This window comes from Chlorocebus sabaeus, chromosome 20 (genome assembly GCF_047675955.1).
Source record: "Chlorocebus sabaeus isolate Y175 chromosome 20, mChlSab1.0.hap1, whole genome shotgun sequence".
Lineage (NCBI taxonomy): Eukaryota > Metazoa > Chordata > Mammalia > Primates > Cercopithecidae > Chlorocebus > Chlorocebus sabaeus.
In genome coordinates this window covers 110,983,305-111,244,497 of record NC_132923.1, presented here as the reverse complement: position 1 = coordinate 111,244,497, position 261,193 = coordinate 110,983,305, and the positions used below count along the sequence as shown (strand labels likewise).

At 47.5% G+C, this 261,193-nt stretch overlaps 6 protein-coding genes, 2 non-coding genes and 3 pseudogenes across 36 annotated transcripts; 7 read left to right on the top strand and 4 right to left on the bottom strand.

Annotated features, from left to right (window-relative positions):
- The first annotated feature begins 9,290 nt into the window (after positions 1 to 9,290).
- LOC103225344 (small nuclear ribonucleoprotein F pseudogene) lies at positions 9,291 to 9,635 on the top strand (annotated as a pseudogene).
- Positions 9,636 to 21,558: 11,923 nt separating this feature from the next.
- STMN1 (stathmin 1) lies at positions 21,559 to 49,255 on the bottom strand. 3 transcript variants are annotated; one of them, XM_073007683.1, is made up of 5 exons: positions 49,237 to 49,255; positions 25,951 to 26,025; positions 24,936 to 25,108; positions 22,473 to 22,664; positions 21,559 to 22,072 (listed from the first exon to the last, which is right to left on the bottom strand). In XM_073007683.1, exons 2-5 carry the CDS (start codon positions 25,961 to 25,963, stop codon positions 22,001 to 22,003), a joined length of 450 nt encoding a protein of 149 aa, XP_072863784.1. In that variant the 5' UTR covers positions 25,964 to 26,025; positions 49,237 to 49,255; the 3' UTR covers positions 21,559 to 22,000. The 3 variants fall into 3 exon arrangements, with proteins under 3 accessions (XP_072863784.1, XP_007978142.3, XP_072863785.1); XM_007979951.3 differs by lacking the exon at positions 49,237 to 49,255 and adding an exon at positions 27,666 to 27,758; XM_073007684.1 differs by lacking the exon at positions 49,237 to 49,255 and adding an exon at positions 26,425 to 26,443.
- Positions 49,256 to 60,565: 11,310 nt separating this feature from the next.
- PAFAH2 (platelet activating factor acetylhydrolase 2) lies at positions 60,566 to 123,964 on the bottom strand. Of its 11 annotated transcripts, none has more exons than XR_012089747.1 (12): positions 118,339 to 119,528; positions 113,758 to 113,894; positions 112,470 to 112,623; positions 111,255 to 111,351; positions 106,886 to 106,954; positions 106,050 to 106,191; positions 104,469 to 104,582; positions 99,112 to 99,203; positions 96,591 to 96,761; positions 94,666 to 94,820; positions 64,022 to 64,127; positions 61,255 to 61,359 (listed from the first exon to the last, which is right to left on the bottom strand). XR_012089747.1 is itself a non-coding variant. In XM_073007677.1 (12 exons), the coding sequence occupies exons 2-12, from the start codon at positions 122,977 to 122,979 to the stop codon at positions 79,392 to 79,394; spliced, it is 1,431 nt and encodes a 476-aa protein (XP_072863778.1). In that variant the 5' UTR covers positions 122,980 to 123,128; positions 123,841 to 123,947; the 3' UTR covers positions 79,272 to 79,391. The 11 variants fall into 11 exon arrangements, 10 of the variants coding, with proteins under 10 accessions (XP_072863776.1, XP_072863780.1, XP_072863778.1 ...); XM_073007677.1 differs by lacking the exons at positions 61,255 to 61,359; positions 64,022 to 64,127; positions 118,339 to 119,528 and adding exons at positions 79,272 to 79,666; positions 122,955 to 123,128; positions 123,841 to 123,947; XM_073007675.1 differs by lacking the exon at positions 64,022 to 64,127 and having other exon boundaries at positions 60,566 to 61,359; positions 118,339 to 119,536.
- Positions 69,531 to 69,934, top strand: LOC103225340 (dolichyl-diphosphooligosaccharide--protein glycosyltransferase subunit TMEM258 pseudogene; annotated as a pseudogene).
- Positions 86,625 to 86,728, top strand: LOC119626301 (U6 spliceosomal RNA). Its single transcript, XR_005242492.1, has one exon. It is a non-coding gene; the product is annotated as a U6 spliceosomal RNA (small nuclear RNA).
- Positions 123,965 to 132,289: 8,325 nt separating the features above from the next.
- LOC119626453 (small Cajal body-specific RNA 18) lies at positions 132,290 to 132,372 on the top strand. The gene has a single exon (XR_005242620.1).
- Positions 132,373 to 146,845: 14,473 nt separating this feature from the next.
- EXTL1 (exostosin like glycosyltransferase 1) lies at positions 146,846 to 162,697 on the top strand. Of its 2 annotated transcripts, XM_007979942.3 has the most exons (11): positions 146,847 to 149,058; positions 154,806 to 154,899; positions 155,224 to 155,331; positions 156,120 to 156,239; positions 156,773 to 156,905; positions 157,100 to 157,206; positions 158,046 to 158,135; positions 158,876 to 158,962; positions 159,663 to 159,823; positions 160,800 to 160,968; positions 161,129 to 162,696. In XM_007979942.3, exons 1-11 carry the CDS (start codon positions 148,283 to 148,285, stop codon positions 161,309 to 161,311), a joined length of 2,028 nt encoding a protein of 675 aa, XP_007978133.2. In that variant the 5' UTR covers positions 146,847 to 148,282; the 3' UTR covers positions 161,312 to 162,696. The 2 variants fall into 2 exon arrangements, with proteins under 2 accessions (XP_007978135.2, XP_007978133.2); XM_007979944.3 differs by lacking the exon at positions 155,224 to 155,331 and having other exon boundaries at positions 146,846 to 149,058; positions 161,129 to 162,697.
- Positions 162,698 to 163,962: 1,265 nt separating this feature from the next.
- SLC30A2 (solute carrier family 30 member 2) lies at positions 163,963 to 172,571 on the bottom strand. The gene is made up of 8 exons (XM_007979941.3): positions 171,643 to 172,571; positions 170,923 to 171,143; positions 170,232 to 170,378; positions 169,333 to 169,486; positions 168,481 to 168,640; positions 167,638 to 167,743; positions 165,744 to 165,878; positions 163,963 to 165,274 (listed from the first exon to the last, which is right to left on the bottom strand). The coding sequence occupies exons 1-8, from the start codon at positions 171,690 to 171,692 to the stop codon at positions 165,129 to 165,131; spliced, it is 1,119 nt and encodes a 372-aa protein (XP_007978132.1). The 5' UTR covers positions 171,693 to 172,571; the 3' UTR covers positions 163,963 to 165,128.
- Positions 172,572 to 176,810: 4,239 nt separating this feature from the next.
- Positions 176,811 to 241,121, bottom strand: TRIM63 (tripartite motif containing 63). Of its 15 annotated transcripts, none has more exons than XM_073007663.1 (15): positions 239,181 to 239,282; positions 237,970 to 238,048; positions 223,748 to 223,869; positions 218,091 to 219,903; positions 209,198 to 209,309; positions 200,600 to 200,709; positions 193,557 to 200,242; positions 192,490 to 192,662; positions 187,422 to 187,590; positions 186,525 to 186,620; positions 184,655 to 184,888; positions 183,908 to 183,930; positions 183,482 to 183,606; positions 179,649 to 179,720; positions 176,811 to 177,636 (listed from the first exon to the last, which is right to left on the bottom strand). In XM_073007663.1, the coding sequence occupies exons 7-15, from the start codon at positions 193,713 to 193,715 to the stop codon at positions 177,626 to 177,628; spliced, it is 1,062 nt and encodes a 353-aa protein (XP_072863764.1). In that variant the 5' UTR covers positions 193,716 to 200,242; positions 200,600 to 200,709; positions 209,198 to 209,309; positions 218,091 to 219,903; positions 223,748 to 223,869; positions 237,970 to 238,048; positions 239,181 to 239,282; the 3' UTR covers positions 176,811 to 177,625. The 15 variants fall into 15 exon arrangements, with proteins under 15 accessions (XP_072863764.1, XP_072863767.1, XP_072863763.1 ...); XM_073007666.1 differs by having other exon boundaries at positions 219,869 to 219,903; XM_073007662.1 differs by lacking the exon at positions 223,748 to 223,869 and adding an exon at positions 208,262 to 208,376.
- On the top strand, positions 230,066 to 231,283 carry LOC103225320 (protein SET pseudogene; annotated as a pseudogene).
- PDIK1L (PDLIM1 interacting kinase 1 like) lies at positions 239,547 to 254,058 on the top strand. 2 transcript variants are annotated; one of them, XM_007979897.3, is made up of 3 exons: positions 239,547 to 239,650; positions 242,641 to 242,942; positions 250,022 to 254,058. In XM_007979897.3, the coding sequence occupies exons 2-3, from the start codon at positions 242,658 to 242,660 to the stop codon at positions 250,760 to 250,762; spliced, it is 1,026 nt and encodes a 341-aa protein (XP_007978088.1). In that variant the 5' UTR covers positions 239,547 to 239,650; positions 242,641 to 242,657; the 3' UTR covers positions 250,763 to 254,058. The 2 variants fall into 2 exon arrangements, with proteins under 2 accessions (XP_007978088.1, XP_007978089.1); XM_007979898.3 differs by lacking the exon at positions 239,547 to 239,650 and adding an exon at positions 240,006 to 240,146.
- Positions 254,059 to 261,193: the final 7,135 nt, after the last annotated feature.

Sequence of the window (261,193 nt, the reverse complement as noted above, 5' to 3'; positions counted from 1 at the left end):
GCTTGGGCAAGAAAGTGAGACTCTGTCTCAAAAAAAAAAAAAAAGAAAAAAGCAGACTCAAAAGTAGTCTCTTGTCGGCCGGGCGCGGTGGCTCACACTTGTAATCCCAGCACTTTGGGAGGCCGAGGCGGGCAGATCACGAGGTCAGGAGATCGAGACTACGGTGAAACCCCGTTTCTACTAAAAATACAAAACGTTAGCCGGGCGCGGTGGCGGGTGCCTGTAGTCCCAGCTACTCGGGAGGCTGAGGCAGGAGAATGGCGTAAACCCGGGAGGCAGAGCTTGCAGTGAGCCGAAGTCGCGCCACCGCACTCCAGCCTGGGGGACAGAGCAAGACTCCGTCTCAAAAAAATTTTAAAAAAAAAGTAGTCTCTGTCCTGCCCTCCTGTCTCTGACCCCTAAGCCATAGAAACTAGAATATCTCTTCCCCAGTGCAGGTCATAGAAACTAGAACCCTTTTCCCCCAAAGCCAGGCATTACACCTAAAAATACTACTCCAGGCCGGGCGCAGTGGCTCATACCTGTAATCCCAGCACTTTGGGAGGCCGAGGCGAACGAACCACGAGGTCAAGAGATTGAGATCATCCTGGCCAACATGGTAAAACCCCGTCTCTACTAAAAATACAAAAATTAGCTGGGTGTGGTGGCACACACCTGTAGTCCCAGCTACTCAGGAGGCTGAGGCAGGAGAATCGCTTGAACCCAGGAGGTGGCGGTTGCAGTGAGCCTAGATCGCAACACTGCACTCCAGCCTGGTGACAGTGAGACTCCATCTCTAATATATATAATACATATATTTTATATATGTATATTTTTAGTAGAGATGTATTATTAATATATTATAAATATACTAAATTTACTCTACTAAATATACTCTACTAAAATATATATTATATATATTGCTCTAACTTTTCTGCCTCCCACCCCTACCCCGCCCCAGTCTTTTTGTGTAACAGGTGGCCATGAAGAAATTAAGACCCTTGGCTGGGGATGGTGGCTCACACTTGTAATCCCAGCACTTTGGGAGGCTGAGGTGGGTGGATCACAAGGTTAGGAGTTCGAGACCAGCCTGGCCAACATGATGAAACCCTGTCTCTACTAAAAATACAAAGATTAGCTGGGCATGGTGGCAGGTGCCTGTAATCCCAGCTACTCAGGAGGCTGAGGCAGGAGAATTGCTTGCACCCAGGAGGTGGAAGTTGCTGTGAGCCGAGGTTGTACCACTGCACTCCAGCCTGGGCAACAGAGCTAGACTCCATCAGGAAGGAAGGAAGGAAGGGAGAGAGGGAGGGAGGGAGGGAGGGAGGTAGGGGAATTAAGACCCTTATTCCAGAAGGGCCCTGCCCCATACCCAGGAGGGAGGAATGCTGCACAGAAAGGCCAGGAAGAATCTGGACAGACAGGTCTTGCTGGGCTTCCTTACTCTGTCTCTTATTAACATTAGAACATGCCCTTTTTGTCCAGTCATATTTCTTCATAGCTGTCCATACTCCATTAAACCTAAGCATAAAAATGGACAGTTTCCCCCATTTCTTTGGGTCCTCATTCTGAAGCCTCTGTGCCACATACAACTATAATCAAATAAATTTGTCATGCTTCTTTCTTGTTAACTTGTCTTTGGTACAGGCATGTTAGCCATGACCCTTATGATAGAGAGGAAAGAGATTACCCTTTCTGCCCCTACAATCCCTATTTTATGATAGAAAAACTGAGGCCCAGAGAGGAGAAATTTCGTGTCCCAGGTCACACAGCTCCAGAGGTATTCAGGTTCTGGGATGTGGATCTGGAGGTGTGCTTGTGGGAGAGAATTCACTTTGCATGAAACTAGGCTGTGGCTATTTGAGAGCTGAAGGATAAAATAGTAGAAGTAAAGACAGTGGACAGTTATGGCCAGATGCAAAGCCCCTTTTATGTGCTGTAGGTCCATGAGGCTGTTCTGCCGATATGTTCATCTGTGGATGAGGAAATAGGCCTGGGAGAATGCTACTTGCCCAAGGCCACCCAGTTGGCTAGTGGTGGACCTGGATCCAAGCCTGCTCTTATCTGCTCCACGGTGCTGATATCAAGCAGGGAAGCTGCGGGCAGGGGCACTTCTTTCTCTGTCCTGATCTGCTCAACTTCTTTCCCCAGTCCAGGTGCCTCCCTGCCCTGCCCTCCCCAGCCCAGTCTGGGCAGTCTGACAGCATTCTGGCCATCTAGGTAAGGCCCAATGATACATGGCTCCAGAAGCCTGGACCCCTATAACCCTGTGAGCTCTGAACCCTGAAAGGGAGCCTTGTGGGTAGCCTGTGCATAATCTGGCTGCCCTTCCAGCTACCAGGCTCAGCCCCAAGTAGATCAAACTCTCCAGCGAGCCTGGATTCCTGGGCAGACCTAAGTCCAGTAGCTGAAAGGACTCAAAAGGCTCTGAGCTGGGAGACCATCAGCTCAGAGACCAAAAGGAGTCAGCCTCTGAGCTGGGAGAGCATCAGTAAGGGTTTCAGTGGACCTAAAGCAAGAGAAACAATAAGTGTGTGGGGCCTGAGCTGTCCCCAACACCTTCTTTTCTTTTCCCCCAAAACAAGGCCACCATTCACTAGAGGCAGCAAAGCAGTGAAGCACATGGGTGTATTCTGCCTGGGTTCACACTTGAACTCTACCGTGTACCAGGTCTTTGTGATCTTGGTAGGTTTTGTAACCTCGCCCGACGCTAGTCTCCTCAACTCAAAAGCAGAGTCATGATATCCACCTCATAGAGTTGGCATGAGGAGCGAATGGAATCATAGAAGGAAAGGGCTTACAATGCCTGGCGTATAGTAACTGCTCAAGAAATGCCAAGTATTACTCTATTTCAATTCTTTACTCCACAGCAGGAGTACGGGACATCAGGAGCACAGTGCAGCAGGAACACCAAGCAATGGGAGCACAGGGCAGCGGGAGCACAGGGCAATGGGAGTACAGGGCAGTCGGAGCACAATAAAGTGGGAGCACAGGGCAATGGGAGTACAGTGTAGTAGAAGCACAGGGCAGTGTGAACACGGTGCAGTGGGAGCACGGTGGAGCAGGACTGATTTCCAAAACAGATTCACTGCTTTATGGCCTCCTAGGATGAGTCTCACAGAATGAGGAGGAGTTCACCAAGTCTTGAGGAGGGGAAAGGACTTTCCAGGCAAAGGGAACAGCATGTCCAGGGCACAGTGGTGGGAGGGGAGGGGTAAGCTTAGGGAATGGGGCCTCGTTATGCTCTGGGGCTGGTGCACAGGGGACCTGGTGGTGGCACATGACATTAGGAAAGCAGGGGTAGAAAGTTGGGTGGGAGGGGGTGGTTTCCTTCTCACTTCAAGCCCAGGGACAGGGCTTCCAGGAGACCAGTCAGAGAGGTGCTGGGTGTGCCCTGGGACCCTGTGACCTGGTGTCTGACTCTTGCCTGAGAAGCCAAAGAGAAAGGACTGCCTGAAGCCCCCTGAGGCGGTAGAGTAGAGGGCTGCGGCCAGAGGGCACTGCACACACAGGTGGCCACAGGAGAGAGAGTCCGCCTGGGGCGGTCTCGGATCCAGATCCCAGGAAGGTCTCCTCTGGTGGCGTGAGGCCTCAGCACGAAGAAGCTGGAGGCGTCTGGGATATCCTGGGATTGAGGGTCATCATGAGCACCTGGCTGGTGGAGACCTATCCACCTTCCACAAGGGTGCAGCCGGAGACCCCGCAGCGACCACCCCCAGGGCCGCAGGCATAAGAGTGTGCCAGGTCACAGCTTCTCAGTCTAGCTCAGGTCAGCCTCTGCAATGGGGACTGTGCCACGCATGCTGACACCAGCCCCACCCCACTCGCCCACCTGGCATTCCTCTGCTTTCTGCCTCGGGGCTCCCTCTGAAGTTGGGAGGGCTGCTCAGCCCACTAGCTTAGATGTAGACTAGAGGCGCACGCAGCTGACACCCAGTGGGATGTGGGAGCAGTTGAGGAAACCCCGGATTCTGGTCCAAAAGAAGACAACTCGTTCTGTCTGCCCATTGGGTTTCCTGGAATCTGGACTCCATTACCTAAAGCAGCAACCTCCTTCCTGTTTCACTCGACATCCTGGGATCACCTCCCATACAAACTCTGCCACATAAGTCTCTGTCCCAGGCTTTGCGGTGGGAGCCAGACCAGAACTTCCATGAAAGTGCTTCTCCCACCCCCCAAACAAGAAGGAGCGTCAGCTTTTTGTTTGTTTGAAACACAGTCTCACTTTGTCGCCCAGGCTGGAGTGCAGTGGTGCAATTTTGGCTATTCTCCCACCTCAGCCTCCCAAGTAGCTGGGATTACAGCCGCGCACCACCACATGCGGTTAATTTTTTGTACTTATAGTAGAGATGGGGTTTCACCATGTTGGTCAGGTTGGTCTCGAACTCCTGACCTCAGGTGATCCACCCACCTCAGCCTCCCAAATTGCTGGAATTACAGGCTTGAGCCACTGCACCAGGCCGAGCATCAGCTTTAAACCCCTGCCAAGCCCAGAGAGCATCAACGCTTGCTCAAGATAGTACCCAGGAGTCAGACCCTTCTTGACTCCGGAACCTCTTCCCTCTCCTTCCTGCATCAGCCCTGGAGGTGCCAGAACCACAATGGGCAGCTGGGGAGGAGATGAAAGGGCAAAGGGCAGAAAGAGAGGAGAAGCCAACTGTGGCCTCCTTTCCTACTCCAGTTGTCAACACCTGCCCACTCTGTGAGCTTTGCACTTGGTGTTCCTTCTGCCTGGAACTCATTTGGCTTCAGCAGGACTGGCCACATACCCTGTACACAGTGAAAATGTACACAAAAATTAAGAACTTCAGGCCGGGCACGGCGGCTCACGCCTGTAATCCCAGCACTTTGGGAGGCCAAGACAGGCGGATCACCTGAGGTCAGGAGTTCAAGAACAGCCTGATCAACATGGAGAAACCCCGTTTCTAATAAAAATACAAAAATAGCCGGGCATGGTGGCGCATGCCTATAATCCCAGCTACTCAGGAGGCTGAGGCAGGAGAATCACTTGAACTTAGGAGGTGGAGGTTGCCATGAGTCGAGATCGTGCCATTGCATTCCAGCCTGGGCAACAAGAGCGAAACTCTGTCAAAAATAAAATAAAATAAAATAAATAAAAATTAAGCACTTCAAGATAGGAACAGCAGAGCTGACATCCAGCATGGGGCCCTCCTAAGTGCAGGGCCCTGTGCCTGGCTCAGGTCACACAACTCCAAACAGCGGCAGCTCCTCACTTCCCTCAGGTCTATTTAAATGTCACCTTAATTAGCTGGGCATGGTAGTGCACGCCTGAGGTGGAGGACTTGAGGCGGGAGGACTGCTTGAGCCCAGGAGTTCAAGGCTGCAGTGAGCTATGATTGCACTACTGTGCTCCAGCCTGGGTGAAAAAGTCATACTCGGTCTCTAAGAAAAAAATAATAATAATAGGGCCAGGCACAGTGGCTCATGCCTGTAATTCCAGCACTTTGGGAGGCTGAGGCGAGTGGACCAACTGAGGTCAAGAGTTCGAGACCAGACTGGTCAACATGGCGAAACCCCATCTCTACTAAAAATACAAAAAAATTTTAGCTGGGCATGGTGGCAGGCGCCTGTAATCCCCGCTACTTGGGAGGCTGAAGCGAGAGAATCACTTGAACCCGGGAGGCAGAGGTTGCAGGGAGCCAAGATCATGCCATTACACTCCAGCCTGGGCAACAAGAGTGAAACTCCATCTCAATAAATAAATAAATAAATAAATAAATAGAATTAGATTGAGGTAATGGTTGCAAAACCCTGTAAATTTGCTAAAAGTCATTGCAATGTACACTTTTTTTTGTTGTTTCTTTTTGTTTTGTTTTGTTTTGAGACAGAGTCTCGCTCTGTCGCCCAGGCTGGAGTGCAGTGGCACAATCTCGGCTCACTGTAAGCTCTGCCTCCTGGGTTCATGCCATTCTCCAGCCTCAGCCTCCCAAGTAGCTGGGACTATAGGCACGTGCCACCACACCAGCTAATTTTTTGTATTTTTAGTAGAGATGGAGTTTCACCATGTTAGCCAAGATGGTCTCGATCTCCTGACCTTATGATTAGCCCTCCTCGGCCTCCCAAAGTGCTGGGATTACAGGCGTGAGCCACCGTGCCTGGTGCAATGCACATCTTTAAAAGAGGTGAACTTTATGGTATGTAAGTTGTGCTCTAAAGAAGCTGTTTAAAAAAGAACATGGGAGGCTGAGGTCAGAGGATTGCTTAAGCCAGGAGTTGGAGAACAGCCAGGGCAACAAGATGAGACAGTCTCTACAAAACATTTAAATATTAGCTGGGCGTGGTATTATGTGCCTTTAGTCCCAGCTGCTGAGGCTGAGGTGGGAGGTTCACTTGAGCCCAGGAATTTCATACAGTGGTGAGCTTATAGTAGTGCCACTACATTGCAGCCTGGGTGACAAAGCGAGACCCCATCTCTAACAAATAAATAAATAAAGATAACATAGCATGTCATTACCAGGAAATGGAAAAAATAGTAACATAAAAACTAACATAGCAACTGACATTTTCAAACTACAAATTTTGAAATTTTTATTTCCTCCCTATACAGAAGAGATCATTTTTCGGACTTCACTGCCTGACTTCCTGAGGCTGCCCAGTTTGTTGCAGGCTCTGGGCTCAGGATACGTTCAATTTTCCTGCTTGGAACTGAGAGGAGAACTCAGGTCTTCTTACAGACTGCCAAAGTCCAGCAGGGCTCTTTTAGAACAGTCATTTCACAGCTAGAGAAACGGAGACCCAGAGAAATAAAGGGCCTTGCCAAGGCCGCACAGGCATTTGACAGCAATTTCACCGGCACCCAGCACACATGGGCTTCGTAATACAATTGCCAGGGGAGCCAGTTCTTGAACGCAGACCCTTGATTTTTCTTGCCAGAGCCCCTTGAACTCCTCTGGAGACTCCTGCCCCCTGCTTGAGATGCTCCTGTAGCTTTTCTTGCTCAGGTGAGAAATAAAATGTGATCCTAAAATCCATTTGGTGTCTACAGGAGGAGGTTGTGAAGCCTATAAGTGGTTGTATTCCAGTTTCATTATTTCCCCACCATGCTGGTTCCCCAGGGCTGGTGCCATGAAGGAGGAAGAGATCAGAGAATCTATGCGGAGTGTGGTTGTAGTTGGCATTGCTGCCTCTGGGTACTGAAGGTACCCAAATGTTGATTCTGTCTTCATGGGGTGCTTCTCTGGCTTCCCAGGAAAACTCCCACCAGGGACCTTGCCCTGCATTCCCCAGGAAGGGTGGTGGCACTCTGTAGCTGATCCCTGTGACCCTTGCCCATAGGCTTCTGCCACCCTCTCCATTCACGTGTCCTGGGAGGAAACTCCCTTGTGTAGGGTCCTTCTCAGAAGCCTCACAGTTGCCTTCCTTCCTAAGGTCCCACTTGCCATGCACAAAAATAGTTCCCTACCATCAGCGCAAGAGCGGTCTGCTCCCAGAGCAACTGGTCTGTGAGCTGCTAATCTCTCTTACATTGGCTGTGTCTGTCCTTACAACAAACTGCAAGGCAGGCATTTTCATTCCTGCTACCTCCTCTTCACAGATGAGAAACTGAGGCTCAGACACAGCAAGCACAACTGGCTGGTATTAGAATCCAAGTCTGCCTGACCCCAAAGGCTTTTTCTATCTTCCACATCAAGGATCCTCTTGGCCAGACTGTTCATCAGTCTCAAGGTCATTGCCATCATCAACAGCAAATATTTATTAAGTACCTAGTGATGGTGAGATAGGTCAGACCAGGTAATCAATGCAGATTGGAGGCCCAGGGCTGGACAACGGGCAGGAACAGAGCGGAGACAAGATTGCTCCGCAGAGACCTGTGCTGGGGCCCAGATCCCTGAGTCCAGAAGTCCATCTGGAAGAAAAAGAAACATCACCAGGTCATCTGCAACCCAGAGGCCAAGGGACAGGAAGTGGAGGGGCCCTTCATCAAGGCTAAAACAGTGGTTCTCAAACTTTGCTACAAATGGAATCATCCAGGGATCTTTAAAAATACTGACACCTGGCCCCCGCCCCCAGACATTCTGATCTTGTTGGTATGGGAAGCAACATAGGCATCTGGATTTTTTAATGTGTAGGAAAGGTCAGGCAGGAACAGGGTGTGGGGAGGAGGTTTGATAGGAGGAGGTGGTGATGACCTGTCAGGCAGGAACAGGGTGTGGGGAGGAGGTTTGATAGGAGGAGGTGGTGATGACCCAGGCTCCGGAAGCCTAAGGTTCTAGGGCAGGGAGCTCAGGGTACTGGGCTGGTGCAAAGTAGGCACGTGAGAAAAATGAATTGGAGGACCGTGGGAGGGAAGGGCAGGGGGAGGGAATTGAAGAAAAAAAAAAAGAAAATCCAAAACCCAGGCAGTGCAGTGAGTTTGAGTCTATTCTCCATCATTAGCTTTCTATGTGACCTTGGAAAAATGGCTTCCCCTCTCTGGGCCTCATTTGGAAAAGGAGGACGTTGGATTTGTTGATGATTAAAGATCCTTCTGGCCCCAGGGTTCTAGGATGCCCAGGCAGGACTCCTTAGTGGGAGATGAGTGTGCCTCCATCTCATGTGCTGCCATCTCGCCTCTCTCCACCCTCCATGTGCTTATCCCTTTGTCTGGAACACCCCCACTGCTCTTTTTTTTTTTGGTGAGGGACGGAGTCTCGCTCTGTTGCCCAGGCTGGAATGCAGTGGTGCGATCTCAGCTCACTGCAATCTTTGTCTCCCAGGTTCAAGAGATTCTCCTGCCTCAGCCTCCTGAGTAGCTGGGACTACAGACGCGCACCACCATGCCCAGCTAATAGTTTTGTATTTTGAGGAGAGGGGTTTCACCATGTTATCCAGAATGGTTTCGATCTCTTGACCTCATGATCCACCTGCCTCGGCCTTCCAAAGTGCTGAGATTATAGACGTGAGCCACCGTGCCTGGCCCCACTGTTTTTATTTACCTGCTCAACTCCTGCTTCTCATCTGGGACTCAGCTCAGGTGTCAACTCCTCCAGGCAGCTCTCCTTGACTGGTCCCCACCACCCTGGTCTGACTTGGATACCCTTTCCTGTACCAAGGAAGGTTGGTCCCTCTGATTATCCTACCAGACCCATTACACTGTGACACCTGTTGATTACCTGTTTCCCTCCTGGGCTGTGTGTCTTGTTCTGTGACTTGTCTATATTCCCAGCACTCAGCATAGAGAAAGCTTCTTAAAAAGTGGGATGGAGGAATGAAGGGTGTCAGGCCTTCACTCAGGTGTCTGGACCACAGGAATGAACAAGATACATTGTCCCTTTCCAAAGCAAGGAGAAAGGGGAAATCAGGAAATGGTTTGTTAAACAATGACAAAAAGGGGTACAGCAAAAGGGGCCAAGAGGTTGTCCAGGAGCCTGCAGCATTTGCCCATAGTTACGGTAAGTCTACCCCTCAATCCCAAAGCTTTCCTCAGTGGGTTAACAGGAAAGCCGGTGATGCTGAAATGAAGTGGGGAATGGAGTACAAGGGCTATCTGGCATCTTAGATGGCTACATGAACATGCAGCTTGCAAATAAGAGGAATACATAGGTGGAGAGCCGTCTGGACATCTGGGTGAAGTTTTAATACAGTATAAAAATGTCCTTTATGGTAGAGGTATGGAAGAAAAGGAAGAAAATGGGGGAAATGAGAGAGCAGCATCTTTTGTGGGGAGTTTTGAAAATATAGATTTCTAGATAATAAAGATGTGTTTTTTTGTTTTGTTTTTTTGAGACGGAGTCTCGCTCTGTCGCCAGGCTGGAGTGCAGTGGTGCAATCTCGGCTCACTGCAACCTCCGCCTCCCAGGTTCAAGCAATTCTCCTGCCTCAGCCTCCCAAGTAGCTGGGACTACAGGTGCATGACACCATGCCCGGCTAATTTTTGTATTTTTAGTAGAGACGGCGTTTCACCAGGTTGGCCAGGCTGGTCTTGATCTCTTGACCTTGTGATCCACCCACCTCAGCCTCCCAAAGTGCTGGGATTACAGGTGTGAGCCACTATGCCTGGCCCTTGTTTTTGTTTTTGTTTTTGTTTTTTTAAAGAGGTTGCCCGGGGGTGGAGGGGGTCAGTGCATTTCTGGAGTCAGAAAGCCCTGGGTTTAAATCTAGCACAACCGCTGGTTAGCTGTGTGACTAGAGCCGCTTTCTTAACCTTCCTAGAACATGGGGATAATCAGAACACCTCCCTCAGAGGTAGAACACAGCACAGTGCCTGGCTCCTAGAAAACACTGGAGAAATATGTTGACCATTTTGATTTGCTAACATCACGAGTGGGTGAGGAGGGCTGTGGGAATAGACATGCCATGCCTGACCACCATCACCTGTTCATACCTCAAACCCCACCACCCTTGGGATTAAATGAAATGCAATTGCTCAGAAGTCAGGCTGGCTTCTTGATTACAGCAGAATGCAAACTCCTCAAGGGCGGGGATCTTTGCTTTATTTGCTGCTAAATTCTTGGCACCTGGGATAGTTCCTGGTGCATAGTAGATCCTCAATAAATATTTCTTGAATGAATAAATGACTGAACTCTGGGTTGGCTAGCTCAGTGTATAGGGGTAACTTCCTTCTCCTTCCCTAGACCCACGTCCCTCCTCCAAAAATCTTGAACTCAACATGACTCCATCAGCTATGACTTCATTCAGCAGCAAGCAATGAAAAGCCACAAAGGGCCTGATGTGGTGGCTCAAAAACAGTGGCTTAAACAAGTAAAATGACCAACTTGCCTAGACTGGTATGTCAGCTCAATGATATTATCAAGGACCCAGGATCTATCCGTCTCCCTGTCCCAGCCATTATGTGACTTTTACCCTGATGATCACAAGATGGCTGCTGTACTTCTAGGTATCACATCTCTGTTCCAGAAAAAGGGAGGATGGGAAAAGGGCAGAAGGTACAAGAAGGAGCCAGACAGGTGAGTACTTAACAACAATAACAATGGCCCCTCTCTTCCTTTCTCTGCCATCATGGTGTGTGCTTGACTCCGCTTCTTGCCATGTCTTCTCACAAGACTTTCAGGATTAAGCGATTCCTGGCCAAGAAACAAAAGCAAAATCGTTCCATTCCCCAGTGGATTAGGATGAAAACTGGCAATAAAATCAGGTACAACTCCAAAAGGAGACATCGGAGAAGAACCAAGCTGGGTCTATAAGGAATTGCACGTGAGATGGCACACACATTTATGCTGTCTGAAGGTCACAATCACATTACCGTATCAAGCTGAAAACGTCACCATTATCTGGAGAATTAGGCATGTTTTACTGGGAATATATTTTTCCTTTCTGAATCTGTTATGAATGCGTTGGTTGGCTGGGTTCAGTAATAAATATGTGAGACCTTTCATTTCAAAAACAACAGCAGCAACAAAATAAAACACTTTTAGGTTTCTGTTATAAGGGAGGAGAGACTCAGTCCTGGGAGAGCAGCCAGCAAGGTCTACCATCATGGCCAAATGAAACCATTGTTCCCCTCTACCCATCCTCCCACACCTACTCCTTCTCCAGGCTTCTTCGTTTGAGTAGATGGCACCTCCCTTCACTCAACTCCCCAAGTGAAAAGTCCAAGAGTCAGCCCTCACTCCATGCCCACATCCAGTCCAACAGTTCCTGTTAGCTTCACCATGATCTGGATCCTGAATCTGACCATGACCTTCCAAGCCACTCTCATCTCTCTCCCTTGTGCACTCCGGCTCTCCTTACCATCCATTCTCCTCCTGGTGGCTGAAGAATTCGTTACACAAGTAATCTGATCACATCACTCCCACCTTAAAGCCCTTTGAAGCTTTGCATCATGCAGACTATAACCAAACCCTCACCCTGGCCCCAGGCTACACAGCTGGACCCTGAGCACCTCCTTGCATGGGGTCCCCCTTGCCCACCTCATCCAGCCAAGAGGGCCTCACTTAGGCGCTTTCCTCATACCTGCTAGTTCCTGCCCTCAGGCCTTGGCACTAGCAGTTCCCTTTGCCAGGAACGCACTGCCCCTGCCCACAGTCATTGTCTGTTGTATTACCCTTTTCATCCTGACAGCACTCATCCGAATCTCTTTTATAGTCTGTCTCCTCCCCCAGGATGTATTCAATGAATACATGGATGGAGAGGTTTGTTTTGGGTGGTCTCTTAGGGAAACTTCTAGCTCTTGGAGGTCTAAAGAGAAGGGAGAGGAAGGAGCTTGGGGTAGGGAATGCAACACATGAGGTATGTCAGAAACTGGAACCAACATCCCAACCCTCTTCCCTGATTGCTCAGTGTAGGAGACCAGTCAGAGTGGTGGGAGAAACTATAGGGAAAAGAAGCAGGCCCTCTGAAAGATCAGAGGGCTCTGCAAAGCTCCAGGAGAGAACAGCTGAAGGCAGCTGTTCTATAACTCTGAGGCAGAGGGCAAGGAGTAGGTACAAGGGAGTGTGGGGGAATTTATCTTAAACAGGCTTGTTTACTTATGTTGACCAGAAACTGACCTTTGATTATCTGCCATGAAGTTCCCCTAAAGCGGAAGAATAAATGTTAATTACCTACAGGTTGTGTGGGCTCCAGGTTTTCGGCATTGTGCCTGCATGGAGTAAAAGCAAGCAGCTCCAGCTTCTGGGGGCTGCTCTCTGGCCACTAGAGCCAGGCTGCGGTTACACTGCATACGTGTCTGACTACTCATTTCATCGTCAGTCAGCCAGGGTCTGCAGGACGGACCCGGCAGCCCAGGAGATCCTGCTAGGTGAGCATATCCGGGGCCGAGTCACAGACCATTTGGAAAAAACTGGAAAGAGGTGAGCACAGGCACTGCCATATTGAGCCCCCTGAATTCAGGCCAGCATGGGACCGCGCCATCTGGAAAATGGCATTGAGAGAGCAAGCAGCCTGCTGGCTCTGCCTCTGATTAGCAGTGGATAAGTGACCTAACCCTCTCTGAACCTCAGTTTCCTCATCTATAAAATGGGATAAAAAAGAATAGTATTTACTTCCCAAGATTGTTTTAAGGATTCATTCGGGGGGGGCCCAAAAATTAGCTGGGCATGGTGGTGGGGCGCCTGCAATCCCAGCTACTCAGGAGGCTGAGGCAGGAGAATAGCTTAAACCCCAGGAGGTGGAGGCTGCAGTGAGCCGGGATTGTGCCACTGCATTCCAGCCTGGGAGACAGAGAGAGACTCTGTCTTTTATTTGTTTTTTTTTTTTGTTTGTTTGTTTGTTTTTTTTTTTGAGACGGAGTGTCGCTCTGTCGCCCAAGCTGGAGTGCAGTGGCGCAATCTCGGCTCACTGCAAGCTCCGCCTCCCGGGTTCACGCCATTCTCCTACCTCAGCCTCCCGAGTAGCTGGGACTACAGGCGCTCGCCACTGCGCCCGGCTAATTTTTTTCTATTTTTTAGTAGAGACGGGGTTTCACCATGGTCTCGATCTCCTGACCTTGTGATCCGCCCGCCTCGGCCTCCCAAAGTGCTGGGATTACAGGCGTGAGCCACCGCGCCCGGCCGAGACTCTGTCTTTTAAAAAAAAAAAAAAAAATCTCTGCCCTGCTTCTGCCTAGGAACTAAAAGGCCTGTATTTGAGACCATCACTACATCACTAACTGGTTGCAACCTCAAACCAGTCCTTTCTCTCTTACCTCAGATTCCTTCTTTAAACAAGGAGGGTAGATGCCACCATGGCTGAGCCGCTGAGGGTTCTCCCAGCTAAAGCTGAGATTTTTGTGATTCTAAACAATCGCCTCCCTACACTGAGTTAGAAGGAAGGCCTGCTGGGCCTCTAAACCAAACGCCCCCGGGTCTCTCACCCAGCCTTCCTGGCCCAGGCACACAGGACAGCACTGCCCCAGGCTGTGCAGTGCCTGGCTGGCCTCCCTTCACGGGTGATGCCCGTCTGCCCAGTTTTCTAGCCCGGGAGGGAGCCTGGGCCTCAGCCCACGCCATTCTCTGGGACCTAACTCCACTCCGTGATTTGGGGAAAAAAGCCAAGCAATGGACTCAATTAGGAGCCTCCAAACCGTCAAGGCTTCCCCATGGGTTACCATTTAGACCAGAGCTTCTCAAGCTCAATTTAAGAAAAAAAGTTTAATCTGCTGCTAACTTATGCTTTTGTAAAATTTTAAAAATATAAACTATGTAATACTAGTAGTTACACAATATTGTGAAAGCACTTCTAAATTGTATGCTCAAAAATGGCTAAAATGGTACATTTATGTTATCTATATTTTACTACAATAATTTGTTTAAATAGAAAAAAAATGAAAAAGGTGAAATTCTAGCCTCAGCTTCATTTTAATAGCATTCGACAAGACCTTGTAAAATTGTCATAAAAGTTTCTAAATGCTTACTTTCAATTTCTGTACTTATCTCGCTGCAGACCAGTAAAAATTTGTGTGCTGGCAGCAATCCCCGAGCCACACTTTGATAGCTCGGATCCGACTTGCTAAGAGGGACTCTGGCTTTGCAGGGCCTCTCAGGAGATCTTCCAAGAGCACAAGGTTCCTGTACCGTGACTCCCTCCAGCAGGCATTTCTGGACACCAAGCTGGTCAACCCCAAGCAGCCCAGGGCAGGTACACTGGTCTGATGTATGGCTGACACCTCCTTATGCCCCAGCTGTCCCCTAGGGACTTCTTGATGTGCACTGGTTTTTATTTATTTTTTTTGAGACACAGTCTCATTCTTGTTGCCCAGGCTGGAGGGCAATGGTGTGAACTTGGCTCACTGCAACCTCCGCCTCCCAGATTCAAGCAATTCTCCTGCCTTAGCCTCCCAGGTAGCTGGGATTACAGGCACCCACCACCACGCCTGGCTAATTTTTGTATTTTTAGCTGAGATGGGGTTTCACCGTGTTGACCAGGCTGGTCTCAAACTCCTGACCTCAGGTGATCCACCCACCTCAGCCTCCCAAAGTGCTGGGATGACAGGTGTGAGCCACCGTGCCTGGCCAATGTGTACTGTTATTAAAGTGTCCCTGTCAGTGGCCAGGAGAATGGTGGTGCCCTTGATAACCACAGGGAGTCATGGGGTAGGGCGTGGGGTGGGGTAGCCTGGGTTTGGGAGGTAAATAGAGAGGCGCCTTCTTTGCTTCTACTCCCTAAATCAAACTTGGCCCAAGCATTATCTCCTACAGGAAGTCACCCTGGGCCTACATCCTGAGGAGCCCCTATCTGTGTCCCACAGCAGAGCACAGGTCTCCCTGTATTTGTATTGATTAGGTGACATGGTAAATTAGGAAGTGGTGCCTGCTCCTGGGAAGATGAGGGAATGTAATATGTGCCTTGGTTGTGGCGTATGACTGGATTTCAGGCCCCACATCTCCTCGGCGGGATCCCCTGTGCAGGGTACGGTCTGCACACTATGAGCAGGGGCTGTGACGAGTGCAGCTGCAGGCTCATCTCCACCAGGCTGTCTGGTACTGGAGAGATGGCAATGGTGTTGAGATGTTGCATCCTGAGTGGAGAGGTCTCTGCCTAGGTGAACAACAGAAACGTTGCTGGCTTAAAAAAAAAAAAAAAAAAAAAAAAAATCTAGGCCAGACACGGTGGCTCATGCCTGTAATCCCAGCAGTCTGGAAGGTTGAGGCTGGTGGATTGCTTGAGCTCAGGAGTTGGAGACCAGCCTGGGCAACATGGTGAAATCTCATCTCTACAAAAATTACAAATATTAGCCAGCCATGGTGGCACACACCTATAGTCAAAGCTACTCTGGAAACTGAGGTTGGAGGATTGCTTGAGCCAAGGAGGCTGAGGCTGCAGTGAGCTGAGTTTGCACCACTGTACTCCGGCCTGGGTGACAGAGACCCTGTCTGAAAAAAAATTCTAGACACTGGGGCTCCAATTTTATTTTTTTATTTACTTTTAAATTATTTAGAGACAGTCTCGCTATATCTCCTAATAAGGCTGGTCTCCAACTCCTGGGCTCAAGTGATCCTCCCACCTTGGCCTCCCAAAGTGCTGGGATTACAGGTGTGAGCCAACACACGCAGCCACAGGTTGGCTCCAATTTTAGAAATTCTGCCTCCAAAGGTCTGATGAGGGTCCTGAGTCTCACATTTTGAAAAAGTACCATGGGATCCCGATACCCAGCTGATGTCTGGCCCATAGAGGTGCCAGCAAGTGTTTGGTGACTGGGCTTAGAGGTGCAGCACATCTCTGACACGGGAGACAGCTAGGTGACCTGGGAAGGAGGGAGATTCACTTTTATTATACATCTTTTTTTTTTTTTTTGAGATGCAGTATCGCTCTGTTGCCCAGGCTGGAGTGCGGTGGCGTGATCTATGCTCACTGAAATCTCCGCCTCCCGGGTTCACACCATTCTCCTGCCTCAGCCTCCCGAGTAGCTGGGACTACAGGCACCTGCCCCACGCCCGGCTAATTTTGTTTTTGTATTCTTAGTAGAGATGAAGTTTCACCGTGTTAGCCAGGATGGTCTCGATCTCCTGACCTCATGATCCGCCCGCCTTGGCCTCCCAAAGTGCTGGGATTACAGGCTATTATACATCCTTTTGTACTGATTGGACTTTTGATCTAAAAAAAAGTTTGGCTGACTTGGAGTGATGGAGTTGCTGTTCTGTGTCAGGGACTACAAACCCTGGGCCTCCAGCAGGCACAGGGCCCATCCAGCAAAAGACAGAAATGGGTGGGCCCAAGTGGGATGGAGAGCTGCAGAACACAAGTCCTACCTCGAGGGGGCAGCAACTGCCCAGAGTCCGCTAACGGCAGCTGGGAGGGACTGCGAGCCCAGGGTTGCCAGATCTGTCGGCTTTTTTCAAGATAAGCTTGAAATCAGATTTTCACATGGAATTGTCAGCTAATTCAATTTAAAACACAGCATGCGCTGAATGCAACATGCCTATGGTTCAACATTGGCTGCAGGCCACCAGTTTGTGTGTTCGGATCCAGGAGGATTCCATTAAGGATTGTGCACCTCAGAGCCATCTGCAAAGAAGGTGAAGACCCATCATTTGCTTCTAGAAAACAGGGTTGACTCCACATGGGGTCTGCAAAAGATGAGGACAAAGCCAGTGCCCCAAAGTAGACTGTGGGAGTCACCCACCCACTCATCATTATTTAATCCAGCACATTAACCTCCCACCACGAGCCAGGAGATCCAGTAATGTGACAGGCGGAACCCCTGCTCTCAGGGACCCTATGTTCTAGCTGGGGAGACACTTGAATTAATGAGTAACACTTGCGATACATGAGGAGCTGCCGTACAGCATGGGGGTTAATAGTCTGGGTTTGAGTCCTGAGTCCACTGCTTGCTAGTTGTGAATTTAGGCAAATCCTCTAATCTAGGTCCAGTTGCCTTACTTCTTGCCTGTGGAATGGCCATGATAACCTCCTAAGGTTGTTCTGGGGATTCACTGAGACAATGCAAATAATTATTAGTTGCTGCTATTAAGTAGAGAGCTGTCAGAGCAGGGAAGAGGGGAGCCTAGGCTTAGCATGGGGACCTCCCCATTCCAGTGAATACTAGGGCTTTTTGCCAGTGAGGGCAGCAAGAAGTCACAGGGGTTGGAAGCTCCAGGCCCAGCAGAGGCTCAGTCCTCTTCTGCTGAGATGGCTGCAATGAGGCAGCTGGCTCATTTCCTGTCTGTTTCTTCTTCCTGTGGATCCAATTTCAGCAGCCTACTTGTCTCAGTAGGATTTGGTGTCCAAGGACTGGGAAGGTACTGCTCTGCTCTTGGCCATGATGGAAGAAGGCCAGGCCTTTCCAGCTATGAACCAGAGCCCCTCCACGAAGCTGCTGCATTTTGGAGCTCATCAAACCCTACAACTAAGTTTTAAAAATCTAAGTGCATGTAAGAAACAAGTCAGAATCCCTTTCCTATGCCCTTAAGTACAGAATACCAGCTTCTGCTGGCAGAGGCCGCAGCCACAGGGACACTTTGGACCTTTCTTTCACCTGGGCAAAAAGGGAAGAGGCAAGTATCAAGAGACTTGACTGACCAACAATGTGTCTGGGGACTTGGAGTTCGGCTCTGTGTTTATGACATGGTCTCTGATCTCAGGTGGTCTGCAATCCAACCCTGTAGAGAATCACAGTCTTGGATTTGGAAGGGAGCTTCTAGGGCATCTAGTCCAACTTTCACCCAAAGGGGGAAGCTTTTCTATAAGAAACTTGGCCTTGCTGGGTGCGGTGGCTCATGCCTATAATCTCAGCACTTTGGGAGGCCGAGGCAGGCAGATGACGAGGTCAAGAGTGCAAGACCAGCCTGGCCAACATGGTCTCTACTAAGAATACAAAAATTAGCCTGGCATGGTGGCGCATGCCTGTAATCCCAGCTACTTGGGAGGCTGAGGCAGGAGAATTGCCTGGGAGGAGGCAGGTTGCAGTGAGCCAAGATCGTGCCACTGCACTCCAGCCTGGGCAACAGAGCAAGATTCTGTCTCAGGGGAAAAAAAAAAAAAAAAGAAACTTGGTCTTCATCTTCTGTATTCCTAAATGAACCACATTTAACAGTGATTCAAACAAACGAATTCACGGTAAGGTAGCCAAACTCATCTGGGTGCCCAGTTTTACTGGGAGAGCTAAAACATCGCTGAAAATCAGAATTCTCCACTGGGAGAGTGATACAGAGTAGACAGGAGCACCTTTATAAAAGTGCTGGGGGCAGGGGATGAGACCTCACTCCAAGGCATGCAAGGATAACAAGAGGCCCTGCCTTTTTAAGGAGGTGGGACCAGCTGAATATAGGACTTTCATTTGCTCACTGAATCTTGTGAACAGGTCTGAGGCAGAGGGGAATTGTTCCAGCCGATGAGGGGACGCTGAGCTGTCAGGGCAGCCCCCCTCCCTGTGCGGGGCCTAGAGCAGGACTGCCTGGGTAAGCTGCTCCTATTAGCTTAGGACCTTGGGTACGTTACATTGCCTGTTCACTTCTCTGTATGGTGGAGACAATGAACACGATGCCTGGACGTCAAGTGCTCAGTAAATAGTGGCACTGCCATTTTCCCAAGTGGAGTGGTTTGTTTCTCTTCCAGCTTCCCAAGTTTAGAGCACATGTCCCAGTTCTTCAGTGCAGTCAGTCACATGCATTGCTTCAGAGCCCAGCAGGCCCTCCCACCTCATCCCTGTGCTGCCCCAACAGCCACGATGACCACTGTAGCCTGTATGGCAGCCATTCTCCAGTCAACTCACCCTGCCTCCACTTTCTCTTCCTTAAAATGGCTTTGTTACTAACCACTGCAGTCCCCATGTTCAAAAGCCTTCAAAGAGCCTCCACTGCTTAGAATAAAGAAATGGGGAGGGGGCCTGCCTGGGGGGCCTACTACAGGCCATTAACTATGGCAGGTTCTCTGTGCATGCTGTAATCACAGGCTTACTAAGTGTTTAACAATTAAGTGCTTTATTGGGGTTTGGCTTGGAAGGTTCATCTGACTTCCCAAAGGACAAGCTCAAGTGCTTTCTCCTCTCAAAGCTTCCCAGACCACAAAGCCCTCTGTGATCACTCCTTTTATCAAAGCACTAGAGCACCCTGGTGAGTACAAGTATGTGGTCGAGAGCCTCACCCTCAGGTAAGTAAGCGTTCTACAGCTCTCCTTCCCCTCACATGGACACATGATGTGCTGGCCCCATCCCATTTTTTCTCCATCCCTAGCACACAGGCCAGAGTGGAGCACAATCTAGGTGCTTGTCAAATGTTAACTTAAGGGCCTCCTTCACGTCCTTCAAACCTCTCTCCACTGAGCCCAGTCAATCATAAGGCTCAAGTACAAAATCCTCAGGAAGCGACAAGCCTCATCTTCCATTCAAGACAAAAGGAATGGAGTGTGCACCTTGGTGACAGCCTCGACTGCTTGTCAAACCACTCTGGCCTTATTACGCTAACCTATTGGAAGTGCTGCTGGGAGAGGCTGGCCCCACTGGGACAGACGCAGACTCCCATGATGGCACAGAGAACGCTGGGCCCGGGAAAGCATGCCAAGAGACACTTCCCAGAAGCTCGTAGGTGCCACCGCTCCTTCGCTTCACTCCAAGCCAGATACAAAGAATGTGGGAGTAACAGTTACTTAACTGATATCCCCCAACTGTCTCATTTTATCCAGGAGAAAATGGGGGTCCAGGACTAAGTGCTTCTCCAAAGGTCAAGGTGAAATAGAAAAGCCAGAGCTTCTATTTCTGTGGTAAGATACATCCCCTTCAGTTTCCTGTGACTTAAGCCTGTCACAAGGCAGGGGCTCAGCATCACCCTCGGATAGAAGTCAGGGCCACCGTGGGATTGGTGGCAACTGACGGGGCATCCTTTCAAATCTATGTTGATCCTTCCCTTGCTTTCTCCTGAGGCCAGTTTCCCTCCCTAAATGTCCTAGATGAACAAAAGCTTACTGCCACTTGTAGGACACCTTGTATCATTATGCCAAGTTTCTACCCTCAGGCCCTCTTTGTATTCCCATCTACTCAGAACTGGCATTTTAAAGATCCCAGGGCACCTACTATGTGCCAGAGACAGGAGCCAAGATGAACTGTGCTGCACCACTGCACACAAGCCTCATCCTGTCCTCTTGCTTTAGATATTGCTTGGAACCTATTGTTGTATTCAACTACACTTGCACTTGTTCCTATTTGCCCTACATGGGCATAACTCTTAAAACCAAGCTTTGTTCAGAACTCCTCTGATTGATCATTTAAGTAAATTTAAAAGTCAATTCAAGGAATACAAAAACTGCATAATAATTTCCAACTCAAGAGTATAAACTTAGATCACACACTAGCCTCTGGTTGAAAACAGTAATCGTGATTTATATGGAATGCTAAATACCTATATTCTAAGTGTGCTCTCTTGCCACAAACCCATTTAATCCTAACAATCTTAGGTAAGTTGAGGTAGGCTGCTGTTCTCATAAATAAGTGTGGTAAAACCCCAATCTCAAGATACAGCCCAAGCCACAGAGGCACGTGCGTTAGCAACACGTGGACCCCACTGCAGTATTAGCAATCATCTTTTGCTGTAAGTGCTTGGCTTCCAAGAGCTTTTATACAGATGTCTAAGAGCCACAAAATATATATAATTAGGCTATTTCCCAAATAGCACAGGAAAGCTGCCAAAGGCGTTCCCTGAATTGAGAGGCAATGCACTGACAATGGGGACTATTACAGCCTCTGGATACAAGATGACGTATCTGTCAAATGCTACTCTAGAAATAATTAAGGTTCCCTTTAGTCATTTCACAGGAGTTGCTACAGCAGCACATAAAGTTTTATTAATATTCTGATTCTCGCGTCGTTTTTATGGCAGGAAAGGATGAGGACATGCCCCACCTGTAATGTAGAGCAAGCAAACCACCAAGTAGGACCTTGAGATTCTCTCTAAACTGTTCTCTAGTAACACGCTTGTGCCTTTAATCTGCCTTTTAAAAGGGACACAGAACAAAAAATGCTTGTTTGCAAATAAACATCTGAAAGAATATAGTAACAGCTGACCTGGGCTGAGGCATCCAAACAAAGCGGCCATTGTGGAGGTAGACAATGCAAACCACACTGGGGCAAGAAACTGAGGGCAGAGAACGTGCGGTCATTTGTGCCTTGGTATTTCTACCAGCCCCAAGGCCCCATCTGGAACAAGTATCAACCAGGAGGGTCTCTATGGCTTGATTTATTAACCTAACTCGAAAGAAGTCACTGCCACCAACAGCACTGTGCAGTTTTATTAACCATTCAAGTCCAGTAGCATCTGGTAAGATTGGGACAGAATTGGGATTGAAAAGTGAACAGATATTCAGCATCTAACAGTTCAAAAGAAGCCACTACATACTCTTTTCACAAATATGTTTTCACAGAGCCAATACAGTACTAGCCATTAACCCAGTACACCAAGTGTACTGAAGTAGAAAAGATGCAACAAGAAAAATAGCTACATTAGAAAGACCAACACTTTAGAAAAAGAGTAAAACACTTTTAGTTTCTCCCCTTTAGCCCCTAAAACAACATCTTACAGTCTGAATCTACCTATACAGTCCTACATTAGCTTCTAAAATATTTGTCAGGAGGGAAAAAATAAAATGACACTGGCCAGTACAGTCTTTGGATATTTAGGAAGGGGATGGGGAGAAAGTCAGTTGTCAGAGCAAATTAGTCAGCTTCAGTCTCGTCAGCAGGGTCTTTGGATTCTTTGTTCTTCCGCACTTCTTCAATGTGCTTATCCTGCAAAGGAAGGGTAAGGTGTCATCAGTCAAAAAAAAAAAAAAAAAAAAAAAGCCTGTCAAGTCACGACCCCCAGCCCCCACCTCAAAGAGGCCCAACACAACCTCGGTGCATATATTACAGCCTGTAGGAACCACAAAATTTGAGTTCTGAGACATCATCGAATCTCCTGGGTCCCTTGTAGAACCTAACAAGCCGCATACTGGTCTTCGAAAGACTGTGCAATTATGCTGGGAATTACTGAATATTCCATCTTAAAATATACCTTTCATTTAACATGTTAAGCCCCAAATGGATGACAAAAAGACACCAAATACCTTTTATCAAAGCACTTAGTTCAAGCCAACTAATTGGTGCATCAAACTCCAGGCTCAACCCTTTTACAAGGTAAGAAACCAACCTTCTCTCGCAAACGCTCCAGTTTGGCAGCCATTTGTGCCTCTCGGTTCTCTTTGTTAGCTTCCATTTTGTGGGTCAGTTTCTCTTCTGCCATTTTACTGAAGTTGTTGTTCTCTTCTATTGCCTTCTGAAGCACTTCTTTCTCGTGCTCTCGTTTCTCAGCCAGCTGCTTTAAGACCTCAGCTTCATGCGACTGGAAAAAAAAAGTTTAATAGGCTAGGCACTTTGAAATGTATTCAGGCTGAGGGTGGTGGCTCACGCCTGTAATCCCAGCACTTTGGGAGGCCAAGGTGGGTGGATCATTTGAGGTCAGGAGTTCAAGACCAGCTTGGCCAACATGGTGAAACCCTACCTATACTAAAAATACAAAAATTAGCCAGGCGTGGTGGCGGGCACCTGTAGTATCCAAGCTACTTGGGAGGCTAAGGCAGGAGAATTGCTTGAACCCAGGAGGTGGAGGTTGCAGTGAGCCGAGATCACGCCACTGCACTCCACCCTGGGTGACAGACTCTGCCTCAAAAAATAAAATGTATTCAGCATTAGTTAAAATTACAATAAAAATCAATTACTAAGGGGACTGAAAAGGGGCAGAAAATAAGGTCCGGTTTAAATAATACCGAAGTTAGGACCTGAATTATCCCTATCATACTGTAAAAATGATATTTTTTCTAGTATTTGTATTTAACTTTGGAAAACTGCTTATCTGTTCAGAAATCTCTTACCCAATTAGTCCTTAAGGAAATCCTTGTAAGATTTACTGCTTAATGGTATCTGGATGACTTAAGGAATATGTACTTGGGAGTGGCACTTTTATTGTAAAGAATTTCACTATTTAACTTCAAAAGCTACCCAAAGAAAACTAGCTCATTGTAAAAATTTTAACCATAACTGGATAAAACAATGATAGGAAATGTAAGACTAAGCCTGCAGATTACTATTTAAGACAGAAAAATTTGTTTCAAGGAAAAGTCTTCTTAGCTTTTGTCTCAGGAAACTGCATTAATTACCAGACCATACCTTGGTATGACCCCTTCAGCAGAACAGCTTGTTCTCAAAACACATTCAGATGTGTTTGGAACCACTGACTTGCAGGATAACCACAGAGCATCTGCCACTGGTTCTATTGATTCTCTTCTGCCAAATCCTAGTCATGATGGGAGTTTCACTATATTTAGCCAGTTACTATGTAAAGCACAGGCTAATGACTACAGGGCCAGGGTTGATGTCTAAAAAACTTTCCACTGTCCAACCTTTGGTTGTATTGCTTCCTCCTACTCCATGAACTCACACTATTACATAGAAGCATAGAAGATGACTCTTAGTGTAAGCACTGTGGCTCTTTGGGCGGGTGTGTATGTGTCCTACAAATCACACTATGCTGGTCTGGGGAAGGTTATTACCCTTACCTTTTGTGCCTTACTTGCCCCAACTTTAAAATCAATCCAATCGGGGTTGGGAAAGGGAGTTAAATGAAAAGTTATGGCCGGGCGCGGTGGCTCAAGCCTGTAATCCCAGCACTTTGGGAGGCCGAGACGGGCGGATCACGAGGTCAGGAGATCGAGACTATCCTGGCTAACACGATGAAACCCCGTCTCTATTAAGAAATACAAAAAAAACTAGCCGGGCGAGGTGGCGGGCGCCTGTAGTCCCAGCTACTCGGGAGGCTGAGGCCGGAGAATGGCGTGAACCCGGGAGGCGGAGCTTGCAGTGAGCTGAGATCCGGCCACTGCACTCCAGCCTGGGCGACAGAGCGAGACTCCGTCTCAAAAAAAAAAAAAAAAAAGAAAAGTTATGTACAGTTGTTAATGAGTAACACCAAATGGAAAGAAACACACCAAAATGTTAACACTGGTTGCTTCTGGGAAGTGGGATAATGAATACTTTTAATTTCCATTTATAAATTTCTGTATTTTCCAAATTTTCTACAACTAGCGTATTTATTGATTCTTCAAATTAGCTTTTAATGATAGTTACTTTATAATAGAATTGCTTAGATAAGAAAAGCTACCGTGATACCAGCTGAGCAACACAATCACACTACCAATTTAAAATGTTTTTATTGTACAGCTCTCAAAAAACAAAACCAAAGTGCCAAAGAATCATATGGCAACATATCTTTTCAAAGAGGAAGCATAAGCTTCGATTTAAGACAGACCAGGGCTTGAATTCTGACCCTAACACTTACTAGTTGTATGACTGCAGAAAAACGACTTAACATTCCTGAAACCGTTTCTAATTTCCATTATTTGAGGCAACACTATGTATTAAAGGAGAAAAATATAAACAAAGGAGCTGGCACATAACAGGAGTTCAATAAGTGAGGACTAGTATTTCCTTCCAATCACTGGCATATGTAATAATCACAGTGTAGCTACAATTCTGTTTTCTTCTTGTTAATAGAAATAAAACTGATCTGCCCATTACATAAATTAATATCCTGCTTTCTGTGAATTGCTTCGTTTACCTTGCGTCTTTCTTCTGCAGCTTCTAATTTCTTCTGAATTTCCTCCAGAGAAAGATCCTTCTTCTTTGGAGGGGAAAGGGGGAATTCTGGAACAGATTCTTTTGACCGAGGGCTGAGAATCAGCTCAAAAGCCTGGCCTGAGGCACGCTTCTCCAGTTCTTTCACCTGGATATCTAGAATTGATTATATTTATAATTCAGAAAACCAGGATTCTCCTATTCTAATAAACAGTACTATAATTTTCTAAAACCCAAATCAATTTAATGTATTAAATTAGGGCTGATGAGGAAAGTTGTGGTTTTTTCCCCTTTTTATTCCTATCAGCCTACTGACACTAGGGGAAGATGTGTTTGCAGCAAGACATTATCTAAATACCATTTCCCAAGGCCAGGTACCATGGCTAATGCCTATAATCCCAGCACTTTGAGAGGCCAACATAGGAAGATCCCTTGAGCCCTGAAGTTTGAGACCAGCCTTGGCAACAAAGGGAAAGCCCATCTCTACACAAAAAAATTTTTTTAATTAGGTGGGTGTGGTAGCCCATGCCGATAGTCCCAGATGCTATGGAGGCTAAGGTGGGAGAATCGCTTGAGCCCACTTGAGCTCCAGAGGTCAAGGCTGCAGTGAGCTATAATTAAGCCACTGCACTCCAGCCTGGGCAACAGAGTGAGACCCTGTCTCAAAAAAAATAAATAAAAACCATCTCCCAGAAAAACAAAGCTCAACATTTTTGGATTAATAAATACTGTTTTGAGACATCAGTGTCTGACAATTGCTTTCATAAACAAAAGACTTGTGCAAACTCCACAATTTTGCTTCAGACTAAGCCAAACTGTCTAATAAACAATTATGAGCTCTTGGCACATTCAAGTGATAATCATTTTTTAATTCTCCTATTCATAAAATAGGTTTTGGATAAGACCATAAGTGCCAAATCAAAGGTGAAGACCTAAGCCATCTCAATCTAAAATCATAAGCCCATCACAATTTCAGCTTTTCCAAATAGATTACCTACCAGAAGAAGCCATGGTGAATAGAAGACAAGCGACAGGCAGTGTATTCTGCACAATCAACTGGGATAAGGAAAGCCCTGAAAATGATTTTCAAAAACATGCAATCACTTTCTTTGCCTTTCTATATGTCATCAACCAAAAGAGATCTCACACTACATCTACATACATCGTCAGAAAAATCCCTACGTAAAGAACGTCATTAACCACGAAAAAAATTATCAAAATCTAAATGAACATATTGGGAAATATGACCTGAATATGACATTGGTTGCAGAAAATCAAGTTAACTGAGTTTGCTCGTTCATAAAACTCGGATTTTTAAAATCAGACGAAGTCACAAGGGTGAAGGATCTTTCTCCCCCATAGACTCTAACATTTTCCCGAAACTGTAAGAAGATATTCCAGATTCAACTCAACAGTGCCCCCGGAGCCATCTTAATACTGCCTACAACTCATTGTGTAAATGAAATACCCACCCCTGCTTTGTCTGTGTCTGACGTGGTGGATAAAAAAACGCCCAAGCTAATAGTAACCAATAATGTTGAACTCCTATTGTCCCTCAGGTTTAAGCTCCCTTGCCCAACAGCAAACAAAATGTTTATGAACCTCTAGATTTTTACTTATAATATTTGCTGCCGTTATGTCATGAAAAATGCTGTATCTCTTGATCTTTTTAAGATTATGATTTTTGTAGACCCCAGCTAGTACCAAAAACGTTGGATGACAGGTTGCCAAAAGCTAGAAATTTAAACCAGAGGCAGCGACAAGATTTAGGCAAAGCAGAAAATTAGACGCAGCACCGGACCCAGGATGGGCGTGCTCCTGGTCCAGATGAGAAGAGGACCGGTCGCCTCCGGCCAATCAGAGCACGCCCTGCGCTCCGGCCCCTAGCCCCGCCCCCTTCCTCCCCGCGCCTTTTCGAATCTCCCCGAACTCTCAACACCCCAGAGCCCGCGCGCGTGGGAAGGGGAGGGGTGGGCGGGGCTAACGGTCCAATCCGGGTAACTCCGCCCCTGCCTGACTCCCCCCGCGCGGACGCCCCCCCCAACTCCCGCCAAAAACACCTCCAGGCCGCCGCCACCACCCCCGTCACAGTTCACCGGGTGGGGCAGGCCCTGGGAACAGGCCCCCGGGTGGCCCCGCGGTGGGCTCGTCACCGCCTCCCGCCGTCCCTATGCCCAGCCTGCCGCCATCCAAGCTGTCCGCCTGTCCGGCCGCGAAGACAGAAGAACCCTCGCGGGGACCGGGAGCGCCGCCCCTCAGTCACCAGCTGCGGTCGCCAGGGGACGGTCGCGGGGAGGGTCGCGTCCCTGGCTGCCCGCAGTTTGGCCCTAAGGCCGCTGGTCCCGGGGGGCGCCGCCCCGTCCCTTCAGACAATGGGGACCCCGGCGGGGCCCGCAGGGAAGAGAGGGAGTGAGGTAAATGAGGGCCCACGCCCCCTATTGTCTCGTCGACGGCACCCCGGAGCGGACTCCGGGTGCTCGCCCAGCCCCCTGCCCACGAACAGCCGCGCCCCCAGACAGCGGGGACAAAGGCGAGGCTCCGCCCGAGCCACACACAAAGCGGAGCGACCCCCGCCCACCAGCCCCTCCGGGCCCCGCAGCCCCGCCCGCCGCCCTGCAGCAGGGGGTCGCTGCCACGGCCCAGCCCCTCCCGCCGACCGGATCCCTCTTGCTGGCCGCAGCCAGCCGCCGCCTCCTCCGAGCCCCGCACCCACCTGCTCGGTCCGAGCCGCCTGACCACACTCTGAGAACCAACAGACCCGGGCGCGCACAAAAGCGCCAAACAGCGGCACGTGACCTCCCCGCGGGGCTCCGCATTGGCCGAGAGCGGCGGCACGTGCCGCCCCCGCCCCCAACAACCCGCGTGGAGCCCCGCCCCCTGGGACCCCGAAGCACCCCGGGAAGTGTAGTCCTGGCCGGCAGGGCAGGAGGACAATGCGGGGGGTTGCGTGACGCCTGGGGAGCATCCCCAGGTGTGGGCCTGGGGCTGCGGGGGTGGTCTCGCCGTGGAAGAGGGAGTGGCAGTGGACCCCGGACTAGGTCCGAACCAGCTCCCCCTTCTCGAGAACAAGGGCAGGGCGGAGCAGGCGTGGTGGTGGGGTCCTTCCCTACCTTTCCAGACCTTGGCCGCCTGGACCCCACCTTGTAAGAGCCACGTGCCCGCCTCGCCCCAAGGGCAGCACTCAGAGCAGTGCCCCTTCTAGTGCCCCACCCACATGGGTACCTAAGACGCCCGAGCCCCTGTGACAACACAATGCCACTCCACGCCCTTGCGGGGCCCCCTGCCCCCGGCGCCCTACACCGAGACCGGCGTGTCACCCATACTGTGACATCATCGTAATTACTAATCCACTCAGCCCACAGGTCGCGGGCGTGTCCCTTCCCTCGCTGTGTGCGTTCTTGCCAGCAGCCTCAGGTTCCCGAGCCGGTGACCAGGGACCTGTGCGGGAAAGCGTGAGGCTCTGGAATTTGATCGCCTTTGGTCTAACAAAGCCACTCAGCTTAAATGCAGACTCCATCTGTTCTGCCAAGCCTTCCGCGGATGATAGGGGAGGAAGAGCAATAGTCGTTCTAGACTACACAGATTGCAGTTAAGTGTTGCTTTTGTTCTCAGAGCACGTGCTCCCCAGAGCAGCACTGGGTTCCTTTTAAAAATCAAAAAAGGAACCACAAGGTCGCTGTTCCCCCTGACCTGGATAGCTCAGAACCTCAGCAGAGGCACAAAAGAAATTGGTCTGACCGAGGCTTAGAATAACTGGCCCTTTCTCCCACAAGAAGAGGGAAAAAAATAAATGAAATGTACATGGTCCCCGCCTCCTCCCATTCTCTGACCAAGACTGTGTCCTCCGTTGGTGGTCAATATACCAAGGCACTTGCTTTGAGATCTTGACTAAACAGAAGAGGTATCTTTATTTTATTAATGGGCTGCATCTCCCCAAATCAAGAAATAAATGTGACCAACCTTCCTGAAACAGCAGTTCTAATTTAGAAAGACTCTCATGCCTAGTTAGCCACTAGGCATGTGCCAGAGATAAAATACAACTAAGAGGTGCCCGAGACAATAAAAAGTGGATCATACAAGCAGCAGCACACTACACAAAGCAAACAACTAGCAATGCGCTGTTGCCTGAAATATGCTTGTTGCGGCACTTTTTCCAACAACCGCCCTTGTGTGGGGTCGGCCTCCCCCCGAAGCCAATCTAAGTGGTTTTCACTTAGCCTGTGAGCAGGACCAGGAATAATTCAGATTCTGAGCATTGAAAGGCTTCTCAGACCAAATTTGGCTTCAAAATGGCTAGGTGCTTCCATCTGTCATTTTTCTGAACAGAGTCTCAGAAATCATTAGAAAAGTTGGAGAGGGATGGGGATGAGACCCCTCAGGAAAGCGACAGATAGGCAGGCAACACAAATGAGCAAGGAACCCAACCAAGCCCAAGAGGTCCTTACCCACTGAACAGGCTTTTTATCTTGAAGTCTTTGTATTTGATCTGGAGGTTCACGGAGGAAAGTCCCACTCATTTAATGCATTTTTTTAAGTACAATAAATTGCCACACAAAAATCTCACATTCCTAACTATTAATGTTGTGACAGAAAAAGGAAATAAATCTTTCAAAACACTGATTATTTTAAAGCACTTACACTGCTTCCCCCCACCTTTTCTTTCTCCCTAGAGCAGATGTCTATTTCCATGGAAACCATAGCAAGGAACGTAGATGTTAGAACTCATGTCGATTTTTAATCTTTTTTAGCAATGCCACTTGGCTTCTGGGTTTGTTGGGAGATGCCTGGTTCGGCCAGTCTGTGACAATGTCCCGAGCTCCTCACAGCTGCTTGAGGACTGAGAGGGCTGGGTTAAAGTTTCCCCTAGAATGAGCCTGTGAATAAAAAGGTGCTTTTGAGGTGAGATGATTCCTGTCCTTTTATTATTATTATTATTATTTTACTTTAAAAAATTGAGACAGGGTCTCACTATGTTGCCCAGGTTGACCTCGAACTTCTGGGATCAAGAGATCCTCTTGTCTCAGCCTCCCAAAGTGCTGGGATTACAGGCATGAGCCACCGCACCCGACCTGATCCCTGTCCTTTAGGGTGGGGCTGCCTTTCCGAGAGCCAGATCACAGCTCATTGTCAGCTTTTGTGGGTATCCTATATAAGCCTTGGACTAGGAAGGGCTTTCAGCTGTAAGGAGAGACAACAGCTTTGCCACTTCACTTTGGAGAGGGGCAGAATCGCCCTTCTCTAAAGCTTCCTAAAACGAACTTCAAGATCCACTCTCTTCTGAAGTGGCAGCAAGGAGTTAATGTTCACATCTTGGAACTGTCTATCTTTATCCATGAGAATTATTTTTGCCTCTGCTCAGATGGTTTGGTTGGATTGTTATGGAGCTGGCTGTGACTATGGAGCCACACAACGAAGTGGAGATATGGCAGTCATCCAGCTTATTTGATCTGTGTAGACAGCTAAAGGAGAGCTCTTCAGGCTTCAAAGTCCAGAAGGAATGTCTACACTGATCGAACGGCAGGCCAGGCCGTTGTCAGATCTCCTCTCCTGCCAGAGAGCCCAGCAGCCTTTGTTCATTGTTGGCCTTGAGGCTGCAGGGTTTGTCTCCCACATGGCGCCTCCAAGTTCCACAGCTGCTTGTGAGGCCTGTCCTTGGCCAAAGGGTGTCGTGGGAGAGAGAGGTTTGCTTGTTGTCCCCAGTCTCTCTGTTCCCTTTGTCCCCTAATCCTCAAGCACTACGCTCTAATACTCCCTTCTCTATTCGAAACCTGTCTATGAGTCTGCTATTTTACACGCCAGTCTCCCTCACTAGACCATTAGGTCCTAGAGGGCAGGGTGCTGTCTTTCTCTTGGTATCCCTAGTGCAGTGGCCATCCTCAGGCCTGGCCCAGGATGGTGGCGCCTGAATGTTTGCAGAGAACTTTGGGAAAGAACAACCTCTCAGCCAGGCATGGTGGCTCACACCTCTAATCCCAGCACTTTGGGAGGTCGAGGCGGGCGAATCACAAGTTCAGGAGATCAAGACCATCCTGGCTAACACGATGAAACCCCGTCTCTACTAAAAATACAAAGAATTAGCCAGGCGTGGTAATGGGTGCCTGTAGTCCCAGCTACGCAGGAGGCTGAGGCAGGAGAATGGCGTGAACCTGGGAGGCGGAGGTTGCGGTGAGCTGAGATAGCACCACTACATTTTTTTTCTTTTTCTTTTTCTTTTGAGAAGGAGTTTCATTCTGTCGCCCAGGCTGGAGTGCAGTGGTGCGATCTCGGCTCACTGCAAGCTCCGCCTCCCAGGTTCATGCCATTCTCCTGGCTCAGCCTTCAGAGTAGCTGGGACTACAGGCGCCTGCCACCACACCTGGCTAATTTTTTGTATTTTTTTTAGTAGAGACGGGGTTTCACCGTGTTAGCCAGGATGGTCTCGATCTCCTGACCCCGTGATCCGCCCGTCTCGGCCTCCCAAAGTGCTGGGATTACAGGCTTGAGCCACCGCGCCCGGCCAGCACCTCTACACTTAAGCCTGGGTGACACAGCGAGACTCCGTCTCAAAAAAAAAAAAAAAAGAACAACCTCTCTCATCCTTCTGTGAACTTCTGTCTATTCTGTGATATTAGACACCTGAACTCTATGGGACTGGTGAGGGTTAAATGAAATAATGTAAATGAAAACACTTAGCACAATGCCTGGCACATTTAAAGTGCTGAGCACTTGTTAGGTATCATTGCTAGAGATGTTTCCTGATTGCTGTAGATTATTTTATTTTTATTTTTATTTTTTGAGATGGAGTTTTGCTCTTGTTGCCCAGGCTGCAGTTCTCCCGCGATTCTCCCGCCTCAGTCTCCTGAGTAGCTGGGATCACAGGCACGTGCCATCACGCCCAGCTAATTTTTTGTATTTTTGGTAGACACGGGGTTTCATCATGCTGACCAGGCTGGTCTCGAACTCCTGACCTCAGGTGATCCACCTGCCTTGGCCTCCCAAAGTGCAGGGATTACAGGCGTAAGCCACTGTGCCTGGCCTGCTATAGGTTATTGAATGAGTGAATGACTATTAGACTTTCACCCTTTGATGGAAATTGTAGTTACTGGGTTAACTCTTCCCATGGGGTTAAATTCAATTCATTTAACACTTTAAATAGGTAACACATTCACATGGTTTAAAAATAAAGTATAAGAAGCCCTCCTTATCTTCCAAGTTCTCTACCAACCACTCCCCCACCATAATCTCTGCTAATCAGTTTCCTGTGTATCCAGGAGTTTCTTCATGTGTACACAAGCAAACTTATAAGTATGCATTCATATCCCCTCTCTTTTTATACACATGATAGCCTCCTATAACTGTTCTTTGCTTAGCAGTTTTCACAACAGTACATGTCAGGGTCTGGGTGTGGTAGCTCACACCTGTAATCCCAGCACTTTGGGAGCTCAGGGCAGAAGAATCACCTGAGGCCAGGAGTTTGAGACCAGCCTGGGCTACATAGCAAGAACCTGTGTCTACAAATAAATGAAAAAATACAAATAAGTAAAGAAAATTAGCTGGCACGGTGGCATGGGCCTGTAGTCCTAGCTAAGGTGGAAAGACTGCCTGCAGTGAGCCAGGATCACCCACTGTTCTCCAGCCTGGGTGACAGAACGAGACCCTGTCTCTTTGTTTGTGGAGTCAGAGTCCTACTCTGTCACCCAAGCTGAAAGAGACAGGATCTCATTCTGTCACCCAGGCTGGAGTACAGAGGCACCATCTCGACTCATTACAACCTCCACCTCCTGGGTTCAAGGGATTCTCCTGCCTCAGCCTCCTGAGTAACTGGGATTACAGGCACATGCCACCACGCCCGGCTAATTTTTTGTATTTTTAGTAGAGATGGGTTTTCACCATGTTGGCCAGACTGTCTTTGAACTATTGACCTCAGGTGATCCACCCGCCTTGACTTCCCAAAGTGCTGGAATTACAGACGTGAGCCACCATGCCTGGCCAGAGACCCTGTCTCTTAAACAAACAAACAAAAACCATGTCAGGCGTCTTTTCCCTGTTCATACATCAAGCATTTCTTTGATCTGGTGTCCATGGTATGAATATTCCAAGATGCAGTTAACCAGTGCTCTATCTGTGGCTCTTAGGTTACTCCCAATTATTCAGAATAGCTCACCATGCTGTCATGAATGACCTCGTTCATATGGCATTTCCCATGGGTGTGAGTATATCTGCGAGACATATTCCTAGAAATGGTATTTCAGGGCTAAAAGGCAAGCACATTTGTAATTTGGATAGTGCCAAATTGCCTTCCACGTTGTACCAATTCAACACTCGCCATGTGGCACTTTAATTCATTATCTCAACTCATTCAAAAATGATTTGAAAGGCTTTGTCCCTAGAAATGTCAGGCATTAGAGAAAGGGAGGGGGAGGAACTGAAATCCCAAGAAAGACATGGCTGTCAATTCTGTCTATATTAATAACTCCTATAAATATTTGACAAGCAACAGGCTGATCTCAGAACAGCTCTGGTGCCTGCACTGTGGCACCCGTCTCAGTCCTGCTCGTGGCTGCAGTGAGATTGGAAGTGCACCTCCATTGGAAGAGATTGGACTGTACTGAGATTGGAAGTGCACTGTGAGACTGGAAGCTTTCTGAAGGCAGGGTCTTTCTCATTGCTGTGTCTCACTCCCCTCCCAATGTGCCTGGCACAGATCTTATTTAATTAATTCTAAGATGTATTTTTCCCCACATTTTTTGATCTTTGAAATCAGTTGGTCCTCATAAATAGCATGTCATAATTATTGACAGCTTTTTTATCTTTTTTGTTGTTCTTGTTGTTTTGAGATAGGTTCTCACTTTGTCATGCTGGTTGGAGTGCAGTGGTATGAACATAGCTCACTGCAGCTTCAACCTCTCAGGCTCAAGTGATCCTCCTGCCTCAGCCTTCTGAGTAGCTGGGACAACAGGTATGTGTTGGTTAATTTTAAAAAATTTTTTAGAGATAGGGGTCTCACCACATTGCCCAGGCTGGTCTTGAACTCCTGGTCTTAAGTGATCCTCCTGCCTTGGCCTCCCAAGGTGTTGGGGTTACAGGCATGAGCTGGTCCAGGCACACCTGGCCTAGACTGGAGTCTTTTAAATGTTAATAGCTCACATAGAATGCTTACTACACAGCAGCCACTGGTCTAAACACTCCACATGTACTAACTCACTTAATTCTCATGACAGTCTTATGAGGTATTATTAGCCTAATTGAAAAGATGAGGCAATGAAGGTGACCAACTGTCCTGGTTTGCCAGGGACCGAAGGGTTTTTCCAGAACTTGAGACTTTCAGTGCTAAAACAGTGAAAGTTCCAGGCAAGCCCAGATGAGTTCATCATTCTAAATAAATGAACGGATTCAGAATGCCTTTTTTAGAGGGAAAAAATAATAAAATAAAGGAAACTGAGGCATGGAGAGATAGTACCTTTTTAAACGTTTTGTTTTTGTTTTTGTTTTTGTTTTTAGACAGAGTTTCGCTCTTGTTGCCCAGGCTGGAGTGCAATGGCGCGATCTCAGCTCACCGCAACCTCCACCTCCTTCCTGGGTTCAAGCGATTCTCCTGCCTCAGCCTCCCAAGTAGGTGGGATTACAGGCATACACCACTATGCCCGGCTAATGTTGTATTTTTAATAGAGACATTTCTCCATGTTGGTTTCTTTACATTGGTCAGGCTGGTCTCAAACTCCCAACCTCAGGTGACCCACCTGCCTCGGCCTCCCAAAGTGCTGGGATTACAGGCATGAGCCACCGTACCTGGTCTCCTTTTTTGGACATGTCAAATGGGGTCCTTGTCCTAGGCCCTACTCTTTAGAGGGCTGCACCCTAATCCTCCTCCAGTTGTGTCCCTCCTCACAGTTCCCTGGGGCCAAGGAGATGTATCCATCTGGAGCCTGTGCACCCCTTCTAGACCACCCTCTCAACACAGGACTCCAGAATTCCCTGCCCAAATGGCCCAAGTTCACTTTCAGCATCTGTGCCAGCCCCTTCCCTGGTTCCATCCCCCCAAGGGCAAACTTCCTGCCAGTGAGTGCACCCCTGTACTTAGAGCTGGCTATTTGAAAGGGGTGGGGACAGAGCCTGAGCATGTGGGCTGGGGAATGCACACAGGAATGAGAAGAGAAGGGAGCTGGCTCTGCTACATTCCCACATGGAACTCCGGGGAATCCAAGAATTCTCAACTCAAAACCTAGCTTTCTAGGTTGTTATGGAGGTATATTTGTCAAGGTGGGAGGATAGAACATGTATTTTTAAAAAACAGTTTGTTAGCTTGATTTATAACTCTTAAATACTTAGCCATATGGTATGTGGGCTTCCCTTCTATACTCCTGCCCTGGGTCTGGCAAACATTAGCAGCAGGTTTGCAGCAAGATTAGATCACTTGTTCGACTAGGCCACACAGAAGTGGCAGAGCTTTTGTAGTCTGGCCCTGACTCTATGCTTTCAGCTATCACTCTAAACTGTTTTATCAGGCTACCCCTATGATTTTACGAATAGGGGAGAAAAGACCAGAGAACTCTAGACATTTGCCCAACGTCACATGGCTAGTTTGTGTCATGTCAGGGGGAATTTAAATCCTGTCCTTTATATGATGCAGCAGGTACTGCTCAGTTACTATTCGTATGAGTGTGGGCACGTGACTTCCCCTTTTGGGGCCTGTGTTCCATCATCTGTGAAATGGGAAGAATGTCCCTACCTCATAGAGCTATCAGGACTAAATAAAATAATATATGTAAAGTCCCTAGCATTGTGCCTATACACAATAAACCCTCAGTAAATGACAGCTAAGGTATTAGCTATCAAGCACAGCTCTGATCATGCCATTTTCTGCTTGAAAACATTTGACAGATTCAACTTTGGGATACATGACATGAGAGAAGCAAAAATTTCTGAAACCTAAAAGAAAAGACTCCCTTCCCTGGCTTAGAGTCCAAGGATTCCTGGCACGGCAGCTAAAACCGTCTGTGAAGTCACTGCAGGTCTTCATCTCCATGAGGACCTCCAGGTCAGTCTTCCTCAAGGACCTCCCCCTCCTTTTCCCTGAGATTCTTTGATTCTTGATGCATTTGAAAAATCTGTCTTCTTGGGCCGGGCACGGTGGCTCACGCCTGTAATCCCAGCACTTTGGGAGGCCGAGGCGGGCGGATCACAAGGTCAGGAGATCAAGACCATTCCTGGCTAACATGGTGAAACCCCGTCTCTACTAAAAAAATACAAAAAATTAGCCAGGCATGGTGGCAGGAGCCTGTAGTCCTAGCTACTCAGGAGGCTAAGGCAGGAGAATGGCATGAACCTGGGAGGTGGAGCTTGCAGTAAGCTGAGATCGCGCCACTGCATTCCAGCCTAGGTGACAGAGCAAGACTCTGTCTAAAAAATAATAATAAAAAAGAAAATCTGTCTTCTCAAAGAGGGATGGTTATAGAGCAGCACAACTAAGATGAACAGAAGAGCTCTGTAATTACTGGACTTAGCCAACAATAGAATGGACTGGGACCTCTTAATGAATGAGATTCTTGCTATGAGACGTGTGCAGACAATCATCATCAGAAATGTTGAACTGGGATTCTTGCATTAGAAGAGAGGTGGACTAAATGACCTCTCTTCCTGCTTTAAGGTCCTTTTTTAATGAGATGGGGAGAGGCTCACTATACTGCACTAAATAGAACAAACAAAGCATACCCAATTGCACAATATGAGTTCAACTAGGAACAAAATATAATGAAGAAAATGCACCAAAATATTAGTTCTGGAAAGAAAATAACAATTGAGTTTGCTTTCCTTCTTTATACTATCCTGGATTTTCCAAAGTTAAAATGAACATGTATTACTTTTATTAATGACAAAAATTGTATATATATATTTTTCTTTTTGAGACAGAGTTTTGCTCTTGTTGCCCAAGCTAGAGTGCAACGGCACGATCTCAGCTCACTGCAACCTCTGCCTCCCAGGTTCAAGGCATTCTTCTGCCTCAGCCTCCCAAGTAGCTGGGATCACAGGTGCATGCCACTATGCCTGGCTAATTTTTTGTATTTTTAGTAGAAACGGGGGTCTCACCATGTTGGCCAGCCTGGTCTCGAACTCCTGACCACAAGTGATCTGCCCGAAAGTGCTGGGATTACACGCATGAGCCACTGCGCCTGGTCCCAACAATTATATTTAAAAAATAAAAGAGACTTTTGTCTTCCTTACGCATCTTATGTCCTGTGTCTCTGAAACCTCTATAACTCACTCTCACTCTTCCCACTGCCCCACCAAGTTTCAGCTTTATTGGACTATCGGCAGCTCCCTGAAAGATTACATGCCTATATGCCCCACTGTTTTGCTGACACCAACTGCCTCAGTTCAGGCTGTTGTAAAAGAATAACATTGACTGGGTAGCTTAACCAACATTTATATCTCACAGTCCTGGAGGCTGGGAAGTCCAAATTCAAGGCAGCAGCAGATCTGATGGCTGGTGAGGGCTCTTTTCCTGGTTTGCAGAAAGCCATCTTCTTGTTGAGATGGCTGAGAGCACAGAGAGATTCCATGTCTCCTCTTTTTATATGGGCACTAATCCCATTCATGAGGGCTCTAGCCTCATGACCTAATTACCTCCCAAAGGCTCTACTTCCAAATACCATTACAGTAGGCCATAGGCTTCAACATATGAATGTGGGAGAGACACAACATTCAGTCTACAGCACCAGCCCTCATAAGGCCTTGAGTCCCTTGGCTTCAGTCTATATTGAAATTCTCTCCACCTTCAAGGTCTTGATTAACCTCTCTGTCCCTCACCACTATGCTGCTATTGCAGCTATCCATATACATGTCTGTCCCTCTCACTAGTGAGTAAACTCCTTCAGGGCAGGATCCTATGTGATTCTGTCTTGCCATCCCTGCAGTGCCACAAACAGACACTCTGTAAGTGTTAAATCATTCAGCCAATGTCTTTTTGGCCACTGAACAACACTTAGGGCTAAGGTCAGATGGCATATCTGAGTGTATATTCTGCAGTCTAGTCCCTTGCAAATTCAAAAAGACTATTCCAGTGACATCTCTTTCTTTCTTTCGTTCTTTCTCTCTCTTTCTCTCCTTCCTTCCTTCCTTCCTTCCTTCCTTCCTTCCTTCCTTCCTTCCTTCCTTCCTTCCTTCTTCTTTCTTTTTTGACAGTCTCACTTTGTCGCCCAGGCTGGAGTGCAGTGGCACAATCTAAGCTCACTGCAACGTCTGCCTCCTGGGTTCAAGTGATTCTCCTGCCTCGGCCTCCTGAGTAACTGGGATTACAGGTGCGTGCCACCACACCTGGCTAATGTTTGTATTTTTATTAGAGACGGAGTTTTACCATGTTGGTCGGGCTGGTCTTGAACTCTTGACCTTGTGATTCACCTGCCTCGGCCTCCCAAAGTGCTGGGGATTACAGGTGTGAGCCACCGCGCCTGGTCTCTTTCTTTAAAAAAAAAAAAAAAGAAAATTTTTATTTGTTTTTAAATTTCCTTTTTTTTTTTTTTTTTTTTGAGACGGAGTCTCGCTGTGTGGCCCAGGCTGGAGTGCAGTGGCCCGATCTCGGCTTACTGCAAGCTCCACCTCCCGGGTTCACGCCATTCTCCTGCCTCAGCCTCCGAGTAGCTGGGACTACAGGCGCCCGCCACCACGCCCGGCTAGTTTTTTTTTTTGTATTTTTAGTAGAGACGGGGTTTCACCGTGTTAGCCAGGATGGTCTCGATCTCCTGACCTTGTGATCCACCCCCCTCGGCCTCCCAAAGTGCTGGGATTACAGGCTTGAGCCACCGCGCCCGGCCTGTTTTTAAATTTCAATTGAAATCAACCATTTTCGATTTCCAGAGAGTTGCAAAGATGGTACACGAAGTTCCCATATGCCCTTCAGCCAGCTTCATTTGATGTTAACATCTTACATAATCATGGTACATTTATCCAAACTAACAGATTAACATTGGTACAATACTATTAACTGAATGGCCGAATTTAATTGGATTCCCCATGTTTCCACTGGGGTCCCTTTTTGTGTTACAGGATCTAATCCAGAATACCGCCTTGCACGTAGCATCTTGTCTCCTTAGCCAGTGACATTTATTTTAATGAGGAGGCCGGGGTTTGGCTCTTGTCCTCTGCTGGGTTTCTGGTGCTCCTTTTTTTCTTTTTTTGAGACGGAGTCTCGCTCTGTCGCCCAGGCTGGAGCGCAGTGGTGCCATCTCGGCTCACTGCAAGCTACCCCTCCCGGATTCACACCATTCTCCTGCCTCAGCCTCCCGAGTAGCTGGGACCACAGGTGCCCACTAACACGCCCGGCTACTTTTTTCCATTTTTTAGTAGAGACGGGGTTTCACTGTGTTAGCCAGGATAGTCTCGATCTCCTGACCTCGTGATCCGCCCGCCTCGGCCTCCCAAAGTGCTGGGATTACAGGCGTGAGCCACCGCACCCGGCCAGCTTCCAGTGCTTCTGATGGGTAGATGATGGGTAGATTGACGCTTCCTCCTACATGAGGCTAAAATGATTTTCATTTTAGATCTACTCTGTTTCTTGAATGGGCTCTTGTGGGCCTAGAAACGAGGGGGAATTACTAGTTTAATTCACTAAATTTCTGGGCCATTCCGTAGCCCATTTTTCTATGGCGTGGCACGGAGCTTGATCCTAGTCACTTAAAAAGCTTCCAAGCAGTTGGCATCTATCAGCAATCTTAGCAATTCGGTGAGAACAGAGGTTACAGCTGTCACAGGAAGTGGAAACGAAGGCTGCTGATAACACACCCATTCTGAGAGGGTGAAAGTCTACACGTTGTAGAATTCAAGCTGGGAAGCTGGGGGTGGCCGGGGTGTCAGGTGGCAAAGGGTGGGATGCTGTGCAAGAAAAAATACAGGAGGGGAAGAAAAGCAGATGTGTCATTCATTAGAGCTCCACTGATTTTTTTTTTTTGAGATGGAGACTCACTCTCTCGCCCAAGCTGGAATGCAGTGGTGCGATCTTGGTTCACTGCAACCTCCGCCTCCTGGGTTCAAGCGATTTCCCTGCCTCAGCCACCTAAGTGGCTGGGATTAAAGGCGTACACCACCACACCCAGGTAATTTTTCTATTTTTAGTAGAGACAGGGTTTCACCACGTTGGCTAGGGTGGTCTCAGACTCCTGACCTTAAGTGATTCGCCTACCTCAACTTCCCAAACTGCTGGGATTACAGGCGTGAACCACCGTGCGGGCCTGCAACTCCATTGATTTGTAGACCTTGGGGGCTTATTGCTCTTAGATACCAAGACCTCTTTCAGCTAAACCCTTGCATGAATGAGAAAGCAGTAATGCCCCAGGGTGGGTGCAGGCTCCATCCCTCTACAGGATTACTAGGCAGCCTCCCAACTGGTCCTCAGTCTGACCCTCCCACCAGAGGAGGCGGCACCAGAGGAGACAGAGCAGGCAGTACACTGGAGAGTGCAGGCCCCAGCCGAGCGGGAAGAGGAGCATGTTCTGTTGATACCTTTAAAAAATAATAATAATTTCCGGCTGGGCATGGTGGCTCACGCGTCTAATCCCAACACTTTGGGAGGCCAAGATGGGAAGATCACTTGAGCCCAGGAGTTCGAGACTAGCCTGGCCAATATGGCGAAACCTCATCTCTACTAAAAATACTGGCCATGGTGGCCCACACCTGCAGTCCCAGCTACTCGGGAGGCTGAGGCAGGAGAATACTTGAACCCGGGAGGCGGAGGCTGCAGTGATCCGAGATTGCACCACTGCACTCTAGCCTGGGCAACAGAGAGAGATTCTGTTTAAAAAAAAAAAAAAAAAAAAAAAAAAAAATTCCTACTTTTATTTCAGGAGGTACATGTTCGGATTTCTTTTTCTTTTTTTTTTTTTTTGAGACGGAGTCTCGCTGTGTCACCCAGGCTGGAGTCCAGTGGCCGGATCTCAGCTCACTGCAAGCTCCGCCTCCCGGGTTTACGCCATTCTCCTGCCTCAGCCTCCCAAGTAGCTGGGACTACCGGCGCCCGCCACCTCACCCGGCTAGTTTTTTATATTTTCTAGTAGAGACGGGATTTCACCGTGTTAGCCAGGATGGTCTCGATCACCTGACCTCATGATCCGCCCGCCTCGGCCTCCCAAAGTGCTGGGATTACAGGCTTGAGCCACCGTGCCCAGCCCATGTTCGGATTTCTTAAATGGAACATGTGTGATGTTTTTATTGTGTGATGCTGAGGTTTGGAATATGAATGATCCTGCCACTCAGATGGTGAGCACAGTACCCAACGGTTAGTTTTTCAAGTCTGTTTTCTTCATTACCATAGAACAGCGCCTGACAAATAGTAGGCTCTCAATACGTATTTGGTATATGAACCAGCCAAGTGCATTAGGGGCTCAGAGCACCGTGGCTGAGAGTGTGGGCTCTAGAGTCAGGGTCTCTGAGTTCAAATCTTGATTCTGCCTCTTATCTTCAGCAGAGTTTTTAGGATAAGTACCAGAAAACTCAGCCCAGAGAAGAATTTGTTGCCTTTGATGCTGATTGTCCATTCATTCAACAGGTTACTGGTAAAACATGAGGTGTCATGTCTTGTAGTAGGTCCTGGAAGTACAGGAAGAAAGAAGGCATGTCCCTGGCCTCAAGAGCGCATAGTAGGTAGACAATCAGCTCAGAGCACTAAAGGGGCACAGGGGAACAGAGGCTAACCCAGGCAGCAGAGGGGAAACAGGGAAGGCCTCCTAGGGGAAGGGGCGGCTGAGTTGATGAGGCCTGAAGGAAGCTTGCAGGCAAAGAGGAAGGGGGAGAGGGTGCCAGGAAGAGGAAATGGTACAGCCAAATGCGTAGAAGCAGCCAGCCTAGAGCAGTAGGTGAACTGCAAATAGTTTGCCCTGTCCCTCCAGCAGGTTTAAAGTTGAGGGATGTTAAACCTGGATTTGAGACAGGGGAGGGGATCTGGGGCAGCAGCACCAAGGCCCTTCCTTGTGAGGTAGGAGGCAGGACTCGACACTGAACCAGATTCAAGACTAGCTGACATGCCCACCAGTGCCATGACAGTTTACCCATTCCCCAGCAACAACCTGGAAGTTACCACCTTTTTTCTAGAAATTTCTGAATAACTGGCTGGGTGCAGTGACTCACACCTGTAATCCTAGCACTTTGGGAGGCTGAGGCAGGCAGATCACGAGGTCAGGAGTTCGAATCCAGCCTAGCCAGCATGAGGAAACCCCATCTGTACTAAAAGTACAAAAATTAGCCAGACATGATGGCACATGCCTGTATTCCCAGCTACTCTGGAGGCTGAGGCAAGAGAATCACTTAAACCTGGGAGGTGGAGGTTTCAGTGAGCCGAGATCGTGCCACTGTACTCCAGCCTGGGCAACAGAGTGAGACTCTGTCTCAAATAAAAAGAAATTTCTGAATAACCTGCCCCTTCATTTGCATGTAATTAAAAGTGGATATAAATGAAACTGCAGAACTGCTCCTGAGCTGCTAGACTCCACTCTCTTCTCAGTGGGAACAGTCACGGAGCTGTAACACTGCTGCCTCAATAAAGCTGTTTTCTTCTGCCACTAGCTCACCCTTGAATTCTTTCCTGGCAGAAGCCAAGAACTTTCCCCAGTGGAGCGCCAATGTTGAGGCTCCCCTGCCCTGCAAAGCTTGTAAGTCCTTCGGGGTAGAGTGGGGAGCTAGGACTTTAAGGATGACCATCTAGAATCACAACATTGCAGGTTCTTTGAGCTGAGGGACCTGATGGCTCACACAGTCACTCTTGAATCCCTTCCCTGCATGTTGAAGAACTAAAACCCGAAAAAGTACAAAGAAGAAAATAACAATTATTCATATTTCCTATCACCTGGAATTAACCACTGTTTACATTTTGACATATTTGTCTCCAGTATTTCATGAACATGCAGCTTAAAATTCCTTAAGTAATATATGAATGTACTGTCATTTTTATTTTATTTATTTTTTAATTTTTTGAGACACAGTCTTGCTGTGTCGCCCAGGCTGGTGTGCAGTGGCATGATCTCAGCTCACTGCAAACCCCGTCTCCCGGGTTCAAGTGATTATCCTGCCTCAGCCTCCTGAGTGGCTGGGACTACAGACACCCACTACCACACCCAGCTAATTTTCGTATTTTTAGTAGAGACGGGGTTTCACTGTGTTGTCCAGGCTGGTCTTGAACGCCTGACCTCATGATCTGCCCGCCTTGGCCGCTGAAAGTGCTCAGATTACAGGCGTGAGACACTGCACTCGGCTGTCATTTTTAAAAGTAAAATTAGAATATTACAAAGAAAGCTGAAGTTGCCTCTCACCTCCACTTGCCATCCCAACTCCCCATCCCGCTCCAGAGACAGCCACTTGGATGAATTAGGAGTGAACTGAAAAGAACTGAACTGAAAAGAACTGAATTGAAAAGAACTTTTCAGTTTTTTAAAAAATGCTTTTATGTATGTTTGAATGTAATCACAGAATATCCACAGTTCTGCTTAACATGTTACAAAAATTGTATTATATTGTATGCATTATTCTGCAACTTTCTACTTTCACTTAATGTATTTTAGAGCCCTATCCATTTCTCTGCATATATAGGCATATATAGATCTGGCTTATTCCTTCTGTGATGCAGTGACCCATTATGTAAATAGACCCCATTGTATTCATTCATTCCCTACGGATAGCCCTTGAGCTCTTTACAGTGGTTTGTTATTAGATATGGTCCCGCAAGAGACAGCCTTCCTGGGTACATGTGCAAATATTTTTCTAGGGTAGAGACCAAGACATAGGATTATCTGGCACAGGTCATAAATATTTCCAGTTTAAAGACAAATCCAGAGAATACATTTACCCATAACCTCATCAATATTTGCCATTCTCTAATTTTATACCTTCCTTGCATTTTTGTAGCTGAAAAGACTGAGGCCTGAGGCTGGGTCACACAGCGGGTTAGGTTCAGGGTCAAGACTAGATCCCATATCGCTTGGGGAAAGGAAAGGCCACGGTGTGAGGGGAGTTGGCAGAGAGGGAATGGCTGAAATTAAACATGGTGATTATACCATCAGTGGAAGTTACACACCAGCAGTGGAAATGACTGCGAATCCTCCCAGAAAATGGCTTCGCTGCGTTCCGCGGATCTGCTCTCCCACCCCACCTGCGGCTTGCACAGCGACACACAAGCGTTGTGATTGGTTCTTCCTTGGCTGAGACAAGGGTGGGGACCGAAATGGCGTCTCTAGTAGCTGATTTTTCAGGGCAGCACCTCTGTGCTAGGAGAAGGGAAGGCTGGGGCTCACTGGCGGTGCGGAGCCCGCTCGGGCCATTTCGCATCCGGGCGGAGGTGCAAGCCCGACTGCAGCACTGACGCGTGCCGCGACGTCCCCTCCCGGCCGCTCGCGGGGCCCTGGGAGCGGGTGGGGTCTCTGGGTGGCGGGGAGCCAGTGCTGCGGGAAACCGCACGAGGTCGCGTTCGCGAGTGGCAGAGAAGCCCGGATCCCCGGGCGCACGCGGCCGCGCCCACCCAGGTCGGTGGGAGGGGCCCGTCAGGGAGGCGCCTGCGGCCAGTGCCTGCCGTTAGCTTCAGGAAGAGCAGGGGTTGAGTAAGAAACGAGTAGGGATGGAAGACTTGGCATTCCGGGTCTCGGAGCAGGCTGGGGACGCCCGCGGCAGAAACCCGGTCCTCCACTCGGGGTGCGGACCAAAGTCTCCTTGGGCTTCACCGAGGTGGATTCAGTGACCCGGGAGAGGGCCCAGTCCCTAGGCCCCAGCCCCGGTTAAGGGCCAGTCTTGGTCTGGGTGTTTCTCTCCGGGAGCTGGTGGCAGGTTTCCGTTTTCCTCTCCAAGGGAGGAAAGACCAGCGAGAGACTTCGGGGGAAAGAACAAAGCCGCCGGCACCGCCCAGCTCACTTTTTGGAGCCTGGGAGGCTCCCTTCCTCTGACCGCTGGGATGACTCGGAGGGCTGGCGCTTTTTCCTTCACCACCGTTTCTTCCCAGCGACCACCTTTTGAGCCCTTGCTGTGTGCCAAGCACTTCACTGAGTGTCATATCTCACTTCCTCCCCACGACAATTGTAAGACATGACAGGCTTGGAAAGAAGTCATTTGCCAAGGTCACGCGTGGAAAAAACGAGGGCTAGGAAATTCTCTCAGATCCTGGGTTTTAAATATTTTTTTATTAGAAAGGGTCTAAAAGTTAAATATTTGCAAACCTTTGCTAATCTTTCAGATCCTTTTGAAATAATGACTATTGAGAATAAACCCTGCAGACATCTCCATACCGTTGTGTGTGTGTGTGTGTGTGCGCGCGCGCGCACGCGCGTGTGTGTTTTAACTTGTCAGCCAGGCAGGTCCGTGGGAGGAGGGAGCAGCGCGCGGGTGAGAGTGTGAACAGGTAACGAACGCTTTTCTGGAAAGCAGTCGTGCCATTTCTATCGAGAGCTTTAAAAACTCTGCATATCCTCTACTCAGGAAATGGCCACCCTCTGTGGAGATAGCAATAGTTATCCACATGTAAAATCCCTGGGACCCAGCAATTCCATTTAAGGGAATCCATTGTGGAGATGGGTGTGCTTGCACATGTACAAAATGGCATACACACGTAAGGACGTTCATGACGGCACTGTTCCAGTAGCAAAGGATGAAAAACAACCCAAAAATGCATCAATAGGATTGATTAATTTAATCTGGCACTTCCATTTAAAGGAATTCTATGCAATATTTTAAGAAAATGAGGCAGTTCTCTATTTTATGTATAGAGCAATCATCAAGAAATATTAAGCAAGAAGAGGAAAGTGCAAAGGTATCTGATGTGCTACTGTTTCTATATGAATAAGGAATCTATATTTTAAAATATATGTATTTAAATATATAGATTCCCCCATAAGAAATATACACATGAAGAAAACAGGCAACCACATTGCCTTTAAGAAGAAAAACTTTACTATCACGCTAGCCTTTAAGTGAAAAAAAAAAAAAAAAAAAGAAAGAAAAAAGGAAAAAAAGAAGGAACCACTGCTAAACGACCAAGTAGGAGAATTACTATTCTTATTGTGTAACGTTTAGTACCTTTGGAATTGTGTGCCATGTGTACATAACAACAGTTCAAAATTCAACTTAAAAAAATAAATTCTCTGCCTCTAGACCCAGTACTTCTACTTTTTGGAATCTAGCTTAAGGAAATCAATGGATTTCAGACAAAGACTTATGCAAGAAGATATTCACTGAGGTGTTATCGTACAGGAAAAAGATGTAGGCAACTTAAAAGCCCAACAACAGAGGAACAGATAAGAAAATTATGGTATGTACATGTACTGCCTACCATGAAATCATAAAAAGAATGCTTATAAAAAATTTTATTGACATAGGAAAATGCTTATAACATTAAGTAATGAAATCCTAGATAGAAAATTGTGTATGTAAGCTGGGCATGGTGGCTCACGCCTACAGTCTCAGTACTTGGGAGGCTGAGGCAGGGGAATCGAGGCCAGGAGTTTGAGACCAGCCTGGGTGACATACGGAGACCCAGTCTCTGACCACTGTAACAGTAGCAGGCATAAAAAAATAATGGGAGAAAGTATGCCAAAAAGTAAACAATTGTGGTTGCTGGACAGAGACACTGTGAGTGATTTTTTCCTCCGTCTGTAGCTTTCTTTTTTTTTCTCTCTTCTTTTTTGAGACAGAGTCTTGCTCTGTTGCCAGACTGGAGTGCAGTGGCACAATCTCGGCTCAGTGCAACCTCCATCTCCCGGGTTCAAGCGATTCTCCTACCTCAGCCTCCTGAGTAGCTGGGATTATAGGGCACGCCACCATGCCCAGCTAATTTTTGTATTTTTAGTAGAGACGGGGCTTCACCATGTTGGCCAGGATGGTCTTGATCTCTTGATCTTGTGATCTGCCCACCCTGGCCTCCCAAAATGCTGGGATTGGTGTGAGCCGCTGCACCTGGCCCCTCTGTAGCTTTCTGTAGTTTTCAATTTTTTTTTTTTTTTTTGTAATGGGTATCTGTGGCTAAGATTTTTTTTTTAACTTAAAAATAAATCCCCACAGTATTTAGGAAAATTAAAGATAATTTTCCTTATTAATTAAATATGGAGTTTCACCATGTTGCCCAGACTGGTGTACAGCTTTTTATGCAGGGCTTATTTCTAGAAGTAGAATTGATGGGTTAACATCAATTCTACAAAAAATACAAAAATTACAACCCCATCTCTACAAAAAAAAAACAAAAATTACCCCGACATGGTGGCACGTGCCTATAGTCCCAGCTATTCAGGGGGCTGAGGCAGGAAATCGCTTGAGCCCAGGAGGTTGAGGCTGCAGTGAGCCGAGATTGCACCACTGCACTCCAGCCTGGGTGACAAAGCCAAACCCTGCCTTTTCAGAAAAAAAGAAAAAAACGCTGTACAAATGTTCAAAGTGTTACTATTAACAAAAGATTGTAAAAAACTTGTGTCTATTGGAGATTACTTAAATAAGTTACAGAATATCCAAAATGTAGACTATTAAGCAGCAGTTAGAGAGAATGGGGTAGGTCTATTACTGTGGAAAAATCTAAGAATTACTATGGTAGGAAAAGCAACTTGCAGAGCCATATGGATGTTATGATTGCATTTATGCTAAAGAAAGAAAACCTGAAAGTGTGTGTTTGTGTTTGTACATAAACGTATGAAGGACATTAAACTGTTAATAATAGCTGTCCAGGCTGGGTGCAGTGGCTCACGCCTGTAATCCCAGCAATTTGGGAGGCTGAGGTGGGTGGATCACTTGAGCCAGGAGTTCAAGACCGGCCTGGGTAACACGGTGAAACCCCATCTCTAAAAAATATATATATACAAAAAATTAGCCGGGTGAGGTGCCTCATGCCTATAGTCCCAGCTACTTGGGAGGTTGAGGTGGGAGAATCACTTGAACCCAGGAGGTCAAGGCTGCAGTGAGCCATGATCGCCCCACTGCACTCCAGCCTGGGTAACACAGGGAGACCCTGTCTCAAAAACAAACAAACAAACAAACAAAATAGCTGTGGTGAAGGGAATAGACTAAAAGGAGATTTTTAATATTTGCTGTATATTTATCTGTGGTGTTTGCATCTTTGTAGAAATGTGTTCATATCATTTGTATAATTTTAAAGTAATAGTAATGTAGTGGGGAAAGTGTGAGAATAGAGGAAGATCTGAAAATATACACAACAAAATTATGAGTGGTTTCCACCAGGGGAGAGGGATTGGGGCTTGAGATGATGGGTCATTTTCTCCATTTCCTTTATATTCTTTGGCATTGACTTTTTTCTTTCATAACACCCACACATGAACTACCTTCATAATTAAAACAGCAACATCAAAAGCCCAGGCTGGTCAGTAGCAGCCTCTGCTTTTCTCCAGTCCTCTCCTGTCTCTCCACACTAGCTCTCTGTTCTCTTATGTAAGGATCCTACTCACATCCAAAGCCCAGAAACTTAAAGCCCTAGATAATACCAGCCTCGTTTCTCCTTTTACCAAAGAGGATGAAACTGAGATGCTGAGACACAACCTCCGGGCTGCGAAAGTGGACTCAGGTGACCTGGATCCTAAGCCCCTCCTCTCCCACCTTCAATTTCCAGAGATAACCCCTAGGAGAGGGAGAGCCAAGGGCTGTTTCCACCAGTCTAGGGAGGTCAGGACTTGGAGGGCGGCCAGCCAGGCAGCATGGCTGGTGAAGCTGCAAATTAATGTTATCAAGGTAGCATCAAATGAGGGAACAATGAACCGCATCATTTGCTGAGTTCCCTCTGGGCTCCGCTTCAAGCTCCCTTCCTAGACAATGGCTGGTCACAGACCCATGAAGACACTGCCAGGTTTTCCAGAGAGACAGCGACAGAGCGCTGGGCCAAATTGGCCTCTGGTGGCCAACACACTGGGATTCACCTCTAATGACTTATCCCCTCCAAGGAGGCAGCTTGGGAGCCCTCTCAGGGCCCGGAAGCGCAGTGCACTGGAAGATCTTTTGCTCTGAAGCAGGAGGCAACTGTGGTGTAGTAGGGGTGGGGCACTGGCTTGGAAGTAGGAAACTGGGGTTTCAGGATCCAGTACTGCTACCGTCTTGTGTTCGGACCCTGGCAACTCACCAGAGCCTGTGAGTCTGGGAATCAGGGGGTCAGGGGGGTGGGGGGCAAACAGGGACCTCAGTATCTGGGGGAGAAAGGGTGGTGTCAAGCCCCCTCCCCCATCATGGCTGTCTCAGAATCCTAGATGTCGGTGGAGCTGCTGTTTCCTCTTCCCCAGCAGCTGCTGCCTGCCTGTCTCCATGGCAACCAGGCCAAAAGACTAATTTGCCAGGGTCCAAGCTCTGGAGCTTACCTTGTAGCTGGATTTTCAACTAGTCTTTTCTGGAAGTCAGGCCATTCCCACTCCCTAGAGCCTCTGACAGCATCCCCTAGCCATTGCATGGGAACAGCAGGTCCTGGGCCAGCCAGTAAGAACACTCCATTTATCCCTTAGAAACCTTATCCACTCGGGAAGAGAACAAACAGCCTCATACCCAGTGGCCTTGTCATCACTGGTGATTTGTGTTTCAAAGACCCCTGTCCCTCTCTGTAACTGCTCTGGGCTGCTAAGTAGGGATTTATTTGTAAGAGCAGATGGCTTAGGGAATCGGTCATATGCAACAAAGTCGCCAGTCTTATCCCCTTTCCATTTCCCCAGGCTTCTCTCTGCTCTCTGCTGGCCTATGGCTGGGTCCAGAAGTCCTGCTGTGGCTTCTCTGGTTCTAACCAGGCTAAAACAAAAAATCTTAGCTGAGTTCAGAGGCAAATACATGTAGTCCCAGCGACTCGGGAAGCTGAGTCGGGAGGATGGCGAGAGCCCAGGAGTTCGAGGCTGTCATTCATCGATCGCACCAGTGAATAGCCACTGCACTCCAGCCTAGGCAACATAGCTAAAAAAAAAAAAAAAAAAAAAAAAAAAATCACGAAAATCACCTTTCTTAGAAGGTCATCGAGGATCTGGCAGGCAAAGCCTCACAGATTTTTTTCCTTGGACTTGGTATAATTTGCCTAACTGTATTGGCTTCCCCCAGGGCCACTGCAAATTGAACAGCTATCTTTTTCTATGTGTGCTCTGATACCCCCATTATAACCTTCTGGAGGACAGGGATTATGTGGCCTGTCCATTCTCAGGACATGGCCCGCTGCCTTGTACACAGTACATGGGTTCATGAACATGTCAACAACACAGAAGCACATTTATGCACCAACCAAAAAATCTAGGAGACCTGTTCTATGCCTGACCCTGCAGTGAACTTGCTGCACAGGTTTGAGCAAGGCTACTGCCTTTTCTGGGCCTTCCTTTCCCACTCTGTGAATGAGTAAATGGGACTGTGATCTCAAAAGGGTTCTACTCAGCCATCTCTCCAAGAGAGAAATCTACAAAGCTCTCTATAGGAGAAACCAGCTCAAGATTCAGAGTTCTCTTCATATAAGGTTGTAGTGCATTATGATTAAAACTAGTCCTGCTTGGACCTGGGACAGGTGGCCTGGTATATGCTGGACCCAGTGGAAACCAATCCCTGCCATGGTGGCTAGGCTGAAGCCCTGCCTGGTGGGGAGAGTTACACCTGTCAGCACAAACCAATGCAACTAGACCCTTCTGCTCTCAGGAACCACCAACAACCAACACCAGGTGCTCACAGAGAAGGTGGGACCCTGGAACTCAGGTCAAAACCTGGATAGCACTGCACTGAGTTGGAGGCCTAAGGTCCCAGCACACGTCCAGCTATCAGCTGAGATCATTTCCTAAAAATCTTGCTTCCCATGGGGCCTCACAGCAAAGCTCCATCACTGAGTTCATTTACGTGGGCTTCTTCCTTGCAACCCGGAGAGGCAAACCAGTACACACTGATGTACACACCTAAACATGTCCCAAAAAGAACTCCAGGGTGACCAGCAGGCTCCGTTCCCATAATAAGAAATAGCCATCATGGCCAGGCACAGTGGCTCACGCTTGTAATTCCAGCACTTTGGGAGGCCGAGGCGGGCTGATCACTTGAGGTCAGGAGTTTGAGACCAGCCTGGCCAACTAAAAATACAAAAATTAGCCAGGCATGGTGGCGGGCGACTGTAATCGCAGCTACTTGGAAGGTTGAGGCAGGATAATTGCTTGAGCCTGGGAGGCAGAGGTTGCAGTGAGCTAAGATTGCGCCACTGCACCCCATCCTGGGTGACAGACAGAGACTCTGTCTCAAAAAATAAAAAAGAAATAGCCATCAAACTTCCTTCAAGTAACCCGTGCCCCAGCTGTGAACTTCCTTCAAGTAACCCGTGCCTCAGCTGCACTAAATGACTCACATGCTCTTCAAGGTCATTGTGCCTGATGTTTCCTCTGCCCTTTCCCTCCTCCCTCTCTCTTCCATCAGCCCCCTACTCATCCTCCTCTTGTGGGGTCTTCTCTGGCTCCAACTGTTGCTCAATGCCCCCCAACCCCACATTCCACAGCATCTGTGGACACCTCAATGCAGGGCTCCCTGACTGTGGTCATCTCTTTAAAAGGCCTCATATCAGCTAGGTGCAGTGGCTTATGCCTGAAATCCCAGCACTTTGGGAGGCCAAGGTGGGAAGATCGCTGAAGCCAGGAGTTCAGGACAAGCCTGGGCAACAGAGCGAGACCCTGTTTCTATAAAATATTTAAAAATTAGCTGGGTAGAGTGGTGCGAGCCTGCATTTCTAGCTACTCAGAGGCTGAGGTGGGAGGATTGCTTGAGCCCTGAGCCCAGGAGTTTGAGACCAATCTGAGCAACACAGGGAGACACCATCTCTACAAAAAAATTTAAAAAAAAATAATTAGCCAAGCGTGGTGGTAGGCACCCATGGTCCCAGCTGCTCAGGAGGCTGAAGTGGGAGGATCACTTAAGCCTGGAAGGTCAAGGCTGTGGTGAGTTATGATAGCACCACTGCAATCCAGCCTGGGTGACAGATGGAGACCCTGTCTCAAAACAAAACAGAATAAAACAAAAATAAAAGGCCCCCCATCTATGTGTCATAATTATTGGTCTGAATCTGTCTCTCCTCCCTTCGAATTCCTCAAAGCCTGGGGACTTCCTTGCATCACCAGTACCTAATGCAGAGTCTGGTGCAGGGAATGTATTCCACATTTTTCTAGCATTGCGTGAATGAATGAAAGAAATGAAAGAAGCAACCTGAGGGCCACCAGCTCTCAGTTTTGTATGAAGATGTTCAGAATCATGCCTTGGGTTTGTACTGTACTTTCGACATTCTCAAGCTGTTTCTGATATTGCTTGTTTCATTTGATTCGCATCACACCCAGAAGGTAGGCAGGGAAGGGAACGTGACTCCCTATAGCTGACAAGGACCCCAGACACAGATAGGTACAGTGACCTGCTCAAGGTCACAGGAGAGATGGCAGCAGTTGGTGGAGGATTCCTGCCTCTTTATCTGAGGCTGGCGCCCCCTCCACTGCTCATACGGTTGGCTGTGTCCCCACCCAAATCTCATCTTGAATTGTAGTTCCCATAATTCTCACATGTTTTGGGAGGGACTGGGTGGGAGATAATTGAACCATGGGGGCAGTTTCCCCATACTGTTCTCATGGTAGTGAATAAGTCTCACGAGATCTGATGGTTTTATAAGGGGTGACCCCTTTCGCTTGACTCTCATTTTCTCTCTTGCTCTCCGCCATGTAAGACGTGTCTTTCACTTTCCACCATGATTGTGAGGCCTCCCAAGCCACATGGAACTATGAGTCCATTAAACCTCTTTTACTTTATAAATTACCCAGTCTCGGGTATGTCTTTATCAGCAGCTTGAGAATGGACTAATTAACTGCCTTCATAATGTTCCTGTAAACCTCCCATACAGAAGTTGTATCAGGAAAAGGAAAGAAGCTTTGTCTCCAAGGATCCTTTGACCCACTTGGGGGAACCACTCCTTCTTAGCAAAAGGCCAAATCCACACCCCCAAGGAAGGAAGGAAGCATCTATAACAGTGGATGCCCTGGTCTCACAGCCAGCAAACTGAGCTCTGGTCGTAAGATTTCTACTTTCTAATCATTTGATCTTGGATAGTTTGCTTACTTTCTCTGAGCCTCAGTTTCCTAGAAGTGACAAGTGCCTGCTTCACAGGGCTGATGGGACTTTATGCCCCATAAAGTATCATATGCATGTGAGGGGAAAGACAAAAATGACCTGGCACACACAAAGCAAGGTATCCGATCCAGGCTTGGATGTGCCCTAGATGGAGCCCAGTGTGCAGAGATCACTGGCACAGCCACAGGGCAGGCAGCCCTCTGTCACACTCTTCCACCTCTCCTTCCACCGCACTATTTCCAACTAAGGGAGAGCAGGGTAGACAGTTTCACTTCCACCTAAACCTGCAAGAAGGCATTTTCCTAAATTCTTTGACATCATAAAAATTATCTGGGCCGGGCACCAGCCTGGCCAACATGGTGAAACCCCATCCCTACTAAAAATACAAAAATTAGCTGGGCGTGGTGGCAGGCACCTGTAATCCCAGCTACTTGGGAGGCTGAGGCAGAATTGCTTGAATACGGGAGGTGGAGGTTGCAGTGAGCCAAGATCATGCCACTGCACTCCAGCGTGGGCAACAGAGCAAGACTTCGTCTCTGGAGGGAAAAAAAAAGATCTTCTTACTGGTAGCTTATAGATCCACCAGGCTCTGACCACCTTGCCCACATTACCCTGTGGCCATTTTGCTACTTAGTTTTCCCTCCATGGGATGGGTAGGGGGCACATAACCCATAGCACTGACCCTGTGGATCTTTATCTTTATCCCTCAGGGCCTGAGGCACAATTACTTGTCTGAAGGCCCTAGAAAAAGTCAGACTCCCCTCTTCAGTTACTCATCATCAAATCTTGTAAGGCTTTGAGGAGGATAAAATGAAATCACTGGCTGCCGTGACAACTGACACCCTCTGTCTGGAAATGGCCAGCTGCTATACCACAATTATTTTTTATTATGTTCCCATTATTGAAGGTCATGAGTTCAGTCTCTGTTCTTACACAGTTAACTTTATCCAGAGGTGGGAAGATCTATTCCATAACCGTAGACAGACGGCACCACTCCTTCCAGCCAGCACCACTCCCAAAGTACTGTGTAGTAAATGTTTGCTCGCCTGTCCTATCCACAAGCCAATAAACTCCTCGAAGGCGAGGAGTCTGCCTTATTCATATAAGCATCTCCTGTAACTGGCATAATGCTGGCATACTGTGAACATTTAATAATTAGAGCTACTGTGTACTGCACAGTGTGCTAAGCACGTTTTATATATCATCTTGTTTCAATATCATCCTTGCAAAAATGCTGCCGAGTGGAAATACTGTTATTCCTATTTTACAGATGAGGAAACTGAGACTCAGAAATTTGAAGTAACTTGTCCAGGGTAACACGGCTAGGAAGTAGCAGAATCAGGATTGGATAGAGACTGACTAGCTTCAGAATCTCTTTTCTTACCGTTTCTTATAGCTGGCTCAATGCCATCCACCTCCACTGCTGGAAACCAAAAATCCTTTGCTTCAGCTGGGCAGGGGTGGCTCACGCCTGTAATCCCAGCACTTTGGGAGGCCAAGATGGGCAGCTTGCCTGAGGTCAGGAGTTCAAGACCAGCATGGCCAACATGGTGAAACCCCGTTTCTACTAAAAAATACAAAAATTAGCCAGGCATGGTGGCGGGCACCTGTAATCCCAGCTACTTGGGAGGCTGAGGCAGGAGAATCGCTTGAATCCGGGAGGCGGAGGTTGCAGTGAGCTGAGATCGTGCTACTGCATTGCAGCCTGGGCAATGGAGTGAGAGTTTTTCTCAAAAAAGAAAAAAAAAAATCCTTTGCTTCACAGTGCCATTTCCGAATGGCTCCAGCTGAGAGGCAGAGGCCAGCTCTGAATCTCTATCCTGTATTCCTGACCCTCTCTGAGGCTCTCACCCTTTCTGTTTTCCTAGTTAACCTCAGTTATTCTCCTGTTTTCCCAAAAGCAGAATATAGCATTTTTTTCCCTAGTGCCTTTCCTTACACTTGATGCCTGCAACAGTGGGTGGCAAGGATTTCTTATCACATGCACAGAGACTAACTGAAAAGGAAAAATTCATAATGATTAAAATAATGAAGCAGATGAGGGACACCTCAGGCTCCAGCCTGTCCTCAGGGGAGCCTCACATCCTAATCTGGACTGTGCCACTGGCTCCCTCCCCAGCGGGGCTCATTTGACTGTCTGTAAAATGATGATAATAATGCTGACCTTTCTTATGGGAAGAAGAAGGAGAGGAGATATGTGGGAGGAGTTAAGGCTTTGGATGGGAGAAGATTAGAGATGAAAAGCACGAGTTTCAGGCTGGTTTCTGAGCATGACATCATTCCTTTCAGGAGTCGAGTCTCTTTCAATTCATGTTTGTGAAGCTGCTTTTTGGAGTTTCTTGAATTCCCCATTTTGCTAATTTTCTACATCCTATAATGAGTCAAAGAAGGGGAGACTGAAGTCCAGAGGTTGCTGAGATTCAAGGATTCAAGCCTTTGCCAGGAGATATGAGGGACCCAAAGGCTCACAAAGCTTCCCTAGCCCTCACCAAGCAATGAAGAGTGGGGAAAACAAAAGCAGAAATTGTGGTGACAGCCTGGAAAGTGGCTTCGGCTGGCTAGCTCGTGGGTAGGAGAACGCCCTGTTGGAAGACAAACAGGTCACAGGGAGGGAGGCTCACTGGGAGCTCGGGAGGGGTCTTTTGTCACCTGACTATCCCTCCAAGTCCAGGCATGGACTGCTAAAGCAAACACTGTCGACCGAGGACGTGTGGGCTCGGCGAAGATAAAAATGGTATTTAGCAGAAGAGAGAAAAATGTATTCAACTCTCAGTTATGATTTAGACGCAGCCGTGGGCAGCATAGCAATGAGCTCCTTATTTTAAGCAAGCGGCAGAGAGATGAAAATAGATCAAGTGTGTTGAATCAAGCCAGGTTTTTGCAATCAGTGAACTAGATTTAAGACCACACCTTCACCAGGCAGGGAGTAGAGAGAACTATGAGGAGTCTTTCTTAAAAACGAAAACCCTCTGTTTTCAGAGAGGGGTGTTCATACTGCTGCAGAGTGAATTTCATCTAAATCATGGCCAGAGAAGTTCAGACTTCATCTTGGGGCTGGACTCAGGAAGGGAAGGAGAGCTCCAGTCCCTCCCCTTGGGCCTGTGGATCCAACTAAGACCCTTCAAGAACACAGGAACCCTGGCCTGGATGGGCCCTCATGATTATCTAGCAAAAGCTATGACAATGCTTCCCATTTGTATATTTGACACACACACACACACACGTTTCGGACCTTACAATACCCCCCTTTTTTTTTTTTTGATACAAAGTTGCTCTGTTGCCCAGGCTGGAGTGCAATGGCATGATCTCTGCTCACTGCAACCTCTGCCTCCCGGGTTCAAGTGATCCTCCTGTCTCAGCCTCCCGAGTAGCTGGGATTACAGGCGCATGCCACCAAGCCCAGCTAATCTTTGTATTTTTAGTGGAGACGGGGTTTCACCATGGCCAGGCTGGTGTCAAACTCCTGACCTTGTGATCCACCCACCTCGGCCTCCCAAAGTGCTAGGATTACAGGCGTGAGCCACCATGCCTGGCAGAACCTGTGGATTTTCTAAGGGATCACTGCGTTGCTTTCTGTCAAAGGCGGCATGTATTTCTGTCAGCTTTCCAACAGAAAATCAGGAGAGAGGTTCTTCAACATTCACTCATTCACTGAATATTCATTTATTCATTTATTTGCTTATTGTCTGTTTTCATCCCCTAGAACCCAGGCTCCATTAGGGTAAATGTTTTTTGCCAGTATCCCTGGTACCTAGAAGAATGTCTGGAAAATTAGTGAATATTCAATGAATAAGTGAATGTTGAATAGCCTCTCGCCTGATTTTCTGTTGGAAAGCTGACGGAAACACATGCCGCTTTTGATAAACAGCAACGCAATGATCTTTTAGAAAACCTGCAGGTTCTAGACTCTGATACAGTGAAAGAGAGTAAACAGGCAGCAGGGCTGCTTTTTGGAAGAAGGGCATTTACAGAAGAAGACAGCATCCAAGCTGCCAAAGTCAGTGAGATGCAGGCACAAGGTGCCAGTTCACAGGTTAGTCTGAGTGCATACACAGACCTGTGAGCAAGAGAAAGCAGGTAACTAGAGATGCTGGCACAGACAGCGGAGTTTAGCCTCTGGGAGGCAGCAACAAAGCCATTCCACAGCTCTGTTTGGCATGGGTTGTGTGCTTGCCACCAATATATTTTTTTTCTTCATCTAGGAAGATAAAAGGGAAATAAGACTCCCCTTAGTACAAACATCGACTATACCAGAGAACAGATTTACAAATCACTTTATTTATTCATTCATTTATTATTTTTGAGGCAGGGTCTCACTCCATTGCCCAGACTGGAGTGCCATGGCATGATTACAGCGCACTACAGCCTCGACCTCCCAGGCTCAAGCTATCCTCCTACCTCAGCCTCCCAAGCTGGGACTACAGGCGTGGCACCACACCCAACTGATTTTAAAAATTTTTTGTAGAGACAGGTTTTAGCACATTGCCTCAAACTCCTGAGCTCAAGCAATCCTCCTGCCTCACCCTCTTAAAGTTCTGGGATTATAGACGTGAGCTACCGTGCCAGGCCCAAGCCACTTTAAAGCAGTATTCTTTAACTTGTCCAAACTGGTAACTTGGGGCAAGATTCTTGACCTCAGTGGGGATTAAATGAGGTAATTAATGCATGTAGTTTAATGCTCACACGATGTTCACTATTAAATTGAGACCCTTTTCTGAAAATGTAGTAAACACTATGAACTGTCTCTCCAGAAAATACACATTTGATCATATATTCAAAATTTTGCATACAATACCAGAGGAAGAGCCCTGCAGAGGTCTATTGAACTAGGGGTTAAGAACAAGTGCTGGGCCAGGCACAGTGGCTCCCGCCTGTAATCCCAGCACTTTGGGAGGCCAAGGCATGATGTGGATCACTTGAGGTCAGGAGTTCAAGACCAGTCTGGCCAACATGGAGAGACCCCATCTCTACAAGAATACAAAAATTAGCAAGGCGTGGTGGCATATGCCTGTAATCCCAGCTACTAGGGAGGCTGAGGCAGAAGAATCACTTGAACCTGGGAGGCAGAGGTCGCAGTGAGCTAAGATCACACCACTGCACTGCAGCCTGGGCGACACAACGAGACTCCATCTCAAAAAAAGAAGAACAAGTGCCATGAGACAGACCAGCTTCCAGGCCAACAAGATTGATCTGTAACTCATTGGAACATCTTCACACACCTAAAGGAGCAATGCACTGATGGAACACAGGTTAGCAAACCACGGAAGCCCAGAAATAGTGTTACAGAGGCAAATATAGGCTGTCCCCATTCAAGCAGTGCTAAGGAGGGGTGCCCTGCCTGAGAACCCATGTGCCTGTCTCTGGTGGCAGTGGTTTAAGTCCTGCTATGGAGATGTGCACAGCAGGGCTTACCCTGGTATCTTTAACACCGGGATCGTGTCACTTAATTTCCCTTGTTTCACATCACAAGTCAATCTTCCAATTAGAATGTGGCTTTGCCTGTGAAGGGCTATAGGGAGAGGAAACTCAGGCTAGGGGCAGGAGTCCTGGACCCTCTGCTTACATTTCTCATTGTACGTTAGTCGGCCGGCACTCCAGGTTTGTGGAAAACTCTGTGAGTATGTCTAAGCTCTCTTCCTCGGCAGCGTATCAGTTTTCTATGCCTGCAAAGCTCCTTGGATGATGGCCAGGAAACCTAATGTGCTGAGATTGAGAGCTCTTACTTCTTATTGAATTTTCTTATGAGTAATTTCTCTCATAGGAATCTACCCAAAGGAAAAACTAGAAGTTCAGGAGTACACATGTACTTACAAAAGATGTTCAGTGTAGTGGTTTTTAAGCACCTATTATTATTATTTGTTTGTTTGTTTGTTTTGAGACAAGGCCTCTCTCTTTCGCCCAGGCTAGAGTGCAATGGCTTGATCTCGGCTCACTGCAACCTCCGCCTCCTGGGTTCAAGCGATTCTCCTGCCTCAGCCTCCTGAGTAGCTGGGATTATAGGTGTGCACTACCACATTTGGCTAATTTTTGTATTTTTAGTAGAGACAGGGTTTTGCCATGTTGGCCAGGCTGGTCTCGAACTCCTGACCTCAAGTGATCTGCCCGTCTCAGTCTCTCAAAGTGCTAGGATTACAGGCGTGAGCCACCTTGCCCGGCCTATTTTTATTACTTTTGAGACAGGGTCTTGCTTTGTTGTCCAGGCTGGAGCTCAGTGGCATGATCACAGCACACTGCAGCCTCGACCTCCTGGGCTCAAGCAATCCTTCCATTTCAGCCCTCTGAGTAGATGGGTCCTGGCTGGGACCACACGCCCATGCCACCATGCCCAGCTAATTTTTAAATTTTTTGTAGAGATGGGGTCTTACTGTGTTGCCCAGGCTGGTCTCAAACTCCTGGGCTTAAGCAATCCTCCTGCCTTGGTATCCCAAAGTGCTGAAATTATAGGTATGAGCCACAGCACATGGCCAAAACTTTTTACTTTGAATTAATTTGTAGATTAACATGCAGTTGTAAGAAATAATATTGGGAGATCCCATATACCCTTCACCCAGTTTTCCTCAAATGTGACATCTTCATAATAACAATCAGATAATTGACATTCATATAATCCACCCACCTTATTCAGATTTCACCACTGTACAAGTACGCATTTGTGTGTGTGTATGTGTGTGTGTGTGTGTGTATTTAGTTCAACCAAATTTTATCACATGTAGATTTGTGGAACCACCCCCTCATAGTCATGACAGAGAACAGTTCCATTACAAATAATAATGTTAACTTTTACAGGAAAAAAATAAAAATAACCTCAGCATCCAACATTGGGAAGTTGGTTACATAAATTATGTTACAGTTATAGAGTAAGAAATTTAGTCATATAAATGGTGAATATGTGAACATTAAAAATATTTATAGGCCGGGTGCGGTGGCTCACGCCTGTAATCCCAGCACTTTGGGAGGCCAAGACGGGCGGATCACGAGGTCAGGAGATTGAGACCATCCTGGCTAACATGGTGAAACCCCGTCTCTACTAAAAAACACAAAAAACTAGCTGGGCATGGTGGCGGGCGCCTGTAGTCCCAGCTACTCAGGAGGCTGAGGCAGGAGAATGGCATAAACCCGGGAGGTGGAGCTTGCAGTGAGCTGAGATCCCGCCACTGCACTCCAGCCTGGGTGACACAGTGAGACTCTGTCTCAAAAAAAAAAAAAAAGAATATTTATAAAGATTGTTTAAGGCCAGGTGCTGTGGCTCAAGCCTGTAATCCCAGCACTTTGGGAAGCCGAGACAGGCAGATCACGAGGTCAGGAGATCGAGACCATCCTGGCTAACACGGTGAAACCCTGTCTCTACTAAAAATACAAAAAAATTAGCCGGACATGGTGGCGGGCACCTGTAGTCCCAGCTACTCGGGAGGCTGAGGCAGGAGAATGGCGTGAACCCAGGAGGCAGAGCTTGCAGTGAGTCGAGATCACGCCACTGCACTCCAGCCTGGGCGACAGAGCGAGACACTGTCTCAAAAAAAAAAAAAAAAAAAAAGATTGTTTAATATGGAAAAATGCTCATGAGGTACACACACACACACACACACACACATATATATATATATATATATATATATTTTTTTTTTTGACCTGGAGTCTCACTTTGTTGCCTAGGCTAGAGTGCAACAGGCTAGAGTGGCACTGTCTTGGCTCACTGCAACCTCTGCTTCCCAGGTTCAAGTAATTCTCCTGCCTCAGCCTCCGGAGTAGCTGGGATTACAGATGCCCGCCACCATGCCCAGATAATTTTTGTATTTTTGTAGAGATGGGATTTCACCATGTTGGCCAGGCTGCTCTTGAACTCCTGACCTCAAATGATCCACCTGCCTCAGCCTCCCAAAGTGCTGGGATTACAGGCATGAGCCACTGTGCCCAGCCTATATATGATGTATATTTTTAAAAGTAAGTGCTTAAAAAGATTTGAAAGTATGCTAGAAGTTTCTTTGGATGATAGGATGGCATTTGTGCTTTTCTTTGGTTGTCAGGATAGTTTGTGGTTTTCTTTTGTTTCATATTTTTGTATTTTTCAAAAATTTCTACAATAAGCACCTATTATGACTGAATGTGTTCCCCTGAAATGTATATGTTGAAGCCGTAATGCCTAATGTGATGGTATTCAGAGGTGGGGCCTTTGGGGGGTGATTAGGTTTGGATGAGATCATCAGGCTGGGGACTCTATGATGGGATTAATGTCCTTATAAGAAGAGGAAGAAAGACCAGAGCTCATTCTCTCTCTGCTGTGTGAGGCCATAGCAAGAAGGCAGTCTCTGCAAGCCAGGAAGCGGGCAACTCACCAGAAGCTTCATCAGGTGGCACCTTGATCATGAACTTCCCAGTCTCTAGAACTAGGAGAAATAAAAGTCTGTTGTTTAAGCCACCCGGTATCATGTTACGGCAATCCAAACAGACTAAGACAGTCTGTTTCCCAAAGAGCAAGGAAATAGGGGGTGTGAGAGTAAACAGAAGTAGGGGAAAGCCCAAGATAAATCAAAACAAAAACAAAATAAAAGTAGCTACTCAAGGCTGAGATCCTAAAGTGCCAAGGACAGCTCCCTGGGAGAAGTCATCTCCTTGTTTACATGAAGGGTCCAAGGATCCAAGGGCTGTGCCCTAGCTCTCTTCCCAGCCACCTAAAAGAGCTCAGAGGACGTCCTACAGGCTCTGCAGCTCCTGAGTTATGAACTGCGGAGAGCAAGAAGGTGAGGGTACCTCTTGGGCCTCACCTTTATTTATTGAAGACAAGGAGGCAAGACAGTGGCAAGGCCTGGGATTGGGGACTGGGGACACAGGCAGTCAGGTCACCCTTGCCACTTCAGATCTGCAATGCAGAAGGGAGAGGAAGGGGGTGTGAAGAGTGAGACAAAGGCTGGGTGGAGCATCTCCTCCATCTAAACAACTGCTCAGGCAGCAACCCATGGGAGACAAATGACAGCAGAATCTGGGACTGGAATCTGTCTTGCCTGTGCCAGGGACCCCTCTGCCAGGAGACTGTACCCTATCTGATAAACGTAGTGGCCTAGGAGTCAGCTATGTGAGTCTTAGTCCAACTATGCCTCAAAGAAGCTTAGTTTGGGAAACCAAATTTGATAAAAGGAACATTTTGATATGGGAGACATTTTGTTAGAATCGAGTCCAAATACAAAATCACTGTTTTAAAAAAAATTACCAGGCAGGTTATGAAAGACATACTCAATGCTTACTTACTCGGATGTTCACCCTACCCCTAGTTTCACTGGACTGTTGATCTTGACTCCATTCTTGGTTTGAACTATGCCTCTGATTCACTCTCCACTGCCAATCATCCCTGATTTCCAGAGGTGAGAGCTGGCATTGGGGTGGGGCTCAGAAGGGAAGGGAAGATGTCTGCTTAGCATATGCCACTTGATGACTAAAATATGTTATCAATTTAATAATTTGGTTTTAGGGCAAATGTCCTTCTGAATAGTGTTGTGTCAATGCATTCATAACTGAATGGCTTCTTTAATCTGCTAAAGGTATTCGAAATGCTTTCTAAACAAAGTGAGAGATCCCAGTTTAAAAAAAAGAAAAAAAGAGGTCCCAGAAGGTAAAGAAAAAGGCAACTCCATCCCAGAAGAAATACTCTAGAGTCCTTATGAGGATATGGGTAGTCTGTCTGCCTGGAATTCTGCCCCTTGGGGCGCTTCTGCCATCCCACATGGTTGTGGTGGACAGTCACAGCACCTTGCCTGCCTTGGCTGTAAAAGGTAGGTCATGGCACAGGTATCTCAGTATGTCTCCTGTCCACATGACTGGTCCAACAGGCGTCTACATAATTCCACAAGAGATTGGGCCTGTGTTAGTCTGTTTTCTTTTGCTGTAACTGAATACCTGAGACCGGGTAATTTATACATGTCGGGAAGTCCAATGTTTAGGGGCTGCATCCAGTGAGGACCTTCTTGCTAGTGGGGACCCTCTGCAGAGTCCCAAGGTGGTGCAGACCTATCATATGGTGAGAGTGCTCACTAGAAATGGCCACAATGGCTTCTAAAACAGACCCATTCTTTTTTTTTTTTGAGATGAAGTTTCGCTCTCATTGCCCAGGCTGGAATACAATGGCACAATCTCTGCTTACTGCAACCTCCGCCTCCCAGGTTCAAGTGATTCTCCTACCTCAGCCTCCCGAGTAGCTGGGATTACAGGCACAAGCCATACCCAGCCAATTTTTGTATTTTTAGTAGAGTCAGGGTTTCGCCATGTTGGCCAGGATCATCTTGATCTCTTGACCTCATGATCCACCTTGGCCTCCCAAAGTGCTGGGATTATGGTGTGAGCCACTGCGCCTGGCCCAAATCTTCTATTTCTAAAAGTCTTCCAGTGCAAAAGAGATGTATATCTAGGTACCCATACTGGTGAAGTATCTGACCTTTAAGGATAAAGGGACTGGGCTAGGTGGCTCACACCTGTAATCCCAGCACTTTGGGAGGGTGAGGCAGGCAGATCCCCTGAGGTCAGGAGTTTGAGACTAGCCTGGCCAACATGGTGAAACCCAATCTCTACTAAAAATACAAAAATCATCTAGGCGTGGTGGCAGGTGCCTGTAATCCCACCTACTCAGGAGGCTGAAGCAGGAGAATCACTTGAACCCGGATGGTGGAGGTTGCAGTGAGCCAAGATTGCACCTCTGCACTCCAGCCTGGGGGAATCAAGCGAGTGTCTGCTCCCCCCCGCCAAAAAATAAAGGATAAAAGTCAGCCATCAAAGTTTCCAGAAATAAAGGACTGAGACACAGACTGCATCAGATCTTTAACCGACAGAACTGCATGCTAGAAGACAAAGGAGTGAGGTCTTCAATATTCTGAGGGAAAAAAATAGGAATTTGTACCTAGAATCCTCTACTCAGTCAAATTAGCATGTGCAAGCCATGTCGACTGAATTGAATTGGCCGGGGAGATGTGTTCCTTAGGAAGTCTTCTGTGTTAAGAGGGAACCAGGGTGCACAATGAGGCCTGATAGGTGATACACAGAAGAGAAGTAAAACTAACAAACCTGAGGAATAGATCCAGCTGCTTTCAGCAGGCAGGAGGGAGAGGATGCTGGAGGAGCTTGCACAGGTGTACAGGGAAGGTTCCTTAGAGGAGAGTCAGCAGCAACGCTGGAATAGAGGGGAAGAACAGACTTGGTGGAGAGAAGGGGTGAAAGGGCATTGAAGAGACTGCAGGCAGGACAGGAGGCTCATGCCTGTAATCCCAGCACTTGTGGACGCTGAGGCTGGAGGATTGCTTGAAGCCAGGAGTTCCAGGCCAGCCTGGGCAATATAGTGAGACCCTATCTCTATCAAAAAAAAAAAAAAAAAAGCTGGATGTGGTGGTGCATGCCTATAGTCTTAGCTACTCAAGAGGCTGAGGTGGGAGGATCACCTGAGCCCAAAAGTTCAAGGCTTCAGTGATTAGAAAAGGGACTATATGACAACAAATAAGTATATTTATCATGAATTAAGACTGTGTGAAAATAAATGTAGATACTGGTCTTGTGTCATTTAGGTTACTTGAATAAAAAAAAATGAAAAAATCCTGTTCACCTTCAGCAAAGGAAAAGTGGCCCTTCCTCTACTAGTGGTCAGTGTAACCCCTTAGAACTAGTAATAACCAACTCCCTTAATCCTCGCTAGAAAAAAGAGAACGTATAACCCTAAAAATTGACGGAGCTGGACTCAATCTTCAAGTAAATATCGTGGTTTGAGAAAAATGTATAAACGCTCTCCTGAGCCAGTATTTCAAACCTTCTGTGATGAACTGAATGTGCCAGTACCAGAAATTCCAGGAAAAACAAGAAATTGGTTTTTGTAATTAGCCGAGCATATAGCCCAGTCTCTCAATGTCACTTCATGTTATGTATCAGCACAAGTGTACTATATGAATCATTATCAATCTATGGCACAGGAAGACATAAGTAGCGAAAATAAGAGTGAGAACTCCCACTAAGAAAAAGTGAGAGTCTCAAAGGGGGGGAAATGAGAGAAGAGAGACAGACCCTCTCATATTGTTTTATATTGTTTTATACTCAGAAAAGGAAAGAGAAGTGAAACTAAAGGCAGGTAGCCTGGCGTCTAGGAACCAGACCTGAAACCAAGAAACCAGACCTCAAGCCAGACCTGGGCCTGCCTGATCTAATCCTAGTAGTTAAAGATCGACTCCTGACCTAACCGGTTATGTTATCTATAGATTCCAGACATTGTATAGAAAAGACATTGTGAAACTTCCTGGTCTGTTCTGTTTCACTCTGACCACCGGTGCATGCAGCCCCGTCACACACCCTCTGCTTGCTCAATCCATCACATGCAGACCTCCTTAGAGTTGTCAGCCCTTAAAAGGGACAGGAATTGCTCACTCAGGGAGCTCAGCTCTTGAGACAGGAAGGAGTCTTACCGATGTTCCCAGCCGAATAAACCCCTTCCTTCTTTAACTCAGTGTCTAAGGAGTTTTGTCTGCGGCTGGTTCTGCTACACTGTGATTGCACCACTGCACTCCAGCCTGAGCAACAGAGAGAGACCCTGTCTCTTAAAAAAAGAAGAGCGTAAGGGCCAGGTGCGGTGGCTCAAGCCTGTAATCCTGGCACTTTGGGAGGCCGAGTCGGGTGGATTACGAGGTCAGGAGATCGAGACCATCCTGGCTAACACAGTGAAACCCCGTCTCTACAAAAAAAAATACAAAAAACTAGCCGGGTGAGGTGGCGGGTGCCTGTAGTCCCAGCTACTCGGGAGGTTGAGGCAGGAGAATGGCGTAAACCCGGGAGGCGGAGCTTGCAGTGAGCTGAGATCCGGCCAGCCTGGGCGACAGAGCGCGACTCCCTCTCAAAAAAAAAAAAAAAAAAGGAGTGTAAGTAAAAAATGAGCTGTGCAAAAATATGCCTGTAATCCCAGCACTTTGGGAGGCTGAGGTGGGATCACTTGAGCCCAGGAGTTTCAGACCAGCCTGAGCAACATGGCAAAATCCTATCTCTACAAAAAAAAAAGAAAAAAAAGAAAAAAGAAATTGGCTGGGTGTGGTGGCACACCCCTGTAGTCCCAGCTACTCAGGGGGCTGAGGTGGGATGATTGCTTGAGCCCAAGAGGTTGAGGCTGCAGTGAGCTGTGATCTTGCCACTGCACTGCAGCCTGGGTGACACAGTGAGACCCTGTTTCAAAAAGAGAGAGAGAGAGAGAGACACTATGGCCTATTCCAAAGCTCAAAAGCAGGAGAGAATCCTCAAGCACTGGGAGAAGATAGGTATGCATGGCAGAAAAGAATGGAAGCTAGAGGATAATCAGAGAAAAATAGGCTGCTGGCTGTGAGTGGTGGCTCACGCCTGTAATCCCAGCACTTTGGGAGGCCAAGGCGGGCAGATCACGAGGTCAGGAGTTCAAGACCAGCCTGGCCAACATGGCGAAACCTCATCTCTACAAAAAATACAGCAATTAGCCAAGTGTGTTGGCATGCCCCTATAGTCCCAGCTACTCAGGAAGCTGAGGCAGGAGAATCACTTGAACCTGGGAGGTGGAGGTTGCAGTGAGCCGAGACCATGCCATTGCACTCCAGCCCGCAACAGAGCATGACTGTCTCAAAAAAAAAAAAAAAAAAAAAAATAGGCTGCTGAAGTGAAATTGACTCATGCCTCAGTAGCTTCAATCCTAAAATCAGGATACTGATAGTACCTACGTCAGAAAGCTGTTAGTAAAATTACATGAAATAATATCTCTAAGGCACTTAGCTTAATGCTGGGAACAAGTGAAATTCAGTAAGTATTAGCTCTTGTTAGATAAGTTGTCCCAAATCACAGCTAGTAAGTGTTTAACTAGGATTTGAATAGAATAGCTTTTTGACTCCAAAGCCCAGCTGGCCTCTTTATGACTGTGCTCTAGTAAGTAATAACTATCGTTAATTGAGCACGGCACTCCGTGGTCTACAACAGTTATCTCATTTAATGCTTATCACCTCCCTGAGCTGAGCACAGCTAACTCACACAACAGGAAATCGAGCGTTGTTTCACTCCCTTGCCCAGGTTCACCTGCCCGGCTCCAGTGCCTTCTTCCCAACAGCACATTGGAGTCAGGAGGTTTGGGTCCCAGCCCCACATCTGCCACAGATCAACCTGCATCGCTGAGCCTCAGTTTCCTCATTTTTTAAATAACAGGGGCTGGGGCTGGGGGCTCTTTTTTTTTTTTTTTTTTTAAGATGGAGTCTCACTCTGTTGCCCAGGCTGGAGTGTAGTGACAAGATTTCCACTCACTGCAACCTCTGCCTCCCAAGTTCAAGTGATTCTCCTGCCTCAGCCTCCCAAGTATTTGGGATTACAGGTGTGCGCCCCTACACCTGCCTAACTTTTGTATTTTTAGTAGAAACTTGGGGTTTCGCCATATTGGGCAGGCGGGTCTTGACCTCCTGACCTCAAGCGGTCCGCCTGACTTGGCCTTCCAAAGTTCTGGGATTACAGGCATGAGCCACTGCACCCAGCCAATCTCTAGGGTCTCTCTAGGCTCTACTGTTCTAGGAGGGTGTATTCAATGAAATCAGACAGTGCTCCAGGTAGGAGAGAGGGATCCTGAGTCAGACAGGATCCCCGTCCCCGTCTGACTGCACAACATCAACCAACAGAGATCCAGAGGTGCTGAGGGTGGAGTCTAGGTCCCTAAAGCATTAGTCATCATCTGCTCCCACTCCCCAGGGACCAGCAGGGATGCTGATCCAATTATGCTGAATTGATGAGGGACCTCCAGGGTGGTGAAAGAGAGAGGAGATGTCAGAGGACACAATGGGAGATCCGAATAATTCAGCCTGGTGAACAGAAGCCAGGAAGGACCTGCCTTCAAGTCTCCAGTAAGTCTGGGGGATGGCAGGGTGATAACAAGAGACCAAGGCTCAGAGTACTGGGCCCTGGTTCCTAGGCTTGGCTCTAACACTAAAAGCAGTATGATCTTTGTTTGACAAGTTATTTCACTTCTCCAGTCTTCAATTTCCACATTGAAAAAATCAGGGAAGGCTGGGCGCAGTGGCTTACGTCTGTAATCCCAGCACTTTGGGAGGCCGAGGAGGGCGGATTGCTTGAGGTCAGGGGTTCGAGACCAGCCTTGCCAACATGGTGAAACCCCGTCTCTACTAAAAATACAAACATTAGCCAGGTGTGGTGGCGGGTACCTGTAATTCCAGCTACTCGGGAGGCTGAGGTAGGAGAATTGGTTGAACCCAGGAGGCAGAGGTTGCAGTGAGCCGAGATCATGCCACTGCACTCCAGCCTGGGCAACAGAGCCAGACTCCGTCGAAAAACAAAACAAAACAAAAACAAAAACAAAAACCACCAGGGAAAATTTTTAAAACCCACCAATTTATATAAAGACGTGTAATATTATAACTAAAAACTAGAAATGGGAAGAACTGCTAAGTGGGCTTGGGAGCACGGAGTTGATGCAACAGAATCTTGAAATGCTATTTAGAAAGTAGAATAACTAACATTTACTGAGCACTAACTACATGTCAGGCACTTGGCAGACAGAGAGAGGTCTTTACATGCATAAGCTCGTTTAATATCCTCAAGGGTCTTCTGAGGTAGGTATTATTATCACCATTCTTCCTTTTTTTTCTTTTTGAGACGGAGTTTTGCTCTGTCGCCAAGGCTGCAGCACAGTGGTGAGATCTCAGCTCACTGCAACCTCTGCCTCCTGGGTACAAGTTATTCTCCTGTCTCAACTTCCTGAGTAGCTGGGACTACAGGTGTGCGCCACCATGCCCAGCTAATTTTTGTATTTTTAGTACAGACAGGATTTCACTATGTTGGCCAGGCTGGTCTCGAACTGTTGGCCTCAGGTGATCTGCCTGCCTTGGCCTCCCAAAGTGTTGGGATTACAGGCCTGAGCCACTGTGCCAGGCTCTCACCATTTTTTCAGATGTGTTCACTGAGGCCATGAGAAGTTAAGTCACCTAACTAGTTTATACTTGATGACGTCAGGACTCAAGTTCAAAGGTCCATCTAACTCCAAAGCTCACACTGCGAACCTTTACTTACACACTAGTGTTGAAGACTCTTGGATGTTAAGGACTATAAGAAACAGAGATGTAGGCCAGGCGTGGTGGCTCATCCCTGTAACCCCAGCACTTTGGGAGGCCAAGGCTGGTGAATTGCTTGAGTCCAGGAGTTTGAGACCAGCCTGCACAGCATGGCTAAACCCCATCTCTTACAAAAAATACAAAAATTGGCTGTGTGCGGTGGCTCACACCTGTAATCCCAGCACTTCAGGGAACTGAGGCAGGAGGACTGCTTGAGCCCAGGAGTTAAAGACCAGTTTGGGCAACATGGCAAGACCCTGTCTTTAAAAAAACCCACAAAACAAAAAAATACAAAAATTAGCCAGGCACGGTGGCAAGTGCCTGTAGTCCCAGCTACTAGGGAGGCAGAGGAGGTGGAGAGATCAATTAAGCCCATGAGCTTGAGGCTGCAGTGAACTGAGATCGTGCACCACTGCACTGCGCTCCAGCCTGGGCCACAGAGCAAGACCCTGTCAAAAAAAAAAAAAAAAAAAAAAAGGGAGCAGCGGATTAGCCTGCCTGGGGCAAAATGGAGCTCGAGGCCATGAGCAGATACACCAGCCCAGTGAACCTGGCTGTCCTCCCCCACCTGACCATGGTGCTTTTGGCCATCGGCATGTTCTTCACCGCCTGGTTCTTCATTTACGAGGTCACCTCTACCAAGTACATTCATGATATCTAAAAGAGCTCCTCATCTCTTTGGTGGCCTCACTCTTCATGGGCTTTGGAGTCCTCTTCCTGCTGCTCTGGGTTGGCATCTACGTGTGAGCGCCCAAGGGTAACAACCAGATGGCTTCACTGAACCCCTGCTTTTGTAAATTACTTTTTTTTTTTTACTGTTGCTGGAAGTGTCCCACCTGCTGCTCATAATAAAGGCAGATGTATGGCAAAAAAAAAAAAAAAAAAAAAAAAGGGAAGGAAATAGAGAGGTGCATATATGTAACAGTGTTAGGCGGGAAATAAACCTCCAGAGTGATCGTGGGCCGGGTGTAGTGGCTCACGCCTGTAATCCCAGCAGTTTGGGAGGCTGAGACAGGCAAATCACTTGAGGCCAAGAGTTCCAGACCAGCCTAGCCAACACGGCAAAACCCCGTCTCCACCAAAAATATAAAAATTAGCCAGGTGTGGTGGCGGGCGCCTGTAATCCCAGCTACTTGGGAGGCTGAGGCAGGAGAATCACTTGAACCCAGGCAGTGGAGGTTGGAGTGAGCCGAGATAGTGCCACTGCACTCCAGCCTGGATGACAGAGGAAGGCCCCATCTCAAAAAAAGGACGAACAACAAGAACAAAAATCAGAGTGATTGTGATAACATAAGAATGTTGGTGTCAACATTAGATTTGGACATTTGTAAATAATAGGCAATTTAGGACACTGGGAACTTACAGCTTAGATATTTATGCCTAACTTTTTTTTTTTTTTTTTGAGATGGAGTTCCGCTTTTGTTGCCCAGGCTGGAGTGCAATGGTGTGATCTCGGCTCACTGCAACCTTCGCCTCCTGGGTTCTAGCAATTCTCCTGCCTCAGCCTCCTGACTAGCTGGGATTATAGGCATGCACCACCACGCCCTACTACTTTTGTATTTTTAGTAGAGACAGGGTTTCACCATGTTGGTCAGGCTGGTGTCAAACTCCTGATCTCAGGTGATCTGCCCGTCTCGGTCTCCCAAAGTGCTGGTATTACAGGTGTGAGCCACCCTATGCACCACCCACAGCACCTGGCCCTATGATTAACTTTTTGGTAGTAGAGATGATGATATCTGAGTAAGCACCGATGATAGGGCCTTTCTAGTCCTAATACAGAACTTTCTAGATAAGCAGACAAGGAAGGCACAGCTGCCCTTCTTCACCACTGGGAAGACTGGAAATCTGACCACACAGCTCCTGCCTCAAGCTTTTCCGTCACTTCATATTGCCTACAGCTCTGGTTCTCAACCTTCACTGTAGATTGGAATCACTTGAGAAACTTTACAAATGGCTGATGTCTGAGTTTATTCCCAGCTATGGCCGTAGCTTTGGCATGGGGAGTTTTGAAATCTCTTCAAGAGATTACAATGTGTAGCAACATTTGAAAGCCACTGGCCTAGAGGATAAAGGCACTTAGCATAGAAGGCCCCCTCTGATTTCTTTAGCATGCTCTCCTATATGTTTTATTCTACAATCCAGTTATAATGTCCTGAACATGCAGCACCTTGCCTTTTACATGCCTTTACCTTATTTCTTCTGCCTGGATTGCCTTTCTTCCCCCTCATCCATCTAGAAAACTCCATTCATCTTCAATACTGTGGCAAGCCAGCCTCCAAGATGGCCCCAGTCATCGTTACCTCCTGGTTTTCATGTTCCTGTATAATGCTCTACTGCACTGAATAGGGCTGACTTGTGTAATAATGTAATATTGTAGAAACGATGATGGAGTGTGACTTCTGAGGATGGGTTTTTACAATTTTTTATTTATTTATTTATTTATTTATTTATTTATTTATTTATTTATTTATTTATTTTTTCAAGACAGTATCTCAGTCTGTTGCCCAGGCTGAAGTGCAGTGGCACGATTTTGGCTTACTGCAACCTCCGCCTCCCAGGTTCAAGTGATTCTCCTGCCTCAGCCTCCTGAGTAGTTGGGACTACAGGCGCATGCCACCATGCCTGGCTAATGTTTTTTTTTTTTTGTATTTTTTGGTAGAGACGGGGTTTCACCACATTGGCCTGGCTGGTCTTGAATTCCTGACCTTGTGATCCACCTGCCTCAGCCTCCTAAAATGCTGGGATTACAGGTGTGGGCCACCGCGCTCGGCATGAGGATGGGTTATAAAAGAAACTGTAGCTTCCATCTAACTCTCTCTTGGATCCTCTGCTTTGGGAGAAGCTATCTGCCAAGTCTTGAGCATTAGCCCTGTGGAGAGCTCCACATAGTGAGGAACTGAGGCCTTTTGCCAACAGCCACATGAATGCACCATCTTGGAAATGGATCCTCCAGCCCCACTCAAGCCTTCGGATGCCAGCTGATGTCTTGACTGCAGCCTCACAAGAGACTTCAGGTGGAACCACCCAACTATGCCACTCCCAAATTCCTGAGCCATAGACAGTGTGAGATGTTTGTTGTTCTAAGCTGTTAACATTTTGGAATAGTTTCTTAGGCAGTAATAGATAGTAAATAAACAAACCACATTCAAGTATATAACACTCTGTGAAGCCTTCTTAGCCCTCTCCCCTGCTGAACTGAACTGAACACCCTGTGCCACTTATGAGCCATACACATTCCCTATTATAGCACTCATCACATGAGCCCTAACTGTTGACTTGCCCTTCTTGCCCTTAGGTTCAATTCCACAAGGACAGGGCTGGCCATAGTGCAGGCATCAGTGTGCTTGTAGAATATAGGAATGTGCATGAGAACTGCCATCTGAGTCATTTCCTATAGGCCTTCTAGCCCTGGCTGCTTCTTATACAAAAGCTTCAAAAGCTGCACATGGTGGCACACACCTGTAGTCCCAGCCACTTGGAAGGCTGAGGCAGGACGACCACTTGAGCACAGGAGTTTGAGGCTGCGGTGAGCTGTGATTGTGCTCCTGCACTCCAGCATGGGCAACAGAATAAGATCCCATCTCTTTAAAAAAAAAGACCCAAAACTCCATGGTACAGTTGCCAGAAATCATGGATATCATGGTGAAAGGGTGGGTCCTGAGGATTTTCTTAATAATCCAACAAAGTCCTGGCATCCATGGATGTATCTAGAACACTAGACTACAAGTCAGAAGATCTGGATTTTAATTCAAATCTGCCAACTACCTGCTGAACTTCTTTGAGCTCTGGTTTCCTCATGGACCAAATAACTTAAGGCCTCTTCCAATTCTAAAATTTAATGATTCTGTATTTTCAGCTAGCAATTACTCTTATTTCATAAAATAGGCTAGTAGGCCAGGTGCAGTGGCTCATGCATGTAATCCCAGCACTTGGGGAGGCCAAGGCGGGCAGATCACGAAGTCAGCAGTTCAAGACCAGCCTGGCCAACACGGTGGAACCCCGTCTCTACTAAAAATACAAAAATTAGCCAGGCATGGTGGTGGGCACCTGTAATCCCAGCTACTTGGGAGGCTGAGGCAGGAGAATCGCTTGAACCCGGGGGGCAAAGTTTGCAGTGAGCTGAGACCACGCCATTGAACTTCAGCCTGGGTGACAGAGCGAGACTCCATGTCAAAAAAAAAAAAAAAAAGAAAAAAAGAAAAAGAAAATAGACTAGTAGGCTTATATCATAGCAAGGAGTCTCAACTTCACTGTGTATTAGGAAGTAATATTCCTGGAACTTACACATACGTACACACCTGGGCCCCCCTTCAGACCTTCTGAATCAGCATCTCTGGATCTCTAGAGTCATGGCCAGGGTATCTGTATCTTTATTTTTATTTTATTTATTTACTTGAGATGGAGTCTTGCTCTGTTACCCAGGCTGAAGTGTAGTGGCATGATCTTGGCTCACTATAACCTCTATCTCCTGGGGTCAAGTGATTCTACTGCTCAGCCTCCTGAGTAGCTGGGATTACAGGCGTGCATCACCACACCCAGCTACTTTTTGTATTTTTAGTAGTATTTTTAGGGGTTTTACCATGTTGGCCAGGCTGGTTTCAAACTCCTGACCTCGAATGATCCACTCGCCTTGGCCTCCTAAAATGCTGGGATCACAGGCATGAGCCACTGTGCCTGGCCTGTATTTTTATACAGTTCCCAAGTGATTTGGATGTGCATCTAGAGCTGAGAATCTCTAATCTACAATATTTAGGCTAGAGATTTTTAAAAATTTTTCTGCCAGCTGGTTGGCTCTGCAGTTTACAGGGTACAGTACTAATGGGTTTGTCCCCTGAATTGTTCACTTTATACAAGGTGTATGAATGAATGGAGCCCATGTTTACTGCTAGAAAAACAATTCAAGGTGTACATTTTACTGTCAGAACTCAGTCTGGTCTTCAATTAAAATGGGTCTTGGACCTAACTGCTTAGTGCATTTAGCTGGATATCAAGTTGTGGGCTACTTTAGCCTACCTAAGGTCAAGAATTGTGAGATAGTAATGACCAGGAGTTAAGAGCACTGACTCTGGGCCCGGCACAGTGGCTCACACCTGTAATCCTAGCACTTTGGGAGGCTGAGGCAGGCAGATCACCTGAGGCCAGGAGTTTGAGACCAGCCTGGCCAACATGGTGAAACCCCATCTTTACTAAAAATACAAAAATGAGCTTGGCATGGTGGAGTGCGCTTGTAGTCCCAGCTACTTGGGAGGCTGAAGCATGAGAATTGCTTGAACCTGGGAGGTGGAGTTTGCAGTGAGCAGAGATTACGCCACTGCAATTCGGCCTGGGCAACAGAGTGAGACTCTGTCTCAAAGAAAAAAAAACCCAAAATCCCCACTGACTTTGGAGCCAAACCACTTAGGTTCAAATACTGGTTCTAGCACTTACATGCTGGGTGACTTGGCTAGGCTAGAGAAATCTTTCTGAACCTCACCTTCATGATCTACAAAACGAGGCTAACACACACTCTCTTACTGGAATGTTGTTAGGATTAAATGATACAGTGCAGGGTATCTGGCCAGAATAAGTGCTCGTTAAGAAGTAGCACATTAGGACAAAACAAAAATATGGCACTTTTTATACTTAACAGCAATGTATACGTGTCTAGCGCTTTGACATCTTACATTAAGCCCATCCCTAATCCCACCCAAAAAATTCTGAGGTGGAAAAGGTAGACACCAGTGACCCCATTTTGCAGAAAAAGAAACAAAGGCTCAGAAAGATTCACTGGCTCCAGATCAAACAACAAAAGAAAAATGTCAGAGTCTGGATTCAAACCTGGGTGTGATTCCATGAAGATGAATAATTATATATACACACTTGGCAGGCTGAGCATCTCGGGGCCATCTGGCTTAACAGGCTGAAGAGGACTGTATTTCTGATCTGCTTCTTTTTTTAGATGAAAGCAAGATGGGAAAAATAAGCTGGCAAACTCTGCGTTCCCTCATTTTCAACACTGGTGTGATTTGTGCTCAGTTCTGCACTCCTTCTAACTCCCAAATGCTACTTGTCTGTGCAACTTAGAAGTTTGCTCCAGCTGCCTTGGCTGTGCCGCTGCTGGCTCTGCCCTGGCCCCACAGCTGGGACCTGGGAAAACCAAAAGAAAAGGAAGCAGAGGCAGCTGGAGATGTCAGAGGGCCGGGCGAGCTCCAGCTGTTCCTAAGTCTGTCTGGGGAACGAGAGCTTATGGGGAGCCGGGGCCAGGGATCTCTGTCCCCCATGTCAGTCAACAGGAGGATACTCTTTCCTGCCCAACAGATGGGCCCTGCTCCTGGAATAATGTGATAAAGGGCAATACTAAATCTGGCACAGACTGAATTTCTCTTGGGGAACAGGAGGCCAAGAGATCAAATGTTAGTCGAATTTAATCAAGAAGGCTTTCATGGAAGAGGGGGGATTAGAAATGGGCCTAAAGCATTAGCAAGATTTGGACGTGCAGAAAGGAGGTGGGGAAGCTCCGCAGGCAAGAAAAACCTCAGGAGAGCTGGGCATGGTGGCTCATGCCTACAATCCCAGCACTTTGGGAGGCCGAGGTAGGCGGATCACTTGACGTCAGGCGTTTGAGACCAGCCTGGCCAACATGGTGAAACCCCATCTCTACTAAAATACAAAAATTAGCCGGGTGTGTTGGTGAGTTCCTGTAATTCCAGCTACTCGGGAGGCTGAGGCAGGAGAATCACTTGAACCTGAGAGGTGGAGGCTGCAGTGAGCTGAGATCACACCACTGCACTCCAGCCTGGGTGACATTTTGTTTGGGGAATGGGTGGGTAAATGAAGGGCACTGTGGGAAGAGTGCACATTAAGAAGTACAAGACAGGCCGGGTGCGGTGGCTCACGCCTGTAATCCCAGCACTTTGGGAGGCCAAGGAGGGCAGATCAAAAGGTCAGGAGATCGAGACCATCCCGGCAAACACGGTGAAACCCCATCTCTACTAAAAATACAAAAAAAATTAGCCGGATGCGGTGGCAGGCGCCTGTAGTCCCAGCTACTCGGTAGGCTGAGGCAGGAGAATGGCATGAACCCGGAAGGCGGAGCTTGCAGTGAGCCGAGATCATGCCACTGCACTCCAGCCTGGGCAACAGCCTGAGACTCCATCTCAAAAAAAAGAAGTAGAAGACAAGAGAGGAGAGGCAAGGTCAGAAAGAACGAAGAAGTGCAGTGTGATTCTACAGGAAAGGGGAAGCTGGGTGCAGTGGCTCATGCCTGTAATCCCAGCACTGTGGGAGGCCAAGATGGGTAGATCAAATGAGGTCAGATGCTTGAGACCATTCTGGCCAACATGGTGAAACTCCATGTCTACTAAAAATACAAAAATTAGCTGGGTGTGGTGGGGCATGCCCGTAATCCCAGCTACTCAGGAGGCTGAGGCAGGAGCACTGCTTGAACACGGAAGGCAGAGGTTGCAGTGAGCTGAGATCACACTGTTGCACTCCAGCCTGTGTGATAGCGGAAGACTCCTCAAAACAAAAACAAAAACAAGGAAAGGGGAGTCCTGGAAATCCATGACAACTCAATGACAGAGATGCTGAATGCCAGAACTGAAGGGGCCTTAGAGACTGGCCAATTCAACAACCACCAACCCATGTCCCAATTTACAGATAAGGAAACTAAAGCTAAAGTCGAGAGGAAAACCACACACACACACATGCACATGCACACGTACACGTCACAGAGCAAGCAGGTGATAGAGGCAAGAACCCAGGGCTCCAGACAACCAGTCTCGTCCTCTTACCATTAGACCATCTTGCCAGGCTGGTATTTTCATGCAAAAGCGGCATTTCAGGCAGATCTGGCAGCAGAATGCGGTGGGGAAAGAAAGATTACAGTCCAGAAGACTGTGAAACGAGCCCAGGGGTGAGCTGGCAGGACAGCAGGCTCAAGCAAGATGGAAAGGATGGGCTGAGTGGGAGAACCACCAAGAGTGAAGAAACAGGAGGACTTGCCAGGAAACCATGAGGAAGGGAGTTGTGCAGAGCCAATTCACCGGCCATCTGCAGGCCTTGGGGGGTTTCCCCTGAGGAGGTCACCAGGCAGTCTGACCCTCACCTGGTGTCAAAGGCAGCAGACAAAAATTAACACAACTAGCCTCTGCTACAAAGCCCCTGTCTCCAGCTCCTCCCTTTGGCCAACCTCTCCACAGATCTGTGTCTTTCTTTTGACATTTTAGGATCTTCAGTTTGCAGCTGATGCATAGATATATGTGTTTGGATGATCTGGTGTGAAATTAAAACCCAAACCAGAACCTAAGAGTGTGGACTCTTCCAGGTGGAAAAGCAAGCAAGGCTAGAACTAAGGTGGGGATTTTGATTTTTCATGTGAGGGGCAGGGATAGCAGAGCAAAGAGAATGGGAAACTATCTCTCCACCTAGCTCCACCCTGACATGAGGACACAATGGTAATAGGTGGCTGGCACTTAGGAGGGTCCACTCGAGGAAGGTAACTGTGAGACTGTAGAAGCTGGAATAAAAATTTAGACCAGGCCGGGCGTGGTGGCTCAAGCCTGTAATCCCAGGACTTTGGGAGGCCGAGACGGGTGGATCACGAGGTCAGGAGATCGAGACCATCCTGGCTAACACGGTGAAACCCCGTCTCTACTAAAAAATACAAAAAACTAGCCGGGCGAGGTGGCGGGCGCCTGTAGTCCCAGCTACTCGGGAGGCTGAGGCAGGAGAATGGCGTAAACCCGGGAGGCGGAGCTTGCAGTGAGCCGAGATTGCGCCACTGCACTCCAGCCTGGGCGACAGAGCGAGACTCCGTCTCAAAAAAAAAAAAAAAAAAAAAAAAAAAAATTTAGACCAATGGTCAGGCATGGTGACTCACGCCTATAATCTGAGCACTTTGGGAGGCTGCGGTGGGAGGATCACTTATCCCAAGGGTTCGAGACCAGCTTGGGCAACATAGGGAGACCCTATTTTTACAAAAAAATTTTTTTGAAATTAGCCAAGCATGGTGGCGCATGCCTGTAATCCCAGTTACTTGGGAGACCGAGGCAGGAGGATAGCTTGAGACTGGGAAGGAGGATAGCTTGAGATTGGGAATTCAAGGCTTCAGTGAGCTATGAACCCACTACTGCACTCCCACCTGGGTAACAGAGCAAGACTCAGACAAGAATGAAGGGAAGAGGAGGGGAGGGGAGGAGAGGGAGAAAGAGAAAGAAAGGAGAGAGAGAGAAAGAGAAAGAGAGAGAAAGGAAGGAAGGAGGGAAGGAAGGAGGAAGGAAGAAAGGAAGGAAGGAAGGAAGGAAGGAAGGAAGGAAGGAAGGAAAGAAAGAAAGAGAGAAATAAAGGAAGGAAGGAAGAAAAAGAGAAAAAAAAAGAACTTAGACCAAGACCACTGGGGCCATTGAGTACAAGGGCCCATTGAACCTAACCTTACAGCTATGTAAGGAGGCCCAAATGAAACAAGACTGGTAATAGCTAATGTTTATTAAGTCCTTAATCTAGCCACCATGCTAAGTGCTTTACCTGCATTATTTCATTTAATTATCACAACCACCTTATGAGTTAAATACTATTAGAATCCCCATTTTACAAATAAGAACATTAAAGGCCATAGAAGCGAATGGGTTAGCATAAAGCCACAGGGCTAATAGTGTTGGAGCTGTCTGATTTCAAAGACTGTGTTCTTAGTCCCTGAACTGCTCACACCTGTAACCCCAGTCTTTTGGGAGGCTGAGGCAGGAGGATCATTGGAGCCCAGGAGTTTGAGACCAGCCCTGGCAACACAGACAGACCACTGTCTTTACAAAAAATAAACAAAACATAAGCCAAGTGTGGTGGTATGCACCTGTAGTCCCAGCTACTCGGAAGGCCGAGGTGGGAGGATTGCTTAAGGCTGGGAGGCTGAGGGTACAGTGAACAGTGATCATGCCACTGCACTCCAGCCTGGGCAACAGAGTGAGACTGTCTCAAAAACAAAGAAAAAACAACCTCCTCCATGCCATCAACCAAGCACCTGACCCAGAGTTTCTGGTGGAGCCGTTTTTCTCCCCCAACCCATTTCTCAATATCGCTGAGGATATCACTGAAACTCAACACAGGTCATGTAGAAGTTGCTGAAGATTTTGATATTTTTTAGTTAATTGATCATGAGATTAATACATTCCCTATATCTTGAGAGTTTGAAGAAATGGGAGAAACTGCAAAGCCAAGTATGTATATTAGGGTTGACAGTACAGTAATTAAGAGCTCAGATTTTATTAGTCGGGCATGGTGATGTGCGACTGTGGTCCCAGCTACTCAGGAGGCTGAGGAAGGCAGATGGATCGAGGTTGGGAGGTCGAGGCTGCAGTGAGCTGTGATCACGCCACTGCACTCCAGCCTGGGTGACAGGAGACCATCTCAAGAAAACAAAACAAAACAAAAACCCTTGGCTGGGCGCAGTGGCTCGTGCCTGTAATCCCAGCACTTTGGGAGGCCGAGGTGGGTGGATCCCCTGAGGTCAGGAGTTCAAGACCAGCCTGACCAACATGGTGAAACCCCCTCTCTACTAAAAATACAAAAATTAGCTGGTCATGGTGGTGCATGCCTATAATCCCAGCAACTCTGGAGGGTGAGGCAGGAGAATCGCTTGAACCTGGAAGATGGAGATTGCAGTGAGCCGAGATCATGCTATTGTACTCCAGCCTGGGCAACAAGAGCAAAACTCTGTCTCAAAAAAAAACCCTCAAACTTTGATGCCTACATCCCAGCTTTGCCAAATTCTTGCTGAGAGCCTGATGAAATCACTTCTTGAAGCCTCTGTTTCCTCCTACATAAAATGAGGCCAATGTCGCCTGAGCTGGTGGGGTTACCGTGAGAAGTGACATGATGCATGTCAGCCCAGAGCACGGTCCTGACACACAGCTACAATCATCATCCTTAGCACCCTCATTGTCACTGTGCCCTGCAGCTATGGCCAAGGACAGCTGCCCTCTGCACCTGGCTATGATGGGATAGAAAGTGAGCTTCCTAATGAGGATGAGTCCCAAACATACAGTATGGCCTCTCCTGTCCCTGTCACTTTGTGGGCCTAGGGATAAGTGGTGCTCCGGGAAAAAGGGGGGTAGATGAAGGTCCCCACAAGGTCAAGACAGGGAGTTGGAATCCATCATTTCACATTTCAAGAGCCCAACAGAATTTTTGAGGAAGGACAAGAGGATGAGCTGTGTCAGAATGCATAGTGGAAAGGGGCTCGGGGATTGTGTTAGGGACACAGCAAGAATCCAACCAGCCCTAGTCTGAGAAGTCCAGAAGTGGAAGGGCTACTACTTACCTTCCTTCCTAACTGGCTTACTATCCCATGCACAGAAACTTCACATTATACCACTAGGAGGCCTCCATAGGCACAGAGTCCTGCAGTGGGATGGGGAACGAGAAGATGCCAAAGAAACCCAAGACATTCTCTTTCTGGAAAAGATTCACTAGGATGCAATTTATCAGCACATGTCAGTTACCACCAGGATTTCCTTGCTTATCTAAAGGTCATTTATCAAGTGTCCTTCAGTTCCCTGGAAGCTAACCAAAAACCAGAACGAGGGACCAAAGGCCTTGTGATACCCCTTCTGGAGCAGTCAGAGGACTATGAAGCCCATGCACTAAAGGTGACATACCTTAGCTGCAAGAGAGTCCCTAAAACCCTCGCTCACTGACTGCCTTGTTTCCCCTTAGACACAGTTTTAAATAATGTGGCTGATTTATCAGTCCCTTGCACATCGAGAGTCATAAACTTGAAGTGGCCAGGGAGGGCTGCTAGGGGCCGGTGCACTGAAGAGCGACGGTTGCAGCCTGACCACAAGTGAGACAAAACCAACTCTGAACAGCAATGCAGCACAGGGGGCAACCCCATGCAGGTCAAACAGCTTTCTGCACCTTCCTACATCAGAGGGCACCACTTCTCTGACGAGACCTGGTCACAAATATTTTGGCTCTCTTGGGATGGCATGGGATGTTAGGAATGGCCACAGGACGTGCTTTGGCTTATGACACATGAACAGAAATAACGAGTCACTCCTGGGCAGAAGCTCTCAAAGCTAGCAGGTGATTCATCTGGCTTTCTTCCCGCTCCACCATGGTGAACAGCAACTCCTGATAATGGCAGCTCTACCAGCCTGGATCCTAGAGGATAAAAATGATGCAGAGTGGAGCCTGCAGCCAATCAAAGAGCACGTGTGGCATGGGCAAGAAATAAACTTTTGTTGTTTTTGGAGTTGCCTGTTACCACCAAACAACCTAGTCTATCCTGATTGGAACATCCTAAAAGGTTGAATGAGGTCAGCTCACTTTGATTAAAAAGTGTGTGTGTTATCTTTTTGGTAGAACTACCATTCAAAATAATCAATATTATATTTTGCTGCCTCTAGGATAATTTTCAATTATATGGAAAATTCACATACTCCAGTGTTTGCTGGATAAATGAGTGATTACCAGAACATGAATTGAATGAAAGAAAGGGATCTAGTTTCTGAAACACTCCCTTCACTAGGGAGGCTCCAGGTCTCTTGTTCACGGTTTTGTAAAAGTTACTTGTGTTATTTATGGAGCTAAGGTAGAAGCTGGGTCTCACGTGCTACTGCCAGAACCGGCCTCTCAGCATTTGTGGAACCAGCACAAGGGTGGCGTATGCTCAGGATTGGCCTACAGTTGGTTCTGCAAGTGCTGAGGGGCTCTGGTGCCCATGTGGTAGTTCAAAGACCCCATTATATATGTGTCTATGCTCTTAGAGAAGGAAATCTATGGGCTGGGCGCGGTGACTCATGTCTGTAATCCCAGCACTTTGGGAGGCCGAGGCAGGTGGATCATCTGAGGTCAGGAGATTGCTACCAGCCTGACCAATATGATGAAACCCCATCTCTACTAAAAAAATACAAAAATTAGCTGGGCGTGGTGGCATGCACTTGTAGTCCCAGCTACTCAGAAGGCTGAGACAGGAGAATTGCTTGAACCTGGGAGGCGAAGGTTGCAGTAAGCTGAGATCATGCCACTGCACTCCAGCCTGGGTGACAGAGTGAGACTGCGTCTCAAAAAAAAAAAAGACAGAAATCTATGATGTGTTCTTAAGTAAAAGAGCAAGCCAACAACTTCTTCAGAATATATGGTCTTTTTAAGCATACATGGCACATTTACAACATTGATCTCATACTAGGCCAACTACCAAGTTTCAATAAATTTTGAAGGATAGAAACCATATGGGTCATTTTCTCTGACCACAAAGCAATCAAGCTAGAAAAGAAAAATTATAACTAGAAAAAAATATCATGTTTGGAAGGTAGGAAATATACTTTCAAGGAACCCATGGGTTATACATCCTCTCACTTAATCCCCCTAACTATTCATAATGCAGACCCTCATTTTAGAAACACAGGAGCTGAGATAAGAAAGAGAATACCATTTGCTCAAATTTACCCAGTTGGCAGTGGTGGAGCCAGGACTCAAAACCAGGCTCTGTAACTCTAGAGCCCAGGGTTTTAATGACACCCTGCTTACGCTATGTCTCATGGGAATTCACAGATCCTCCCCTACAGCCTCAACGATCTGCTGTTTCACCTCTTAAAATGGCCAGCCATTGACAGGTGGAGACCTAGGCCCAGTTTGCTCTGGTGGCCCTGACCATAAGCCATTGTGTAGAGATGCATTTCCCTTTTGCTCTTGCCTACTTGGACTGAGGCACGAAGTCTTGAGTAGTGTAGAGGGGAGTTTCAGTCTGATGCCCCCAAATAGCTTTGAACTGGATCCCTAAGAAGACTTCCTTCCTTTTAAAGTTTTTTTCCCACATGGGTCCAAGTAGTAAGCGAACACAGAAGAAAGACAGAAGGAAGTCAATTCCCAGATGGCTCTCCATCTTGCTCTACTGCACATTAAACAGAAAATTCCAACATAACATTAAGCAAACAAGAGTATTAATATCATTCACATTACAAATGGAACAGAATGGAAATTCAGTCTGTATCTGACTTAAATTTGGGGCGAGGTCCTCAGAGCCAGAAAACAGACAATAGAAGCACCCTGATTCTGAACGAGTTGGAGGTTTATAATATTTGAGGCAAGAAAAATGACCAAGGTACTCCTAGGCCTCTCTGGGAGTTTCCTTCTGGGTTTTAAAATTTTATTTATTTAAAATGTTTCTCTTTCTTTCTTTTTTTCTTTTCTTTCTTTTTCTCTTTCTCTCTCTTTCCCTCCCTCCCTCTCTCTCTCTCTCTTTCTTTCATTCTTTCTTTTTTAAGACAGGGTCTTGCTCTGTCGCCCAGGCTGGAGTGCAATGGCACAATCTTGACTCACTGCAACCTCCGCTTCCTGGGTTCAAGTGATTCTCCTGCCTCAGCCTCCAGAGTAGCTGGGATTACAGGCGCCTGCCACCACGCCAGGCTAATTTTTCTTATTTTTAATAGAGATGGGGTTTCGCCATGCTGGCCAGGTGGTCTCGAACTCCTGGCCTTAAGTTATCTGCCCACCTTGGCCTCCCAAAGCGCTGGGATTATAGGTATGAGCCACCGTGCCCAGCCTTCTTTATTTTTAAGATGGGGTCTGGCTGTACTGTCCAGGCTGCAGCTAAGTTTTAACTGACCAAACTACTTCTCTGTTGTGGCAAAGGCCTGTGCAAATGGCCATCTAACACTGTTGTCGAGTCATCTTCACCATCTCAACATGCTTGTGTTGTTTCCTATCAAGATTCACTTTTAGCAAAACCCCCAAAGAATCCAGAGCTTCTGAGGTACCTCTTTGTACCTCAGTTTTTCTCCCTGTGTTGTGAGAGCCATGCTGTCTGCCTCTCTGTGGGCTCACAAGTATAACTTACTACTGTAAGTATAAGTAGCACTATGTTCCATACAATGAAAAGACTTGGAAATAAACAGAAAATGTGATCACGGCTCATACCCTAGAAATTTACATAAATTTCTTCAACAAGTGGCCCTGGGGAGGGAGAGGGCTACGAGGTAGGAAGAGATGGTGTTGGGCTGGGCTAGAGTCTCTGAAGGTAGGGATTTTCACTCTATCCTTTGGCTTCATCTCTTCCACTGAAGCAGCAGCACTGACCAGAGGTGAGGGAATGAGCTCGCTGGGCTGAGTCTTCTCATCCAGGCCTCACAGTGCTCAGCCCGGGGCCTGGGTCTCCCCCAGTCCCACTCTACCGCTTGTTCCCCACTCCATCAAGGCCCCAGAAAGTCTGTTTGTCAATCAGCAAGTGATCCCAGTCCCATAGTGATTTTAAGATCAAAGTACCCAGTTATCCAAGCAGCAGTGTGATTACGCCTTTCAATCTGTGAAAAGGGGTCACGTTGATCACTTTCTGATAGGCGCTCATGGGTGCCCTTGGGTAGCTCCCAAATGAAAACTTGGCTGAAGTGACTTTACAAACGGCCAGTTGTGCCTACAAGCTGGACAGATGGTGGGGGGCCCCTGGGGTGAGCGACGGTCCAATGCCTTCAATAAGGTTGTTCCATTGATCATAGTCTTCTTTCAGGTCTGAATAGGAAAAAAACAGGAACGCTAGGCAAATCATTGTGAGGTTTGGTCAAAGAGTAGCTGACATGCATTGAAGGGGTCATCCTAGAGAGAGGAGCCCTGGGATATCAAAAGGACTGATTTTGGTGGGGTTGTGTGGTGGTGGTGGTAAGGATAACTATGATTTATTCAGTGCCTTTATAAATCACTTACATAATCCATAACAATTCAATAACAATAACAGAGGGTAACATTTATTGATGGAGAATTCATTCTAGGGATTGTACTAAATGCTTTACATTCATAGTTTCATTTAATTTTCACCATATCCCTATGAACTAATGATTACTACTAGTCTTATCATATAATTCAGGAAACTGAGGCTCAGGGAAGCTACCTGAGTTGTCCAAGGTCATTACAGCTGTTAAGTGGTAGAGACAGAATTCAAATCCAGGTCAGAGATGGCTGGGCATGGTGGCTCATGCCTGTAACCATAGTGCTTTGGGAGGCTGAGGCAGGAGGATCACTTGAGGCTAGGAACTCCTAGACCAGCCTGGACAACATAACAAGACCTCAACTCTACAAAAAAATAAAGAAATTAGCTAGGTATGGTGGTGTGTGCTTGAAGTCCCACCTACTCAGGAGGCCAAGATGGGAGGATTGCTTGAGGCAAGGACTTGGAGGCAGCAGTGAGCTATGATAATGCCCCTGCACTTCAACCTGGGCAACAGCAAGACTACGTCTCGAAAAAACAAAAAAGGCAGAGAAAATGAAAAGTCTAGTTCCAGGCTCAAGGAAGTTACTACACAAAAAGCAGTGTCTGACAGCTCAGCCTGTGGGTGCAAATCCAGGACCACTTCAGTGAAGGGCAGGAGCAAGAGGACAGCAACATCATGGAGCAGCGTAACCCCAGGAATGACTCAAGAGGGGGCCCCAAGCTCACAGCCGATAGGGGTAACTACACAGCAAGAACAGGCACAAAGGGTCCAAGCCCTCAGGCTGAGGGAGCAGGGCAAGCTGAGCAGGTGAATGGTGGCCTTCCTCAAAACAGACTCTGGGACAGAAGGCAGGGACCACTCTCATGCATTTTTGGATTCCCAGCACCCTGCCAGGAATCTGGCATGTCATAGGTCCTAACATATAAACACTACATAGTCATTAATTCAAAAAACAATAAGCACATCCATTATGTGCCACACTCTGTTCTTTGAGCTAAAAATATATCCACAAACAAAACAGATGGAAACTGCTGTCCTCACAGAGCTCATCATCTAGCAGGCAGAGACAAACAACAAACATAGTAAATTATGTAGGATGTGAAAAGGGGAGGGGTGCCATGGAAAAAAAATAGAGCCCGCTAAGGGAAGCACTGGTGGTAGCTGGGGGTTGGGGTGAAGGGAGGAAGGAAGGGCCCAATGTTTTTTTTTTTCTTTGAGACAGAGTCTTGCTCTGTCACCAGGCTGGAGTGCAGTGGCTCAATCTCGGTTCACCGCAACCTCCGCCTCCCAGGTTCAAGTGATTCTCCTGCCTCAGCCTCCCCAGCCCAAGTAGCTGGGACTACAGGCATGTGCCACCACGCCCCGCTAATTTTTGTATTTTTAGTAGAGACAAGGTTTCACCATGTTGGCCAGGATGGTCTCGATCTCTTGACCTCGTGATCTTCCTGCCTTGGTCTCCCAAAGTGTCGGGATTACAGGTTTGAGCCACAGTGCCTGGCTGGCCCAATATTTTAAAAAGGGTGGTCAGGGTGGGCGTCACTGAGAAGGTGAGATTTGAGGCAAGGCTTGAAGGAAGTGGGAGTGTGCCATGAGACTATCTGAGAGGAATGTTCTAGACAAAGGGAGCAGCAGTACAAAGGTCCTGAGGCAGCAGCGTGCCTAGTGCGTTCCAGGTTCATGTGGTGAGAGTGAAGTGAGCCAAGGGAAGAGCAGCAGGCGAGGAGGCCAGGAGGGACTGGAGGGCCACGTGACATATACCTGGCAGGATAATCGAGTCTGGCTTTGGCTTTTAAGGAGACTGGGAGCCACTGGAGAATTCAAAGCAGAGGAGTGAGAAGATCTCACTAAATTCCTAAAAGGATCACTCTGGCTGCTCTATGAAGAAAAGACTCTTTAGTGCTCGCTCTAGCAGCACATATACTAAAACTGGAATAACACAGAGATGAGCACGGCCCTTGCACAAGGATAACATGCAAATTCGTTATGCATTCCGTCTTTTTCAAAGAGAAATAAATAAATAATAATACCATGATTGAGGAAGCCAAAATAATAAATAAATAAAATGACTCTTCAGTAAAGTTTCAGGATACCAAGCTGGTGTATAAAAATCAGTGGTGGTGATTTTTCTGGGTGCACTGGCTCATGCCTGTTAACACCAGCACTTTGGGAGGCTGAAGCAGGAGGATTGCCTGAGCCCAGGAGTTTGAGACCAGCCCAGGCAATAAAGTGAGACACTGTCTCTATAAAAAACTAACGAGGAAACAAACAAAAATATCAGTAGCATTTCTATACACCAGTAACAATCAAGCTGAGAACCCAATCATGAATTCAATCCCATTTGTAATGGCCACAAAACACATACACACATACACACACACACACACACACACCCCTAGGAATAACTTTAACCAAGGAGGTGAAAGATCTCTACAAAGAGAGCTACAAAATACTGATTAAAGAAATTGTAGATGACACAAACAAATGGAAAAAACATCTTATACTCATGGAATGGAAGAATCAATGTTGTTAAAAATGACCATAATGCTCAAAGCAATTTACAGATTGAGCGCAATTCCTATTAAACTACCAATGTCATTTTTTACAGAATTAGAAAAAAAGTCCTCAAATTCATATGGAACCAAAAAAGAGCCTGTCAAAGCAATCCTAAGCAAAAAGAACAAAGCTGGAAGCATCACATGACCCAACTTCAAATTATACTACAAGGTTATAGTAACCAAAACAGCATGGTACTTGTATAAACACAGAAAAATAGATAAATGAAACAGAATAGAGAACCCAGAAATAAACGTCCCATACCTACAACCAACTGATCTTTGTCAAAGTCAACAAAAACATATACATGGGGAAAAGATGCCCTATTTAACAAATGGTGCTAGAAAAATTGGATAGTCATATGAAGAAGAATGAAATGGGACCCATATCTTTCAGCATATATAAAAATTAACTCAAGATGGATTAAAGACTTAAACATAAGACTTGAAACTATAAAAATCCTAGAAGAAAAATTCTTCTGGACGTTGGCTCAGGTAAAGAATTTGTCCTTAAAAGCAAATGCAACAAAACCAAAAACAGACAAATGAGACTTAATTAAACTAAAAAGCTTCTGTACCACAAAAGAAACAATCAACAGAATAAATAGACAACCTACAGAATGGAAGAAAATATTTCCGAACTATATATCCAACAAAGGGCTAATATCCAAAATCTATAAGGAAAGGCTGGGTACGGTCGCTCACGCCTGTAACCCCAGCACTTTGGGAGACCAAGGCTGGTGGATCACTTGAGGTCAGGAATTCGAGACCAGTCTGGCCAACATGGGGAAACTCTGTCTCTATTAAAAATACAAAAAAATTAGCCAGGTATGGTGGTGGGGCACCTGTAATCCCAGCTACTCAGCAGGTTGAGGGAGGAGAGTCACTTGAACCTGAGGAGCAGAAGTCACAGTAAGCCGAGATCATACCACTGCACTCCAGCCTGGGTGGCAGAGCAAGACTTCGTCCCAAAAAAAAATCTACAAGGAACTCAAATAACTCAACAAGAAAAAAAAAAACCACATAATCCCATTAAACAGTAGGTGTTCTGCAGAAACTGGACTCAAAAAAAGAAAAAAGTGAACAAACGACATGAATAGACATTTTTTCCAAAAGAAGACATACAAGTTTCCCACAAACATATAAAAAAAAAGTTCAACATCACTAATCATCAGAGAAATGCAAATTAAAACCACAATGAGATACTACACCAGTCAGAATGGCCATTATTAAAAAGTCCAGAAACAATAAATGTTGGTGAGGATGTGGAGGAAAGGGAACGCTTATGCACTGTTGGTAGGAATGTAAATTAGTACAACTTCCATGGAAAACGGTATGGAGATTCCTCAGAGAACTAAAAATAGAACTACCATTTGATCCAGCAATCCCACTACTGGCTATCTACCCAAAGGGAAAGAAATCATTACACCAAAAAGATACCTGCACGTGTATGTTTATCACAGCACTAGTCACAGCAGCAAAGATATGGAATCACCCTAAGTGCCCATCAACAGAAGATCTGATAAAGAAAATCTGGTGTACCGATATACCATGGGATACGACTCAGTTATAAAAAAAAGAATGAAATCACGTTTTGCAGAAACGCAGGCCATTATCCCAGGTGAAATAACTCAGAAACAGAAAGACAAATACCGAATGTTGTCACTTATAAGTGGGAGCTAAACAATGGGTACACACGGACATACAGAGCAGAAAAATAAGACACTGGAGACTCCAAAAGGTGGGCGGGTAGAAGAGGGGCGAGGGCTGAAAAATTACCTACTGGGTACAATGTTCACTATTCAGGTGATGGGTACACTAAAAACCCAGACTTCACCACGTGCAATATAGCCATGTAAGAAAATTGCACTTGTACCCCCTACATTTATACAAATAAAAAAAAGACTGTGAGGGGGAGGGACTGGCAAGGGTGGCAGTGAGGAGACCAGTTAGGAAACCACTCACTAATTTGGATGAGAGATGATTTGGACAGGATGGTAGCTGTGGGGTGGTGACAAGTGATTTGATTCCATGTATATTTTGAAGGTACAGCCAATAGGATTGCTTGAGGGACTGGGTGGGCGGCATGAGAGAAAAGACAAGAGACAAGGATGAAGACTTAGGCCTGAGTAGAAGGATGGAGCTACTATTAACGAAGAAGGGAAAGAGTGCAGTTGAAATTGGTTTTTTTTTGTTACTTCTATTAGATGACTAAGTAGAGATGGGGAGCAGTGGCAGAGGGAGTACCCAGCATGGAGGTGGCATGGAAAGCCATGAGAAGAGGTCCAGGCACTGGGCCCTGCAAGCAGCACAGCTGATGGAAAAGATCCAAACATGGAGATAGGAGAAAGTCCACAGTGTGGATCTCCGAAGTGAAGATGGAGTTTTCCCAGAGGAGGGGGCCATCAACTGCATCAGAAGCTGCAGAGAGTTCCAGAAGATGGGGAATGAGAACTATTGGAGCTAGCGTTGTGAAGGTCATTGGGGACTCTGACAATAGCGGTTTTGATGGAGCACTGTGATGCAAGCCTGGAGTGGGTTAAGAGGGAATGGGAAGAGTGGAATTAGAAAAAGCAAAGGCAGACGTTCTTTTGAGTTTTGCTGTGATGGGGAACAGGGAGATGGGTGGCAAGTGCAGGGGATACTGAGGTCAAGAGAAAATTATTTTTTTCTGTGAGAAACTTCAGCATGAAATGAACCACGAGACAGGGAAAAATTGATGATCTAAAGTAAAGAGGGGCTGGGCATGGTGGCTCATGCCTATAATCCCAGCACTTTGGGTGGCCGAGGTGGGTGGATGACTTGAGGTCAGTAGTTGGAGTCCAGGCTGGCCAACATGGCAAAACTCCATCTCTACTAAAAATGCAAAAACTAGCTGGGCATGGTGGCAGGTGACTGTAATCCTAGCTACTCGGGAGGTTGAGGCAGGAGAATCGCTTGAACCTGGGAGCAGAGGTTGCAGTGTGCTGAGATGGCGGCTACTGCCTTCCAGCCTGGGTGACAGAGTGAAACTCTGTCCCAGATAAATAAATAAATAAAATAAAGAGGGAAGAATCACTGGCGCAATCATGTTGAGCAGACAGAAGAGGATGGAATCTCGTGTTGGGGGGTTGGCCTTCATTAGGCAACTGAGGTGGGAACTCTAGAAACTGAAGGGAAAGCTGATTATACACAGGAAGGTGGGGAGAGGTGGTGTTGGGAGTCTGAGGAAGTGCTGGGTGCTTCCATTTTCTCGGTGGAGTGGGAGGCAAAGTTAACTGAGAGACAGGATAAGGGAAGAGGTGTGAGAGGTTTGAGGAGAAAGAAGGTGTGAAATAGTCTTCCAGGAGAGTGGGAGAGGAGAGTAGGTGCAGACAGGAGCTGCACGGAGTTAATACGAAGGAAGCACCAGTCCTCATATCCCCAGAGCAGCCAAACAAGTGCTCTCAGAAGGATTTTTTTCAGAGTGAGAGGTTCAGCTGAGCCACTTACAGCCTATTTTAGTTTCCCCTGTGACAATGTACTGTGTGGCTACTAAAAGCTTTTCTCTCTTTGTAAAGCTAATTAGCCCAAGCCCAGACCCTTGGCCTTTTTCTTTTCTTTTGAGACAGAGTTTCACTGTGTTACCCAGGGTGAAGTACAGTGGCACAATCACAGTTTACTGCAGCTTCAATCTCCTAGGCTCAAGCAATCCTCCTGCCTCAGCCTCCTAAAATGCTGGGATTATAGACATGAGCCACTGTGCCCGACTTTTTCAGACTGCCTTATCTCTTATCACCCAGATTAGTGTAAGAACCTCCTACCTAAAAGCTCCCTGCCTCTCACCTTGCCCCATCCTCCACAACGCACCAGACTGCGAGCACAAGTCTAATCACGATATTCACCTGCTTAAAACCCACCAGGGGCTCCTGACGGCCTGTGGAATAACATTCAAACTCACTTCAGCAAATCCATGGGCGTCTTCGTCTGGCTTCTGCCCACTTCTTTATCTTTGTCTTTCAACAATTCACTCTCCTGAGCTCCAGATACACTAAGCACAGTTTCCCAATCCTGACCAGGCCCACTCAAGCATTTGTGCCTTCTGTCCAGAAGACCCTCGCCCTTGCCTGCCTGTGAACCCTCTGCTAAGATTAAAGGCAAGCATTGTGTTGTCAAGGAAGCCTCCTTTCCTAGCTGTTCTTCCACTCCTGTCAAAGTTAGGCGACTGTCCTCCGTGTGGACAGTCTAAAGACTGAGTGCCTACTGTGGCCATGGAACTTATCACTCAGAGTCACCGCCGGCATAGTGAAGTGACTAAGGGCATGGGCCTTGGAACTGGCCAGTTTAGGTTACATATTGGCTTTGTCACTTGATAACCAGATAAGCTTGAAGAAATTATTTAATTTCCTATGCTTCGGTATCCTCCCCTGTAAAATGGAGTAAAAAATAAAGGTATCTTCTGGAAAGGGCTGTCTCTAGAATTACCACGATAAAGTAGGAGCAGAAGGCCTGGCATAAAGTAAGTCCTCAACAATCTTCCTTCAGTCTAAGTGCCTCCTACCCCATTTCCATGTCTGCTGGTCTCTAACAGTGAGTATCTTAGCTCAACAGGTATTGCTTTTAAAGGGAGCACAATCGTGCCATGGTGGGCTTCCTATCATCTTTCATCTTAAGCTTTTATAATGACATGGTGCCTATGAAGAGACAGGGGAAGAGGGCTGAGGACCAGGCAGTCAGGCACCATCAAAGTCTTGAGACATGGGTCCATTCCCTACCCATGTCCTTGAGACATGGGTCTTTATCACCTACTTGCCAGGTGATAAGAATGATGCCCTAAATCTCTTATTGACCCTAAGGTCTCCAAACACAGAATGGAATCAAGGCTCATGATGTGCAAGATGAAACGAACAGGCAGAAATAGAAAAATGAAAATTTACTTCCAAAAAGTCAATAAATGCATAAGACAGATGTGTTTTCAATGCAAACTCAATCCAGGCTAAGTTTGTTGTGCACTTGTGAGGAATGTGAATGCACTCAGGTCATCCAACTAAAAGCCTAGTGTCCAGAGCACAGAGGCGGCCAGGCGCGATGGCTCACACCTGTAATCCCAGCACTTTGGGAGGCCGAGGCAGGTGGATCACTGGAGGTCAGGAGTTCAAAACCAGTCTGGCCAACATGGCAAAACTCTGCCTCTACTAAAAATACAGAAAGTAGCTGGGTGTGGTGGTACATGCCTGTAGTCCCAGCTACTTGGGAGGCTGAGGCAGGAGAATTGCCGGAGAAGCGCTTGAAGCCAGGAGGTTGAGATTGCAGTGAGCTGAGATTGCACCACTGCACTCCAGCCTGAGCAACAGAGTGAGACTCCATTTCAAACAAAACAAAACAGAGCACAGAAGTGACTGTCCAGGACAGCACCGGTCAGACCCCATCTAACACATTATAGTCAAGTCAGGGCACCACAGTTTATCTATTTATTTTATTTTGTGGAGATGGTATCACTCTATTGCCCAGGCTGGAGTGCAATGGCACGATCTTGGCTCACTGCAGTCTTGACCTCCCAGGCTCAAGTGATCCTTCCACCCCAGCCTCCCGAGTAGCTGGGACTATAGGCACATGCCACCACACCTGGCTAATTTTATTTATTTTTTTGTTGAGATGGGGTCTCACTATGTTGCCCAGGCTGGTCTCAAACCCGTGGCCTCAAGTGATCCTCCCATCTCAGCCTCCCAAAGTAGCTGGGATTACAGATGTGAGCTAACACGCCCAGCCAGGGCACCACACTTCAGAAGGAGCACCAAAAAACAGTGACTCCAAAGGAAGGGGATAACAAATAGCAACACGGGGAACTGAGCAGGGAAAGGTGGAGGTACCACGAACATTTAGCTTAATAAACAGAACACTCAGAGAGGACCAGCATAGGTGACTTCAAATACCTAGGGAACTGCCAGGTGCCATCTGAGGCTTCTCTGGGTAGCTCTTGAGGGGTTAATCTGGGCAAGTAGAGGGGGGTTACAAAGTGGGAGATCTTGCTCTTAGGTTAAAGGCAAACCTTCGAAATTCAGGCAAGCCTGGTTCCTTTCTCGTGGAAACTGCCCTGCACACAGCACCTGTTAAGGGATCAGAAAGGGACCTCTGATGCAGAGAGCGTTGGAGCCTCGCTGGGACAGGGCTACAGTGTGTTCTGGCAGGCAAAGAGGAGCTGATACAATCAAATTGCCTCTCTTGAGAATCTATTCAAAGAAATAAAAAAAAAAAAAAACTGCGGCAGTGAGCAGTGGGAGCTGAAGATGAAAAGATGCCACAAGCTAGAGGGAACGCACTCTAAGTGGTTCAAGCTATGAGGAAGTAGAAACGGAATAAACAGCTGCTATCAGTGAGAAAAACCACAGAGCAGAAAAAAAATGCATAATGGAACAAAGAAAAAGAGATATTATGAGAGGAAAACACAGAGAGACTGACCCCATGAGACAGACGGAAAGAAAAGTCAGTCCTGCTAGCCACCCTGATTTCTATAACTGTGCTCCCACCCAGTCCAGGTGCAGTCTCATAAACAAACTCCCCTTTTTTTCTCAAGCTGAGTTTGTGAGCCTCTAGTCTTTGTAACCAATAAAGCTTAGTAAGAGGATGCTTCCTCTGGGTGGAAGCTGGACCACGGACCTCTGCAGGTCTGGCCCTTTAGCTGCTCTGTGACTGATGACATTATTCATAGTCCTTCCATGCTTTGTTTCTTTAAAACACTTCCATAAATTTAGCCCGTCATCCTCATAAGCTCCCCTACAATGCAGATAAGGTGGGTAATAATGAGTCCAGGTAAGGAGAGAGGTGGTGGAGTACAGAGAGGTGAATACTCCATTTACAGGGAGGAAACCAAGGTTCAGAGAGGTTAAATGACTAGGCCAAAGTCATTCTGCAAGCAAGATAGTCAGAATCTCCAAACTTTCAGTTAAGTGTTTTTTCTTATTTATTTGTTTATTTATTTATTTATTTAGAGACAGGGTCTTGCTCTGTTGCTCAGGCTGGAGTTCAGTGGTGTGATCAGGGCTCACTGCAGCCTAGACCTCCTGGGCTTAACCAATCTTCCCACCATAGCCTCTCGAGTAGCTGGGACTATAGGTGTGTGCCACCACACCCAGCTAATTTGTTTGTTTGTTTGTTGGTAAAGATAGAGTCTCACTATGTTCCTTAGAATGATCTCGAACTCCTGGCCCCAAGCCATCCTCCCACCTCAACCCCCAAAAGTGCTAGGCATGAGCCACTGCAACTGGCCTTGTTTTTTCTGTAATTCTATGTAACTCTCTCCTTCACTCAGGTTTTCCACTTGCCATAAATCTCCTTCCCAGATCCCAGACATGTCAGAGGTTTCACTCTGCTGCAAGGAAATCTAAGGGACCCCACAGTTGCCCCAAAAGCCCCAGTTTTCTCCTTACCGAGGTGCTTCTGCAGGAAGGCCAACATGGCCCGCACCATAACCTCCTGCCCTTCATAGGGGTCCAGGCTCCCACGGGTTTGAGTGGAGAAGAATTTACCAATCAAGTTGCCAGTCACAAAAGCAAAGTCAGTTTGACTCCGATGAACAGAACCACTAGGGGAAAAGAAAAACAACTGGCAGGGGTCTGGCAGCGAGGGCATACAGATGTGTGTTAGGCACCTACTACGTGCAAGGTGCTTTTCATGCATTATCACACTTTATTTTCACAGCAACCTTGTAAGGGAAGTATATTCCCCCTTGACAGAATCCAAGGAAAGAAACGATCTGCTTAGGGTCAGGTCATACAAGTAGTTGGAGGTGGAGTTAGTATTTGAAGCCAGATGTGCCTGGCTTCAAAGGTAGCTTGACCCCTAGATTACAATGCCTGGCAGTGCAGGGAAAAGGCTGAGCTAGCGGGAGCGGAGACAGAAGCAAGGAGGTGGGGTCTGTGGCACGTGGCGTCTCTATGTTACTATAATCTATTAGCTGTGGCTTTTGCCCGGTGAATTTCAAACCATTCACAAAACAAATTAAGTTATTCTTCAGAACTGTACCACAGAGTGAAGAAGGAAAAGGAATTACTTGCCTTTATTTAAACAATCAGAAAAGTAAGAGTAAGTGCTTTGTAAAAGGGGGTTCCTGGGTTAGAACTTAAGTCCTTTGGCACTAAATACATTTAATTTGCAGGTAAAATCCTTACTAGGTTAATTTTGGGCTAAATTATTCATAACTGAATTCACTAGTAAATTCAGTGAGAGAAAGAGAATTTAAATGCTAAAGTATTTGATATCACAGGAAAATTGACTTTAAGAAATGCATTAGTTAAGGCACACAAAAAGGTATATAGAATAATACATGGGATACTTGAGTATCCAGCACTCGGTTGAATAAATGATACCTTGCCAGGTGTTAAGTCCCCTGAGTGACCCCTTCCCAACTGGCCTCACCTCCCTTCCCTCCTGGTCACAATTATCCTGAATCTGACCTGGGGAAGCATTCAGGCAGTGTCCACTGCCATGAAACCTAACTGAAGGAGGAGGGGTGGCCCTAGGAAAGAGGGCCGGGACCAAGATGAGCAAGGGAAGAAGTCACCGGCCATGCTGCCGGCCCCAGTGCTCAAGGGCTCTAGATTTGGCATTTCAACTACCCAGTGACTCCAAAGGTCCATGGCATGCAGTCACTTGTCATTCTGCTGAAACAGGAACCAGATGGATCCCTGAATCCTGTGTGCTGCTGGGCTCGACTGCAGGGCAGGAGCAGTCCGTGAGATCTCAGCCCGACATCTGTGGCTCAGTATCACCTCCCACATGTGGAACATTTCTTAAAGTCACTAAAAATGTTTTTTCCCCTGTGAAAAATGGCTCCCAAAAGGAAACCACCTGATAGTGCTGATGATGGAAGTGAAGAAAATGTGGCTTCTCTTGACCAGAATATAGATGGTTTATGGAAGACAACATATGTTAACAGTGATCTGTGATTCTGGTATTCATGAAGGTCTCTAGAAATGTGTCTGGTGAATATCAAAGGTCTATATATTCACACTCTTCCAATGATCCAATAAAATTCCCAAATGAGGCTAGCAATCTCTGGAACTTACCCAAACCCACACCACTTCCTTTCCAACACGCAATCCCATAATGCCCTTTTTCAGAAAGCACTAGGTAAATCCTGTCATAAAGTCAGATAAACTATGGAATAAGTCACTGTAGATGGAGCTTAGTGGAGAAGAAGGACAGACAGAAAATTCTAAATTCTTTGCAATTCAGGAAGTATTCAGGTATCCTACTAATAGGTAGAAAGTTCTGGGTAATCCAGAAGTTAAGGGCGCCACAGCGAATGGCAAATGGAGAGGGCACTGGGATCACGACCTTGTGGTTTACTCACAGAACGGTTATGATCCTAGACTGTTCATGCTGGGCACATATCTTCTTCATCAAATTGACACTCTCCATTGTCTGGAATTTCTCAGTATTGATAAAGAACACAGGGCCTCGGGCCTTGGGGTAAAAGTCACGTTCCAGAGGAAACATCCAAGCATCCAGAGCCACTGCACACCTGGAACAGGACCAGACATTTGGAGTTGCCATGCAGAATCCCAGGCAAGAATAGTTAGGGTGGTGGAGGGAAGGGCAGAGTTCCTCCCTCTGGTGGGGTAAAGGCTCAGAAAGCCAGGAAGGGGGTACCAGGGCCCATGGCCTTCAGTTAGGATCTTAGATAGGGATCACTTTTACTTTTCACCAAAGATCCTTCTAGATTTCTTTTTTTTTTTGAGATGGAGTCTCGCTCATCGCCCAGGCTGGACTGCAGTGGCGAGATCTCGGCTCACTGCAAGCTCCGCCTCCCGGGGTTCACGCCATTATCCTGCCTCAGCCTCCCGAGTAGCTGGGACTACAGGTGCCTACCACCACGCCAGGCTAATTTTTTGTATTTTTATAGAGATGGGGTTTCACTGTGTTAGCCACGATGGTCTCGATCTCCTGGCCTTGTGATCCGCCCGCCTTGGCCTCCCAAAGTGCTGGGATTACAGGCGTGAGCCACCGCACCCAGCCCTTCTAGATTTCAAACTCCCTGAGAACAAGGATCAGATCTCCCTCTTCTCCAGGATCTACTCTCAGGTGACTGACCTGAGTTCCATAGAATGGCACTTCATTCATTTAATTATTCATTCATTCAATATTCATTGAGTGTCTACTATGTGCTTTGGATATAGACATAAATGAGTGTTCTTGCTCTGAAGGAGTTCCCAGTCCAGCAGGGAAGATAGAACAGACAAGGTGGCAAAACAATATAGCTTAGTGTCCCGATTGCACAAGGTTCTATGTGAGGTCAAGAAAAGCCTCCTTGGTGCCAACAGCAAAACCATGTCACCAAGGGCAATATTATGGCCTTAAGATTCAGCCATTTCCCTCCTCAGACCCATGGAATGCTCCTCTATTCTTCTCCATTTCAACAAAGGACAATCATCTTCCACTCAAATAATAGATACACAAATGAAAAACCTTGGGCTGGGCATGATGGCTTATCCCGGTAATCCCAGCACTTTGGGAGGCTGAGGCAGGAGGATCACTTGAGCCCATGAGTTTAAGACTAGCCTGGGCAACAGAGCAAGACACCATCTCTTAAAAGAAAAATTAAAAAATTAGCAGGGCATGGTAGCATGTACCTGTAGTCCCAGCTATTTGAGAGGCTGAGGCAGGAGAATCACTTGAGCCTAGGAAGTTGAGGCTGCAGGGAGCTGACTGTACCACTGCACTCCAGCATAGGGCAACAGAGCAAGACCGTATCTCAAAGGGAAAAAAATAAAACTAAAAACCTGGATTTCCTCTCTTTCCTTCACCTCTCACATGACCAAGTCCTGAAAACTCTAAAACATATCCTGACTCCACTCACTTCTCTCCATCCCACTATCTCAATCCTGATGTAAATTTATCATCTCTCACGTTGATTCTGAAACAGCATCTCTCTAACGAGCCTCTAGGCTTTCAGTCTTGTCCTGCTACAATTCATTCTTCACACAGTAGCCAGAAGGATCTTTTAAAATGTAAGACTGATGTTTCTCTGTTGAAAATCTTCAACAGTTTCCCATCATACTTAGAATAAAATCTGCACCTCCTTACCCTGGTCAAACGACCCCGTGATCTGGCCCTTGCTTCTCTTTCTGATCACAGCCTAAATTGCCTCCCCCTCACTCACTACGCTCCTCCCACCCTAACACAAAAAGCTTCTTTCCACCGCAGGGCCTTTGCATTAGCTATTCCTGCTGGCTGGAAAGATCTTCCTCTAGATCTTCACACAGCTGGCTTCTTTGCCTTTCCAGTCTTGGTTTCACCTTCTCAGAGACATATCAGCCTGTTTTCTTTTATCTGTTTTTTTTGAGACAGGGTCTTGCTCTACTGCCCAGGCTGAAAGTGGTGCGGTCAGAGCTCACTGTAACCTCGAACTCCTGGGCTCAAGTGATCCCCCTGCCTCAGCCTTCAAAGTAGCTGGAACTACAGGCATGCACTATAATACTTGGCTAAGTTTTGTTTTTTCCTTTTTTAAATTTTTTGGAGAGACGGGGTCTTGTGATGTTTCTTAGGCTGATCACAAACTCTTGGCTTCAAGCAATCCTCCTGCCTCAGCCTCCCAAAGATCTGGGGTTACAGGAGTGAGCCATCATGCTCAGCCTTATTTTTCTTCATTGTACTTTGGTCATGGGGATTTTATTATCTGTTGGCTTTTTCATTACTCTGTCTCCTCCCACAATAATATAATCCCATGAAATCAGAGATCTTGTTTTCTTGTTTAACCACTGAATCCTCAGTCCCTAAACAGTGCCAAGAATATAGTACTTGTGTAACAAATACTTGCTAAATGAATAAATGGTGTATGGAGCTAAGCACAGCAACACTACTAGGAAACTCACCGAAATTGGATCTCCTTAGCCAAAGCCAGAATAGCAGTGGCCCCTCCAAACGAATGTCCCATCACAGCCACACGGCTCATGTCAATGTTGCCCTGAGGAAAGCGGAGAACTTAGCCAAGTCAGAAACTCAGGACTGCTTCTTTAGGAATTCATCAGGAACAAGAGGAAGAAATGTGATGCAATGAGGCCAAAGGCACAATACAGCAAGTGAGTCCACCAACACCACACTATCAAGAATCTCTTGCCTATGGAAGGGGCAACAGTCAAGCAATCCTTAGACTGAACAGCCTTGTGTAGGCAGGAATTGTGAAAACCATACTTTTCATGTTTACTTTTGTAATCTCACCACCTAACAATAGTGGACCAGGGTAGACATTCAAATATCTATGAATAGGCCAGGTACGGTGGCTCATGCCTATAATCCCAACACTTTGGGAGGCCAAGGCGGGCGGATTGCTTGAGCTTAGGAGTTTGAGACCAGCCAGGGCTCAAACATGGCAAAACCTTGTCTCTACAAAAAAGTACAAAAATTATCTGGGCATGGTGGTATACACGTATGGTCCCAGCTACTCAGGAGGCTGAAGTGAGAGGACTGCTTGAGCTCAGGAGGTTGAGGCTGCAGTGAGCCATGATTGCACCACTGCATTCCAGCCTGGGTTACAGAGTGAGACCCTGTCTCAAAAAAAAAAAAAAAAAAAAAAAAAAAAAAAAAAATCTATGAAGACATGAATGGCTCGAAATGGTCAGATTCCACATTGACCCATCGGTTTATGAGCACGTTCAGAATAAGAGCCTCCTCCATCCTCCAGAATTTCCACCTTATAAATTGGTCCAAGGGTCCATGACACATAGACTGAACTGAGGGTGAAACAGGGACGCTCCTGCTGCCCGTCCATTGTGCTCTGGAGCAAAGACTGCTTGTGCAGAAGCCAGGGCAGGTTCTCCTTCCTCTCTGGATATCTGTCGTGATTTTTATCCAAAGTCAAGGGAAGAGTGAGTCTGTGCACGCTAACATGCTCCGCACATATCTATTTCTGGTCATCCCCAGAAGCCTTAAGGGTATGGTTATATAAAAAGCCACTGCAGCTGCTCGCTAAGGGGCTCAGGAGGCCTCTCCAGGCTCTACGGCCCAGGCCCTGCTCTGAACTTTTGCTCTGCTCTCCCCAGTGTCTATTCCAAGGCTTTGTACCTAAATCCTCCCCCTTCACTCAGTACCCTCAGATCAGCATCTTGGTTGGATGGCCTCTTCAGCATTTAAAAAAACCTCTAAAATCAGAGGTATACAAAGAAGTCTCCTACTTACCCTGTTTTTTTCTACATGGTTGCCCGCCACCTACCTCCAAACAGGTAACAGTTTCTTATGTGTCCCTGAGGAGATTGCTTATATTCATAGGTCAACTTGAATATACACTTTCCCTCTTTTCATACACGCGGCGGTGTATCTTTTTGTACATAACAACATTAGTACATAAAGAGTTTCCACATCCTTTTTCACAGCGACTTGGCCATGGGACAGACAGCTAGCCGATCACCAAATCTTTTCCTCTTGTTCCTGGTCTCATAGCTAAACTATTTCCCAGCAGTTAGACAAGGACTTGTGATTGCTCTAGCCAACAGAATGTGAGCAAAAGTGCTATCTCTACTTCTAGACCTGGTCCATAAATTGTCTCATACAAACCTCTATGCCCTTTCCCATTCTGTTGGCTTAATGCAAACAACAAATTTGGGATTCACAAATTTTGTGAGAGGGTAGAGCCATAAGAAATTATAAAAGGAGCAGGGATCCCTGAGTTGCCTCTTATACAGGAACACCCATATTGAACTTTATGTAGGAGAGAAATACATTTCTACTGTGTTAAGCCACTGAAATGTGGGGTTTACACACTCTAGCAATTAGCATTAACCAAGTAAACACATCCACTGTCCCATAATTAAACCAGTTCCCTCACTGGTGAACGTTTAGATTACTATCAAACTTTTGCCATAACAAACAACACTGGAATGAATAACACTGTCCATCTATTATGCTGCATGTGTGCAGGTATTTATTTGTAGGATAAATTCCCCAAACTGGAAATTACTGGGTCAAAGACACATATGCATTTGTACTGCTGATGATATCAATTGCCAAATGCTCTCCATGGGACGATTTGTGTTCTCACCAGCAATGTAGGAGAATATCTACTTGCCCACAACTTTGTTAACAGAGTGAGTAATCAATTTTTGGATCTTACTCAATTTGATAGATGAAAATGTACTTAGCTTTTTTTTCATGCTGTATTTCCCCCAGAAGGCTACCCTCTTAACTGATCTAACTGGACTGTAGCCTGCCATTTTCCAATTTTTTTTTTTTTTTTTTTTTTTGAGATAGAGTCTCACTTTGTCACCCAGGCTGCAGTGCAGTGGCACGATCTTGGCTCACTGCAACCTCCACCTCCTAGGCTCAAGGTCAAGCAATTCTCGTGCTTCAGCTTCCTGAGTAGCTGGAACTATAGGCATACGTCACCACGCCCAACTAAATTTTTTTTTTTTTTTTTTGAGATGGAGTTTTGCTCTTGTTGCTCAGACTAAGTGCAATGGCGTGGTCTCAGCTCATTGCAATCTCCACCTCCCAGGTACAAGCAATTCTCCTGCCTCCGCCTCCTGAGTAGCTGGGATCACAGGTGCCTGCCACTGCGCCCAGCTAAATTTTTGGAATTTTTAGTAGAGATGGGGTTTCACCACATTGGCCAGGCTGGTCTCGAACTCCTGACCTCAGGCGGTCAGACTGCCTCAGCCTCCCAAAGTGCTGGGATTATAGGCATGAGCCACCACGCCTGGCCTGAATTTTGTATTTTTAGTAGAGATGGGGTTTCGCCATGTTGACCAGGCTGGTATTGAACTCCTGGGCTCAAGTGATCCACCCAACTCAGCCTCCCAAACTGTTGGGATTACAGGCGTGAGCCTGGCTTCCCAGTGCCTTTCTCAGGCTCACAGGCATGCAGGCCCGGACCTCAGTGTCCAGGGCACCTCTGACTCTCATGCAGGTTGATGACATGAACACTGTAGTTGGTAAAGCACTCTAGATTCCAAGGTCTGTCTTACCTACTGGGCATGCAGGTAGATTGTTTCTTCCTGGAGGATATTACCAAAACCTTTAAAATATACATTCTGAAGAAGCTTTGGGGCACACAGCATAGGCTGTAGAATCAAAAAGCCCCAATTTCATGTTTGACTCTACCACTTACTTAGCTGGGTACTCTTGGGTTCTTAGCCTTTTTGATCCTTGGTTTCTTTCTAGGTAAAGAGGCACGAATGCTTACTGCATAAGTTTGTGGGAGGAGCTCTTAAAATAGCAAGTCTCATAAAGCAGTAATTGTAAATATATAAGTATTTTTTTTTTTGAGACAGTCGCACTCTGTCATCAGGTTGGAGTGCAATGGTGCAATCTCAGCTCGCTGCAACCTCCGACTCATGGGTTCAAGTGATTCTCCTGCCTCAGCCTCCTGAGTAGCCAGGACTATATGCCCAGCTAATTTTTGTATTTTTAGTAGAGACGGGGTTTCACCATGTTGGCCAGGATGGTCTCAATCTCTTGACCTTGTGATCTGCCCACCTCGGCCTCCCAAAATGCTGGGGTTACAGGTGTGAGCCACCGCACCTGGCTGTATTTTATATATATATATACACACACACACACACACCATTCTTATTCACACAATACAATATGACATGGCTATTAAAAATCATGCAGTTGGGTGCAGTGGCTCACACCTGTAATCCCAACACTTTGTGAGGCCGAGGCAGGTGGATTGCCTGGGCCCAGGAGTTTGAGACCAGCCTGGGAAACATGGTGAAACCCCATCTCTACAAAATACAAAAAATTAGCTGGGCGTGGTGGCGGGCACCTGCAGTCCCAGCTACTTGGGAGACTGCGATAGCTACAGTGAGTGGTGATCACACCACTGTACTCCAGCCTCGGTGACAGAGTGAGGCCCTGTCTCAAAAAAAAAAAAAAAAATCAAAATAAATAATAAAAGTCAAGCTATACAGGAGGATTGCTTAAGCCTAAGAGTTTGAGTCCAGCCTGGGCAGATAGCAAGATCCTGTCTCTAAAAATTTTTTTTTAAATCATGCCATAGAAAAATATTAATTGGCATAAGAAGATACTCATACTGTCTTGATAAATGAAAATAAGGCCACAAAACAGCTTGTATTAAATGATAACATAATTGTGTAAAAAATATATATACACATATTAATACATGTAAAAATAACTGGAAGGAAAAATATCAAAATATTGAAAAAGGTTTTTCATTTTTCTTCATGCTTTTGTGAAATTTCTTGGTTCTCTGAATAGAGCCTGAATGACTTTTGAAATTATGGACAAAAAAAGATTGGGTGGGGGGGGTCATAAAGAATGTATCTTCATAAGCACCAAATTTCATGGCCAGGATGGTTTTATACCCTCCTGGGAGGGTTCTTGGGATTTCCTCAAAGGAAGGACTGAGCCTACAGTGGACACAGGATGTTTGCTGCACAGTAGCCTGAATCTTCTCCCCACCATCCATCTGGCCTTGTGGGCATTCAATTACCTGACCCAGAAGTGGGAATGTAACCTAGGCAGGCCAATCGGAATACCCTCTCCCTCTGACATAGGGACTGGCCCAGAGGGGCATAAGACCCACATAGGGTCACAGCTTTCCCAGATTAGTGGAAACTAAGACAGTCTCTTTTCTTTTTAAACCTGGAGCTGAGGCCGGGTGTAGTGGCTCACGCCTGTAATCCCAGCACTTTGGGAGGTCGAGATGGGCAGATCACCTGAGGTCAGGAGTTCGAAACCAGCCTGGCCAACATGGTGAAACTCTGTCTCTAGTAAAAACACAAAAATTATCCAGGCGTAGTGGCAGGCGCCTGTAATCCCAGTGACTAGGGAGGCTGAGGCAAGAGAATCGCTTGAACTCAGGAGGCGGAGTTTGCAGTAAGCCAAGATTGCGCCATTGCACTCCAGCCTGGGGACAAGAGCGAGACTTTGTCTCAAAAAAAAAAAGCAAAAAATCTGGAGCTGTAAGTTGATGTGCAGGCTTGAACTGCTAGCGACCACCTTTCTTGCCTAAAGGAGAGAGTCTGGTGAGAAAACCACATACACACAGAGAAACCGAGCCAGGAGAGGGGAGAGAAGAGTGCCAGGGCTTTGATGATAATGTCTGAGACCCTAGGTCTAACTACACTGGCCTAAAGTTGGCCTTTGGTCTTCTTGGTAGTTATATGAGCCAATCAATTCTCTTTTGGTTTATACCAGTTAGTTAGGTTTCTGTTACTTGTAACCGAGAAAGCCCTGAATACTGGGCTCTAGGTCATATCAATTGCTTTCATACCTTCAAAGTCATCAGATCCAAGCCACCAGGCAAGATGTTGAAGACAGTCTGCCCAGCAGTGACCTCCTGCAGGATCTTCAATACCCGCAAACACTCGCTTACCCGTTGATGCACCTGCAACAAAGACAGTCCCAGTGGGACTGGAACACTCCGCAACTGTCCAGCGAGAATCTCCCTCACATATAGAGCCAAGGAAGAATGCACAGATAGTCCACCCACCCATGCCTCACCAAGCATCTTGGGCGCCACATCCTGAGAAAGGCTCAGCTACCTTGTAGTTCACATAAGCACTGCTCAACAGCATAACAGACTCAGCCCTGTTGTTTGGACTCTACCTACCTAACCACAGGGCTGTCAGAAGGATCCAACGAGATGATGTACATGAAAGCATTTTAAAAACAAAAGGAATTAAGAGTGCTGTTATTAGCAATCCAGTACTGGATTCCACTGACCATTTACATCAGACATCTATTGTTTTTGTCTCCCAAGCACTTACCCTGCTTCCTTCTCCTGTTAACCCTGCCTTTTGAGGATGGCCTTCCCACCCCCAATCAAACAATGCATTTCTGGTGGGAACTTCCCATTTTGTTACTTCTCCCCAGGCCTGGAATCCCTCTCCAGGATTTTTCAAACTGCAGTTTGGCACCAGGGTAGGGGACTGAGGGATCAACTCAAACACAGTCCTATTCTCATAGGTGACAAAGCTGAACACACACAAGGTCAGAGCTGTCAAGAGCTATGGTTCTGATTGGGTGCCATGGCTCACACCTATAACTCCAGCACTTTGGGCGGCCACAGTGGGAGGAGAGCTTGAGCTCAGGAGTTTGAGACCAGCCTGGGAAACATAGCAAGACCCCATCTCTACTAAAAAAAAAAATTGTGTGGTGGTGTGTACCTGTAGTCTTAGCTACTCGGGAGGCTGAGGTGGGAGGGTCACTTGAGCCTAGGAGATTGACGTTGCTATTGAGCCATGGTGGTGCCACTGCACTCTAGCCTGGGTGATAGAGTAAGACTCTGTCTCAAAAAAATAAAAATTAAAACAAAGTAGCTGGGCATAGTGGTGCATGCCTGTAGTCCCAGCTACTCAAGATGCTGAGGTAGGAAGATCTCTTGAGCCCAGAAGATTGAGACTGCAGTGAGCCGTGATCATGCCACTGCACTCCAATCTGGGTGACAAAGCAAGACCCCGTCTCAGAAAAAAAAAAAACTTATGGTTCTAACTTCGGAAAGTAGGCCAGTTTGAAGATGAGACCCATCAACCAAGAGAGAGACAGAAATGAGGATGGAGAACAAATCCTGACGGCATTCGAGTCTGGTTCCAATTGTCCTGCTCTTCCTCATATAAGTCTACTTATATGAGCCCATCATTCCGTTTTTTTGCCTAAGTAAACCTAAGTTGGGTTTCTGTCACAGCAATTGCAAGAGTCCTGATTAAAATCCTATGTATTTCCACTGATGTGGCAAACTCAGACCCACTATGACTGACATTTCAAAAGAGAGTTAACTGAAAGTCTTGCTATCAAATATAGTAGGGAGAGGACAGACTCATTAACTCTCCTTCCCCAACTGGCACAAACTTACCTGGGGATTCCGAACATGAAATTCCTTCTCCCCTTCCTCAACTCGACGGAAAGGGATCCATTCCTCCTCCAGCGATTCATTGGCGGGCTGGTTCTCTTCTGGGGCCTGCTTGCAGAAATAGGTGGTTGCCGCTGACCGGTCCCTGAAATACACACATCATCAGAGAGAAACCAGAAACATTCTTGAGCTTATTTTTCCCCTTTACCAAAGCCTCCCTTTCATCCAGAAGGCTCTAGATCACCCTTTGGCTAGTAGGGAAGGAGATATGGGGCATGCATAGGAAAGTGGAAAAAATATGGATTTTAGAGATAGACCTGGGTTTGAATTCCAACTCAGCTGTGTCACTTTTGGCAAATTATTTAACATCTTTAAACCTTGGTTTTCTCTTCTTTAAAAGGGGTATAATGCTGGCTTGCATGGTTGTCGAAAGGGTTAGAAATAGTACATTGAGGCCGGGCGCGGTGGCTCAAGCCTGTAATCCCAGCACTTTGGGAGGCCGAGACGGGCGGATCACGAGGTCAGGAGATCAAGACCATCCTGGCTAACACGGTGAAACCCCGTCTCTACTAAAAATACAAAAAACTAGCCGGGCGAGGTGGCGGGCGCCTGTAGTCCCAGCTACTCCGGAGGCTGAGGCAGGAGAATGGCGTAAACCCGGGAGGCGGAGCTTGCAGTGAGCTGAGACCCGGCCACTGCAGTCCAGCCCGGGATACAGAGCAAGACTCCGTCTCAAAAAAAAAAAAAAAAAAAAAAAAAAAAAAATAGTACATTGATAGCGGACTAGCCTCTATCCTAGCTCACTGCAGGCACTCAATCCATGACGACTCATCCCTCACCTGTGCTCTGGCACAGCAACCACAAAGCCACGTGAGGCCAGCTCCATGCAGAAGGCTGAATACAAAGTCCTGGAGATTCAGAAAGGAACAAGGAAAAAGGATCAAAAGAACAGCCGAGTCTTCACCCTTATTCCAACCATGCTCTGCTAGCAGCCATCTTGTGGAACTACCATATCAACCTTAACTGTTTACCTCTGGCTTCCTTTCACTTGAGAAATAAACATTACCATATTTAAGTCATTATTACTTGGGAGTTTTCTGTTAAATACAACTTGCCCAATTTCTAATTGATACAGGGAGATCAGGTTCTTAAGTTCCTTTTCACCTTCTCTCACTTTTCCAGGGAAGGCAATGAACTGGACTTCAGAGCCAGAGAGATTTCTTCTTTTCTTTTCTTTTTTTTTTTTTTTGAGACAGTCTCCCTCTGTTGCCCAGGCTGGAGTACAATGGGACTCTCGGCTCACTGCAACCTCCACCTCCCGGAATCAAGTGATTCTCCTGCCTCAGCCTCCTGAGTAGCTGGGATTACAGGCGAGTGCCACCACGCCCAGCTAATTTTTTTTTTTTTTTTTTTTTTTTGTATTTTTAGTAGAGATGGGGTTTCACCATGTTGGTCAGACTGGTCTCAAACTCCTGACCTCGTGATCTGCCCACCTCGGCCTCCCAAAATGCTGGGATTACAGGCATGAGCCATGGTGCCCAGCCAGCCAGAGAGATTTCTGATCCTTTCCCAGTTCAAACTGTCACCTTGGGCAAGTCTGCCTTTCAGAGCCTTTCAGTTTGCCCAGTTGAAAAATAGGCATCCCTGCCTGTGCACCTCACAGGGCTATGTGGGAATCAAATGAGACAATGGCACACTGAGAATGGTTAGGTATTTAACCACATATATTCCTCCCTAGGATTGGAAACCATAGGTCCATGACCCATGGGCAGGATTTCAGAGCCTGAATTAACCACAGATGCAATGAGAGGAAACAATGTTCCTTATCCTCCCTTTCTTTTTCCTTGGAATTTCACTCTGGTTAATGATAGTATTTATAACTGACTCGCCCAGGTCTAACGAAGTGTGAAGTCTCAATACAGATTCTTAGACCAAAAGGACCACCTCCAAAGTGCTCACCTGCTCTCTCCTGTTGGCCTAGGAGAAAAAGGTTTCTTTGCTTCTTTTCCCTGCGAGACTATAATCTTCCTGAAGGTAGGAACTCTCTCATCTTCACTACTGAATGCCCAGCCCTGGCACACAGCACGTACTCAATTTATTGAACAAGAAAGCAGCATCAAAAACCACCTACTTGCCTTTCTAACCTCATCTCCATGTTTACTCTCCACTTTTAGCCATGGGCTACAGTTACGGGAGTCTTTGTTCCTGCTCCTCTAGCAGATGCAATTTCCTCGATTTGTTAATCTTGGTATGTCCCACCTTCCTCTCATGCCAACGGGCTGGCACAGAGCAGGTGCTCCACAGATGTCTGCTGAATGAATGAGAACCTAGCACAGTATAGCCCTTGTATTCATTCAATAAATACTTATGGGTAAACAATTACTTTCCAGGCACTGTCCTAGAAGCCGGAGCAATAGAGGATAGAAATGGTCTCTGCCTTCAGAGGGCTTACAATCTAGTGAAGAAGACAGGCATTAAAGAATAATCACACAAGTAATTAATTCATTACACAAGCAATTATGTTAAATGCTGAGAAGTATAGATTGTCTTATGAAAGCACATTCTGGAAAAATTAACCTAATATAATATAGGTGTCAGGATGGGTGTTCCTAGGACAATGACATCCAAACTAAGATCTTAAAGGTAATCTGGAATTAGCAGAAAAAGACGGAAAGGGGGAAGAGGAAGAGAAGAGCAGAACAGTGAACAGTCCAGGCAAAGAGATCAGCCACAAAGCACAGCACAGATGAAGACATCGAGGCAGGAAATAATGCAGTGCCTTTCAGTAAGTGAAAGAAGGCCATTTTGTCTGGAGAGCTACAGTGGGACAAATAGCAAGGAACAGGCCTGGAAACTTTGTCTTGGACCTACATCGAGGTAAGACCATGAAAAGAACTGAATTAAGTTCAAAGAGCTATTAATTTTTTTTTTTTTTTTGAGATGGAGTTTTGATCTTGTTGCCCAGGCTGGAGTGCAATGGCACGATCTCAGCTCACTGCAACCTCCACCTCCCAAGTTCAAGCAATTCTCCTGCCTCAGCCTCCCAAGTAGCTGGGATTACAGGTGTGTGCCACCACACCCGGTTAATTTTTTGTATTTTTAGTAGAGACAGGGTTTCTCCATGTTGGTCAGGCTAGTCTCGAACTCCCAACCTCAGGTGATCCACCCGCCTTGGCCTCCAAAGTGCTGGGATTACAGGCATGAGCCACCATGCCCAGCCAAAAACTTTTAAGTGGGAAGACACATTCATTCATTCACTCAACAAGTATTTATTGAGTACCTATTATATGTTGGGCACTGCTTTGAGTGCTAGAATGACAAGATCATATTTCGTTTTAAAATAGATCTCCCTGCCAGGCGCAGTGGCTCAAGCCTGTAATCCCAGCACTTTGGGAGGCTGAGGCAGGCGGATCACGAGGTCGGGAGATCGAAACCATCCTAGCTAATACGGTGAAACCCCGTCTCCACTAAAAATACAAAAAACTAGCTGGGCATGGTGGCAGGCGCCTGTAGTCCCAGCTACTCGGGAGGTTGAGGCAGGAGAATGGCATGAACCTGGGAGGTGGAGCTTGCAGTGAGCTGAGATCACCCCACTGCACTCCAGCCTGGGCGACAGAGCGAGACTCCGTCTCAAAAAAAAAAAAAAAGATCTCCCTGCTGGGTGTGGTGGCTCATGCCTTTAATCCTAGTACTTTGGGAGGCTGAGGCAGATGGATTGCCTGAGGTCAGGAGTTTAAGACCAGTCTGGCTAACATGGTGAAGCCCCGTCTCTACAAAAATTAGCCAGGCATGGTGGTGGGTGCCTGTAATCCCAGTTACTCGGAAGCTGGAGCAGGAGAATCGCTTGAACCCAGAAGGCTGAGGTTGCAGTGAGCAGAGATCATGCCACTGCATGACTGGGCGTGAACAATGGCTCAAGCAATGCTCCTACCTCAGCAACTGAGGTGACTGAGCGAGACTCCGTCTCAGAAAAAAAAAAAAAAAAAAGGATCTCTGTGGCTACAGTGTGGACAATGGTTTGGGGGCTAGGAGGCAAAAACAGATGCCTTTGAGATGTGCAACATTCTGGGACCTAAACTAGACATATATGTTGATGGATGAACAGACAGAGAGAAAATTCAAAAGCTTAAATAGGAACACATGTACTACAGTTATTAAGCTATATAACATACCAAGGTGCAGAAATCAGAATTCATGGGAAGAATTCTAAATGAATAATGAAACTTAGGCCAAAGTTTCCCCAGGGCTAGTAAAAGAGATCCTACAGTTCACCACCATCATATCCCTCCACGTAGAGAAAGTGAGAGGAGAACCGACAAAGATGGGAGCCTAGTAGGTGTCAATCGAACTGAATCCTCACAAACTGCCCTGTGGGAGCGGCATTCGTCTTTGACAGATGAAAGAATCTAAGTTCAGAGAATTATACAACCTTCCCAGGCTCACATAGCGCACAAGGGATATGGCTGAGATTTGCAAGTTAGGCTGCTGGCTCCACAAGTGCAGGGAGCAAGTCTGTCTTATTCGCTACTACGCCAGTGCCACACACAGAGTGGACTCTCATGTTAAATAAATTACTCTTGGTGGGGCACGATGGCTCACGCCTATAATCTCAGCACTTTTGGGAGGCTGGGGCGGGAGGATGACTTGAGCTCAGGAATTCGAGATCAGCATGGGCAACACAGTGAGACCTCGTCTCTGCAAAAAAAAAAAAAAATTAAAAATAGCCAGGCATGGTGGTACATGCCAGCTACTTGGTGGCTGAGGCAGGAGCATTGCTTGAGCCCAGGAGGTTGAGGCTGCAGCGAGCTGTGATCACGCCACTACACTCCAGCCTGGGCAACAGAGTGAGACTCTGTCTGAAAAAATAAAAATAAAATAAATAAAAGATGCTCTGATCACAAAGCTCATGCTCCTTCTAGCATTTCTGGGCTATTACATAGGCGGAAAGCTAAAAGTGTATATTTATATAAATACTGGACCATGAGAAGTGAAGCATATGAAGGCTGCCGAAAGGCTCCACAAGGTGAAAAGGACTTGAAAAAGGCCTTCCGGAGAAGGTGAACCCAATGCTATGGGACAAAGCAGATGGGAGAGAAGACAGCTAGCAGATGGAAATGTCTTTTTTTTTGTCCTTTGAAAATAAGCTAAGACTCAGCAGCTGTCACCAGGCAAGGAGTATGGCACGGTCTGGGGAAAAGAAGTTCTTACCTGAAGGCTCCTAGGCCATGGGAGAAGATGATCAAGGGGTATCCAGAGTCCTTTGTCTTAAAGGGGCCATTCCAGCTAACAGGCAGGCGACAAGATCCTAGCAGAGACATGGGCTATAGCATATCTGGCTGCCCCAAAGCTGTTATCCCAAGGGCAACCTGAGTATAGGTATGGGTGGGAACATGTGTTTCTCCCCTCTGGACAATCACCATTGGCCCCTGAGCAGCTCAGGGCAGTCAATCACCTATTTTTTCTCCCTTTATTCCATAGGAAGAGTGAACACAATAGAAAATGGGAAACTAAGCCAGGCTCGGTGGCTCATGCCTATATTCCCAGCACTTTGGGAGGCCAAGGTGGGTGGATCACAAGGGCAAGAGATCGAGACCAGCCTGGCCAAGCGAAATCCTGTCTCTACTAAAAATACAAAAATTAGCTGGGCGTGGTGGCGTGCTCCTATAATCCCAGCTACTTGGGAGGCTGAGGCAGGAGAATCACTTGAACCTGGGAGGTGGAGGTTGCAGTGAGCTGAGATCGTGCCATTGCACTCCAGCCTGGGTGACAAAAGCAAGATTCAATCTCACAAAAAAAAAGAAAGAAAGAAAGAAAGAAAATGGGAAGCTAAGTCCAAAGTGGCAGTACTGAATTCTGGGGTAAATTGCTGAGATGCCAAGGCACTGGGTGGAATTCCTAGGTGTGGGGCCTTTGGGGGTAGTGGATGACTCAATGTTACCCTACTCAGAAGAGGGGTGACTGGAGGGAAAACTGCAGGAGACTGTATGCTCCTTGATAGTTAAGAACCTTTCTTTGATACACACAATAGCTGGCACAGAGTAGGAATTGATACATGCTGAATAAATGAGGAATCGGTGCCATTTATGGAACACATTCTATGTCCCAAGCACTGCACTAGAGGCTTTACGTACATCCCATACTACAAACCCCCAAAGGCAGGTATTTAGACAGGTTCAGTAACTTGCCCAAACCCCATGGCTAGTAAATTGTAAAGTCTGGATTTGAATCCAGGAAAGTCTAACTCAATCACCAAAGCTCTTTCATATGTAATTCTCTCCCAATTCTCCACACCACACTGGCTAATGGATGCCCCTTACAAAAGGCTGGACACTGTAGGCTATAAGGTACTGTGTCCACCTGGGGATCTCCCAGGAACAAAACCAGGCAACTGGGAAAGCATGCAGAGGTCAGGCCAGCCCTTACCCACAGCCAGGTTGAACAGCAAGCCCCCCCAGCGCTTATTGAACTGCAGGTACTCGGCCAGGCCAGTGCAGTACTCATAGCGGGGAATCCACAGGGGCTGCTCCATGGTCTCCTCGGCCTTTTGGCAGGGGTAGAAGAGTCGAAAGAAGCTCCCCTGTAGGAAAGAAGAGAGCAGCTGCTCGGAGCAAGGAGTCCAGGCTAGATTTCCCAACAGCCACACTCAGCAGGTGTTTGGGGCACCAGCAAAACAGGGAACCTTAAGTTTCAATTAGCATACCTGAATTTTACATTCAGAAATCTGGAAAGAAGCAATTTGATTTTTAGAATACATGTAAAGCTTACGTTATTTCAAATAGCCAACTGTATTTTGAATTACACTGTGGGAGAGGGCACCAAAAATATTTGAGTGTTTGGGACAATGAAAAATTTAAGTCTGGCACTGAGCCTAAGCCTGGAGGAGCCCCAGGAGTTAGAGATTAGTTCTTGTGCTGAACAGGGTGGCCTTGGTAGCTCATCCAGGCCACTCTGCTAGGAGGGCCCTTGGGAAGCGACAGCACACTCATTTTACATGGGAGTAGGTGAGGGGTTACTAGGAAGTGTATGCCTCTCAAGGGAGACAGGAAGTCCAAGGGCTAGCAGAGAAAGACCTAGGAACTAAGTCAGGCACAGTGGCTCACGCCTGTAATCCCAGCACTTTGGGAAGCCGAGGTAGGAGGGTCGCTTGAGGCCAGGAGTTAGACATCAGCCTGGGCAACATAGCAAGACCTCGTCTCTACTATATATACATATATATAAGTTAATTAATTAAAAAGTCCTAGGACCTGATAGAGGACCAGTCCAGAAGTCAAAGCGGGAGAGGAAAACAGATAAAGGCAGGAGAGAAAAAAGGAAGCTGTCCCCCTACCCAGGTCAGGGAGTCCAAGGCCAAAGGCACACGCCCATGGCTCTTTCTCTCATACACTCGGATTCTGATATGATTAAAACCCTTCCAAGATCAGGCATCTGCCCTCAAGAAAGGTGAGAGGATCTGCGAGCTTCCTCTAAAGCTAGAGTCCCCCCTTTCCTCTAGGTGGAAAATGAACACATTATCTCTGTCTATTGGGATGTTTCTAATGTTTGGAAAGGGGAAGAAAAGGCTCAGGGAAGACAGAGCTGGGGGCTTGATAACCAAATCCAGACCCGCTCTGATTCAGCTTCCCCACCGTGGGAGTGCAGGATCAGACTTGTGATCAGTAAGTCATGGTGCCGGCAGAAGCAGTGCAAACGGAAGGGAGCTGGGGACACTTACCTGGAGATTCTGACCCTCCATCACATCCCCACAGCCTACGAGGTGGGGTCCTGTGACAGGTGGAAAGCCCACAGACTGGCTGACCCCCATTTCATCACCAGGTGAATCAAATGACTTGCCGGAGCTGAACTTGCTGGCTGGATGGGGGAACATAGAACAGCCGCTTGCTGGCTTCCTCTTGGCTTCCTGCTGCTGATATGTGTTATCTGCTACCCTGTCCGCCCCTCCTTAGCACCTCATCCTCCCTGCCGTCACTCACTGAATCTTGCACCTACTACTTTGCTACATTGCCTTTGCCAAGATTGGGGGTTGTTTTTTATTTATTTTGCTAGGGTGATGAGATGGCTGTGAAGAGGAAAGAGAGCCATCCATACTCCTCACAGCCCATTAACAAATGTTTATCCAGCAGCTACTATGTGCGCAGCACAGCAGTAACTGCTGCAGAGACTGTCACACAGACCTTGCTCTCCTGAGGCTAATAGTAACCACTAAGATCCATTATTTACAGTTAGCACTGTACTGACCTCTTTATAGACATTATAAACATTACATCATTTCATTGTCTCAACAACTCTCTGAGGTAGGTACTTTTTTTTTTTTTTTTGAGACAGAGTCTCGCTCTGTTGCTAGGCTGGAGGGCAGTGGCATGATCTCAGCTTGCTGCAACCTCCGACTCCCTGGTTCAAGTGATTCTCTTGCCTCAGTCTCCTGAGTAGCTGGGATTACAGGCATGTGCCACCACGCCCAGCTAATTTTCTTTTTTATTTTTAGTAGAGACGGGGTTTCGGCATGTTGGCCAGGATAGTCTCAATCTCCTGACCTCATGATCTACCCACCTCGGCCTCCCAAAGTGCTGGGGTTACAGGCGTGAGTCACTGCGCCCGGCCTGAAGTAGGTACTATTAGGACCCTGTTTTGGCCGGGCATGGTGGCTTACGCCTGTAATCCCAGCACTTTGGGAGGCTGAGGTGGGCAGATCACCTGAGGTCAGGAGTTCAAGACCAACCTGGCCAACATGGTGAAACCCCATCTCTACTAAAAATACAAAAATTAGCCGGGTGCAGTGGCAGGCACCTATAGTCCCAGCTACTCAGGAAGCTGAGGCAGGAGAATCCTTGAAGATGGGAGGCGGAGGTTGCAGTGAGCTGAAATCGCGCCACTGCACTCCAGCTTGGGTGACAGAGTGAGACCCTGTCTCAAAAAACAAACAAACAAAAAGACCCTGTTTTACAGATGAGGAAACTAAGGCATAAAGAGGTTGAATAACCTTCCCAAGTTACCCAATGGCAAACCCATCTCTGCCTAATCCGGAAGCTAGGTTCTTAACCATTACTGACCCTGCTTAGCGGGGGATTCGGTTATACATATGCAAAGTCACTGAACTAAGCTTTTTCTTAAAACTGTTTATTTTTTTGAGAGACAGGGTCTTGCTTGCTATGTTGTCCAGGCTGGTCTCAAACTCCCGGGCTCACACAATCCTCCTGCTTAGGCCTCCCAAGTAGCTGGGATTGCAGGTAAGAGCCACCATACCCAGCTTTAAACTACTGAATATAGGGTGGCACTTATGCTGGGCCTTTAAAGATGAGGAAGTTGAGAGGCAGGGGAGGAGGAAGAAAGTACGTACAGAAAAAAACCTAAGAGGAAAAAGAGCAGAGGTAGGGAAAAGTATGATGTGGGCAGTAGATCAAACAGAAGCTTTCAGCACGACGGGTGTGCACGCTCCTGACTAGATAACATTCCTACGGCTCATCTGCTTCCTAAACTGGGGCCAGTGCTCCCCTCACCCTCTTCAATTTCATCATCTCCAACACCATCATCACCGTCACGCTTACTCTGTGCCAGGAACTATGTTTAGTGCTTTTCATACATTATTTTATTTAATTCTTTCAACAGTCCTCTGAGATACATATTATTATCTCATTTTACAGATGAGGAAGTGGATGCTTGACAAAGGCAATTTACCCAATAACATACGGCAAGCAGAGCCAGAATTCGATCATGGGCAATGTGGTTGTAACATGAGAACATCAAACTTCCCAGTATCCCATGCCTTGTGATTTGGGTGGGGCTGACCCCTCTTAACCTCCAGAGTTGAGCCTTAATTAACTGGAGCCAATCAGTCCTTCTTATTCTCTGGTCAGTATTTGGATGAAGAGTGGGCGTATGGCATTAGGCTGGTCCAATAGGAGTAAAGCTTGGGACTTTGATTTGATGGTTGAGGGGAGAAAAGTTCTTCCTTGTTTTGAACTAGTGTGATGTGCAGATGTCACCTGTCAAGTGGCCTTGAAGCACAGGATGAAGATACCCATGGTGGATGGCAAAACCGAGAGAATCACAGAGAAATAGAGGCCCATTTGTGAAGACATTAAGAATCCACAGATTAGACCATACCTGAAACCTGACCCACTCCTAGACTTTCTAGTTACATAAGTCAGTAAGTTCCCTTTCTTGTTTAAACCAACTGAAGTTAGATTTCTTTTGGTTGCAACCAAAAGCATCTAAATGGATACACACTGCATCTGGGGTCCACATGTCCATGATTAAATTATTCTGCTTCTTTTAAGATGCTCTGGGAGAGATTCGGGAGTTCCAGTCAAAGCATGTCTGGGTAAGAAGAGACCTAAGAGAGCATTTCTGTCAATCCTCCCCACAGTTGTCTTCCCCTTCTCTCAGTACATACACGTGCTTTACCAGGGAAGACACCAAGGTCCAGAGAGATTAAGTGAGCTGCTCAGAGTCACAAGCAGAATGATGGTAACAACACACAGTCTCCTGGTTGTCAGCTGCCACTTGTCTGGTCTTAATAATCCTAACATCATTCTATTTAACTTTGAAAGATAAGAAATTATTTTCTTTCTACTACAGATAGCGTCTTCTTTTTGTTTCTCTTTAGCAAATTTAAAAAACAAACCCAAATCTTTTGAAAGAGAAACTAAGCTCCTGATGTCAGTGGGTTGTTCAGCCAGAGTGAAGGGGGATGAGTTCTGCTTAGCCTCAGACCCTGACCTTTCCCCATCGCTTGTTGTTGAGGTCTACACATGGAAGACCTACTGCTGGGGCCACAAGACACAAGTCACTCACATGACAATGAACCAGCTGCAAGTTCAACTGTCATAAAAGAGAGGCAGATAAAAGACCACAGGAACTCTGAGAAGAAACAGTGCTCCTTTAGCTTGGAAGTAGAGAGCAGGGGAAGATGGGAAAGGCTCTTTCAAGCAGGAGAGAGCGAACAAAAGCATGGTAAGAAGGAAGCTTGTGTGAGAAACAATGCAAGGTGAGAAGAGAAAGTTGTGACCAGATTTGGGGAGGAGCAGTCCCTCAAGTGCTAAGCTAAAAAATTGTTTCTCTTTAGCATTTCTGTTTCTCTGGAAATGAGGTCATGTCCATGAGAGATAATCTGAAAGAACCACATTGGAGGCCCAGCTCGTTTGGTGCCTAGCTTTTTTTTTTTTTTTTTTTTTTTTTTGCTTTCTAACATCTTTTACTTCTTGACCTTTCGAAACATCCAAAAATTAGTGATATAATAATCTATGCCACAATCTTAACAGTTAAGAAAAAACATAAAATGAAGGCCTAGAAAGATCTTTGTTACTCATCTAGAATTATTTGGTATAACAGTATTTTCCAATGGAGGAAGACTGTTGGATTTCAGGCAACATAAAATATGGGGCCAAAGAAAAGGGAGAAGGTCTTCAAGGAGAATTTGTGCCTTTAAGTTTTTACTGGTACAACAGTCCTTCAGCCTGGAGGTACTCAAAGACAAATCATGAAACAGAAAAAAAACTTTATTTCAAGCAGGTTCAGTGATATATGTGTGCGCTACGGCAAGGCTGGTTGTGGCTAAGTTTTATTTCAAACTGTATGATGTGGGCTGGGCAAGGTGGCTCATACCTGATCCCAGCACTTTGTGAGGCCGAGGTGGGCTGATCACCCTGAGGTCAGGAGAGACCAGCCTGGCCAACATGCCGAAACCCTGTCTCTACTAATAATACAAAAATTAGCTAGGTGTGGTGGCGCACACCTGTAATCTCAGCTACTCGGGAGGCTGAGGCAGGAGAATCACTTGAACCCGGGAGGCGGAGGTTGCAGATCACGCCACTGCACTCCAGCCTGGGTGACAGAGCCAGACTCAAAAACAAAACAAAATAAACAAAAAAACCAAAACTGCATTATGTATAATTTTGACATTACATGGGAATGCTTAACTTCTGCCAAAATGTAGATTCAATCCAACATTATGCCAATTTTTATATTGATTGTAGTCCCTAAGTTTTCATAACCAAAAAAAAAAAGAGAGAGAGAATAACCTTACAGTTACCCACTAAGGAAACGAACTGTGAAATCAATTCCCCAATATTGCTTTGAAAATAAAACCCTTGGTTGTTAAGAGAAATTCCAACTTCCAACTCCATCCAAATGTATTATTTAACCGGTATTCTTCAGTCATCATCTACTGTTGGCTTGATTGCCACTCCTCTTATCTGACCCCAACCAATTAAACGCCAGTGTTTTTCAACTCTTCGGCTAAGGGCAATTTTTTCTCCTACCTCTGTGCACACTGGATTGGTCAAAACAATTTTACCCAAATCGGCCTTGACAGCACTAACTCTTCTTCCTGTCGACAGGGATCCTATGTTCACCATGAGCACTTCATTCTTAGACAGCTTTTGAACCTTTGCTGCTTTCTTGTCTCCTTCAGTGCGTACACCTAGAAGCCGTCTAAGCAGGAAATAGGAAATTTCCAATTCTGTGAATATCTCAGGTAAAGCTCCGACTGTACCAAGTACTTGCCCCACCATTCTGTCAGCCCCGCACAAAGTGGAGTCAATTTTTGTTCCAACTCCAATAAGACCGCCTGGAGCAGCATGTTACAGATCATTATGCTCTGCAAAAAGTGATACAATTTTGGAAAAGATTGGTTTACACATTAGTTTTCCTTCACTATCTTTGGAAACAATACCAGGTCTTACTTCTATCTCCTGGCCCACTGTTAATACTCCTTTTAGGATACTACCACCAGCTACACCTCCGTTAAGGTCATCAACTTCACAGCCAGGTTTGGTGACATCAAAAGATCTAATAACAATAAGCCCGGGCTCTGAAGTAAAGTCTCTTGGGGGTACTGGAATTTTCTTTACTATGTACTCACAAACAACTTCAATACTGTATTCAGCTGAGCCAAAATTGGAATAATGGGAGCTAACTCTGCTACTGTACCTTAGACAAATGCAAGGATCTGCTTGTATTGTTCTTTAGCCTGACTTTCTTTTACCAAATCAATTTTATTTTGTAGAATCAAAATATGCTCAGTTTCATGATCTCTATAGCAGCCAGGTGTTCAGACGTCTGAGGCTGAGGACAAGAGTCATTACCAGCTATCAACAAAAGAGCTGCATCCATCACTGCTGCACCATTCAGCATAGTAGCCATCAAAACATCGTGGCCAGGACAGTCAACAAAGGAAAAATGTCTGACTGATTTGAAGTTCCCTTTGGTCCCTGCAATGTCTGCGGGAAACTCATCAGGTGTACTGCTCCCACAAGATCTATAACATTCTGGCCGAGGGAAACTTGGGTCATCAAGTTTATAAATCTTAGCATTAGCATATCCAAGCTTGATTGTAATATTTCTTCCTAGTTCATTTTTGAACCTGACGGTGTGAAGTCCAGAAATAGCTTTGACGACTGTGGATTTCCCATGAGCTACATGATCAATTGTATATTAATTGTGGCTTGTCTGCTGATAACATCGTGTGAAAGTGGCATCAACTTGGTAACATCCAACGTGGTGGGATCCTGAGGCGAAAGATGTGGCTGTCCCAGAGTCACTCCAGCTTCTCCGCCCACCATGTTGCCAGACTTTTTTTTTTTTTTTTTTTTTTTTTGAGACAGGGTCTTGCTCTGGCTCCCAGGCTGGAGTGCAGGGGCTCACTGTGGCCTCACCCTCCCAGCTCAAGTGATCCTCCCACCTCAGCCTCCTGGGTGGCTGGGACTATAGGCACTTGCCACCATGCCCGGCTAATTTTTGTATTTATTTGTAGAGATGGAGTTTCATCATGTTGCCCAGGCTGGTCTCAACCTTTTGGGCTCAAGCGAATCCTCGCACCTTAGCCTCCCAAAGTGACTGGGATTACAGGAGTGAGCCACCGTGCCAGCCCTGCCTAGCTTTCTTATCTTATGCAAGTTATCTGATCTTTCTAAGCTTGATTCCCCATCTGTACAATGGGAACACTATCTAGCCTCACAGGGTTGCTGTGGAAATAAAATGAAATAATGCATTCAAAGCACCTGGTGTGGTACCTGACTCTTAGGAAGCATCCAAGAAACGTGTTGATTGAGTGAAAAGTAGAAACACTAGGATTTGGCCAGAGTGAATCTGGAGAGTCAAGAGCCAATAAGTCAGCTTTTAAGATTGCAGAACCAGGATAATAGTCCTTAAGCTTCTTATGGGAAGAGATTTTTGTCTCACCCTGCATAGAGAACAGCACTTGGGACAGGAATCAGGATAAAGGGACTTGGAAATGGCCAAAACAGAAGAGAGCAGAACTCTGTGCTCCTGGAAAGTTTCTGGGAGGATCATCAACTAAATTGTTTAGAAATAAAAACTACAGAAGCTAATTGGCCAGAGTGAAGCTAACATGCAAATGAATCTTTCTTTCCTAGGCTCACATTGACTGATGTCCAAATAGGATAGAGAGATGGAAAAATCCAATCTGACTTGCAAATTTTGCCAAACAGACTTTCACACAAAGCATCCAGAGTCATTTTTAATAAAAGTCACGGAATTTTCCAAGGAAATCAGTCTATGTGTCTCTACCTTCTTTTGCTCACTGTCTAAATGGTTCATGGTGGTGCCTGTCCAGAAGCCTCTCCATCCAGTGAGGCCCAGTGAAATCTCTAGTCCTCTGTGAAGCTTTCCCATGTCCTTCCAACCTTTCCTCCTCTCATCTCTGATCACTGTCCACATCTGTTATCTGGTAACCAATCTTAGCCTACCTTAGGGCAGCTCTTGGATTAACACCTATTCTAGCAGTTTTCAATCAGTGACTTGCCTGCAACAGTGGTCCCTGGAGAATCTAGATCTTAGGTTCCTGAACCTATTGTCATAATCACCTGGGAAGCTTTAAAAAATGTGTATTCTGGGGCCCCTATTTCTGAGGATCAATTCGTTTGTAAAAGCTTCCCAGGTGTTTCTAATCAGCAAAGTTTGAGAACCTCTGGTCTGGACTTTGATTAGAAATATCTCTGGATGAATTTTTCTTTCATTCAGACATGTATGCATGCAGCAGGCGCTTACTGAGTGTATACTTTGTTCTGGTCCACCATTTTCACGACTACGATTTCACTTGGTATAATCCCCAAGGCCACCCAGAAGCATGTTCCTATCACTAGACTTAATGTAGTGCCCTGCATACAGCTGGTCTCAATAATTAATTTATCCAATGAATACTATTTAATTTTTGGCACACTTATGCCTCACCTCTTCAGATCTACTCCAGGAGTAAAGACTGGATTTTATATGCTTTTCTAGGCCAAACTGTTTATCTGCATGCTTTCCCCACATAGTTGGGACTCAACAAATGTTCCTTCATTTGGCTTTGATTTAAACCCATCTCAAGTATTCTTTAATCTTTGTTTTTGATCTAAAAATAAGGCTATATGGTATAATGGGGGAAAAAGGTTTTGATGACTCTGAATTCTACCCCTGTCACTTATTAGCTATGTGATCTTGAACAAGTTCCTCAAACTCTAAGCTTCTGATAATTTATTCTCACAACAGAAATAATAACTATGGCCAGACACAGTGGCTCATGCCTATAATCCCAGCACTTTGGGAGATCAAGTGGGAAGGACTGCTTGAGCCCAGGAGTTCAAGACCAGCCTGGGCAACATGGCAAAATCCTGTCTCTACAAAAAATTAAAAAAAGAAAAAAGTTAGCTGGATGTGGTGGCATGCAACTGTAGTCCCAGTTACTCAGGAGGCTGAGGTAGGAGGATTGCTGGGGCTTGGGAGCCAGAGGCCACAGTAAGCCAAGATTGTGCCACTGCACTTCAGCCCAGGTGACAGAGCGAGGCCCTGTCTCAAAAAGAAATAGTAACTAAGGGCTGGGTGCAGTGGCTCACACCTGTAATCCCAGTACTTTGGGAGGCCAAGGCAGGCGGATCACCAGGTCAGGAGATCGAGACTATCCTGGCTAACGTGGTGAAACCCTGTCTCTACTAAAAAAAATACAAAAATTACCTGGGCGTGGTGGTGGGCGCCTGTAGTCCCAGCTACTTGGGAGGCTGAGGCAGGAGAATGGCATGAACCTGGGAGGGGGAGCTTGCAGTGAGCCGAGATCACGCCACTGCACTCCAGCCTGGGCGACAGAGCGAGACTCCGTCTCAAAAAAAAAAAAAAGAGAAATAGTAACTGCTCATGAGATTGTTGATGAGGATTAAACAATACATGTAAAGCACTCAATGGATAGAAGGTACTATAACCATAGGAGGCAACTATAATTATTTTAACTGCATGGCCTCTCAAGTTCCTTATATGTAAAACGGATACTTCGTAAGTGAAAATATTGCCTAGGGCCTGGTGCATTTTGAGTGCTTATAAAATGTTAGGAATTAATTAACAATGCTATGTCTCTCTTTCCTAGTCAAGGTCTCTCATTTTTCCTGGATTAAGCCTTTTGCCAAAACAGATTCTTTCCCAGCAGCCTTTTCAGGCCTCAGACACCCCTACCAAAGCCAGTGTCTACTGAACAGGCCCAGAAGAGCCCAGAGGGAATGGATGGGGCTTAGGTTGCAGCTGTCCTCTCCTGCTGGGGCCCTGTTTCTGGTGAACAGAGGACTGTTGCTCTGCCAGCTGTGTGACCCTTTCATCAGTGGATATTTCAAGATACAGTCCAAGATAAGCACTTCTCTGGTGCTTCCTTTCAGATAAAGCTCTCTGAAGACTAAAAGCTCATTGGCCTGACCTTTGGTCGCTGGAGGAAGTGAGGAAATATCATCCAGCTGGTAGATAATGAAGACACCAAGCACTCAAGGGATGGGTTTGAGCAACAAGGTGGCAGAGCTAGAGAAGAGCCCTGATAAGAGTGTTTCAGAGCATTAATAATTGTGATAAAAATAATCTGTCTCTCATGAGGGTCTTACAGTTTACAAGGCATCTTCACACATACTAGCTTGTTGGCTCCTCAACACTCCTCACCTGAGACTGACGGAGCAACAGTCATCTCCGTTTTAGAGAGGAAGAAACTGAGTCCCAGAGTTGTAGGATTTGCCCACCGTCACAGAGGGCAGGAGGCAGAGCTGGCCTAGAACCGGGTGTGCTTACTTCGAGTCCAGGGTAATCGCGGATCGGAAAGAAGGAATGAGGACGCTTCTTCCGCCGCCGTGAAAAACAGAAAATTGAGAGTAAGAGTAAAGTACACAAAGGGTGGAGGAGCATAAAGAAGCCCGGGGAGGCTGGGCGCGGGGGCTCAGGCCTGTAATCCCAGCACTCTGGGAGGTCGAGGCTGGCGGATCACGAGGTCAGGAGATCGAGACCATCCTGGCTAACACAGTGAAACCCCGTTTCTACTAAAAATACAAAAAATTAGCCGGGCGTAGTGGCGGGCGCCTGTAGTCCCAGCTACTCAGGAGGCTGACGCAGGAGAATGGTGTGAACCCGGGAGGCGGAGATTGCAGTGAGCGGAGATCGCGCCACTGCACTCCAGCCTGGGCGACAGAGCGAGACTCTGTCTCAAAAAAATTTTTTTAAAAAGCCCACGGTTCAGGGAGGTGAGGCTGCAGGGTCAGGGTAGGGCCGAGGAATTAGGGTAGGGCTGTGGGGTCCAAGGTGGGGCTGCGGGGACTGGGTCCTGGGACGGGAGCTCAGTGGGGATTCCAGGGGCGCTGGCCGTTAAAAGTGCGAGGCGACCGTGGCAGGGTCAAGAGGGTGGGTGGCTACAGGTGTCTGAATAGGAAACGTAAAGGACGAAGATTAATATGCAGTTCCTACGATTAAGAGACGCCGAGGCCCCAAACCGGGCCAGAATACGAAAGTCTGTAGGGAGCTCAATTAACATATAGGTGTTTTCTTCAATCAAACTTACCCAGTCAAGCTGATTCCTCAGAAGCAGCCCCAGACGTTTAACTCGACGGAAATGAGAAACGGCCCAGGAACCCGTGGGCCTTTGGTCGTTGTAGTTTCCAGGGCTCAACATGGACACTTGGAAGCACTTCCGTTCCTCAACCTAGAACTACAACTCCCGATGTGCAGTGGGCGAGATTGCGCATTAAACCCTAAGACTACAACTCCCAGAGTTCTACGCGACCTCCCCGCTCCGCGTGGTCGTGCGAAACCGCCCAAGACCCGGGATGCGGTGTGATTCCTCCCCCTGGTGGCCTGAAGACTAGCCGCCGCGATTTCTGCTCTGGAGCGGAGGGTTTTACTTGTAGTTCCGTGCGTAACCCTCCGCCTCACCCTCCTCAAATAGTCCTCAGGCGTGCCTAGAAATGGCCCCAGCTTCGCTTTATTCTTAAGGAGGTGGGAGGAGGTCGGCGTTTGTTTTGTGTCTTCTGCACACTTTGTTTCCTGTAAGAATAACAGACTGATCATTCAAATTAAGGGGACATTCCCTACCAGCCTGCACCTGGTGACACCTGTGATTTTCTATTGTCCTCAAAAGACTCCCTGGCCGAGAAAGGGGAGGAACCCGAGTGATCTGCTGGGCCGCATCCACCCCACATTACTGTCTTTTGCTGGTTCTTAGCGACACTGATGGACAAGATACCGCCCCTAGCCTCAACAGAATCACAGTCTAGCAGAGAATGCAGACTAGTGAATAATGACAGCACAGAGCCGTGATCTCATGGGGAGACACAGCAAGCGTGGGAGCCTTGAAAAGGGGCCTCTGGCCAGGCTTGGGGGAAAGGGGCGGTGTCCGCAAGGCTTCTTAGAGGGAGGAATGTTAACATTGAGACCCGATATAAGGAAAGAACGTAGCCAGGAGTACAGAGACTGTGAAGAACGTTTCAGAGTATGGCATTAAGTTCAGTGCTGGCTGCAGCTGAGTGTGAGGGATGGAAGGAGATTATTTTTGGGGCAGTGGGGGTTGGGGCAGTGGGGGTCAGGCAGAGCCCATCCTCAGGAGTCCTGTAAACTTCTGTAAGAAATTTGGATCGTTCAGGCAGCTCAAAAACGTTCAACGGCCCTCTACTACCTATGAAATGAAGTCCCAACTGCTTAGCCTGGCATTCAAGGTCTTCCCCAACTTGCATGCCCCCACGTGGCACCCCCCCACCCTCTAGCCCCCCCCTTCTAGGAGCTTTGTTCATGCCTCCAAAGTTTCCGCCGACATTTGTGTGTGCCTCTCACATGTGAGTTGACTCACACTGCCTTGGGTATCTCCTGGATTAGAGGTCTTAACTCTTGATATATTATGAGCTCTTTGAGGTCAGGTACTGAGTCCTGCAGTCGTCCCCGCCACTCACTGTTGCAGCCCACATCCCCCCAAATCACCAGGGTCCAGAGTCCCTGCTTTAGGCCCTCATCTCTTGCCAACACACTGTTGTCACCCCCATCCTTCCAGCAGCCAAGATAAAGTCATCAGGAGAGAGTGTTGGCAGCCCTGCACTGTGGTAATTAAGCCCCGGATCTCATTAAATCTGTGGCTGATGGCGGAGGCCACAGAACCTGAAAAGCTTAATGCAGATCAGAGAGCGGCTTCCTTTGGCCCGTTAATCCGTGCTGTGTAGGTGGCCAGAACACTCAGGACAAGCCAGAAGTCCTGGTCATGAGAGGGACAGCTGGAGGTCATTTCTTTCAGTCTCCTACTCCCAGACCAGGTCATGCTGGAGCCATTTGCTGGCCAGCTGAGTTAAAAATTTCCCAGGGATGGGCATGTCACCACCTCCTTTACCTCCTTTGTCACAGTTAGGAAGATCCTCCTTGGACACAATCTGACTCTTCCCTGTTGCTAAATAAAACAGTTGAGTTTAACTACACTTCCTTCCAATCCGGTCTTTTCTAGGATAAACAACCCAAATGCCTTTACCTTTTAAGCAAATGTTTGATTTTCCAGCATTTTCATCATAGATCTCATCCTCCAATAGCCCAAAGTTCTCTTCAAATCTGCTGTCAGCTACCATCCCAACTCTGGCCTTTACTTTGCTGGTAAATTGCTTCAAGTTGGATTGAAGCAACCAACTTGGGTGACCAACTTTGGATTTCCTATTTTTTTTGGCGGGGGAGCAGGGACAGAGTCTTGCTCTGTGGTCCAGTGGTGGGATCACAGCTCACCGCAGCCTCTGCCTCCTGGGTTCAAGCAGTTCTTCTATCTCAGCCTCCCTAGTAGCTGGGATTACAGGCACATGACCACTAATTTTTGTATTTTGAGTAGAGACGGGTTTTCACCATGTTGGTCAGGCTGATCTTGAACTCCTGATCTCAAGTGATCTGCCTACCTTGGCCTTCCAAAGTGCTGGGATTACAGATGTGAGCCACCACGCACCGCCAGTGGACAAAACTTCTAAAATAAAAGTAGAATAGGTATACAGTAGAGTATATAATGTGCACTAATCTTACATATACAGTTTAATTTCTTAAAAACATTTGCTATAACTACCATTTACTTCAAAATGTAGAACATTTCCAATATCCTAAAAGGTTGGCTTCTCGGTTTGTAATCAATCACCCCCACCCATCCTCCAGAAGGAACAACTACTTTCCTTCTCTCATCATCTAGTTTTGAGAAGCAACATTTTTTAACTTTGACAATAACATTTTATGCTCACTGATAGGTGATACTTGTATCGATGCCATTCCAGTCAAAGACCCCTGGAAACACACTTGTAATTAAACAAGTTGTATTAATTACTCATTGCAGCAAGGGAGAATGCAGGCAGTGGGGAAATATGGGTACGGGGGTGCATCTCAGTAGGAGGATGGAAGAAAGAACTTACAGAATTTGGGCTTTTGTTAGATAATCTGGGGAGAGTTTAAGGAAGCGGGGCTTGGCTTTGGATTGGATGCTGTTAAGAGCAAGGGTAATTCTATCACTGGGGGTCTGGATAAAATGTATCTAGAAGGAGGGGAGGCTGGACCAAGGCTGAAGCTGTCATAGGTAAGAAGCAGCAGTCTCTCATTTTAGCAGAGACAGGGGGATGGTTGGTCTTTTTTGTGGTTTGGACATATCCATTTTTTGTTTGTGTTCAGACATGATGACTGTTTGTGTTTTGATCCATCACAGTCACAGAGTGGCTTTGTCTGCTGTTGATGGTCTGTGAAGTTGTTTATGTTCAACAGGACAAGGCCAAGGCCTGGTTGTGAGTGTTAGGCTGGCCCCTGGACTTTGTGGGCTGCTTTCCTGTTTCTTACATCCCAACATATGGTGACATCTCTTCTGGGCTGCATGCTTGGCATGTAGAAACGATTTGTCTTGGTCGGGTACGGTGGCTCACGCCTGTAACCCCAGCACTTTGGGAGGCCAAGGAGGGCAGATCACGAGGTCAGGAGATTGAGACCATCCTGGACAACATGGTGAAACCCCATCTCTACTAAAAATACAAAAATTAGCTCGGTGTGGTGGCGCGCACCTGTAATCTCAGCTACTCAGGAGGCCAAGGCAGGAGAATCGCTTGAACCCAGGAGGCAGAGATTGCAGTGAGCCGAAATCTCGCCAGTGCACTCCAGCCTGGCGACAGGATGGGACTCCAACTCAGAAAAAAGAAAAAGAAAAAGAAAAGGAAATGATTTGCCTTTGTGTCCTTGGGGACTTCCTAGTTAGTGGGAAAATGGACAAGAAAACAAATAGACACCGTTATCAAGCACTAAGGGTCTGGTCTCTGGAGAGAGGCTACTGAATTTAAATCCCAGCTCTACCACTTACTAACTGTGAGAACTTGGGCAATGACTATTCTCCAAGCCTCAGTTTCCTCATCTGTAAATTGGAATGACAATAGTATTTATATTATGGAATTGTTGCAAGGGTTAATGAGCTAAACATGGATCACTGGTTACTTAAGCAGCTTGAACTTGGGAGGGGCCGAGATGGATCCAGGTTTTGGGGCTTGAAACTTATACAGTTTTGGGGGGCTCTCTTTAAGAAAAAGAACTGTAGGCTGGGTGCAGTGGCTCATGCCTGTAATCCCAGCACTTTGGGAGGCCGAGGTGGGTGGATCACCTGAGGTTAGGAGTTTGAAACCAAACTGACCAACATGATGAAACCCCATCTCTACTAAAAATACAAAAATTAGCTGGGTGTGGAGGCGTATGCCTGCAGTTCCAGTTACTAGGGAGGTGGAGGCTGTAGTGAGCTGAGATCGCGCCCCTGCACTCCAGCTTGGGTGACAGAGTGAGATCTGTCTAAAAAAAAAAAAAAGAAAAGAAAAAAAGAAAGAAAGACATTTTAAAAACATATTTTTCAAAATTTGCAAAACATATGACCTGGGAACACATTGCTAGGTCTTCTTCCAGGGCCTGAGAAGAGGTTCTGGAGCTAAAACTTTAGTTTCTCAATAACTCTGACTGTGGGAAGAGACAAAGAGGCAAAATTATACGATAGCTTTATTCTTTTCAAATCACTGTCTTCAAATAAGCGTTCCCAAAATGTCCTTGCCCTTAGCTGGAAACTGCTCCAGGACTCTTAGCTCTTTCTTGCATTATAGCCTACACGTCAGTGGGCCATGCACTAGTGATGGAGAAACTGACTTAGGTCTGGTTCTGCATATAGCTACACCTTGTCTTTATCAGCATTGGGACCCAGGTGGAGTTCAAATGAATCCTTTTTAACATCTTGTTAACAAGAATTGCTTAACAAAGGTCAACAACAGGAACTGTCCTTCTTTCCTTTGCTACTGTAATCATTTTTCCATTCAAAAAATATGTATTGAGTCCGGGTGCGGTGGCTCACACCTATAATCCCAGTACTTTGGGGGGCCGAGGCGGGCAGATGGGTTGAGGTCAGGATTTCAAGGCCAGCCTGGCCAACATGGCGAAACCCCGTCTCTACTAAAAATATAAAAATTAGCCAGGCACGGTGGTGGGCACCTGTAATCCCAGCTACTAGGGAGGTTAAGGCAGGAGAATTGCTTGAACCTGGGAGGTGAAGGTTGCAGTGAGCCGAGGTAGCATCACTGCATTCCAGCCTGGGCAACAGAGTGAGACCCTTTATCAAAAAAAAAAAAAAAAGTATTGAGCACTTAGTATGTCCCAGGCATTTTGCGTGGCACTGCATATAAAGCAGTGAATAAGAGGGATCAATTCCCCGCTCACATGGTGCTTTCATTCTAGTGAAGAGAGACAGATTTCAACACACACACACAGGTGGAGCGCGGTGGCTCATGCCTGGAATCCCAGCACTTTGAGAAGTTGAGGCAGGTGGATCACTTGAGGCCTGGCGTTTGAGACTGGCCTGGGCAACATAGTGAGACCCTGTCTTATAAAAAATTTAAAAATAAAATAGCTGGGTGTGGTAATGCGTGCCTGTAGTCCTAACTACTACAAGGCTGAAGTGGAAGGACAATTTGAGCCTAGGAGTTTGAAGCTGTAGTGAGCTATGATTGCGACACTGCATTGCAACCTGGGTGACAGAGTGAGACCTTGTCTCTAAAACAAAAACAAAATACCCCAAACACACACATAACCAAGATAATTACATACTATGTTAAATGCTCCACAGGAAATAGGATGCTGCTTTGATGGAGAATGAAGGGAGTGAGCTACTCTCAATAGGGTGGGAGGGAAGAATTCTCTGAGGAGCTGGCGTCTGAGCTGAGCCCAAGCATACCTACCATTTATTGATTATCTCCTATGCGTCAGCCGTGTCATTAGGTAACTTTCAAATACTTTACATTTAATCTTCCTATGAAGTATGTCATATCCTTTGCATTTTTCAGACGAGAAAACAGAGGCTCAAAGAGGTAACAGCAGACAGTGTTGACACCTGCCTCATAGCCCCTCATCCCTTCTCTGAGTTCCCTTGCCAGTGTGGTAGTTTTCAGCATGCTCAGGGCTCTGCCACACAAAAGTCTGCTTCTCTTGGCTTCCTTGCCTGAGAGCTTTCTTAGGTATTTATGAACCAGGAGGAATAGGCAGTGTTATGTACCCCAAGGGCAACTTTCAACCATCAAGAAAGTTGGTGCCTAAATGCCCAACCTCCTCATCTTCACATAGAAGAGTTTTTCTTTCTTTCCTTCCCTCCCTCCCTCCCTTCCTTCCTTTCTTCCTTTCTCCCTTTTTTTCCCTCCCCTCCACTTCCCCACCTCTCCCTTCCCCTTCCCCTCCCCTCCCTTTCCTTCCCTTCCCTTCCCCTCCCTTCCCTTTCCTTCCCTTTAAATTAAGAAACAGGGTCTGGCTCTGTCGCCCAGGCTGGAGTGCAGTGGCACAAACAGAGCTCACTGCAGCCTCAAACTCCTGGGCTCAAGCGATGTCCCCATCAAATAGGATGATTTCACACTGTCTCTCAGAGGGTCTCCAGCAGAAGTGAGCCCGGGTGCTCCTGGCAGCGACCCACACATTTACGCACCCTTTATTACCTTTTCTCTTCCCGGTCTTACTTTCTCCATGCCCCACTTCTGCTTCCTGAAATTACCTCTGCAATTTAGTTCCAGCACCTCCTGAGTCTCAGGATCTGCTGATGGGAGAATTCAAGCTAAGACTAAGTGACTTGCCTGAGGCCACCCAACCTAGTGGCAGAACTGAAATTTGCAGCTAGGTCTGCCTGGATCACATTCCACAATCCTCACTGCGTACCCCATGACAGCAAGCCTGAGATGGAGCCTAAGCCTTTTATTTTTTATTTTATATATATCTATATCTATATATAGATATAGATATATATAGTTTTTTCTTTCCAACTTTTTTTTTTTTTTTTTTTTTTTTTTAGACGGAGTCTCGCTCTGTCGCCCAGGCTGGAATGCAGTGGTGCAATCTCGGCTTACTGCAAGCTCCGCCTCCCGGGTTCACGCCATTCTCCTGCCTCAGCCTCCCGAGTAGCTGGGACTATAGGCATCCGCCACCACGCCTGGCTATTTTTTTGTATTTTTAGTAGAGACAGGGTTTCACCGTGTTCGTCAGGATGGTCTCGATCTCCTGACCTTGTGATCCACCCGCCTCGGCCTCCCACAGTGCTGGGATTACATTCTTTCCAACTTTTAAGTTTGAGGGGTACATGTGGAGCTAAGCTTTTTAGTCTGGCTCAAGCCCTTCATGTCCTGGCCTAGCTATCTTTTTTGACTTATCTCCCACCTCCTCATTCTTGGTCACCCCTTGCTCCAGGGACAGCAAACTGCTTGGGAACATAACGTTCTCCAACCCTGCCATGGCCTGTCACCCCTGCATACCTTTGCAAGCGCTGTCTTCTCTGCCAAAATATGGGTTGACTCTGTGTGGTCCAGACAATAACCACCCTGGCCCCACTCCACCCAAAGAATGCCAAACGCCAGTGGCCAGCCCTGGGACGGAACGTGTTTGTGCCAAGCGCTCGGCACACCTGAGCTCATTCAGTTGGCACAATGATTCTGAGAGGTCAGTAGCTCCACCCCCAGTTTGCAGGTTCGGAAACCAAGGTACGTAGAGGCCAGGTGACTTACCCAAGGTCTTACAGTTAATGGCTGGCAAAACCAGGATTGAACTCGGATTTCCCTGTTCTGCTACCATACCTTGATGCCTGGCTGGAGGGAAGGGACGGAAACTGGGTTCTCTGAGGCTGCTGTCACATTCCCTGTCTGCCAAGCCTAAGTGTAGAGATGGGGGGCATCTGCCAAGGCAGCTGCCAGAGCCCTGGCTGGGAGGAAAAGGGACTACAGAGCCCAGAAGGAAGCCAGGTTGAGGGGGCTTCCTGCAAGGAAAGGAGCTGGTCATCCTGCTCACCCCCACATGGGAGGGGGAAGCATTACCCTTTCTGCTTTCTGGCTCCTTCCAGGCCTTTGGGAGTTTACTTGGCCTCAACAGCGTCCTGCTTCCGAGAATCTCTCATCAAAAATGATTCTTGGAAACTGGGCCAGTTCGGGGATGCCTAGAGGCCAAGGCAGTCCTGAATTCCTGCTCTTACTGTTCTCTTCCTGGCCCCCAGCCTTGTTATCACCAAGCCTATCAAATGCCTGGTAAAGGCTTGCCAGCCTGCAGAACATAAGCTGATTTGGTGAGCGCCAAGTTCTCAGTAGCTTTGGAAAAACTGGATGGGGTTAGAATGGGAGTGGGGGTGGAAACCTTGCTAGTAATATCGTACTAATCTCTGCTTAAAATTTCTAGGGAGACTGCTTAGCCTGACATAGCACTGGTTTTGGGTACAGGGGCAGGGCAGAAAGGCTGGCAGCAGATGGGGTGCAGCATGTGTAGTAGGGTAGGGCATTCTTAGGTCCCCAGGGGAGTGTTTTCCTTCCATGATCAGATCCCTTTGTAGGTGGCAATGCCTGCTGGGAGCCTGAGAAAATTATACAAACACGGCAGGCAAAGTGGGGTCAGGGTCCCGGGGTGAGGGTAGGAGGGGCGAGGGGCAGCTGGCGAGGTTGGAGGGGAGAGAGGTATAGAGAGGCCTTTGCTGCAATAACTGTGAGCCCTGATCAGTGATGAAGTCACCATTGTGCAGTCTGAGTTCTGGGAACCAGGTGATGGAGTGTGTTCTAAGAACTGACTGAGGGCCGGGTGCAGTGGCTCATGCCTGTAATCCCAGCACTTTGGGAGGCTAAGGTGGGCAGATCACCTGAGGTCAGGAGTTGGAGACCAGCCTGGCCAACGTGCTGAAACCCCATCTCTACTAAAAATACAAAAAAATTAGTCGGGCGTGTTGGCACCTACCTGTAATCCCAGCTACTCGGGAGGCTGAGGCAGGAGAATCGCTTAAACGCAGGAGGTGGAGGTTGCAGTGAGCCGAGATCGTGCCATTGCACTCCAGCCTGGGTGACAGAGTGAGACTCCATCTCAAAAAAAAAAAAAAAAAAAAAAAAAGAATGAACTGAGGCCAGGCAAAATAAGATAAGATAAAATAAAATCCCTCTGGGATTGCTTGCAGCCTCCACAACAGACGTTGCAGGCCTTACAGAAGCCATTCAAGATCTGGAACAATTTCCCTCAGCCAGGCAGATTCACACCCCCTTCACATCCAACGTGACCAGCCGGTCCCTCGACACACGTGTGCTCAGCCACCTCCACGCATTTCACACCCAACATGATCAGCTGGTCCCTTGACATGCGTGCACTCAGCCACCTCCATGCATTTCACACCCAATGTGACTGGCTTGTTCCTAGACACATTTCACACCCGACGTGATCAGCCAGTCCCTAGACACCCGAGCGCTCAACCCCTTTCGTGCATTTGTTTATGCTGCCCTTCTCCTGTCTGTTTCCTGTCTCGTCCTTCAAACCCAGCAGAGATGTCACTTTCTCTGGGATGTCCTCCTTGGCTGATTGCTCTGTACTCCCAGGTGCTTCTCTAACACTTGTTGGCATCCCCAGGACAGCACACATAACCTTGCAATGAAGTGACCAGGGTGCAGGTCTGCCTCCGCATGTGACGGTGGGCTCCTGGAGGGCGAGGGTACCTTCTTATTCATTTCTGTGGGCCTAGCACAGCACCTGGCACGGTGGGTATTGGTTAAAAGATGAGGGGCCAGCCCAGGTAACATGGTGACACCATGTCTCTACAGAAATATTTTCTTTTGAAACAGAGTCTCACTCTGTTGTTCAGGCTGGAGTGCAATGTCCTCCTGGGTTCAAGTGATTCTCCTGCCTCAGCCTCTTGAGTAACTGGGACTACAGACATGCACCACCACACCACAGCTGGATAATTTTTGTATTTTTAGTGGAGACAGGGTTTCACCATGTTGGCCAAGCTGGTCTCAAACTTCTGACCTCAAGTGATCCGCCCACCTCAGCCTCCCAAGTGCTGGGATTATAGGCGTGAGCCGCCAAGCCTGGCTCTATAAAACTGAAAAAAAAAAAAAAAAAAAAAATTAGCCACGTGTGGTGGTGCGTGTCTGTAGTCCCAGCTACTCGAGAAGCTGAGGTGGGAGGATCGCTTGAGCCCAGGAGGTAGAGGCTGAAGTGAGCCATGATTGCTCCATTGCACTCCAGCCTTGGTGACAGAGCAAAAGTCTGCCTCAAAAACAACAACAACAACAACAACAAAAGAATGAGGGGCTGAGTAAGAGGCATAAATGCCTTCAAGGTTCAACCAAGTCAGTTAAATTGGCCTAAGACAATAGGGAGCAGGTGGGACAAACTGGACAGTGAATGACTTGTGTGAAGGGATTCAAACTCAATGAAAGAACACTGGGGAGAGGGTGGCAGCCTGTGCCTCTAATCCTGGCTATTCAGGAGGCCGAGGCGGGAGGATCGCTCCAGCCCAGGAGGTCAAGGATGAGTGAGCTATGATCACAACTATGAATAGCTATGGTACTCCAGCCTGGGCACCAGAGTGAGACCCAGCCTCTACATTAAAAAATAATGGAGCTGAGAGCGGTGGCTCATGCCTGTAATCCCAGCACTTTGGGAGGCCAAGGCGAGTGGATCACCTGAGGTCAGGAGTTCAAGACCACCCTGACCAACATTGCAAAACACCATCTCTACTAAAAATACAAAAATTAGCTGGGCGTGGTGGCGAGCGCCTGTAGTCCCCGCTACTCGGGAGGCTAAGGTACGAGAATTGCTTGAACCCAGGAGGCAGAGGTTGCAGTGAGCCAAGATTGTGCCACTGCACTCCAGCCTGGACAACAGAGTGAGATTCTGTCTCCAAATAATAATAATAATAATAATAATAAAATAAAAAATAATGTCGGCCACATGTGGTGACTTACACCTGTAATCCCAGTACTTTGGGAGGCCAAGGCAGGTGGATCACCTGAGGTCAGGAGTTCGAGACCAGCCTGGCCAACATGGTGAAACCCTGTCTCTACTAAAAATACAAAATTAGATGAGTGTCGTGGTGCATGCCTGTAATCCCAGCTACTTGGGAGGCTGAGGCAGGAGAATCACTTGAACCCAGGAGGTAGAAGTTGCAGTGAGCCAAAATCATGCCACTGCACCCCAGCCTGGGCGACAAGAGTGAAACTCCGTCTCAAAATAAATAAATAAATAAAAAGTCATCAGGCTACTGCCCTTAGGGTCCTACAGTCAAGAAATATATATATATATACACACACACACACACATATATATATATATTTTTTAATACAGAGTCTTGCTTTGTCACCCAGGCTAGAGTGCAGTGGTGTGATCTCAGCTCACTGCAAGCTCTGCCTCCCGGGTTCACACTATTCTCCTGCCTCAGCCTCCTGAGCAGCTGAGACTACAGGCGCCCGCCACCACGCCCGGCTAATTTTTGTATTCTTAGTAGAGACGAGGTTTCACCATGTTAGCCAGGATGGTCTCGATCTCCTGACCTTGTGATCTGTCTGCCTCGGCCTCCCAAAGTGCTGGGATTACAGGCATGAGCCATCGTGCCTGGCCAAGATATTATTTTTTTAAAAAAGAGAAAGAAAATTGGTGGGTAAAACATGGTCTCTGACAAAACAACAATGTGCTAGTATTTATTGTGTGCTTACTCTGTGTTGAGAAATACGGCTCCGTGGTTCCAAGTGTGGACTCTGGAAACAGGCTGCCGGGTTTGAGTCCCGGCTTTCCTGCCTGTTAGCTGTGATACTTTGGTCATGTTATTTAACCTCTCCGAGCCTCAGTTTCCTCATCTGCAAAATAGAAAGTGTAACAATATCTACCTTAGAGGGTTGTGAGGATTCAAAGAGTGAATAGTAAACAGAAAGTACATAAAATAGTGCCTGGCCCATGGAAAACCTCCAGGAAGTGTTGGCTGTTATTGTTGCTTGATGGTGAGTGTTCATGGACGGCCTGGCTGAGAAGGTGACTGTAAACTGAGCCCTGGACATGGGAAAGGAGCCACCCCAGCTGAGGTCTGAGCGAAGACGTTCCAGGCAGAGGGAATAGCAGAGGAAGGCCCCCAAGGCTGCACTGCGTGTGAGGGCCGGAAGAAGGCAGTGAGGCTGGAGCCCCGAGGAAGAGAGGCAGAGGCAAGGGCCTGGAGGGCACGGAGGGGCCAGTGCTTGGTGGGCCTTCTCGGTCATAGAAAGAAGTCTGGATTTTATTCTAAGTATGATGGAAGCCATCAGGGACTGGCTTATGGTGAGGCCAGCATATCACGAGATTACTGCCATTGAAGAGATTATAGGCTTGTGCCTATAATCCCAGCACTTTGGGAGGCCGAGGTGGGCGGATCATGAGGTCAAGAGATAGAGACCATCCTGGCCAACATGGTGAAACTCCATCTCTACTAAAAACACAAAAATTAGCTGGGCATGTGGTGGGTGCCTGTAATCCTAGCTACTCGAGAGGCTGAGGAAGGAAAATCACTTGAACCCCGGAGGCAGAGGTTGCAGTGAGCCGAGATCACGCCACTGCACTCCAGCCTGGGTGAGACAGAGCGAGACTCTGTCTCAACAACAACAACAACAAAAACGAAAAAGAAAGAAAGAAAGAAAAAGAGTGTCTCAAAAAAAAAAAGAAGAAGAAGAAGAAGAAATTTGTTACACTCACAGATCCCAAAGAGGTCATGCTATGCCATGGGAGACACATGAGGAAACACCAGGGTCTGTCAGGTGGCAGAGGGGAAAACGGGTGGGCAAGAGCCTTTAGTGTGGTTTTGATACCAACCACAGGTTCTTGGGCTGCCAATGCAATAGAAATTGACATGAGGCCAAAAGAGTTTAACCAGACAAGGCATCACTGGAGCTTATGCCTTGGCATAAGGGAGGCAGAACAAGAGAGCGAGAGAATTCCCTGACTGACTCCCTGAAAAGAACTGGCTGGGATTTTTTATTAGGCAAAGCATGGGAATTGATGGTGGGTAGGTTATGCAGGCGGGGCTGGGCAACGCGTGTGAGAGGTAGGAGATGCAGGTCAGCACATCTGGTTGGATGGGTTTCTTGAGTAATGGGCCTCCTGGTGGTGGTCTGGCCAGCAGCAACAAGCCTGTAAATCAGATATTCCACAACCATTGGATCTCCTAAGGCCAGTTCCTGGATTTCTTTAAGTAAAAGGCATGGTTACACATTATGAGTGCACAGAACAATATAGAATGGTGATTTTCTTTGTTTGGCCAAACAAAGCCTTGGGGTTAGCGGGTATGGTGTCAGCGAGGTAATGGTGTGGGTTTTATGATCAGCAGATGTATGAAAGAATGCTCTAGTGGGGGTGAGCTGAAGCCAAACCCCATCCCCACTCTGTCTAGGTTCCTTGGAAAGGAATGGGCAAGGCAGGGTAAGCAGGCTTAGCATTTTCTAGTTTGAATACTGTCAGCTCAGGGGATAGGGGCTACCCCTAGTAGTCTGGTACCTGGCTCTGGGGTGATGAGGGCAGGAGAATCATTGCCCTGAGTGTGATAGCCCAATAGAGGAGGTGGCGTGGGGTGTGGGCTCTTGACTGGTTGGTTTGCACTTGAAAGGCATACTCCAGGGCCCTTTGCTTGCTGTCGCTAGGAACTGGCTAGCTCTGAGAGGGACAATCTTTCTAGGGTCAGCAAGGTCCCAGTGACAAAGCATTAAAATACAGGCAATAAAAAGACACGGTTAATACACGGTCAAAGCCAAGGAGGGAGTGGGCTTATATTTTACCAAGATCCTCTGGCTGCTGGAAGGAGAAAGTACTTTAGTAAGAAGAGAGGAAAGCAGGGACCAGAGACCAATGCAATGATCCCCGGTGAGTAAGGGTGGCTTAGCTTAGGGTGAGGGCAGGGGAGGTGGGAGCGAGGCTAGTTTCAAGGTTTGTTTGGAGATGAGGCTGATGACCATCCAACAAGGAGCCTTTCAGATTACAAGAAGCAACTTGAGGCTCATTCTATTCTTATTTCTGAGATTCACATTTATGCTTCCTCCCCTAGTTATGAACTGCACTATCTCACTCTTCTTTTTTTTTTTTTAGCTCTGTCACCCATGCTGGGGTGCAAGGGTACAATCACAGCTCACTACAGCCTCAACTTCCCGGGCTCAAGTGATTCTGCCACCTCAGCCTTCCAAGTAGCTGAGACCACAGGCACGTGCCACCATGCCAGGCTAGTTTTTCTTTTTGGTTCTTTTTTTTTTTTTTTTTTTTAGAAATGGGGGGTCTCACTATGTTGCCCAGGTTGGTCTTAAACTCCTGGGCTCAAGTGACTATCTCACTCTTCTCATGCTAATAGCTTATTAAAGCAATTTAAGGAAATGACACCTCCAGGATTAGAGGTAAACATAAAGTGTCCAACATAGTGTCCAGTACATAGTAGGTACTGAACAAATCCACTGCTTTTTCTTCCATAAGGGAAAGTTAAAAAATCCAGCAGATCTCATGCCAGATAGACTGTGGTTCAAGTATGGGCTTTACCCCATACTGGTTGGGTGACCCTAGACAAGTGATTTCTTTTTTTTTTTTTTTTTTTTTTGAGATGGAGTCTCACTCTTGTTGCCCAGACTGGAATGCAATGGCGTGATCTTTGCTCACTGCAACCTCCGCCTCCTGAGTTCAAGCGATTCTCCTGCCTCAGCTTCTCGAGTAGCTGGGATTACAGGCGCCCGCCATCAGGCCTGGTTAATTTTTTTTTTTTTTTTAGTAGAGACAGGGTTTCACCACGTTGGCCAGGCTGGTCTCGAACTCCTGACCTCATGATCCGCCTGTCTTGGCCTCTGAAAGTGCTGGGATTACAGGCATGAGCCACTGAGCCCAGCCTAGACAAGTGATTTAATCGTCCTGTATCTCCCTTCCTTAATCTGAAAGCAGAGATAAGAGGGCCTTGCTCTTCTAGTAGTCGTGAAAGTTAAGTGAGGCAAAGTATGTAAGGGTCCCAGCCTTTGCAGGGGCTCCATCAATTATAGTAGTAATTATCACATACTCAAGAATGGCAGTCTGGGGCCAGGTTCCCAATATGGGGCCAAGACTCAGAGAGAAATGGGACAAAGCCCCCTTCATCTCCTCCTTGGTGCCCAGCTCTGGGCCTGCTTCCCTCCAGGCCTGATCCCTGCCCTCAGCTCCCACCTCTGCTGGGCGTCTTCTCAAAGAGCCAACAGAAAGCTGCGTTCACTCTGCCAAGAGGCATCCCTGGAAAAGGAGAGGAGAAAGAAACCTTCCTGTCTGGGCTTTGGAAAGCAGACTGTTAATTACCTGGGGTTAGCAGCAGCCTGCCTGTTAGGTAAACATTTGCCAAGCTGGCTCCTTGCATTAACCCCTTGTTACCCAGAGCTGAAGTGTTCGGAGGTGGGCTGCTCTAGAAGGGTCCAGAAACTAACTTGAGGGAGGCTGAGCACGGCTTCTGTAGGCTTCAAATGGGTCCAATTCAGGTGAGACATTCAGGAGGATGGCATAGAATGACTTCAGGATCAGGGTTTGAAATTTACTTCACTTGACTTGTCCCCAGACCCCTGTCCCGGCAATATGGGATGTTCCCCAGACCCCTGTCCCAGGAATACAACCCCCAAAGGAGTGGCCAGGACTAAAATCTCAACCTGCAGCTTGAGGTATGAACAAGGTCCTGTGTGTGAGGGGATGGACCAGGGATACTTGGTCACCTTAATCCCCTTGGCTTTCTCTGGATAACAGAAACTCACTCTAGAGGAAGCAGAGACCCACCTCCCAGAGGGAGAACCCTGGGTGGTGTTTAGGGGTGGCTGGTGTATGGTTGATGCACCTGACAGCAATAACTGAAGAAACGAGAGCTGCCACGTGAAGAATGCTGAGGGAGGGTGCTATGTGAGGATACCATATATGTGTGTGTGTGTGTGTGTGTGTGTGTGTGTGTGTGTGTGTGTTTGTGTGTTTGTTTTGAGACAGAGTCTTGCCCTGCCACCCAGGCTGGAGTACAATGGCGCAATCTTGGCTCACTGCAACCTCTGCCTCCCGGGTTCAAACAATTCTCCTGCCTCAGCTTCCAAAGTAGCTGGGATTACAGGCACCTGCCACCACGCCCAGCAAATTTTTGTATTTTTAGTAGAGATGGGGTTTCACCATATTGGCCAGGCTGGTCTCGAACTCCTGACCTCGTGATCCACCCACCTTAGCCTCTCAAAATGCTGGGATTACAGGCATGAGCCACCATGCCTGGCCGAGGATGCTATATAAACTGCATTTATTTTTGCAAGCAGTTGTGGTTCTCCCGTCCAGCTTGCCACTATGGGACCACCTTGTATGTAAGTCTCCTCAAATAAATCCTATGTCTCATTTTCTGGCTTCAGTTCTCTTCTGTAGCCTCTTGAAGCTGGTGTCATCCCAGTGGAGGTCCATTTGGGTCTGGGACAACATTAATTAGAGTTAGACTTGGTCTTAGGCAAGGTGGCATGAGGGGAAAGGTAAGGCAAGGTAGGCTCGGGTTGACTACAGTGATCACTTGTGTATCTACCTGTACAGTTTGCCAAGCACTTTTCCACCTTTATCTCATCCAGCGAGTCCCACGGTAAGCCTGTGAGGAGGGAATCAGCCCCCTGTGATGCAGTGGCTCAGATCCAGGCTGTTACTCACTGGCTGTGTGGCCTTGGGGCAATCACTTCACCTCTCTGAACCTCATCTGTAAAATCGGGGGAATAGCCATCTGCCCTGGCAGTGTTGTTGTGAGGCTTAAATGAAATTCTGGGTCTAAAGAGCTCAGTAGTGCCTGGCACATATTCAACCTTTCCCTTGAATTCCCTATTTTACAAAAGAGGAAAATGAGACTCGGTGAGCTTCCAAATTATAATGCTCTAAATGCAAAAAAAAAAAAAAAAAAACATACAAATACACAGTAAGCACAAGTCTCTGTTGTTAATTTCACTAATTCATGAGGCAGATCTCAGAATGACAGAGCTGGTTCAGAGAACCCAGTGATAGGAGTCGAGGAGGCACAGGGAATGCCAGAACAAGATTGCTAGATTCCAAATTGGGAAATGCTCTATAGTGCTTGAACTAGAACCTTTAGGGGTGATCTCTATTGGTCAGAAGTCATTTGTATCACTGTTGGACAAAAATCATTTATAACTTATCTGTTTTCTATACATTAGCACCATAGTTCTCAGACTTATTAAATGTTTGGGCCAGGCTGGGCACGGTGGCTCATGCCTGAAATCCCAGCACTTTGGGAGGCCGAGGTGGGTGGATCACTTGAGGTCAGGAGTTCGAGACCAGCCTGGCCAGTGTGGTGAAACCCCACCTCTACTAAAAATACAAAAATTAGCCAGGCATAATGGCGGGCGCCTGTAATCTCAGCTACTTGGGAGGCTGAGGCAGGAGAATTGCTTGAATCTGGGAGGCAGAAGTTGCAGTGAGCTGAGATCGCGCCATTGCACTCCAGCCTGGGCGACAAGAGCGAAACTCTGTCTAAAACAAAAACAAAACAAAACAAAAAAAGTTTGGACCCCAATACATAGGGAGTAAAAACTCAAACAAGGCCAGGCACAGTGGCTCATGCCTATAATCCCAACAGTTTGGATGGATGAGGCTTTGGCCTAGGAGTTGGAGACCAGCCTGGGCAATAGAGAAAGACCTCGTCACTACAAAAGTAAAATAAAATAAAATAAAATTAGCCAGGTGTGGTGGTGTGGGCTTGTAGTCCTGGCTACTCAGGAGATTGAGGTGGGAGGATCACTTGAGCCTGGGAGGTCAAGGCTGCAGTGAGCCATGATTGCACAACTGCACACTCCAGCCTGGGCAACAGAGCGAGACCCTGTCTCCAAAAAAAAAAAAAAAAAGGTCAAAGTTACTCCCCTTTAGGGAGTCCTACGACACTTGAGGGCTTGTTATGCAATGCCCCAGTGGGAGGATTAAGGCTACACAGGCTCCTCATTGCTTCACTTCTAAGCTTTACAAAATTTTCCTTAACAAAGTCATGTTGATAGGATGGGAAATGGAAGGATTGACCTACCAAGCTGTGTCAGGATTACTTCTGAGTAAGAATTTCAGATCTTTTTGCTCTGAAAAGCCTAGTTCTGCTACCACTTTAGGTTGATGATAAGAAAACGAAAGCCCGAGGCTGCGCGCGGTGGCTCATGCCTCTAATCCCAGCACCTTGGGAGGCTGAGGCAGGCAGATCACCTGAGGTCAGGTGTTCAGGACCAGCCTGGCCAACATGGCAAAACCCCGTCTCTTCCAAAAATACAAAAATTAGCCGGGCCTGGTGGTGGGTGCCTGTAATCCCAGCTACTCGGGAGACTGAGGTGGGAGAATCCTTTGAATCTGGGAGGCGGAGGTTGCAGTGACTGGAGATCGTGCCACTGCACCCCAGCCTGGGCGACACAGAGAGACTTTGTCTTAAAAAAGAAAAGAAAAACCCGGGACCAGTTCTGGTGGCTCACATGGTAGTCCTGGTGTGTTAAGAGGCTGAGGTGAGAGGATCACTTGAGCCCAGAAGTTTGAGGCTGCCATGAGCTGTGATTGCACCTGTATGCTTCAGCCTGGGTGACAGAGTAAGACACTGTTTCGAAAACAAATTTTAAAATAAAAAATAAATTTTTAAAAAATGAAAAAGAAAATGAAGGCCCAGGAAAAGGGTGTGACTTGTCCAAGGTCACACAGCCATGCCTAAAAGAGGAGCAGAGGCTAGAACCTGCTTTCCCCAACCCCCATCCCCAGGTCCCCCAGATGACTTCCCTGGCCCTGCACCCTGTGGGGTCCAGGAACTGCTCTGCATCCTGGCGGGGGTGGGGGGTCTACAGGGGTGGACTGAAGCATCTGCTGGAGTTGACTGATATTGCAGAGTCTTGGGATTCCTCATGGCTTATGGTTATCTGACTCAAGCAAGTGAGAACTGTGACCTCAGTGCCTCTGGAAACCTCCAGCCTCCGCACTTGCTAATTCTGCAGTGAGACACTCAGGCAGCCCAGAGCTGCAGGAACAAACAGCCGTAGACAAGAAGCAGCAGATGGGTTTCCACGGTGATCATTTCCTGGAGTCCAAGTATCTTCTTTCTTCCTGAATGGAGGTGGAGGTGCAGCAAAAGAAACAGGGAGGGGGAAGCCCAAGTCTTGGTCCGGATCCACCCAGATGGATACCTCAGCACCCCTTGGGCAAGTCACCTCACCTCCCTAGGTCTGAGGAGGGACAGAAGGATGCCATTTGCTAGGCGCCTGCTCCACACCAGGCATGGTGTGCTGAATGCTACACACTCACTTCCTCATTTCTTTAATCTCCTTCCCAGCAAGCCTTCAGGGAAGGAGCTATTATTAGCATCCCCATTTTGCCAATAGGAAACAGAAGCACAGAGAGGTGAAGTAACTCCACAGGAACACACGGCTTGTTAAGAGCACTTGAGCTGTGCTCTTAACCACAGCACTCACAGTGCTGAGTCCCTTCCTCTGAGGACCAGAGCCATTCCTTCTGGAGATTTCAGACCCAGCCTGAAGCGGGAGGGAGGGAAGGAAGGCCAAGGAGGATGCAGAGAGGAAACACTTCGGGTGAAACATGGTATTGTTAGCCCCCATTTTCTGCCTGGGCGTCCTAGCCAATATGACACCTGGTGCTTCAGGCAGGAAGCACCCCTCACGCCCAGGCAGCCCCCAGGCAGCTGTGACACCACCACAGCTGTGACACACGCTGCAGTGCTCAGAGCTCCGAGATGCCTCCAGAGGTATCTGTGTCCTCAAATTCACACAAATGCCTGCTTCAACCCTGTCCTGTAAGAAACAAGTCCTCTGCCTCCTCCAGGAAGCCTCTTCCATTGCACCCAAGGCCAGGCCCTCTCCTCCCCCTCAGTGCTATCCTCTCCTTCCTGCTCTGGCTCATTCCCATCACCCAAAGTGTTCGTTTCTGTCCCATTGATCAGAGCCCAGGAATTGGATGGGGGCTCCTGGTGGCTTTTTTGAGCACTGAAAAGCCCGATGGAGGCCCCTGGCAGATCCCTGACCTCAGTCCTGCCTGCCAGGATGCCCCTGCCTTCTCTTCCTCCATCCAAGCCTCAGGGCAACCATGTGAATCGCAGGCTAGACAAGTCCAGGTTCCAGCTGGCCTGAGAGCTTCCTCCACAGGGATGAAGGTAGGAGAAGGTTTAAGTATGTGCACAAATATGGGCATGGGCAGGAGCCAGCCAGGGAGCCCAGGGCTGGGGTGAGGGACGCATAGAGCTATTAATAGAATGGGATTAGGTATTCTTCCAAACCCCAAACCAGCTGGGCTTGGCTTTCTAGCCATCTCAGCTTTGTCCATCCCTCCATTCCTTCACTCATTCAACAAGTATTTGTTGGAGATATATCTATCTATCTATCTATCTATCTATCTATCTATCTATCTATCTATATATATCTTTAAAAAAATAAAGACAGTCTTGTATGTTGCCTAGGCTGATCTCAAACTCCTGGGCTCAAGAGATCCTCCTGCTGACATTCCAACCTCAGCCTCCTGAGTAGCTGGGACTACAGGTGCATGCCACCATGCCTGGCTTATTTATTTATTTATATCTGTTTTATACATTTAAAGATGGGGTCTTCCTCTTGTGCCCAGGCTGGAATGCAGTGGTGCCCATAGTTCATTGCAGCCTAAAATTCCTGGGGTCAAGCAATCCTCCTACCTCAACCTCCCAAGTAGCTGGGATTACAGGCATGAGCCACCAGTTCCAACTAAAATTTTTTTTTTCTTTTCTGTGGAGACGAAGACTTTCTATGTTGCCCAGGCTGGTTTCAAACTCCTGGGCTCAAAGGAGCCTCCTGCCTAAGCCTCCCAAAATGCTAGGATCACAGGTGTGAACCACTGTGCCCAGCCTGGACATTTATTTTATTATTGCTGGGGATGAGAAGGATGTATGAGAACAGACTCCTGAGCTTCTTCCCCAAAACTCTTCCCCTCAGTTTTCCCCATCTCAGTTAATGACAACTCCACCCTGTCTGTGGTGCAGGCCGGACCTCACATCTAATCTCTCAGCAATTTGTCCTGGCTTAAAATATACCCAGAATCCAACTACTTCTCATTCATCCCACCCCGCCATCCTGGTCCCAGTCACCGCCGTGGCTCACTTGCACTACAGCCTGGCCCAGCAAGGCTCACAGCTGGTGTCCCTGATCCTACAGCCAGCCTCTTCCCTGGAGCCTGAGTCGTGCTGTGAAAACAAGGTCAGAGCGTACCCATCACGCGGCAGGCACACTCCTGCCTCAGAACCTGTGGCCCGGCTGTTCCTCTTGCCTGGAGCTACTTTCCACTAGAAATATACTTCTTCACTCACTCCCTCACCTTCTCAGAAATTTACACAAATGCCAGTTTTGTTTTGTTTTTTGAGGCAGACTCGCTCTGTCGCCCAGGCTGGAGTGTAGTGGCATGATCTCGGCTCACTGTGACCTCCGCCTCCCGGGTTCAAGCAATTCTCATGTCTCAGCCTCCCAAGTAGCTGGGATTATAGGCATGCGCCACCACGCCGGGCTAATTTTTGTATTTTTAGTAGAGATGGGGGTCTTGCTTTGTTGGCCAGGCTGGTCTCGAACTCTTGGCCTCAAGTGATCTGCACACCTCAGCCTCCCAAAGTGCTGAGATTACAAATGTGAGCTACCGTACCAGGTCACAAATGCCAGCTTTTTGATGAGGACTCCTGTGTTTCTGTCTAATGTTGCAACCCATCCCATCTCCCCAGCAGTTATTGTCAAATAGCATAAGATATTTATTCATTTTGTTTCTTGCCTATTTCCCCTCCCTGGAGGGTAAGTGCCAGGAGGGCAAGATTTTTCCTGCTTTGCTCACTGCCCTTAAGACCTGCCTGGCCCCACAGTAGGGGTTCATTAAATAGCTGTTGAATGAATGAGAGACTTGTGGAGTGACAGACCAGTCAAAAAGCTGTCCCTGCATCCAATCCTGCCATTTCCTGTCTGTCCCCACACAGACAGCCACAGGATTTTTCTACAAACCAGATTGCTCTCTTTCAGGTCTTAGGGTAGGTATCACTTCCTCAGAAGCCTTCTCTGGCCCCCTAGGCTGGGCAGCCCCTCTGTGTACTCTCAGGGTACCCTCCCCTCATTCTGTAATTGCCTGCAATTGCCTAGTTCTGTAATTGTCTTCTCCAGGACAGTGAGCTCTGGAGGGTGGAGACGCATCTGTCTCCCTCCCTGTTGGGAGCTGGAATGGTATAGTGGTTACAGGAGTGTACTACCTGGGTCCAAGTCCTGCCTAAGTCACGGGAATTAAGGCAAATTACTTAAGCTCCTTGGGCCTCAAGCTTTCTCAACTATAAAATGTGGATCATCACAGTTTCTCCCTCCTAGGGTTGGGGCAAGGATGAAATGAACTAATACAAACGAGAGATGCTTGGCACAGGGTAAGTGCAATGAGTGTCAGCTATGATTACTCTTACTCAGGGTCGTGTCCCCTGGCCTAGCTCAGAACCTGGCCCATATTCAACACTCATAAGTGTTTGTTAGATGAATGGATGACTGTGTATGGGGATAGAGGGATGAAGGAATGGCATGAGGACCTAGAGGGGGGCTCTAACCCAGCCTGGAGAGCATTGGAGAAGCTTCCTGTGCGAAGGAAGCTTTCAGCTGACTCCTGCAGGATGAGGCGTTGGCTGGGCACAGTGAGAGGGGGGCATTTGAAGCAGGAGCAGCCAGTGGCCTGTGTGGGTGCCTCTCGGCATGGGAAAACTGAGGTGTGCAGGAGCCGCAGTTCATTACTGAGTGGCTGAGCGGTTAGTGCCAAGAGCTCAGTGTCCCCTTTGTGGGCCATTTTTAGGACAGTCTCAGGCTGACTGCTCACCGAGGGCAAAAAGTCCCACGGCGGCTCCCTCGTCTGATCAGCAGCCCTCCAAGATCAAGGGGAGGCACGCAGGGGAAAGGAGGCCACCCCTTGTTGAGGGACCCCAGGGGACAGGCCTGGGTCAACCTGGCAACCCATTCCTGGCTGAGATTATGCCCCTCCCAGAGATAAGGGGACAGAGGCCCCACACTCCCGAGGCAGTCAGGAGAAGAGGCAGAGCCCACTCAAGTCTGCTGACTCCCTGTGCCTTCCCTCATCAGCCCAGGACTCCTCGTGGCCAGAGTGTGTCTCCCCTGTCACCCCAGAGATTCCTCAGTGGCTGACATCACCCACTCCTGACTCCCCACCCAGGGCACTGACCAGGGAAATCCCTGCATGGGGTCTGGACTAATGGAGAGTCAAGTGCAGGAAGAACTTTCCGTAAGGACTGGAGCAAAAGGCTGGGAATTGGAGATCGGGGGTGGGGCTGCTGAAGGAAAAGAGACCGATCCTGGGGACAGTTGGGGACACCTTACCCAATTCCGCCACCCCCACCCCTTAATTCCTCACTCGTCTCATCTGTTGACCTTCTCATCTGCTGATTCGGAGATTCCTTACACTCAGGTTCTGACCTCCACTGACTCTGATGACCCACAGCAGGTGCAGAGCCTAGTTTTTGCTCCAGCCACGGGGCCCACAGCTGGGGTGGCCGACAATCAGGAGCTCAGGATTCAAATCCCCACCCTGCCACTTCTTAGCTGGGTCACCTTAGGAAGAGTTCGCCCCCTCTCTGAGCTTTCCTTATCTGTAAGAAATGACAGGTAAATCTCTGCCTTGGAGGGTGGCTGGAGGACTGAGAGACAGAGGCTGTGCTAGCTCATGGCCAGCTGTGAGTTGTGGTACTTGATGGTTTGATAAGCAGTTGAGGAAACTGGTTTGAAAGGGGTTAAATGGAGACCCTGCCTCCCAGCCAGGAGCGAATCAGGGCTGGCAGGGGAGGAGCCAGGCTGCTGCTAAGGAAAGAGATCTAGATGGGCCAGATGCCGACTGGAGAGGGACGGGAGAAGACATCGTAGGGTTTGGGGGGCTTGGCATAGCGGCCCTGGCCCCTGCACTGTGATAGCTCCAAGCCAGATGGTGCAGGGCAGCTGCTGGGCTGCGGGGAAGAGGGGCTGCACTTCCTGAGCTGGTGCAGCGGCAGAGTTGGTGAGGACCAGGACCCCGAACCCAGCTGGCCATCCAAGGCGGGGAACACCGGCTGCACCCAGGCTGTGACCTCAGCTGACTCCGATGATCCACATGGGACACAGGGTCTAATTTTAGCTCCAGCCACAGGGGCCACAGTCCAGGAGTGTCTGCCAGCGGGCACAGGGGCAGCCAGGGCTGCTCAGGCAAGGGGAGGAGCGGGAAGACCAGCCCAGCTCCCTCCAGCCCGTCCCTGGCCAAGCCGCCCCTTGTGGGAGCTCTGACTGGTCCCCATGGCCTGGCAGACAGCCTTCCTCTCAGTTGAGGGCAAGGTCAAGGGGTGCAGCCAAGAGGTCAGGGGGACACGGCCCTGCATTCTGGACAGGGGTTGTGTCAGCCAGAGCAGTGCCCAGGGGCAGGGGTCCCTGCTGGGAAGGCAAAGGCTGGCTTGGTTGTCTAAACCAAGAAGGCAGTGTCCTGAGGGCAGGGGGGCCAGGCCAGCAAGCTGGGTCCCACCTGGCCTCCTCCTGCCTGGCTGGTGACTCACTGTCTGACCTTAGACAGGCAGCCTGGTCTCAATGGGCCTCAGTCTTCCCATCTGTACAATGAGAGGGCAGGACTAGCAGGTGGGTCCCAGCTCTAGTCGCCCGCCCCAGGCCCTGCTCTTCCTGCTTGCTGGCAGACGCCTCCCAGCTTCCCCAGCCCTGACTGTGGGTGGCCACATGCAGTCGTGGAGGAGAAGAAAGTCCCTCTGGCTGGCACTGTCAGCCTCCTGGCTCCTGCTTGTCCTGCTGGGAGGCTTCTCCCTTCTCCGCCTGGCATTGCCTCCCAGACCTCGGCCTGGGGCTCCCCAAGGCTGGCCGAGCTGGCTGGATGCAGAGCTCCTGCAGAGCTTCTCCCAGGCTGGAGAGCTCCCAGAAGATGCCGCTTCACCTCAAGCCCCTCATGGCGACAGCTGCAACTGGGGAGCCTGCTTTGACACCTCGAAGTGCAGGGGCAATGGCCTTAAGGTATTCGTGTACCCAGCTTCTGGACCGATCTCTGAGACTCATCACAGGATCCTGGCTTCCATTGAGGGCTCTCGCTTCCACACATTCAGCCCTGCTGGGGCCTGCCTCCTCCTCCTCCTCAGCCTGGATGCCCAGACTGGAGAGTGCAACTCAATGCCTCTGCAATGGAACAGGGGCAGGAACCATCTGGTCCTCCGTCTCCACCCAGCTCCCTGCCCCAAGACCTTCCAGCTGGGACAGGCTATGGTAGCTGAGGCCAGCCCCACGGTGGACTCCTTCCGGCCTCGCTTTGATGTGGCCCTCCCTTTTCTCCCTGAAGCCCACCCGTTGCGAGGTGGGGCTCCTGGCCAGCTGCAGCAACACAGCCCCCAGCCTGGGATAGCCCTGCTAGCCCTGGAAGAGGAGAGGGGTGGGTGGCGCACAGCAGACACCGGCTCCTCTGCCTGCCCCTGGGATGCACGCTGTGAGCAAGACCCTGGACCTGGGCAGTAAGTGAACCTTTTGCCTTGGGGGCTGGATGGGAGGGGGCTGGAATAGACATAAGCCCAGAGACAACAAGGGTAGAAGACAGAACTGAGATGGGAGAACCAGGTAGTCCTGGCAGACTTAGGCCTCAGCTGCAGCAGGTGGGAGCCAAGTTAGACGGCAGAGAGCACTTCCATTAAGATGGGGACTTGACACAAGGGGTGTCTAAGGTAGGTTTTGGAATTTTCCCCTGGGGGTCTTTCAAAACATAAAATCCGACTCATTCCAAACCTCCTGCCCTAATATTTTTTTCCCCACATACACTTGTATAGTGCTTTACTCTGTGCTAAGCACTTTTATAAATAATGATTATAATAAAATACGCTAGTTGTTAGCATTTAAGTGTTTGTGTACCAGACACGAAAGCTCAGACAGGTTAAGTAATTTTTCTGAGGCCACCCAGCCGGAAAGAGCCAGTATTTTGATCCAGAATTGCCTATCTCCAAAGCCTTCAGTATGAGAATTCTGAGTTTTAAGCAGAAGTTTATGATCAACCTCATCAAATGCCTCAGAGGGGCCTCACAGTCACAGCTGGAAGCTGCTCCTGTGTCTAATTTTGGGGATTAACCTCTCAAGGAAACAGCCTTTGGTTATAGCAAATATGACGTAGGTCAGGTCTAAAGAAGAATTTCCTGCCAGTGAGAGGCCCTTGACATATAAGGGGCTGGGGGCCTGTGGGACATGGTGAGCTTGTGCGGAAACTCTTTTCCACCTGGGCTAGTTTGGGTGATGCGCCTCCGGTGATGGTTATCCCCTAAGTACTCTAACCCCTCTGTGTCCCCAGCAGGCCAGCAGCCTCCAAAGGCTAGCTGGACAGGCAAGAATGAGAGTCCTTCCGAGGTTGTCCAGGGCCCCGGTGGCAGAGGATTCCTTCTGAATCCCGCCCCTCCTGGGTCAGACCTGAGTAGGGAACTGTCACTCTGGTATCCTCCCTTTGCTCCTCCCTCAGGTCTCTCTCTCTGTTCTCTGCTGGAACAACATCAGCTATTCTGAGCTCCACTCCCTCCCAGGAATTCTTGCCTCTGCTTGGGGCTCCTGGGACTTCTCTCAGCCAAAGGGCTCTTGTGAGAATGGGATCCTTCCCCTTCCACCTCCTGAAGGTACAGGCAGCCCTCACAGCCAGGAGTCAGAATGGACTTGTCCCGGTCAGCCCCAGGGTCCTTCTGCCAGGACCCATCCCTAATGGTCTCCAGGGCGGGAGCCTGAAAAGTCAGGGATCTCACTCAAGCCCCTGCAGCTCAGAGCTCAGGCAGAAGCTCATTTTGGGCAACAAGGCTCTCCCTTTGCCATGCCCTCCCTCACTTTTCTGATGAGGCACTCAGGTACTCTTGCTTGCAAGAAGTTCTTTTTTCAGCTGACTTTAGTTACCGCTAAGCACAGTTCATTGTTGATGAACCTGAAAGTGATTTCAGTCTGAACTTCTTTGAGAAACTGGAAGTTAGAGAACTGCGTGCAGCAGGTAGGCGCTCATTAACTGTTTACTAATGGATCTGAAATTGGCCAGAGCCACCCACAGTTTTCTAATTAGCGTGGGTCACCCTCTGAGTAGCATTTTTGATAAGTTTTATTTCCCAGGGGCGAAGCTTGGCAGCCTTGTCCTCCGACCTTCAAGTGTTGTCTTTGGCCTCAGCCTCCCTGAAGGTGATAGGACTTGTCATCTCTGGAGTGGCTTGAGCCTCACTTTCTCCGAAGTGCCAGGCAGCTGCCTGGGCCAGACAGCGTAGGGACAGAGTGAGAGAGATAGCTTGAATAAACGAGTGCCGGCCAGAGAAAGAGGCCATTCACAGTTCCTGCCACCGCCCCACATTCACTCAGCCGGGCGAGAGTCGGGAGGGGAGGAGGCTACATTTGAGGAGTGCCTGGCTTGGGCCAGGTGCTGTGCCAGGCACTTTACCTAAGTCACTGCCGATCCTGTCATGCACCCTTCAAGGGAGGTATTATTATCTCCATTTCAGGGAACGGAAAACTTAGGCCCAGAGAGTGGAGTAACCCAGGGTGACAAGATTCCCTGTTCTCCATGGGCCCCTCACTTTTCTAATCAGGTGCTTGGAAACAGTGGAGTTGGGATTCAGCCCTGTACTTCTGGCTCCAAAGCCCATGTTTTTCCACCTTGGTTGAACGGTCTCTTGTTACTTTGGAATAAATCTCCACCCATTCAAATTGTTATTTATTCATTTTTATGAATAGGTAATTCATTCACATGGTACAAAATTCCAAAGGCACAAAAGGGCATAGAGTGAAAAGCCTCCCTTCTATCCCTGTCTCCCGGCCACCCAGTTTTCCTGCCTGGAGCCAAACACCGCTTCCAGTTTCTTATGTGTCTTTTCTGAGAAACTCTGCATGTGTACAAGCAATATGTATATTCTCCCCCATTTTTTAACATAAATTTGATGCATGCTTTAAAGTCCCCCAGGCTGTATCCATTGGGAACAAGGGGCGCAGTCAGTACCTAGGGCCCATGATACTTTTATAGGCTCATGAAAATATTTTCATTTTTTGAAAATCAGAGCTGGGTACAGTGGCTCACGCCTGTGATCCCAGCACTTTGGGAGGCTGAGGCGGGTGGATCGCCTGAGCTTAGGCAACATAGTAAGACCCTGTCTCTACAAAAATTATAAACATTAGCTGAGTGTGGTAGTGCAAGCCTGTAGTCCCACTACTTGGGAGGCTGAGGTGAGAGGAGCGCTTGAGCCCAGGGGGTCAAGGTTGCAGTGAGATCATGCCACTGCACTCCAGCCTGGGCAGCAGAGTGAGAAAGACCCTGTCTCAAAAAAAAAAAAAAAATGAACTTTCAGGTAGAAGAAAAGAACTTTTTTTTTTTTTGAGACAAAGTCTTGCTCTGTCACCCAGGCTGGAGTGCAATGGCACAGTCTTGGCTCACTGCAACCTCCACTTCCTGGGTTCAAGCAATTCTCCTGCCTCGGCCTCCGGAGTAGCTGGGATTACAGGCACGCGCCACTATGCCCAGCTAATTTTTGTATTTTTAGTAGAGATAGGGTTTCACCATGTTGGTCAGGCTGATCTCAAACTCCTGACTTCAAATGATCCGCCTGCCTCAGCCTCCCAAAGTGCTGGGATTACAGGTGTGAGCCACCACGCCCAGCAGAAAATGTTTCAATATATAATATTGCTTGTTTTTATACCAACACAGTTATCAACTATATTCTTTTTTTATGGCAGGAGGGACTGTGAAGGCCAAAGTGCCTAGGGCACGTGGAAGTCACGATGTGGCCTTGCCTATGGCCAGGCCCTAGTAGAGCATTGAGGCCATGGGCACAGCCACACTGACCACCCTTGGGTACTGAGGCCCTGAGTCATGGCAGGTACCTTACGTGGTCACAGAAGCCTAAGACTTCTTCAGTGGTCACCACGTAGATGCACAGGTTTCCTCTGTAACACACTCCCTGTTCCCCGCCAAAGGTGCTCATCCAGACTCTACTTATTTACCTTTACTGATGGAGAACTCACCACCTCCACAGACCACCCCCTGGCTGCACTCTCAGCCAGCTCCATCGCTAGAATTTCTGCTGAAATTGACCTCCCAGATGCCTGGTCTCGTGGTCCCAGATCTATTCCCTAGTGTCACACTGAGCATTCGGCAGCACCCACTGAGCTGCCATTCTCCACCAGGCACTCTGCTAGGCCCTGGGCATACTGAGATGAGGGAGGTACAGCCCCATCCTCAAGGAGCTCAGCCTTGTAGGAGAGACAGGCAAGTCAATTGTTTGACATTGTTAAGCAGAGAGAGGCTGCACCGGCTGCCTACCTGGCTCCTCTACTCAAGAGCTGTGTGACCTCTTTGGGTTTCAGTTTTCTCATCTGTAAAATGAGATAATAACAGTGCATACCTCCCCTCCTATCTCATAGAGGTGCTATGAGAATGAACTGAGTTAATACATGTAAAGCACTTAAAACAGTGCCTGGAGCAAAGTACATACTCAATATAGGTTAGCTTGGATCATTAGTACTGCAGTCCACCGGGAGGTGGGAGCAGAGAGAACCATCTCTGGAGACATCAAGGAGGGTTTCCCAGAGAAGGTGGTATTTCAGCTTAGACATTAAGACAGTATAGGAAAAGGCCAGGTGTGGTGGCTTATATCTGTAATCTCAACACTTTGGGAGACTAAGGCAGGAGGATCACTTGAGGCCAGGAGTTTGAGACAGCCTGGGCAACACAGAGGGACTCCATCTCTACAAAAAAAAAAAAAAAAGAAAAACAGACACTGTAGCACATGCCTGTAGTCCCAGCTACTCAAGAGGCTGAGGCAGGAGAATTGCTGGATCCCGGGAAGTTGAAGCTGCAGTAAGCTGTCATGGCACCACTGTACTCCAGGCTGGGTGACAGAACAAGAGCTTGTCTGAGAAGAAAAAGATGAGTAGGAGGACTTCCTCAGGCTGACAAGGCAGGGAGGGGCCCTCCAGTGTGAGGGAGAAGAGATCTTAAAGGCACAGAGGATCAAGGGAGGTTAAGGCTCAGTGGTGCAGTTTATTCAGCCTTAACCTAGAGGTTTTCAGTTCCTTAGAGGTTGACTTGGGGGTGAAGGGGGCTGTACCTGGTTGGCTTCTGCTGTGGCTTTTAATGAGGTGAAGAGTGTCCTGGTGGTTCCTTGTGGCTTCTTCCAGGGAGGGCCTAGTGGACACTTAAGCATGGAGGGAGGAGAAAGAAGGCTGGGGTCCCCTGGGAGACCCCTAAAGCAGCAGCTCTGGGGTGGTTCAGGTAACTCGGAGTCAGGAGCTGGCACATCTCTGCTCTAGTCCCAGCTCCACCCCAACCCTATCTGTGACCCTGAGCCGGTCCTTGGGTCTCTCTGGGCCTCAGTTTCCCCATCTGTTCAATGGGGCATGGCCCCGAGGCTGCCTAAGTACTCCCAGGTCTGCTTCTTGGAGGTTCAGGCTCAGAGCCAAGTAGGCTGTAACTGAGGAGGGTCCTAGGACCCTCAGGGCCATAGTCATGAGTCCCACACTGAGCAGGCCTGTGTCTTGGTCCCTCTCTTTACCCCTCCCCTGACTGGGTCACAGGCGATGGTCCCCTGGGTGGACAATTGCCGGGGGTGGCTCTGAGGAGGCTGGGACTCCTGCCCTCCCGCACAGGCACACACAGCCTGAGTGTGGCCCTGGGCTGTGGCGGTGGGGGGGGTAGGTGGGAGGAACAGAGGAAGCCTGTCCTCTGGGCTGGGGGCCTCTGGGCAGCAGCTTCCTGTGTGGTTCCAGGCTGGGGGCCCAGCCCACCTCATGACAGAGGAGCCTTTCTTGGGCCTGGCTTTCAGCGTTGGGGAGGGCTGGGCTCAGAGGCCACGCAGGCAAGGGGTGCTGAAAGTCTGCCTGTGGCCGAGTCGGGGAGGGCAGACGTGCATGTCTAAGTCAGGCAGGGCCTTGGAAACATCAGCGCCCTCTGCCTCCCATTTTACAGATGAGGAAACTGAGGTCAGAGAAAGGCAAGGGAGGTTTCTAAAGTCACTGAGGGAAGAGGCAGAGCTAGAATGCAGGGCTTCTGCCTCCTATTCCAACCACAGACGCGTGGCCAGTGTGAGGCTTGTGTTTGTGTTAGTGTGTCAGTGTGCGACTGTGCATATGCATGAGTGGGTTTGCACATTTGGGAGTGTAGGTGTGGGGTGCAGGGGTGTGGGGTGCTCCCATTGAGGGAGCCCGGTGGGGCGAAGGGCACTGTCTAAGCTCATGTGTACCGGGACCTTCCTGTGTGCCTCTTTAGGACCCAGCGCGGGGAGACTCTGCCCAATGCCACCTTCTGCCTCATCTCTGGCCACCGTCCAGAAGCTGCCTCGCGCTTCCTCCAAGCCCTGCAGGTACAACCCCAATTTGAGCATCACCTGTCCTCTGTCCCCCAGCACTCATGAGCTGGCTGGGTCCAGGCTAATGAGAAGGGGAAGTGAGCTGCCTGCTCCTTTACTTCTGGACTCAGGTGTGCCTGTGTCCCCATTCACTGCACACTCTGCAGAACAACCATAACCTCTCTTCCCTGAGACACCCCATGTTCCTGTCCTCTTTGCCCCTTGCCCCCAACAGCAGCAGTTACTGACTTGGAACTGGGTGAGTTCCAAGTCAGTGGGGTGGGGGGTGAGTATGTGCAGGGTGGGGCTGGGCTCCCCAGTGACCTCCCCGCCCCCCAGGCCGGCTGCATCCCAGTGCTTCTCAGCCCCCGCTGGGAGCTGCCCTTCTCCGAGGTCATCGACTGGACCAAGGCAGCCATCGTAGCTGATGAGAGGCTCCCGCTTCAGGTAGCTCAGAGCCCTGCCCACAGGGTGGGAACTGGACCCAGGACAGGGGAGGGACCCAGAATCCTGAATCGAGTCTGGCCTCAGTCCTCATTCCTATCTGCCTCGTATGGATACTGATGAATTTCTCCCAGCACCAAGTCTCCCCTCTGGGGCTCCCAGAGGATCCGATGGAGCTAGAGATTCCTAAGGGCTCTGAAAGCAAGTCCTGCTCCTCTTGCAGCCTCAATTTTCCCATCTCTACAACAGGATGAGCTAGACCAGACAATCCCCATGGGCCCAGCTCCAATGGCCTGTGACTGCTTAAATACCAATTTAGGGGAAGGCTACAAAACAATTCAGACTCAGAGCACCTCCATGGGGACTGGAATGGGAAAGCAAAACGCATGGAGACTTTTCCATCTGATGAAATAAATTCTGTCCAGCTCTGAAAAATATATGTGTGACCTGCCTTGAATCCCCTGAGAATGGTAGAGGGGGTTAATAGTAATTACCATTTATTTATTGAGCCTCTACAATGTACTAAGCAATTAATGAGCAAATACTCAGAGAGGTTAAACAGCTTGACTACAGTCACATGGTTACCAAGTGGCATTCAGACCCAACTCTGTGTGACCCCTGAATGCTTTTTTTTTTTTTTTTTTTTTTTTTTTTTTTTTTTTTTTTGAGATAGGGTCTTGCTCTGTTGCTCGGGCTGGAGTGCAGTGGCATAAATATGGCTCACTGCAGCCTCAACTTCCTGGGTTCAAAATTGCTCTATTATCTGGCACTTTTATCCCTCTCTGCCCCAGGTCCTGGCTGCCCTCCAGGAGATGTCCCCTGCACGGGTCCTCGCCCTGCGTCAGCAGACCCAGTTTCTATGGGATGCCTACTTCTCCTCGGTGGAGAAGGTTATCCATACCACTCTGGAGGTGAGGGGGCTCACCTGATGGGGGTCCTGGCCCTTGACTCCTGCTCCATCCCTGTCACCTCTCCATACTTCTCTGTCCCAGCGTTTGGGGACACCCCCACTCCTTGAAGATGGTCCTGGGATGAATCTGAGACTTGGCTGTGAGATTTGGGGCAAGTTTCTTCTCCAATCTTGGCCTCAGTTTCCCCATCTGTAGAGAAGACCGCTGTAGCAAATAGATTTCAAAGCACGTGCCAATGCCAATTGACCACTGACAGCTGCCTGGGGTGCTATGTTTGGAGGGATTCTGAGTCCTGAAAAATGTCATGACCCGTTAGTGACATCTGTCATGAGTGAGGAAGGAAGGGGAAGCAGTGACCCTGCCACCATCTCCTACCTGTGGAGCAACATCATGGAGTGCCCCCTACTCTAGACCTCAGCTTCTGACCCCAGAGGACTGGTGATGCAGTTGCCACCCTCCCCAGAGCCTGGAAGGGGAGGTGTGGCCATGGACACACAGGCCACTCGCTCTGCTCAGCTCCTCTCTCATTTCAGGTTATTCAGGACCGGATCTTTGGACCATCAGCTCACCCCTCGCTGCTGTGGAACAGCCCCCCAGGGGCACTCCTGGCCCTGTCTACTTTTTCCACAAGCCCCCAGGACTTCCCCTTCTACCACCTGCAACAGGGTATGCCCTGGGGGCGGGACAACCTGAAGTCCCCTCAGTTCTACCTAGGGCTGCCCCAGCCTCATCTGGAGAGCCCCACCAAGACCCTTCCCAAGCCCTGACATTTCTCCTGGCCCCCGGGATTCCCTACTCAGGTCTCTCTTCATGAGGTTCTGTTCCCTCCCACCCTAATAGCCTGTGTCTCATTCCCCCAGGCTCCCGCCCTGAGGGCAGATTCAGCGCCCTGATCTGGGTGGGACCCCCAGGTCAGCCCCCTCTGAAGCTCATCCAGGCGGTGGCAGGCTCCCAGCACTGTGCCCAGGTCTGCCCCCTTCCCAGCTGGAGTCCTGGGATCCAGGGTGGGGGCAAGAACAAGGCAGGGCCCTGATGACTTCCAGACCCCAAAGATGACCACTCATTTTGAGGGGAGGAATGGGGATGATTTCCAAGTGTTCTTGCTGCCTTCTTCTGTAAGTCCCAAGATTCTGTTGCCTTTTCCCCATGGAAATCGATGAAGCCATGTGAAAAGCAGGTGTCTCTTGGGGAGGCTGGAGAAGGAAACATTCATTCCTTTACTCAGCAGTCATTTTCTGAGCACTAGGTCCAGTCCTGGGCTTCATGCTGAGCAGAGAAAAAGCAGGGCAGGATTCTGCCCAGAGATTCAGACTGGGTTAGCATTTTCTGGCACACAGACTGTCAAATCTTACTTCTAGAGAAGACAGATAGACTCATAAGAGTCCTTGCAGAGGAAGTGAAGCAGTTAGCTCAGCCAGGGTGCACACGGGACGGCTCGAAACAGGCCATTGAGCTGGGCTGGGAGTCATAAAAGAGCCTGAGGAAGAGAATGAAGGCTTCAAGAAAAGATGGGGATGGAGCATGGAGTCAGGGCCCAGGCTAGGGACTACCACAGACAACTCTCTTGAGTTCTAAAGCCATAGGTCACTACCCTCATGTCACCAGAATTCCTGCTTTCTACAAGCCCAGAGGCAAGGAGAGAGCAGTGATGAATGGAACTTTGATCCAACTAAACCCTTCTCCCATGTGCAGCTTATAAAATTGACTTCTCAAACTTCTTCCACCTTGAGAAAGATCACTCCTGCTCCCTGCAACCCGCCTTCTGCCCTAGACCTCAGACTTCAGGAACAACCCCCTATCCTCTAGATCTTGGTTCTCTGGAGCAATGAGAGGCCACTCCCATCCAGTTGGCCGGAGACAGCCATGCCCTTGACAGTCATTGATGGGCACAGGAAGGTAAGGGCTGAGGAGAGACATGAAAGGGGTGGGCCCATGCTGGGAGCTGGGGGAGGGCACCTGTGGGTGTTTTATGAATACTTGGGCCTAAGCCGCAGTTGAGGCTGAAGAATGACAGTAGGTTTCAGCTGCAGGGCTAATAGTAATGATTCTCTTCCCTCCCTGGTCCCTGTGAATTGTGCTTCCAGAGCACTGGGGCTTATGTGATGTGGGAAGACAGAGGAGTGCGCTGATATCTCAGATGAGGAACAGAGGAGAAACCTGGGATCTTGAGAAAATATGGACCAAGGGGGGCACACTGGGCCAGGAAGGGGAGGCTTCTGGGAACCGTGGTTGGTGTGAACCACCTGCCTGCCACATGGTTGTGGGCAAGTCCCTTCATCTCTCTAGATCTGTTTCTTTCAAATGAGGGATGTTTGACACTCCTCCCACAGTTGATGCGACAGTATGACAATGGAGGAATCCCAAGATGTCAAAATTGGAAGGGCCCCTAGAGACCAACTGCCCCATTTTACCAAAGGGGAAACTGAAATCCAGAGAGGTCAAATGAGTTGCCCAGGTCCCAAAACGAGCTCTGCACTGGCTTGCCATATTCAAGGCCCAGGTGTCTACACTGTGCCTGAAGGGAGGCTTTATGCATGGCCCAGGCATCTACACTGTGCCTGATTGGCTCCTACTTATTGGATGGGGGTAGGGGGAAGGTTCCAGTGACTGAGTCCCCCTCCCCCTTCTCCCTGCAGGTTAGTGATCGCTTCTTCCCATACAGCACCATCAGAACAGATGCCATCCTCAGCCTTGATGCCCGCAGCAGTCTTTCCACAAGTGAGGTGAGGGCTGGGCCCAAGAGAAGCCCAGTATGGGTGGACACAGCCAGAGGGCCCCAGCAGCCCCTCAGGTTCCCAGGGTTGAGGGGACCCCAGGTCATGAGGTCCAACCTCTTGCATTTGAAACTACCCCAGCAAGCCAGGCAGCCTCCTCTTTAGGAGACTCGTTGAGGCTTTCCACGGACTCTTTTGAGAAACTGTTTCTGTGGCCCCTAGAAGCTTTCATGCCATACTTCCAGCCAATTCTTTTTTTTTTTTTTTTTTTTTTTTTTGAGACAGAGTCTTGCTCTGTGCCCCAGGCTGGAGTGCAGTGGTGTGATCTCGGCTCACTGCAAGCTCCGCCTCCCGGGTTCACGCCATTCTCCTGCTTCAGCCTCCCAAGTAGCTGGGACTACAGGCGCCGCCACCTCGCCCGGCTAGTTTTTTGTATTTTTTTAGTAGAGACAGGGTTTCACGGTGTTAGCCAGGATGGTCTCGATCTCCTGACCTTGTGATCCGCCCGCCTCGGCCTCCCAAAGTGCTGGGATTACAGGCTTGAGCCACCGTGCCCGGCACTTCCAGCCAATTCTAAGCCATGGCTCCCACCTCCTCTCCCCTGAGTCCTGCCCTGGCCCCTCAGCCAGGCTGGCCCTGCCTCCATCTCTCTGGATGTTCTAGGCATTTAGGAGGTCCTTCCTCATAGCTCACTTGAGTCCCTCTCCAGGTGGACTTTGCCTTTGTGGTGTGGCAGAGCTTCCCAGAGCGGATGGTGGGCTTCCTGACGTCAAGTCATTTCTGGGATGAGGCCCATGGTGGCTGGGGCTACACTGCTGAGAGGACCAATGAATTCTCCATGGTTCTCACCACAGCCGCCTTCTACCATAGGTACAGACCCCCACCCTGCCTAGGGATCAGAGGATCAGAGGACTAGAGACCCCTACCCCGAATGGAGCAGGGTGGCCTAGACCCCAGGGATCCAGGTTCAAGGCCCAGATCTGCCACTTCCCAGCTGTGGGATCCTGGGCAAATCTCCTCGCTTCTCTAGAGTTTGTTTTCTCATCTGTAAAATGGGATGGATTCACCTCCCAGGGCTGGTGTGAACATTAAATGAAGTCCCTGGCACAGAGGTTCCACAAATGGTAGCTATTGTTATTTTAAGCAGAGCCATGCAGTGAGTAAGGGCAATGTGTGGGTTTGCTGGTGGTGGGGTGACAAGAGAATAGTACTGATGCTTTATAAATGTGGATGTGATGAGTTGGGGAACATTCCAGGCCTTCCAGAAGCTGCCTGAAGTGCTCCAGTCTTGGGGCAGGGACTGAATTCTGTAAGACCTCTTTAGAGGTGTTCCTTAAACATGTTTAAATCAAATATGCATAACCTGGAACCTCTTGTAGATTACTCAGGAGCTCTGCAGGGAATTCTCAATAGAGTAGTGAATAACCTAATGTCTGCGAGGTGAGGCTGGCCTGTCTGAGGGCTGTGTGAAGTGAGACTTACCCGAAGCAGTATCAGCCTGGTTCATCCACAACTGTTCTTTGGGCTTCCATGTTTGATGGCTTTGAAACCAGCTGATCCCAACCCATCTAATTCTGACTCTGAGTTCAGCGCTCAGAGCCCAAGGATGGGTGCCCCAAGGAGCTGTGAGGGAGAGGACAGGGAACACACCACTGACTGCAGATGAGCCACGGGGCACACAGCACAGTGGAGAGCTGTTCACACCAGGGATGGGAGCTCTCTGAGGCAGCCAGGCTCAGAGGCTTGGGGATGGGGGTCAAAGGGAGAGGTGAGGTCAGGAGGGAGGAGAATGGGGCCTGGGGATGAATTTGGCTGCAGCCTCTACCTGTCTTTTCCCCTTGCCCAGGTATTACCACACTCTCTTCACCCACTCCCTGCCCAAGGCTCTGAGGACCCTGGCAGATGAGGCACCCACCTGTGTGGATGTCCTCATGAATTTCCTAGTAGCGGCAGTCACCAAGCTGCCCCCTATCAAGGTGCCCTATGGCAAGCAGTGCCCGGACGCTGCTCCACTGGTGAGGGCTGAGGCGGACTGGTCGGAAATGGCAGGGATTGGGCAGGGGTTGCGGGGAGGATTCCCTCTCACTGTCTAATTCCAGTCTTTCTTGCTGCACGGGCGTGGGGAGTTCGGAAGGGCAGAGAAGCCTGTTAACCCATTGCTTCTTTCCCTCTTAGGCCTCTGGGGGCCCGGGGCCCAGGCCAAAGCCGCAGGCCCCAGCCCCCGACTGTGTCAACCAGATAGCGGCAGCGTTCGGCCACATGCCCTTGCTGTCCTCTCGTCTGCGTCTGGACCCGGTGCTGTTTAAGGACCCGGTGTCCGTGCAGCGCAAGAAGTACCGCAGCCTGGAGAAGCCCTAGGGGGCGACCCGCGGAGAGCCCAGCGGAGGTCCTAGCCCAGCTCCCAGGGGAAGCAACACCTGCCTGCGGGCTCCGCCCTTGGGACACAGAACCTATCATGGCAGCCAGCGGGCCCACACGTCGGATCCCGGTTGGCCAGTCACAACCAGGGGGCGTGGCCTTACCTTCTCCCGCCCGCCCTCGGCCGCAGAGCCTCAGTGCAGGCTCAGCCCCGCGTTCCGCTTCTCCACCCAGCTAACTTCTGCTTGTCTTTCAGAGCATTGCCTCCTCCAGGGACATTGCCTGGCCCTCCTCCCCGCCCCCGATGGGTTCGGTCTCCTTAGCGCTTTCGCAGCCCAGTGTTTGCCGCAGTTCCCGCATGGTCAGGCCCCAGGACTGGCTTGCGAGCCCCGGGGGTCTGGTCTTTTCATGTCCTTTTCTCTCTGGCTAGGCAGATGTACCGCAAATATTTGACGAATAGATGGATGGCAGACATTAACTGCGTGCCTGGCCCTATGCGGGCGGCAGCGGGACAGCGTGAGCGGAGAAACGGAACTGCCTCCCCACCCCATTCCTAGGGTTCCTAGTCCCGGGAAGGTAGCTACCCAAAGACGCCTAGGTTGTCAGGTTCAATCCTTGAGCCTCAGCCAAGGCGCAGAGGGGTGCAGGTAAACGAGGAGTGGGCAGGAGTGGGCGAGGAAAGCAGGACGGGAACAAGTGGCCGGCCCCTGTACGGCGCGCGCCGGCGGCTCAGCCTCGGCCGTCTGCCCTGCACTACCGACGCCGACCACTAGAGGTCAGCGCCGCGCCGCACTCGTCACCCCCATGGCCAGAGGGTGGCCGGGATGTGGAGGGTGAGCGCTGTGGGCAGCTCGGGGGCTGAAAGCTGGGAAGAGGAATCTGAAGAACAGCCCCATCTCTTTGGCCTGCACACTTGGAACTCAGTAAGAAGGGACTGTTTCTAGGTGGACTGGGCGCGAGCGGGTACTGTCCCCAGAGGTATAGGTGAGGATGGAGTGAGGGAGGGGACACTAGGTCCTCCGGGGTTCACCCATCTGGAACTGGAATTATCACTTCCGAAATAAAGTGCGTGTCCTTGCCCCCTCACACTCCAGGCTATAAATACCCTTACAGCAGCTGCTCGAGGGAGGGGCTCAGGGCTCAGGGCTCGCCTGGGAGCGCGTGCGACTCCAGAGGGTGAGGGTGGTGGGTCCAGCCCAGGTCCAGGGTGTCAGGTGTTTTCCTGCTTTGATGGCCTCGCAGCTCTGGAAACTCCCGTGACTGTCTCACTGGCAGGAACATGCTGTCCCCTTAGGCCTCTCCAAGGCCTTCCACCCCCACCCCCCAGCTTGACCTCGGCGGGCCCCTGGATGACTCAGGTCCTCCCTAGAGCCAGTCACAGCTGAGTGGCAGAGTGGGTTACCCTCGGGAGGCATGGTGCTGTGAGATGCTGGAGGTACCGGGCGAGTGGAAATTAAAGGGGTGGGGGAGAGGCTGTCTGGCCTGCAGTCAAGAACTGAGGGTGGGTGGGAAAGCATACAGCTGCGGCCCAGGCAGCCTTCCCAGGGTAGGGAGGGCGCTGGGTGCCAGGCCCAGCCAGGGGAAAGAGGCGCCTTTCCAGTCACAGCTGTGACACCCAGGACACTGAACTGCCTTGGCATGGCCTTGCCCATGGGCCAGGCACTGCTGGTCCCAGCGGTTTGTACTGTACCAACAGGCAGCCCAGACCAGGTCCCTAGACCCTGCTGTAGAAAAAGGTCTGTGGGAATGGGCAGAAATCCCAGACCTGCCCGCACTGGCTGTGTGACTTCCGGAAAACGACTCCACCTCTGAGCCTCAGTTTTTTCATCCATAAGAATGTGGCACAGCAATGATCGTCTCTCTCTTTTTTTTTTTTTTAAGCTGGAGTCTCGCTCTGTTGCCCAGGCTGGAGTACAGTGGTGTGATCTCAGCTCACTGCAACCTCTGCCTCTGCCTCCCCGGTTCAAGCGATTCTCCTGCCTCAGCCTCCTAAGTAGCTGGGATTACAGGCAAAACCACCATGCCTGGCTAGTTTTTGTATTTTTAGTAGAAATGAGGTATCGTCATGTTGGCCAGGTTGGTCTCAAACTCCTGGCCTCAAGTCATCCACCTGCCTTGGCCTCCCAAGGTGCTGGGATTGCAGGCGTGAGCCACCGTGCCCAGCCAATGACTGTCTCTTGAGAGGGGTGTAAGGACTTGGTACACAGCAAAGCCCACGATCAAGTTCCTGGGGCCTGCCATGGCTTGGGTAGGGGGTAGGAGTGGGGTAGGGGAGGTTGACTCCCCTGAGATTGTAGTGGAATGGAGCACCCGCCGACAACCCCCCACCCCACTCCAGGCCAGTGCTTTCCACAGACTTCACAGACCTGGAGGGGCTGAAGGACCCACCTACCTAGAACACAGGCAATCAGGATGACAGTGCTGGGAAGGCACAAAGAGGTCATTTCACAGATAGAAAGATAGAGATTCAAAGTGGGAGGCAAGTGACCAAACCCACCTCCTCCCACCTTGGGCCAGAACAGTCAAGACAAACTCAGCACTGCCCCCGAGGAGGCCCGGAAGCCCACCTAGCTCCTCAGTGAGGCAGCCTCAGGCCGCAGAGTTCCCTGTCTCAAGGATGATAAAAGTAACCAGACTTCAACAACCACAGGTACTTGGCCAACTGGCTCTTGTTCTCAACCCCGTGAGGGAGGCATCAACCCTGTCGGTCTACAGATGAGACTGGGGCAGAGGCCAACTCGCCCAAGGCACTTGCTTACAATGGCAGAGACAGACCTTGTGACACAGGACTCTGATAACTGGGCATGTTGTCTCCATGAGTCGGGGACAGATCTCCCCTCTTGCATCTTGTAAACACAAGCCACCCCTAAGTCAGGAATCTTCACACACAAGCCCCAGGAAGCCACGGTCTCCCTCCTAGCTGGCCTCTGGGCCAGCGCAGCCCCGCTTCTCTCCCTCTCCCTCCACCATGCCAGGCTCCGACTGGGTCAGGCCAGGTAGGCAGCAGAGCTGGCCCAGCCATATCTTGCTGGAGACTCTGAATCCCCTGGGACACTCTCAGGGCAACAAAAGTGCCAAGGGGCTTGGAGGCTGTTAGCGCAGAACCCAAACTGAAATCTCTCTACCCTCCACCCACCACCTGTGCCAAGGTTGTGTTTTGTGTTGGCACAGCTGAGGGAATAAGAAAGAGGAAACCTGTCCCTTACCTAGTAAGAGGCCTCTCCCCTCCAGGAAAGGGAACATTTGGCTCACAGCTGAAGTGACTGAGGCACAGACAGGCCTCAGGTGCCTCCTGGCTCCCTGCCTCAGGGAGGCTCAAATGAGAGTGTGAGGGTCCTCATCCCTGTGCCTATTGCTATAGGCAGAGGGAGGGGCTCAGATTCATAAAGGCAAAGGCCAGCCAGGCTGAGAATGGGGGATGAGGCAGGCAGTACGGGTGCGCTGGGGCCAGCCTCCCTTTGGACGTCCCATGGCTCACCACCTTTGCCCCTGCGAGTGGTAGAACGACATTTGCTTAGGATTAGGCCCAAATACAGCCCTTCCAGAGCTGGCCCAGGAGCTGGAAGAGCAGGGTCACACTAGCTTTATACCCGCTGCGTCCCCACCCTGGCGCTGGCTGTAGTCAAATGGGGAGGCCGGGAAGAGCTCCATTCCTGGAGTAGGACAAGGCTCTGCACTGAACATGGAGCAGAGGTCAGGAGGGGGACCCGGTTTATAACACAGCTGGGGCAGGCAAAGTCCTGGCTGGGCCTGGGGAACACTCAGTCCAGCCACCTGCAGTTCCTGTCCATGCCCCAGTTGGTGCCTGGCTGGGCAGTCAGTCCAAGGGGCCCTGGCATGCCTGACAGTCCTTCATGTCCTCCGAGTAGTCCTCGATCTGGATGGTCACGGTGTGGAAGTGGAACTTCCCTTGGAGGCGGCTGCTGGCTGTCTTCAGCACAGCCTGGGCGTCTGTATTCTGAGCTGGGGACCGAGAGGACACAGCTGGGGAAATCATTTATTCTGGCCCTTTGGAACCATCAGGAGCCTGAATCTTATCCCCATCCCCAGCAGAACAGGATGGGGGACCATGAACATGGAGAAGCCCCCAGATTCTACTCCTCTGCCAGGTAGCCTCCCAGACCAGACCTGGCTCATGCCTGAAAGAGCTGGTAAAGCACTGGCCTTAAGGCCAGGAATCTGCCACCTACTGCCATATACTAGCTGTAAAAGCCTGGGCCAGTAACTTTACCACCCAATGCCAGCCTCAGTTTCTTCATGGATAAATGAGATTGTGATGATCAGATGGAATAATGCATATCACGTACTCAGCATGAGGCTGGGCTTGATGCATGGGCACTGTGAGCATCTGGATCACCTGGACCCTGTGGAGATGGCACCAGGCCTTTGGCTGCCTGTCTCCCACCCCACCCTGAGTGTCCCGAGCACTCACCAATGGCAATGTGGACAGACAGAACAGGCTGGGCCACGGTCAGTGCCCAGATATGCAGGCTGTGCAGGGCTTCCACCCCCTCCACCGACAGCAGCAGATCCCGCACAGCTGTGAAGTCCACGCCCTTGGGGGTCCCTGAGGATGGCAAGCACAGGGGCTAAAGGAAACTGCCCCTCCCACGCCTGCCCATTGGTGCGGGGCTAGCTCCTGGTCCTCAGGCGTCATCCCCTCAAAGAAGACCTCCTTGGCCTGCAGGTCTGAGGCTGCTTTCACTTCCCAAGCTCTCCGCCCTATCACTTTGTTATATTTCCTCTCCACTCTTAACACTGAAATTATGTATGAATCTACTTATTGTCAGTCTCTCCCTCTAAAATGGACACTCCATGAGGGCAGGACAGTCTCCTTTGTTTACCACAGTATCCTTGGTGCCTAAAACAGCACCTACTCCATAGTAGGTGCTCAATAAATATATTTTTTGGTTTGTTTTTAGACAGAGTCTTGCTGTGTCACTCAGGTTGGAGTGCTGTGTCTCGATCTCGCCTCACTGCAACCTCCCTCTCCCAGGTTCAAGCAATTCTCCTGCCTCAGCCTCCTGAGTAGCTGGGACTACAGGCGCATGCTGCCACGCCTGGCTAATTTTTGTATTTTTAGTAGAGACAGGGTTTCACTGTGTTAACCAGTCTTGTCTCGAACTCCTGACCTCAGGTAATCTGCCTGCCTCGGCCTCCCAAAGTGCTGGGATTACAGGTGTGAGCCATCGCACCTGGCCAATGAATATATTTTTGAATGGAAAGAAGGAAAGAACAGATCCTGAGAATCCTTGGACCCACCCAGGGCACAATCATCATCTTCATCATGATCGCTTTTATCTGGGTTAGCATATTCTTGGAGAAAAAGCTCTGACCCGCAGCTAAATACTGCTAAGCCCAGGCCAGCATCCTACTCCATTCCAGACTGACCCTGACCACGCGGAGGCCTGTGACCCTGGCCCAAGACCCCAGGCCTAGAGCATAAGGAAGCCAAGGTGCAGGGCCAGGTGTGGTGGCTCACATCTGTAACCCCAGCACTTTGGGAGACCAAAGTGAGACGATTGCTTGAGCCCAAAAGTTTGAGACCAGCCGGGGAAACATGGTGAGACCCCCATCTCTACAAAACATTGAAAAGTTAGCCAGACATGGTGGCATGCGCCTGTGGTCCCAGCTACTTGGGAGGCTGAGGCAGGAGGATTACTTGAGCCGGGAGGTCGAGGCTGCAGTGAGCCATGGTGACGCCGCTGCACTCTAGCTTGGATGACAGAGCAAGATCCTGTTTCAAAAAAAAAGGTAATTCAGGGCAGACCAGATCATTCTCCACCACTGACTGTTCTCCAACCCCACAAAATACAGCCATGTCCCCCCCAGGGTATGGCATTGTTTGGTCCCTGAGATGTAGGAAAGGCCTGAGCTGCAATGGATTAAGTAACTTTGTCCAACGCTGACCGTCCTTCTCTGAGCCTCAGTCTGCCCCTCTGTGCAATGGGAAGCATAATCCTCACTCCCTCTCCCTGAGAGAAGGCAGCCAGAGCCTGGGAAATGTATAGGGGAGAGCTGGAGAGCTCCAGATGCTACAGATGTCCCCCAGAAGCCACCCGACTAGGCAGAGGAGGCACCCCTGGGGGTAGGGGGAAGGGAAGACTGGGGCTGGGGTGCGGTTCCGGGAACTGCCACACCTAAAAGCCCAGGCTCTACGTGAAGATCAGCCTGGGGGCCCCGGGAGGTTTTCCAGCCGATGCCGGGGCTCCAGATCCCGGCTCCCTGCCATGTGCTGGGATGCCGCAGACACACACATACCTTATCTGAGCTGATCTAGAGCTTGAAAGCCAAGAGCAAAAAGGGAGCCACAAAGCCCAGGTTACCTTCCATCAACACGAGGATCACATCTCTCAGGATGGTCAAGGTTGTCCCCAGGACCAGGATGGAGAAGAAGAAGGTGCAGATGGGGTCTACATACTTGTATTCCGGCTGCAGGAAGAGAGGAAGACAGACCTCGGTTAACCATCTAACACCTCAGCTTCCCTTCTCCCCTCCCACCCAGCACTGTTGGAGAGAGGGGCTCTCTCTGCTGGGTGGGCATGAGCCTCACCCTGGCCCTGCCTCCCAATTTTCTGCTCTTTATTTCACATCTGCAAGAGCAGACAGGACAGACCACAGTTCAGGATAAGGCAGTCCCTTCCCACCCCTCCTTCTCAAGAAGCTGAGACATGGACAGAGCAAAAAGGCATCTTAGATACCATCTGATCTGCCATCCATCCCCATTTGACAGATGGGGAAACTGAGGCTCCATTAGAGCCAGCACCTCACCCAACAAGACATGGCTAGCAAGGAGGAGAGCCAAGCTTCAGAGCAAATGCCTGCCTCTTTCCACTACAGCTCCCTGCCTCTATGTGATAGGCATTGCCCAGGGTTTGACAACACACAGTCGTAGGTTTGAATCTGCCTCTACACCTTACCAGCTGTGTGACACTGTGCAAGTCACTGAACCTTTCTGAGCTACAGAAAACACTACCACCTCGCCCTTCAGGTTCTTGTGAAGATCAGAAGTGCTGACACTTGGTAAGTATTGGATAAATGTTCCTTTCCTTTCCCCACCCTTTTCCCCAGAACTGGGAGGGAGTCCTGAAAAGGACCCCCTGTAGAGAGGATATTCAGGTGGTCTACACTCCCCTGACACCCCCACCACTTTGTGTCCCAGCTCTGACCTTGAAGTATAAAATATAGGCTGCCACTAGGACGCCCATGCTCTGCAGAAAGTCCCCGATCACATGGATGAAGGCAGCTCGGACACTGGGGTTCTCCTCCTGCTGGTTGGTGGTGCCATGGCTATGTCCATGGCCAGACTGGTGAAGCGTCAACCCCATTCTATGAAGCGGAGACAAAGCCAAGGGCTCACTGAGGTCGCAGATGGAAGTCACCTATTAGGACTAGCCAATTCATAGGGCAAAAATCTCAAGCCCCCAAACCTTGTGATCTCTTTGGCCATGTGAGAAGTCCAACCCACGTGGCCTTGGTTCAGAGAGCCATGGGAGATAGGGCTCAGTGCCAAACCAGGCTGAGTCTGGGCACAACAATGCCACGAAGCCAAATCTCAGACCAGGAGGGCATTATGAAGGTCACTGTAAGTTCACTCCATCATGTCACGGATGGGGAAACTGAGGCTTCTGAACAAAGGAGAGAAACAGCCCGAAAGAGACACCCATTGTCTCTGAGACCAATTTCAGACGTGGGTTCTGCCCCTAGGGACAGCTACTCCTGCAACAACTGGCCTCTTCCTGCCCCATTTGAGGTATGAAGCCACCAAGGTTAGTCCCTGACATGTATTAGGGAGTGGGTAGAGTGGATGAAGACTCAGATTTACAGTTCTCAGTGTTCCTGGCCCAGGCCTAAGGTAGGACCCAGGTGTTCCAGGTGCTAGAGCTCAGACCATTAGGGAAGTTCTGTCCCTGTGGCTGATGCTGGAAAGTGGCATGGTCTCTTTCTGCAAAGCAGACATAGGTGTGGGTGTGAGAGGCGAGAGGAGGAGGGGAGACGAGGGGAACCAGGGCCCCACTCACATGACGTTCACAGCCACAGCACAGCCCGACGTGATCAGCATGGTCCCCCCTTCGATCTCATAGTCCCCAGAGATCAGCCGCTCCACAGCCAGGTACACCAGTACCCCAGTCACGACCCAGATGGACAGTACAGAGACCAGCGCTCCCAAGATCTCTGAGGAAGAACCCAACCCCAACACCCACCTTGGCATGGGCCTGAGGCTAAGGAGGCTTCCCCCTTCCTTCAGGATCCTCCCCACCCACCCCCCACACAAAGTCAGGGCCTGGGTCCCACTGGGCTCTGCTGAAGCTATGGCCAGCATGGCTGCCCCTTACCCCACCCCTCATATATGTGGGAATGTCAGAGCTAGAAGGAACTAATAAGTCATTATCTGGGTCCACTTTTTTGTTGTACATGTAAAGAAGCTGACTTATTAAAATGTATGCCTTTTGTTCAGCTAGTAAACCGAGGCTTCTGGGGAAGAGAGGCTGGGCCATCTCCCACAAAGAGGAAGGTGACGATGCAGCCCGGGGTGAACGGAAGAGAGGTTAAATCCTATACCTTCCAGCAGCCTTTGCCAGCCTTCCCCTTCCCCCAGAGCTGATCCACAGAGTTATGTGCAGTGTTAATGCCATTGTCATTTGTTCTTGAAGCTTGGCTACTGCACTTCTTAGGAAGGTGAACTTTGCTTCCCCGCAGACTGAGAGCTCCTGGATGACTGGGACCAGGGCTTCCCCATCAGACTACGATTTCCCAGAGGACAGAGGCCATGGTTGACATCCTCTTGCCCCATTCAGATCACCCTCCTGACCTCACTCAGGGGAGGAATGGGGGATCCACCCACTACAGCCACCTAAGAACCCTTGTTCTAACCCACCCTCTTTCTCAACCCCATCTCCAGCCGAGCCGCGACCCTCACCAGCTCTCTGCCAGCCGAAGTTCATGGTCTTGGTGGCTGGCCGGGAGGACATCCAGAGGGAGAAGAGGCTGATGAGCATGCTGGCAAAGTCAGTGAGCAGGTGCGCTGCATCGGTCATGACAGCCAAGCTGTGTGCCAGGTACCCACCTGCAGGGTACAGGGTCTTTATCAGCTCCCCAGAGAGCTGGCTCCCAAGACTGTGTGCAGCAGGGAGACCACAGGCTCTGGAAGAAGACATTCTGGCCTCAAGATCTCTCCACCCATGAGCTGTACACCATGACAAGTGACCTACTCTCTCTGAGCCTCAACTTCCACTCTCTATGAAATGGGCCACCAATATCTACTTAGAGGGTGAATGTGCACATCAAGTTCAAATAGGGACTGGAAAGCATGGTAGATACTCAGTAAATGCTCTTTCCTTCTAGGAATTCAGGCTTTCCCTTAGCTACTAGTTGTGCGTGATCTTTGGCAAGTTACTTAACCTGAACATGCCTCAGTTTCATCATCTGTAAAACAAGGAGAATAACGTCACCTATGTGATAACACAGGTTGTTGTTAGACCTGAATCAGATAATGTGTATATAAAGGCTTAGCGCAGTGTGTGTTCGGTAAGTGGGGCTTTTAGTGTCAGTATTGCTGGGAATAGTCTATCCATGTGCTAACTTCATTTAATTAGCCCAAAAGTGCTTACCAACGACTTCTCCGATCATGAAAAACAGGCAGATGGCAGAGGCTACATAGAGCTGGCGCCGGGCCTGCCCCTTCTTGGGGTCACAGTGACTGTCGGGACCCTTCTGAGCATGGCAGTAATGGTTGCTCTGGGCAGCCAGCTCAATGGCCTGCAAGTCCAGGCCAGGTCGGGGCAGAGGGATCCAGCTAGCCCCGTCCTGCCACAGAGATCCCATGTATGACCTGACCAGAGAGAAAGAGAGGGAACGCTCAGCTCTGAGATGGGGTAAGGAGGGCCGACTCTAGTCCCATTTCTCTGTGAGGCCTTGTGTCCACTGGGAAAAATAGCTAAGGACTCTCCCAGTGTCCAGTGGAGCGCGGGGAAGGAACAGAGCGCCGGCTCTGGGAGAAGAGCAGGCCCCCTTCAGCGCACTTGGGACACAGGGCCTCCCTAGGGCGGGGCTGCCTGGGGCAAAGTACTGGGCAGGGCAGGACTCAGGCGGGAACCACCACTCCCCCGACCCCAGGCCCCCCGCCGGCAGGGGTCAAGATCTGTGCGAGGACCGACGGAGAGACGGTCCTTGGGCCACAGCTCATTATCTTCTTTCCCTCACCTCACTCCCCTGCTCCTGCGTGGTACCAGCTCAAGCCGCCGCCAAAACCAACCACTGCTAGGATGGCAAACGCGGAGGTGCGTCGGCTGCCGCCCAAATTCCCGCCTCTCCCCAGGCTCTCGCCTTACCGGACTGCGGGCCTGGCGTCCAACAGGTGCTGCTTCTCCGTGGCGTCCATGCAGGCCCGCGCCGGGTCCCGGCAGCCGCGCGGCCGCCCCGCCGAGTGCGCTCTGGAAGTTGCTCGCGGGACTCCAGGTGGCTCTCACGCACCTGTCTGGAGGGCCCCGCGAGCTGCGCTCACTCCGGCCCGGCTCCTGCGGCCCCTGAGGTCCCCCAGCTCCCGCTGCTGTTGCAGCTCCGGCTCTGGCTCCGCGCGCCAAGCGCTCCAGTGTCTCGGGTCCGCCGCTGTGCCCCGCGGCCGCCGGCTTTATCCGGCCCTCGCCAACCCGTGTGAAGCGGCTCTCGGCGCGTCGTGTGCAAAAGCCCGCGGGGAAGAGGGGGCGGTGGCTGGCTGCAAAGGGCGCCCGGCTGTGGCCCCGCGCACCTGTGCCTGCGCCCGTGGGGCCTGCGGAGCTCACCTGCCGGCCGCGAGAAGCCTACCAGCCTTAGCCCGGCGCGGCGCCCGGTGTTGCTGAGTGAGGACGGGGTGACAGTTGCGCCCCCTCTCCCGCGCTGGGTGGGCCGCGTCCCCACCAAAAAGTTCTAGTCTTTGGTTTGTAGAAATCCGCTTTGGTGGTCCCGACGGCAGGAATGTGGCTCCTTGCTTCGGAAGAGGGTCTCCAGAGGCTACTGGGGCCGCGCCTGCCCCCTCTGACTGGCGGCTGTCCTGGGCTTGATCATGTTCCCTCTCAGGCTGGAGACTCCCCCCCCTCTCCGAGGTCGGCTTGCATTCCCGCCCTCCTGCTAGGAGGGTCCTGGGGTGGGCTGTGCGGCCCTCAGGCTGGGGCAGTGTCTCTCCCTGGGACCGGCTGGGACTGATGAACCCATCCTCGCCACTGAAGCAGCGCCAGCTCCTCCTCTCCTGCGCGCAGGAGAATCTGGAGTGGCCGACTTTGTCTCCACCCGCACAGAGAAGAGTGTCATCGGCAGTCACCATCGGGGCAGAGCCGACCACCGCCACTGCTGCCACCCCTTCCCCGCAGCGGCTCCTGGGAGCCCCAGGAAGCCCGACAAGCAAGCCTGGGAGATGCAGGCAGAAGGTGCCACCGTGTTGGTACCGCTGGGAGAAGCCCTGTCCTTCCTGGCCAGCTTGGTGCCCTACCCACTTGAAGCAGCCTCCTTCCCTGGCGGTTCTTGGGGATTGGGGAGCCTGTGGCCCCCACACTGGCCTCTGACAGGTGCCCTCTGTGTAGAAAGAAGCTGCTGGAGACCTTCCTGTCTGTTCGTCATCCCCGGCACCCTTGTCGCCAGGACCATAGGCTTGGTGGGTATGGTCTTTCACAGAGACAAGAGTCAGAGGCGCAAGCCTCTTGCCCACACCACTGGGGACAGGAAGGCGCTCTTTCAGTCTCTCCTCTTGTAGGAGATAGGGTGCCAGGAGGGAGGTGCACCTGTTCTGCTTGGGTCTGCACTGAGTGCCTCTCTGCCTTCTCTGGACTCTGGTTTTCTTCTGGAAAGCCTCAGACACCCTGGTTTTCTTCAGGTTTACTCTGAGCATCTGCAGGCTCAGCATTACCTGGAGAAGGTGTTACAATGCAGGTTACAGGTCCCTGCATCAGACCAACCGAACCAGAATCTCTGGGTGTGGAGCCTCAATATTTCCAAGATTCAGTAGGTCTGGGGCAGGGCCTGGGAATCTGTATTTTTAAAATTCTCATTTGGTGCTATTATGGCATTATTGTTCATTTTTATGTATAGTGTTTATGATTTTTGTTTTGTTTTGTTTTGAGACAGAGTTCGTTTCTGTGGCCCAAGCGCGACTGCAATCTCAGCTCACTGCAATCTCTGCTTCCCTGGTTCGAGTGATTCTCCTGCCTCAGCTTCCTGAGTAGCTGGGATTACAGGTACCCACCACCATGCCCAGCTAATTTTTGTATTTTTAGTACAGACAGGGTTTCACCATGTTGGCCAGGCTGGTCCTGAGGTTATGATTTTTTAAAAGGAAAACCTTTATCTAAAGTATTTAGGGATAAAATGTCTCTGGGATTTGCCTTAAAATAATCCCAGCGGGGAGAGTACGGGTACTGGTAGAGAAGAAACAAATATGTCACCAGCTGTTGAAACTGAGTGATGAGTAAATGGGGGTACACTATAACTATTCCCTCTACTTTTCAGTATTTAAAAAATGTTGGCTGGGTGCAGTGGCTCATGCCTATCATCCCAGCACTTTGGGAGGCTGAGGCGGGCGGATCACCTGAGGTCAAGAGTTCGAGACCAGCCTGGTCAACATGGCAAAACCTCGTCTCTACTAAAAATAAAAAAATTAGCTGGGCATGGTGGCAGGCACTTGTACTCCCAGCTACTCAGAAGTCTGGGGCAGAAGAATCACTTGAACCCGGAAGGCAGAGGTTGCAGTGAGCTGAGATCATGCCGTTGCACTCCAGCCTGGGCAACTGAGAGTGAAACTCTGTCTAAAAAAAAAAAAAGAAAGAAAGAAAGAAAAAAGTTTCAGAATTGGAGAAAAATAAACCTTTCCTGGCGATTCTGATGTAGCAGCCCATGGAACTGTATTCAAGATTCATTGGAAGAACCCCCTTGAAGCCAGCTTTCCTGTCTTGCAGCATGATTTTAAAGGAAGCATGTTGATCAAGAACCCTTCATACCATCTTAAGTGTTCTAGTTTGCAAGTACAGGAAGAGCCCTTTCTATGGCAAAGGAAAGATCCCCTTAGTTGCAATTAACAGGTAGCTTCCTGGAATTTAATCTTTAACTGATTACCCAAAGTCTCAACTGCTCTCTCTTCTTTTCCATAAGTGACAAGATATGGGACTGAAATGCTTGTTGCTTACATGGTCCGTAGCCTGGAGAAGTCGCAGAATGTTCACACATTATAACACTGATTATTGTGATTTCAGGGTGATGTAAGCTTCTGTCTTTCTAGCCTCAAATTTCTCCTTCTGGACTCAAATCCCTTCAGTTTTCTATGGGAGGATACTTTAGGAGACCAAACCATAAAGAAAAACAAGTATGTGATTGTCCAAAAAAAAAAAAAAAAAAATTTGACCGCTCCTCTTTCTGCTACCCCAATCAGAAAGAGGGGCTGTGATGTGGTAGAGGGGCACATGGAGGGCTTCTGAGGGCTGGCAATGTTCTTTTTTTTTTTTTTTTACCTGAGTGGTAGTAACACAGGGTTTTGTTTTACAATAGGTTATTAAACTCCACAACTAGTTTGGTGCACTTGTAAGGGTGTATGTGTGTATTATGCCGTGTTTTGAAAACTAAAACAAAACGCTTCAGAACTTGAGAAAGGACTGGAAATGAGAGCAAAATCTGATTCCTTGAAATTTAAAGTTAGGAACCAAATTAGTCTTAGAAAAACTCCCAGAAGTGAAAATGGGCAGAGGTTGTGAGGGTTTTTGAGCACTGTCCTAAAGCAAGTTCCACATAACTCTAGTTCGGGAAATTCAGTCCACACACACAAAATGAGAGACTTAGGGTCAGGCAGCATTCCAAGCACCATGAACTTGATATTCCTTGTCTAAAGTTAATTTGCTTTCTTTACGGTGGGACAACTCAGACCCCCTAACTTGCTACTGTGATCTGAATGTCTAAAAGGGGGAACAGGCTCTGCAATGCTCCTCAGAGTTATAAGTTCCTGGTATATCAGCCCCAGTGAATGTGCTGCCTCGGATTTGCTCAGCCTTGCCTCCCTCCAGGCCCTCGACTTCTTGCTCATGGAGATCCTGGATGCTACTGGGCCATGGTCATGAATTCATCCTCTACTGCTGGTGACTGACTTGGCCTTTCCTGGCACGAGTCTGGGCACCAGCCTGGCCCCCATTGTGTTCACTGAGGTGGAGACAGCAGCAGCTCCCCCACCCTTGTCCAACCCAACTGGACCATGGAGGCCCTGGCACCTCCCACCACTTCCAGACTCAACTGAAGTACCACAGAGTGTGGCAGGTGACCTTGCTCCCCCTGCAGCTGCGCCACCTGAAGTCAAGGTGGAATGAACAGTATGGGAGGCAGGAGACAGGAAGGAGCCAGCAGACACATTTCTTTCTTTTCTTCTCTCAGATGAAGGACTTTGAATCATGTTCTGTTCTTTATGGCCTGCTGGAAACATCTCACATGACTAAGCAGCCAGCCCAGTCTTTGGTGAAGCTGTGGCCAGCTCAGTCACGCAATGCCTTGTACTTGCTTCGCTCCTTGCCTGCCTCGCTTCCATTTTCCTTCCCTCTGTTGGCCTTGGGAGTGTACCTCGTAGGGTCTCAAAAAACAATACCTCAAAATGAAGGCCTCCCTGGGAAGCAAACATTTCTCTCTGACCTTCTCCTGCCCTCCTGTCTCTGCTTCCTTATTCTTCCCCAAGGCTAGCCGTAAAAACTACAATCCCTCTTCCCCAAAAACTTACCATAAAACCTAAAAATATTATTCTAATTTTCCCCTTTCTTTCTGTGTAAAACTAGCCATAGGAAATTATTTGACCTTTGTCTGATTGCAGGTCAGAAGACCCCCATCCAGAGAGAATCCTGCCCCATATGAGGAAGGAAGGAATGCTGCACAGAGAGACCAAAAAGAATCTCGACAGACAGGCCTCGCTGGGTTCCCCACTCAGTCCATCAGCATTAGATCAGGCTCTTTTATCCAATCGTATTTTTACACGCCGTCCATACTTTGTTGAACTGAAGCCTAAAAACGGACAGTTTCTCCTGTATCTTTGGGTCTTCATTCTGAAGGCTCCTGTATCTCATAAAACCACAGTCAAATAAATTTGTGTATTCGTGTGCCTTTTCTCCTATTAATCTGCCTTTTTTTTTTATTATTTATTTTTATTTTTTGAGATGGAGTTTCGCTCTTGTTGCCCAGGCTGGAGTGCAGTGGTGCAATCTTGGCTCACTGCAACCTCTGCCTCCTGAGTTCAAGCGATTCTCATGCCTCAGCCTCCCAAGTAGCTGGGATTACAGGCATGCGCCACCATGCCCAACTAATTTTGTATTTTTAATAGAGATAGGGCTTCACCATGTTGGCCAGGCTGGTCTGGAACTCCTGACCTCAGGTGATCCACCCTCTCGGCCGCCCAAAGTGCTGGGATTACAGGCATGAGCCACTGCACCTGCCCAGCCTTATTCTGCCTCGGGTTGATGATTTTCAGTGAACCTTCAGTGGGCACGGGGAAATCCCTATAACCTGCAACTAAAGCATTTAAAATTTGCCTCAGGATCTGTTTTCTGGAGAACCAGAGCAACAACACGTTGAACCTGTTCTTGAAGGACCAGCTCAGGGCTGGCTTTCCATGGAGTCCACATTGGGAAAGGGTGGTATCAAGAACTCCTTTACTGGGACCTAAGCCTAGCCCTGACATTGCCTCCTACTGGGGGTCCTTTTCATTCACACCCAACCCTCATCTCCAGGAAAAAAACCTGAATGAAACCCCGGCTCCTTTGAAGAACAGGAAGAGAGCATTGTGCATTTATTAAAACAACATATAACACAAACTCAGTTACCACCCCTTATGTCTGGGCTAGGCACTGAAATACAGCACATCGTCCCTGTGAGTGCTACCCCGTCCTCCCGCTCAGGAAAGGAAGTGGGCAGCTGTATCACCCTGGCTTCCTTCCCCTCTTTCTGACAATCGCAGGTCACCCAACGACCAGGCATTATTATACAAAAGTTCCTTTACAAAAAGCACCAAATTGGCATACATATACAAGTATATACAAAAATCACATTTTAAAAATGTACAAAATATTCCATTTTGCACCAGTGTAGAAAAGTGTCCTGTGTGATTGTTTCAAGCACATTTTCAATTCTGGTTCAGTGTCTGCTGGACGCAGCAGTGAGGGTCCTACCCTAGTCCCTGCTCTCTGAGCAGAGAGAAGACATTACCTCCCCATTGCCCCTCCAGGGGCCCCGACCCCTCCCACCTGGGCCTGTCACCAAGATCGCTGGGCCCCTCCCCACCCTCTCCAGTTTCTCTGCATCTGGGGGGTCTCTCATTCATCCAGCTCCTTACTGGTGTCCTGAAATGAAGAAAAAGACACAGAGGCACGTGGTGAGACAGGGACTCAGGAGGATCCAAGGCTTACCAAGCTATTGTTTATTCAAACAGGAGTTTGAATAAAACATCAAATTCCAATTCCTCCTGGTCTCTTCCTTTTAAAACCAAAATAGAATTTAGCTGCCCAAACATTATGGATTTTACATCAGCACAAAACTCCAAAAGTCTACCCTATAGTTTTCAACTGGATTGGAATTTAGTTTCAGTACCTGTGGTTTGAAAAATAACATTTGCAAGCATGTGCTTATTAGCAAACGTCCTTCCTATGCACCAGATACTGTGCTAAATGATTATCTTATTTACTCCCAACTACAACCTTTTGATGTCAGTACTGTTATGCCCCCATACACAGATGAGTAGCCCAAGACTCAGAGAAATTGTAAACTGCTGCAATTCAGAACCCAGGGTCCTAATCAAACTCTGCCAGGCTGGCAAACTCAGATGCCTACAAGGGGCTAGCAGAAAACATGAATGAGTGAAGCAAGCAGAATTGATGGTGGTGGGGCTGGGCAAACTGGCAAGGGCATGTCCCATTTTCTTTTCTTTTCTTTCTTTCTTTCTTTTTTTTTTTTTGAGACGGAGTTTCACTGTTTCACCCAGGCTGGAGTGAAGTGGTGTGATCTCGGCTCACTGCAAGCTCCGCCCCCCTGGGGTTCAAGTGATTCTCCTGCCTCAGGCTCCCAAGTAGCTGGGATTACAGGTGCCCATCACCATGCCTGGCTAATTTTTGTATTTTTAGTAGTGACGGGGTTTCACCATGTTGGCCAGGCTGGTGTCGAACTCCTGACCTCAGGTGATCCGCCCGGCTAGGCCTCCCAAAGTGCTAGGATTACAGGCGTGAGCCACCGCGCCAGCACGTCCCCTTTAAAGGGGAGAGCCACTGCCCAGAGCCAGCACTCTGGAACTACAGGGAAGTTCAAGTCCAGCATTGTTTGCTTTTTCTAAACTTTCACAAGAAGGTGAAAATGCAGATTCTTAGTTGAAATCTCCTTTTTCTTAACCCTTAAAAAAGAAACCTAATTTTAAAAATGTTAGCAATTAACTTTTTCTTTTTAAGAGACAGCGTAGTGTCCTTCTCTGGTGCCCAGGGGGGAGTGCAGTGGCGCAATCATAGCTCACTGCAGCCTCTACCTCCTGAGCTCAAGTGATCCTCCAGTCTCAGCCTTCTGAGTAGCTAGGACTACAGATATGTACCACCATGCCTGGCTAATTTTTATTTTTTTTTTGTAAAGATGAGGACTTGCTGTGTTGACCAGGCTGGTCCCAAACTCCAGGTCTCAAGTGATCCTCCCGCCTCAGCCTCCCAAAGTGCTGGGATTATAGGCATGTGCCACCACATCCAGCCAGTAATTTTTTTTTTTTTTTTTTTTTTGAGATGGAGTCTCATTCTTGTCACTCAGGCTAGAGTGCAGTAACACGATCTAGGCTCACTGCCACTTCCACCTCCCAGGTTCAAGCGATTCTCCTGCCTCGGCCTCCTGAGTAGCTGGGACTACAGGCTCCTGCCACCAAATTCGGCTAATTTTTTGTATTTTTAGTAGAGACAGGGTTTCACCATGTTGGCCAGGCTGGCCTTGGCCTCCCAAAGTGCTGGGATTATAGGCGTAAGCCACCGTGCCTGGCAAACAAGTAATTTTTTTTTTTTATTTAAACACAGTGCTGGCCAAACAAAGCTCCTCAATGGGCCCAGCCTAGCCCCCATCGTTTCCCTCTGCTGTGCCATATTGCTTTCCATTTAAGAAGATCATTTAGATGTGAAATGGGAGCATTTTATTATGAATCGTTTGGGGATTTTTTTCTTCTCTAAGGGTAAAGAAAACAGGACTTTACCCTCAATAGGTTTAAAGCATATGCTGGGAACAGGTCTCAGCGTCATTCCCAATGTCTAACACAGTGCTTTGCATATAGTAGGTACCTCGGGTTGTTGTGGAATGAGTGAAGGAATGAAGGAATGGAGGTAGATTAATTTCTTACCTTCCTCCTTCCCTTCTGTGGAGTCTTCCTCTTCCTGATCTTCTTCTTCAATGAATTCTTCCTCTTCCTCATCTGTGACAAAAAACACTTGTGTTAGGATGGGGCCAGTTCCTTGAAGAGTTACTTGAAGAAGAACCAGGCAAGAGAAAGCACCGTCTAAACCCCTTCCTGTGCCCAGTTGGGTCAAACGGCCACACACAGATGGCAGTGGTCTGGGAGGTGATGGGCTTGCCAGACCCACGCTGCACAGAGGCCCTACTCCTGTAATCCCCCGTACTCCATCCCAGGGAGCCGGGCTCAAGACACTTCCTTGCTCCAGCAACAGCAGCTTCTATCACCCGCCCTGCCTGTGACCAGAGAGGGGGCTCTGAGGAAGCATACTCTGTGCTTCTGCACATCTCTCAGGTAGGCAGATAAACATCGCCTGGGGAGAAAAAATCCTCCTCGATCCTCAGGGATCAGAGTCCTTGTCTTGAAGGAAGCTACTCAGCCTATGAGATCTGCTTGTTCAGCAGCCTCTGTCCTATTTTCCTCATTCCTTAGCCTGTGGAGGGGAGGGGTGGACATGACGGGGAAGCACTTCTGGAGCCACTTCTGCTCCCTGAAGCTGAGCACCAGAGGGACAGTGACTGAGCTGCAACTCATGTCCCCACTTTTTCATCCTGAGATGTCACCGTCAAGCTTTAACAGGGAATATCTCCCTTCCCCGCTCCTCTCCCAAGCCACCTCCTTAATCTTTTGGGGCCCTGAAGGGGCCACCACAGAGTCAGAACATTTGTCAAGTGTATCTCCAGGCCAGGCTTGGTCGCTCGCGCTTGTAATCCTAGCACTTTGGGAGGCTGAGGCAGTCGGATCACCTGAGGTCAGGAGTTCAAGGCCAGCCTGGCCAACATAGTAAAACCCTGTCTCTACTAAAAATACGAAAAGTTAGCCGGGCGTGATGGTGTGCACCTGTAATTTTAGCTACTTGGGAGACTGAGGCAGGAGAATCGCTTGAACCCAGCAGGCGGAGGTTGCAGTGAGCCAAGATCATGCCATTGCACTCCAGCCTGGGCTACAAGAGCAAAATTCCCTCTCAAAAAAAAAAAAAAAAAAGGGCCAGGCACAGTAGCTCACGCCTCTAATCCCAGCACTTTGGGAGGCCGAGGCGGGCGGATCACGAGGTCAGGAGATCAAGACCATCCTGGCTAACATGGTGAAACTCCGTCTCTACTAAAAATATAGAAAATCAGCCGGGCGTGGTGGCGGGCGCCGGTAGTCCCAGCTACTAGGGAGGTTGAGGCAGGAGAATGGCGTGAACCCTGGAGGTGGAGCTTGCAGTGAGCCAAGATCATACCACTGCACTCCAGCGTGGGCGACAGAGCGAGACTCCATCTCAAAAAAAAAAAAAGAACAAATCTCCAAAATGACAACCAAAATTCCAGCCAAGTAACTGGGATCAGAATATAACCCAGGGAGTTCTGTTGTTTAATCATTATCACAATGACTACTCTTTATAGCAGTTGCTGAGTACTTACTATGTGCCAAGTAGTGTGCTAAGTGTTGAATCTGCACCATGTTATAAAATCCTCACAAGAGTTTCGCAAGCCAAATGGCCCTCAGTAGAATCTGCATGGGCTACTTGCTAGCTGTGTGGCCTTGAACAAGTGGCTTACCCTCTCTGAGCTTTAAGTTACCTCAACTACAAAATAGAAACAGTAACAGAATCTATCCCATAAAGTTGTGTTAAATGATAAAACTTACGTTAAGAGCTTAGTGCCTAGGACATACAGAATATTCAGTAACTGGTGACTGTTGGTACTCTCTTCATTTTACTTATGGAGAAACTGAGGCTCAGGGAGATGGAGACAGAGTTTCACTCGTGTTGCCCAGGCTGGAGTGCAATGGTGTGATCTTGGCTCACCACAACCTCTGACTCCCGGATTCAAGCGATTCTCCTGCCTCAGCCTCCCGAGTAGCTGGGATGACAGGCATGCGCCACCACGCCCAGATAATTTTGTACTTTTAGCAGAGACGAGGTTTCTCCGTGTTGGTCAGGCTGGTCTGGAACTCCCGACCTCAGGTGATCCACCTGCCTCGGGCTCCAAAGTGCTGGGATGACAGGTGTGAGCCACTGTGCCCGGTGGAGCCACTCTTGAATGTCTTAGCTTAGGGAAGCTGACAGTGGAGCAGGCAGCTCATCTACAGCAGTGGATGTCCCCAAGCCCGCTGGTATCTCTGCTTTGGGATGTATTTTGTCCTTACCTATGGGGTGTATCTGGAGCTCTGAAAACAGACTTAGCACCAGATACTGAAGGTTTGCAAGAGAGCGACACAGGAGGTGCCAAGAAGCTCTTCTCTTTCCCATGCCAGTCCATTTATAGTTCTTCCTTGTTCCTTTACCCTCCCCCTGTCCCCCAACCTCAGCTGGTCATTGGAGCACCATCTCTCAGACCAAGGCAACAGTCGGCAATGTAGGATCTGCCCTCTGTTTCTCTGTTGTGTTTTAGCTGTGTTTCCCTTTTAGCTGTGCGACCTTCAGCAAATTAACATTTTTGCTTCCATTCAGTTTCTTCATTTCCTTTATTATTTTCACCCCTATTATTGTTATGATTGCATTGTTACAATTATTATAGGCACTCTATGGAAGAGTAATTATAAACAGAAATGAAGACGATGTTGATAAATTAAGGTGCCTGAGTATCATAGGTGATAGCATTAAGAAGCCGAAGCTGGCAGGGCATGGTGGCTCACGCCTGTAATCCCAGCACTTTCAGAGGCCGAGGCTGGTGAATCACGAGGTCAGGAGATCAAGACCATCCTGGCTACGGTGAAACCCTGTCTCTACTAAAAATACAAAAAAAATTAGCTGGGTGAGGTGGCGGGCACCTGTAGTCCCAACTATTTGGGAGGCTGAGGCGGGAGAATGACGTACACTCGGGAGGCGGAGCTTGCAATAAGCCAAGACTGTGCCACTGTACTCCAGCCTGGGTGACAGAGCAAGACTCTGTCTTAAAAAAAAAAAAAAAAGAAGAAGAAGCTGAAGCTAAGACTACCTTTAGGCAATAACTAGTACATCTTTAGGACTCTACAGGACCTTTCTGCATCAATATCTGATTTTTTGCAATAGTACCACGAGTTGGTCATTATTAGAGGGCTCACTTTTAACCTGATTTTTTGAATTAGAAAATAAAACTCAGGCAGAAGGGGGGCTTGCCAAAGGTCACACAGATAATAAACAAATGGCAGGACCAGGATTTAAACTCAGGACTGTCTGATTCCAGAGGCCATATTATTTCTACTGCCCCAAGAGGCTTCCCTGCCATGGATCCATATGTAATTTATGAAGCAGGAATTCTGCACCAGGCACTGTGCTAGGCTCTGGGCTCATTAAGAAGGTGACTATACGATTTTTTTTTTTTTTTTTTGAGACGGATTCTGGCTGGCTCTGTTGCCCAGGCTGGAGTGCAGTGGCACGATCTTGGCTCACTGCAACCACTGCTTCCTGGATTCAACCGATTCTCCTTCCTCAGCTTCCCAAGTAGCTGGAATTACAGGCATGTTCCACCACGTCCGGCTAATTTTTGTATTTTTAGTAGAGACGAGGTTTCACTGTGTTGGTCAGGCTAGTCTCAAACTCCTGACCTCAAGTGATCCGCCCACCTTGGCCTCCCAAAGTGCTGGGATTACAGGAATGAGCCACCACAGCCGGCCAGAAGTTGGCTATATGAATTTGATTGATACCTGGGGATCTCTTTTAGTGTATCTGCCTCCCCATGGGGCTCAGTGGGAGGGATGCTGGTTTCCAGGGATCAGGCAGGCGAATAGACAAGTGGCACCACTACCACCTTTACCTGTTCCAAAGTCTATGGCTCTCAGGGCATCTGCTATGTGCTCTAAATTCAAAGTAAAGAAGTCCATGTTCTCAAAGCCCTGCTCTGTCTTCCCCAGCTGGCAGCCCTTGGAAGCTTCCACAATGCTGTGGGGGAGACAGAGAGAGAGGCAGGATGAGATCTCTGGGGCTCAGTGCAGGAAGGAAAGGGTACATGCCTTGCCCACACCCAGGGCTTCTACCCAGAGGTTCCCCTGGAGGGATAGAGTATTTCCTCTCCAATCTTAAGCACAATGAGTGGACCAAAAAGTCAGGGATGCAAAGGGTCAGGGAAGCCAGCCTAGAGTTAGACCCTCCCAGCAGACCTAATGCCCAGGACGAGGCTTCCTGGACCGATGTCCTGGTGTGAACTAGGGGCCTGGATCATAGCCTCTGGGGAGACACTGACCTTTTGATGAGTTGCTTGGCAGTCTGCAGGGGGAGAGAGAACAAAGGATTAGGACCATAGAAGAGGTAACCCGAGGAAATCAGCAAAACCATGACTGGACATTTGGTGCCATTCCCTAACACAGTTGTGACCTGCTTCCCACCCCAAACTGAGCAGAATTTGGAACTTTTCCCTCTGTCTGTGGTCTGTACAGATCTTGGTCATCACCCTAGGACCCATTGTCTTGACAGGAAGCTTGGATTCTAGGGGTATCAATCCAAAAACTCCTAAACCCTGAACTCCCCAATCCTAACCACCTTTTCATACCCAATGTCTAGCACAAAGCCTGGCCCACAGCAGAAGCCTAGAACATTTTTATTGAACTGAACTATGAAGTCTTATAACTGAGGCTTTTCTGTCCTCCCCAACAAGCTCTTTGAGGGCAGGGCTGTGTCTGGTTTATCTCCTTGTCTTCCACCTCAGTGCCTGGCCTACAGTAGGGGCTCAATTAATAGTCCGTAGATGGGACACTGTATTTTGCAGCTTACAAAGTCATTTCATAAATATCCTCTTATTTGATCATCATAAAGTCAGTAAGAGGAAGGTGGGGGGTGTTACATGCCCATTTGACAGATGAGGAAACTGAGGCTCACAGAGGTTTAAATGACTTTTCCAAGGGCCCATGGGTGGTCAGTGGAGAAGCATAACTGGAACCTTAGAGCTGTCGAGTTGAACTGACCCCACCCAGACCCTTCTAGTCCTGCTCACCAAGAGGAAGGTGGCTCCCCCAGGCTCGTCCAGGGACTGGATGGCCGTCTCCACCAGCTTTGTGGACTTGTCCAGCTGTTCCTGGTACTGCTGGATGAGGGCCTCGATGAAGCTGAGCTTTTCCTCCTGCTCCTGTGTGATCCGCTGCAGCAACTCACTTTTCTTCTCATCCAGGATGGCATACAGCATGTCAAATTTCTGGCTCAGCTCTTCCTTTACTTGGTGACTGTTCTCCTGAGGACGGAAGTCTTGCAGTCACATCCTGTAGGGTCCTTACTCCCTGTCCACTACACTCCTTTCCTGGTATAGTAGCAAGGAATCTAAAGCTAGAAGAGATCTCACCACATACATCCCCACACTACAGAAGATGAAACAAAGGCTTAACAAGAAGAAAACACTCATCTGGCCTCACAGCTACTTAGTACACCAGTGATATTTGGAGGCTGATGCCTTGAAAAACAGCTAGCCCCTTCTTCCAAAATAGAGGCTCTAGGGTCACATGACACAACATATTCTTCCTTGTTCCTGCACCCTCCCCCTATCCCCCAACCTCAGCTGGTCACTGGAGCGTCACTTCTCAGACCAATGGAACAGTCACCAATGTGGGATCTGCCCTCTCTTTCTCTTTTTTTTTTTTTTGAGATGGAGTCTTGCTCTGTCACCCAGGCTGGAGTGCAGTGGTGCGATCTTGGCCCACTGCAACCTCCACCTCCCAGGTTCAAGTGATTCTCCTGCCTCAGCCTTCTGAGTAGCTGGGATTACAGGTGCGCCACCATGCCCAGCTAATTTTTGTATTTTTTAGTAGAGATGGGGTTTCACCATGTTGGCCAGGATGGTCTCGATCTCCTGACCTCATGGTCCCCCCACCTTGGCCTCCCAAAATGCTGGGATTACAGGCATGAGCCACTGCGCCCAGCTCTCCGTTGCCTTTTAGCTGTGTTTCCCTTTTAGCTTTGTGACTTCCAGCAAATTAATGTATTTGCTTCCATTCAGTTTCCTGGGCCTCCCGTTTGTCTCAGATCACACTCTTCCCTCCCTTTCAAGACCAAGACTGGATTCAGGAAGCTCTGCATCATTTGGTCCTAGAAGAGGTGGAAAAACAGCTCGTTTCCTAGCACCCTCCTCAACTGATGCTCCCTTCTATGTTCTTTTCTGTAAAATGGGTGTGACAATAGCATCTCATCAGACCCAGGAGCCTCTCATGGGTGATCAGAATGTTCCCCTCCTTCCTACCCTTCGCCCGACTCTTGGTCCACTAGCAATTATGACGACCCCTTCCCCTCATCTTATCTCCAGGTCCCTACCCCAGGTGAACATGGAAAATCATGGAAGCTTTTTTCAGGGATAGAAAAGTTCCATTCTGCCCTCAATAGTCTCACTACTCAAAGTGTGGTCCGTGGACCCAGCAGCTTGGGCAAATCCTGGGAACTGGCTAGAAATGCAGCTCTTATGCCTCATTCCCAACTGACTGAATCAGAACCTGAATTTCAACATGATCCCAGGGTGATTTTCATGCACTTTAAAGTTTGGGAAGTGTTGGTCTATAGGAAAGAACTGTGCTCTGAAAACGATTTGTGCTGAATAAACACTGAGAACTATTGATGGGACACTCCCTGAGTTCAGGGACCATGTCTGTCTGGTTCATTCCTCCATCCCCCACATCTCGGGTGGGGCCGGACACACAGCTGTGCTTAAGAAGCATTTGTTGAGAGAGTGGGTGAATGGATTAGTCCCTCCCCTGCCATTCCTGCTTGACCCCCCAGGCTCCAGGCCCCAACCTTTAGCCACAACCCATGGGTGAGCCTTCCCCAGAGACCAGGCTGCCCTGGAAAGCTCCAAACCCCCAGGCAGAACTATTCTGTCCCCTCACCTTGGTCACTCGACAGGAGTCCTCCAGCTGAGTGATGATGGTCTGCACACGGTCATTCCCCGCCACCAGCATGGAGATACAGTTATTCAGTTCAATCTAGATGGGGGTGTGGGGGTCAGGAGAGGAGACATACAAATAGCCTCAAGGCCTACCCACCGGGGCATGGCAGCAACCTAGCTCCCTCCCTCCCCTCTGTGCTAGAAAGAGCCTCCAGCAGGGATCTGGCCCCTCTTTCGGGTACTGCTCAGCTTCAGAGCAGAGGATATTAGAAAGATACTGCATCCCTTATTTTACAGATGAGGCCAACAGCAGGCAAGTGGGCTGCCCAAAACACACAGCAAGGAACTGGCAGAGGAGGGGCTTGCTTCTAAGAAAGAAGGGGAAAAAAAAAGAAATAGAGTTGGAGACGTCTAGAAGACAGAGACCTAGAGAAGAGTGCGGAGTGGGGAAGAGAGAGTATGGAAAGGGGGTGGCTACTGCTGACTGCACGGACAGGGTGGCAGGCCCCCACAGGCCCAGGGCCCCAGCGAGAAGGCTCTAAGCTGCCTCCTGCTGCTGGGGAATGTGAAGTCTATGAGAAGAGGTGAGAGGCACAGAAAGAGGTGTCTGGGGGATGGAGAAGCCGTGGCCCGAGAGGACCCCAGTGGCCTGGCTGGGGCATCTGACCGCTCCCCTCTGGCCACAGCCAGGTGCTCTCGAGTGGCTCTAAGTATAACCATGAGCTCAGCTTCCTCCCCCAAGGAAGGCCAGGGCTGCTGTCCCTGTGGCCTGGGAAGTCCCTCCAGAGGGACTATTCCTGAAAGGCCGGATCAGCAGATCTACAGGGATCAAATCTGCCTCCTGAATCATCCTGCCCAGCAGGCCCAGGCTGGGGGTAAAAGTGGCTGGAGCCAGTACCTTTTGTCCCTGGAAGACACTCTGCAATGGGGCCACCTCGCAGGCCTTGTGGACCCCAAACACCTTGCACATGGAGCAGGTGGGCACCTCACACGTGAGACAGTAGATGTTGATTTTCTCATCTTCGTGCTCCTTGCACATGGGGTGACTGCCCTTCTGCAGCGGCCGACTGCAGTGGAGAACAGTCACAAGTCATGGGGGTCCTGTGTCCTGCATCCCCCTCCCCAGCTCCAATGCACCAGTCGCAGTTACTGGGGAGGTTGAGGCAGGCGGATTGCTCAGCCCAGGAGTTCAAGGCTGCAGTGCGTCTGTGAATCTCCAGATTTATGCCCTGGGCTCTCAGTGTTTGGTTGCCCTAAAATCTTTTCATCCTCTGGGGGTCAAGGACTTGGGAAGCCAATGACACCAAATCTGTCCCCACATCCTAAGATGGAGTTAGCCTGAGGCTCTGCCACTGCAAAGGACACAGAAAGGGCCATAGAATTCCAGAGAGTCAGACCTGGAGATGTTTTAGAGAAGAGGAAACTGGGCTCCAGAAAAGTGAATTGACTCGTGCAAGGTCACACAGCAAGTAAGGGCAGAGGAGGCTAGAGTTCAGTTGCTCTAATTATAGTCACCTTAGCTTTGGTTACTGCAGACTGGGCTCTGAGCTAAGAAATTTATACTGATGGCCTCATTTAATTCTATATTTAATCCACCAGACTGTAACCTCCATCAAGGTAGGGAAACTTGCTTGTTTTCTTCACCCCTGAGCCTACACTGTACAGTGCCTGGCATAGAGGAGGTGGTAATTAAACAAAGGTAGAAAGAATAAATCAATAAGGCTGGGCGCAGTAGCTCACGTCTGTAATCCCAGCACTTTGGGAGGCCGAGGTGGGAGGATCACCTGAAGTCAGGAGTTTGAGACCAGCCTGACCAATATGATGAAACCGTGTCTCTACTAAAAATACAAAAAATTAACTGGGCATGGCAGCATGCACCTGTAATACCAGCTGCTCGGGAGGCTGAGGCAGGAGAATCACTTGAACCCAGGAGGCAGAAGTTGCGGTGAGCCAAGATCACACCATTGCACTCCAGCCTGGGCAACAAGAGCAAAACTCTGTCTCAAAGAAAAGAAAAGAAAGAATAAATCAATAACTAGCATAGGAGTCAATAATATTCACCATCTTGAATTTCTTAAGATTCTCCATACAGAAAATTTTTTTAAAAAAAGAATATTCACCACAGAGTCAGTCAAACCCTCTCTTTCTCTTAGCTTCATCACTTTCTAGCTGTGTGGCCTTGGATAAACCTCCGACACTCTCTGAGTCATGAGTTTGCCCCTGAGGCTCAGAGAAGGAGCAGTGTGTATACCCCATGTCATGGTGACTGGTGAGTGGGTAGCCCAGGGCTGTCCAACAGCCCAGCACAAGCCTAACTTCTAGTCTAGAGATTCTTCCAAGGGCCCAAGTGTCTTCCTTTACTTTCTCCTGTAACATATATGCTTAGAACTACCTTTCTTTCTTGAGACCTTCCAACCTGTTATTGGTGCTTCTCTTGGGACATCAGTCATTTCCTAACCTAGATTCATTGGGGTTTGGGGGGGGATTTTGTTGTTGTTGTTTTCTTTTGATTTTTTGCCCAGGCTGGAGTGCAGTGTTATGATCTCAGCTCACTGAAACCTCCGCCTCCCGGATTCAAGCAATTCTCACACCTCAGCCTTCTGAATAGCTGAGATTACAGACGTGCACCACCATGCCCAGCTAATTTTTGTATTTTTTGTAAAGATGGGGTTTTACCATGTTGGCCAGGCTAGTCTCGAACTCCTGGCCTCACATGATCCTTCCACCTTAGCCTCCCAAAGTGCTGGGATTACAGGCATGATCCCCTGCACCCAGTTTTTTTTTTTTTTTTTCCTTTTCTTTTCTTTTCTTTTTTTTTTTGAGACAGGGTCTCACCATATTGTCCAGGCTGGAGCGCAGCAGCAATTCACAGACACACTGCAGCCTTGAACTCCTGGGCTGAGCAATCCTCCTGCCTCAGCCTCCCCAGTAGCTGCAACTGGTGCATATCACCATGCCTGGTGTAGATTCAATTTTTTTAGTCTTCTGTCTCCAGCTAGACTATACACTCATTGAGAGCCAACACTACCTTCGATTCCCAGCCCCGAACAGAACAGGCATCTTGCAAATGTCAAATGGTGACTGTCCCCATCAGTGTCAATGCCTCACCTCCAAACAGCCTTACATGACTGATCGCACACTGGGCTCTACTGTCCTCTTAAGTTCTTAAATAAACCCCTTTCCAGGCTTGTCTTTTTGCATCTTTTACCCCAGGGTCCTTATGCTGGCAGGGGTCTGCCATTGCCACCTGCCTCCATCCCCTTATAAAGGGATGGCAGGGAATGCAGAGGTGAGGCAAGAGCCTGAGGGTCTGGTTCCTCCCAGATGCCCACCCTCTCAAGCTTCGACTTTGGCATCGGGGTTCATATCCAGATTGTTCTTCCACATTCATTTTTGTGATTCTGGACAAGTGATTTCACTCTCTTGCCTGGGATTCCTCCCAGAGCTACTGCAATCATGGTAGAAATTGTCTGTAATGAATGTGGAGTGCCTGGCACAGAGTAGACCCTCAATAGAGGGCAGCTGTCGTTGCCATTCAACTATGCAGAAAGGCCTCAAAGGTTCACACACAACATGCTCTTCATAGGTCGGCACTGGGTGGGCTAACATTGGTGTGGAATTGATTTTATTATTCCTTATGATAAACAATATGTTTGCATTTTGTAGTGTTGCGCTCCAGCAACATGAGAAGCAATCTAGCACAGTAATTAAGAATATTCACTGGCCGGCCGGGCATGGTGGCCCACGCCTGTAATGCCAGCACTTTGGGAGGCCAAGGCGGGTGGATCACCTGAGGTCAGAAGTTCAAGACCAGCCTGGCCAATGTGGTGAAATCCTGTCTCTACAAAAAATACAAAAATTAACTGGGTATGGTGGTGCATGTCTGTAATCCCAGTACTTTGGGAGGCCAAGGCGGGCAGATCACCTGAGGTCAAGAGTTTGAGACCAGCCTGGCCAACGTGGTGAAACCCTGTCTCTACTAAAAAACAAAACTTAGCTGGGCACGTTGTCACATGCCTGTAGTCCCTGCTACACAGGAAGCTGAGGCAGGGGAATCGCTTGACCCCAGGAGGCAGAGATTGCAGTGAGCCAAGATCGCACCCTGCTCTCTAGCCTAGGTGACAGAGCAAGACTCTGCCTCAAAAAAAAAAGAAAATTCCCACACCCTCTCTTTCTTAGCTCTACCACTTGCTAGCTGTGTGGTCTTGGACAAATCCCTTGTCCTCTCTGAGCTTCAATTTCCTCATGGTAAAATGGAGACGGGAATGCCTTTCCGGGTTACTATAAGAAATAGATAGGGAAAATGCCTGAAAGTACTTCATACAGCGCCTGCACACAGTAGGTACCCAATAAATAGTTGATACATTAATCATTTTCCATTAATATCTTATTTCACAGCCACAATAACAGATCTTACTGTTTCTGTTTGCAGACAGAGGAAATGAAACTCTAAAGGCTTACCCAAGATGGTACAGTACATCAGTCACAGAGGCTGCCTAGCAAGCACAGTTCCCCAGGCCAGGGTTTTTTCACCTGAGATCTGGTCTGTCACCTTCCCTTGGACTGGGCAGTGCTTGCAGGCAGATGCTTGGTGAAGGTTTTAGACCTTAAAGGCTGTGAGGTCAGCACTCCTGGAGTCTTACCAGGATGTCCTGGTTTGTAAAGATCTTTCCTGTAGCTGTATCTCTCCCAAATTTTTGTGGGGGAGGGTGTGTGTGTGTGTGTGTGTTTAAATGGAGTCTCACTCTGTCACCCAGGCTGGAGTGTAGTGGCACGATCTCTGCTCACTGCAACCTCTGTCTCCCTGGTTCAAGCAATTCTCCTGCCTCAGCCTCCTAAGTAGCTGGGATAACAGGCATGCGCCACCACGACCGGCTAATTTTTGTATTTTTAGTAGAGATGGGATTTCACCATGTTGGCCAGGCTGGTCTCCAACTCCTGACCTCAAGTGATCCACCCACCCTGGCCTCCCAAAGTGCTGGGGTTACAGGTATGAGCCACTGCGCCTGGCCTCCCAGTTTTTTTGTCTGTTTGTTTGAGGCATAGTCTCACTCTGTCACCCAGGCTGGAGTGCAGTCGCATGATCATGGCTGTGCAACCTTGACCTCCCTGGCTCAACAATTCTCCTGAAGAGCTGGGACTGCAGGCATGCCCCACCACGCCACGCCCAGCTAGTTTTTAACCTTTGTAGAAACAGGGTCTCCCTATGTTGCCCTGACTGGTCTTGAACTCCTGACCTCAAACAATCATCCCACCTTGGCCTCCCAGAGTGTTGGGATTACGAGTGTGAGCCACCACACCTGGCCCTCTCTCCCCAGTTTAAGGCTAACCCTGCACAACCTCCACCAGTCACACATTCTGCCTCTGAATGAGCTGCTATTTTATTAGCAGGGAGACTCAGAGCTAGATCAACTGGGCCAGCTCCCAGCTCTTTCACTTTCCAGCTGGAAAACCTTAGCTAATTGACTTCACCTCTTGGGCCTCAGTTTCCTCACCTGTGAAATGAGGATAATAAAGTCATGCCTGATTCATAGAGTTATTGGAAGGTACTAAGATGAAGCATTCCCAGTGCCTGACAGTTCCTCGTGGCACACAGGAAAGTAGCTGTTGCTGTCCTTATAGACAACCTGGCTGTTTCTCACTGGGCGTTTTCTCTGCTGACTGGAGCCACTTAGCTGGCCCCAGGGCCTTTCTCTCCCTCTCACATCTCATCTTTCCCCCAGTCTCTGTCTTGGTATCGCCTGGAAGGGCAGCCTAATGTCTGGACCCCTTCCCATCCGCTGAGTGATCCTGAGCGCCGAGTTGGGGTGTATGGATCTCCAATCCTGTCTTTGAACTGGCTCGTGTAGCTAGTCCAGCTAGAGGCCTGGATCCTGAGCAGATGAAGGAGGGGGAAAGAGCTTGGGGGAGCTGGGCACAGCATGGCTGAGGAGGAGGATGGGCCCCCAGCAGGCATGAGAACCGACCTGGAGCACTCCTGTTTGTAGATGTCAATGATGTTCTCCACCAGCAGGTTCCTCTGCAGGCCGTACACTCCGTGACGATCCATGATCACCTCGTGGCGGCAGGTGGGGCAGCGGAAACGGCCTCCAGACATGGATACCGAGCTGCCCCGGCCGGTCCAGTAGGGATTTGCAGCCTGCAGGTGGCAAAGGTCAAGGTGAGGCCTGGGCTCCCTCCTCAGCCCTTCCCCTTTCTAATCTCCTTTTATCCTTTCCTCTGCCTGCCCCAAACACCCCAGTCAAACCTAATGACCTGGAGCTCCGCAGGCTGCGATGAGAACCAGTCCTCACACACAGAGCACCTGAGACGCAGCTAAGCAATCGTCAGGATGGGGAGGCAGGAGACCTGGGTTCAAGTCATGTTTATTCTCTGAGTGATTTTGGGCAAGCAACCTTATCTCTCTAAGCCTCAGTCTGCCCACTTATGAAATGGGTATTACAATGAGAGCAAGCTCCTAAGGCTGCTACTTTAAAGATAATATCGTGAAAGAACATTTTGTAAAGTGTGCCTGGGGAACCTCGCATCCTGCCTCCCAGCCAGGACACCTACCCCCTTCTTTTCTTGGGGATTTGGAGCCCCTTCTGTCCCCATATTGTAGGGAACAGCCTTGAAAGGGAAGATGCCTCTACTGCCCACTGCCTCCCCGACACCCTCCTCCCAAAGCTCTGGGCCTCTTGCCACCAGGACCTGGCTCCAGCCCCAGGGGTCTGGTTTCTCTCTCCTGTCCCTGCCTTCCCCACTTATCACTTGAGGCATTTGACTCTTGATTGGAGAGTCAACAGCAGTGCTCAGGGCAGGGGTGGGGGAGCTGTGGGCAGGGTGGGGAGGGGAAACACCGTCATGGAGAAGAACTGCAACAGCCAGAGCTGCCTCCCATCCCCTCTCAGCCCTGTCTAGAGGCCTCTGCAGGGGTTCACTTCCAAGGGAAAAGAGCCTGTCCCAGTTGGAAGGCTAAGGGAGAAGAAGGGCTTCATTCGGGAAGCCAAGTAGCCACCTGGGACCCCCGGATGAGGCTGCACCCGGCACTGACCTGGAAGATGTCATTGGCACACTTCCGGCACAGGTTGTGCTGGCACGGCAAGATGACCACTGGCTTGGTAAACATCTCCAGGCAGATAGGGCAGATCAGCTGCTTCTCCAGGTTCTCCATGGGGTTCCCATCCTGGATCAGGCTTGACTTATAATCCATTCTGTGGGCAGGAGTGAGAGCCGCGCCTAGCTGCCTCCTCTACTGACTTTGCTCTAAGTAGACCGGGGGAGTCTTGCCTTTGTCACGAAACACCAGGTCGGATCCTGTTGGCTTCCTTCTCCTGGTGCCCGAATTCTGTCTTGGTCTGAGGCCCCTCTGATATTTATAGCTAGATCTTGGTCACATGAGCCCCAGGAGGGGACCAGCTGAGCATTCCGATGCCAAGCGGCTGGTGGGGCTTGAGTTTCCTCCAGGCCTGAAAGACTGGCCCTCTCGAATCACATGCAGGGATGAGCAATCGCTGTTCTTCTGGGACGGGGGTCATAAACAAGAACAGCCTGTTCAGAGGCAGGCTTAGGGGAAGACTGGGTACCCAGAGCTTCCTCCAGAAATTGGTCTCCCCCCGGCACCAGGCTAGCGGGTCAGGGATAGGACCCAGCAAGTGAGCCACTGGGATTCAAAGGGTTAATAGCCAATGCTATGATGAAAATGTCGAACATTTTTCTGAGTACTGGTGTACATCAGGTAACTAATATACATCACAACGTGACAGATGGATGAGTGATTTGTTTCCCTGCCCTGAGAAACTCACAGCCCAGGAAGGGAGATAGAAAGGATCGTGCAGTGGTGCGATCTCTGCTCACTACAACCTCTGCCTCCCAGGTTGAAGCCTCCTGACCCCAACCCCCTCCCAGCCCCGCTCAACCCCTCACTGACCTAAATCAATTCCATCCCCTCTTCTGGAGTCCTGGGCAGCTCCTAGACGGAAGGGTCAGGCAGCCCCTCTCTCTGAGCTCATCCCTCTGCCTCAGACCTCAGCACAGCATTTTGCTGGAAACAGTGGAGACCCCCTCCCCAGCCAGCCCATCCTCCATCCCTTGGCCACTTATTTCACTCAGTGCTGAAAGGCCTCCCTTGAAATGCAGTCCAGTACCCTCATCTTATAGATTTTGAAATGGGACTAGAGAAGAAAAGGATTATATTCAAAATCAGTTAGAAAGTAAGTGACAGCCGGGTGTGGCATCTCACACTTGTAATCCCAGCACTTTGGGAGGCTGAAGCAGGTGGATCACGAGGTCAGCAGTTCGAGACTAGCCTGGCCAACATGGTGAAACCCCATCTCTACTAAAAATACAAAACTTAGCTGGGTGTGGTGGTGCGAGCCTGTAATTTCAGCTACTTGGGAGGCTGAAGCAGGAGAATCACTTGAACCCGAGAGGCAGAGATTGCAGTGAGCTGAGATCACGCCACTGCACTCCAGCCTGGGCGACAAGAGAGAAACTCCATCTCAAAACAAAACAAAACCAAAAAAAAAAAAGAAGAAAATAAGTGGCAAAGCCAGATATTTTATTCATTCATCAGACATTTTTCTGAGTACTAGTGTACATCAGGCAACTAGTATACATCACAACATGACAAATGGATGAGTGATCTGTTTCCCTGCCACAAGAAACTCACAGCCCAGGAAGGCAGATAGAAAGGAAAAACCTGCCGGGTGCGGTGGCTCACGCCTATAATCCCAGCACTTTGGGAGGCCGAAGTGGGCAGTCGGATTGCCTGAGGTCAGGAGTTTGAGACCAGCCTGGCCAACATGGTGAAACCCCGTCTCTACTAAAAATACAAAAATTAGCTGGGTGTGATGGCACACGCCTGTAATCCCAGCTACTTGGTAGGCTGAGGCAGGAGAATTGTTTGAACCCAGGAAGTGGAGGTTACAGTGAGCCGAGATCGCGCCACTGCACTCCAACCTGGTGACAGAGTGAGACTCTGTCTCAAAAAAAAGAAAAGAAAGGAAAAGCCCTCATGCGGTGCCACAAAGCCCTGCCTGGACACTTAGAAGGCTTCCCTCAGCTCTGCACACATTTTAACTTTTCTCCATATTTCTTAGGACATCTTCCACATTGGCAGGTAGAAGTCATTAGAGCAGTTCCAGTGGCTGTTTTTGTTTTGTTTTGTTTTTTCGAGACGGAGTTTCACTCTGTTGCCCATGCTGGAGTGCAGTCGTGTCATCTCAGCTCACTGCAACCTCCGCTTCCCAGGTTGAAGCGAGTCTCCTGACTCAGCCTCCTAAGTAGCTGGGACTACAGGCGTATGTCACCACACCCGACTAATTTTTGTATTTTTAATAGAGACGGGTTTTCACCATGTTAGCCAGGCCGGTCTCCAACTCCTGACCTCAGGCAATCCGACTGCCTCGACCTCCCAAAGTGCTGGGATTACAGGTGTGAGCCGCTGTGCCTGGCCTCCAGTAGCTGTTTTTAAGGTAGCGTCTAATGAAAGGACCGTGGGGTCATCCGGTCCAAGGCGATGAGGCAGAGATATGGAGCAATGGTATCAGGTCCCAAAATAAGTCTAAGAGGCCGTGGAATACTCAGGAGAGGTATGAAGGATTTCAAGAAAGAGGAATGACGGGAAAAATGAGACAAGACATAGAGCGGAGAAGCAAACCTTGGAAGAGAGGAAATGGGAGAAGAAGAAGAGGAACAAGTTACAGAAAAAGGACGAGGCCTTAAAAACAAAGGGCTGGAGGATTTTGAGGAGAGAGTTGCCCCCCAAAATTTTGCTGAGCACTTAGGTTTTGCTGAGCACTTACTATGTGCTATGCATTGTGCTAAATGCTTTGTATGCTTTATTTCATTTCACCATCTCAACAGCCAATAACAAAAGACCCATAATATCCCCACTCCACAAGTGAGGAAACTCAGGCACACAGGTAAAATAACTTGTATGAGGTCACACAGAGAGCACGAGGTGGCTCTAGGACATGAACCCAGATATGCTTGACTTAGGAACCCAAGCTCCTAATGTAGACTCCACTGAACTGTGTTTGGGTCAAGTCAACACTGTCAGGTCAGCCAAGGTTTGGAAGAGGATGAGGACTGAAAAAAGGCCACCTCTTCTTCCTTGCTCATGGGACCTCATTTTAGTTAAGGCATTGGGTAGCATTGTGCTCTAGGAAGATGGACCTCTCCACTGCCACAGGAGATGAGTTACAAACGGTTTAAGCCTATCATACAACCCCATTCTCTTTTGCCTAATGATGCAGTTATGGCCAATGAGACCCAAGGATATGTCTGTTGGCTAAAGATAAAGGATCTCCTCCATGATAAAAATGAATGTGCAAGAATAAAGTTTCATCTTTACCTTTGAATGGGGTTGTGAGAGGGTAGAGCCGCTATCTTGCAACCACAAGGGGACAAGGCTGAGCATGATGTCAACACCCTGAGGATGGCATAGAGGAACCACAGGAGGTACCTGGGTTAAAGATGCCATCATTGTGTTGCCAATTTATCCAACCCTAGAGCTGCCTGTCTCTTGACTACTTAAGACGTGAGATATCAAATGCCATTATTGTGTAATTACTCTGTTACTTGAAGCAGTAAGCACCTCATAAACATGCATGATTCCAGCTCCCATATGCTGATGATTCTCCACTCTCTAATTCCAGTTCAGACTTCTCTCTCCCCTAAGCTAAAGATTTGTTGGAGATTTCTACTGGGATGTTCTAATAGTATCTCAGATTCATCATACTCCAACCAGAACACACCATCTTCCCCGATACCTAGCTCCTCCTTCCATTTTTCTTGTCTCACGTCTTAGTGAACAGCATTACCATCCACCCATTTGCACCAACCAGGAAGTTGAGAGTCACCTTGGGGTTCCCTCTTCTTCTCATCACATGCCTAGTTAATCTCTGTGTCAGGCATGGTCCATCTTTGCATCTCATTTGCCATATTACCATCATCTGCTTGTGAGTCTGACTCTCCCTCTGGACTTTGAAGACGTTGAGGGCAAAGATGGTCTCTATTCATCTCTGTACCCCCAATGCCTAGCACATAGTAGGCACTCAACAAATGTTTCTTGACTGGGTGCGGTAGCTCACACCTATAATCCCAGCACTTTGGGAGGCTAAGGTGGAAGGATCATTTGAGCCCAGGAGTTAGTGTGAGACCAGCTTGGGCAACATAGTGAGATCCTATCTCTACAAGAAATAAAAAAATTAGCTAGGTGTAGTGTTGCCCATCTGTAGTCCCAACTACTCAGGAGACTGAGATGGGAGGATTTCTTGAGACTGGGTGGTTGAGGCTGCAGCAAGCTGTGATCACACCACTCCACTCCAGCCTGGGTGACAGAGTGAGACCCTGTCTCAAAAAAAAAAAGTTTATTAAATGAGTGGACAAGTGAATGAGTGGGTTAAATATAAAGAAGCAGCTGCATCACTGTCAGACTTGGAGAAGGTTCAGATATTCGAGCAAGTTTTTTTTGTTTTGTTTTGTTTTTTTGAGACAGAGTCTTAACTCTGTCACCAGGCTGGAGCTCAGTGGCACAATCTTGGCTCACTGCAACCTCCACCTCCCAGGTTCAAGCCATTCTCCTGCCTCAGCTTCCCCAGTAGCTGGGATTACAGGCGCCTACCACCACACCCAGCTAATTTTTGTATTTTTGGTAGAGATGGGGTTTCACCATGTTGGCCAGGATGGTCTCGATCTCCTGACCTTGTGAACCGCCCCCCTCAGCCTCCCAAAGTGTTGGGATTACAGGCGTGAGCCACTGAGCCCAGCAATTTTTTTTTGGCTGAGATGGTGCAGCCAATGGAAAAAAAGTACTGGAAATGGGGTTTTGGGGAGATGGAGTAAATTCTAAAGCCTTGAGAAGGAGAAGGATGCTCCAACCTTTAAGCTGGAAGGATAGAAAGAGAGGAATGGATGGAGGTGTTGGGAGTTGGAGAGAAAGGTGTTTATATTTGATGACCTTGATCAAGAGAGCATTGAGGTCAACTTCTGAGGCTAAGGCATCAGTGGTGGAAAAGATGTGGACCAGCCAGTGTGGAACACGAGAGGAAGTGCCCTGGAGAGAGAGATGGAAGGACTGTCTAAGAGCAGAAGAGCCTCGCTGATGTTTTCCAGTACTGACGTGTCATTTGCGAGGAGCCATTCACATGGCCCTATTGACTTTCTCCAGCCGCACTTGGCAGTCCAGGTGCAGATGCCAAACAAATGGACAGTGGGATCAACTCCAGCCGGGGCGCTGGCAAGGCCAGTGCTGCTGAAAGTCAAGGGGTGAGGAAGGGAAATTCCCACGTGGGCTGTGCTGGGCATCAAAACATGTCATTTAATCCTTACCACAGTCCTGCAGGGGAGGTTTTATGATCTTCGGGTTTTTTCCCAGGAGGAAATGAGGCTCAGAGAGTTAATTGGCTTGGCCGGAGTCACACAGCCACAAGTGGCAGAGCCGAGCTGGGGTTCATATCCACGGTAGCCTGATTCTTCAACCTGTGCACCCCTCACTGGAGGATTTACTGAGCGCTTATTATGTTCAGGCATTGTGCTAAGTCCTTTCCATCCTCCCATTCAGTCCTCCACATGACTTGGTACAGCAGGGATCGTAATTTTCCCTGTTTTGCAGGTGAGCTTCAGAGGCTCAGTGAGGATAAGTCACACAGCCAAAGTCCCCCACCAGTGAGTAGCAGAGTCAGCATCAGAATCAGGAAGTTATAAACCAGCATCATTACAGTTATGAGAACATACCATAAGACTATAGTACCAGCAGATGAAGAGACAATTATGGAACATTAGTGGTGTGTCCAGACCTAGAGCTCTTAACCACTACATTTACTGCCTCCCTCTCTGCAAGTCACTTCGTTTCTTTTTTTTACTCCTTATGAATGACAGTTTCAAACACACAAACTAGAGAGAACAATATAATAAGCTCATGTAATCAAACCTAGCTTAACTTGTTCATCATTGCCCCAATATTCCCACACACTTCTTTTATCTTTTCTTTATTTCTTGAGACAGAGTTTCACTCTTGTTGCCCAAGCTGGAGTGCAATGGTGCGATCTCGGCTCACTGCAATCTCTGCCTTCCAGGTTCAAGCAATTCTCCTGCCTCAGCTTCCCGAGTAGCAGGGATTACAGGCACATGCCACAATACCCGGCTAATTTTTGTATTTTTAGTAGAGACAGGGTTTCACCATGTTGGCCAGGCTGGTCTCGAATTCGTGACCTCAAGTGATCAGCCCACCTCAGCCTCCCAAAGTACTAGGATTACAGGCGTGAGCTAGTGCGCCTGGCCCACACTTCTTTTTTCTACATTTTTCTTTCTTTTTTTTTTTGAGACAGAGTCTCACTCTGTTGTCCAGCCTGGAGTGCAGTGGTGTGATCTTGGCTCACTGCAACCTCTGCCTCCCAGGTTCAGGTGATTCTCCTGCCTCAGCCTCCTGAGTAGCTGAGATTACAGGCGCTCACCACCACGCCCGGCTTTTACTTTTAGTAGAGATGAGGTTTCACCATGTTAGCCAGGCTTGTCTTGACTCTTGACCTCAGGTGATCCGCCCACCTCAAGCTCCCAAAGTGCTGGGATTACAGGCGTGAACCACCACACCCAGCCTTTTCTTTTCTTTTTGAGAAGGAGTCTCACTCTGTTGCCCAGGCTGGCTGGAGTGCAGTGGTGCAATCTTGGCTTACTGCAACCTCCCCTCCTGGGTTCAAGCAATTCTCTGCCTCAGCCTCCCATGCCAGGCCTTTTCTAAAATATTTTAAAGAAAATGTTAGACATCAAGTCATTTCACCCATAAATACTCCAATATGCATTTCTAATAGATAAGGATTTTTGTTACATAATCACCATGCCATTATGCTAACAAACAATACTTTTTTATTTTTTATTTTTTTTGAGACAGGGTCTCACTCCGTCACTCAGGCTGAGACCTCTGTTGTTTTTGTCTCATGGATCTCTTTTAAACTGTAACAACTGTCATCCCTCTCTTTCTTCTGTGCCATTGATTTGTCAGAGAATTATTCTGGGTATTATGGTTCTCATTTTTGCATATCATGCACTGAAGTTTAAGTGACTTGTAGAAAGTCACCCAGCTAAGCAACAGACCTGTCATTTAGAATTGCTCCCAAAGTCTGTGTCACAAGTGTAGGAAGCTGTAGTGTCTTCTTCCCAGCTGGGTAGAAAACAGGCAAGGCATCAGGGAGAATGGTCTAGGCCTGGCAAGGAAAAAGGGAGGTAGAAGGTAATAGCAATTATAATCCTATTTTTTATTGATTCAATGCTTGCAAGTGGCTGGACATCTACAAAGAGTTTCGAGGCACTATTTTATTTAGTCCTCACAACAATCATAAATAGGTTATACTTAAATTTTAATCGACAGGTAAAAATTGCACATATTTATGGTGTACAACATGATGTTTTGATATATGTCTATATTGTGGAATGGCTAAATCAAGCTATTTAACATGCATGACCTCACATACTTACTGTTTCGTGGTGGGAACACTTAAAATCTACTCTCTTAGCAATTTTCAAGTATACAGGTCATACTTACTGTCCTTGTTTTACAGATGAGGCACAGATCAAGGTATGGAGTTGCCCCAGGACCCACAGCTCATGTAGGCAAAGCTGCAACAGGCCTGTTTAACTCTCAAGGTCTAGCTTTTTCTTTTTCTTTTTTTTAGACAAAGTCTTGCTCTCTGTCACCCAGGCTGGAGTGTAGTGGTGCTATCTCAGCTCACTGCACCCTCCACCTCCTGGGTTCAAGCGATTCTTATGCCTCAGCCTCCCAAGTAGATGAGATTACAGGTGCCCGCCACCATGCCTGGCTAATCTGTTGTATTTTTAGTAGAGATGGGTTTTCACCATGTTGGCCAGGCTGGTCTCAAACTCCTGACCTCAGGTGATCTGCCTGCCTCAGCCTCCCAAAGTGCTAGGATTACAGACATGAGCCATCGTTCCCAGCCTATACTTTTTTTTTTTTTTTAATTGTCTCTAGAAAGGGGACTTTTCAGAGATCTGAAATCTCTGCTCACTGCAAGCTCCGCCTCCTGGGTTCACGCCATTCTCCTGCCTCAGCCTCCTGAGTAGCTGGGACTATGGGTGCCCGCCATCACGCCCAGCTAATATTTTGTATTTTTAGTAGAGATGGGGTTTCACCATGTTAGCCAGGATGGTCTCGATCTCCTGACCTCGTGATCCACCCACCTTGGCCTCCCAAAGTGCTGGGATTACAGGCGTGAGCCACCGCGCCTGGCGAGAGATCTGAGAGTTTTTTAACGCCTCTTGATTCCGAGGAGAAAACCCCGGCCTAGGGCCCAGACACCTGGGCTCCATCTCCATCTCCGTTGGAGAACTGAAATGTGATGCCCGGCAAACCACACCCACCCTCAGTTTCTTCATCTGCCAAATGGAGCATCCACAGGTGATCCTGGACGGTCCTTCCACGTCCCCAGTGGCCAGGTTCTCAGAGGAGTGCTCCAGTGATGACACAGGCCCAAAGGGTGGTGATGCTGGAGAGGAAACCACCGTCCGTCTCCCCTTTCATGTCCCCATAGTTCAGGCTTGTGGAAATGCTTCCCTGTACATCATGGAGCAGATCTTTTTCTCGTGTGTGTACCTGTTCTCCCTCATGTCCTCCCTAGGAGCGTGAGGTCTGCCCTGCCTTGCTCTGGATTTCCCCTCAAGCCTCTGCTTGGAGCACCCTTGGGAAGTGGAGCAGGTGTGGCACAGGCACTGTTTTTTTCTTATGGTTTAAGATCCCCATCACATGCTTTGATGTCATCCTCATTGAAGAATCATCTCAAATCACAGGATCAAACCGATGGGTCATTTGATCTAGTGGCTAAAGCTGGAGCAGTTGGCAGAGGCAGGTCCATGGGGTCTGGGACATGAAGCAGTGCCCTCAGTGCCAGGGCAAAGTCCACTGGGCCTGGCCTGCATGCCACAGAAGGGGAGCAGAGTGTCCCAGGACCTCCTCACTCATGGCCCGGGCTGGGAGCCACACAGGCCTCCTCCTACTGTCCCCAGGGCCAGATAATGCTTGTGGACAGCTACAAGGGCTCTGGGGAGTGGGTGGTCTTTAGAGAAAGGGACTGTCCCAGGGCAAATGGAGGCAAGTAGGGTCAGGAGGGGGCTCTACATTAATTATCCTGAAATGAAGTATTGAAAGTGCTTTATAAACTGTGCAACATATAAACTGTGAAATGCAATAAATCCTTACTATAAGACCCTAAGAGTGTAGAGCAACAAAGAGGCTGCCCCAGGACAAATGGATCTGAGTTCAAGTTTTGACTTCTCCACATATCAGCTCTTTTATCTTGAGCAGGTTACGTGACCTGTGTGTGTGAGTTTCCTCATCTATGAAATGACAAATGGGTAGAGTAATGATGTCTGTGGGCATTTCTAGTCCTGAGAGTCAAGGGTTCCTGGTGACTATCCTCCCCTAGCATTCTATCCCTTGCTGAAAACTAATGGCACAGAAGTGGGAGTCCATTTGCACAGGCACATAGCACACGTCTAACACATGGCAGACACTTAACAAACGTTGTTAACATTATCACAGCTAGGAGTAACACGAGTTAGCATTTACTGAACAGTGAGTATAGGTAACCCCATGGCTTGCATACCATCTGTTGTTGCATAACAAATTATCCCAAAATGTAGCAGCTTAAGACAATAATAAACATTTATTATCTCATACAGTTTCTATGGGTCAGGAATTCAAGAGCAGCTAAGTTGGGTGGTTCTGGATCTGGTCTCTAAGGAGGTTGTAGTCAAGAAGTTGGCTTGGGCTGGGCACGGTGGCACACGCCTGTAACCCCAACACTTTGGGAGACTGAGGCAGGAAGCTTGATCCAGGAGTTTGAGACTAGTATGGGCAACAAAGGAAGACCTTGTCTCTACCAAAAAAAAAAAAAATTTAGCTGGGCATGGTGATGCGTGCCTGCAGTCCTAGCTACTCAGGAGGCTAAGGTAGGAGGATCACTTGAGCCCAGGAGGTCAAGACTGCAGTGAGCTGTGATAGTGCCACTGTACTCCAGGCCGGGCAGCACAGTGAGACTCTCACTGTATTTTTTTTTTTTTTTTTTTTGAGTCTCACTGAGTCTCAAAAAAAAAAAAAAAAAAAAAAAAAAAATATATATATATATATATATATATATATATAGGCTGGGGCTGCAGTTGAGTTTAGCAGAATGCTTGACTGGAGCTGACGGATCCACTAACAAGATGGCACACTCATAGTTGGCAACTTGGTGAGAGGCCTCAGGCCTCAGTTCCTCAGTACACAATACCTCTCCATAGGGCTGCTTGAGCATCCTTATAACATGGCACTGGCTTCCCCCAGGGCCAGTGATCCAAAAGAGCAAGACAAAAGTGGTACTATATTTTATGACCTAGCCCCAGAAGTCACACACTATCATTTCCACTGTATTCTACTGGACACACAGACCAACCCTGATACAGTACGGGAGGCAACTGCACAAGGACCTGATTACCAGGAGGCAAGAATTACTGAGCTCTATCTTGGAGGCTATCACAGTCTGTTCTAAGTGTTTAATAGATATTAATTCATTTGTTAATTCATGACACTGATACCAGTATAATCCCCATTTTACAGATGAGAAAACTGAGTCACACAGAGATTAGGTAACTTGCTTAAGGTTGCACTTCTAGGAAATGGACTGGGGTGTTGTCGTGGACTGAATGCTTGTGTTCCCCCAAAATTCACATATGGAAGCCCTAACCCCAAATGTGAAGGTATTTGAAGATGGGGCCTTTGGGAGGTAATTAGGGTTAGATGAGTTCATGAAAGTAGGTCCAATGGCATTCGTGCCCTTATAAGAAGAGACACAAGGCTGGGCAGCTGGGCAGAATGGGCATGGTGGCTCACGCCTATAATTCCAGCACTTTGGGAGGTCAAGGTGGAAGGATCACTTGAGCCCAGGAGTTCGAGACCAGCCTGGGCAATAGAACAGACCTTGTCTCTACCAAAAAAAAAAAAAAAAAAAAATTAGCTAGGTGTAATGCCACATACTGTAGTCCCAGCTACTTGGGAGGCAGAGGTGGAAGAATTTCTTGAGCCCAGGAGCTGGAGGCTGCTGCAGTGAGCTATGATTACGTCACTGCTCTCCAGCCTGGGCCACAGAGAGAGACCCGTCTTTAAAAGAACAAGAGAGACACAAGAAAGCTTGCTCTCCTTTCCTCTCTGTTTCTCTTGCTGTCTCTAGGTCTCTCTGAAACCGCCTTTGCAAAAATTATAACTGAGGAAACTATGACAGTGACAGATTTCAGATTTAACCAACTCCGTCTTGCTTCTAACCTTTAAGCAGTCCTTGTTCATTCTTGGGCTTAAGTCAAACTAATCTAGGGAGGCATTTAGTTTGAAACAAAATTGATAATAGCCCTTTCCTGAAAAGACCCCCTTCTTCTGTTGGGACCAGTTTGCTTTTGTAGGACTAACAAATTAGCTACAAGATTAGATATTACGCAGCCTCTGACTCCAAGAGTCTGAACCTCCCCCAGATTGCTCCTGGGGACATCACTATTGTAAAACCTGAGATCAGTGCTTAAGATATTTTGCAGATCCTGTACTTGATGGATCAGCTGACACCACCCAGACCAGTAATCTGACTCAACCAGTTCTGCCATCTCACCCAGGAACAGAAGACTGCAAGAAAACTTAACTTTGATCCCCTCTATGATTTCATCTCCAATCTGACCAATCAGTACTCCCCACTTACTGAGCCCCTACCCACCAAATTATCTTTAAAAACTCTAGGCCGGGCGCGGTGGCTCAAGCCTGTAATCCCAGCACTTTGGGAGGCCGAGACGGGCGGATCACGAGGTCAGGAGATCGAGACCATCCTGGCTAACACGGTGAAACCCCGTCTCTATTAAGAAATACAAAAAACTAGCCGGGTGAGGTGGCGGGCGCCTGTAGTCCCAGCTACTCGGGAGGCTGAGGCCGGAGAATGGCGTGAACCCGGGAGGCGGAGCTTGCAGTGAGCTGAGATCCGGCCACTGCACTCCAGCCTGGGCGACAGAGCGAGACTCCGTCTCAAAAAAAAAAAAAAAAAAAAAAAACTCTGATCCCCGAATGCTTGGGCAGACTGATATGAGTAATAATCAAACTCCAGTCTCCCACACAGCCGACTGCGTGAATTATTCTTTCTCCATTGCAATTCCCCTGTCTTGATAAATCGGCTCTGTCTAGGCAGCAGGCAAGGTGAACCTGTTGGGCGGTTGCATCTCTCTCCCTTTCTCTATGCATGCACGCCAAAGTAAGACCATGTGAGCACATAGCAAGAGGGTAGCTACCTACAAGTCAAGAGAAGATAACTCAGAATAAAATCACCTTGATCTTGGACTTGCCAGCCTCCAGAACTGTGAGAAGTAAATTTCTGTCGTTTAAGCCACCCAAGCTGTGGGATTTTAGCAGACTCATCCGGCATTGCACTCAGAGGGTTCAGGATTCGACCTCAGAGCGCTGACTGTTTAGCCCTTGTACTTAACTTTTCCCTCTTTTTCCGGGACTAACACAGGCCCTGGCGCCCCCTGATTCCCACCTGGCCCCTTGGCTGGGTGAGAGGCTCTCTTCACTGACAGTGAGGCCCGACGTGCCACTGGGAAGACTTGGAAACAGGATTGGGGGAAGCCTCTGGGGCAAACTCCAAATCCAAGGGTTCAGTGCTGACCCAGATGTTCCTTTGTTTATACCCCTGGGAGACAGTCTTGGGGGCTCAGCTGCCCACCCCACCTGGCCTTCCGCTCCCCACCCCCACAGCTTGAACCTGGGGTTTGCCATACACACCCTCAGGGACTATCCAGATTATAAACAGTGAGCAGGAGGAAAACAAACTATATTTAAACCGGCAGTTGCTTCACAAACAAAGCTGGTGGGGGGGAAAACACTAGAAACATGAAAAGACCAAATGTCAAAATCCACAATACGTTCAAATTTTAAGAATAAGCAAAAGATATAAAAAGGCAATTCACATGAGAATAAATGTCAATGTCCCCAAAAACCAAAACAAAAAAGTGCTTATCCTCAATAATTTAAACATATCACATTAAAACCACAATAAAATCTGATTTTTCTTGGATCCAATAGACAAAAGTATTAAAGATGAATAATATTCAAGCTTGGTGAGGGGTAGGGACATGGGGACTGACACTGCTCTTGGCCCTGGGGGAGAAGGAGAGTGCAATTTGACAAAGAAAAATGTTAACTATGCAAACATGTGACTCAGCAATTATATTCTGAGGACTCTATCTTATCAAAAAACTAGAAAGATAACAGAAAGATATAATTAGATAGGTAGATACAGATATGCAGATATATAGCTCTATTTACACACCAGGACATTTTTGCAATTTTGTTTGCCATAGCAAAACCTTGGAAACAGCCCAAATGTCCATCAGTGGGACAAATAAATAAATTGCCGTGTGGTCACCTAGTGGAATGCTATACAGAATTAGAATAAACAAATCTTGCCACATGTAACAACATGGAGGAAGCTCATAAATAGAATGTCAAGCAAAAGAGGACATCCTGTATAATTCCGTTTATGTAAACTTCAAAAAAGGCAGAACGAATCTGAGCTGTCAGCATTCAGGATGGTGGTTATCCTTGAGGAGGCCAGAAGGAAGCCTGGGGCCTCTGCGACTGCTGGTGATGGCCTGTTTCTTGACCTGGGTGCAGGTGATACAGGTATACTCACTCTGTGAAAATGCCTTGTATTGTACACCTAGGAACTGTGTACTTTTTTTTGTTTGTTTTTTTGAGACAGAGTTTAACTCTTGTCACCCAGGCTGGAATGCAGTGACACGATCTCGGCTCACTGCAACCTCCACCTCCCAGGTTCAAGCAGCCTCCCGCCTCAGCCTCCCGAGTAGCTGGAACTACAGGCTAATTTTTGTATTTCTTGGTAGAGATGGGGTTTCACCATGTTGGCCAGGCTGGTATCAAACTCCTGACCTCAAGTGATCCACCCACCTCAGCCTCCCAAAGTGCTGGGACTGGAATTGTGTACTTTTCTGAATACATATTATACTTGAAGAAAAAGTTTACTAAACAACAATAACAACAAAAAGCATACCCCAATAAGCATTCCAAATGTCCATGCAGAAAAATAAATACTTATATATATACATAAATATTCCTCCAATTCAAAAAAATGGACATTGAGCTTTCCATATTAAATACCAATATCAAAAGATGTCAGCAATATATTGTTAGGCACAAACAGAAAAACACATGCCTATTACATATAATCTGATCCTATTCTTTTAAAAAAATTATACATGGGTATGTAAATAAACGTATGTATCAGATATGTGGTACAGGCATAAAAATGGATGGAAAGAAATCTCCAAACTGTTAAAAACTAGGAGCCAGGGTTCCTTAATGAGGCCCTCTAAAGGCTCCTTAATAAGTCCATTTAACGAGGCCCAGCAGGAAACTTGAGCTACAGCTCATCAGAACTGGGCCCTCACCTCTGTCAGAGCTGGGCCCTGGCACAACCCTGGGTAGGCCAGGGGCCACTTCGGATCAGAGTTTCTGGAAGCACCATGCAAGGCGAGCCCTGGGGGCCCTGGAACAGCCAGATCAAGGCCTGGGGGAATGGACCCTGAGATGTAGGATGAACACAGGAGAACTAGCCCTGACCTCATGGGCCCCAGTGGTGTTGGGGGAGGTGGGAGGAAGACAACCCTATCTGGACACACCAATTAATCATCACAACCCTTAGGACACCAAGGTCATACCGTTAGTAGGTGGAACAGCCAGGCCTTGATCCCAAATCTGTGTGAATCTCAAGTTAAAGGCTCTGCACTGGGCTGAGGAGGGCGTGGTGAAGACAGCAGAAAGGAGCAGGGTGCCCTGTACAGAGACCAGAACCCCATGGCAGGAATCACAGAAGTGGCTTTGGCCCAGGGCCTGCAGCTAAGCCACCCTCTGGGGTCAGAACTCAACTGCTAAATCTGGCCCCAAGGACCGCTCCGTTAACTCAGCACTGACACCTCCAGCTCCAGCTTCCAGCAGCCTGGAGGCTGGCCCCATCCAAAATAGACCCCAGGAGCAAGAGCCAGGTCTGTCTACTGTGCCTCTGTACACAACCACCCCCAATGCCCCTACTCACTTGCCACCCTACTCTCCCCTGCCTGCTTCACCCACCCCATCCCTGTGTTCTGAGTCACTCAGGACATGATTACTATTAAGGAAACAGAAGGAGTAGGGGCAGAGGAGCAGGGGTGGCTGGAAGAGCCTGGGTCCCAGGTTCAAGTCCCCAGAGTCTGAGCCAGATGTGGCCTGGTTGATTGTCCTAAGCAACTTAGAATGAACAAATTTAGCAGGTGTGGGACAGGAGTCAGCAGTTGGGAGTCTACTGTGTACCAGGTTTATTCAATCTGTATAACTGTTGGTATTAGTGTCTCCATTTTACAGATAAAGAAACTGAGGCTCAGAAGTGAAGTAACTTGTCCAAGGTCACCTACGGCTTGGACCACTGAACCAAGGAAAACGTAGATTTCAAGCACAGTCCTGCTACTTACTAGGAGGAAAGTCGTGTGGCTTGGGCAAGTTACTTTACCTCTGTGAGCCTCAGTTTCCTCATCTATAAAGATGATATTAAATTAATATTTAACTTACAAAATTGTGAAGATTCAAAAAGGTAATGTTAATCTGAGTGCTGTGGCACACACCTGTAATTCCAGCTGCTCAGGAGGTTGAAGCGGGAGGATCACTTGAGCCCAGGAGTTCAAGGCTGCAGTGAGCTGTCATTGCACCACTGCACTCCAGCCTGGGCAACCCCATCTTAAAAAAAAAAAAAAGGTAATGTTAAAACACTTAGCATGGTATCTGGTACACAGAAGGTCCTTAGAAAATGTTTGTTTTACTTTTTTTTTTGAAACAAGGTCTCTCTCTCTCTCTCTCTCTCTCTCTCTCTCTGTTGTCCAGGCTGGAGTGTAGTGATGCAATCACAGCTCACTGCAGCCTCAACCTCCTGGGCTCAAGTGATCCTCCTGCCTCAGCCTCCAAGTAGCTGGGGCTACAGGCATGCGCCACCACACCTGGGTAATTTTTTTTTTTTTTGTAGAAACAGGGTCTTGCTATGTAGCCAGGCTGGTCTCGAACTCTTGCCCTCAAGCAATCCTCCCACCTTGTCCTCCCAGAGTCTTAGCAAATGTTATTATGATTAATTTAATTATCTGACCAATGAGAGAGTTTACTCCCTCAGAGCAGTGGGGTTAGGGAAAGTTTTTAACCTTCCTAGATCAATCCAGGATGTCTTCCTGAAAGAAGCAGCATTTCTGTCCCATTTTAACCCGAGACCGTGAATTCTCTAGGTATATAAGGTTGTGATGGGGTAAGCATGGGGAGTATCTGGTAGAAGGGGGCACAACTTGGATAGGGAGAATTGCATCAGTCTGGGTGTTGAGGGTCAGGCAAGGTCTAAACACAGGCAGGACTCCAGATCTCGTTCTCGGAGAATGTCCCAACATCCAGCTTGGGCACCTTGGATGATAAACAGGTTGTCACCCTCTGAACCCCAAGTGAACCTGATAAATCCTGGCAAAGCTGAGGCAAGAAGAGGCCCATCTATAAATACGCAGTGACTCAGGCTCAGTGTCGTGTTGAAAGAGCCGCTTGTGTTTATGGCTCGGTTGCTCTGGAGAGGCAGTCCAGCTCTAGGAGGAAGGTCCAGGATGCCCTGAAGTCTCATACCTCCCAGTTTTCTCTGCTGGGGCAGGTTTGGGACCTGGGGCCAGACCCACCATATGCTGGCTTAGTGTCCAGTCCATTATGGGACTCTGAACAAGCCTCTCACTTCTCTGAGCTTCCAGCCATGCAGGAAATGAAACGTTGACTCTCTTTCTACTTTGGCCAGATAGGCTGTGAGGCAGGATGGTCTAGTGATCAGGCACTCAGGTTTTTGTTGCCAGATAAATGTAGGTTCAAGTCCCAGTTTCATCCCTTAACTAGCTATGTGACTTTAAGCCAGTCAATTCATTTTTCTGAGCCTCAGTTTCCTGAACTATAAAATGGTGACAATAATGGAACTTTCTTCATAGAGTTGTCATGAGGATGAAAGAAGACAAAATATATAAGGTACTTAGCACAGTAACTGACAGGTAATAAACACTCAGTTAATGATAGTATTATGACTGCAAATTAAGCTAACTGTTTAAAATACTTTGAAAAGAAATATTGGAGATCTTGGTTCCCCAGAGAGATATTTTGAGAGTCAATGATTACCCAAGAACTTCAACCACTTCTCTGCTTCCCAAATAGAAAAAGCCAAGCTATGAAGAAAACAAGACAGTTGCCCAAGGTTGGTAGGGAAAGGGCAAGGCACTGTCACTCATCAGATACCTACTGTGTGTCAGCTGCTGTCACCTCCAACATCATCTCATTTACTCTCCAGCCACCAAGGTACAACTTCCCTACACCAACCAACGAACCGAGACCCTGTGAAATGAACTGAATGGCAGAGCTGCGATTTGAGCCCAGGTCTGAGTACTTTCACAGTGCTTGTGTGTGGTCCTATCACACTATGGTACTTGGTTGACTCCCTGGTCTAGAAAAGTGGCCAAGGAAGAGACAGAAGTGAGAGAATGAGGAAGGAAGACTCAAGATGCTCAGCAATAGTCAAGAGAGAGTGTAGAGATTTAGAAGGAGATGGGAGGTGGGGAGCTGTTTGGGAAGAACACATGACTTTGAGGTGACTGCTCTGTGGGTCAACCAGCAGGCAGATGGAAAAGTACAGCCGAACTCAGAACAAAGATCAGACTAGGGGCTGGGTGCAGTGGTTCACATCTGTAATCTCAGCCCTTTGGGAGGCTGAGGCGGGAGGATCATTTGAGTTCAGGAGTTTGAGACCAGCCTGGGCAACATGGAGAAACCTCGTCTCTACAAAAAATGCAAAAATTAGCTGGGCATGGTGGTGCACACCTGTGGTCCCAGCTACTTTGCAGGGGCTGAGGTGAGAGGATTGGTTGAGCCCAGGAGGTGGGGATTGCAGTGATCTGAGATCATGCCACTGCACTCCAGCCTGGGCAACAGAGTGAGACCCAGTCTCCAAAAGAAAGAGAGAGAGAAAGAAAAAAGCTGGGAGGGGGTTGGGGAAAAAGAATCCTTTGCTCAAGGCTGTCTGAAATGACTTCTAAACTTACAACCCTTCAAGACTCTCTTCTGCATGGCTTTGAATGCCATCTCTGCAGCATCCTGCCTCTGGGCCTTTGCACCTGCTATGTGATCTGCCTAGAATAGTCTTTTCCTCCTCAGCTAAGATGTCACCTCTTCACAGAAGCCTTCTTTAACCACTCTGTTTAAACAGGCCCCGTCCTACTACTCCTGGACCGAGCACCTGCTTGGTTCTTTCTCAATATTTATCACAATCTATATTTTATTCAATTTCTGTGTCAGTTGTTTGTCCCCACCCTCTGCCTAAGACAGTATCTGTTCCATGAGTGCAGGGATTGGATGAGCTTGTTCACTGCTATCTACAGCTCCTGGAATAGCGCCTGGCATACAATGCAGCTTAGCATGTTTATGGAATGAATGAATGATCCAGTCCCACCTGTCTCCTAAAATCCTGTCTCCGATTGTCTGCTCCGTTGGAACTGATTTCCCACTATTTCTCCATCGCACCCTCCTCGTTCTCCCCTTCTAAGGGCCCCTACTTGGAACACCCCTTCCTCTGCCTATTCAAACCCTGCCCAAGGCTGAACTCCCCTGGGAAGCCCACTCACCCCCAGATCAAGTGAAGTGAATAATCTATACAACTATACGTGGTGGCCCTGCTCCAAGCACCACTACTTACCTTGAGTAAGTCACATCAACTCTCTGGACCCTATTTTCCCCAGTTAATTCTATCTTCGGGATTGTATCCAAAGGAAGTCATTCAAAACCAGAGAAAAGCCAGAAATGGCCAAAGATACACCCTGAAGTATTATTTAAAATAGAAAAAAGTTTTTAAAACAACAAAAATGTTAAATGTTAATAATAATAAAAGGCTACTGTTTAATGAGTGCTTAAATGGGTCTGGCAGTGAGCAGCTGTGGATCCACAGCCCCACCCACTTACTGTATGATCTTTTTGTTTGTTTGTTTGCTTGAGACGGAGTCTCACTCTGTTGCCCAGGGTGGAGTACAATGGCACAATCTCAGTTCACTGCAACCTCCGCCTCCCAGGTTCAAATGACTCTGTTGCTTCAGCCTCCCAAGTAGCTGGGATTATTTATAGGCCTGTGCCACCACACCCAGCTAATTTTGTATTTTTAGTAGAGACAGGGTTTCACCATGTTGGCCAGGCTGGTCTTGAACCTCTGACCTCAGGTGATCCACCTGCCTCAGCCTCCCAAAGTGCTGGGATTACAGGAGTGAGCCACCATGCCTAGCCCTGATCTTTTTTTTTTTTTTTCTTGCTCTGTCACCCAAACTGGAGTGAAATGACACGATCTCAACTCATGCAAACCTCTGCCTCCTGGGCTCAAGCAATTCTCCCACCTTAGCCTTCTGGGTAGTTGGGAGTACAGGCATGAGCCACTGCACCTGGCTGTGCTGTATCTTGAGCCAATGATTTAACTTCTTTGAGATTCAGTTTCCTCATCTATAAAATGGGAATGATAAAGTTTCCTTCCTCATAGAGCTTTTATTGTCGTTGTTATTGTTGTTAAGTAAACCTTTTACTGACTGTAATCCAAATACCAAAAAGTACATGACTAAGTGTGTAGCTGAATAAATGTTCACAAAATAACCATTGTTGTGTAACCAACAAAAAAAGATGATTCTGATGATTACATGAGACAACACCTGGGAAATACTTAGAGCAGTGCCCAGCAGAGAGAACATGCTGGAATGGGTTGCTCCTGTTTCATGGGCATTTTGCTAAGCACTCTCTTTACATGCATTATTTTTATTTAATTTTATTTACCTCACGATAACCCTATGAGATAGGCACTAATATTACCCTCATTTCAAATAAGGAAACTGAGATTCAGAGAAGTTAAATATACTGCCCAACATCACAAAGTTAGTAAATGACAGAGGTGAGAGAGGAACCCATGTCTTTTGCCAAAACCTTCTTCCAAAACTCCTTGATATACTGGCTCCCCAAGACATCTATTGCAGTATCAGTTAATAAGCTATTTTAAAAAGGATATTCAATGACCAACTAGGTAAACTGTGGTCTGCTGAATTCTGTTCTTTTTTTTTTTTTTTTTTTTTTTTTGAGACGGAGTCTCACTCTGTCACCCAGGCTGGAATGCAATGGCTCAATCTCGGCTCACTGCAGCCTCCACCTCCCAGGTTCAAGCAATTCTCCTGCCTTAGCCTCCCAAGTAGCTGGGATTACAGGCGCCCACCACTACATCCGGCTAATTTTTGTATCTTTAGTAGAGATGGGGTTTCACCATGTTGGCCAGGCTGGTCTCAAACTCCTGACCTCAGATGATCCGCCTGTCTTGGCCTCCCAAAGTGCTGGGATTACAGGTGTGAGCCACTGAGCCCGGTTAGTCAGCTGAATTCTCGAGTTGATAAAATAAATATCTGTTGAGCACCTACTACATGCCAGGCACTGTTCTAGGCACTGGAGATACAGAGAAAGCAAGAGAGAAAAGTTCCCTTTTCTCCCCAGGGAGCTTATATTCTGGCAGGAGAAGACAGATTTTTAAAAATAAAGATGATTTCTGATGTAACAAATGCTATCAAGAAAATAAAACAGGCCAGGCACAGTGGCTCATGCCTGTAATCCCATCACTTTGGGAGGCCGAGGTGGGCAGATTGCCTGAGGTCAGGAGTTCGTGACCAGCCTGGGCAACATGGCAAAATCCTGTCTCTACTAAAAATACAAAAAATTAGCTGGGTGTGGTGGTGTGTGCCTGTAGTACTTAGGAGACTGATTCAGGAGAATCCCTTGAACCCAGGGGGCAGAGGTTGCAGTGAGTCGAGATCACGCCACTGCACTCCAGCCTGGGTAACAGAGTGAGACTCTATCTCTTCAAAAAAAAAAAAGGCAAAAGAAACCAGAATCGACTGGGAGCAATGGCTCATGCCTGCAATCCCAGCAATGTAGGAGGCCGAGGTGGGAGGATCACTTGGGCCCAGGAGTTAGAGACCAGCTTGGACAACATAGAGACATCCTGTCTCTCCAAAAATTTTAAAACTTAGCTGGGCATGGTGGCACACACTTGTAGTCCCAGCTACTCAGGAAGCTGAGGGAGGAGGAGTTCAGGAGTTCGAGGCTAAAGTGAGCTATGATGGTTTTGCAGCACTCCAGCCTGTGCGACATAGCCAGATCCTGTCTCTATAAAAAATAACAATAATAAAGTATTCTAAAAAAAGAAAGAGAGAGAGAGAGTAAGAAAGAAAAAAAGAGAGAGAGGAGGGAAGGAAAGAAGGAAGGAAGGAAGGAAGGAAGGAAGGAAGGAAGGAAGGAAGGAAGGGAGGGAGGGAGGGAGGGAGGGAGGGAGGGAGGGAGGGAGGAAGAAAGGAAGGAAGGAAGGGACGGACGGGCTTTGGGAGGCTGAGATGGGGGTATCGCTTGAGTCCATGAATTCAAGACCAGCTTGGCAACATAGCAAGGCCCCAACTCTACCAAAACCCCCCCCCGAAAAAAAAATATATATATATTATGTGTGTGTGTGTGTATATATAAATATAAATATAGAGAGTAATAGGATGGAGAGAGACTTTCAATCAGGGAGATTGCCTTGGATGCTTTAGATACGATGTTCGAGGAAGGACCCCTGAGGAGCGGACAGTTGATCTGAGACTTGGATGATGTGGAAGAGCTGACTGAGTGACAACTTTGGGGAAGGACACTCCAGAGACAGCCCCCAGGGTTATGCAGCCATTCTAATACATTGTATTGAAACCTGGATAAAAGTAAAACAAGGCTGGGGGTGATGTCTCATGCCTATAACCCCAGCACTTTGGGAGACCGAGGCGGGTGGATCACCTGAGGTCAGGAGTTTGAGACCAGCCTGAACAACATGGAGAAACCCCGTCTCTACTAAAAATACAAAATTAGCCGGGTGTGGTGGCAGATGGCTGTAATCCCAGCCACTCTGGAGGCTGAGGCAGGAGAATCACTTGAATGTGGGAGGTGGAGGTTGCAGTGAACGGAGATGCACCATTGCACTCCAGCCTGGGCAACAAGAGCAAAACTTCATCTCAAAAAAAAAAAAAAAGTAAAACAAAAAAGCGTAAGATACACTAATATGATAACTATTACAATATGTGGGCTCACCTCGTCCCAACCTTTGCCAGATAGATAACATCCTCAGAAAAGTGAAACAGTCAGTTATTGAGGTGCTACGATTATGAGTGTTTTGGTTTTGTCCTTTTCAAAAAAAATCTGCTGTTGTTACATTTTTCTTTTTGCAACTTTTTTAAAGTACAGAAGAAAGAAGACACATTCCAGGAGTCTCATTCAAACCAAATAAGAGTTCTGTGATTACTATGAAGGCTATGTGTGTGAGAAGAATATATTAGCTTAGTGAACATGCTGTGCAATCTCAAGTGAGTCACACTCCCTCTCTGGGCCACAATCCTGAACATGCGGGATGTCACCTGCTATACTTGCCAAATGTGGGGTCCTCCATAGGCAAGAGCACTGGCAAAGTCAAGCCTTTCTGCTCTTCATATGATACAAACTTTTAAGAACACCTATTTTTAAATTTTTATTTATTTTTTTATTTTTGAGAGGGAGTCTCACTCTGTTGCCCAGCCTGCAGTGCAGTGGTGCAACCTTGGCTCACTGCAACATCCACCTCCCAAATTCAAGGGATTCACGTGCCTCAGCCTCCCAAGTAGCTGGAATGACAGGCACACAACACCACACACAGCTAATTTTTTTATTTTTAGTAGAGACAGGGGTCTCACCATGTTGCCCAGGCTGGTCTCTAACTCCTGACCTCAAGTGATCCACCCGCCTCGGCCTCCCAAAGTGCTGGGATTACAGATGTGAGCCACTGCGCCTGGTCAGAACACTTACTTTTTAGTAACAGAGGAAAAGAAATCCTGAGTCATTAATAAAAATCAGTCAGGATAATGACAAGCCAAGTCAACAGACTGGGAGAAAATATTTGCAAAAGACAAGGACTATTATTCAACATATACCAAGAACCCTTGAAACTCAGTAATAAGAAAACAAATGGGCCGGGCACGGTGGCTCAGGCCTGTGATCCCAGCACTTTAGGAGGCCGAGGCGGGCAGATCATGAGGTCAGGAGATCGAGACCATCCTGGCTAACATGGTGAAACCCCGTCTCTACCAAAAATACAAAAAATTAGCTGGGCGTGGTGGCAGGCGCCTGTAGTCCCAGCTACTTGGGAGGCTGAGGCAGGTGAACGGCGTGAACCTGGGAGGTAGCACTTGCAGTGAACCGAGATTGCACCACTGCACTCTTGCCTGGGCGACAGAGCGAGACTTTGTCTCAAAAAAAAAAAAAAAAAGAAAACAAATGACTCCATTAAAACATGGACAAGGCTGGACTTGGTGGCTCATGCCTGTAATCCCAGCACTCTGGGAGGCCAAGGTGGACTGATCACAAGGTCAGGAGTTTGAGACCAGCCTGGCCAACACAGTGAAACTCCATCTCTACAAAAATAAAAGAATTAGCTGGGTGTGATGGTGGGCGCCCATAATCCCAGCTACTCAGGAGGCTGAGACAGTAGAATCATTTGAATCTGGGAGGCGGAGTTTGCAGTGAGCCGACATCACGCCATTGTACCCCAACCTGGGCAACAGAAAAAGACTCCGTCTCAACAAAACAAGACAAGAAAAAAAAAAAAAAAGGACAAAAGATCTGAACAGACACTTCACCAAAGAAGATAAACAAATGGCAAATAAACACATGAAAATAAGCTCAACATCATGTGTCATTAGGGAATTGCAAATTAACACAACAACGAAATGCCACTACTAGAATGAAACACCTACTAGATTGGCCAGAATCCAGAACACTGACAACACCAAATGCTAGCAAGGCTGTGGAGCAACAGGAACTCTCATTCATTGCTGGTGGGAATGCAAAATGGTACAGCCACTTGGAAGACAGTTTGACAGTTTCTTACAAAACTAAACATACTCTTACCATACTAGTCAGCGATCACACTGCTTGGTATTTACTCTAAAGAGTTGAAAACTTATGTTCACACAAAAACTTACACATGAATGTTTATAGCAGCTTTATTCATAACTGCCAAAACTTGGAAGCAACCAAGGTGTTCTTCAGCAGGTGAATGGATAAATAAACTGTGGTACATTGAGACAGTGGAATAGTATTCTGCACTACAAAGAAAGAAACGAGCTAACAAGTGATGGAAAGACATAGAGGAACCTTAAATGCATATAATTAAGTGAAAGAAGACCATCTGAAAAGGCTGACATGCTATATGATTCCAACTATATGACATTCTGGAAAAGGTAAAACTATGGAGACAATTAAAAAATTAGTGATTGGCCAGGCGCAGTAGCTCACACCTGTAATCCCAGCACTTTGGGAGGCTGAGGCAGGTGGATCACTTGAGCTCAGGAGTTTAAGACCAGCTTGGCCAACATGTGAAACCCCATCTCTACTAAAACTTACAAAAATTAGCCGGGCATGATGGCACACGCCTGTAATCCCAGCTACTCAGGAGGCTGATGCAGGAGAGTTGTTTGAACCCAGGAGGCAGAGGTTGCAGTGAGCCAAAATCATGCCACTGCACTCCAGCCTGGGCGACAGAGTGAGTGAGTCTCTATCTCAAAAAAAAGAAAAAAAACAAAATTAGTGGTTGTCAGCAGTAAGCAGGAAGGAAGGGATGAATTGGCAGAGCACAGAGGATTTTTACATGAGTGAAACTATTCTATATGGTACTACAGTGGTAAATACATGTCACCATACATTTGTCCAAACTCCGAGAAGGTACAACACCGAGTGAACACTAATGTAAACTCCGGGTTGGGGTGATAGTGTGTCCACATAGGTTTATCAATTGTAATAAAGGTACTGCTCTGATCACCTAAGGTCAGAAGTTTGAGACCACCCTGGCCACCGTGGCAAAACCTTGTCTCTACTAAAAATATAACATTTAGCTGGGCATGGTGATGAGCATCTGTAATCCCAGCTACTTGGGAGGCTGAGACAGGAGAATCGCTTGATCCCAGGAGGCGGAGGTGGCAGTGAGCTGAGATTGGGCCACTGCACTCCAGCCTGGGTGACAGAGTAAGACTGTCTCAAAAAAACAGAAAAACAAAAAAACCAAGGTACCGGTCTGGTGGGAGATGTTGATAGTCGGGGAGGCTGTGCATGTGTAGGGGCCACGGCTCTATGGGGTATGTCTGTACCTTCCTCTCAATTTTGCTGTGAACCTAAAAACTGCTGTAAAAAATAAAGGGTATTACCTTTTTAAAATCAATTAAAATTTTTGTTGTTGTTGTTTTAAGAAAACAAAGAAGCATTGTCTGGTATAATTTGTTAGCTCAATTGGAGGAATGAAAAATTCCTGGAAGATCTTTGTTTCTTAAGATCTGCCACGGCTCCCCTGGGGAAGAACAAAATGGGAAGTTGTGTGTAAAAATGAGGAGTTGGGCTACCAACAACACCCACTATTACCAGATACTTGCTGTACACTAATCCCTGTGCTTTTAGGAATTATTTCATTTATCCTTTCAACAGCCAAATGAAAATGTTCTATTGCATGTGTCAACCAAGAAGAGTGTCTAAGACAGGTCTTGGTCAGTTTAGAGGTTTATTTTGCCAAGGTTGAGCTGGAGAGGAAGGAGAAAAGAAAAAAAAAGGAGGGCAGAAAAACTGAGACAAGTGGTTACATTGTTTTGAGGCTTTGCTGAGCCCTCACTGAATCCACATGTTGCACATGGAAAGGAGCAGGTAGAGGAACAGTCTGTATTCTGGCTGGGTGCGAGTGCAGTGGCTCATGCCTATAATCCTAGCACTTTGGAAAGGCAAGATGGGCGGATCACCTGAGATCAGGGGTTCGGGATCAGCCTGGCCAATATGGTGAAATCCTGTCTCTACTGAAAATACAAAAATTAGCTGGGCGTGGTGGTGCATGCCTGTAATCTCAGCTACTCGGAAGGCTGCGGCAGGAGAATCACTTGAACCTGGGAGGTGGAGGTTGCAGTGAGCCGAGATCGCACCACTGCACTCCAGCCTGGGCAACAAAGTGAGACTCCATCTCAAAAACAAACAAACAAAAAATTATGTATTCCTCTCATGCTCAATGTGCTCAGTAAATCTACACCTTACATAAGACAAACACACAGCAGAGGGAGAAGTCAAATACGCATTCCTCTGGGGTGGGCGGTGGGACTATTTCTAGTCTCCTCTTGTCCCATACCCGTCAAGATAAGCTGCTCACTTACATTTTCAGGGTGAGGGAGGCCAGCTGGGGAGATACCTGTTTAAGAAGAGAAGGAAAGGCAATTGTTTATGTGTGACTCAGTTTCCAAACTTAACTTTCCCTTTTGGCACAGTGAGTTGGGGGTCCCGAGATTTTATTTTCCTTTCATACATGGAAGGTGTAAAAAGTAAAGTAGAGGTTCCTCTTCAAAGACTTTCCTCCCTGTCTAATTAGGAATAAATAGTAACTTCTCTTAGAAGCAAAATTTATTCAAAGACCTGTGCTAACATTCTTAAATATCTGCAAGCTGTAATAAAGAAATCAATATACTTCATGTTCTTAGCTTCCAATATTTGCCCTGGCATGCTTATACTGGTCCAAGCAAGCATTAGGTCATAGCCTGTTCTTCTTCCTTATTTAAAAGTGTTTTTACCTTTTTCAGCATTCTACAAATTACTTCCTCCTTCCTTTGTTCCCCTCTACCTTTGCCTCTTTTAAAAAGTTCTAAGTCGCTAGCCAATCGGGACAGATACAGAATGTGAGGTCCTGTTCCAGCCAACGGAAACCAGACACAGCAGTGGGGTGGACGCATCAGGTTATAAACGACCCTGTCTCCATTGTTCGGTGTACTCTTGCGGCAAAACTGCTGGTGTGTGTACCCTTTCTGGCAGGACGTAAAAATGGCCTTACTAAATAAATTAAATTTATGTCCAAGTACTATTTATTTATAACACTGAGGAACAAACATTTCAAACAAAGGGTTCAAACTTAGTATTATTCCCAGTTAACCACTGAGGAAACTGAGGCTGAAGGATGTATATTTTCCCGATCACACAGGTCTGCCTGAGTCCAAGGCAGGGGTTGTGTCTAAACCCCTAAGGCAGATGGGGGTCCTTTAAGCCCCCTTCCAGCTTTGAGAGTCCTCTGTTCCATGCCTGGATCTCTTCCTTCTGGGAGCGCTGCTCTCTTGGGCTTTGGATCCCTGGAAGGACAGTGCTGTGCCCATAGGGGACTGAGGAGATGACAGCCTGGCGTTTGACTTCATGCAGGAATTTCACACCTTCCCAGACCTTAGAGTGCAGGTGGAGAGTGTCTGGCAGAGAAGGCGCCAAGTACTGCCTGCTGAGGCTGGGAAGGACTGTTCCCATGGCGAGCGAGGCCAGCGGCTCCTTCTCCTGCCCTGGCCACCTGTTTCCCAGCCCTCCCCTCCCCACCTCTCCATCTTGGAATGCTAAATGCAAAGCTGGTGGGCTGGCTGGGTATTAATAACTCGACTCTGACAGACTCTGACGTCTACACTGATAAGAAAGGCGTTTCCTACTGGAGCCAAGGCATCTGCGTGCCTTCTCAGCCATCTCTCCAACCCCTCCGTGACCCTGAAGAGAATGAGGGTGGCAGGATAATAATAGTAACCATAGTTACCCTGTTTTGAGTGCTGTACAGTGCCAGGCCACTGTGCCAAATGCGTCACCCACATTGTTGCATTCAATCCTACAGCCACCCCTTCAGGTACTTTTAGTATCTCCATTTCATATATGAAACAACTGAGGCTTGTGAAAGGTCAAGAACTTGCCCTAGGCCACACAGCAAGTGAGTGAGCTGCAGAGAGAAACTCAAATCCTATCCTCCAGCAGCACCAAGCCCTCGTCTTCTCCCCTCTAGTGGGTGGTGAGAGCCAGAGGGAGGCACGCTGCTCCGGCTGGCTGGTGCGCAACAGAAGCTCTGTGCCTGGTTTCTTCAACTTCCAGGAACAGAGTGAACTAGGATGGGACACAGAGGGAGGGGACGAGCTTCCAGGAAACCACCTTTCCAGTGGATGAACAGCAGGATCAGGGCTGCTGGCCCAGGCCTCGGGATGGCCCCAGGGGCGAGGGGCCAGGGGCAGGGCCAGCCTGGGAGAGGGGCCCTCCCCAGGCTTCTAGAGTGAGGAATCCGGTAACAGGAACATCTGTTCCTGCCCAGGGAAGGCGAGGTTGTGCTTGGAGCAGGCGGGGCCTTTCCGCCTCTGCCCACCTCTTCTCCTCTGGTCCCTGGTTCTCCATCCATCGCTCCTCCCTTCACCCCTTTCAGGTGCTTCATATTTGGAGTCTCCCAGGAAAAAGGGAAAATCACAGGGGGAGGAGAGCAAAGCAGCCCATTTGTTCGAGCCTCTCAGTCACAGAGGCTGCAAATTTAGCCTTTTGATCTTGGCTTCTGAGTGGCAGTGAGGCATACCGCTTAAGCCTGCAGCCCCTGGAGCCAGATTCCTGCTGGGCCACCCTCCCAGGGCCGCCCCTTAATGCGGCCTAACCTTAGGCAAGTTCCTTAACCTCTCTGTGCCTCAGTTTCTCTGTCTGTAAGATAGGGATAAATACTTCATAAGATTTTTGCAAAAATGCAGTGAGTTGATAAATGTAAAGTAGACATTTCTGTAAGTGTGAAGCCTGGCACAGAATAAGCACTCTCTCAGCGTTAGCTGCTGTTTCCAAATGAAGTTACATACAGAATCATGGATAGAATGGAGAGAAGGTATCCATCAACGAAATTTTCAAAAACAGTCGCCTGGCCAGACGCAGTGGTTCATGCCTGTAATCCCAGCATGGGAGGCCGAGGCAGGTGGATCACGAAGTCAGGAGATTGAGACCATCCTGGCTAACACAGTGAAACCCCGTCTCTACTAAAAATACAAAAAAAAAATAGCTGGGAGCAGTGGCACATGCCTGTAATCCCAGCTACTCGGGAAGCTGAGGCAGGAGAATCGCTTGAACCCTGGAGGCGGAGGTTGCATTGAGCCAAGATCGCGTCACTGCACTCCAGCCTGGACGACAGAGCAACACTCCATCTCAAAAAATAAAATAAAATAAATAAAATAAAATAAAATAATTAATTAAATAAAATACAGTCTCCTATAACCACACCACTCAGCACAACCACCAACCCCATTTCACTCTATTTCCTTTAGATTTTTTCCTGTTCATCATTTTTATAACATCGTAACCATCATATGCTTAAAAGTTGTAAAACTTTGGCTGGGCATGGTGGCTCACGCCTGTAATCCCAGCACTTTGGGAGGCTGAGGTGGGCGGATTACTTGAAACCAGGAGTTTGAGAACAGCCTGGCTAACATGACAAAACCCCCTCTCCACTACAAAAGTTAGCTGGGTGTGGCGGTACACGCCTGTAATCCCAGCTACTCGGGAGGCTGAGGCAGGAGACTCGCTTGAACCCATGAGGCGGAGGTTGCATTGAGCAGAGATCGTACCACTGCACTCCAGTCTGGGTGACAGAGTGAGATTCTGCATCCAAAGAAAAAAAATAAATAAATAAAAAGAGTTGTGTAACTTTGGGACTTTTTTTTTTCATTTAACATTTTATCCTAAGCATTTACTATAATAATTCAGTAGGTTTTTGTTGAGGGTCTACTACCCACCAAGCATTGTTCTAAACTCTGAGTATACAGCAGCCAACAGAACAAAGCTCTTCTTCTCCAGGAATGGAACAGACAAAGCCCGTCTCTCAAGGACTTGGTGACATTTCCCACTGGGCATTGATTGCTACATGGTCTTAGAGCTCATTCTTTTAAATTGAGGTCTAATTTCACACAGTAGAGTGCACACATATAAAATGTGAAGTTCAGTGAATGTTCATGTGTGTAGTCACCCATGTAACCACCACCCATCTCAAGAAACAGAACATTTCCAGTGCTCCAGAAGATTCCCTCACCTTCCCAGTCAATAACTACCTTTCTTCCCCTCACGTAACCTTCTGGCTTCTATCAACATAGATTAGTTTCACCTGTTTAAGAACAAGATCCACTCTTCTGAGAATGTCCACTTTCTAACGGCTGCAGAATATTCTATCCTATGGATATGTTTTTGGACACGTTTTGCTTTTAGTTTCTCACCGTTATCAATAATGTTACCTTGGACCAGGTGCAATGGCTCACGCCTGTAATCCCAGCACTTTGGGAGGCCAAGGCAGGTGAATCACCTGAGGTCGGGAGTTCGAGACCAGCCTCGCTAACATGGTGAAACCCCGTCTCTACTAAAAATACAAAGAAAAAAAAAATGAGCTGGGCATGGTAGTACGCACCTGTAATTCTAGCTATTCAGGAGGCTAAGGCAGGAGAATTGCTTAAATCTGGGAGGCGGAGGTTGCAGCGAGCTGAGATCATGCCGCTGTGCTCTAGCTTGGGCGACAAAGCAGGACTCCGTCTCAATAATAATAATAATAATAATAATGCTACATTGAATGTCACATTTTAAATCATTTCCTTAGGCTACAGACTCTCAGAAGCAGGACTGATATTGAAAGCATCTTGGTAAATACTGACAGACTGCTTTCCTGAAAGTGTGTGTGGCACCAACAGTGAATGTAACTGGAGGGGCAAGCTATGGGTGCATAGCATCACTACAGTGTCCACCTCAACTCAATTGTCTACTTCCCTATCCCTGTTTGAGCTTGAATACTCAGCATATAATACAGTGGTCCGGAAGGGTGTCTCCACGAGAAGTCTGAACACCATGAGAAAGATCCACCAAGACTCTCTTGGTGAAGTTGCCATAATAGGGAGTTTGGGCCTCAACTTTACAATGTCAAAACTCTAACTTTTTGCTTACATTAAGAGAGGATTCACCCTTGGGCTAACAACAATGAAGCAACAGACTCTGACTCAATCATAAAGCAGATAACAATCTGTGAGTTTACAAAGATAAATTTATCAGTCAAGTATGCAAGAATGTGTGTATATCAAAAGACTGGTGTGTCCTCCCTTGTTAGAAAGCCACAGGGGAAGCCAAATGATCAACAGAAAATTTCTTGGTGTCTCAGTCTGAGTCAGAAAGCAGAGAAGGAAGCCCTGAGATGTGTAGAGAGGCACCCTTATCTTCAGCTCAAAAGATCCCCTCAGCTCTGAGCCTATAAAGAGCAGTGAGTTTTCCCTACGTCCAGCAGTTCCTTGGCTATTCCTCCTTCCCATCCCAAACTTCAAACACCAGATCCTGTGCAATCTTCCACCTGCCCTTAAATCGACTTCTTTCCATCACCTCATTCACAGCCTGGTCCAGACCACTATCATCTCTTGCCTAAACTTTTGCAACTCATCTCTCCTTGCCCTCTTGCTCACTCTTGATCCAGTCTCCATCTGCCAGCCAGAGTGATCTTTTGTTTTTTGAGACTGAGTTTCACTCTATTGCCCAGGCTGAAGTGCAGTGGTACAATCTTGGCTCACTGCAATCTCCGGTTCCTGGGTTCAAGCAATTCTCATGCCTCAGCCTCCCAAGTAGCTGGGATTACAGGCATGTGCCACCACGCCTGACTAATTTTTGTATTTTTAGTAGAGACGGAGTTTCACCATGTTGACCAGGCTGGTCTCAAACTCCTGACTTCAAATGATCTGCCCACCTTGGCCTCCTAAAGTGCTGGAATTACAGGTGTGAGCCACCTCACCCGGTCTAGAGTGATCTTTTAAACTGGACATATGAGTGTGTTTAAAGTCTCTACCTAGTTGAATGTGTTGGCTCACAACTATAATCCCAACACTTTGGGAGGCCGAGGCAGGAGAATCACTTGAGGCCAGGAGTTCAAGACCAGCCTGGGCAACATAGCAAGACTATGTCTCCACATAAATAAACAAATAATTAGCTGGGTGTGGTTGCACGCACCTGTGGTCTCAGCTACTTGGAAGGCTGAGATGGGAGGATTGCTTGAGCCCAGGAAGTCAAGGCTGCAGTGAACCACGATCATGTCACTGTACTGTAGCCTAGGCAAAGAGCAAGACCCTACCTCAAAAACAATAAAAATAAAATAAATAAAATCTCTACTTAAAACTCTCTGGTGATTGACAGGTTAACAGATGAACAAAACACAGTATATACATAAAACGGAATGTTATTCAGTCTTAAAGAGGAATGAAATTCTGACACATGCTACAACATGGGTGAACCTTGGAGACCTTACACTAAGTGAAGTAAGCCAGACACGCAAAAAAAGTACTGAATTATTCCATTCATGTGAGGTACCTAGAATAGTCAAATCATAGAGACAGAAAGTAGAGGCCGCGCACAGTGGCTCACGCCTGTAATCCCAGCACTTTGGGAGGCTGAGGCGGGCAGATCACCTGGGGTTTGAGACTAGGAGTTTGAGACCAGTCTGGCCAACATGGTAAAACCCCATCTCTACTAAAAATACAAAAAATTAGCCAGGCATGGTGGCAGGCACATATAATCCCAGCTACTTGGGAGGCTGAAGCAGGAGAGTCGCTTGAACCTGGGAGGTGGAGGTTGCAGTGAGCTGAGATTGCACCATTTCACTCCAGCCTAGGAGAAAAGAGTGAAACTCTGTCTTAAAAAAAACAAGTAAAATAGTGGTTATCACATTACCAGGGGCCGGGGAGAGAGGGAATGGGGAATTATTGTTTAATGGATACAGAGTTGCAGTTTGGGACAATAAAAAACAACCCTGAATGTCCCCGCTGGCTGGCTCACACCTGTAATCCCAGTATTCTGGGAGGCCGAGGCAGTGGATCACTTGAGGTCAGGAGTTCAAGACCAGCCTGGCCAACATGATGAGACCCTGTCTCTACTGAAAATACAAAAATTAGCCAGACATAGTAGCACATGCCTATAGTCCCAGCCACTTGGGAGGCTGAGGCGGGAGGATTGATTGAACCAGGAGGTGGGGGTTGCAGTGAGCCAAGATCACACCACTGCCCTCCAGCCTGGGAGACAGAACAAGACTTCATCTCAAATAATAATAATAATAATAATAATAATAATAATAATAATAGTTCTGGATGGTGGTAATGGTTGCACAACAATATAAATGTACTTAATGCTGTTGAACTATACAGTTAAAATGATTAAATCAGCAAATTTTGTTATCTCTATTTTACCACAATTAAAAAAAAAAAAAAAGACCCTTGCTGACCTGTTGCTTTTATCCCCAAATCCATAACATGATCTACGAGACCCGATAGGATCTCACCCCTGCTTGTGTAAGGGTTTTAAGGCTAAACTTTATAACTTCTTCCCCCTCCAGTTGGGATCTAGACCTATTAGGAAATCCAAATGGCTATCAAGGCAATGGAGAGATAAAAATATGGGACTTATTACTGATAAAGTTGGGCTTTGGAAGCAAACGCTTGTATTTATAGCCACAATGGAGGTTCCTAGTGTCTTCCTCTCCCCATCATCTCCCCCCAGCTCTTGATTTAAACTTCCAGCTGAGGGCTGCATAGAGCAGCTGGACAGGTCGTCCTGAATGCCAAGCATGCTCCTCCCTCCGCTGCTCACTTAGCTCATTTCTGCCTCTCGGTCATTTCTTAGCATAAGTGTCACATGTGGCTGGGCATGGTGGCTCACACCTGTTATCCCAGCACTTTGGGAGGCTGAGGTGGGCAGATCACTTGAGGCCAGGAGTTCAAGACCAGCCTGTCCAACATGGCGAAACCCTGTCTCTACTAAAAATACAAAAATTTAGCCAGGTGTGGTGGTGTGTGCCTGTAGTCCCAAGCTGTCTGTGAGGCTGAGGAAGGAGAATCGCTTGACCCGGGAGGCAGAGGTTACAGTGAACTGAGATCACACCATTGCACCCCAGCCTGAGCAACACAGTGGGACTGTCTCAAAAAAAAAAAAAAAAGGCCTCTGTCATATGCTCAGAGGCCTTCCGTGGCCCATACTACCTCCTCCCTACCTCCTAATAAGTCTCATGCCCCCTAGAGCTTCTCCTGCATAGCACTTTCCAGAACTGTGTCTGTGTCTCTTTCCATGATCATTGTGGGTGTAAATAAGAAGGCAAGTTTCATGAGAACAGGCACTGCACTATGGTCTCCATGTGTCCCCCTAAAATTCATGTTAAAACTGAATTGCTAGTGTGATAGTATTAAGAGGTATGGCCTTTAGGATGTGATTAAGTCATGAGGGTGGAGCCGTCATGGGTAGGATTAGTGACCTTATAAAAGGGGTGCAAGAGGCCGGGCGCGGTGGCTCACGCCTGTAATCCCAGCACTTTGGGAGGCCGAGGCAGGCGGATCACGAGGTCAAGAGATGGAGACCATCCTGGTCAACATAGTGAAACTCCGTCTCTACTAAAAAAAAAAAAAAAAAAAAATTAGCCAGGTGTGATGGCATGTGCCTGTAGTCTCAGATACTCAGGAGGCAGAGGCAGGAGAATCACTTGAACCCGGGAGGCAGAGGTTGCAGTGAGCCGAGATCATGCCACCGCATTCCAGCTTGGCAACAGAGCGCAAATCCATCTCAAAAAAAAAAAAAAAAAAAAAAGGTAAAAGGGGTGCAAAGGAGCTATTCATCCCTTTTTGCCCTCCCACTTCTGCCTTGTAAGGATACAGCACCAAGCCACCACCTTGGAAGCAGAGAGAGCAACTCTCACCACAGATGGAATCTGCTGGTACCTTAATCTTGGTCTTTGCAGTCTCTAGGATTGGGAGAAGTAAATTTCTGTTGTTTATAAATTACTCAGTCTAAGGTATTTTGTTATAGCAGCATGAACAGATGAAGACGCACTGTGTATGCTGTATGTTTCCTTCATGGCCACATCCCCAGTGCCTAGCATGGTGCCTGGCACTTTGGCTCCCATACACATTGGAGAATATTCCATTCACTAGCACTCCTCTCCAGGAGAGGTCTGTATACTGTTGGAAGACAAATGTGGATAAGGCTTGGGGCCGGGAGGTCAGGGGCCAGCCTAAGTAACATTCGCAGGATTAGCGGGCCTTGTGGGGTCTACAGTTTGTCCAGGGCCCAAGATGTCAGCATCATCGAGAAGCTAAGTGTGGTTGGTTCTGTGCCTCCTTCCCAGCCGCTGCTCTAAATAACCATAGAGCAAATATTTGAAGAATGTCAGCTTAAAGGAGTGTCTCGCTCTGACCCTCAAATCTCAATTTATTTTTAAATTGACAAAAATTGTATGTATTTACACATGTGTACAACATAATACTTTGAAATACGAATACATTGTGAAATGGCTAAATTTAAGGCCCAGTGTAAATGCTACCTCCTCTCTAAAGCTTTCCTACCCGCCATTCCCCCACAGAAGCACAGTTTAGATTTCCTCCCCTGGGCTGTGTCACCTCAGCTGGCACTAGTTGAACTGTACTGTCTGCATATTTATATGTCTGTCTCTCCTCCCAGAGGAAGTCCATGAGGGCAGGGACTTTATCTTTTCGTTCACTGCTTTTTCTTAGCATCAAGCACAATTTCTTGCATGTGGTAGATATTCACCAAATACCCGTCGACTTAATGAACAAAGTGCCACCATGTGCCAGGCACTAGTTGACTTCTGAGAAGGGGTATATGTCAAGACATTTGTTAGTCACCCACCAGCCTCTGAATTTAAGCCTGCCAGTAAGCCCCATCCTTCAGGACACAGAGCTTGGTCAAGAAGGGGCCCACAACCCTATCCCCTACTCCCTACTCCCTAGCCCCTAGCCAATCAGGTCCAACAAGGCTTAAATTTTAGGAATCTTGTTTGAGGAATAGAGAAGCTGACTTTCTAATTCCTGCAGGATGTAAACTCATAAGGCTGAATTCCCACTGGTGACCCCCAGGCCCACAAGGGAAGCCAGCCTTAAGACGAAGGCAGCATCATGGGAGGCAGAACAGAGGAAACTGGTGTCTTTGGTGACATGTGAGCTGCTGAATCAAACTTCCTTCCCGAAGCTAGCCCTCCCGTCTCCATTTCTCTTAGGTATATGTACCAATCATTCCTTTCAGTCACTTTGTTTCTGCTCTTGCAACATGAAGCGTCCAGAAGAGGCCAGAGAATCACAGGAAACCCAAGCTTTAACACCTCAGGACCTGCTAAGAAGATGGGTGAATCCTCAGTTTAGGACACTCTCAACCCTCACATCCAGCATGGTTTTCAGATGGTGGCACCCCAGCAGCTCTTGGACACAGGAGAAGGAGATGTGAACCTGGGTCTTAACCATCAGCTGCTCTAGCTGTTCTCAGTCCTCACCAAGAAGACAACTAGGACCCATCCAAAGACAAAAACAGCCAAAGTTATACCTGGCACAAGACCTTTGTGGGCCCCAAGATCACTTGTCTCGGAGGCTGGATCAGAAATAAACATTTTGGTCTTCTTATTATAAGCATAGTGGAGGTGTAGGATTGAAGAATCAGAGTGTTGGAGCTGGAAGGATCCTTAGAGATGAGCTGGTCAGATCCCCTCATTTTGCAGATGGGGAGACTGAGGCCCACAGCAGGGAGGAGTCTTTCTTGCTCAAGATCACACAGCGTGTTAGTGCCAAAGCTAGTACCCTCCCTAAAGGAGTTTCTCCCTCAGCCTCCCCCTGCAGAAATGGGGCTAGGGAGACTGGGCGCAGTGGCTCACGCCTATAATCCCAGCACTTTGGGAGGCCGAGGCGGGTGGATCACCTGAGGTCAGGAGTTCGAGACCAGCCTGGCCAACATGGCAAAACCCCATCGCTAACAAAAATACGAAAATTAGAGTGTTCAGTCTGCTTCCAGATGGGCGAGAAGACTTGTGGTCTGGTTCTTGGACTTCCCTAACAGCATGGCCCCTAAATGCCAGTCTCCACTCCTGCCTCAAAAGAAGAAACCAAGACCACCGCCTGCTCTGGGACCGGAGGAGACATTGGCCTCTGCAGGCTTGCTGAAGAAGGGAGAAAAAGAACAGCAAGAAGCAATTGAACACATTAAGGAAGTACAAAATGAAATAGACAGACTTAATGAACGAGCTAGTGAGGAGATTTTGAAAGTAGAACAGAAATATACCAAACTCCACCAACCATTTTTTCAGAAGAGGTCAGAATTGATCACCAAAATCCCAAATTTTTGGGTAACAACATTTGTCAACCATCCACAAGTGTCTGCACTGCTTGGGGAAGACGAAGAGGCACTGCATTATTTGACCAGAGTTGAAGTGACAGAATTTGAAGATACTAAAGCAGGTTACAGAACAGATTTTTATTTTGATGGAAATCCTTACTTTGAAAATAAAGTTCTCTCCAAAGAATTTCATCTGGAGAGTGGTGATCCATCTTCAAAGTCCACCAAAATCAAATGGAAATCCGGAAAGGATTTGACGAAACGTTCAAGTCAAACGCAGAATCAAGCCAGCAGGAAGACGCAGCATGAGGAACCAGAGAGCTTCTTTACCTGGTTTACTGACCATTCTGATGCAGGTGCTGATGAGTTAGGAGAGGTCATCAAAGATGATATTTGGCCAAACCCATTACAGTATTACTTGGTTCCTGATATGGATGATGAAGAAGGAGAAGGAGAAGATGATGATGATGATGATGAAGAGGAGGAAGGATTAGAAGATACTGATGAAGGGGATGAGGATGAAGGTGAAGAAGATGAAGATGATGAAGGGGAGGAAGGAGAGGAGGATGAAGGAGAAGATGACTAATAGAACACTGATGGATTCCAACCTTCGTTTTTTAAAATTTTTTCCAGTCCCTGGGAGCAAGTTGCAGTCTTTTTTTTTTTTTTTCCTCTTGTGCTCAGTCGCCCTGTTCTTGAGGTCTTTCTCTACTCCATGGTTCTCAACTTATTTGGGGGGAAATACCTTGAGCAGAATACAATGGGAAAAGAGTCTCTACCTCTTTCTGTTCAAAGTTCATTTTTATCCCTTCCTGTCTCAACAAAAACTATATGGAATCAACACCACCGAGCTCTGTGGGAAGAAAGAAAACCCTGCTCCCTTCGCTCTGCTGGAAGCTGGAGGGTGCTAGGCCCCTGTGTAGAAGTGCAAAGAATTCTAGCTTTTTTCCTCCTTTCTCTGTATGTTGGGCTCAGAGAGTACACTGTGTCTCTATGTGAATATGGACAGTTAGCATTTACCAACATGTATCTGTCTACTTTCTCTTGTTTAAAAAAAGAAAAAAAAACTTTAAAAAATGGGGTTATAGAAGGTCAGCAAAGGGTGGGTTTGAGATGTTTGGGTGGGTTAAGTGGGCATTTTGACAACATGGCTTCTCCTTTGGCATGTTTAATTGTGATATTTGACAGACATCCTTGCAGTTTAAGATGACACTTTTAAAAATAAATTATCTCCTAATGATGACTTGAGCCCTGCCACTCAATGGGAGAATCAGCAGAACCTGTAGGATCTTATTTGGAATTGACATTCTCTACTGTAATTTTGTTCCTGTTAATTTTTAAATTTTCTTTTGGTTTCACTGGAAAGGAAAGATGATGCTCAGTTTCAAACGTTCAAAGTGTACAAGTTGCTTTGTTACAATAAAACTAAACGTGTACACAAAGGAAAAAAAAATACAAAAACTAGCCGGGTGTGGGGGCGTGGTGGCACATGCCTGTAATCCCAGCTACGCAGAAGGCTGAGGCAGAAGATTTGCTTGAACCCAGGAGATGGAGGTAGCAGTGGGCCAAGATTGCGCCACTGCACTACAGCCTGGGCAACAGAGCAAGACTCCATCTCAGGAAAAAAAAAAAAAAAAAAAAGAGAGAGAGAGAAAGAAAGAAATGGGGCTGGAGCTCCCCAAGCTTGGGAAGGAGAAGGGAGGGGACACTGACAGGGATTCTCCCTGCTACAGCAGTTAGGAGCTGCTCCCAAAACATTCACTGACAGGCCTAGCCAGTTGCCCTTAATGACCTTATTGTGGCATTTTGATAACAACTTGTGGTTGGCTTAGTGGGTACTAGGTCTCTAACAATGCATCAATGATGCCTCTTATAATTTCTCCAGAGGAGAAATTCAGGGTCAGCAATCTGGTAGGAAGGAAGACTCCAAGATGTGCCTTGGGGACAGGGTATACATGGGAACTCTGTAATTTCCACTCAACTTCACTGTGAACCTAAAACTTCTCTAAAAATAAAGTCTTTTCAAACACACACACACAACCGGGAATGGTGTCTCATGCCTGTAATCCCAGTATTTTGGGAAGCCAAGGCGGGCAGATCACTTGAAGCCAGGGGTTCAAGACTAGCCTGGCCAACATGGTGAAACCCCATCTCTAATAAAAAACGCAAAAATGAGCCAGGTGGGGTGGCATGCGCCTGTATTCCAGCTACTCGGGCACCTGTAATTCCAGCTATTCGGGGGGCTGAGGTGAGAGAATCGCTTGAACCCAGGAGGCGGAGGTTGCAGTAAGCCAAGATTGTGCCACTGCACTCCAGCCTGGGGGACAGAGCGAGACTGTATCTCAAACACACACACACACACATACACACACACACACACATTGTAGTTAGACCCCAAATGAAGTGCCAGTGTGACTTTCACCTCTTAGAACCTCTGTTTCCTCAGTTGTAAAAGGGAGGACAATAATAGTACGTGCTTTACAGGGTCGCTGTGCAGATTAGATGAGATCACTCTATAAACAGTACTTTGCACAGTGCCTCGCACAGACAGTAGTATGAATATTACCTATTATTTATTTATACTACCGATTTGTATTTATCTATAGTTTATAGGTAAAATTGCTCCATGATAATCTGCTTCCGGTGGACCCATTCTAAGTAGGGACAGCCCATTTGCCTCTTCCCATGTGACCTCTGTTCAGACAGGAAACGTAAGGCTCAAATTCATATTGATTTATGGGGCTGGGGACCTGGAGTCCAAAGACTCCAGGAGTCTTGGCTCCACCAGTGACTTAGTAGGAAGTTACTGAGTCCCTTTGAGTCTCAGTTTCTCCAGATGTAAAAGACTAGGCTCATATTCTCCACTTCGTAGGGTTCTTGTGGGATAAAGGACTTGGATCTCGACAGGTCTGGGAATTCAGACCTGCTTTAGTGAGACTGGAGCATCAGCTTCACCAATGGAATCTGCCACCAGGGGGCAGGCTTGCTACATCCAAGTTCCCATTTGTCCTAAATACTCATTTCCTTTTTTGAGCGTGATTGTCTAACTTTTTTATTACGGAGAGTCCAACATACACAAAAGTAGAATGGTATAATAAGCCTCATGAACCCAGCACTAAGTTTCAACAACTATCAACATTTTGCCAATCTTCCCCTCTCTTTTTGTTTGCTCTGCTGCTAGAGGAGTATTTTAAAGCATATTCCAGACCTCATTTTGTTTTATCCCTAATGCACATGTGCTGCTCCAATTGAAAAAGACTTATTTTCTGCCGGGCATGGTGGCTCACACCTGTAATCCGAGCACTTTGGGAGGCTGAGGTGGGCGAATCACCTGAGGTCAGGAATTCAAGACCAGCCTGACAACCATGGAGAAACCCTGTCTCTACTGAAAATACAAACTTAGTCAAGCACGATGGCACTTGCCTATAATCCCTGCCACTTGGGAGGCTGAGGCAGGAGAATCACTTGAAACCGGGAGGCAGAGGTTGTGGTGAACCAAGATCGCGCTATTGCACTCCAGCCTGGGCAACAAGAGTGAAACTCCATCTCCAAAAAAAAGAAGAAAGAAAAAGACTTACTTTCACAAGCACTGTGTCACTTAACAAAAAAGAACAATAATTCCTTAATTTGATCTAAGTTCATATTTAAATTTATTTTTTCTTTTCTTTCTTTTTTTTTTTTTGAGGGTCTCACTCTGTCTCTAGCCCAGTCTGGAGTGCAGTGGCCTAATCTCCACTCACTGCAACCTCTGCCTCCTGGGTTCAAGTGATTCTCCTGCCTCAGCCTCCCAAGTAGCTGGGACTACAGGCATGTGCCACCACGCCTGGCTAATTTTTGCATTTTTTGGTAGAGACTGTGTCGTTCACTGTGTTGGCCAGGCTGGTCTCAAACCCCTGGCCTCAAGTGATCTGCCCGCCTCAGCCTCCCAAAGTGTTGGGATTTCAGGTGTGAGCCACAGTGCCTAACCTATATTTAAATTTCTGAAGACGTCTTGTGACAGCTAACTCATTTGAATCTCGATCCAAATGAGGTTACTGCATTTGGCAAGTCACTTTCACATTCTACTGTCCAGTTTTACTTCTGTATCATGAATCTACTGGAGAATCCAGGACACTTGTCCTGTAGAATGCTCCACATTTGGAGTTTGACTGATTATGGTCTTTGTATATCCCTCATATTTCTGGTAAACTGGTAATTAGATTTTGGCTTCATAAGGCTTAGGCTCTTTTTCTTTCTTTTGTTGTTGTTTTTCTTTTTTTTGAGACAGGGTCTCACTCTGTCACCCAGGCTGGAGTGCAGAGGCAAGATCTTGGCTCACTGCAAGCTCTACCTCCCAGGTTCAAGCAATCCTCCTGCCTCAGCCTCCCTAGTAGCTGGGACTACAGGCATGCACCACCACACCTGGCTAATTTTTTTTTTTTTTATTAGAGATGGGGTTTCACCATGTTGGCCAGGCTGGTCTCGAACTCCTGACCTCAGGTAATCTGACTGCCTCGGCCTCCCAAACTTTTGGGATTACAGGTGTGAGCCACCAAACCCAGACATTTTTTTTTTTTTTTTTTAACGGCAAGAATATTTTGTGGAGAGCACTGTTGACTTAATGAACAAAGTGCCACCACATGCCAGGCACTAGTTGACTCTTTAGGGAAGGTATATGTCAAGACATTTGTTAGTGGCCCCCACAGCCTCTGGATTTAAGGCCATTAGTAAGTCCCATCCTTCAAGACACAGAGAGCTTGTTGAGGAATGGCCCAGGGACCCTATCTCCAATCCTCTATCCCCTAGCCAATCAAGTCCAAGAAGACTCAATTCCAGGACTGTTGTTTGAGAAATAGACACTAACCTTAAAACATTTTAGTGATTTTAAGGTTGGTCAATGACTTTTAAATTATTTTTAATTTTTTTAAAACTGGAAAATGGTATTTAGAGACTGAATCTGTGCACTAGGGGTGTTCCAGGGCTGGGTGACCAGCCTGGCCAACATGGTTCCTCTAAATGGTATTTAGAGACTAAATCTGTGCACTGAGTTGGTCATTGCTTCTAGGCCTTTTCGGCAGACAGAGCTAAAAAATACTTTTTCTTTTTTTTTTTTTTTTTTTGAGATGGAGTCTTGCTCTGTTGCCCATGCTGGAGTGCAGTGGCGCAATCTCAGCTCACTGCAATCTCCACCTCCTGGGTTCAAGCAATTCTCCTGCCTCAGCCTCCTGAGTAGCTGAGACTACAGGTGCCCGCCACCATGCCCAGCTAATCTTTCTATTTTTGGTAGAGATGGGGTTTTGCCACGTTGGTCAGGCTGGTCTGGAACTCATGACTTCAGGTGATCCACCAGCCTCAGCCTCCCTGAAGTGCTGGGATTACAGGCGTGAGCCACCACGCCAGGCTGAAAATACATTTTTGAAAAGAAAAAATACATACTGCTATCTAATTCAGATCTAAGTTTATCCTAAGCTTCTTCTCTCCTTAAAACACTTTCTCATACACTGAAAAATCTTGGTTCCTAATGCTATTGACATAATTACTTATTTGTTTGTTCTTATATCATAGTTTCAAAATAGCAAACATCAATATTACTACTAGCAATAAGACGAATGAATGCAATCGTATTTCTATGCAGTTTTATTTGTCCTTACACTATACCCCACTAGAAAGGTACAATCAAGGACGGGTGTGATGGCTCATGACTGTAATCCCAACACCTTGAGAGACAAAGGAAGATCACTTGAGGTCAGGAGTTTACAAGCAGCCTGGGCAACACAGTGAGACGCTGTCTCTACAAGAAAATTTTTAAAATTAGCTATACCTATAGTCCCAGCTCCTCAGGAGGATAAGGTGGGAAGATCCCTTGAGCCCAGGAGTTGGAAGTTAGTGAACTATAATCACCACTGCACTCAAGCCTGGGTGACAGAATGAGAACTCATCTCTTTATTTTTTTGAGATGGAGAGTGTCGCTCTGTGGCCCAGGCTGGAGTGCAGTGGCGGGATCTCAGCTTCACTGCAAGCTCCGCCTCCTGGGTTCACACCATTCTCCTGCCTCAGCCTCCCCAGCAGCTGGAACTATAGGCGCCCGCCGCCACGCCCGGCTAATTTTTTGTATTTTTAGTAGAGATGGGTTTCACCATGTTAGCCAGGATGGTCTCAATCTCCTGACCTCATGATCTGCCCGCCTAGTCCTCCCAAAGTGCTGGGATTACAGGCGTGAGCCACCTCACCCAGCCTGAACTCATCTCTTAAAAAAAAAAAAAAAATCAAAATAGTTAAGAAGCCGTTTGAAATTATTTTCTCTGTGTTACACCACCAATCTGACATTAGATAGTTCGTTTCTATTTAATTTTTATGGAGTGCTTTATTTTACTGAACTGTCTTATAAACATGTGAAATGTTTTTAAGGTTCCAAAATTGTACTATATAAAAGGTATATTCATAGACGTCTCATTCCCATCCCTATGCCCTCCACCCCATATAACCAACTATTTTTGTAGAAGTTTGGGATTTATTCTTCCATTGTCTACCTTTTAAATGTAAGTACTTAATGCGTATTTATCTCTCCATTACCCACATGCAATAGCATACTATAAACACTGTATGTACTTTGCTTATTTCACTTAATAGAGATCACTTGATATTAGTATATGTCTATTAGTATATATAAGAAATCTTCCACATCTTTTGTTTTTTGTGTTTTTTTTGAGACAGAGTCTTGCTCTGTTTTTTGTTTTTGTTTTTTTTTTTGGAGACAGTCTTGCTCTGTCACCCAAGCTGGAGTGCAGTGGCGTGACCTTGGCTCACTGCAACCTCCACCACCCAGGTTCAAGAGATTCTCCTGCTTCAGCCTCCCAAGTAGCTGGGACTATAGGCCAGTGCCACCACGCCCGCCTAATTTTTGTATTTTGAGTAGAGACAGGGTTTCACCATGTTGGCCAGGCTGGTCTCGAACTCCTGACCTCAAGTGATCTGCCCACCTCGGCCTCCCAAAGTGCTAGGATTACAGGTGCGAGCCACGCCAGGCCTCTTCCACATACTTTTTCATGGCTGCATAGTACTTCATCCTGTGTATGTACTATAACTTATTCAACCAGTTCTTTATCATTAGACATGTGAGCAGTTTCCAATCTTTTGCTATTCATTAATGCCATAATGAATAGCCCTGTACATACAGGTTTGTTGGTTTTTTGTGTGTTTGCCAGTATATTACTAGGTTAGATTCCTCGAAATCTAGTATTTGATCTAGGGCTACTGGATCAAATAATATGGCTACATATTGCCAAATTTCCTTGTTAACAGTATCACTTTGCCTTCCCACCAGCCATGTATGAGAATGCTAGCCTTATTTTGATACCGTATCAGATTGAGGAGGCTTCAGAGATCAATCACAGACAAGGTTCCTGCCCCCAGGAATTCTCAGTCCTCCAGGAGGCCTACAGGCAAAAAAAAAAAAAAAAAAAATGACATAACATAATAAGCACGGGGAGCATTTACCCTGAAGCTAATGAATCTTAAGCTTCAGAGTCCTTTACTTATAGGGACCCTTTCCAATGTTCCAGGTATGTGTTCCCAGGGCCATTTTATAACTTTTCTCAGGAGGACACCCCAAATTATTTAAGCTTCAGGCCCCACAAGATCTAAACCCACCTCACAGACTTAACTGTGAGCCTAAATTGGGGGTGAGAGTGGATTTCAAATCTCATCTGCAGCCAACTTGAGAGCAAGGGTTCCTATGATACTTAATGATTGAGACAAAATGAAAACGCTACTTTGATTGAGAGAGGTCCCTCCCCTGATTCGGATCAATAACCCACACAGGTAGTTAGCTGTCTTCGCAGAGCCTTCTATATTTTCCCTCTACTTTTGAGGGCAGGAAATAAGTCTTGGCTGACACCAGTGTTTCCAGCAAACAGCTGAAGACTTGACACTTGGATGGCACTCAGGACAAAAATCTTAACAGATTACAGAATCGTTGTGGGTTTTTTAGTTTGTTTTTTTTTTTTAAGGGGAAGGGGTGTTACACTAGGAGTGGGTATTCAAGGTAGACACATGCCAAAACAGACACTTCAGTGAAAAGAGGCAGGTGTTTCCTCACCTGTAAAAACAGGATAATAAAACCTCCCCTTGTGGGGTCTGGTTAGGATTAAGCAAGATCATTTATATAAAGACCTAACCCAGTGCCAGACTCTCGGGAGAAGGGGAATAAATGGAGGGCAGAAAATAAAATGGGTTGATCTTTGAGCACAGCGACAGGGATTCTTTGTACATCGTGCCTTATAGAGCGAGCGCTATATAAGGAGGAGGAATCATCACCCTGCTGAGAAGTAATGGGTGCAGAAAAAAATCGGGGAAGAAGGAATGGACGTTTCTGGCAGATGCTTACTGATCTAACAACTGGATGACTGAGAGATGCGGGCCTGAGTGACCCTGGGCTGGCTGTGGGGCCGACAGCGTGAGGGATCTGACTGACAGCGTGCGGCGGCCGAGCGACTGCGGCAGCGGCGGGGCCCCTATTGACTGTCCCGCCCCGAGAGCGGCCGGAGCGCGGTGGATCCTGGCTCATACCGAGGCTTCTCTCGCGCGCCGACTGCAGGCCAACCCTCCACCAGGAGCCTCCGGGGGGCGCCACGGGCACCGCAGCCAGGTGCAGGCGCCGCTGTCCCCTCACTCCCCACGCCGAGGAGGTGGCCCTGGCTCCCTGCGGCCGCGGCCGGGGAACAATGAGGCGCCGGCTTCTTTAAGGGAGATACCACCGCGCCGGCGGGGCAGGGGACGGCGTCCTCCCAGATGATCGCACCCAGCCCCGCGCCGCCGCCGCCGTCTCGGTAACTGCACTGCCCGCAAACATGGCTCAGTGACTCGGACAAAAGCTGCAGTCTCCCTCCCGGCGGGGCGGACGCCAGGCCTCCTTGGTCGGGCCGCACCTCCCGGCGGGCCCGCCAAAGAGCACCGCGCCCCGCAAGCGCCCGAGACCCGCGCGGAAGATGCACCGGGCGTTCCACCCCAGCGAGCCCCGCACCCCAGCCCGCAGCTCGGTAGGTCGGAAGGGGGGCGGGTAGGGGGAGGGGAGGCCGCGGCCGGGCGCGCGCAGCCCCAGGCCCGGACCTGCCGCTGCAGACCGTCCCTGGGGCCGCGGGCCCTGAGCGCCCGCTGCAGCTGGAGGGTGGCCGAGCCCCGGCGTGGCGTGGCCTCGCGGTTCCAGGGCCCGGCCACCCCTGTGGGGAGCAGAACCAGTGGTGCGCTCCGGAGCGCGCACACCTCCGACGACTCCGGGCTCTGCAAATCCTCGGGAGAGGGAGGAGGCGAGCGGACCGCCGGCCGCGCGCTTCGTCGGTGGCGCGGAACGTCCCGGCTCGCGCTACGGAAAGCCGGAGGGGGGCGGGGCCGTCGGCGTAAGGGGGTGTGTCCGCGCGCACCACGGGGGCGCGCGCCGGCTGCTGACTGGAGGCGGCGGCAGCGGAGGCGCGAGCTGCCCGATAATGGCGGCCTGCAGAGCCCATGAGAGGGAGAAGCGGCGGCGTCTACCCTGAGGTAAATCTGGCCCTTCGGCGTGGCGGAGAGGCCCTGCTGCAGAGCCGACGGCCCTGCATGTGTCTCCCTCCCTGGGACGCCTGTCACAGACCTGTCAGCGGAGTCATCCCGGGGAAGGCCCCGCGCTCCTCAGGCCACCGGCCCCAGCCGCGGCCTCCTCTCACACTGGGGCCACCTCCCCCCGGCCCTCAGCCCCCAGCCCCCAGCCCCGAGGAGTTGAGGCAACGGCTGGGCTGGCTTCTGTGAGCAAAGGGGCTCGGGAGGCTCCCCTCCGGGCTTCATCTGAACACGGCCGAGGAGGGGGAGGGCCTGACACTTGGCCAATGAGCGCGGCCTGAGTGGCCGCGTCGGGCACCACCTCTGGCCGGGACTAGCCGTTCCCGGGTGCCAGCAGGTGTCTGGCCTGGCCGGCCCGCGTCCCAGCCCCTGGTTAGAGCAGTGGGAGCGAGGGCCCGCCACTTTCGGTCGAAAGTCACTTAGGTTCGCACCGAATGCATCATTTGATCCGGGATCCCACGGGTTTCATAAACACCCCTGTCCTCCCTATTCAGGAGGGTGCTCTTCCCCATGGGGACCGTACCAGGCTGGAGAGGACATGGGACTGCTTCAGAGACACGAGCCACCTTGAGTGGATGTGATTGGCGATCCCCGTAGAGCAGGAAAGCTCGTCTGCTGTGCAGCCGGGGCAGAGGATTCTGTGGCAGGAAATTAGACACTAGGAAATTCAGTAGCGATTTGAAGGGTGGGTGTCCAGTTAGAGGAAGTGGGACTGAAAGCAATCTCAGAAGTCATTTCTTTTTATTAAATCTATCCTACGGACTTAAAGTAGTGGATCACAACTTCTCAGGCTCTAGGGTCAGTAGTAGCCTTTTGCTTCCCCAGCTGTACAGAATAAATATTGTACAATCTCAGGTTACTTTTCTTGCCCGTGGTCACAATCTACAAACGAGAATTCGTTCGTGAAGTTCGTTAGAATCTAGACATTGTTTGGGGAGTGAGGAAGCACACTTTAGACTTTCTGCATTCAACACAGCGTTTCTGTGCAGGGCCTTTGCTCTCGCCTTTAAACCGTTCATTAAGTTGAATTCCCAAGAACTCTGTCAGAGAGCCCCTTGATATGCCGGATCTTTGTTGGCAGAAATGACCTAGAACTAAATAGATATTGTTTACTCCAGCTCTCTTATGATTAGTAAAAAGGAAACATAAAAATTTTAAAATAGCTCTTGTTAAATGACTACAAAAAGGTAACTGTATTCTAAGTAGCTTATTTTATTTTTAAATAAACATTAATGGCCGGGTGTGGTGGCTCATGCCTGTAATCCCAGCACTTTGGGAGGCCGAGGCGGGCAGATCACGAGGTCAGGAGATCGAGACCATTCTGGCTAACACCGTGAAACCCCGTCTCTACTAAAAAATACAAAAAAATTAGCCGAGCGTGGTGGCGGGTGCCTGTGGTCCCAGCTACTCGGGAGGCTGAGGCAGGAGAATGGCGTGAGCCCGGGAGGCGGGGCTTGGAATGAGCCGAGATCGGACCACTGCACTCCAGCCTGGGTGACAGAGCGAGACTCCGTCTCAAAAAAAAAAAAAGAGGGGGAACGGGGAGGGATAGCGTTAGGAGATATACCTAATGTAAATGACGAGTTAATGGGTGCAGCACACCAACATGGCACATGTATACATATGTAACAAACCTGCACGTTGTGCACATGTACCCTAGAACTTAAAGTATAATTTAAAAAATTTTTTAAAAATCGTTTCTTTTCCACAAACTTTATTTTCATTTATTTTGTAAGAAATAAAGAGATGACATAAAAGACAAAATTAAAATATAAATAGAGTTTGGCCACTTTTACGAAAGAAAACATTTTCAGTTCTATAAATGATTTGGTTCACTTTCAGGCCTTAAGCATAAGCCAGGTGTTTGTATTTCTAACTGTGAGGGGGTTTTGTTTTTGCTGTTTTATGACCATTATGTGTGTGGTAGCCAGAAGGAGAAGCTGGGATTTTGCTTGCTTGCCTGTTTTTTCCTGATCAGTAAATAAGAATGCTGAATTTTGGGGGTGTATTTTTAACAGTGACATTTTCAAGCAGTTCATATAAGAGACAGTAGTGCTTCATATCTTGGTCGTCTGAGGCAGATGGCCGTGTTTCAAATCCCAGGTCCACCAGTTACTAGCTATTGACCTTAGGCATTTCATTTAACCTTTCCATTATATAGTTTCATCTATAAAAAGACCATAATAGTATCCACCTCATAAGATGATTATGAGGATTAACTGAATTTAATATTCTAAAGAACTTAAAACAGTTCCTGATATATGGTAAATACCTGTTAGCTTTATTGTTACTATTCCTAAAATTAGATTTCTCCTAGGTATAGCAAATATCCTTCAAGCACTGCAGACAGACAGATGACAAGTAAATCATACATAAGAAGAAATACAAGCCAGTAGGTACACATAATTTCAACAGAGCACTTTGTTGATTTTTCCAGAAACCTCGACCTTGAAGATGGTGAGTAGCCAGCCAAAGTACGATCTAATACGGGAGGTAGGCCGAGGTAGTTACGGTGTTGTGTATGAAGCAATCATCAGAAAGACCTCTGCACGGGTGGCAGTGAAGAAAATTCGATGTCACGCACCTGAAAATGTTGAACTAGCCCTTCGTGAGTTCTGGGCACTAAGCAGTATCAAGAGCCAACATCCAAATGTGATTCACTTGGAGGAATGCATCCTACAAAAGGATGGGATGGTGCAAAAGATGTCCCACGGCTCTAATTCTTCCCTTTATTTACAGGTATGTGTTGTTGATTGGGAAATAGAAATGATTTGAACATGGCATTGGTCAGCAAGAAGAGGAATGAAAGGCTCAGAAGAACGTTTCCCTTTAAATGCAGGTGTTTTGTAGTTAGAAATAGATAAGTGTCTGCCAAGAATTGAGTAGATGTTTGCTTAAAACAAGGTTTTATTTAAACCTGTGATGCACGTACCTAAAAATAACATAAGCCACCTGTTATGCAGTGGTACTTGCCAGTCTGCATAGGAATGGGGCAAGACAGGAGCTAGAGAAGTGCTTGAGACTACAGTCTAATAACTTCATTTCTTTGAAATCAATAATTTTGGACTTGAGGACAGAAGAAAAGGAAAAATTCCACAACCAGTAGCAACACCCCTAGGTAACTGGGCATCTCTTTTATAAATCACTGGTTTGAATGTAAGTCTCTGCTGTTTTAGAGGGATATTTGGTTTCTTCACCATGCAATTCCAGTTAATTTTCGTGAAGTACATGGTTTAACACCTGAATGTTATTAACAGTGCTCACAGCTAACATTTGAATTTGCCCTCAGTTCCATGCTCTGTGCTGAGTGCTTTAAAAGCAACTGCTCAAAACAATCCAATGAGGACCGGGCGTGGTGGCTTACGCCTGTAATCCCAGCACTTTGGGAGGCTGAGGTGGCCGGATCACGAGGTCAGGAGATCGAGACCATCGTGGCTAACACAGTGAAACCCCATCTCTACTAAAAATACAAAAAATTAGGGCGTGGTGGCAGGCTCCTGTTGTCCCAGCTTCTTGGGAGGCTGAGGCAGGAGAATGGTGTGAACCTGGGAGGCGGAGCTTGCAGTGAGCCAAGATTGCGCCACCACACTCCAGCCTGGGCAACAGAGCGAGACTCCGCCTCAAAAAAAAAAAATCCTGTGAGGAAAGGACTATTATTATTTTCATTACAAATGAAGAAACTGAGGCTTAGTATAGATAAATGAATTTATCCAAAGTCACATACATAGTAAGTGGTAGAATTGGGAGCAGGAGCTAAGACTGACAGCTAAAGCTTATGCTTTCTTAACTCCCAAATTACTCTTCTGTAAACCTGAGGAAATGGAAAAGCTTTTCTGTTTTTCTTTTGTTGGCTTCTGCCAGAAATTGAAATCTCTAGTAGCTCTATACTCAAAGAATAGAAAATATATTAAGACATAGCTTCTTAAAGACTAGGGCAGAATTTCTTAAAGCTAGTGATTCTTGGCCGGGCGTGGTGACTCACACCTGTAATCCCAGCACTTTGGGAGGCCGAGGCGGGTAGATTACGAGGTCAGGAGATTGAGACCATCCTGGCTAACACAGTGAAACCCCGTCTCTACTAAAAAAAAAATTTACAAAAAATTAGCCAGGCATGGTGGTGGGTGCCTGTAGTCCCAGCTACTCAGGAGGCTGAGGCAGGAGAATGGCGTGAACCCAGGAGGCAGAGCTTGCAGTGAGCCGAGATCATGCCACTGCACTCCAGCCTGGGCGACAGAGTGAGACTCTGTCTCAAAAAAAAAAAAAAAAAAGTTATTCTTGAAAAAGAAAACTTTCTTTGAGTGTGTCTAAATTCAGAATTTACCATCAGACTTTTACCATTTAAAAGTCTGTCTCTACTAAAAAATGACAAAAATTAGCCTGGCATGATAACATGCAACTGTAGTCCTAACTACTCAGAAGGCTGAGGCAGGAGAATCTCTTAAATCCAGGAGGCAGAGGTTGCAGTGGACCAAGATTGCACCACTGCACTCCAGCCTATGGAACAGAGCAAGACTCCATCTCAAAAAAAAAAAAAAAGAAAGAAAAAGTCTGTTTTTGGCCAGGTGTGGTGGCTTACACCTCTAATTCCAACATTTTAGGAGGGTGAAGCGGGAGGATAGCTTCAACCCAGGAGTTCAAGACCAGCCTGGATAACATAGCAAAACCCCATCTCTACAAAATAAGAGTACAAAAATTAACCAGGCATGGTGGCATGCACCTTATAGTCCCAGCTACTTGGGAGGCTGAGGTGGGAAGATCACTTGAACCCAGGAGGCAGAGGTTGCAGTGAGCTGACATCATGCCACTGCACTGCAGCCTGGGTGACAGAGTGAGATTCTGTCTGAAAACAAAACAAAACCTCTGTTTTTAAAACAAAAGTTTTGGACTAGGAACAACAAAGAAAACAAATACATGAATGCATGTATTAAGAAACTTGCAAGGTTCCTTGTATGATGAGCAATATTAGTCTTGAGAATTTATATTGCAGTTTAGCACTCTGTGCCCTGAAGTTTTCTTTTTTTTTTATTTTTATTTTTATTTTTTATTTTGAGACAGAGTCTTGCTCTGTCGCTCAAGCTGGATTGCAGTGGTGCGATCTCGGCTCATTGCAACCTCCGCCTCCCAGGTTCAAGTGATTCTCCTGCCTCAACCTCCTGACTAGTTGGGACTCCAGGCGCCTGTCACCATGTCCGGCTAATTTTTGTGTGTTTAGTATAGACGGGGTTTCACCATGTTGGCTAGGCTGGTCTTGAACTCCACACCTCAAGTGATCCATCCGCTTCAGCCTCCCAAAGTGGTGGAATTACAGGTGTGAGCCACCTTGCCCAGCCAATGCCCTGCAGTTTTCTGTTTTATGACAGTAAAAATAACTATTTAGCCTCTGTTCATTTTATTGCTTTTCTAAAAGTGCTTATTATGTAAGTTGAATTGATAGAAAATATTGGAAACCTTCTTACTATATTCTCTGAAAAGTGGATAGAGGCCAGGCATAGTGGCTCACACTTACAATCCTAGCACTTTGGGAGGCTGAGGCGGGCAGACTGCCTGAGCTCAGGAGTCTGAGACCAGCCTCGGCAACACGGTGAAACTAAAATGCAAAAAATTAGCCGGGGCGTGGCAGCGTGTGCCTGTAGTCCCAGCTATTCAGGAGACTGAGGCAGGAGAATTGCTTGAACCGGGAGGTGGACACTGCAGTGAGCCAAGATCATGCCACTGCACTTCAGCCTGGGTGACAGAATGAGACTCCATCTCCAAAACAAAAACAAAAAAAAAGTGGATAGAAAGCAAAACATGGTGGCTCACACCTGTAATCCCAGCACTTTGGGAGGCTGAGGCAGGCAGATCACTTGAGGCCAGGAGTTCAAGACCAGCCTGGGCAACATGGTAAAACCCCATTTCTACGAAAAATACAAAAAGTTAGCCGGGTGTGGTGGCACACGCCTGTGGTCCTATCTCCTTGGGAGGCTGAGGTGGGAGGATCACTTGAGCCTTGGAGGTAGAGGTTACAGTGAGCCGAGATTGGGCCACTGCACTCTAGCCTCAGCGACAGCCAGACACCCTGTCTCAAAAAAAAAGAAAAAAAACAGGTGGATAGAACCTTGCTGAACTTTACATTGAGTTTTAGAGACTGAGAGGCATGATCTATTTTGAACCAGAAAAGCAAAGATATTTAAACAAAAGATTTATTAGCTGAGCATGGTGGCACACACTTTAGTCCCAGCTACTCAGGAAGCCGAGGCAGGAGGATTGCTAGAGTCCAGAAGTTCAAGACTGCAGCGAGTCATGATCGCACCACTGCACTCTAGCTGTTGTCACAGAGTGGGACCCTGTCTCAAAAATAAATAAATAAACAAACAAACATATTATTTAGTGCTGAGTTCAGATCCAGCAATTGTTATAGTAGCTAGGCATTAGCTCATAAAGTTTTAAGATGTAAAGGCCTACCAGACTTGATTCAGTGATTTTTATATCTAAAGCACCTTTTTGCTTAGTAAATCTCTTTCATCTTTTAAAGCCTAATGGACTTGTGTTTCACTTATGGTACGTTTTCCTAGCTGAATGACCTTGGATAAATAACCCAACTCTTCCTAGCATCTATTTCTTCATATTTAAGATAAAGGGTAATAATATCTACTTTGTATAGGAGTTGTCAAAATTAGAGATGTTGCAAAAACAATACTTGGTACATATAAGTACTCAGTAATTGGTACCTCTATTAAAATTGTCTTTTCTATGGATTTATTTAGTTGTCCAGACATTCATCAACACATTTAGCAAGTGCCTTCTCTAAATTTACGTCTAGTAAAGATAACCAATATTTACATTTAGTAAAGACAAACAAATCTGTAGTGTGACTACAAAGTCCCTATGTATGGTATTCTCCATACAGATTTTAATTTTTCTCCATGTTTTTCCAGATGTCTTCTTCCTTGTTCTCAGTTAGAATCATTAAATCAGTTCCTGATAGCCAAAAGCCTCACCTAGAAGAAAATGTAAAACAATTAACAGAGGTTACAATCTCATGCGAACCTAGTGGCCAGTCTGTGTACTTGTGATAAATATCATGAATGACAAGTACAGGATGCATACAACAGGGAAACCTACATAATCCTGTGGCTCAAAAGTTATGAATCGCTGGATGGGCGCAGTGGCTTACGCCTGTAATCCCAGCACTTTAAGAGGCTGAGGTGGGTGAATCACTTGAGCCCAGAAGTTCAAGATTAGCCTGGGCAACATGGTGAAACCCTATCTCTACAAAAAGTTTAAAAGTTAGCTGGGTGTGGTGGTGCGTGCCTTTAGTGTTAGCTACTTGGGAGGCTCAGGCAGGAGGATCACTTGAGCCAGGGAGACTGAGGCTGCAGTGAGCCATGATTGTGACACTGCACTCCAACCTGTGTAATAGAACAAGACCTTGTCTTGCACACACACACACAAAATATATATATAATTGTCTAAAACTTGTAGTGTGAAGAGGAGTCAGCTAGATAAGTGAGAAAAATTTCCTAGGCAGAAAAAAACCGTACATACAAAGGTCTTGAAACAAAACGCATGAAGTGTTTAAAAATTGAAAGAAGAGGCTGGGCACAGTGGCTCACACCTGTAATCCCAGCACTTTGGGAGGCCTAGGGGCAGATCACAAGGTCAAGAGATCAAGACCATCCTGGCCACAATGGTGAAACCCCATCTCTACAAAAAATTCAAAAATTAGTTGGGCATAGTGGTGCATGCCTGTAGTCCCAGCTACTTGGGAGGCTGAGGCAGGAGAGTCTCTTGAACCTGGGAAGCAGAGGTTGTGGTGAGCTGAGATCAAGCCACTGCACTCCAGCCTGGTGACAGAGTGAGACTCTGTCTTAAAAAAAAAAAAAAAAATTGAAAGAAGATAGTGAGAGTTGTTTTAGATGGGGTTAGAAGGGGACAGCAGGAGTCAGAGCGCACAAGGTCTCATAACCCATGTTAAAGAGCTTAGGCTATATCCTGAGAGAACAGGGAAGCCATTGAAGGGCCTTAGTCAAGAGAAACCAATGGCTAACATCCTCTACATGTTAAAATAAGCAGATTGGGTGCTGCATTTCCATAGCTCTCAACCAGAGGCCCTGTGGCCTGTTTTCATATGGTTTTCAATGCTAAAAATAGTTTTTAGATTTTTTTTTAAGACTTGTGGGGGAAAAAAAGGAAAGGAAAAAGTATATAGTACAGAGACCTTATGTGGCTGTCAGGCCTGAAATATTTACTATCTGGCCTTACTCTAAAACATTCTTTGAACGCTGGGACTTGGCATTGCTCAAAGCTATTGAGGAAGTTTGCTTTTGAGAGTAAAGACAGAAGAAGAAAAGCATGTTTAGTATCAGTGCACCTGGTAAATAATTATGTGATCTGTACCTTTCTATTCTTTCATTTTCTGTCTCACTGGCAAACACATGCAACAAGGAAAACTCATGCAAAAGAGATAACTGCAGATCATTGCAATTACTATTGTCTGCTGTATGGAGAGATGGCGTGAAGGAATGTTCTTTGCTTGTGCTTGGCCAAACGGTAGAGGAAGTATCAGTAGATTTAAATGTGAAATTAACAATTCATTCACTCTTCAGGAACTCTTTGGTCTTTTCTGTTCAACTCATGGGTCTGAAAAAGACACCATACAACAAATGCTTTTAAAAGACAATATACGGGGCCGGGCGCCATGGCTCGCACCTATAATCCCAGCACTTTGGGAGGCCGAAGTGGGTGGATCATGAGGTCAAGAGATTGAGACCATCCTGGCCAACATGGTGAAACCCTGTCTCTACTAAAAATACAAAAGTTAGCTGGGCATGGTGACACACACATGTAGTCCCAGCTACTTGGGAGGCCGAGGCAGGAGAATCTCTTGAACCCAGGAGGCGGAGGTTACAGTGAGCCGAAATTGCGCTGTTGCACTCCAGCCTGGTGACAGAGCAAGACTCTGTCTCAAAAAAAAGACTATATACTGTGTTTTAGAATGATAGTTCATGTCCAGTGAAGTAATTCTATTGAATTTCAAGTAAAGGAGAGTTGTAACTAGATAATAATAACAAATAAAACTGTGATTTAGTCTAGGGTTTCAGCTTGTATGAAAGAAGAAATATACAAATTCAGAGTTGATTTTTTATATCAAAATGCATATTTGAAAACAAAACAAAATATTTAAAAATTTTAAAAATGCATATTTGATTTTTATAAATTGGTTTTTAAAAGTCATCCAGTGAAAGAGCCAACATATTTGCATTCTGCCTGTAGAAGTTTATGAAGTAACGATGTCAGTCTTTATTAGTGACTACAGGAACAGCTATTTCTGCAACAACTAGTTGTTCCTTGATCATTTTTCTCTCGATTTCACAGGTTATGTTGACAGTGTATGTGCAATGAGTAAGAAGTGTATTTCAGGCGATTTCATTGAATAGAGTTTCCTAATTGAGGTTTATACCCCAGCTGGCAATTTCCTAGGTCTATCTGCTGAAACTTTGGTCTTTTCATGAAGCTATGAGCTAGGTGGGTAGAATTCAGCTCCACTGACACATGGAGAAAATGTGTGGCCACTTGGACGCTTTTCAAAATAAAACTATTTTAAAATTTTTACCCCTTGGTTTAGAGCTTTGGTGTATATTTATCAGGGACAAAATGACAGTTTGAAGCATTTTTTAAAGTTTAAAATAAAATGCATATATTAAAGCACTGATTAAATATTAATAGAGTTTCCACTTAAAGGTGGAGACTGACTTAACCTTTAAATTATTCTTTTCCTATAACTGAATTGTATAACCTATGCAAATGATTGTAATCTTTTTTTTTCCTTCTTGTAGCTTGTAGAAACTTCATTAAAAGGAGAAATTGCCTTTGATCCCAGAAGCGCCTATTATTTGTGGTTTGTGATGGATTTTTGTGACGGAGGAGATATGAATGAGTATCTGTTGTCCAGGAAACCCAATCGTAAAACTAACACCAGCTTCATGCTTCAGCTGAGCAGTGCCCTGGCTTTCTTGCATAAAAACCAGATCATCCACCGAGATCTTAAGCCTGATAACATCCTGATTTCTCAAACCAGGTTGGATACCAGTGACTTGGAACCTACACTCAAAGTGGCTGATTTTGGTCTAAGTAAAGTTTGTTCAGCCTCTGGGCAGAACCCAGAAGAACCTGTCAGTGTAAACAAGTGTTTCCTTTCCACAGCATGTGGAACAGATTTTTACATGGCTCCTGAAGTTTGGGAAGGACATTACACAGCAAAAGCTGACATCTTTGCTCTGGGGATTATCATCTGGGCAATGCTGGAAAGGATCACATTCATAGACACAGAGACAAAGAAGGAACTCTTGGGGAGTTACGTAAAACAAGGAACTGAGATTGTGCCTGTTGGGGAGGCACTTCTGGAAAATCCCAAAATGGAACTTCTCATTCCTGTGAAGAAAAAATCTATGAATGGGCGAATGAAACAACTGATTAAGGAAATGCTGGCTGCAAACCCTCAGGATCGCCCAGATGCTTTTGAACTAGAACTCAGATTAGTACAAATTGCATTTAAAGATAGCAGCTGGGAAACGTGACACATATTATTTGCAAATACCATGGATGATATGCTGCTTCTGTTTAACAGTGATGCAACATTATGTGGCTGAAAAAGAATATAAAAAGCTAGACTCCACCCTCTAAGGGTTTAGATTTTTTGTGGGATTTTTTTTTCCTCATTTTTCTTAAATCCAAGTTGGCCATTTTATTATATTAGTATGTTTCAAATGTGTATTACCAATGTGGGTGTAAATTTTTAAAAAATGATTATTGATAGAAGTTTGGCAGGAAAATTCTCTAAGAGCTAAGAAGAGAAGAGCGTCCAGTTTTCTGGAAATATGTCTCTAAGTATTTTAGACATTCCTTGTCAGTATTAGGAATTTCCATGGGAGAAGAGGTTTGCATGCTGGTAATGCAACCTTTGAAACTTTGTAAAGGAAACATATATGTATATATTTATGTATATGTAAGTATGTGAATGTACGCATTTTGCATTCCATATGAAAAAAATGCCACGTCTGTTTAAATTATTTGATGTAGGTTTGGGTTTTTGAGATTTGCTGGTGAAATCAGTGATGAAAAATAAACAAACCTTCCCTTATCTTCCTACTCTGCCCCTTCCCCTAATGAAATCATATTAGGGTTTTTTTTTATTTTTGTAATATACAGCTTTTTTTTTAAAGGCATCATTTTGGAGGGTCTAAAGTTATCTGGTAAAACATAAATGAAATTAAGTGATCCAAAGCTGCTGAAGTATGTTTGAACTCTCCAGTGCCCTGTAGCTGCAAGAGTTGAATTAGTCACGCAGTCATATGGTAGCAGGTTGGTGATTCAGTCCGACCTTCTTTAGGTAACCGAGCATTTATTTAACCAACTAAACCACTGCATTGGGACGTCTGCACTTGAGCTTCTACAATCTGATATAAATCTGAATACAGGATTCTGTTTCTGAAAACTTTGCTATGTATGAACTGTAATACTTGATATATTTTTGGTTTGAAGACTTTGTCTAAGCCTCATTATACTGAAGTTGAAGAAACCAAATGAGCTCTACCCTCACTTTGCCTGCCCTGATATGGTCACTTGTTGAGTCACTGGAGTTCTTTCATTTTGGCACTGATGCTGTTTTCTCTTGTCTGATTTGAGATAGTAATGATAGTAATATGGTTGTTGAAAATGTTGATCACCTTTATCTAATATAGGAGAAGATACGTATACAGTATGGCAAATGGATAAAATATTGTGGCAACCACTACTTTTAAAGTAGAAAAACTATCCATTTTATACAATCACTGATATAGTCTATGTCAGAAAACCAACAGACCATTATTCCTCTTGAAGTTAGTTTGATTTTAACTTTGTATGATTGTCTACGATTTGTTTTCCTGTAAATGCAGATAGTTAAAATCTAAAGGATAGAATGCTTCCCTAAAACAGAACATTAGCCTTTAAGGTTAAATAGACTTTACATTGTATCTAAGTTAATCTTTATAAAGCACTAGAATTTTTGGTCAAAAGTCGAACAAAATAGTATTAGAATATTGAAATTATTTATTTTTTTTAATGAGACGGAGTCTCACTCTGTCGCCCAGGCTGCAGTGCAGGGCAAGATCTCGGCTCACTGCAAGCTCCGCCTCCCAGGTTCACGCCATTCTCCTGCCTCAGCCTCCCGAGTAGCTGGGACTACAGGCAGCCGCCACCGTGCCCGGCTAATTTTTTTTTTTTTATTTCTAGTAGAGACGGGGGTTTCACCGTGTTAGCCAGAATGGTCTCGATCTCCTGACCTCATGATTCGCCCGCCTTGGCCTCCCAAAGTGCTGGGATTACAGGCGTGAGCCACCGCGCCCAGCCTAGAATACTGAAATTATTGATAGCTTGCATAATCTCAGCTTTTTTGAACTTCCGCAACTTTTGGAATGTGTCATAATTTTTCCCTGTTTCAAATGTGTTCAGAGGAAACAGAATATAAAACATCACCAAAAAATTGCAGTACGTAAAATTTCTGGACTATGTATTATTTGATCTGGAAGTTTAAAATTTGGACTAAAAGGTTTTATTGAAATAAAGCCTCTTAAAATGAAAAATCATATACTTTTAACATCACTTTCAAGCTAATAAGTATAAGAATTCTTTTGGAAATTAGAAGTGGAAACACCCTGGAACCTCATGATAATTGACCCTCTGGATCACCAAATTAGTTTAATTTAACAGATATGTCCAAGGAAGTTGAGCTATAGGGAGTAAGAAAAAGCATCATGATAATGTCTCGTCAATAACATGGCACTTCAGCAGAGATTCATAGATTATGGTATGCCCATGCATCATTTGCTCTTCAAATATCTATGTGCTTGGAGCCACAGTTTCCTAAGCGCATAGTTTTTGGTCCTGCCTCATGTAAAATAGTTAATGATTATCATTTACTTGGAAAGATTTTACGTGTGAAGTGTAATTCTTTGATTGGGGGTAAGGGTATGAGGTAATCAGGAAGTTTCTTCTGGAATTTTCTCAAGTCCTTGTATTCTAAAATAGCCAAGCAAAATGATAGTAAATTCTTTGTCTTTGTTCTTTCAGTCAGAGGTATTTATTAAGTACCTACTGTGTGCTCAGCACTAAAGGTTTGTTGATAAAATGACAATTAAAAAATGGCATTTAGCCAAAGGCCTTTTCCAGTCAGGAGTAAGAAAAGATGATTAGTGATATTTGGAAATACCTGGATATTTGCTAGAGGAAAAATGAAAGCAAAACTTTGTGCACAGTGCCTTGCCCATAATAGGTACTCAATAAGCAATTGTTCCTCATAGAGTCTCTTGCCATGGTTTATGGTGTTTTTTGAAATTTGTCTTAATTGAAAAAAGACCAAATATTTCAAATGAGCTTATAGGCAACTGTGGCCAGTTAAAATATGGGGTTGTACAGTTAGTTCCTAGAATGTTATTTTGCACTAGTTGTCACTTAGAAAGATGGGGTTCCTGTAGATTTTTTGGTGCTAAGGGATACTTTGTCATTATGATGAAGTAAGTGTTAAGTGTCACATAAATAGCACACAGAATAGTTCTTTCTGCTGGTCTGTTTTTTCTCTTCGTTGTTGTTGTTTTTAATTGTAAATTGTTATCAATCAAACTATTGTAGCAGCTACAAAATAATTCACCAGCATGACAAAATGGTCAAAAAATAAGTCATCAGCACTTAAGAAATGAAAGCAACTTTTGAAATTTTCTGTTAAAATTGTCAAATATATTTTATGAAGAATTTATAAAAGGGGGAAATGATTGTAATTTATTGTTCATGACTTTTTTTTTAAATAAAGTGAGTTTCAACAAAAAAACCATGAAAATTCTACATTGCTGCTTTAGTGGCTCTGAGTAGTTCTGTAGTACTTTACTTCATGAGCACGAAATAGAAGGTATAAAATCTGAAACAATGTATTTTTCAGACTTAACCTATTAAATGATTCTTTCTGAAATAGAATTGATTGCCAAGGAAAAGATGATTGAATTATAGAAGTTTCAGCATTTCAAGTTCTCTAAAATTTTAATGCTGTCTTGCTGTATTTGCTTTGCATACAAGAAGAACTCATATTGCCAGAGATGACATTTTTTATTCATTTATCCTTCTGTTTTATTAAGCTGAGGATGCAGCTCAGGCTAAGCATAGTATATATTAAATAAATGAGGGGATGCAATTTTTCAGTCTATAACTTGAGACCATGGTTTAATTTTCTATTAAAAAGTCGGGCCTACTTTTTTATGTTTATCATTTATGCCTGAAGATACAGTCTATTTAGTGGTCTAGTGGAACAGCAGAGGGGAATATGGAAGACAGAAAATAACTCTACATGTGACCTAGTGAAAGTAGGCATCAAGAATTGTGGCTTCAAAAATAAAACCCCAAAAATGGGGGAAAAAAAAGAATTGTAGCTTCTGACTCTTCTGCTTTCCCTTTATAGACAGACAAATTTTGCTTTCTAGAGATTGTTTTTAATTGAAGCCTTAAATATTGGTATTTACTAGCATTTTGTAATCATTTGCAGTTTACAAAGCACCTTCACATGGTTTTTACGTATCTTTTTCACTGAGTTTTACTTAAAATAGGGGCTGATTTCCTGATGAAATTAACAGTAATAACACCAGTTACTGAGATGATGACAAAAGGTTTTACCTTAAGGCAGGGTTTTGGTGCCTAATCTCTGACTCCAGTTGGAGTTTTCTCTGACAAGGAAACTTTATCTTTCTCACTGAAGTAATGACACTTAGTTGTTTTGGTCTTTTCTTTAAATTCAAATGTTGCTCTCTTTGCCAGCCAATCATAGACATCCTCTAAAGTGCAGTGTAATGACAGACGGTTGGTTTGTGGTTAGATAATAACTCCTACTTGAGAAAACCTACAAGGCTGCCACGCCTCTTGAAGGCCAAGTGCGTCTTTAAAGGCAGTACTTTCACCTTTGAAATCATTTTTCATTGGTTAGAAGGAAATTGAGAAGAAGAAGAAAAAAAGCCTGGGCTTTTGACTTTACTCTTTTATTTCCTGTTCAGCCCGGTATTTCAAGCTCAGCTTGTTCTGAGCAGAAGTTGGGCAACTTGGTATTACCAAAGGCATCCTGGTCTAGCAGAAAAAGCCCAGGCTTTAGAGTAGCAGATGTTGCATGGTAGTCTGTAATCCCAGCACTCTGGGAGGCCGAGGTGGGTGGATCACCTGAGGTCAGGAGTTTGCAACCAGCCTGGCCAACATGGTGAAACCCCATCTATATTTTTAAAAATACAAAAATTAGCTGGGTGTGGTGGCGGGTGCCTGTAATCCCAGCTACTTGAGAGGTGAGGCAGGAGAATCGTTAGAACCCAGGAGGCTGAGGTTGCAGTGAGCCAAGATCGTGCCATTGCACTCCAGCCTGGGCAATGAGCGAAACTCCGTCTCAAAAAAAGAAAAAAAGAAAAGAAAATTCATCAAGCTACACTTAAAATGTTTACATTTTTCTCTAGGTATGTTATACTTCAAGAAAAATTTTATTTTTAAAAAATGTGCATTAGGGCTACTGGTGACAGCTATTGTCAGGCAGAAGGAAAGGACACAGACTTTGAAAATAGACTCTTTACCTTTCCGTTACTAGCTGTATGACTTTCATGAGTTCCCTAGCCCCTCAAATTCAGTTTCCCACATGTTTAAGCAGAGACAGTACCTGACTCAGAGCACTATGAAGATAAAAGGAGCCGATGCATGTAGAAATGTGTGGCATGCTCAGGAAATGTCAGTGCTTCCCGTTCACCCAGGAGGACTCATAGGAAATGACTCTGAGCTACCTTTACTGCTAATTTGTACTGCTGATAGGAAGCACGTTGATTGGTTTGTTTAGCTTACATTTTTACCACAATTATTAGAGAAATACATTCAGTTATGATAATGTCCTGTGTGTCTCTTTGCCCTGCAGCCCTATTTAAGAACAAGGATAGTTCAATAAAAATCCCCTTAGCCCAGTTTTCTTTCCTCCTTCTACTTGCTGATAACATGATTGATAGTAATTCAGAATGTTTACTGTCTCTTTCAGATAGACTACCACGCGTGGAAATTAGGAAAGCAGTAATAAGTACCAAATACTAGAATGACATGCCATTTCTCCTGGCTTTAGGTAGAAGGCAGGGAGCGTTTACCGATGTGATTTGAGAAGCAACAGTAGAAGCACAGCTGCGAGGGGGCGTTGAGCAGGGCAGCAATGTTTAGAACTTGGAAGTTGGAATTACAGTAGACTCAGTGGTTCTCAACTCTGGCTACATGTTATAATTTTAACCTGAGGAGGGCAAAAGCAAGCAAAAATCCTGATGACTTCTGCTTCTGGCCATTATGGAGTAACAGGGTTCTATTCCTGCCATAAACAACTCAAATGTCAGACACTGGGAAACTAACAGTGCAGGACAGCGATCCCCGGGAGAAAAGGATCAAATGGGGTGAGCCCTGTGGTTGCCCCAACTTGGAGGGAATCTTTAGGCTGCTGTACAGGCAATAAGTACCTAAACAGAGTTCAACAGTCTCCCTGAGTTGAGGAGACAGAGTTCAGGGTTCAGGCAGCACAAGTCAGCTAGGATTCATGGGGCAGAGTATGAGAGAGAGAGAGAGAGAGAGAGAGAGAGAGAGAGAGAGAGAGAAACAATTCCAGACCTTATTTATTTTTTTCTTTTCTTTTTTGTTTTGTTTTTTATTTGTCGGTGAGAGTTCCAGACCTTTGCAGAAAGTTTTCTTCAAGACATCAGCTGGGGCAGGGCCAGGTGGCTCACACCTGTAATCCCAGTACTTTAAGAAGCCAAGCCAGGAGGATGACTTGAGCCCAGGAGTTGGAGACCAGCCTGGGCAACATAGTGAAACCCCATCTCTACAAAAAAAATACAATTAGCCAGGTGGGGTGGTGTATGCCTATAGTCCCAGCTACTCGGAGGCTGCAGTGGGAGAATCACCTGAGCCCGGGAAAGTCAAGGCTGCAGTGAGCTGGGATCGCCCCACTGCACTCCGCCCTGGGCATCAGAGCAAGACCTGCCTTAAAGAAAACACACACACACACATACACACACATTCACACACACACACACACACACACGGTATCAGCTAAGTACTAATTAGTCATGCTTATGAAGAAACTATCGGACCTGAATGCAGGAAAGATCACCTGAAAGGATTAGGCAGAACAATCCTGGAGCTCACACAGGACCAAGAATAACTGATATTTCTACCAGCCAGAACAGAAAGATCTTCTTCCAATACACAGAGCATCACAGAAGAGTATTGTCTCAGTAGTGAGGCCAAGGCTAACAGCTATTCTGGACCTGTCTATCAAAGCTTAAAAGTAAGTCTTGAAAGGTACTCAGACAAAATTACAGCAAATTTGATTTAAAGATCTATATTGGCTTTTCTTTGTGATTCTAGAAAAAGGCAACACCTTATTCTATAAAATACAGTGAGTGTTCTGATAAGCCAAGTAGAAGAGTTTGGTTTTATAGACAGAAAAGGGCTGAGAAAAGCAGAAATAGAGAACAAAAAATTGTTTGGTTGTTTCAAAGTTACTTTCCTCATAGGGTTAAAACAGGCACAGGCATAGTGGGTTGCTGCGCCCTCCCAGACAGTCCCAACAACTAGTTGACCAGAGCCCCCAGGGGACACGGCCTAAGTCCCTGCCCATCACATCATCTGGAACTTCTGTTCAGAGAGGAGAGAGCTACTGGAAATTCTCTCAGTCAAGGTCCAAACCTAAAAGAATCACTGGCACACCCACCAGAACTAAGACCAATTTTTAATGAAATTGTTTCTGTGTTTGGGGTGCATAACTGTATTTCTTTATAACAAAATTACTTATTTTAAATGTTTTGATTTTTTCATTCCTCATACGCATGGCCTGTGATAGACCAGGGGAGTCATAAGCTCAGAGTCCATGAAGTCAGAAGCTGACATCCTAAATGTCTATTTAGAATGAATTTAAACAAACCAAAAACTCTGCCATGAAACTTGGAAAGACAAGCAATTTAACAAAAATTAACCAGTCTCTAAATACACAAAAAGATTAAAATTTAAAAATTAAAAAAACCAACAACAACAAAAAAAACAGAGGGAACTTCATTTTCATGCCAGCTCAGATAAACTGGGCCCCTTTTGATTGGTTGCTATGAATCTCCTGGGGGTATTTTTTTTGGTAGCGGGGTCGGGGGTAGACTGGCCTGTTTCAGAGTTCAGTTTAATTACGTGGCACCCAGCATGAGTGACTCCATTCCGATTTGGCCTGGTCTGCTACTGCCTAGTATAAGAGGATAGTCCAAAATAATGGTCCTATACATTTTATTTAACAAAATACATTTTTTTCTAAGTAACATGATGTGCTAGAACAAAGCTCAAAAATACTTGAGTCCAAAAATTCCACTTCTCAACAATATAAAATTCAAAATGTCTGCCAGCCAATTAAAAATATTAGAAAGGGGCCAAGTGCAGTGGCTCATGCCTGTGATCCTATCACTTCGGGAGGCCAAGGCAAGAGGATTGCTTAAGCCCAGAAGTTCAAGACCAACCTGGGCAACATAGTGAGACCTCATCTTTACTGGGGGGAAAAAAAATTAGCTGGGGGTTCTGGTGTGGTGGCACGTGCCTGTAGTCCCAGCTACTCAGGAGGCTGAGGCGGGAGGAGCACTTGAGTCCAGGAGTTAGAGGCTGCAGTAAGCCGAGATCGCACCACTGCACTCCAGCCTGGATGACAAAGCAAAACCCCAACTCAAAAAGAAAAAAAAAAAAAAAAAATTAGCACTTCCCATTTCTGGTTTGGCACAAAAGGAGCTTAGAAGTCACCACTCCATCCTAACAACAATTAAAAAGCTGAACACATGGAAAAATCAACAATTCTTCTTAGATATGTCAGAGCAGTGAGGTCACAGGGCAAACTGCTGCCCCCGTAATTGGAGAGATGCACTGGTGGATACAGAATATCACAATTTACTAGTGTGGAAAAGGTGTAGGGGTAGGAAAACCTAAACTGTAATTGATGAATTGCTCAGTGTGGACAACTCTGAGAGTTAAAAAGTCCAGGGGGACCCAATCATCGCAGGCCTCCCCTGCCCCCCCCAACACACACACACTAGTGTTGTGGTTTTATCAGCAGAGGCTAACCTATCTGAGGGAAGGGAAATACCCAATTCCAGCCCCCTGTAGCCATTCTGACCAACTAAGGGAACTTCACCAAGAGAAGCACTGGTGAAGTTCACAGTCCAAGGGCACAGGCTCACCTATGAAAAGCCCACGACCAAATCATAGGATTATAGAACACCCGCCATCCCCACAGGTTACTGCGTTACTAAAAGCCTATCTATGGCAGTTCCTTTTAGCCAGTACATTACGTCCACCTTTCACAAAAAAGTACAAGGCATACTAAAAAGCAAAAATCACAATCTGAAAAGTCTCAACAATCATCAGAATCTGAGTCAGATATGGCAAGAATCCTGGGCCAGGGATTTTTTTTTTTTTAATTGTAATTCATATGCTAAGGACTTCAATGGAAAAAGTAAACAATACGCACAAACAGATGGATAAAGTAAGCAGAGAGATGGAAATTCTAAGGGTCAAAAAGATGCTAGAGATGAATAACTCCGTAATAGACATGAAGAATGCTTTTGATGGGCACATTAGTAGACTGGACATGGCTGAGGAAAGAATTTCTGAGCTTGAACATATGACAAGACAAACTTCCAAAACTGAAAAGCAAAGAGAAAAAGTCTAAAAATTTTTTTTTAAAGAACAGAATATCAAATAATTGTCAGCCAACTATAAAAGGTATAACCTACCTGTAATGGGACTATCACAGGGAGAAAAAAGAGAGAAAGGAACAGAAGCAATAGTTGAGATAATAATGACTGAGAATCTCCCCCAATTTTTTTTTTTTTTTTTTGAGATAGGATCTGGTTCTGTCACCCAGACTGGAGTGCAATGGTGCGATCTCGGCTAACTGCAACCTCTGCCTCCTGGGCTCAAGCCACCCTCCTGCCTCAGCCTCCCTAATAGCTGGGACTACAGGTGCCTGCTAATTTTTGTATTTTTTGTAGAGATAGGGTTTCGCCATGTTGTCCAGGGTAGTCTTGAACTCCTGAGCTCAAGTAATTTGCCTGCCTTGGCCTCCCAAAGTGCTAGGATTACAGGTATGAGCCACCATGCTCAGTCGAATTTCCCCAAATTAATGTCAGACACCAAACCACAGATCCGGGAAACTCAGAGAACACCAAACAGGATAAATGCCAAAAACCCCACAAAATGACACCTAGACATATTCAGACTATACCTAGACATATTCAAACTTCAGGAAATCAAAAATAAAGAAAAAATCTTAAGAGAAGTCAGACAGAAAAAAACACCTTACCTATAGAGGAGTAAAGATAAGAATTACACTCAACTCCTTAGAAACCATGCAGGCAAGAAGCAAGTGTAGGAAAATGTGTAGTGTTGAGACAAAAAGAAAACCCACTAACCTAGAATCCTGTACCCTGTGAAACTGTCCTTCAAAAGTGATGGAGAGGTCAGGCGCGGTGGTTCACACCAATAATCCCAGCACTTTGGGAGGCCTAGGTTGGGAATCACTGGGCAGCCTGGGCAATGTAGTGAGACCCTGTCTCTACAAAATGAAAAAATTTAAAAAATTATAGCTGGGTGTGGTGGTAAGGTAGGAGGCAAACTTGACTCCAGAGGCGGGGCTTGGACACCAGACCAAATTGAGGACTTGTTAACACAGGTCCCTGTATGGAAGCAGCTTTCCATAAGACAAGCCCACCGGTGTGCCATGTCAGTTTACCATTGTCATGGCAACACCTGAACATTACCACCCCTTTCCATGGCAATGACCTGACGACTCAGAAGTTACCATGCTCATCCTAGAAATTTCTGCATAAACCACCCCTTAATTTGCATATAATTAAAAGTGGGTTAAAAATATGAGTGAAGAACATATTCTGAGCTGCTACTCT

Bases quoted from the DNA above. Each gene is read 5' to 3' on its own strand.
- STMN1 (XM_073007683.1), bottom strand. The intron at 22,665-24,935 runs GTAAACGAAGCA...TTTTTTTTCCAG, and splicing joins CTGCAGAAGAAAGACGCAAG to TCGCATGAAGCTGAGGTCTT. The intron at 22,073-22,472 runs GTTGGTTTCTTA...CTTCCTTTGCAG, and splicing joins TGGAGCGTTTGCGAGAGAAG to GATAAGCACATTGAAGAAGT.
- PAFAH2 (XM_073007674.1), bottom strand. From the start codon at position 118,555: ATGGTGGGGCAAGTACTTGGTACAGTCGGAGCTTTACCTGAGATATTC. The intron at 106,955-111,254 runs GTAAGAACTTCT...CTGAATCTCCAG, and splicing joins CATGGCCTAGGAGCCTTCAG to GACTTTGTATTCAGCCTTCT. The intron at 99,204-104,468 runs GTATGAAAGCAA...CGCTTTCCTCAG, and splicing joins TGGATCTGATGACTTTGAAG to GGCAACATTGACATGAGCCG.
- EXTL1 (XM_007979942.3), top strand. From the start codon at position 148,283: ATGCAGTCGTGGAGGAGAAGAAAGTCCCTCTGGCTGGCACTGTCAGCC. The intron at 156,906-157,099 runs GTATGCCCTGGG...TCATTCCCCCAG, and splicing joins CTTCTACCACCTGCAACAGG to GCTCCCGCCCTGAGGGCAGA. The intron at 157,207-158,045 runs GTCTGCCCCCTT...CCTATCCTCTAG, and splicing joins GCTCCCAGCACTGTGCCCAG to ATCTTGGTTCTCTGGAGCAA.
- SLC30A2 (XM_007979941.3), bottom strand. From the start codon at position 171,692: ATGGACGCCACGGAGAAGCAGCACCTGTTGGACGCCAGGCCCGCAGTC. The intron at 165,879-167,637 runs GTAACCTGGGCT...TGCCATCCTCAG, and splicing joins GATCCTCGTGTTGATGGAAG to GGACCCCCAAGGGCGTGGAC. The intron at 165,275-165,743 runs GTGAGTGCTCGG...CTCGGTCCCCAG, and splicing joins GTCTGTCCACATTGCCATTG to CTCAGAATACAGACGCCCAG.
- TRIM63 (XM_073007671.1), bottom strand. From the start codon at position 193,715: ATGGATTATAAGTCAAGCCTGATCCAGGATGGGAACCCCATGGAGAAC. The intron at 183,931-184,654 runs GTGAGCAGGACT...CTCCCCCTGCAG, and splicing joins GGGGAGCCACCTTCCTCTTG to ACTGCCAAGCAACTCATCAA. The intron at 179,721-183,481 runs GTAAAGGTGGTA...TTTTTGTCACAG, and splicing joins AGCCATAGACTTTGGAACAG to ATGAGGAAGAGGAAGAATTC.
- PDIK1L (XM_007979897.3), top strand. From the start codon at position 242,658: ATGGTGAGTAGCCAGCCAAAGTACGATCTAATACGGGAGGTAGGCCGA. The intron at 242,943-250,021 runs GTATGTGTTGTT...TCCTTCTTGTAG, and splicing joins ATTCTTCCCTTTATTTACAG to CTTGTAGAAACTTCATTAAA.